Source organism: Coregonus clupeaformis, chromosome 10 (genome assembly GCF_020615455.1).
Source record: "Coregonus clupeaformis isolate EN_2021a chromosome 10, ASM2061545v1, whole genome shotgun sequence".
In the NCBI taxonomy this organism is placed as follows: domain Eukaryota; kingdom Metazoa; phylum Chordata; class Actinopteri; order Salmoniformes; family Salmonidae; genus Coregonus; species Coregonus clupeaformis.
In genome coordinates, this window is record NC_059201.1 from 38,628,928 (window position 1) to 38,856,457 (window position 227,530).

Below are 227,530 nucleotides of genomic sequence, written 5' to 3' on the forward strand. Positions count from 1 at the left end.
TCGTAGTGGGAGGACCACACAACATAGCGTCACGTGACTGCAAATTTACCTCAACATGATAGTTATTCTATCAACAATTGTGCAATAAATAGTTTCCACCGCAATTTGTTGCATACGGTAATCTAATCACCTACAAAAAAATTATCCACCCTGGTCTAGCGTATTTTGTTTTCCATCAGGCCTGTCGTGAGTTTTTTATCCGACAGGTACTTTACTCACATAAAAATGGTTGGATGGAAACCTGCTTATAGTAAGTAAACCTTTTTCTCAATAAAGCATCAATCAGCAAAGTCAGTACTAGTAAGAAAAGACAAGTGCAAGTGTTAGTGCAAGAGAGTCAAGTTCAACAGTAGGGTCTCTCAGTAGTCAAGTCAAGTACAACAGTAGGGTCTCTCAGTAGTCAAGTCAAGTTCAACAGTAGGGTCTCTCAGTAGTCAAGTCAAGTACAACAGTAGGGTCTCTCAGTAGTCAAGTCAAGTTCAACAGTAGGGTCTCTCAGTAGTCAAGTCAAGTTCAACAGTAGGGTCTCTCAGTAGTCAAGTCAAGTTCAACAGTAGGGTCTCTCAGTAGTCAAGTCAAGTTCAACAGTAGGGTCTCTCAGTAGTCAAGTCAAGTTCAACAGTAGGGTCTCTCAGTAGTCAAGTCAAGTTCAACAGTAGGGTCTCTCAGTAGTCAAGTCAAGTTCAACAGTAGGGTCTCTCAGTAGTCAAGTCAAGTTCAACAGTAGGGTCTCTCAGTAGTCAAGTCAAGTTCAACAGTAGGGTCTCAGTAGGTTTGTTCTCTTCTCCTTGTTCGGGCGGGGGAGGGGTGTGCTGTGTGATTATTCAGATACTTTTGAAGAGGTAGGTTACATGACACAATACAGAACATTTATAGACAAACACAAGGCAATATTACATTAAATAAAAAATAAGATAAGACAGGGACAGACCAACAGAAAGACAGACAGACTCACGGTACTGGCACTGGTCCCCCAGGAAGTCAGCAGGGCAGTGGCAGGTGGGCTGGTTGCCAGCGCTGACCGTGCAGTTCCCTCCGTTCTGACAGTAGTTCTTACAGGTTTGGAGGTTACAGTTGGGACCAGTGAACCCTGTCAGACAGCGACACGTTGGGGGAGCCTAGGGAGGGAGGGAGAGACAGACATGGTCAGACAGAGAGATAAACAGATGGACAGGATGAGGGAGGAAGAGGAGAGAGAAACAGACTAACATTAGGACTGCTCATTGAGGGTCAAGTCCTTGACTCAATACACGGCTGTCTAGTTGTATTATCATTCTACAGTGCCTTGCAAAAGTATTCATCCCCCATGGCGTTTTTCCTATTTTGTTGCATTACAACCGGTAATTTAAATCGATTTTTATTTGGATTTCATGTAATGGACATACACAAAATAGTCCAAACTTGTTTCAAAGAATTCAAAAAAATTAATAACGGAAAAGTGGTGCGTGCATATGTATTCACCCCCTTTGCTATGAAGCCCCTAAATTAGATCTGGTGCAACCAATTACCTTCAGAAGTCACATAATTAGTTCAATAAAGTCACATGATCTGTCACATGATCTCAGTATATATACACACACCTGTTCTGAAAGACCTCAGAGTCTGCCACACCACTAAGCAAGGGGCACCACCAAGCAAGCGGTACCATGAAGACCAAGGAGCTCTCCAAACAGGTCAGGGACAAAGTTGTGGAGAAGTACAGATCAGGGTTGGGTTATAAAAAAATATGAGAAACCTTGAACATCCCACGGAGCACCATTAAATCCATTATTTAAAAAAATGGAAAGAATACGGCACCACAATAAACCTGCCAAGAGAGGGCCGCCCACCAAAACGTACAGACCAGGTAAGGAGGGCATTAATCAGAGAGGCAACAAAGAGACCAAAGATAACCCTGAAGGAGCTGCAAAGCTCCACAGCTGCAATTGGAGTATCTGTCCATAGGACCACTTTAAGCTGTACACTCCACAGAGCTGGGCTTTACGGAAGAGGGGCCAGAAAAAAGCCATTGCTTAAAGAAAAAAATAAGCAAACACGTTTGGTGTTCACCAAAAGGCATGTGGGAGACTCCCCAAACATATGGAAGAAGGTACTCTGGTCAGATGAGACTAAAATTGAGCTTTTTGGCTATGTCTGGTGCAAACCCAACACCTCTCATCACCCCGAGAACACCATCCCCACATTGAAGCATGGTGGTGGCAGCATCATGCTGTGGGGATGTTTTTCCATCGGCAGGGACTGGGAAACTGGTCAGAATTGAAGGAATGATGGATGGCGCTAAATACAGGGAAATTCTTGAGGGAAACCTGTTTCAGCCTTCCAGAGATTTGAGACTGGGACGGATGTTCACCTTCCAGCAGGACAATGACCCTAAGCATACTGCTAAAGCAACACTCGAGTGGTTTAAGGGGAAACATTTAAATGTCTTGGAATGGCCTAGTCAAAGCCCAGACCTCAATCCAATTGAGAATCTGTGGTATGACTTAAAGATTGCTGTACACCAGCGGAACCCATCCAACTTGAAGGAGCTGGAGCAGTTTTGCCTTGAAGAATGGGCAAAAATCCCAGTGGCTAGATGTGCCAAGCTTATAGAGACATACCCCAAGAGACTTGCAGCTGTAATTGCTGTGAAAGGTGGCTCTACAAAGTATTGACTTTGGGGGGGTGAATAGTTATGCACGCTCAAGTTCTGTTTTTTCACTCTTATTTCTTGTTTGTTTCACAATAAAAAATATTTTACATCTTCAAAGTTGTAGGCATGTTGTGTAAATCAAATGATACAAACCCCCCAAAAATCCATTTAAATTCCAGGTTGTAAGGCAACAAAATACGAAAAATGCCAAGGGGGGTGAATACTTTCGCAAGCCACTGTATACAGTGGGGGACAAAAGTATTTAGTCAGCCACCAATTGTGCAAGTTCTCCCACTTAAAAAGATGAGAGAGGCCTGTAATTTTCATCATAGGTACACGTCAACTATGACAGACAAATTGAGAATTTCACATTGTAGGATTTTTTATGAATTTATTTGCAAATTATGGTGGAAAATAAGTATTTGGTCACCTACAAACAAGCAATATTTCTGGCTCTCACAGACCTGTAACTTCTTCTTTAAGAGGCTCCTCTGTCCTCCACTCGTTACCTGTATTAATGGCACCTGTTTGAACTTGTTATCAGTATAAAAGACACCTGTCCACAACCTCAAACAGTCACACTCCAAACTCCACTATGGCCAAGACCAAAGAGCTGTCAAAGGACACCAGAAACACAATTGTAGACCTGCACCAGGCTGGGAAGACTGAATCTGCAATAGGTAAGCAGCTTGGTTTGAAGAAATAAACTGTGGGAGCAATTATTAGGAAATGGAAGACATACAAGACCACTGATAATCTCCCTCGATCTGGGGCTCCACGCAAGATCTCACCCCGTGGGGTCAAAATGATCACAAGAACGGTGAGCAAAAATCCCAGAACCACACGGGGGGACCTAGTGAATGACCTGCAGAGAGCTGGGACCAAAGTAACAAAGCCTACCATCAGTAACACACTACGCCACCAGGGACTCAAATCCTGCAGTGCCAGACGTGTCCCCCTGCTTAAGCCAGTACATGTCCAGGCCCGTCTGAAGTTTGATAGAGTGCATTTGGATGATCCAGAAGAGGATTGGGAGAATGTCATATGGTCAGATGAAACCAAAATAGAACTTTTTGGTAAAAACTCAACTCGTCATGTTTGGAGGACAAAGAATGCTGAGTTGCATCCAAAGAACACCATACCTACTGTGAAGCATGGGGGTGGAAACATCATGCTTTGGGGCTGTTTTTCTGCAAAGGGACCAGGACAACTGATCCGTGTAAAGGAAAGAATAAATGGGGCCATGTATCGTGAGATTCTGAGTGAAAACCTCCTTCCATCAGCAAGGGCATTGAAGATGAAACGTGGCTGGGTCTTTCAGCATGACAATGATCCCAAACACACCGCCCGGGCAACGAAGGAGTGGCTTCGTAAGAAGCATTTCAAGGTCCTGGAGTGGCCTAACGAGCCTCCAGATCTCAACCCCATAGAAAATCTTTGGAGGGAGTTGAAAGTCCGTGTTGCCCAGCGACAGCCCCAAAACATCACTGCTCTAGAGGAGATCTGCATGGAGGAATGGGACAAAATACCAGCAACAGTGTGTGAAAACCTTGTGAAGACTTACAGAAAACGTTTGACCTGTGTCATTGCCAACAAAGGGTATATAACAAAGTATTGAGAAACTTTTGTTATTGACCAAATACTTATTTTCCACCATAATTTGCAAATAAATTCATAAAAAATCCTACAATGTGATTTTCTGGAGAAAAAAATCTCATTTTGTCTGTCATAGTTGACAAGTACCTATGATGAAAATTACAGGCCTCTCTCATCTTTTTAAGTGGGAGAACTTGCACAATTGGTGGCTGACTAAATACTTTTTTTCCCCACTGTATGTCTCACTCTTCCTGGCGTAATGTTCTATTCTGACACCTCTCAGACAGTGCCCCCTCCTGTCAGGTTAGTTTTTTAGTATAATTTTTTTTATGTTAGTGTATTACCTGTAGGAGAGGCTGTGCAGGTGCCTCCATTCTGACAGTAGTCCCTGCACTGGTCCACCTCACACTTGTCTCCTCCGAAGTTGGGCTGGCAGCGACACTTGGGCTGCTTCCTGGCGTTGAGGAAACAACTGCCTCCGTTCAGACACTGGACGTTACACGTACCACTGGGAGGAGCTGAGGGAGGAGAGAAGAGTGTGCGTGTGTATAATTACAGGTAGGGATTAGTGTGGATGTATGTACAACTCCCACCACGATCTTGCAAATTGCGTCTGTGTTTTTAATGTTTTTGTCATCATTATGAGTTTTATGTGAGCTGAAAGGTATTTTATACCCACTGCGGATTATTACACAAACGGACTAAAAGATTAACTTTGATTACAACGCTACTTCTGCTCTACGGTATGTTTGGAATACACACACACACACACACACACACACACACACACACACACGTTGGCTGTCAAGTGGAGACCACAACAGGATTACAAACATGCAAGCAAGCATGACGGAGCCGGTGCACTTGAGGGAGACTTTAATGTCCCTGCGCTCACTAGTACCACCAACAATGAGACTTCCGGAATACTACAACATCCCGATGGAGTTACGGGTGAGGAGAAGGAGAAACAGGGAAAACGAGGGGGAATATGAGAACTGCTCTCCCGTCTGTGATGCTGGCTAACCTACATTCGCTTGGCAACAAAATCGATGAGATCCGAACGAGTGCAAGGTACTGTTTTGAGTACAGAGACTCTTCTCTCATGTGCTACACCGAAACATGGCTGCTTCCTATGATGTCAGACTCTCAACTGGAAATCGACGGGGTTTACACTTGTGAGGTCCGATAGGACTGAACATTCAGACAAGAGTAAAGGGGGCAGGGTTTGTGTGTACATAAATGACCGGTGGTGCCAGCAATTTACTATCAAGGATAAAATATTTACCAGTGATGTGGAGGCTCTGTGCCTTACTCTTAGACCATTCTTTCTCCCAAGGGAGTTTGGATGTGTGATACTGTGTGTTGCATACGTCCCTCCTAGTGGCAAAACAGCAAAAGCATCTAGCACCGTCTCAGACTGTGTTCATACTTGCCAGCAAAAACACTCAGATGCACCCGTCATAATACTGGGAGACCTCAACCAGTGTAGCCTTGAGTGGGCAATGCCAGGCTTCTCCCAAATCGTCAAAGGCAACACCAGGATGGGGAATATCCTGGACAAGTGCTTTGTCAACATCAAAGACTGCTATACCACCCACATCAAACCACATATCTCCAACTCTGACCACAACGCTGTCCAGATCATCCCTGTCTACAAGACTAGGACTGTTGCAGTGACCATATTACCACCACACCGGCAGTCATGAGTCACTATCGCAGTAAAATTCTACGTGACCATTGAGTCACGGTAATCTCCTCTTATGCACTCTGGACATGCATTAGTAGTAACAAACTCACTAACGATCATCAGGTCGCTAATGGCCTGGTACTCAGGGCTCTATTGCCCCTCTAACCACGCTGACATTAATGCAAATGCCATGGAAAATCACATCAAACACATCATCAAAACAGTATGTGCTTTTAAAACTCACCTCACTGTGATTGATCAATTTGAAGAAAGAAGTTAAACAATAGGTTGAAACTGAGTGGAAAGCATGGTCATTGTGGATGTTGTTGCCTAACACAACGAAAATGGACAGCACTTTCTAACGTGATTCAAAACACCCATATGCATATTAGAGCTTATGCATAAGCATAGGCCTATATACGAGCCCGAAAAAAACAGAATTCAAATAATGATTGTGCGGTTATACAATAAATAGCCTAGCGCATATTGGTCTAGCCTAAATTAAACAAATTCAGATTTAGCCTACAATTATAGTGAAATTATTTCTGATTTTGAATAGCCTAGTAATAGTTTTTCCTTTTCCTTTTTTTCTTCATAATTAATAGACTGACACATTACCTTTAGCTACAGAAGGTAAGTATCGATGTTCCCGAACAGATTTAACTTTATTTAGCAAATTAAGCACTGGGTAGCTACAGGAACAGGGTTGGAGAGCCTTGGGCGGAATATCATCTGTGGCGCAGGGAAATTACCGGAGTAGCCTACCCAACATGAGTGAAAAATGTACCGGCGGAAAAGTGGCCTTGATTCGCTATTCCAGTGCATACAGATGACATGTCTTTGTCTTGCCCCTGTTCTTGCCCATTTGATAATGGGCCATTCGAAATCGAAACTAATTTAACATATTAGTAAAGACAAGATTGAATTGAGAATAGTCTGATGGCTCTTACGAGAAAAAAAAAAGCAGTCAGTGCAGTATAACTGCAGTACACTGCAAATACGGTGTCCAAAATAACACCTTTTTTTTACTGTAGTAATTTTGAAGTGTAACTGCAGTTAGAGTGCAGTATAACTGCAGTACACTTCAGTTTTTCTGAAATTACTGCGTCCAAAATACCACAGTCGACTGCAGTTACCGCACTTTTACTGCAGTTTCAAAACCGCAATCTCTTTTTGTGAGGAGGGTGAAAATATGAGCACTTGAGAGAACTGCTTGTGAGGAACAGAGCGCAAGCTTTTTTTTGCGACTTTCTCAAATCATCAATAGCCTATAGTCGCTTCATGCAGCCCATATAGCTTTTGATTTCTAAGGCATTCTAAGGTTTGTATCATTCACAACTGGAGCTGCCAAATAAATGTAAATCAAGGTGTATAGGATCTGTTTCAAATGGTCACTTTTATGCTCAACATACCCATTTCACATGCATGCACTCTCGCTCCAGAATGGGAAAAATATCCATACCCCATAATGACAAAGCAAAAACAGGTTGTTAGAATGTAATGCCCCCCACCAAGAAATATTACATTTACATAAGTATTCAGATCCTTTACTCAGTACTTTATTGGAGGCCACTGTGTTCTTGGGGACCTTCAATGCTGCAGAAATGTTTTGGTACCCTTCCCCAGATCTGTGCCTCGACACAATCCGGTCTCGGAGCTCTACGGACAATTCCTTTGACCTCATGGCTTGGTTTTTGCTCTGACATCCACTGTCAACTGTGGGACCTTATGTAGACAGGTGTGTGCCTTTCCAAATCATGTCCAATCAATAGAACTGGACTCCAATCAAGTTGTAGAAACATCTCAAGGATGATCAATGGAAACAGGATGTACCTGAGCTCAATTTGGAGTTTCATTGCAAAGGGTCTGAATACTTATGTAAATAAGGTATTTAATTGTTTATAACTTTGCTAACATTTCTAAAAACCTGTTTTCACTTTGTCATTATGGGGTAGTGTGTGTAGATTGGTGAGGGGAAATAATGTTTTAATCAATTTTAGAATAAGGCTGTAACGTAACAAAATGTGGAAAAAGTAAAGGGGTCTGAATACTTCCCGAATGCACAGTACATGCTAAAATCGGCACTGTATAAGACAAAGCTAAAGAAAACCAGACCGGTGAGAAAGACAGTCCACAGAGGAATGACAGCACAGAGACTCTTAAAGGCTGTTTCCTCTGCACTGACTGGGAGGTGTTCCAGCATGGTAGTGTTGGATTCTAGCTTGAAATGTACTTATTCATGTTACCATACTAGAACTTATTGATTTCTTTACATGTATAAGGAATGTATATGTTAGGGTCAATGAAGGGTGAATAGGAACTTGGTGCATGGAAAGTTACTGAGTGACACAAGGGGAAGTGCAGAAAGTTCATATTCTGTTCAAACATGTTATTGTTCAAGATCAATGTTCCTAAAGAGGGAGGCAAAGGGCAACAGTCTAGTTTGCCTGACAAGGCAGGCCAGCTGCGGAACTATGGAGGGACAGAGAACAACTGGAGTGTACCTTCACAGCAGCCAATCCTAGGCTAGCCTGGCAAACCATGAAGAGCATGGCCGGCTTGTCAGCACCCAGCAAACACCTCCACGTGGAGGACGAGCCCACATTTGTGAAGGAACTGAAACTGTTCTAAAAAAGACTTGACACCCATAAATCACACAAATTACTGATTTGCAGTCCGACAGACTGTCCCTCCCTCTCACGCAGAGGAAATCATCATTACCACAGAGCAGGTGACAAAGGTTTTTAAACAGCTGAACCCAAGGAAGGCCTCAGGGACAGAATGTGAGCCTCAAGACGTTTGCTGAGGAGCTTGGCCCAGTCTGGCAACCCATCTTCCAGTTATCCATCGACTCACACACAATACCACAGGCCTGGAAAACATTTCATTTCATCCCCATCCCCAAAAAGCCATGCCCCAAGGAGCACAATGAGTACCGACCAGTGGCTCTGACCTCAGTGCTCGTCAAATCTCTGGAGAGAACCTAAAACTCTCTGCGAAGAGGAAACTGGACCCTTACCAGTTTGTCTATAGAAACGGGTGCAGTACAGAGGATGTGGTGACCACCCTCACACACCTGATCCTGAAACATCTTGACCAACCAAAAACCTACGCCAGAGCACTCTTTATAGATTCTTCCTCTGCTTTTAACACCATACAACCACACCTTCTACTAGCCAAAATGAAAGAACTGGACATTAACCCACACCTCATTCACTGGTATCGCTCATTTCTCAGTGGCAGAACTCAAGGTAAACAACACTCTCTCCCCTCCTGTGGTCATCAACTGCGGAGACTCGCAAGGTTGTGTGAGCTCACCCGTCCTTTTCATTCTGTACACCAACGATTGCACAACTCAAAACACCAAGCATCACATTATTAAGTTCTCCAACGACACCGTCCTGCTGGCCCTAATGGATGACAACAGCGACCTCCCACTGTACCTAGACAGTGGAAACAGCCTTGTGCAGTGGTGACACAAACTCTCTGGTCCTGAATGTCACAAAAACACAGGAGGTTATCTTTGAGCCCAGGTCAGTGGCTGACCGAAGCCAGGTCGTCATTCACAGTGAATATACCCAGCAGGTCTACTCCTATAAATACCTGGGAGTATGTTGATCATGCCCTGAGATAGAGTGTCCATGTGGACTATGTGTGCTAAGGTGCAACAGCGTATGTACTTTCTCCGCAGGCTGAGGTCTTTCGGAGCAAGCTTGGAAATACTGAACTTGTTCTTCTGCTCCACTATCCAGAGTGTTTTGCAGTACTGCATCACTGCTTGGTACAACAGTGTCATGGGACAGGCAAAAGCCAGGATGACAAGTCTGCTGAAAACTGCTTCAAAAATAAATCGGTAAGCTGACCAACAAAACCTTTCTGAACAGCTACCACACAAACATGCGGAGGATGGCAAACAAAATAGCAGAGCACCCTTCCCATGTGCTCAACTCAGAGTTTGTGCTCCTGCCATCCAGGAAGCACTACAGAATCCCCCTGTGCAAACTGGTCAGGTACAAAAACGAATGTGCCACATGCACTCACCCTTATGAACAAATAAGGAGGACATTAGGGACATGGGGATACAGTAGATTCACTCATTTGGGAACGGGCAATAGTGAAAAGTGATAAGTGAAATAACTGTATAAAATAATCATGGACATTGAAAGTATAGGGTTGTGCAATAACAGTATGTGCAACGATCAGGGACCTTGGACATTAAGGAGATGTGTAACATTGAGTATAGGAGGGACAGCATTGTAATGTGGAAGGGAGGGGTAAGTGTCCTTAAGCTGTTATTCTTGTTTTATTCATGAATGTGTATGTTTGATGTTATGTCTGGCCTATGCCATGTCTCACCATATCGCAGTGCATTTTCTTGTACGTAAAGTAAATATCGGTGAAAATCAGACAAAGAATTCTAATCTAATCTGTATGAGTATGTGAACACATGTTGAATATAACAGTTTTGGTATATCGGTGTTAGTGTGTACTCACATAGGGAGAGTGTGGGTGTGTAGGACTTTGTATACTCACAGATAGGGGAGAGTGTAGGAGTAGGGAGCTCCACACAGGTTCCGTTGTCCAGGGTGCGTCCGTTGGGACAGGTACAGACTGGACCACTGGGGCTGAGCAGACACAACCACTCACATTTCTTCCTGTCACATGGGTTGGTGACTGACAGACAGAGAGCGAGAGAGAGAGACAGACAGAGGGAGGGAGAGAACACAAGTTAACCTCTACGGGATCGGTGTCCCGTATAGCATGACTGTTGTAAGAAACAGCAAACTTTCCAGGACATAGACATGTCTTATATGGGCAGAAAGCTTACATTCTTGTTATTCTAACTGCATTGTTCAATTTACAGTAGCTATTACAGTGAAAAAATACCACGCTATTGTTTGAGGAGAGTGCACAACAACAACAAAACTTATCACAGCAACTGGTTAAATACATTCACCTCTTAAGGTAAATAATGTACAGTACTTAGTGGGGGAAAAAAGTATTTAGTCAGCCACCAATTGTGCAAGTTCTCCCACTTAAAAAGATGAGAGAGGCCAGTAATTTTCATCATAGGTACACGTCAACTATGACAGACAAAATGAGAGAAAAAAATCCAGAAAATCACATTGTAGGATTTTTAATGAATTTATTTGCAAATTATGGTGGAAAATAAGTATTTGGTCAATAACAAAAGTTTCTCAATACTTTGTTATATACCCTTTGTTGGCAATGACACAGGTCAAACGTTTTCTGTAAGTCTTCACAAGGTTTTCACACACTGTTGCTGGTATTTTGGCCCATTCCTCCATGCAGATCTGTTTTGGGGCTGTCGCTGGGCAACACAGACTTTCAACTCCCTCCAAAGATTTTCTATGGGGTTGAGATCTGGAGACTGGCTAGGCCACTCCAGGACCTTGAAATGCTTCTTACGAAGCCACTCCTTCCTTGCCCGGGCGGTGTGTTTGGGATCATTGTCATGCTGAAAGACCCAGCCACGTTTCATCTTCAATGCCCTTGCTGATGGAAGGAGGTTTTCACTCAAAATCTCACGATCCATGGCCCCATTCATTCTTTCCTTTACACGGATCAGTCATCCTGGTGCCTTTGCAGAAAAACAGCCCCAAAGCATGATGTTTCCACCCCCATGCTTCACAGTAGGTATGGTGTTCTTTGGATGCAACTCAGCATTCTTTGTCCTCCAAACACGACGAGTTGAGTTTTTACCAAAAAGTTCTATTTTGGTTTCATCTGACCATATGACATTCTCCCAATCCTCTTCTGGATCATCCAAATGCACTCTAGCAAACTTCAGACGGGCCTGGACATGTACTGGCTTAAGCAGGGGGACACGTCTGGCACTGCAGGATTTGAGTCCCTGGCGGCGTAGTGAGTTACTGATAGTAGGCTTTGTTACTTTGGTCCCAGCTCTCTGCAGGTCATTCACTAGGTCCCCCCGTGTGGTTCTGGGATTTTTGCTCACCGTTCTTGTGATCATTTTGACCCCACGGGGTGAGATCTTGTGTGGAGCCCCAGATCGAGGGAGATTATCAGTGGTCTTGTATGTCTTCCATTTCCTAATAATTGCTCCCACAATTGATTTCTTCAAACCAAGCTGCTTACCTATTGCAGAATCAGTCTTCCCAGCCTGGTGCAGGTCTACAATTTTGTTTCTGGTGTCCTTTGACAGCTCTTTGGTCTTGGCCATAGTGGAGTTTGGAGTGTGACTGTTTGAGGTTGTGGACAGGTGTCTTTTATACTGATAACAAGTTCAAACAGGTGCCATTAATACAGGTAACGAGTGGAGGACAGAGGAGCCTCTTAAAGAAGAAGTTACAGGTCTGTGAGAGCCAGAAATCTTGCTTGTTTGTAGGTGACCAAATACTATTTTCCACCATAATTTGCAAATAAATTCATTAAAAATCCTACAATGTGATTTTCTGGATTTTTTTTCTTCTCAATTTGTCTGTCATAGTTGACGTGTACCTATGATGAAAATTACAGGCCTCTCCTCTTTTTAAGTGGGAGAACTTGCACAATTGGTGGCTGACTAAATACTTTTTCCCCCCACTGTATATTCAGTAATCTGATTTGTCATCTTAAATGGGTCCCAGAGATAAAATGTAGAATAGTTTTGGTTGATGAAATCCATTTTTATATTCAAATGTAGGAACTGGGTTCTATAGTTTGAACCCCTGCTATCTGTGGCTCCACACCCACCCCGCCCGGCCATCTAGATGTGTGAAAGTTAGTGTATAGGCTAGCGATCCATCATGTATGACATTCCTGGGAGTGTGTGAACTTAAATTTGTTTTAACATATCATTTTTGTATTTTCTCTATAGTTATGTACTTGAAAATGTATCAATTGACCAATTCGGCACATTTGCCCAGACTTGATACAAAATAGTCCAGTATTGCAATCACTGGATCAATCTGAAACTTTGCACACACACTGCTGCCATCTATTGGCTAAAATCTAAAGTGCGTCTAAATTGCAATATTATATTGTGGCCTTTCTCTTCCATTTCAAAGATGGAACAAAACAAAAAATAGAAAATGCATGTTTTTTTGTTTGTATTATCTTTTACCAGATCTAATGTGTTGTTCTCCTACATTAATTTCACATTTCCACAAACTTCAAAGTGTTTCCTTTCAAATGGTATGCATATCCTTGCTTCAGGTCCTGAGCTACAGGCAGTTAGATTTGGGTATGTCATTTTAGGCGAAAATTGAAAAAAAGGGTCCGATCCTTAAGATGTTAAAAAGTGACTGCCCCTAAAATGCAACTTCTCTTTTTGAAAACAGTGTCATCGATGTGAGTCAAACATTTATTCTAGTGTCAAAATTGACTACAAAGTGTAAATAGGATAATTTTGGTCATAAAGTCTCGTCCAAAACAGAGATTTGCGAGATGATAGGAAAGAATTGTACGTCACGGAATGAAGGGTAATGTAACAGTTTTCCTCAGGTTGGGTTTATTTTAATCCTGCCCTCATGCCCACAGCACCTAAGTAATCACTACTTCGGAGTGCAGCTGCACACGACCAGATCGTTACGCCCATGGTCAATTTGGTTTGACATTTGATATCAAAGTACATGGGACAATATCTTTAAAAAATGTAAATAGCTCAAAATGTAAATGACTTAATCTCAAACCAATTAAAAAATGTTGCATATAAATATTGAACGCATTTAATGAGACAATATGTGCAAAATGAAAATATTGTCCCATGTACATTGTGTAGTTGACGGTCCCTAACTAGCCCCAGAGATAGGCTATCCAATGTCAAACCAACTTTGCCACGGTCCACACCAGCAGGCTGAAGCTAATTGGCAAAAGAAGTTGGCTACCACTAGCTAGCCTAGGCAACTTCAAGACACAAGACCTGGTTAGACTGTTTTAAGTTACCTAGAAGAGTGACTAACTGTGCACTGTTTTGGCAGAGTGAATGTACAAACCCTTGCCACGTGCGAACACACACGAGACACCCACATTAAACCCCCCCTCCCCCCCAACTCTCGTTTGGCTTCAGTCATGGCCACTGCATTTCTTAATGACCAAGTTCAGCCCCCCTTTAACACAATTATACCAGATTGTAAGTCTATCCTCTAATAGTCCAAGGGCCACCCATCAAAAAAGGCTTCAGAAAAGACATTCCGTGACCCAGGAAACAAAACTGCAAAGTTTAAACATCATTATGTAGATAATGTTATGAATATGAACACTGTGTGGTTCAAACATTTTAAAAGTTAATTAAATATTATAAATCAAAAGAACGATTTCGAAATCATAGCGTATTTTGGGGGTAATTTCTCCTAGCAACATTATGAGGTTGCCATGTTACATCTTGGTTGCAATTGTTACACATGTTCCGTTGTCCATGCCTTCAGAAACAACACATTTAGGCTACCAAACCAGAGGATTGCAGAAATAATAAGAAGCTGTTGAAACATGCGTTTTATTTAGCTTATTTTGAGAGCTGTGCTAGCTAGCAAACGTGCTGTCTTTAGTTTGTCTAGCAGGCAAGCGCAATGATGACCCTTGTAGGCTAAGCTGCCAAAACGTCTTCTATTAACTGAGAAAACCACTGACATGGTTAAAACATATTTCCTCATTTGGGGTTCATCTGGTTCAGTGAAGGTAATGTGTCGCTTGAGCTGATGCAAGGACGAACACCAAAAGCACAAATAGTTCTGTGCGCCAGTGTGCAACAAAAGTAACCAAGGTGAAACATAGCAATGTCGGAACTTAGCTAGGGAAATTACCCAAGATGTGGTGTGATTTCGCTGCTAAATATCATAATTTTGATTAAAGATACAAAATGTGCAATTTTTACAAGTTTTGAATCACAAAGTATTCATGTTCATAACATTATCTACATTGTGTAGTTGACATTTTGCAATTTCATTTTCGGGGTCACGGAACAACACATTTTTGGTGGGTGGCCCTTGGACTGTAAAGACCTAAGCCTAACTTGAGATCTTTGGTGTGCAAGTCAATTTGTCGTAGGCCTAGTTATGTGCACACATCTCAAGTTAGAATTCATCCCTGAAAGAGCATTTGGAGAATAGCTGTGTTGTGCTCTACTAGGGCTGTGGCGGTAATGACATTTGTCAGCCGGTGATTGTCATGCAAATAACTGTGATGTCCACTCACTCTCAGGCTGTTTGTTGCGGTGGTAGAGTACGATGTCCGTGGCGTGGTTCATTCCTGTAGTCAGGTTCTCCATGGGGCCTTTGCCATACTTGTTGACCCGGAACACAAAGTTGTTGATATAGGTGACGCCATAGATGTAGTCCTCAAACACGTCAATACTGAATGGGTGGTGGAGCTCTGTAACAAACAAGACAGAACACAGCTCAGACCAACTCTTTACCGCTGATATACTATAGGCTATTCTAAAATACATAATTTTTCATATATATCAGCATGCTCCAATTTAATGCACACATTCTTGACAGTCCTAGTGCCATGAGAAGATTCCACATCTAAAAATGGGCCCACATACAGTATCTCTAACCAAAACATGATTCTGTGGCTTAGCAATGTCAGCCCAGGTCTTTAAACCCAGACCCGTGCAGGTCACTCAACTGTTCTTAATGCTGGTCACAGCCACCACCGGGTCGCTGCCATTCAGCCTCACACTGCCAATCACTGACAGCTTAGCATCGGCCCAGTACAGACGCTCGTTAAAGTAGTCCACCGCCAGGCCTGGAGAGAGAGGGGGGAGGGAGGGAGAGAGAAGGAGGGAGGGAGAAAGAGGAAGAGAGAGAGATAAGCAGAGAGAGAGCGAGAGAGAGAGAGAAGTCAATGAGACATGTCAGTTTGAGGCTAAGCTTATTGAGTGAAACAAAGCTCTTTACAACACATCCTTCAATTTGTGGAGAAATCGACCTGTCATTCAGTCTATAAAATGTTTGTGGTTTGTTTGTTTGTTTGTGTGTGTATGTTACCTGTGGGCCACTGGATGTTGTCCTGTACCAGTGTCTCTCTCATGGTTCCGTCCATGGCAGCAGTCTCAATCTTGGGGTGGTTTCCCCAGTCAGCCCAGTACATGGTCCTAATGGATACACAGCATCAACAACCAGTTACATGAACCATCACATAGTAATGCGGGAACATTAGGTGTGTTTCACCATATCTACTGGATGTCCAGTTGATTTGTCACTGGTCTAGCGCACCATCTTTCTATCGTTAGTCTTATCATTTAAATACAGTATCAGAAAGCAGTATGTGCCGCCAAAGGGCAGTGCACAATTGGCCCAGCGTCGTCCGGGTTTGGCCGGGGTAGGCCGTCATTGTAAATAAGAATTTGTTCTTAACTGACTTGCCTAGTTAAATAAAGGTTACAAAAAAAAAGTGTGCGCAAATAAGGATCTGTTTGAGGGCTTAGGAATTCTCTTCCAGACCCATATATTTCCACACTAGTCCAGACTACTCTCCCACCCCCACTATCCTTCTCTCCCAAGGCAGACTCACCCTCTCTGGGGGTCCACTACGATGGCGTAGGGCTCGTCGATCATGCCGGAGATGAGGGTTTTGCGGTGTTGGCCTGATATCTGGGCCACCTCGATCACGTCTCGACCAGAGTCTGTCCAGTAGATGTTCCCTGCCACCCAGTCCACGGCGATGCCACGGGGCATCTTCAGACCGGGGATCTGAACACAGGGAGAGGGGGAGAACGGGGAGGACAATACCAGTTAAATCATTGTTTGTGTGAAAGGGCAAAGGTCATGACATGAGCAGTCAAGACTATCTGAGCACGGACAAGACACAGACACACACCTCCAGGTTGGTGACGCGGGAGTCGCTCTGGCGGCGGTGGCGGTTGTTGTTACTGTTAGGTGAGGAAGATGAGGATGGCAACTCGTAGGAAGAGATTCTGCCCGTGTGCCAGTTGGTCCAGTAGATGCGGTTGGTCTTGACGTGCAGGTCCATGGCATCAATGCGCACGTTGGCATCGCCCTGGAAGGTCTGCTCATAGAGCCAGTTGGGCATGCCAGGGTCCAGGCTGCGGATCTCGTTGTCGTCGGCGATGTAGAGCACCTGTCTCAAATCTGGGAGGACAGAGGAAGTGAGGTCACAACCTGAGTTAGGACATCCCCTGACTTATGGTTATAAGACTCTTTTCTTGCGTAGCTAAGAGCTATTTAGCACACTCATACACTAACTGATATCTAATAAAATGTAACACACACACACATTGAATGTTTTAGCCTCGGTCACAAACAGAGACAAATTCAGACAGGTTTCTAAAGACATAGAGAAGCAGTAACTGTAACTGATCCACTGGTATTGCTGAACTGAGCAGTACTCACTGTCAACCTTGCAGGTGTCGTTGATCCTGGTGAAGTACCTGTGGCAGCTGCACTTGTGGGAGCCCTTGGTGTTGTTGCAGATGTGGGAACACACTCCAAACTGCCTACATTCATTCTTATCTGTGAACAACACCCCAAAGCAAAAGGATTTGGGTTATAAATCACTAGACTACACCTGACATTTAGTCATAACAGTAACATATAGAGTGTATTTGAACCAGTGATGTGGTGCTGCACTGTACCTTCACATCTGTTGTTGCCTGTGGTCTTGAAGCCAGGTTTGCAGGAGCAGAAGGCATCAGTGCCATTCACCACACAGTGGGCCTCATCACCGTCACCACACACTGTTCTGTTATTGCGGCAGTCATTCAGGGAAGAGTCTGCAAAGAACCAGATAGGACATAGTCAAACTTACAGACAATAACATGTTCATACATACAGACAAACACACACACACTACTCTTGCATGCCAAGATGTAACACACACCCTTCTTGTTGCAGCCGATCTCGTCAGAGCCGTAGTCCTCACAGTTGTTAAAGTAGTCACAGCGCAGGTTGGAACTGATGCAGCGGCCGTTTGAGCACTGGAACTCATCCTTCTCACAGACTGGCGTGGTAGGAGTCATCTCTGGAGGAAAACAGGGAGGCGGCATCATTATTTCAACTCCATAACCATCCATTCAACTCAGTAACTCTATTGTAAAAGTCCACTCCATAACTCTCTACTACTAGCAACTCACGGCAGTTGAGCTCATCACTGTTGTCCCCGCAGTTATCAACACCGTCACAGCGCCTGGCTATCGGCAGGCAGACACGGTCGTTGTGGCAGCGGAACTGCCTTCTGGGTGGGCACTGGAATTTATCTGAGGGATGGATAGAAGAGAAGAGATGACAGGTGTGAGGTAGGTGTTGAATGATCCTCAGGGACAGTGTTATTGATGTCATGGGGACTCACTGCACTCCTCTGGGTTCTCATCAGAGTTGTCTCCACAGTCGTCCTCGCCGTCACACTTCCAGGCCAGGGGCTTACACAGAGTGTTGTTACACTGGAACTCATCCAGGGGGCAGTGTCTACCCACTGAGTGAGTGAGAGAGAGAGAGAGAGACAGTTACTTTTCTCTATGAAATAGATACCCACAACTTGTACTTAATGAACAGTATGCGTACAGTACAAGACGTGTGTAAAACTCACCTCCGCTGTCACACTTCTCCTCGTCACTGCCGTCCATACAGTCAGGGTCTGCATCACAACGCCAGCGGATGGGGATACAGTGGCCGTTCTTACACTGGAACTGATCACTGTCACACTTCACATCACAGCCATTCTGCAGGAAGACACACAGGTACATCGCTTACAGTGGCTTGCGAAAGTATTCACCCCCCTTGGCATTTTTCCTATTTTGTTGCCTTACAATCTGGAATTAAAATTGATTTTTTTGGGGGTTTGTATCATTTGATTTACACAACATGCCTACAACTTTGAAGCTGCAAAATATTTTTTATTGTGAAACTAACAAGAAATAAGACAATAAAAAACAGAAAACATGAGCGTGCATAACTATTCACCCCCCCCATAGTCAATACTTTGTAGTGCCACCTTCTGCAGCAATTACAGCTGCAAGGCTCTTGGGGTATGTCTCTATAAGCTTGGCACATCTAGCCACTGGGATTTTTGCCCATTCTTCAAGGCAAAACTGCTCCAGCTCCTTCAAGTTGGATGGGTTCCGCTGGTGTACAGCAATCTTTAAGTCATACCACAGATTCTCAATTGGATTGAGGTCTGGGCTTTGACTAGGCCATTCCAAGACATTTAAATGTTTCCCCTTAAACCACTCGAGTGTTGCTTTAGCAGTATGCTTATGGTCATTGTCCTGCTGGAAGGTGAACCTCCCTCTCAGTCTCAAATCTCTGGAAGGCTGAAACAGGTTTCCCTCAAGAATTTCCCTGTATTTAGCGCCATCCATCATTCCTTCAATTCTGACCAGTTTCCCAGTCCCTGCCGATGAAAGGTGATGAGAGGTGTTGGGTTTGTGCCAGATATAGCGTTTTCCTTGATGGCCAACAGCTCAATTTTAGTCTCATCTGACCAGAGTACCTTCTGACATATGTTTGGGGAGTCTCCCACATGGCTTTTGGCGAACACCAAACGTGTTTGCTTATTTTCTTTAAGCAATGGCTTTTTTTCTGGCCCCTCTTCCGTAAAGCCCAGCTCTTTGGAGTGTACGGCTTAAAGTGGTCCTATGGACAGATACTCCAATCTCCGCTGTGGAGCTTTGCAGCTTACCAGTTATCTTTGGTCTCTTTGTTGCCTCTCTGATTAATGCCCTCGTTGCCTGGTCCGTGAGTTTTGGTGGGCGGCCCACTCTTGGCAGGTTTGTTGTGGTGCCATATTCTTTCAAATTTTTTTATAATGGATTTAAAAATGGTGCTCTGTGGGATGTTCAAAGTTTCTGATATTTTTTTATAACCCATCTGTACTTCTCCACAACTTTGTCCCTGACCTGCTTGGAGAGCTCTTTGGTCTTCATGGTGCTGCTTGCTTGGTGGTGCCCCTTGCTTAGTGGTGTTGCAGACTCTTTCAGAACAGGTGTATATATACACTGAGATCATGTAAATTTCACCTGTGTGCAATCTAACTAATTATGTGACTTCTGAAGGTAATTGGTTGCACCCAGATCTTATTTAGGGGCTTCATAGCAAAGGGGGTAAATACATATGCATGCACCACTTTTCCGCTATTTTATTTTTTGAAACACGTTATTTTTGTTATTTTTTTACTTCACCAATTTGGACTATTTTGTTTATGTCCATTACATGAAATCCAAATAAAAATCCATTTAAATTACAGGTTGTAATGCAACAAAATAGGAAAAACGCCAAGGGGGATGAATACTTTTGCAAGGCACTGTACTATGTCACGCTAATGACAATGCTATTCATGTGTAAATTAACAATCCTGGTCTATTAATGATGTATTCATTGTGACAATGAGCTAGGACATGTACTTGTAAGATTGGGGATGGCATTGACTTTCCATGTTTGGGAGCATAGAACAGTGAGGAAGTTTTCACTTTCCATTAATTTGTTGCGAGTCATTTTACTCTATTTTTAATAACAGTGTCACTGTACCTCGTCTGATCCATCAGCACAGTCATGGTCTCCATCACACTTCCACCTCCCGGCGATGCAGCGACCGTTGGTACAGGAAAACTCACTCTCTGAACACTGCCTCGGCACTGAAGGGAAAGAGAGGAGAGGTGAGTAGAGAGGGAGGAGAGGTGAGTAGAGAGGGAGGAGAGGTGAGGAGAGGTGAGGAGAGAGGGAGGAGAGGTGAGTAGAGAGGGAGGAGAGGTGAGTAGAGAGGGAGGAGAGGGGAGAGAGGGAGGAGAGGTGAGTAGAGAGGGAGGAGAGGTGAGGAGAGGGAGGAGAGGTGAGGAGAGGTGAGGAGAGGGAGGAGAGGTGAGGAGAGAGGGAGGAGAGGTGAGGAGAGAGGGAGGAGAGGTGAGGAGAGAGGGAGGAGAGGTGAGTAGAGAGGGAGGAGAGGTGAGTAGAGAGGGAGGAGAGGTGAGTAGAGAGGGAGGAGAGATTTAGGGGTGTGGAAAATAATAAGAACTTCCAGACACAGATGTATGTCATGAGGGTAAAATGGCTGTAAAGATAGGAGAAAAAGACTGGTAGCGAGGGACATATCAAAGGATGGGGGAATGGGAGTACACTGGGTCACATGTTACACCAGGAGGGGGAGGGGCTAAAAGGGCTAGTGGGATTGGAAAGGAGCTTAGTCTGGATAGCGTAAGCACACTTTTTAAGAAGGAGTCAAGGAGCAAATCTACTTTTTAAATGTTTTGTGTATATTTTTTCCCCCTAATGGCAATAGGATAGTTACTGTAGACAAGACACTTGGGGCTTGAGTAGATTGGGAGTGTTGGGGTGGTCGTGCTGATAGTGAAGACACCTACCTCTAAACCACGTCAACAGGCCAGTGTGAAATGCAGAATAAACATGAGATGATGTGAGATGTGCAAATGGTCACAAAGTAAAATCAAAGCAATGGAAATCAAAATCTTGAATGTTCAGCGCAGTTGAGTGAACACACATACACAAACAATCAACAGTGTACAGTGGGGGAAAAAAGTATTTAGTCAGCCACCAATTGTGCAAGTTCTCCCACTTAAAAAGATGAGAGGCCTGTAATTTTCATCATAGGTACACGTCAACTATGACAGACAAATTGAGGAAAAAAAACCCAGAAAATCACATTGTAGGATTTTTTATGCATTTATTTGCAAATTATGGTGGAAAATAAGTATATGGTCACCTACAAACAAGCAAGATTTCTGGCTCTCACAGACCTGTAACTTCTTCTTTAAGAGGCTCCTCTGCCCTCCACTCGTTACCTGTATTAATGACACCTGTTTGAACTTGTTATCAGTATAAAAGACACCTGTCCACAACCTCAAACAGTCACACTCCAAACTCCACTATGGCCAAGACCAAAGAGCTGTCAAAGGACACCAGAAACAAAATTGTAGACCTGCACCAGGCTGGGAAGACTGAATCTGCAATAGGTAAGCAGCTTGGTTTGAAGAAATCAACTGTGGGAGCAATTATTAGGAAATGGAAGACATACAAGACCACTGATAATCTCCCTCGATCTGGGGCTCCACACAAGATCTCACCCTGTGGGGTCAAAATGATCACCAGAACCACACGGGGGGACCTAGTGAATGACCTGCAGAGAGCTGGGACCAAAGTAACAAAGCCTACCATCAGTAACACACTACGCCGCCAGGGACTCAAATCCTGCAGTGCCAGACGTGTCCCCCTGCTTAAGCCAGTACATGTCCAGGCCCGTCTGAAGTTTGCTAGAGTGCATTTGGATGATCCAGAAGAGGATTGGGAGAATGTCACATGGTCAGATGAAACCAAAATATAACTTTTTGGTAAAAACTCAACTCGTCATGTTTGGAGGACAAAGAATGCTGAGTTGCATCCAAAGAACACCATACCTACTGTGAAGCATTGGGGTGGAAACATCATGCTTTGGGGCTGTTTTTCTGCAAAGGGACCAGGACGACTGATCCGTGTAAAGGAAAGAATGAATGGGGCCATGTATCGTGAGATTTTGAGTGAAAACCTCCTTCCATCAGCAAGGGCATTGAAGATGAAACGTGGCTGGGTCTTTCAGCATGACAATGATCCCAAACACACCGCCCGGGCAACGAAGGAGTGGCTTCGTAAGAAGCATTTCAAGGTCCTGGAGTGGCCTAGCCAGTCTCCAGATCTCAACCCCATAGAAAATCTTTGGAGGGAGTTGAAAGTCTGTGTTGCCCAGCGACAGCCCCAAAACATCACTGCTCTAGAGGAAATCTGCATGGAGGAATGGGCCAAAATACCAGCAACAGTGTGTGAAAACCTTGTGAAGACTTACAGAAAACGTTTGACCTGTGTCATTGCCAACAAAGGGTATATAACAAAGTATTGAGAAACTTTTGTTATTGACCAAATACTTATTTTCCACCATAATTTGCCAATAAATTCATAAAAAAATTCTACAATGTGATTTTCAGGATTTTTTCCCCTCATTTTGTCTGTCATAGTTGACGTGTACCTATGATGAAAATTACAGGCCTCTCTCATCTTTTTAAGTGGGAGAACTTGCACAATTGGTGGCTGACTAAATACTTTTTTTCCCCACTGTACCTTTAAAAACGATTACATTATCTGTTTGGGGAACAGATGTAGCTGAACCCATACAGTGAAAGAAGGCATCATGTACAAATGAAATACACATATATTCTGTAGCTCTAATCTCCCCATAGTGAGAAGAGACAGGAGACAGGAGCACTAGCCCTGGCATCACAGACTGGACAGGACAGAGGGGACCTACCACACTTGTCCTCATCAGAGTTGTCGCCACAGTCATTGTCATAGTCACACTGCCAACGACCCGGGACACAACGGTTGTTCTTACACCGGAACTGGTACGGCTCACATGTCCTCTCATCTGAGGACACAACATATACAGTATACAGTCAAAGTAGAAATTATAAACAGATATTTCAATATATACAATTATGTAAAACACAACACAAAAGATGCTTGGCAATCTCTCCATTCCTATCCCACCATCTCAATCTCAATCTCTACCTCCAACCCTTCATTCCTCCCTCCATCACTCACCACACTCCTCCTTGGGTTCGTCTGATGCGTCTCCACAGTCGTCCTCTCCGTCACACTTCCATCGGGCCGGGATGCAGCGACCAGAGTCCTTGCAGCGGAACTCATCCACGCCACACGTCATCTGGGCTGGAGGGGGAGAGGGAAGGGGGATGTTAGAGATCAGAGAGAGAATAAAATGAAGGGAGATAGAAAGAGAAGGGAGGGAGGTGAGAAAGGGGAGAGGAGAGGAGTCAAGGAGAAGGGAGAAAGATGCTGGATGTGACAGGAGAGTGGATCATTACTGCAGTTGGCAGGCTCGTCAGATCCGTCCACACAGTCGTTGTCCCTGTCACACACCCAGACACGGGGGATACAGCGCTTGGTGATGGCACACTGGAACTGGTTAGGGGCACAAGTCACCTCCGCTGCATGGGACAGAAAGGAGAGAGTAGACCGTCACTTACCAATATCCGTATATGATGCATGGCTTTCTCTCCTAGTCTTTGTAAACATACATTTCAAATGAATTAAATTATACATTTCAATGTGCGTAGAAAACATGGTAGGCCGAAAAGAACACAAAAACACTGATTTGAAAAGACTAGAAGTTGGTGCAGTATACTAGAAGTAGGATATCCTCCATATTCCCTGTCTTTAACCCTTCCATACAAGCCAATACTGTAGGAAAAGCAGTCTACTCACGGCAGTCCATCTCGTCCTCCCCCTCTCCACAGTTGTCCTGGCCGTTACAGCGGAAGATCCCAGGGATACAGCGGCTGGGGTGGCTACACTTAAACTGACTAGGTAGACAGACATGGATGTCACAGTTGGCCTCATCAGAGTTGTCCTGGCAGTCGTTGTCTCCATCACAGATGTAGGCTGGGTTGGTACAGATACCTGTACCACACTGGAACTGGCCGGGCCTGCACTTGAACTCAGCTACAGGGGTATACCAAATACAACTCAACATCAGTCAACCAGGACTTTAGTACAGTGCAGCTATGATAGATAGTGTTCATGGACTAGGACTGTCTGTCACTCACGGCATTCCGTAGGCTCGTCTGACCGGTCCCCACAATCATCCTCTGTGTCACACTTCCACCAGAACGGAATGCACTTGTCATTCTTACACACAAACTGCAGGGAGAGAGGGAGGGAGGAAGAGAGGGAGGATGGAGAGGAAGAGGGAAAGAGAAAGAAAGAGATTGTGGGGGAAGAGAGAGAGAGAAAGAATAATTCTGAGCACATAAAGGCAGAGAATGACACTATTCACACAACATCATGAAACAGACGAGTTGGCTAAACTCACCTGACTGGCAGTGCAGTTGGACATACACCGTCTCCCATCACTGGCCAGGTAAAAGTTAGTAGGACAGGCACACTTGTACCCCCCACCAGGCGACAGCAGGCACAGGTTACTGCATCCTCCGTTATCGGTCTGACACGGGTGGTTGGCCACTGTGGGTCAACCAATCACACACAATAGGCCCAGGTGAGAGGAGTGCAAGCACACATCGATACGTGACAGGGTGTTTAGGTGGCGGTAACAGTAGACTTACTCATCCCCTCTGGCTGGCGGTAAGGGTGGTAGATGTGGATGTCCATGGGCCGGTGCAGGGTGCTGATCAGCATGGTCTTGTTGGTGCCCAGGGTTTTGTGACACCTGTTGATGGACTTGGTCTCCCAGTCGGTCCAGTAGATGTACTCCTCAAACAGAGTCATGGCAAAGATGTGGGGGATGTCCTGGCTTAACACTGCAGGGTGGGGAAGCACACAGAGAAACAGACACACGTCAGAAACAAGCAGGAAGTCCGCCAACAGTGATGTATTTACTGATGAGTATGTGGTGTGTATAGTGTATCCGACTTCCGTTTCATCATGTGTGTTGTAATATCAATAAGAGCGTCTGCTAAATGACGTAAATGTAAATGTAATACATATCAAAATGTGCGTGTTGTATGACAGAGTGCGTTACCAGTGTGTCGGTTGGTCCCGTCCAGGCTGGCAAACTCTATGTAGTCCTCTCTGGCGTCGGCCCAGTAGATACGGTCGTTGATGAAGTCCAGAGTGAGGCCGTTGGGCCAGGTGATCCTGTCCTCTACAATCACAGTCCTGTTGGCGCCATCCATCCCTATCCTCCCTATGTGGGGGTTGTCACCCCAGTCGGACCAGTACAGGTACCTGGCAGGGACACAGCTCAGTGTGAGGCTTCAGAACCACTCAGAACACCCATGTGAGTGGTCATAATATCACACTACATTCTCAGCAAAGTGAGGATCAATGCCAGTCTCTCTTGAAGTAAAATAATCAATGCTATACTCAACATTTGAAATGGTATATACAATATTTGAGCAGCACTCAAAGAGAAAATAAGAGAATATGATTCCTGCTTGTTATTTATAGCTATGTTTGTACCCGTTTCGTACGTCGACCGCCACAGCGCGTGGTTCCCTCAGACCGGTGTTGACCAGGACCGTCCGGTAGGCCCCGTTCAGCTTGGACACCTCGATGGTGTCCCGCCCCTTGTCACACCAGTACAGGTTCCCTCCCACCCAATCAACAGCCAGACCATCAGGGTTGCTAAGAGACGTGCGGTGAAGGACCTGCCAAAGAGCCAATCAGAAATTACGGTTCAGTTCCCCACATGCAACTAAATGTAGGCTACCAATCAAATGTTGTATATTTCTAAGAGGTAAAGAGGTAATGGAGCCACACTGACCTGTACGTCGCTGCCGTTGATGTGCATGCGTCGGATCATGCTGCCCTGAGTGGTCACGTCTGTCCAGTAGATCATCTGCTGTCTGTAGTCAAAGTCCAGAGCCACCGCGTTGTTCAGGCCCTAATACACACACACACACACACACACACACACACACACACACAATGGGAGAGAAGTGATCAAACATAGCGTGATTGTCATATGGAGCAATGTGGTATTTCCACCTGTTGTAGGCCTATGAGGTGTTGAGGCTCCAGTCTCACCTGTTTGAGCAGGGTGTAGTTGGAACCATCCAGGTTGAGTTTCCTTAGGTAGTAACGGTTGGCAAAGATCAGGAAGGGCTCCTCCTCTGGACAGAATAAGGATTTTTTGGAAGATAAGGTCATCAAGCTCAACTTCAGGCCCTCCTTACACATTTATACAACAGTCAGAGTAGGTAGAGCTCCACTCCTCCTCTCACCCCCATCCACCCCTCCAGGTCTTACCACCTCATACCCCCCTCCACCAGCTCTTACCAGAGGTGGACTTGCAGATGGTGGGGTCACTGGGGCTGACCTGGAAGCCCTCCACACATAGACAGTGGAAGGATCCATGGGTGTTGATGCAGCGCTGGGTGCAGGGGTAGCTAGTCGTACACTCGTCTATGTCCACGCACGTCTTCCCATCATCCTTCAGGCGGAAGCCAGGGTGGCATCTGCACTGCACGGCCACACAGGAGAGGAGACGTAAGGCTGTGTGTACTAGTACATAATGGTTAACCTTTCCGACAATAGTTGTTACGTAGTTGACAATATAACATGGCAATGACTACAGATTAACAGTCATCACCGTTAACTATTTATTTAGCAGAAGCTCTCCAGGTGTAGGTGCATCCTTACCTTGAAGCCTATCTTGAGGTCCTCACAGAGCTGGGAGCAGCCGCTGAGCTTGCTGTTCAGACACTCATTGATGAAGCAGTTGAGCTCGTCAGTGCCGTCACCGCAGTCATCATTCCGGTCACACAGCAGTGTCTCATTGACACAGTTCCCGTTACCGCAAGCGTACACCGTGTCGTTACATTTCTTCTCTGTTTTGGACAGAGGGGAGGACAGATTGGAGGACGGTGGGTCAGGAAGAGGAGAAAAGAGAGTGAATATCTAAGGAAGAGGGGACTTCGCTCACACATTGGACTAAATCCAATTTAGCAATTTAGCAGGGATTTTTGAAATCCCTTAAAATTCCTTGCAAATAGTGGGCTGAGATGGAAATCTCTTAGGCCCCAGAGAAAATAGACAGTTAGCACCATCTGTGTGTGTGTGTGTGTGTGTGTGTGTGTCTCTAACCTGGGCCGTTGCAGTGGGGGTTCTTGGGGGCTTCGTCAGAGCGGTCGTGACAGTCAAACTCTCCGTCACACTCCCAGGAGCTCTGGATGAGGCAACGGCCGTTGGCACAGCGGAACTCATTGGGCCCACACGTAGGGTACTCTGGAAGGAGAGACGGGTGATTGGTTGGTTGTATAATTACATTTTATTTTTTACAGTTATGTCACTAGTAGGCCTATCACATACACTATACATACATACATACATACATACATACATACATACACACAAAAGTATGTGGACATCTCTTCAAATTAGTGGATTCGGCTATTTCAGCCACACCCGCTGCTGACAGAATGGCCTTACTGAAGAGCTCAGTGACTTTCAACGTGGCACTGTCATAAGATGCCACCTTTCCAACAAGTCAGTTTATCAAATTTCTGCCCTGCTAGAGTTGCCCCGGTCAACTGTAAGTGGTGTTATTGTGAAGTGGAAACGTCTAGGAGCAACAATGGCTCAGCCGCGAAGTGGTAGGCCACACAAGCTCACAGAACGGGACCGCCGAGTGCTGAAGCGCGTACAAATCGGTTGTCCTCGGTTGCAACACTCACTACCCCATTCCAAACTGCCTCTGGAAGCAACGTCAGCGTCGGCTGGAGTGGTGTAAAGCTTGCCGCCATTGGACTCGAGCAGTGGAAACGCGTTCTCTGGAGTGATGAATCATGCTTCACCATCTGGCAAATCTGGGTTTGGCGGATGCCAGGAGAACGATACCTGCCCGACTGCATAGTGCCAACTGTAAAGTTTGGTGGAGGAGGAATCATTGTCTGGGGCTGTTTTTCATGGTTCGGGCTAGGCCCCTTAGTTCCAGTGAAGGGAAATCTTAACGCTACAGCATACAATTACATTCTAGATGATTCTGTGCTTCCAACTTTGTGGCAACAGTTTGGGGAAGGCCCTTTCCTGTTTCAGCATGACAATTCCCCCGTGCACAAAGCGAGGTCCATACAGAAATGGTTTGTCAAGATCGGTGTGGAAGAACTTGACTGGCCTGCACAGAGCCCTGACCTCAACCCCATCGAACACCTTTGGGATGAATTGGATCGCCAACTGCGAGCCAGGCCTAATCGCCCAACATCAGTGTTCGACCTCACTAATGCTCTTGTGGCTGAATGGAAACAAGTCACCGCAGCAATGTTCCAACATCTATCTAGTGGAAAGATTTTGGAATGAGATGTTCGACGAGCAGGTCATGTAGTGTCTCATGAAAATAGAATATGCATTCCAAATGTTTAAGGATTAACACAATGATACCATGATAGTGTGTGAGTGTAAGAGGGGTTACCCAACAGGGGTCAGGGGTCATCCACTCACCACACTCTAGGGACTCGTCAGAGCCGTCACTGCAGTCTTTGTCATGATCACACACAAAGTGCTTGGGGATGCACTGTCTGTTCTGACACATGAACTCATTCTCATCACAGGTGTTGTTGAACACTGACACACAGACAGACAGAGGGACATTAGTTAGTCAATAAGGTACTGCATTATGAAAATAATCTGTATACCAGCAAGTAATTATTTGATAATGATTTCATAAAAACTTCTGTTAAACTCAAATCGCTTAACATTGTATGGGGTAAGTAACATCTCCCATACTTCCATAGGTAAAGATATATCTATTCAATAAGTCAATAATCCTCCTCTGACTGATCCACTACTCACCACATCCAGCCTTGACACTCTCATCCACCCCGTCAGGACAGTCCTTGTCCCCGTCACACTTCCAGTGCTGGGGGACACACACATGAGAGCCAGGACACTGGAAGGCATGTGGACTACACGTCTTATTCTCTGTCAGGAGAGGAGGGGAGGTGTGGGGAGGAGGGGAGACAGATATGGGGCAAGGGAATTACTTTTGTGTGCATTCGTTTTGAATTAGTCTAGTATTTCCAAATAAGTGACCTCCCTGTTAGAGATTGTGTGTGTGTGGCGTGAATCGCACTCACTGCACTTGCTGCCCTCGTCAGTCCCATCACCACAGTCGTCAGCGCCGTCACACACCCAACGGTTAGGGATACAGCGGTGGTTACTGCATTCAAACTGGCTGGCCGAGCAGAACTTATCTAAAAGAGAGCGTGAGCGAGAGAGAGTGAGAGAGATGCAATGAAGAGAAAGACAATCTGTCAGAAATGTGTGGTGAAAGACTACAGTGATTAGCAGTCCAGTAAAAAGCCATCTGAGCTGAACTGACCACAGTGTGTCTCGTCAGCTCCGTTCTCACAGTCGTTCTCCTTGTCGCAGGTCCAGCTCATAGGGATACAGCGACCACTAGGACACGCAAAGAATGAAGCAGGACACTTGGTCTTCCTCCGTTCTGCTCGACAAATAGAACGGACAGACAATGGTTAATCAAATCAAACTTTATTGGTTGCATTCACATATTTAGCAGATGTTATTGCGGGTGTAGTGAAATGCTTGTGTTCCTAGCTCCAACAGTGCAGTAATATCTAACAATTCACAACAATACACACAAATCTAAAATTAAAAGAATGGAATTAAGAAATATACATAAATATTAGGATGAGCAATGTCGGAGTCCGTAGTGTGTGTGTGTGTATATATAAACTCAGCAATAAAAGAAAAGTCCCATTTTCAGGACGCTGTCTTTCAAAGATAATTCGTAAAAATCCAAATAACTTCACAGATCTTCATTGTAAAGGGTTTAAACACTGTTTCCCATGCTTGTTCAATGAACCATAAACAATTAATGAACATGCACCAGTGGAACGGTCGTTAAGAAAACTTAGGACACTAAAGAGGCCTTTCTACTGACTCTGAAAAACACCAAAAGAAAGATGCCCAGGGTCCCTGCTCATCTGCGTGAACGTGCCTTAGGCATGCTGCAAGGAGGCATGAGGACTGCACATGTGGCCAGGGCAATACATTGCAATGTCCGTACTGTGAGAAGCCTAAGACAGCGCTACAGGGAGACAGGATAGACAGCTGATCGTCCTCGCAGTGGCAGACCATGTGTAACAACACCTGCACAGGATCGGTACATCCGAACATCACACCTGCGGGACAGGTACAGGATGGCAACAACTGCCAGAGTTACACCAGGAACGCACAATCCCTCCATCAGTGCTCAGACTGTCCGCAATAGGCTGAAAGAGGCTGGACTGAGGGTTTGTAGGCCTGTTGTAAGGCAGGTCCTCACCAGACATCACCGGCAACAACGTCACCTATGGGCACAAACCCACCGTCGCTGGACCAGACAGGACTGGCAAAAAGTGCTCTTCACTGACGAGTCACAGTTTTGTCTCACCAGGGGTGATGGTCGGATTCGCGTTTATCGTCGAAGGAATGAGCGTTACACCGAGGCCTGTACTCTGGAGCGGGATCGATTTGGAGGTGGAAGGTCCGTCATGGTCTGGGGCGGTGTGTCACAGCATCATCGGATTGAACTTGTTTATATACATATAGTACCAGTCAAAAGTTTGGACACACCTACTCATTCAAGGGTTTTTCTTTATTTTTACTATTTTCTACATTGTACAACATTGGTGAAGACATCAAAACTATGAAATAACACATATGAAATCATGTAGTAACCACAAACGTGTTAAACAAATCAAAATATATTTTATATTTGAGATTCTTCAAAAAGCCACCCTTTGCCTTGATGACAGCTTTGCACACTCTTGGCATTCTCTCAACCAGCTTCATGAGGTAGTCACCTGGAATGCATTTCAATTAACAGGGGTGCCTTCTTAAAAAGTTAATTTGTGGAATTTCTTTCCTTCTTAACGTGTTTGAGCCAATCAGTTGTGTTGTGACAAGGTAGGGGTGGAATACAGAAGATAGCCCTATTTGGTAAAAGACCAAGTCCATATTATGGTAAAACAACTCAAATAAGCAAAGAGAAACGACAGTCCATCATTACTTTAAGACATGAAGGTCAGTAAATCCGGAAAATGTCAAGAACTTTGAACGTTTCTTCAAGTGCAGTCGCAATGATGAAACTGGCTCTCATGAGGACCGCCACAGGAAAGGAAGACCCAGAGTTACCTCTGCTGCAGAGGATAAGTTCATTAGTGTTACCAGCCTCAGAAATTGCAGCCCAAATAAATGTTTCACAGTGTTCAAGTAACAGACACATCTCAACATCAACTGCTCAGAGGAGACCGCGTGAATCAGATCGAATTGCTGCAAAGAATCCACTACTAAAGGACACCAATAAGAAGAAGAGACTTGCTTGGGCCAAGAAACACGAGCAATGTGGAAATCTGTCCTTTGGTCTGATGAGTCCAAATTTGAGATTTTTGGTTCCAACCACAATGTCTTTGTGAGATCAAATCAAATTGTATTTATATGCGCCGAATACAACAGGTGTAGACATTACCGTGAAATGCTTACTTACAGCCCTTAACCAACAATGCATTTATTTTTTAATAAACAAGTTCAATAAAACAACAACTAAAAAGTGTTGAGAAATAAAGAGCAGAAGTAAAATAAAATAACAGTAGGGAGGCTATATACAGGGGGGTACCGGTGCAGAGTCAATGTGCGGGGGCACCGGCTAGTTGAGGTAATATGTACATGTGGGTAGAGTTAAAGTGACTATGCATAAATAATTAACAGAGTAGCAGCAGCGTAAAATGATGGGGTGGGGGTGGGGGGGCAGTGCAAATAGTCCGGGTAGCCATGATTAGCTGTTCAGGAGTCTTATGGCTTGGGGGTAGAAGCTGTTGAGAAGCCTTTTGGACCTAGACTTGGCGCTCCGGTACCGCTTGCCGTGCGGTAGCAGAGAGAACAGTGTACGACTAGGGTGGCTGGAGTAACGACTTGGTTACTACATGATTCCATATGTGTTATTTCATAATTTTGATGTCTTCACTATTATTCTACAATGTAGAAAATTGTAAAAATAAAGAAAAACCCCTGAATGAGTAGGTGTGTCCAAACTTTTGACTGGTACTATATATACACACACACACACACACAGTACGTACAGTTGAAGTCAGAAGTTTACATACACCTTAGCCAAATACATTTAAACTCAGTTTTTCACAATTCCTGACATTTAATCCTCCCTGTTTTAGGTCAGTTAGGATCACCACTTTATTTTAAGAATGTGAATAATAGTAGAGAGAATGATTTATTTCAGCTTTTATTTCTTTCATCACATTCCCAGTGGGTCAGAAGTTTACATACACTCAATTAGTATTTGGTAGCATTGCCTTTAAATTGTTTAACTTGTTTCGGGTAGGCTTCCACAAGCTTCCAACAATAAGTTGGGTGAATTTTGGCCCATTCCTCCTGACAGAGCTGGTGTAACTGAGTCAGGTTTGTAGGCCTCCTTGCTCACACACGCTTTTTCAGTTCTGCAAACACATTTTCTATAGGCTTGAGGTCAGGGCTTTGTGATGGCCACTCCAATACCTTGACTTTGTTGTACTTGCAGTTGCAAACCGTAGTCTGGCTTTTTTATGGCGGTTTTGGAGCAGTGGCTTCTTCCTTGCTGAGCGACCTTTCAGGTTATGTCGATATAGGACTTGATTTACTGTGGATATAAATACTTTTGTACCTGTTTCCTCCAGCATCTTCACAAGGTCCTTTGCTGTTGTTCAGGGATTGATTTGCTTAGTGTATGTAAACTTCTGACCCACTAGAATTGTGATACACTGTCCAGCTGGCGACCGAAGTCAGCTTGCAGGCGCCCGGCCTGCCACAAGGAGTCGCTAGAGCACGATGGGACAAGGAAATCCCAGCCGGCCAAACCCTCCCCAAACCCAGACGACGCTGGGTCAATTGTGCGCCGCCTCATGGGCTTCCCAGTCACAGCCGGCTGTGACACAGCCTGGGATCGAACCCGGGTCTGTAGTGACACCTCAAGCACTGCGATGCAGTGCCGTCGACCACTGCGCCACTCGGGAGGCCGAAATGTTTGTGTTTTAATGTGAACTCTGGGGGCTCCCCTAGCAGCTTGCTGCCTTAATGAGATACACTGAATCAGAGTCCACAAGGACAAAAGTCTGAAAACATTTGAGATGTTGCAGCTTATTGTGTGTGTGTTTTAAGTGTGTATCTATGTTTGGGCATGTGTGCTGTGTCTATGTGTGTGTGTGTGTGTGTGTGTGTGTGTGTGTGTGTGTGTGTGTGTGTGTGCATGCGTGTGTTCACCTGGGCAGTTCCTCTCATCGGAGTAGTCTCCACAGTCGTTGGCTCCGTCACACACCCAAGAGGATGCATAGCAGAGGCTGGTGAACTCACACTTCTGGAAGGTCACACCCTTAACCCCCAGGCGGAAGTAGCTGGAACAGTCAGTAGCTGGTGGACAGGGACAGGGGTTACACAGTGAGTCTTATAAAGTCAGTTTAAACTCATTTAGTTCATTAGCTTCAGCATCGTATCTAACAGCTGTAAAGTGACATTATACATTATGACAGAGCAATGTTGACTGAGTTAGTCTGGTCCAGAATTAAGTCTGGATTAGAGTTACGTCTGATGTTAGGTTTAGTTGAGTCTAGTCTAAAGGTTAGTCTGTGTTCTGTCTTGAGTTGAGTCTAGTCAAGAGTTAAGTCTGGGTTCGTTCGAGTTAAATCTATTGTTAGCTTTAGTTTAAACTAGACTGGCATCCAAGGTGACTCACAGCAGTTCATCTCGTCGCTGGCGTCTTCACAGTCCACCATCTGGTTACACTTGCTGGAGTTTGTGATGCAGCCTCCGTCTCTGCACTGGAACTGCTCTGCCGTGCATAGGGTGGCTGGAACAGACACAGACACACACAGACACACATTACTCTGGTGACAAACTCTACACAAATATAGAACATTTCCATAGAAAATCAACCCAAACTACCACCACTGCATGAGATAGCTAGCCTGCTTACTGTTGCAGAAGAGTTCGTCTGAGTTGTCTCCACAGTCGTCCTGTCCGTTACACCAGGAGCTGTGTCCCACACACCTGCCATTCACACACCGCCTGTAGCCCTTCTTACACACCCGGTTGGCTGAAGACGAAGGGCAGGAAAAGATTATGTTAGAAACATTAGTCACATTATGGCTTATAGTGGTAATGTAAAAGAATGTCCCTGTCGGTGTCACTCACCGCAGTAGGACTGTTTCTCGTCTGACTTGTCCTTGCAGTGGGCCATGCCGTCACAGGTCAGAGTGTAGTTCACACAGTCTCCGTTCCCACACTCAAACTCATCTACACTGCTGCACGTGGTGTTCAGGGCTGGGGAAGGGGAAAGACACACTTAACATCAGATTGTATAAAAACATGGTTTTAGTGCTGAACATTTCAAAGTAGGATTGAAAAACTAGCACCATTGGCTGTTCTTACATCATTAATGACATGATAAAATGCCCTCATCCACTCTCCCTCCCCTTGCCCTAGTTCTCTCATTTCTCCACCCTTCCCTATCCCCCCTTTCCCCCGCTTTCTCACCGATGCAGGTGTTGTCCTCCAGCAGTTTCCTTTCGCCATTGCCACGGCAAGTACAGTTGACCCTGCCCTCTGAGGTCAGAAGACACAGGTCCTGACAACCTCCGTTGTTCACCCGACACAGAGAGAACTCGCCTACACAGAGAAAGAGAGAGGGTTAGAGCACGCACGTACACACACAGTGTTCAGAGAACAACACAACTCTCCATCTACTTGTGTCTAATATAAACTGACACAGTGTAAATGGGATTTGCAGCAATTACCACAGGTTCACTGTGTGTGTTGAGAGTGGGGAGGAGGTAAGCAACTGGGAAGTGAATAGTGGGTGTTGAGGGTGTGGGGGTGGTTGAGAAAGACAGAGCCATTGATTTGAAGTGATAGAGGGAGATTGAAAACTCAGTGAGATGAACAAGTGTGAATTGAACTGGACGAGGTTAGAGAGATGACGAGGAAATGTGTGTGGCATGAGACTGTTGGAGCAGAAGATGGGGAGTGTGTGTGTACAGGGTGATAGATTGGGGCAGTGGAGTCTCAGGTGGTCTCATTCTCCAGGTGTATGGCGCTCCCCTCAGCTGTGTCACACTGATTACTTCTTAAACCTCATTAACTTTGGTGGCACAGCAGTGTGTGTGAAGGTGTGTGTGTGTGTCAGAGGAGGCTGGTGGGAGGAGCTATAGGAGGACAGTATCAAAGATATGGAAACAATGTTTGACTCTGTTCCATTTATTCCATTCCAGCCATTACAATGTGCATGTCCTCCTATATCTCCTCCCACCAGCCTCCAATGGTATGTGTACCACTCTGCTTGCCCACGCCAACCCCCCAATCCCCCACCCCTTTATCTGCCCTAAAAAAACACTTCCACCCAAACCACACCCTCTTTTCCTTAGAACTCACAGCTATTGGTGTCGTTGGCCACAGCGACGATGCCCATTGGCTGCTGGGGGATGTCGGCTCTGAGGAGTTTCATGTCACCGCCCACGTACTTGTCGGCCCTGAGGACAGCCCTGCGGACCCAGTCGGTCCAGAATATGTAGTCTCCATACACCGCCAGACCAAACGGATGGACTGGCTCATTCTTCAACACCACCTATAGGGGGCAGCAGAGATACACACAACAGTTGAACCATCAAGTGTGTTTCGTGAATGTGGGTGGGTTATTGCGTATGTAATCTGCGAGTGTGTGTGTGCATGTGTGCCAGTGTCACTCACGTAGCGGCGGCTGCCATCATATTCGCAGCGTTCGATCTTGTCCAGGGTGGCGTCGGAGAAGTAGAGTTTCTCAGCGCGGTGGTCTATGGCCAGGCCGTTGGGGGTACGGATGTCACTGCCGATGATCACCAGTACATTGTTACCAGACAGGGTGGCACGCATGATACTGGGAGACTGTTCATTCCAATTGGTCCAGAACATCAGGCTGGTGGGTGACAACACGAGGGAACTTATAGTATATAATGCAGCTGTGTGTAAACGTTCACAACAGTGGATGGGCTTCTGATTCAAATGGCACAAATGGAACAGTGCGATTTATGACCATTACGGTCCAAGAGACACTCACTCTTGACACTCGTCCAGTACGAAGGCCCGGGGGTGGTCGTCTCCAGACATGGTGACCACGGTGTTGCGGTCCCAGGCACCCCAGCGGCTCTGGTTGACCGTGTGGCGGGTGATAGTGGAGGTGGTATAGCTGGTCCAGTACAAAGTGTCCCAGCCTCGGTGGTACGCCAGGCCCTCTACTGAACCCACGTCTGACGAGGTAGAGAGGTAGAGAGAGAGAGAGGTAGAGAGAGAGAGAGAGGTAGAGAGAGAGAGAGAGAGAGAGAGGTAGAGAGAGAGAGAGAGGTAGAGAGAGAGAAAGAGGTAGAGAGAGAGAGAGAGGTAGAGAGAGAGGTAGAGACAGCGAGAGAGAGAAAAATAAAAAAGGGCAAGGAAAGAAAGACAGGGAGGGAGGAGAAGAGGCAAATACCACGTCAATCCCAGTTGCGTGTTAAAAGGACATGACTCAGGTCTCTGGCAGTAGCACAGAGCTGGCGGACAGAGTAGAGCTGGATGCCATAGCAGAGGAGGTACAGAGACTACTCACTGAGGACACGACAGGCCACTGGTAATGATCTAGAACTCTCTGTGAGCTAAGGCTTTCATCAAACTAACAGCTCTCCAAAAGGTCACAACATAAATGGCTAACAGCTAGCAGCATATTTCCTTCCATTGCTCTTTTTCATCGATAGTTGGGAGGGTTCACAGCATTTTTGTGCTTCACAGCCTTCTAATGAGTAACTGGCTGAGCCCATCTCAGCTCAGGCCAGTCCAGACGAGAGGAGACTGGGGAGGGGAGAGCTGGCCAAGATGGAGGAACACACTGTGCTCTGGTGGTGGAGAAACACACACAGTCACACACAGACACACTCTTAAAGTCTGACAAGGACACTTTCAAGTTACGCACAACACACACCCCCACGGTCAACCACAACTGATTGTTCCAAAAAGACTAATAGTCACCTGCTTGTTATCCCAGTAGAAACAGAGGGACTGGAATTACTTAATAGGCCTTCTTCTGAAGCGGTTATGACCTAATAAGTACATCACATGCCTGGCCAGTGTCTCTGGGAGGTTCAACACAAGGTGGGACACTTTGCACTTCACCTCCATCTCTCCATTTCAACACCACAGACATGAGTCATGGACTGGCTAGCAATGTATTGTGAGAGATTTTGAATGAGACCGAGCTAAGGACCTAAGAGCTGGAGTGTGTAGAGCCCAGGTGTGTGACATTAAAACAACTCCCTCTGGTTTCCCACTCTCATAAATCAACGCTTTAAAAAATTGATGAAGTGCAACACTAAATCTGCTCCCTCAATTTCCTCTCTCCTCGGTGCTTTTAATAAATCATAAATTGTCGGGCTGCAAGGCTCTACACTTTCCTATCCGTGTTTCCGCTTTCCTCACACCTTTTAATGCTGGCTTCCCTGTGTGTATCTCTACTGTATAGGCCCATCTCTGTCCTGTATGCTGACTGCAGCAGTTGAAGTTTACAAAGGAGCTGAATTTACAAGCTCTTGGTAAACGTACAGAGTTCACCCTCTTATCCTGAGCTTCATATACACACACACACACACACACACACGCGCATACACAGACACACACACACGGGTCATTCCATGTCATTTCAGCAAGCCATGTCACCCAACATCTCAGATGGTTCTGATATCAATTATGTGGTTAGAAACCGATAAGATTAGCATTCCTGAAACATTATTTTGTTGTATATTGCTTCTTCAACCTTTGCAATGTATTCCCTGTGAATCTGGTGATGGTTTGTTCCCCTCTTCAGAGAAATTAGCCATTGAAGTCGCTTGCATTCTATCCCATTAAATGAGTGTGGAAATACCTGGTTTTGCCCACTAGATGCCGCTGTTCCTGCTACTGCCACCACACCCTTTGATCCATTTTGCTGCTCTCTAGTGTTTATTAAACGTCTCACATTTTCTTTGCAACTTTGGGTAGAAAACCAATTGCTTTTGCTCATAATGGAAATAAATTGTGAAGAAGAAATACTCCAAGCAGCAGCTCCATACCACTTGTCAGACATAGATAACTGATACTGGTTGTTGGGGTGGGATTGGCGTGGGTGGTCTGTGGGTGGCTATTGATAATTTTATTGGATTCCTCATGTCTAACTCATTGTTAGGAAGAATGATGGTCCAAATCAGATGTTAGGTACTATATTTATTGAAAATTAAATTAATCCTATAAATTAAAATGGCAAAGTTTAGTTTAATTTCTCAGAGATCAAATTACATTTCAACAAAATAATGTTCCAGGAATGCTAATCTTATCTGTTGTCTAAATACAGAAAAAATGTCTGAACAATCTGAGATGGTGGGTGTCGAAATCCTCTTTCTTGTGCTTTTTGAGGTGGAATGACACACACACACACACACACACACACACACACATTTACATTTTACATTTTAGTCATTTAGCAGACGCTCTTATCCAGAGCGATTTACAGTTAGTGAGTGCATACATTTTCATACTAACACACACACACACACAAAGAGTTTTATGGCACTTATCTGGGTGTGATAACAGACCACAGCACTCCCGCTGAGTGTTTGCTCTCAGGGCAAAGGTAAACAATTACCCTGATTTCTCATGTTTCAAGTTGTAATGTCACATGAACAAGTACAGAGGGTGGCAGTGTGTGTGTGTGTGTGTGTGTGTGTGTGTGTGTGTGTGTGTGTGTGTGTGTGTGTGTGTGTGTGTCAAACTCTGTGAAAGGCTTTGATTGTCCTGAACAGGTCCTCCCACTGACAACAGACCAACCCATATCCCTCTTGCGTTGTCACTGTCAAAGCCATACAGTACAGAGCAGTCCAGAGTTCACATGTTATTTACCGTGATTCACCTCTTCCTTCAAGCCCATATACCTGCCTCTCCTACAGCACTCTCCTTCTCTCCCTCTATCTCTCCAGAGATTCCTTCCTGTGGGCTTTGAATTGGCAGACTGTCGATGACTTAGCAGTAGAAGACTGATTGAGGCGTCATGCAGAGGCTTTCTGATGTGAGCTGACAGGAGACAGAGCCATCCAGAGAGTTTAGAGCTCAGCAACACAGTCCCAGCCGGCCACCACTGTCAGAGGCTGTCAGACGAACATAGCAGGAGTCCTGGGGAGAGACGGAGAGCCCGGCGGCTAGCTAGACGCTAAATCAATAGCATCTCAAACGTCAACGGAGGGGGGCTGATGTCTATGTTCTCTCCTTTCTTTGGAGGGACTAGGACCAAGGTAGAGCTGATTGCCAGGACTAGAAAGGCTTGATTCGAATTGTGGGAGACCTCAATGACGTGACTGGTAACATAGTCACTCATCAGTAGTCTTTCAAAGGACTATTTTTGGAAACGTAAACACTTTGCAGAAAAAAAAAGTTTATATTGTGAGTTTCTGGACTATGGCGAGAAATACTGAGCGAGACAAACCGATTGAATCCTAACTGACAGGAGGGCAACTTCAGAGTGGTTATGGTCAGAAGAAGTAACATTGAGAATCTATGTAATGTCATGTCTGCTGAATGTTCCTGTTAATGTCACACCTTAGTGTTGTTATCGACTCTCCGTTTCAATAATAACTCCCACACGCTTTGTTATCAGTGGCTAGTTGATTAGTCATAAGCAGAAGACTAGTTTTTACAGCCGGTAGATATCAACCCATGGGAGTGTCATCTTGCTGCTATTATTTGGCGGCTATGATTTTTTCTCATCAGTCATCACTGCTTCACTGCTTCACTGTATCAACTCTAGGCTCAGTGTAAGGACTAAGGAGAAGCCCCTTTAAGGCTGGTCTGTCTGTCCTCTCCATGGCTGATTATGGATCTGTGTGGAGGAATGACAGTGGCTCTGGTGACGAGGAGTCTGTGGTGGGCAGTGTGGAGCTGGTCCTGGTTCCAGTGATGGATGTCCTGATCCTGGTGCTGGGTGTGACGGGGCACTCCTTGGTGATGATCATCCTGTGTGGTCGTTGTAGAAGAAGGGCAGGTCCGGGAGGTCAACCCAACCAGGGGACCATGACAGGGACAGGGACGGACACCCTCCTGCTGGCCCTGAGTGCGGCCGACCTCCTCCTTCTATCCATGCTGCCCTTCCACACCATCGCAATAGCGATGCAGCACTGGCCCTTCGGGGACTTCCTGTGTCGGCTGGTGAGCTTCCTGGGCGCCGCCTGCTCCTCGGCTAGTGCCTTCACGCTGGCCGCCCTGGCCGTGACGCGGTATCTGACCGTGGTGGAGCCAACCCAGGCCTACCGCCTTCTTACTCCTCGCCGCGTGGCGCTGACCTCCGCTGCTCTCTGGCTTCCCGCTTGTGCCATGGCTGCCCCACAGCTGGCCTTCCGCTCCGTGGGTGCCCGGCACATCAACCCCGACGGCCTGGCTTGCTTCAACTTCCTGTCGCACAACGGCCAGCTGGCCTATGGCGCCTGCCACTTCCTGCTGTCCTTCGCCCTGCCACTGGGCGTCATCGCTGTGGCCTACGGCGGGATCTACTTGTTCTTGTGGCGGAGTCGGAGGGACAGCCGGGTGCCCCAAGTGGAGCGATACCAGCGGAAGGTGACCCAAACCTCGGCCCTGCTAGTGCTGGCCTTTACCCTGTGCTGGCTGCCCTCCTACGGCCTGACCTTTGCCCTCCTGGGGGGAGGCAGCCATGGGGCCACGGGGTCATCACCTCGCTACGGGCCCTTCAGTGTGTTCGCCCGCCTCATGGCCACCTCCTCTACCGTGGCCAACCCCATCCTCTATGTCCTCATGTCCCAGAAGTTCAGACAGGACCTGCTGGAGCTGGGTCGCAGAGGGGCCAGGAGTGGGGGTCCGTAACAGTGACAACAGACCCATCTATACAGGATTGGTGGACATGTATCTAAATCTCTAAGGTTATGCTTTGTGTCCATGACAAACTGGATAGGAACTGAAAATCTATTGTCTGAGAGCTGGAGGGAAGAACAAAAAAGTGTCACAATAACAACTCTACAGGACTAAACTACAAAACCATTTTTACCCAAATCTTCCTGGTACTCCAGTGCACAACTATCACACTAAGCTGTAGTATACAGCTCTTGAGCGCCAAGGTTCAATTGAGGGACAGCACTTGAAGTAAAGAGCCTCCATACTGTGAGACAACAGTCTAAAAGGAGGATCTGAACACTGAGAATCAAAGGCCTCTGTCTAGAGGGCCTCCTGGGACATGGCAGAGAACAGAGACATCCGGGAGAAATACATTTCTGCTTATTAAAATAAAAAAATAGATTTTTAAAGGATGTGAGCTATTTTACACAGTACTACCATTCTTTAGCCGATTGTTGTTTCTTTCTGTTATGTTCTTCTGAGATAAAGAGAATGAAGGTCTATCTGTGCCTCAATCTGGTTTATGTTGTTGTGTACAGTGTGTTCCCAAAATGAGGTAGATATGAAAGACTTCCACATTGTTTTCCGAACTCTCAGAAATAATAGTTGGCCACTAGGTTTTCCTGCCATGTTTATCAGTTGGAGGTCCAAAACAAGTTGTTTGAGCCCCAGCTGTTTCTTCCTGGAGACTGCTACCCATTGGGTGTCTGCTGTATATCACCACCAAATAGGGTTTGTTCTTAGTGAAGGAGGAGGAAGAGGAGGATGAGGAGGAGAGAAGGATGAAAGATTATGCTTAACGAATGGGAGGGAGAGAGAGCCGTCTAACAGAGGGAAAATGTTTTATCAAATTTCTCAAACTTCAGCCAAATAACCTGATTAACTAGTGCTTACCTACATTCACTTGGCCTTATCAATTAGCATTGAAAACAGGGTAAATCAATGGAGTATGGGTTATGAGGGAAAAGAGGACATGGATTGCTATAGGATTAGGTGGATGATAACAGATAAAAAAATAAAAAATAAAATGTTATTCATCACATTCACAGTTTACAGAAGGTATAAAAGGTGCAGCGAAATGCTTATTTCGATTGTATGAATAAGAGAGGAGGGGATAGAGAGGCGGGTGAATAACCTACTTTCCACCACCGTCTTGCGGTTCGAGCCATCATCATTGATCTGCTGGATGTTTCCAAAGTGGATGTCACTGAAGAAGATGCGATTGGCTCCTTTCCCTCCTCCTCCACGGTAGTCAAACGTCAGAGCTATAACGTTCTTCATGTGTTCAGGATCCTCAAACGGTTTTATAGGAGCATTTAGGTTGTTTTCATCCGATAGGTGAATGCTCTTTAGAATGGTCCGTTCCGAGTAGAGTAGGTAGCCATCGTAGTCACGGCAACCCCGTCCGTCCTCGGCCAACATGCCGTGAGCACAGGCACATGTACGTTCTGCGTTGCCACGGAAAAGACACAGTTGCTGGCAGCCGCCGTTGTTATCCTTGCACACATTAGTTCCTGTGTGGAGGGGAAACATATTTCATATTCACTCTAGATCTTTTTTTATCTCAATAAATCGGCAGATAATTCAAATATGAAAAATAACACATTAAATGGTATAATAATAATAAAATCTTCTTCAATGGGTTTGGGATCTTAAATAACTGTATTATCAAACTTTACAGCATTATTGCCCCTATAAATCATCTTTGAGTAGACTCTCTAAACTAACACATCCACACACTGCCCACCTTGCTGCCGGGCCCTGTTGAACACTTTGATGTCTTTGAGCTGTACTCCGATGCCAGTGCGCAGAGGCACAGAATCTGTAGCGTTGTCTTTGCTGCCCCTCTTTATGGAGCCATTGGCATGAGTCCTGATACAGGTCAGACAGAGACAGAGAGAGAGAGACATGACATCAGGGAGAGAGACAGACTAAGTTAAAGAAGGAGTGCGGGAGACACCGGCTGAGAAGGAAGGTGAAAGACGATTGAGAAAGAGTGAGTGAATAAATTAGTGACAGTAAATAAATGCGGAAAAGAATATCAGAAAGCGAGAGGGAGACATGACATCAGTGTAGAAAGAGTGAGGGAGACAACAGTTGAGAAGCAAGGTGACAGATTATGGAGAGAGGGAGTGAATTAATTATAGACTCAATGAATAGGTGGAGGAGTGAATGTCAGCGAGAAAGAGAGTGAGAGAGCGATACAGAGACAGACCTGTCACTCCAATAGATGTAGTTCTCAAACACCGAGACAGAGAACATGTCCATGTTGTTGTTAGCCAGCACCACCTCTCTGTTCGCTCCCGTCTCCAGGTTGATACGCTCTATCTTGTCTGTACGAGCATCACACCAGTACAGAAGACCCTCCTGCACACACACATCACAAGGACAGGGAGTTCAGTGTGTGTTTGTGTGTGTGTTGTGGTTATATGTGTGGGCGTTATACTGTACCCGGTAGTCTATGGAGATGCCATTAGGCCAGCTGATGCTGACGTTGACTAGTACAGCTCTCTGAGACCCGTCCAGACGAGACCTCTCGATCCGTGGGTACTGACCCCACTCTGTCCAGAACAGATACCTGTACACACAGAGTAAGAGAGAGGTCACTTTCCCCTCATTTAACAGTTGAGGTGACTAAACAGCTTGGAGTAACCCTGGATTGTAAACTGTCGTGGTCAAAACATATTGATACAACAGTAGCTAAGATGGGGAGAAGTCTGTCCATAATAAAGTGCTGCTCTGCCTTCTTAACAACACTATCAACAAGGCAGGTCCTACAGGCCCTAGTTTTGTCGCACCTGGACTACTGTTAAGTCATGTGGTCAGGTGCTACAAAGAGGGACTTAGGAAAATTACAATTGGCTCAGAACAGGGCAGCACGGCGGGCCCTTAAAAGTACACGTGGAGCTAACATTAATGATATGCATGTCAATCTCTCATGGCTCAAAGTGGAGGAGAGACTGACTTCACCACTACTTGTGTTGACAAGCTGAATGCACATAGCATTCAAGTGTTGACAAGCTGAATGCACATAGCTGTCTGTCTGAACTACTGGCACACAGCTCAGACACCCATGCATACCCCACAAGACATGCCACCAGAGGTCTCTTCACAGTCCCCAAGTCCAGAACAGACTATGGGAGGTGCACAGCACTAGATAGAGCCATGACTACATGGAACTCTATTCCACATCAGGTAACTGATGCAAGCAGTAGAATCAGATGAAAAAACCATAAAAAAACACCTTATGGAACAGCGGGGCCTGTGAAGAGACAGACACACGCATACGCACACAAGCGATAGCACACGCACTCTACACACATGTACATTATAATATTGTTGTATGGTGGTATTATACTATTTGTATTGTAGATATGTAGTGGTGTAATAATGTTATATGATGTATTGTTTTATATGTAATGTAAGTGCCTTAATGTGTTTGGACCCCAGGAAGAGGGGATCCCTAATAAATACAAATATAAGGTCAATTCCCCCTCATTTTCCCCCTGTCCTCACCCTTTCTCTGGGTGGACAGTGATGGCGCGGGGCTTGTCCAGGCCCTGGGAGATGACCACGTAGCGGAAGGAGCCATTGAGTCTGGCCACCTCAATTACATCAAAGCCCTGGTCAGTCCAGTAGATGTTCCCTATGGAGGGACAGAGCACCAACACATAATACAACAGCAATACAAACCAGGCACACTTTTACAACAGTGTATTTTAAACAATCAACATGCTTTACAGTAAAACAACATTACATGGGATCAACCACAAGAGTAACTGATAAAGTAGTGGAAGGTTACTGTAAATGTAAATTAAGTTCTATACATTTTCACTGTTTATGACACTTAATACAACTAGGCAAATGGAGAATGCAGTCATGTTGTGTTATTGTTTTGGTGCTGTGGTGTAAACAGGGTTTCCCAGCGTAACCTCAGAGGGCTGATGGAATGCTGCAGTGTTCATTACTCATCCTGCAGTAAGGCTTCGCTCTGTACACCCATGTCATGTGACCTGGGCTATACAGGTACCTATCTATCTGGGCTTCTTCCCATCTCCTCGGTCTAACCCTCTTCCGCTGTTGCTCTTTCTCCTTCTTTGTTAGCTTCTCCCTCCCCCTGACTGTATTTCTCTCCCTCACCTTGCAGAGGTGAAGACGTGATCAGAATGAGTCTCATCTCTCTTCTGTAAGGCTGTGAAGCGTGTCAGCCATGAGTCTGTGACAGATGCTGAATGTGTGTGTGAGAGTGTGTATACAGTATGAGATAGTATGCACGTGTCTGTACATGTGCGCGTATGAGTCTGTATGCATGCATGTGTGTGTGTGCCTCACCAGCGATCCAGTCCACAGCGATGCCCTCCACTCTGCCGATGCCGTTAGTGACCACGTCTTCTCTCCAGGTCTGGTCTCTCTTAGCTCTGCTGATGGTGCTTAGGCCCATGTCCACCCAGTAGATAGTGTCATTATCTGGAGGGGAGAGGAGAGAGCCATCAGTATAGTACAGAACAGTAGATGTACTATACCCATCATCCTCATTCATTCACATGTTAATTTGGAATGCACCTATCATACTGGCTAGATTCAGCATATTTTCATGACTACCAATCTAAAAAAAATAGATTTTGGTTTTGTATAGTGTTTGAAAACCCCTCCCTCCAAGGTGTGTGTGTGTGTGTCTGCGTTCCTACCTGCATGGAAGTCTATGCCCACAGCCAGGGAGGTGCCTGACACTGGCACCAGAGCGTCTGACTTGTCCGAGGGGTCCAGGGGGATGCCACGGATGCCCTCATGAACAGAGTAGAGCAGGAAGGAGCCCACACCTGAGGCCAAGGGAAACATTACCCAGAGTTTATCACTGGACACACTAAGAGGTCAGTTGCGGTACAAGACATGTCATCTTTCCAGATGAAAACAAATGAATGAATATGAGAATATATTATATTAATCTCTGTTTTGCCAAATATAGCACGTCCAAATGATATATGTAGCTTGTGTTTGTTTGACTAATAGCTGAGGTAATGTTTTGTTTCAATGACTGCAAGACCAGGCATCTATGACCTTTCAAATATCAAAATAAAGATCCAAATAACCTATTCATGGTGTGTGTGTGTGTCTCACCCTCGCAGGACTGTTGTCCACTCCTGAGGCTGTATCCAGCGGTACACATGCAGGCTCGTGTGGTCGGGGAGGTGGGCAGGCACAGCTGGGAACAGTCTCCATTGCTATTACTGCACAGATTGGTGCCTGGAAACACAACACACAAAAACACAAACAAACACATGCTCAGGAACCTGCACCCACACAAACAAGTTTCTACTTTTACAGAGTACAAACAAAGACAAATATGTTTTTGCATACATAGATTAAAATGGTTATGTCTAATCTATAGTTACCATGGTGCCCAAACATAATATACACTCACATACACACTGACATACACACTGACACACACACCTTTCTGCACGGTCTCATTGTAGATCTTCATGTGCATCATGGCAGAGGTGCTGTTTCTCAGGATTTTCCAGTTCCCTCCGTCACGCTTGTCACAGGTTCCTATCTGGTCAGTGCCCTGGTCCGCCCACCATAGCTTGTCCCCTACACACAGCAACCAATCACAAAATGACAATTTGAAAATGACCCATCATACTCATACTATGATCACACAAAGAACCGATGTTGAGACCTACTGTAGCTCAATTTCTGAGTATTCAAACTCTTCGAGATAGAAAACTAAAAGCAGCTAGAAGGCAGAATGTACAGTCCTAGTAAGAGCGGAGCCATGTTATGTACCCATGATGGCCAGAGCTGTGGCCTTGGTCAGTTTGCCCTTGACCCCCTCCAGAACCTCCAGACCCAAACCGTCCAGCTTACAGCGGCTGATGGTGCTGTTCCCTGAGCTGATCCAGTACAACTGCTCTGTGTCAAAGTCTATGGACAGACCTGGAGACAGACAGAGAGACGGAGGAACATTATGGCTGTATCCCAAATGGCAATCTATTCCTTATATAAAGTGCATAATTTTTTTCCCCCAGAGCCACTCACCCACTGGGCCTTTCTGATTGGTGAAGAGGACACTGCGGTTGCTGCCATCTGTGTTGGCCATGCTGATGTTGTCTCCATCTGTCCAGTACAGTTTCCTGGAATACAGAGAGAGACAGAATGTCAATACATCATGCTACTGAAAGCACTAGAAATGACAAGACCTGTTGTTCGTTAACCTGGATAGCACCTAACCTATTATCATCCAAACAATTTATGAAAACTATTTATTACGTTTTTTCACACACACAATTAGACAACACCCATAACAACGTTCATACATATTTTTTTAAGTGAGAAAGAAATTGTTCAAAACTAGCAAAACCATCATCATAGCTATACATTTGGAGGTCCCATAATGACTGTATATCTACTGAACATCTCCTTGACAGATGTAAATGTATGTAGTTATACATCTAGTTTACAATCTATGTAAAAATGTACCCTGTGTTTTAATCTCTCTCTCTCTCTCAAAGTTAAGAGAATCGAATGCTTTATTATTTTAATATTGAAAAAAACCTGGCTACAGACAGGTGAAGCTGGTTGAGAGAATGCCAAGAGTGTGCAAAGCTGTCATCAAGGCAAAGGGTGGGTATTTGAAGTATATTTTCATTTCTTTAACACTTTTCTGGTTACTACATCATTCCATATGTGTTATTTCATAGTTTTGATGTCTTCACTATTATTCTACAATGTACAAAGTAGTAAAAATAAAGAAAAACCCTTGAATGAGTAGGTGTCCAAACTTTTGACTGGTAGACTATATATCAAATATATATCGTTTTAAATATATTTTCCTTTATTATTTTCCCCTAACCCTACCACCCCTCCCCTAATTGGGGTAAACTAACCGACAACACCTAGGCTTCAACTTCCAGCTTATACACACTATATACATTTTACGGACACAGTATATTTTATAATTGTTATCTTTTGTTTGTTTTTAGTTCCATTCTTCAGCTACCCTCAACCCCTCCCATCTATCTCTGAAGACCATCCAGTTTTGATTTCTATTTGCTATATATTTTTCAACTGTGCTGTTTCACAAATGTTCTGAACCTTTTACCGACACAGTATATTTTACATTAGTTATCTTGTTAGTCCCACCCTTCAGGCCTACTTAAACCCTCCCATCTATCTCTTAACACTATCCAGTTTTCTATTTGCCATATATTTTTCAACTGTGCTATGATGTTTCACAAAAGTCCTGAACCTTTCTATTCTCATAGTGTCTACAGATTGTAAATTACAGATAAACATTTTTGCTAAGAGTATTATTATATTATTGATTGATTGCCTATGACTTTTTAAACCACCAGCAGTGCTATTTGCAGAGTTAGCTCCAGGTAAATGTTGCAATTCTTCAGCCATTTCTGAACCTGCGACCAAAAACATGCTATGGACAGTACCAAAACAAATGATTGAATGAGTCTGTCTCTTCGCAGCAAAATCTGCAGAGCTGGAATGGTTGTATCCCCTAATATTATATAACATTCTATTGGTTGCAAGAATTTTGTATAATAATTTAAAATTTTAAAAATCGAAGTTTTGAATCCAGCGTCGTTTTGTGTATAGGTACATAGAAAATCTCTTTCCAACTATTTTGCAATCTATTTGGCACAGCTGTCAATTTTTTGGTCCTTAAATGAAACTGGTACACTTTTTTATTTATTACAATTTTCTTTAACCAATTTTGGTCTTTAATGCAGGGCCGACAGACAAGTTCCTTACTTTCTCCCCCTTCCACTTGCCTCTTCCATTGTTGCGGTAATGCTGCAATTAGTTGGTTGTAATTTTGAGTAGAGCAGACATTTCCATATATTTTTTACATTCTTGAAATGTTTTACTAATCTGCTAGAGAACCAGTTTGGATTGAAGTATAACTTTTGTATGACTGTAGCCTTTAGTGAGAGGTCTAATGCTTTAATATTTAATTATTTCTTCCCTCCGAATTCATATTCATTATATAAATAGGCCCTTTTAATTTTGTCTGGCTTGCCGTTCCAAATAAAATGGAATATCTTTTCTCTCACATAATTTTAAAACAAGTCGCTAGGTGTAGGCAAGGCCATAAGCAAATAGGGAAACTGGGAAATGATTTTTCCACAAATAGACAGGTATTTTCCTTTCCATGGTAGCAAGATCTTATCTATTTTTGCTAACTTTCTATAAAAATGTATTGTAGTGAGATAATTTATTTATTTCGTGATATGAATACCGAGTGTGTCCACTTCACCATCAGACCATTCTAATTGGTAAACTACACGGTAATGTAAAAGTTGTATTTTTTGTGATCTAATACATAATATAGTACACTTATCATAATTTGGTTGTAATCCAGAGAGGTTATAAAAAGTATCTAGATCCTCTATGAGGCTATGGAGGGATCCAAATTGTGGATTTAAAACTAAACAAAACATGAATCATCAGCGTACAATAACACCTTTGTTTTTAAGCCCTGGATTTCTAGCCCCTTGATATGATTGTTGGATCTGATTTTAATAGCTAACATTTCAATGGCAATTACAAATAGATATGTCGATAGTGGACAACTTTGTATTACTCCTCTTTACAATTTAATACTTTCTGTAGCCATTATGTACCGTTTTACACCTAGGGTTACTATACATAACTTTAACCCATTGTATAAGAGATTCTCCAAAATTGAAATATTTCAGGCATTTATATATAAATTCCAGTCGTACTTTATCAGAAGCCTTTTGTTAATTTTTTTATTTATTTTTATTTCACCTTTATTTAACCAGGTAAGCCAGTTGAGAACAAGTTCTCATTTACAACTGCGACCTGGCCAAGATAAAGCAAAGCAGTGCGATAAAAACAACAACACAGAGTTACATATGGGGTAAAAAACATAAAGTCAAAAATACAACAGAAAATATATATACAGTGTGTGCAAATGTAGCAAGTTATGGAGGTAAGGCAATAAATAGGCTATAGTGCAAAATAATTACAATAGTATTAACACTGGAATGCTAGATGTGCAAGAGATTATGTGCAAATAGAGATACTGGGGTGCAAAATAGCAAAATAAATAACAATATAGGGATGAGGTAGTTGGGTGGGCTAATTTCAGATGGGCTGTGTACAGGTGCAGTGATCGGTAAGGTGCTCTGACAACTGATGCTTAAAGTTAGTGAGGGAGATAAGAGTCTCCAGCTTCAGAGATTTTTGCAATTCGTTCCAGTCATTGGCAGCAGAGAACTGGAAGGAATGGCGGCCAAAGGAGGTGTTGGCTTTGGGAATGACCAGTGAGATATACCTGCTGGAGCGCAGACTACGGGTGGGTGCTGCTATGGTGACCAATGAGCTAAGATAAGGCGGGGATTTGCCTAGCAGTGATTTATAGATGGCCTGGAGCCAGTGGGTTTGACGACGAACATGTAGTGAGGACCAGCCAACAAGAGCGTACAGGTCACAGTGGTGGGTAGCGTATGGGGCTTTGGAGACAAAACGGATGGCACTGTGATAGACTACATCCAATTTGCTGAGTAGAGTGTTGGAGGCTATTTTGTAAATGACATCGCCGAAGTCAAGGATCGGTAGGATAGTCAGTTTTACGAGGGCATGTTTGGCAGCATGAGTGAAGGAGGCTTTGTTGCGAAATAGGAAGCCGATTCTAGATTTAACTTTGGATTGGAGATTCTTAATGTGAGTCTGGAAGGAGAGTTTACAGTCTAACCAGACCCCTAGGTATTTGTAGTTGTCCACATACTCTAGGTCAGACCCGTCAAGAGTGGTGATTCTAGTCGGGTGGGCGGGTGCCAGCAGCGTTCGATTGAAAAGCATGCATTTAGTTTTACTAGTGTTTAAGAGCAGTTGGAGGCTACTGAAGGAGTGTTGTATGGCATTGAAGCTCGTTTGGAGGTTTGTTAACACAGTGTCCAATGAAGGGCCAGATGTATACAAAATGGTGTCGTCTGCGTAGAGGTGGATCTGAGAGTCACCAGCAGCAAGAGCGACATCATTGATATACACGGAGAAAAGTGTCGGCCCAAGAATTGAACCCTGTGGCACCCCCATAGAGACTGCCATAGGTCCAGACAACAGGCCCTCCGATTTGACACACTGAACTCTATCTGAGAAGTAGTTGGTGAACCAGGCGAGGCAGTCATTTGAGAAACCAGGGCTATTTAGTCTGCCAATAAGAATGCGGTGGTTGACAGAGTCGAAAGCCTTGGCCAGGTCGATGAAGACGGCTGCACAGTACTGTCTATTATCAATCGCGGTTATAATATCGTTTAGGACCTTGAGCGTGGCTGAAGTGCACCCATGACCAGCTCGGAAACCGGATTGCATAGCGGAGAAGGTACGGTGGTATTCGAAATGGTCGGTGATCTGTTTGTTAACTTGGCTTTCAAATACTTTCGAAAGGCAGGGCAGGATGGATATAGGTCTGTAGCAGTTTGGATCTAGAGTGTCACCCCCTTTGAAGAGGGGGATGACCGCGGCAGCTTTCCAATCTATTGTCTATTGTTTTTGTCGATGTATGTTTTTGTTTGTCAAAAAAAAGAAACGTATGCAATCAAAGACAACACACACACACTTGAATGTGAATCCTGTCTAAAAAATGTGTATTTGTGATTGCTTTAGCATGTATGTCACTATTTCAATCAAGGAGGTACTTAACCCCCCCTCTCCTCCTACTTCTCCTCCACCACACCCTGCATTTGTTTTGTTATCATGCATTTGAATACAGTTCCTAAAAACAATTGAAACCTTCCAGTCTCATGTCTGTCTGTCTCTCCCCCTACCCCGGCCCACTCCTCTCCTGGACTCATTCTAGGCAGTGTGCGGGTCTGTGTGTGTGTGTGTGTGTGTGTGTAGGAAAGAGGAGACAGCTTCAGCATCTGCTTCTGGTTTTTCCCCGCTGCCAGCAGCTAAGCCCAGATCGGAAACATTCCTCAGCTTAAGTAAGTCTCTCAGAAAACAGAAAAAGGACAAAAAAGGCAGAGGCATTCTCAAAGATAATATCCCCTCTGCATCTGCCCCACACACTCACAAACACACTCATAGACAAAGAGGAGCACTCTCACTCACACACACACACTCAGAGAGAAACACACAAACACCAGAAATGTCTGTTAGTGATCTTAGGAGAAGTGTATGCCTGCTGAGCCTTTGTCTCTTTAAAGACAAAAAGACAGAAAGAGAGCAAAACAGAAAAAAAGTGATAGAGGGAAAAGGGTGAGAGCAAGTGAGAGAGGGAAAAGGGTGAGAGCAAGTGAGAGAGGGAGTGTGTAAGAGAGAGAATAAGAAATTAAGAGAGAGAGAAAGACAAAGAAATTGAGAGAGGGAGAGAGTAAGAGGGAAGTAAATTGAGGAGAGAGAGGGAGCGAGAGAAAGAGTATGTTTGAAAGAGAAGGCTGAGAGAGCGAGAGAGAGAGAGAGAAATTGAGACACTGCGAGCGAGAGAGGGGCCAGTGTGTGACAGTGTGTAAATAATGTATGGCTTTCAGCACAGAAGCCATCTGTTGAGAAAGAGGAAAGAGAGAGAGAGAACAAGGGATAGATGACAAGGGATAGATGAAAAGGGAGAGATGAGAGAGGGTTTGGAGTCCCTTCTAGAGCGGGAGAGCTGGCTGCTCTTTGCTAGAGGTCAGCCACCATCTAAACTACCCTGCCTATCATGGCACACTGCTAGCTGTGGGGAGCCTGCCTGACAGTCAGACGATCTCTGTGTGTTCATAGTGTGTGTGTGTGTGTATGCATGTATGTGTGTTAGAGGTGAAAGCAGTAGGGTGTCTGACAGCCATTTCTTAAAGCTGCATTGATCTCAGTGAAACAGCTTTATCGTGTGTGTGTGTGTGCGTGTGTGTGTGTGTGTGTGTGTGTGTGTGTGTGTGTGCGCGCGCTCTACCTACCCCAGTATGGGGTGCAGCACCAGACAGTGGGGTTTATCCAGGCCCTGGATGACAGCGTTCTTAAAGGATCCATCCAGTCTGGCCACATTGATCTGTTTCTTATTGGCATCATAGCTGGTCCAGAACAGGTTCCTAGACACCCAGTCTACTGCCAGACCATGGGCGTTGGGCAGGTCTAGGGGAAGACACAAAGTTATACATTTTCATTAAAGGAATAGTTCATCCAAATTACAAAAATGACATGCGTTTCCTGTAAGCAGTCTATGGACAAGGAGACTCACAAATATGTAGGTTTCTAATTTGGATGAACTACCCCTTACTGCTAACTAATTCAATGACCGTTTTGACTGATTGATTGACTCATTCATTCATTCTGTATAAACTAGCTATTTAAATATTTCAACCAAAGTAGGTTACATGTTCCCACAGTATTTTCCCTACCAGCAGACACCACGGTCTCCACTCCAGTCCCGTTGATGAAGGCTCTCTTGATGGTCTGAGTGCGGACGTCTGACCAGTAGATACGGTGCTCCAGAGCATCATAGTCCACCACAGTCACGTTGTCTATGTCTGGCACGGTGAAGGAGATGATGTAGTTATAGTAGGGGTTGTCTATGTCCACTCCCCGGATCTCTATCTGACGGGCATACAGCAGGAACTGACGGGACTCTGGATAGGGAGAGAATGAAATGATATTATATATTAAGGAGGGAGTTAGGGAGGTGGTTGGGATAGAGTGTGAGTATTGGGTGGGTTTGGGGAGTTATGGTGTGTATGTATGGCTTTTATCCGATCGCACGGACATACAGCGGGAACTGACTGGAGGAGAGGGGAAAGGGGTTCAATTGTGATGGTGTGTGTGCGTGCGTGCGTGCATGTGTGTGGTTGTGTGAAATGTCTTTGCCACTTAAGAGTCCACTTAATACAATTCCCCACAATAACAAGTAGTCAGGAGTGAGGAGTGTGTGTTAACTGATTGTACTTGGCTCTTCTCAGCCAGTCTAGATCAGATAGCCCAGGCATGTGTGTATATTCTAGGTAGTGAATGATGGAGAGTTGTGGCTGATGCCAGCTTTAAACAGAGTGGGCCTCTCCATTCCTTTACGCCACAGATAATAGAAACTGCTCCCCTGAATACTAAATGCAAACACACACACACTCTTTCAGTTTAGAGACGAGGCCTAAACCACTCAAACTCTCTTGGCGTCACCATGCCACAAGTGACAGAATCCAGGAGATAATCCTGTGTGTGTGTGGACTGTGACACAAAGCCATGGCTGGGGGGAATCAGTAGAGTAGAGTGATCCAACTCATGAGGGATGTTTCTGGTGGGTGTGTGTGTGTATGTGTGTGTGTGTGTGTGTGTGTGTGTGTGTGTGTGTGTGTGTGTGTGTGTGTGTGTGTGTGTGTGTGTGTGTGTGTGTGTGTGTGTTCCCTCTGGATTCCCTTTGGTGAGAATAAACCTCTGTACGTGGGTACTGGAGAACAGACCCGTCTCTGAATCAGCACACACACACACACACACAATATCAATCCCACTGTGTCACTCTCAGCAACTCCATCTCTCTGCCAAGCCAAGCAAAGAGAAGGAGACAATCTGCCAGCTCAGGGGAGGAGGAAGAGTGTGTGTGGGGGTGGAAGAGACGTGTGTGTAGGAGCAGCAGTTTTGTTTGTCCTTGCTGTTGCAGGTGGAAGATTGATTGTGTGTGTACGTGTGTGTGTGTTAAGGTGTGTTTACCGTAGCAGGTGTGTTTGTCGGCTCCCAGCTTCATGAGGTGAGGGCAGGCACAGGAGAAGGTCTGGTTGTAGTTGATGAGACACAGGTGAGAACAGGGACCCATCCCATTGTTAGCTGCACACGGGTTAGGAGCTGTGGAGAGAGAGAGCGAGAGAGATGGGGAGGGAGAGCGGGGATAGAGACAGTGATAAAGAGAGAAAGAGGTAGAGCGTAAGCACAAGGAAAATGGAGGGTGGTAGAGAAAGAAGAGAAGGGGAGGGGAGGGGAGGGGAGGGGAGGGAGGGAGAGTGAATGAGAGGGGGAAAAGGAATTGGTAGAGAGGCACAAGGAAATGGAATGCGAGAGACGAGGAGAAAGAGAGAAGGAAAATGTGAGGAAAGGATAAGCGAGGTGGAGAGAGAAGGAGAGGGAGGAAAATATCAATTAAAGTCATCCAGTATGTGCATATAAAACAGCTCTTACCACTCAGGCAGCAGGCCTATCTGTCTCATCCATAAATGGATGGTTTTCTGAGCGTGGCCATTTTGAGGTGAGCGGTTGTGACAGGGGAGGCCAGATGCCACTACTCTCCTGAATGACACATGGACTTAGAGAAGCTGTCAATCAAATGGCCACTGACTCGGGACACTGTGGTCTCGCTCTAGAGAGTAATGGCAGCAGGATGGCCAAGCCTTATTGATAGACACTCATTAACACACAAGATCATTCAAGGTAAGGCCTGGCTAGGTCATACTGTGGTGACCGAAAGCAAAGTAGCTAACCTCTTTTAAATGCCATGAAAGTGTGTTAGCAGGAATGTGTGTGTGTGTGTCTTACCTTGGGGCTGTCTGGAAGGATGGTAGACCTGCAGGTCAAAAGGTTGTGTGTTGGTTCTCTGGACCACGGTTACGTTGTTACCGGTCCACTTATTGGCCTTGGCCAGTGTGTTGGTCCTCCAGTCCGTCCAGTAAACCTCTCCCCCGTACATAGTGACTGCGAATGGGTGCGACAGGTATTCGTGTCCCCTCAGCACCTCGATCAGGCCTGAACCATCGTATTTGGCTGAGTAAATAGCATCAGACCTGGAGGACGGATGGAAGACAACACAATACAGTGACTTATTACAGCCTGTGTGTGTGTGTGTGTGTGTGTGTATGTGTGTATATACTGTATATCCTCTCTCTGACCTGGCGTCGATCCACAGGATGCGTAGCTCCAGGTAGTCTACAGTGAGTCCGTTGGGCCAGCCCCCATTTCCTGTCTCCTTATGGATGGTCCTCCTCCCCTCGCCACTCATAGAAGCTGCCTCGATCCTTGGCATACTGGCATCCCAGTCCGTCCAGAACAGAATCCTACAGAGATAAGGGTGGAGGGGGGAGGGCGGGCTTCAACTTCAATTATCTGGTCCAGTAAACCCAAAACCAATGACCGAAGTCAAGACCCAGTTTTAAGCCATGTGTATACTCCATCCTAGCCTGGTCCCAGATAGGAGTTGGAAAGGCAGCACAAACCTATGGTCATTGTCAACATAGGCGTTAGCAACACAGAACCAGCCGATCTGGGACCAGGCTAACCCATTTCCAGCAGTGTGCTGGTTCTCACCCGTAGCGGGGGTCCAGGGCGATGGCCCGGGGGTGCTCCACCTCCCCAGCCAGCAGGGTGGTCCTCATGGTTCCGTCCAGCTTGGCCACCTCTATCTGGTCCAGGTTACTCTCCACCCAGTAGATGTTCCCTGCTATCCAGTCTACCGCCAGACCCTCTGGAGTGGCCAAGCCATACTGGATCACCACGTCAAAACTGGTCAGAGCTGGAGGGGGAGGGAGAGGGAGGAGGAAGAGAGGGAGGAATGGAGAGGTTGTGGTTAATTTGATTGTGAAGCTTTGCTGTGATCATTCCCCCTTTCTGTAAACCTATTCAATTTTTGTCATTAAAGTTGTCGAAGTGTCTTACCAGTACCATGAACATCAATCACAGTGACTTTTTGTAATGCCAATGCAGCCCAAGCGTATCTAATAATGCCACCTACACAGCCACGACTCTCCCTACGACTGACAGGATGCATCCTACTCCTGTTTGAGCCTAAGCAAACAACATGACATGAGGCGCCAGTACAAATAAAAGAAGAGAGGAGAAGAAACAATTGTTTTCATCCCCCTCTCTCACCCATTCATTTTTCCATTCCAGGTCCCTAATCAGAGAGAACGGTCTAATTATTAGTCATTATCCTGACTGGAGTAGACACACACACACGCTCATTATGCCTCCCTACTGTAATGAGAGGGCCTCGTCTGCTCTATAGATTGTCGTTGATTGATTGGTTTTGCCTTTTTGAAGGTAGCTGTTTAGTTTTGATTGATTGGCTTTGCCTGTTTGGAAGGTGACAGTGTGGTTTTGATTGATTTGTTTTGTCTTTCGGCATGGAGCTGGACCATCTGCTTTGTTATTTACCAGTTGCTTCTCCTCAGCAGCTGTAGGCCTGCAGGCTGCACAACACAGTACAGCTACTATTCCCAGAATTCCCCACTGCGAAGGCAATTGGGAAATCATAGAAGTTGGAGTACTCCACAAAAGACAAAGAAGTGTGCTGTTGGTCTCAATGCCTATGCACAAACTAGAGCTAAAAAGTGGAGAAATCCAAAGCATACCTTTCAGTATAGTGAGTGTGCATGAATGTGAAAGTGGACTTGAATGAGGACATTCTGAGTCCGTATACATTATGTGTGTAGTAAAAGACATTCACCTCCGTTCTCGGACAGTTTGCCGCGGTAGATCTTGTCCTCCACCACGTCGGTCCAGTAGAGAGCATTCTCTGCGAGGTGGAAGTCCAGGGCGATGGTGTTCCTCAGGCCAGGCACCAGCACGCTGAACTCTCCCTTGTTCAGGTCGATACGACGGATCTCATGGCGGTTGGAGAAGATGATGAAGGGCTTGAAGGGATCTGAGGTGAAGACAAGAGATTACATGATCATGGTGATGTACTGGTGCCTGTTGGTGGCAGCGTTGGGATCCCTGTATGTACTTTGCACCCAGTGCATCCTGGGTAATGTAGTAAGAAAAAGCTGCAAATTGAGGAATGTTTCCTCCCAAGGCTTGGGTCTGGGTTTCAACTTATTCAAAGTAGAAATTAACAGCTTTAACAGTAAATGCCTTCCATTATTTAGTTTGCCTGGTCATGACTAAAATCCAGTAACTAAACACTACTGTAGTGAAGGGGTTGTGTCAGTGAGGTTGTGTCTTCTCTAGCGGGAGACGCGTACTGGCTGAATCGATTCAGTGGCTAGCGTTGCACTTAACTGGCTAACAGTAGCTACTAAGGGTAAGTTATAACCTACATTTATTTTTGTTTTGTTTTTACATACTGGTAACAAGAGTCGTTCAAGGGAATTCGGGACATGGGTGACTAGTTAACGTTAGCTTGGCTCTCTCTGTGTGTTTCGTGCCGTCGGAGGAGGGGTGGTTTGTTGGCAGAGAGCAATGGCTAGCTAGTATGCTAACTATTCTAGCTAAGTAACTGGCTGAATAAGTTGACGACGTACTCACTCAAACTGTCAAAACTAACCCAAACTTTAGACACGGACACAAATGATCTGTTTGCCGTGTTAACACAATGGTTTGTTGTAACCGAGTATTGGTGCTAAACCGTGTTATTGGAGGCTGGCATGCTAGTTGGCTATGGCGTCATAGGATTCGGTGACCTGGACGGTTTTCACGGAAGAATACTGTAACAAGTTAGCTAGCTGAATAAACTAAGTTAGAGTCTATTCCTAGAAAACATTGAACCGCTGTAGTTTACAACAATTATAATTTCTAAAGTGGAAGTTGGGAGAGTTATATTTGAGTGTTTCAGTGAAACGTAAGTGAGGGAGGCCCCGCTTTCTCGCTTTCCCAGATGTTTAGTTCATTTCATTCACTGCAACCCTCCAAGTCGCCGACCACTTGTATCCTTTTCTCTCTCGCTCTCCTCCAACACTACTCACTCTGCCCCTACTCCGATGGTAATGTGCCGTCGCAACCTTCGCTCCCTCTCTCCCGCTACTCTCTCCTCTTCCTTCCTATCATCTCTTCCCTCTGCTAAATCCTTCTCCCTCCGATCTTCTGATTCTGCTTCCTCAACCCTCCTCACCTCCCTTTCTGCATCTTTTGACTCTCTATGTCCCCTATCCTCCCGGCCAGATCGGTCCTCCCCTCCTGCTCCGTGGCTTGACGACTCATTGCGAGCTCACAGAAGAGGGCTCCGGGCAGCTGAGCGGAAATGGAGGAAAACTAGACTCCCTGCGGACCGGTCATCTTTTCACTCCCTCCTCTCTACATTCTCTTCCTCTGTTGCCACTTTCTACCACTCTAAATTTCAAGCCTCTGCCTCTAACCCTAGGAAGCTCTTTGCCACCTTCTCATCCTTGATGAATCCCCCTCCTCTTCCCTCATCCCTCTCTGTGGATGACTTCGTCAACCATTTTGAAAAGAAGGTTGACGACATCCGATCCTCATTTATTACGTCAAATGACACCGCTGGTCCTGCTCACACTGCCCTACCCTATGCTTTGACTTCTTTCTCCCCTCTCTCTCCAGATGAAATCTTGCGACTTCCCAACAACCTGCCTGCTTGACCCGATCCCCTCCTCTCTTCTGCAGACCATTTCCGGAGACCTTCTCCCTTACCTCACCTCGCTCATCAACTCATCCTTGACTGCTGGCCATGTCCCTTCCATCTTCAAGAGAGCGAGAGTTGCACCTCTCCTCAAAAAACCTACACTCGATCCCTCCAATGTCAACTACAGACCAGTATCCCTTCTTTCTTTTTTCTCCAAAACTCTTGAGCGTGCCGTCTCTAGCCAACTCTCCTGCTATCTCTCTCAGAATGACCTTCTTGATCCAACCAGTCAGGTTTCAAGACTGGTCATTCAACTGAGACTGCTCTTCTCTGTGTCACGGAGGCTCTCCGCACTGCTAAATCTAACTCTCTCTCCTCTGCTCTTATCCTTCTAGACCTATCCGCTGCCTTTGATACTGTGAACCATCAGATCCTCCTCTCCACCCTCTCAGAGTTGGGCATCTCCGGCGCTGCTCACTCTTGGATTGCGTCCTACCTGACAGGTCGCTCCTACCAGGTGGCGTGGCGAGAAACTGTCTCCGCACCACGTGCTCTCACCACTGGTGTCCCCCAGGGCTCAGTTCTAGGCCCTCTATTCTCTCTATACACCAAGTCACTTGGCTCTGTCATATCCTCACATGGTCTCTCATATCATTGCTACGCAGACGACACAATTCATTTTCTCCTTTCCCCCTTCTGATAACAAGGTGGCGAATCGCCTCTCTGCATGTCTGGCAGACATCAGTGTGGATGTCGGATCACCACCTCAAGCTGAACCTCGGCAAGACGGAGCTGCTCTTCCTCCCGGGGAAGGACTGCCCGCTCCATGATCTCGCCATCACGGTTGACAACTCCATTGTGTCGTCCTCCCAGAGTGCAAAGAACCTTGGCGTGACCCTGGACAATACCCTGTCGTTCTCCGCTAACATCAAAGCAGTGACCCAATCCTGCAGATTCATGCTCTACAACATTCGCAGAGTACGACCCTATCTTACACAGAAAGCGGCACAGGTCCTAATCCAGGCACTTGTCATCTCCCGTCTGGATTACTGCAACTCGCTGTTGGCTGGGCTCCCTGCCTGTGCCATTAAACCCCTACAACTTATCCAGAACGCTGCAGCCCGTCTGGTGCTCAACCTTCCCAAGTTCTCTCATGTCAACCCCGCTCCTCCGCACACTCCACTGGCTTCCAGTTGAGGCTCGCATCTACTACAAGACCATGGTGCTTGCCTACGGAGCTGTGAGGGGAACGGCACCTCCTTACCGTCAGGCTCTGATCAGACCCTACACCCAAACGAGGGCACTACGTTCATCCACCTCTGGCCTGCTAGCTCCCCTACCTCTACGGAAGCACAGTTCCCGCTCAGCCCAGTCAAAGCTATTCGCTGCTCTGGCACCCCAATGGTGGAACAAGCTCCCCCACGACGCCAGGACAGCGGAGTCACTCACCATCTTCCGGAGACACTTGAAACCCTACCTCTTTAAGGAATACCTGGAATAGTATAAAGTAATCCTTCTTCCCCCACCCCCCATAAAAAAAGGTGGTTGTCCCACTGGCTATCATAAGTTGAATGCACCAATTTATAAGTCGCTCTGGATAAGAGCATCTGCTAAATGATTTAAATGTAGGCTACCCATTAGTAGTTCTATAGAGTAGTAGCTGTATAGAACCTGAATACAACCATAGTAGTGTGACGCACACAGACAGTGATATGTGGCTAAATGAAAGAGGAACGTACAGTTGAAGTCGGATGTTTACATACACTTAGGTTGGAGTCATTAAAACTCGTTTTTCAACCACTCCACAAATTTCTTGTTAACAAACTATAGTTTTGGCAAGTCGGTTAGTAATAATAATATAATATGCCATTTAGCAGACGCTTTTATCCAAAGCGACTTACAGTCATGCGTGCATACATTTTTGTGTATGGGTGGTCCCGGGGATCGAACCCACTACCTTGGCGTTACAAGCGCCGTGCTCTACCAGCTGAGCTACAGAGGACCACTACTTAGGACATCTACTTTATGCATGACACAAGTCATTTTACCAACAATTGTTTACAGACAGATTATTTCACTTATAATTCACTGTATCACAATTCCAGTGGGTCAGAAGTTTACATACACTAAGATGACTGTGCCTTTAAACAGCTTGGGAAATTGCAGAAAATGATGTCATGGCTTTAGAAGCTTCTGATAGGCTAATTGACATCATTTGAGTCAATTGGAGGTGTACCTGTGGATGTATTTCAAGGCCTACCTTCAAACTCAGTGCCTCTTTGCTTGACATCATGCGAAAATCAAAATAAATCAGCCAAGACCTCAGAAAAAGAATTGTAGACCTCCACAAGTCTGGTTCATCCTTTGGAGCAATTTCCAAACGCCTGAAGATACTACGTTTATCTGTACAAACAATAGTACGCAAGTATAAACACCATGGGACCACGCAGCTGTCATACCGCTCAGGAAGGAGACGCGTTCTGTCTCCTAGAGATACTTTGGTGCGAAAAGTGCAAATCAATCCCAGAACAACAGCAAAGGACCTTGTGACGATGCTGGAGGAAACAGGTACAAAAGTATCTATATCCACAGTAAAACGAGTCCTATATCGACATAACCTGAAGGCCGCTCAGCAAGGAAGAAGCCACTGCTCCAAAACCGCCATAAAAAAGCCAAACTACGGTTTGCAACTGCACATGGGGACAAAGATCTTACTTTTTGGAGAAATGTCCTCACGTCTGATGAAACAAAAATAGAACTGTTTGGCCATAATGACCATCGTTATGTTTGGAGGAAAAAGGGGGTTGCTTGCAAGCCGAAGAACACCATCCCAACCGTGAAGCACGGGGGTGGCAGCATCATGCTGTGGGGGTGCTTTGCTGCAGGAGGGACTGGTGCACTTCACAAAATAGATGGCATCATGAGGAAGGAAAATTATGTGGATATATTGATGCAGCATCTCAAGACATCAGTCAGGAAGTTAAAGCTTGGTCGCAAATGGGTCTTCCAAATGGACAATGACCCCAAGCATACTTCCAAAGTTGTGGCAAAATAGCTTAAGGACAACAAAGTCAAGGTATTGGAGTGGCCTTCACAAAGCCCTGACCTCAATCCTATAGAAAATGTGTGGGCAGAACTGAAAAGGCGAGTGTGAGCAAGGAGGCCTATAAACCTGACTCAGTTACACCAGCTCTGTCAGGAGGAATGGGCCAAAATTCACCCAACTTATTGTGGGAAGCATGTGGAAGGCTACCCGAAACGTTTGACCCAAGTTAAACAATTTAAAGGCAATGCTACCAAATACTAATTGAGTGTATGTAAACTTCTGACCCACTGGGAATGTGATGAAAGAAATAAAAGCTGAAAGAAATAATTATCTCTACTATTATTCTGACATTTCACATTCTTAAAATAAAGTGGTGATCCTAACTGACCTAAGACATGGAATATTTACTAGGATTAAATGTCAGGAATTGTGAAAAACTGAGTTTAAATGTATTTGGCTATGGTGTATGTAAACTTCCAACTTCAACTGTAGTTAGGAACCCTGTCTAATCCCTGGTAATTAAAAGCCTGTATGTATTAAATGGAGGAGAGTTATCTCCAGCTGACAGACAGTGTGATGAATGGATGTGTTGTGTGTAACTCTGACTGTCGCTGTGGGTGCAGGGCTGAATTATATGCAGCTTTATTTGAGTCAGTGGCTAGATTCTATGAGGAGGATACAGCCTTGAGTATATATGTGGGTAACAGTGTTCTTCTTCCATGAGTTTTCCCTATCCCTTCCTCTTGTTCCATTTATCCCTCCTCCTTTTTCCCCTCAATGCCAACTTTCCCCATAACTACAAGTTCCCCAACTTCCCTCAATCTACCTCCTCTTCTTTCTTGTTAGTCTTCTACTCTACTCATCTCCTAATCCCTTTCTCTCTATCCAACTCTCACAGCTACAAGCCCCCCAACTATTCTCATGTCCCCTTTTCTAGTTTCTTCTCTCCCTCTCAAAACTGCCTGTCCTTCTGTTCTTAAATCCCTAGTCTTCCCTCCAGCTCTCTTCTCATCCTCATGTGAACACCGCCTCTAGCCTCCTTCCTCCTCTCCCACACTTTGTTTCTTGTCCATAGCGGTGGTATCAGCTCCCAGTCACAGTTTGGCTTGGTGGGACCACTGAAACCACCCAGCTTCCTGCCAATACACCCCATCCTCTCTCTCCTACTCACTCACCTCATTCGCTCTCTCTATCCCCTGAACAAAAACCACAACACTTCCTGGAAATGTACTGTACAGTTTCCTTTTCCTCATCCCCTCGCAGATCCTAAACCTCAATCCCCTCTTTCACTTTGACTCTCCCCACATCCATCATGTTGAAACACCTCATCCTCTGTGCAAGTGTCTTTCATTCTCAATCCTGAATTCACAGCTTCCCTCTGTTCTCTCCCATTTCACTCCAAACCACAATTTCTGACCATATCCCTCTCTAGTGAGTGACCTGAACTACAAAGTTGGACATTTGGTTTCCTTTTGTTACGGTTGCTGAATACTTATTTACGTTTTCTACAATGTTATTTCATTGTTGACTGATGCCCAGAAATCAGATCATGAATATCCTTTTGTCAAGTTTTATTAGTCATATGTACAAGAATACCCCACGGGGGACCAGTATGAAAATGTATGCACTCACTAACTGTAAGTCGCTTTGGATAAGAGCGTCTGCTAAATTACTAAAATGTACTTCTCTCCTTCCCAGTTTCCCACCCTTTAACCTCCCCTGCTCTTCCATTCCCTCTCTCTCAAAGCCTTCCACCACCCTCTCCTTTCCTCCCTCCCTCCCTCTCCACATCTCCTCCAACACCCCCTCCTCACCAGTGCTCTTGCAGTTCTCCTGATCAGCCTCCAGCTCCCAACCCTCATAGCAGGAACACTTGACACTGAACTTGTCCTGCTCACAGCGCTGGCTACACTTGAGGTGTTTGGCGCAGAAGCTCTGGATCTGACAGGTCTTGTTGTCGGAGCCCAGCTCCATGCCCAGGGGGCAGGAACACACCACGCCCTCACCGGGGGCTACCGTACAGTTATGGCTGCAATCGCCGTTATCCAGCGAGCACAGGTCTGCAGGGAAAATGGGAAAAATAGGGATGGGTGTTACAGGAGGAGGTGACACTGAACAAGAACAATGAGCCAACACTGTTCTTGAGCTCTCTCTCATGCGGAATACACAACATTGTAATAATAATGACATAACAGGTATCATAAACAGTCATAACAGCTCAATTTGTGCAATATTCCAGGTTTTACTCTGGCCCGTTGGTGTCAGCGGTGGGATCCCTGTCCTACTTCCCAGTGCATCCTGGGTAATGTAGTCTTTAGTAGCAGCAGGTCTTACCACAGAGTTTCTCGTCAGAGCCGTCAGGGCAGTCGTCAGTGCCGTCACAAAGCTTCTCAGCAGGCAGACAGATGGTGGAGTCGTTGGCACACACATGGTGGGAGAGCTTACACACCAACGCCTCACAGTTGTCCTCGTCTGAGTTGTCCTCACAGTCACTGTCCCCGTCACACACCCAGGCCTTACTGATACAGCGGGCTAGAGATAGGTCAGAGGGCAAAGTTCAGAAGTCTGACGTTACAGGCAGATACAGTCCACAATAACAAAAATGCAGCTAAAACCAAATGCAGTCCTTCATCTCCACCAGATAATCCTGCGCTATCCATTTCAATACTGTTACATTTATGTTTTTCAACCGGCAAATCTCCAATTCATTCATTCTTTCCCCCTTTCATTTAAACTCCCCTAATTTCATCCTTATTACTGTGACACAACCATCCCCATTCCCCCAGTCTCCTCACCAGAGTCTCTACAACCAAACTTGACGGCGGGGTCACACATGTGTGTGACACCTTCGCAGTTCTTCTCATCGCTCAGGTCCATGCAATCTGTGTCTCCATCGCAGCGCCAGCGCATAGGGATGCACAGGCCGTCCATACGACACTGGAACTCATCCGTGTGACAGCCGCCAGGGGGACGCGTGGCTGGGGAGGGAGAGTGCGGGAGAGAGAGGGAGAGAGTGGGAAAGAGAGGGAGTGCGGGAGAGCGCGAGAGAGAGAGTTATATCACTACCATAACACTGAAACAAACATTTCCAGAAATGGAAACGTATTAAAACATCAGAGATATTTAGGGCCCTGAGTTTTTACTGACCATGTGAAATGACCAGGTAAAACTCTGGGCCCTTGTTATAAGCTATAACTTTTCTCTGGTCAGGTCACATTGTCAGGAAAATCTAAGGGCCCTGCAGTTTATATAATTAATCTGTTTTCATAATTTTGTAAGAGTTTGCCGAGTTGGAGTAACTGAGTAACTGGCGATCGTGAGAAAATCACAGTTCAACCACATTAGGACAGATCTCTCACAGCGTCATTCACTACCTCTCCTTTCTCCCACTGTGGGGCTCCAATGGGAAACAAGGACACTCTTTATCACAGGGGATCAGTTTGAACAGAACATCATGCTTCAATGATGGACACAATTCACCCACTATTCACTCAATGGATAATCAAAGGGACTGGCAAAACCAATAGGCATCTGGCATAGACAAAGACCCAGATGGCAAAAGTAGGCTAAGGTGTTGGCATGTGTGTGGAACTCACAGTGGGCAGAAGCTTGACAATGCCATGAGACACAGATGACGTGCTTCATTCACACACAATACATCAAATCACATCATTAACAAAATGCTGACATTCACTAACAACCTGTCATGGCTAAATGAATGGAAATCAATGACCCAAAGACGCCGACGAGTCAAGGGTTGGCAGTGCCACAATGCCAGGGTGATGCAGAGCACTGAAGGGTACAGCTTTCACGCAGAGGCCATGCTCCAGTGGATGACCAATAAAGCCATCAATGGCATCGGTGATTACGGAATTCATTGAAAGACTGACATCAACGGTCAATGGCTGTCACAGCAGTGTGTGTGTATTCACAAGTTTCACGTGTCACGCCAAAGTGTAGGTTTATTTTTGATAAATGGAAATAGTGTGCTCCAAAATGGCTGTGCGAGTGTGAAAGAGCATGAGACTAAGTCTGTGTAATAATGTGTTAGGTTTCATTGTGCAGGTGTGTATGCGTGTGAGCTTGTGCGCACGTGCGTGTATGTGTGTAAAAGACCTGTGTGATCTGCCTGCCCTCCATTAAAACCTCAGGATTCCGCTTCTCCCACTCCCTGTGTCCCGAGGGGGGAGCCAAACCCGGACCAGCCCATTAGCCAGCACCACATGGGGGGGAGAAGCGGGCTGGCTGGGTTCCTAGTTCTCTGGTTACAGGCCACAGTGTAAGTGGCAGATAAAGATATGTTTATCCAAACTTCCCCTGATAGTCTATAATATTTAACTTGTCTGTTTCTCGTCTAAGACTTTGTTTCTTTTGTTTCAGATCCTACGCAACAAATGTAATAAAGTGGTTTGGAGTTGACAACAGGAAAGCTTAATTTCAGGTGAGGCCTTCTAGAATTCTCTACCAACTAAACAACACAACACAGGACATAATCAGATACAGTGTTTAGAGTATAAATAGTGAGTTTGTTTCCCCAAGTCTTAATTATATGTTAGAAGGAGATACTAGCAGGTTTATAAACTAGAGGGAGAGATGGGGTAAAGTAGAAGCCCACAGCCTGTTGTAGACTAACCCTTTCATTTGGGTGGCCTATAGCACATACAGTAATATGGCATTATGTTTTCATGGTTGGTGGGGTTATGAAGCTGACACTCACATACAGTAAGATATAGGGCACCTGATTGGTGCGTTACATAGTTGACACTCACAGACAGCGATTGGTGGGTTACGGAGCTGACACACCCTGGTTGGTGGGTCATGGAGTCAACACTCACAATGATTGGTGAGTTAAGGAGTTCATACAAGGATTGGTGGGTTACGCTCTCACAGACAGCGATTGGTGGGCTACAGTGCAGACACTCACCCTGATTGGTGCAGTTGGCGTGAGTCTCGTCACTGTAGTCTCCACAGTCGTTGTCTCCATCGCAGGTCCAGTAGTCGGGGATGCAGCGGCCGCTGTTACACTTGAACTGGGCGCTGGAGCAGGAATGGCTGCAGCCTGCCTCATCACTGTTGTCCCCACAATCATTATCTGCAAGGCAAACACAGTCAAACCTCTACCTCACACTGCTCATACACACAACACAGACTGACTATAGTGAAAGACTAAAACAGATCTCCCAGGTTATTGTTCATGTACCTGGTCATTTACATTAGTTATGAAGAACACTGTCAATGTCAGTTCTCTCTTCACTCAGACAAAATGTTTGTAACACAAAGTAAATAGCCTTTATACAACTATTGTTCATAATGCAATTTCCATTACTCTCCATAACATAAAATGCATTCTCACATACAAAACACTTAATAGTAAAATTAATTTGTAAATGAAATGTGAGGAAAAGGAGAAGAGAGAGTAAAATAATCACAGAAACTGCATAGATCATACCATGCACCATGAGTGGATGTACCCAGCACTGATACATTGAGCTTGGCAGCAGAGGAGATGCTTCCCCATTGACTTCCTTATCTAAGCACTTCTAACAGGGAGGTTTGTCTGGTAACTAAACCTTAATGGAGTCCACTGGCAGATAAATATAGACAGTAAGTACACTACTACAGATAGTGTGGAGTCCAATTGGACTTCGTTGTTTAATAATGATAATAACCCACCACCCCGAACAACCAATGTTCTCTATCTTTGATTCTTGTCCATTCCATTACGATTACAATGGAAAGCTCTTTCTCCTGCATTAAGTGAGTGAGTAGAAGCAGTAAGAGCCTCCATTATCGTTCTAGTGAGATTAATAATGAACTACTGTTAAAGGGTAAAGCTGCCGTTAGTAAGGAAAGCAGCCCTGGTTCTCCCTACAGTAGCAGGTCTGCCCCTCCCTCTCCCTCCCCTCTGGCCCCCCTAGCGAGCCCTGGCTATGATGCATGTTGATCTATGCACTAACCGGTCGGGTTCGGACAATTCAACTCATCAGAGCCGTCCCCACAATCCTTTTCTGAAACAAAGAAACCAACGGAGACAGCGGAGTGGGCGGACAGCACAACAAAAACAGGCATGGAACAACAACAAACACAACGAGCCAATGACAATGGAGAAGAAACAGACACACTAACATCCTTGCCAAATAGAGAGAAGAAAGCTGTAGTAAGAAAGACCTGTGGACATCAAATGACATGCGTAGCAACGAGTCAGTGATAAAGCTGCCTATGACTAGAGGTACACACACGGTAGGAGGAAGAGGAAGGAGAGACACTCACCATTGTCACAGCGCCAGTTGATGTTGATGCAGCGTCCGTTATTGCAGGTGAACTGGGTGAGAGGGAAACAGGTGGGGTAGGCTGGACAGAGAGAGAGAATGGAAGACAGAGTGCTTAGTGTCATAAGAAAAAACCCAACAGTAACTTACGACTTTAATAGCTATAACCGTGATAGTTCCCGGCCGCCCTATGAGCCTGGGTTTCAGTGATATGGGTATTATGTTTAGTCTTTTCTGAGGAAGATTCATTTTCTGTGTGTTATAGCATAAGAGAAACATAAGGGTCAAAGGTGAGGCAGGTGATCTACCACATGACGCAGGCTCGTCAGAGCGGTCCCCACAGTCATCGTCCAGGTCACATGTCCAGGAGATGGGGATACAGCGACCGCTGGCACACGAGTACTGGTTGGGGGGGCAGGTGCGAGCTGAAACGGTAGGAGTGGGAGGGGGGAGGGGGGGGTGCATTGAGATTACCAAACAGTTCTCCTCAGGAGAATGACTCCAATAGGATGTTATTAGATTGCCCTTTGAAATTTTACAACAGGAGTTGGATTCATGGGAAATGACTAATGGCATTTTGAGGATCTCTGGAGCATTGTGTGGATACAGTCCATGTACACTGGACTAAGCTGAGAGAAAGGTCAGCCCTAAACAACCATTGTCTGAATGATGTGTATGAGACAGAGAGAGAGAGAGAGAGAGAGAGAAAGAGACACAGAGAGAGAGAGAGAGAGAGAGCAAACCAGAAAAATAAAGAGAGAAAAGAATGTGTACGAGTGTGTGTTACGTGTGTGCACATCTGTGAGTGTGTGTGTCCTCGTCCTACCAGAACAGGTGGTGTTGGACTCATCCTCGTCATTGCCACAGTCGTTGTCTCCGTCACACAGCCAGCGCAGAGGGATACAGCGGTTGTTCTGACACTTAAACCTGTCAGTCGGACAGGTGTGCTGGTCTGGAGGGGGAGAGCGGGAGGGATGGAGGAAGAGAAGGGAGTGAGGGATGGAGTTAGGGAGAGAGGGAGGGAAAGAGAAGGAAGGATGGAGGTAGGGGATTGAAAAGGAGGGATGGATGGATTGAAGAAGAAAGGATAGAAGGGGGAGAGCAGAGGTACAGAGTGTAAGAGGGCACAGACAGACAGACTCTGGCTAGTCTAATGGAGCCTGTCTGCAGTCTGACCACAGACAGAGAGCTTTTCCAGACCCACCAACATTCCCACATTCCTTCACACACACATACACACTCTTATAAACACACACACACACACACACGCTCCCGCAGGCATGTGCAAATACAAACTCCACATAAACACACAATGTCTGTCGTTTCTCAATTCATTCTGGCATCAACAGACTGTCAAACTGAAATACTGAAAGGCCATCTGTCTCCAGCTGCACAGAGACCAAAGGAAAGGTAGCTGTTCTAAAAATCAGTGTGTGTGTGTGTGTGTGTGTGTGTGTACTCACGGCAGAGCTCGGGGGCCTCGTCGCTGTTATCCAGACAGTCATTGTCACCGTCACACTTCCATCGCTCCTGGATACAGCGGTTGTTCTTACAGGCAAACTCCCCTGGCTGACACTGAGGAGGAGGGATGTAGGACGGGTTGACTGGAGGGAGAGGGGGGAGAGCGGGACAGAGGACGAGATAGACATGGAAAGAGAGAGAAGTTGAGCGTTTAAATAACACATTTCACCTACAAAGTTAAATGAGTGGAGCGGGACAGTGAGATACTAGCTAATACACTGTCACATCAGCAGTCCACAACAAATACAAACCCTGTCAGAGCAGTGAGTCAACATGAGCCCAGTGTGTGTGCGCGCGTCAAGCCTACTGTCAGCCCCTAATCCCACCCCCCTCCACACCCCCAAAATCTGGACTGACTGCTCCATGCGTGAGAGGGATTTCTATTTGCATACTATACACACACATTTGTTCTCTCTTCCTCTCTCACACAGACACACACACACTTTGACAGTTCAACTTTGAAATACAGTTTTATTCTAAACTAATCTTTATAAACCCTGATGTCGGTAGCATGTGATAAAATTCCCTTCCACATGAGTTCTCACACACGCGCACACACACACACATTGTGGAGTTTTGTATTGAGCGTAAATGCCTGCTCTCCTATAGGTGGCCCTTGCTTCATGACTCCTGACCTCTCACCTTTACAGCTGGTGTTGTCTTTGTCATCTAGTAGCTGGTCCTCTGCACAGGCACACTGTCTCCCATCAGGGATGGCCAGACACAGACTACTGCAGCCCCCGTTATTCACACGACACGCATTAGAACCTGCACACACACACAGAGAGTGAGAGTGAGAGTGAGAGTGAGAGTGAGAGTGAGAGTGAGAGTGAGAGTGAGAGTGAGAGTGAGAGAGAGAGAGAGAGAGAGAGAGACAGAGAGAGACACATAGAGACACATAGAGAGAGAGACACATAGAGAGAGACACAGAGAGAGAGAGAGACACAGAGAGAGAGAGACAGAGAGACACAGAGAGAGAGAGACAGAGAGAGACAGAGAGAGAGAGAGAGACACAGAGAGAGAGACACAGAGAGAGAGAGACAGAGAGAGTGACACACAGAGAGAGACACAGAGAGAGAGAGACACAGAGAGAGAGACACAGAGACACAGAGAGAGAGAGACACAGAGAGAGAGACACAGAGAGAGAGAGACACAGAGAGAGAGAGAGACACAGAGAGAGAGACACAGAGAGAGAGAGAGACACAGAGAGAGACACAGAGAGAGACAGAGAGAGACACAGAGAGAGGGATTATAAACACATACAGATTAGTGTCTGAACATAAGGGTTTGTGCATGCAATGAATGTGTATCGGAGATACAGTGCATTCGAAAAGTATTCAGACCCCTTTACTTTTTCCACATTTTGTTACATTACAGCCTTATTCTAAAATTGTTAAATCATTTTTTTCCATCAATCTACACACAATAAACCATAATGACAAAGAAAAAACAGGTTTAGACATTTTTGCAAATGAGTAAAAAGAAAAAACTGAAATATCACATTTACATAAGTATTCAGACCCTTTACTCAGTACTTTGTTGAAGCACCTTTCGCAGCGATTACAGCCTCAAGACTTCTTGGGTATGACACTACAATCTTGGCACAACTGTATTTGGGGAGTTTCTCCCATTCTTCTCTGCAGATCCTCTCAAGCTCTGTCAGGTTGGATGGAGATCGTTGCTGCACAGCTATTTTCAGGTCTCTCCAGAGATGTCGGGTTTAAGTCCGGGCTCTGGCTGGGCCACTCAAGAACATTCAGAGACTTGTCCCGAAGCCACTCCTGCGTTGTCTTGGCTGTGTGCTTAGGGTCATCGTCCTGTTGGAAGGTGAACCTTCCCCCCAGTCTGAGGTCCTGAGCAGGTTTTCATCAAGGATCTCTCTGTACTATGCTCGATCCTGACTAGTCTCCCAGTCCCTGCCGCTGAAAAACATCCCTACAGCATGATGCTGCCACCACCATGCTTCACCGTAGGGATGGTGCCAGGTTTCTTCCAGACGTTAAACTTGGCATTCAGGCCTAAGAGTTCAATCTTGGTTTCATCAGACCAGAGAGTCTTGTTTCTCATGGTCTAAGAGTCTTTAGTTGCCTTTTGGCAAACTCCAAGCAGGCTGTCATGTGCCTTTTACTGAGGAGTGGCTTCCGTCTGGCCACTCTACCATAAAGGTCTGATTGGTGGAGTGCTACAGAGATGGTTGTCCTTCTGGAAGGTTCTCCAATCTCCACAGAGGAACTCTGGAGCTCTGTCAGAGTGACCATCGGGTTCTTGGTCACCTCCCTGACCAAGGCCCTTCTCTCTCGATTGCTCAGTTTGGCTGGGCGGCCAGCTCTAGGAAGTCTTGCTGGTTACAAACTTCTTCCATTTAAGAATGATGGAGGCCACTGTGTTCTTGGGGACCTTCAATGCTGCAGACATTTTTTGGTACCCTTCCCCAGATCTGTGCCTCGACACAATCCTGTCTCGGAGCTCTACGGACAATTCCTTCGACCTCATGGCTTGGTTTTTGCTCTGACATGCAACTGTGGGACCTTATATAGGCAGGTGTGTGCCTTTCCAAATAATGTCCAATCAATTTAATTTACCACAGGTGGACTCCAGTTGTAGATACATCTCAAGTAGGATCAATGGAAACAGGATGCACCTGAGCTCAATTTCGAGTTTCATAGCAAAGGGTCTGAACTTATGTAAATAAGATATTTCTGTGTTTTTATTTATTATACATTTGCCAAAAAATCTAAAAACCTCTTTGCTTCGTCATTATTGGGTAGTGTGTGTAGATTGATGAAAAAACAAACATATTTAATCAATTTTAGAATAAGGCTGTAATGTAACAAAATGTGGAAAAAGTCTGAATACTTTCCGAATGCACTGTACGTGCACATAATTTTCTCCCAATGCATTATATCTCAAGTTACAATTTAGACCTAGCTGCAGATCTGTCATCTGATATGAGAAAGATAGCGATAAAAAAAGCGATGAATGGGGGGGGATGGATGGATGAATGATTGGATATATAGATAGATTGATGGAGTTGTGGCTGGATGGACAGAGTGTAGTGTCCTGTACCTTGCTGCTGCTGGGCGTCATACATGCGGATCTCGAAGATGGGCGGCCGTTCGTTGCGGAGCAGGGTGACGGTCCTGGTGACCTGGTCCAGTTTGTAGATGCTGCCGCTGCGGTACTCGTTCCAGAACAGGAAGTGTTTGTAGTGACACAGGCCGAAGGCGTGGTTCAACTCCTGACCCTCGTATACCGTCTGACAGCACAACACAAGGTCATATTCATTAGTGCACACCGTAACAAAACCTTTTGCAACAAAAACAATAATTTCTCATTGGACAACTTCAGGCATTGTCAGTGTTGTTGAGGTAGACTATCTCTATGTAGTCATAGTAGGGTTAGGGTTGGGGTTAGGTTTAGCGCTAGTAACCAGTCTGACTGACCTTGCGTTCAGTGTTGTTAATGTAGACCATCTCGATGCGGTCATAGTATGCATCCACCCAGTACAGAATGCCCTGTGGGATGTCCAGACTCAGACCGTTGGGCCACAGGACTGTCTTACTGGTCAGGAACACATTCCTGTTAGAACCATCCATCCAGGCCCGCTCAATCTTCCCTCTTTTACTCTCCTTAGGGTCTTCCTCCCAGTCTGTCCAGTACATCCACCTGGGAAGAGAGAGAGGAGGGGTGGGTGAGCATATGTCTGTGTGAGTGTTTTGGTCCGTTGTGACTGGACAATTCTGCCCCAGCTGACATCTGATCGAGTAGCATTCTATAATGACGTCTCTTAACCACCCCCCTCCACCCCCACAGTGAAGGGTCTCCTAGTCTGGCTGTGAATATACGGACTAATGACATTCTCTCCAGATTGGAGCTGTCTGTCAAGGCCCCTGATAGATGGACACCACAGGACTATCGAAGCAGCCAGCCAGCCACCACTATGACCAAGTCCAATATCGTCTGTTAAACAACTATTTAACACCAGCCCACCTCTCCTCATCACACTGTAGTATGAGTGACAGTCTCTCTCTCTCTCTCTCTCTCTCTCTCTCTCTCTCTCTCTCTCTCTCTCTCTCTCTCTCTCTCTCTCTCTCTCCCTCTCTCTCTCTCTCTCTCTCTCTCTCTCTCTCTCTCTCTCTCTCTCTCTCTCTCTCTCTCTCTCTCTCTCTCTCTCTCTCTCTCTCTCTCTCTCTCTCTCTCTCTCTCTCTCTCTCTCTCTCTCTCTCTCTCTCTCTCTCTCTCTCTCTCTCTCTCTCTCTCTCTCTCTCTCTCTCTCTCTCTCTCTCTCTCTCTCTCTCTCTCTCTCTCTCTCTCTCTCTCTCTCTCTCTCTCTCTCTCTCTCTCTCTCTCTCTCTTCTCTCTCTCTCTCTCTCTCTCTCTCTCTCTCTCTCTCTCTCTCTCTCTCTCTCTCTCTCTCTCTCTCCTCTCTCTCTCTCCTCTCTCTCTCTCTCTCTCTCTCTCTCTCTCTCTCTCTCTCTCTCAATGGCTAGCTGATTGATTACAGGACTTAGTGGAGGTGAGTGCTACTCCAGGAGAGTGTGTGGATGCACGTCTCTCTGTCACGGCCAATCTAATGTGTGTGTGTGTGTTGCTCTAGGGAGCGGGCCAGAGTAGGTTACATCAACATGAAGAGTCACACACAGATTAAGACCGATTTGAGCGAGCACCCCAGGTGCCCAGTCCATTGTAGCTCAGTTGGTGGAGCATTGCGCTTGCAACTCCAGGTACTGTATTCGATTCCCGGGATCACCCATAAGTAAATGTATGCACGCATGACTAAGTCGCTTTGGATAAAAGCATCTGCTAAATGTCATATTATATTATAAACCAGGTAGTTTGGCTCCTGGATGCTGATTGGCTGAAAGCCGTGGATAACAAAATAGATGAACTAAGATCACGGATATCCTACCAACGGGACATTAAAAACTATAATATCTTATGTTTCACCGAGTCGTGGCTGAACGACGACATGGAGAACATACAGCTGGCATGATATACACTGCATCGGCAAGACAGAACAGCTGCCTCCGGAAAGACAAGGGGTGGCGGTCTGTGTATATTTGTAAACAACAGCTGATGCACATTTTTACATTTTAGTCATTTTTGCAGACGCTCTTATCCAGAGCGACTTACAGTTAGTGTCTCAAGGTTTTGCTCGCCTGTGGTAGAGTATCTCATGATAAGCTGTAGACTAATTAGTAGCTGTCTATTTACCACCACAAACCGATGCTGGCACTAAGACCGCACTCAATGAGCTGTATAAGGCCATAAGCACACAGGAAAACGCTCATCCAGAGGCAGCGCTCCTAGTGCCCGGGGACTTTAATGCAGGGAAACTTAAATCTGTTTTACCTAATTTCTACCAGCATATTAAATGTGCAACCAGAGGAAGAAAAAAAAAAAAACTCTAGACCACCTTTACTCCACACACAGAGACGCATACAAAGCTCTCCCTCGCAATTATTTTGGCAAATCTGACCATAACTCTATCCTCCTGATTCCTGCTTAAAAGCAAAAACTAAAGCAGGAAGCACAAGTCACTCTGTCAATAAAGAAGTGGTTAGATGACGCAAATGCTAAGCTACAGGACTGTTTTGTTAGCACAGACCGGAATATGTTCTGGGATTCTTCCGATGGCATTGAGGAGTACATCACATCAGTCACTGGCTTCATCAATAAGTGCATTAATGACGTCGTCCCCACAGTGACTGTACGTACATACCACAACCAGAAGCCATGGATTACAGGCAACATCCGCACTGAGCTAAAAGGTAGAGCTGCCGCTTCCAAGGAACGGGACTAACCCGGACGTTTATAAGAAATCACGCTATGCCCTCCGACGAACCATCAAACTGGCAAAGCGTCAATACAGGACTAAGATTGAATCGTACTACACCGGCTCCGACGCTCGTTGGATGTGGCAGGGCTTGCAAACTATTACAGACTACAAAAGGCAAGCTGCCCAGTGACACGAGCCTACCAGACGAGCTAAATTACTTATATGCTCGCTTCGAGGAAAGCAACACTGAAGCATGCATGAGAGCATCAGCTGTTCCGGACGACTGTGTGATCACGCTCTCCGTAGACGATGTGAGTAAGACCTTTAAACATGTCAACATTCACAAGCCCGCAAGGCCAGACAGATTACCAGGATGTGTACTCCGAGCACGCGCTGACCAACTGGCAAGTGTCTTCACTGACATTTTCAACCTGTCCCTGACTGAGTCTGTAATACCAACATGTTTCAAGCAGACCACCATAGTCCCTGTGCCCAAGAACACTAAGGTAACCTGCCTAAATGACTACCGACCCGTAGCACTCACGTCTGTAGCCATGAAGTGCTTTGAAAGGCTGGTCATGGCTCACAGCAACACCATTATCCCAGAAACCCTAGACCCACTCCAATTTGCATACCGCCCCAACAGATCCACAGATGATGTAATCTCTATTGCACTCCACACTGCCCTTTCCCACCTGGACAAAAGGAACACCTGTGTGAGAATGCTATTCATTGACTACAGCTCAGCGTTCAACACCATAGTGCCCTCAAAGCTCATCACTAAGCTAAGGACCCTGGGACTAAACACCTCCCTCTGCAACTGGATCCTAGACTTCCTGACGGGCCGCCCCCAGGTGGTAAGGGTAGGTAACAACACATCTGCCACACTGATCCTCAACACGGGGGCCCCTCAGGGGTGCGTGCTCAGTCCCCTCCTGTACTCCCTGTTAACCCATGACTGCATGGCCAGGCACGACTCCAACACCATCATTAAGTTTGCTGACGACACAACAGTGGTAGGCCTGATCACCGACAACGATGAGACAGCCTATAGGGAGGAGGTCAGAGATCTGGCCGTGTGGTGCCAGGATAACAACCTCTCCCTCAACGTGATCAAGACAAAAGAGATGATTGTGGACTACAGGAAAAAGAAGAGGACCGAGCACACCCCCCATTCTCATCGACGGGGCTGTAGTGGAGCAGGTTGAGAGCTTCAAGTTCCTTGGTGTCCACATCACCAACAAACTATCATGGTCCAAACACACCAAATTTGTCGTAAAGAGGGCACGACAAAGCCTATACCCCTCAGGAGACTGAAATGATTTGGCATGGGTCCTCAGATCCTCAAAAAGTTCTACAGTTGCACCATCGAGAGCATCCTGACTTGTTGCATCACTGCCTGGTATGGCACCTACTCGGCCTCCGAGCGCAAGGCACTACAGAGGGTAGCTTCCTGCCATCCAGGACCACTATACCAGGCGGTGTCAGAGGAAGGCCCTAAGAATTGTCAAAGACTCCAGCCACCCTAGTAGACTGTTCTCTCTGCTACCGTACGTCAAGCGGTACCGGAGCGCCAAGTCTAGGTCCAAAAGGCTTCTTAACAGCTTCTACCCCCAAGCCATAAGACTCCTGAACAGCTAATCAAATGGCTACCCGGACTATTTGCATTGGTCCCCCCCACCCCCTCTTTTACGCTGCTGCTACTCTGTTTATTATCTATGCATAGTCACTTTAACTCTACCTGCATGTACATATTACCTCAATTACCTCGACTAACCTGTGCCCCCGCACATTGACTCTGTACCGGTACCCCCTGTATATAGCCTCGCTACTGTTATTTTACTGCTGCTCTTTAATTATTTTTTACTTAGCAATTTTATACTTAACATTTATTTTTCTTTAAAACTGCATTGTTGGTTAAGGGCTTGTAAGTAAGCATTTAACTGTAAGGTCTACACCTGTTGTATTCGGCCATGTGAAAAATAAAATGTGATTTGTTCAGACCATATACCACGGGTATGACAAAAACAAAATATTTACCGGTCTAATTACATTGGTAACCAGTTTATAATAGCAATAAGGCACCTCGGGGGTTTGTGGTATATGCCTTATTGCTTAATTATATTATGTGTGCACACACGAGAGGGTTGAGAGGGGTAGAATTGTTTTGAAGGGCCATGAGGGGACAGTGGGGGCTCAGTGACAGGAGGCTATTATCGACAGATGACCATCTGCTCTTTTCTGACCCACACACTTGTACACATGTGCATGTACATTTTGTATGCACGTACTCTAAACACCAACACACACACACACACACACACACACACACACACACACACTAACCCACACCCCCCAGGGTCAACTTTCCAATCATCTCCCAGCCACATCACACACACATGGGAGAGGCTCATTAGAATATCAAAATAATCTATTAAGAAGCGAATCGAATACTCCCACCACACACAAACACATTCTGAATCACATTAAAATCTACCGCCTCACACAAAACAACTTTTATCTAACCTCTCCCACACATCCAACCCACACCAAACTTTAAAGTTGCTTCTTAACAGTCTAAAGACCAATCTGAAACCCCTATCTTCCTTTCATCTCTCTCCCACCATCCCTCCCTCTCTCAGTCTCTTACCCATGTAGGGGGTCCACTACGATGGCGCGGGGGTGGGTCATCTTGCCGTCGATGAGAGTCTTGCGAGTCTGGGAGGCCTTCTCCAGCCTGGCCACACTGATGGTCTTCTTGGGCCCATCGTCCGTCCAGTACAGGTTATCAGCCATCCAGTCCACCGCTATACCCTCTACTGTGTGGATCCCTGGAACACAGAGGAACTGGTGGTGAGAGGCCAGTCGCCCTATTATACACAACAAAACTGGACAAACTGAGCTAAAATGACCACCTCTACCCTCACAACAGTACCTGACAAGGTGCTAGCATTGTTTGAGCCTAAATGGCTACTCCCTATTACAGTAATGATTCCCGAAAATGGCCAACATGGAGGGCAGTTACCGTACCTTCCTTCAGAATGGTGTCCCTTTCTGTACCGTCGATCTTCTGGCGGCCGATGAGGTAGCTGGTGGCGTCAGCAAAATATATGAAGTCACTCTCTGAGTGGAAGTCAAGGGCTCTGGGGTTCATCAGGTTCTCTATAGGGATCATGTACTCGTCTGGGACCTTAGCATTCATGTCCATCCCTCTGATGACCCCTGGGCGACCTTTACCGTACACCAGAAACAGCTCATGCTCCGGCTCTGAGGAACAGCATGGGAGAGAAAGAGGACTTACTGGGCCTGTATTCATAAATCATCTCAGAGTAAGAATGCTGATCTAGGATCATCCCTCCCCCTGTCCATGTAATCTTATTCATTATGATCTAAAAGACAAAAACTGATCTTAGATCAGCACTTTGACATGCTTTATGAATAGGGGCTTTTGACTGTAAACTTATTATAAATGCATATCATCTTGTCAGCTTCTCTCTAACGAGTCTGGCCAACCTCATGAGAGGTAGCTTCTAAAAAAGATGACAAAATCACACTACAATGCTATGACAGACAGACAACATGGGACCAGGAGGAGGAGAGCATTGGTGAGGCCTTTGTTGTTTAATAAGATCCACAGGATTCCAATCCCTTCCAATATTCCCGGCTTTCTTAAATCTTGCGACCAATTTCTTCTCCGAAAATAATTACCAATTGAAATGCTGACACGTAAGTAAATAACACTGCCCCATAACATGTGCATTGATTAAACAGACAAAAACTGTGCAAGAGCAGCATAATCCCATAAACCTAATGAGAATGTAAGTGATTTTCAATCATTAAAATTAACATTTTGACGACTTGTCAAATTGATAAGTGGGTGTTCCGTATGGCATAGTGGACGGGATAGGCTTTTGTTGAATCAATCTACCGTGGTGTGGTTATCAAGGGCACCTAGGGTTATAGTCTAGAAACAGATCAATACGTGCTTGCTTTCATATCCTCATAGAATATTAATACACACCTCGCAGGCAAAGTGAATCAATCAGGGATGGGGTTGTAATTTACGTTACGCAGCAGACAAAAGTAGTCAATTCGAGAAGAGCCTGGTTAATACATGCTCATTAGGGGTGTCCCAGACCTTAGTTTAGGGGCATGCAGTTTTCCTGATTCAACCTTCACTGCCCTTGGCACAGGTTCAATAACAGAATCAATCTCTGCCTCTGGTTTAAAGTTACAGTGGGGCTTCAGGCATGTAGACATTGATTAGGGAGGTTGGCTGTCAATGTCAGGTGAGTCAGAGGATTTCTACTGCTCAGACATGAGGAGATTAAGCTGCCCAAAGAGACCGCCACAGAGGAGGAGTGGATAGCTAGAGTTGTGAAGGAGCTGATTGGAGGAGCTGAAAGTGGATTGGCTGTGATATCAACTTTTGAAAGTATCTGGAAGCGCATTGGCTGTGCTGTAGACTATAGTATGTAGGAATGGGTTGGCTGTGTTGTTGTATCTCAGAGCAGATATAATTAAGCATCTTAAAGCGGATTGGCTTGGGTTGTAAAAGTGCCTAACAGATAATTGGCTGTGCTGTGGAGTATCTGAGAGGAGATTGGCTGTGCAGTGGAGTATCTGAGAGGAGATTGGCTGTGCTGTGGAGTAGCTGAGAGGAGATTGGCTGTGCTGTGGAGTATCTGAGAGGAGATTGGCTGTGCTGTGGAGTATCTGAGAGGAGATTGGCTGTGCAGTGGAGTATCTGAGAGGAGATTGGCTGTGCTGTGGAGTATCTGAGAGGAGATTGGCTGTGTGGTACTTACTCTTGCAGGACTTTCCGTCACTCCCCAGGCTGAAGCCGGAGCGACAGCGGCAGGTGCGGGTCTTATGGCTGTTCCCCAGCAGACAAATATCAGAGCAGCCTCCTGCCTTCCCAAACTGGTCTGGCTCACACGCATGGCTACGCACTGGACGATAGGAGAGGAGGACATGTCTTAGTATTCAACTGAATTTCAACTATACCACTATGTCTGTGGGTTCAATATAGAACTGATTTGACAAAATGCCCAGCATAAAATACAGAAACCTATTACAACAGTTACCTGGGGGCTGGCGTCTCTGGTGGTAGACGTGCAGGGCTCCTCCCTTGTCGACGCGGGTCACCACCTGGTAGTCAGAGCTGTTGAAGCGGTTCACTCTGATCACACTGGTCTTCGGCTGCATGTTGGCGTTGTCCGAATTAGTGGCATACAGGTAGTTCTCAAACACTGTCAGACCATACAGGTGCTCAATCTGACACACACACACAGAGAGAGAGAGACAGAGAGAGACAGAGAGAGACAGAGAGAGACAGAGAGAGAGAGAGAGAGAGAGAGAGAGAGAGAGAGAGAGAGAGAGAGAGAGAGAGAGAGAGAGAGAGAGAGAATAAGGGAGGGAAGAGAAGAGAAAAAGAGGGAGGAGAATGAGTGACGCAAAACCCAAAATAAAATCACAATCAATGCAACATTCCCATTCACTCAGTATGATGAACCCAACCACAAAGCCGCTTCAGAAATCTAAACATGACCTTTTGCATGACACAGGGCTCCATTTTACTTAATGCACTCTAACAGGCCTAAACAAACACACATTCATCTGTGAGAAGAAAGCCAGGCTTAATGTCCCAGTAAACAGCACTAACGTCACATAGACGTAGGCGGCCTATCAGTGATCAGGCAGGGCAGGGATAAACACTCATACTCTCTGCAATACAGCCCATACCCTCACCATCAATAACCATCCATGGACTTTAAACTGCTACTGATGGCTATCTGGCACACACACACACACAGACACACAGACACACAGACACACAGACACACAGACACACAGACCCCCATAGACAAATGAAGGGGCTTTGTGTGTGTGTGTGTACATGTCTATGCCCCCAGGCCCAGTGAGTAAATGAAGGCTATTACTTATGCAGACAGAGACAGCTAGCGCTAAAAGCCCTGCTAACAGGTTTAAAAGGCGCTTGGCCATGCCAGCCACTACACTGACCAGAGCTCAGCCTAAACTCCTATTAATCAGCACTCTAATGAAAAGGCTACTGTCCACCCCCTGCTCTCTGGCCATAGCTCACTGGTCTACAAACTACTACAACAGCAGGGGAGAAAGGATCCTCACAGGAGAGAAAACACAGGAATCTCTACATAGGTTTACAGACAAAAAGGGGGGCATTTAGTTCCAAGTATTTACCTTGCATTTAAGATTGAACTGCTTGGATAACTATGAATGTAAAGTTTACAGCTCCTTAATGAGTCCGGTGAGAGTGATTTGCTCCAGACAACCGACAGGGCCCTCATCCCCGTCATTCGCAGTAGAAAGAAAAGGAGATCGGGGTGCCTGATAAGGAGCCGGCGATGAGTGGCTAATCTGCCTTTGCCATTGATACTATTGGCCAATTTACAGTCACTGGATAATAAAGTGGACGAACTACAGGCACGTATATCCTACCAACGGGACATTCAAAACTAGAATATCTTATGTTTCACCGAGTCGTGGCTGAACGAAGACATGAATAACATACAGCTGGCGGGTTATACACTGTATCGGCAGGATAGAACAGCAGCCTCTGGTAAGACAAGGGGTGGCGGTCTATGTATATTTGTAAACAACAGCTGGTGCACGATATCTTAGGAAGTCTCAAGGTTTTGCGCGCCTGAAGTAGAGTATCTCATGATAAGCTGTAGACCACACTATCTATAATATGCCATTTCGCCGACGCTTTTATCCAAAGCGACTTACAGTCATGTGTGCATACATTTTTACGTATGGGTGGTACCGGGGATCGAACCCACTACCCTGGCGTTACAAGCGCCATGCTCTACCAATTGAGCTACAGAGGACCTCCAAGAGAGTTTTAATCTATATTCTTCGTAGCTGTCTATTTACCACCACAAACCGATGCTGGCACTAAGACTGCACTCAATTAACTGTATACGGCCATAAGCAAACAGGAAAACGCTCATCCAGAGGCGGCGCTCCTAGTTGCTGGGGACTTTAATGCAGGGAAATGTACATCCGTTTTACCTCATTTCTATCAGCATGTTAAATGTGCAACCGGAGGGGGAAAAAACTCTAGACCACCTTTACTCCACACATAGAGATGCGTACAAAACTCTCCCTCCATTTGGCAAATATGACCATAATTATATCCTCCTGATTCCTGCTTACAAGCAAAAGACTAAAGCAGGAAGCACCAGTGACTCTGTCAATAAAAAAAGTGGTCAAATGAAGCAGATGCTAAGCTACAGGACTGTTTTTCATAGCACAGACTGGAATATGTTCTGGGATTCTTCCGATGGCATTGAGGAGTACACCACATCAGTCACTGGCTTCATCAATAAGTGCATATGACGTCGTCCCCACAGTGACTGTACGTACATACCCCAACCAGAAGCCATGGATTACAGGCAACATCCGCACTGAGCTAAAGGGTAGAGCTGCCGCTTTCAAGGAGTGGGACTCCAACCTGGACGTTTATAAGAAATTCCGCTATGCCCTCCGACGAACCATCAAACTGGCAAAGCGTCAATACAGGACTAAGATCGAATCGTACTATAAATAATAATAATAAATAATACCGGCTCCGATGCTCGTCGGATGTGGCAGGGCTTGCAAACTATTACAGACTACAAAGGGAAGCACAGCCGCGAGCTGCCCAGTGACACGAGCCTACCAGACGAGCTAAATTCCTTCTATGCTCGCTTCGAGGCAAGCAACACTGAAACATGCATGAGAGCATCAGCTGTTCCGGACGACTGTGTGATCACGCTCGCTGTAGCCGATGTGAGTAAGACCTTTAAACAGGTCAACATTCACAACAACAGACGGATTACCAGGACTGAAAAGATTTGGCATGGGTCCTCAGATCCTCAAAAAGTCCTACAGCTGCACCATCAAGAGCATCCTGATTGTTTGCGTCACTGCCTGTTATGGTAACTGCTCGGCCTCCGACCGCAAGGCACTACAGAGGGTAGTGCGTATGGCCCAGTACATCACGGGGGCCAAGCTTCCTGCCATCCAGGACCTCTATACCAGGCGGTGTCAGAGGAAGGCCCTATAAATTGTCAAAGACTCCAGCCACCCTAGTCATAGACTGTTCTCTCTGGTACCGCACGGCAAGCGGTACCGGAGCGCCAAGTCTAGGTCCAAGAGGCTTCTAAACAGCTTCTACCCCCAAGCCATAAGACTCCTGGTCCTCTGTAGCTCAGCTGATAGAGCACGGCGCTTGTAACGCCAAGGTAGTGGGTTCGATCCCCGGGACCACCCATACACAAAAATGTATGCACGCATGACTGTAAGTCGCTTTGGATAAAAGCGTCTGCTAAATGGCATATTATTATTATTATTATTATTATTACTCCTGAACATCTAATCAAATGGCTACCCAGACTATTTGCATTGCCCCCTACTCTCTGTTTATTATCTATGCATATTCACTTGAATAACTCTACCTAAATGTACATATTACCTTGACTAACCGGTACCCCCGCACATTGACTCGGTACCGGTACCCCCTGTATATAGCCTCGCTATTGTTATTTTTACTGCTGCTCTTTAATTATTTGTTACTTTTATTTTGTATTATTTTATTTTTTATTTTTTTGTGTGATTTTTTTTGGTATTCTTTCTTAAAACTGCATTGTTGGTTAAGGGCTTGTAAGTAAGCATTTCACTGTAAGGTCTACACCTGTTGTATTTACTTTACTCTACATGGAGATGTCCATCTGCTCTACACAACATTAACAATCTGCAACATTCCAAAATGTTAAACCCTCTTAATTGCTCCCTTCCAGAACCCTGAAGAAGTGTGCTAGCTTCCAGACAGTCAAGGGTTGATGAGCTCAACAGCAGGCCCTGAATGATAGTGTGTCTGTTCTTGTGTGTGTGTGTGTTCTTGTCTGTGTGTTCTTGTCTGTGTGTCTGTGTGTTCTTGTCTGTGTGTCTGTGTGTTCTTGTCTGTGTGTCTGTGTGTTCTTGTGTCTGTCTGTGTGTTCTTGTGTCTGTCTGTGTGTTCTTGTGTCTGTCTGTGTGTCTGTGTCTGTGTGTTCGTGTGTTCGTCTGTGTGTTCTTGTGTCTGTCTGTGTGTCTGTGTCTGTGTGTTCGTGTGTTCGTCTGTGTGTTCGTGTGTTCATCTGTGTGTTCGTGTGTTCGTCTGTCTGTGTGTTCGTCTGTCTGTGTGTTCGTGTGTTCGTCTGTCTGTGTGTTCGTGTGTTCGTCTGTCTGTGTGTTCGTGTGTTCGTCTGTCTGTGTGTTCGTGTGTTCGTCTGTCTGTGTGTTCGTGTGTTCGTGTGTTCGTCTGTCTGTGTGTTCGTGTGTTCGTGTGTTCGTCTGTCTGTGTGTTCGTGTGTTCGTGTGTTCGTCTGTCTGTGTGTTCGTCTGTCTGTGTGTTCGTCTGTCTGTGTGTTCGTGTGTTCGTCTGTCTGTGTGTTCGTGTGTTCGTCTGTCTGTGTGTTCGTGTGTTCGTCTGTCTGTGTGTTCGTGTGTTCGTGTGTTCGTCTGTCCGTGTGTTCGTGTGTCCGTGTGTTCGTGTGTTCGTCTGTCCGTGTGTTCGTCTGTCCGTGTGTTCGTCTGTCCGTGTGTTCGTGTGTTCGTGTGTTCGTCTGTCCGTGTGTTCGTCTGTTTGTGTGTTCGTGTGTTCGTGTGTTCGTGTGTTCGTGTGTTCGTCTGTCCGTGTGTTCGTGTGTTCGTCTGTCTGTGTGTTCGTGTGTTCGTCTGTCCGTGTGTTCGTGTGTTCGTCTGTCTGTGTGTTCGTGTGTTCGTCTGTCTGTGTGTTCGTGTGTTCGTCTGTCTGTGTGTTCGTGTGTTCGTCTGTCCGTGTGTTCGTCTGTCCGTGTGTCCGTGTGTTCGTCTGTCCGTGTGTTCGTCTGTCCGTGTGTTCGTCTGTCCGTGTGTTCGTCTGTCCGTGTGTTCATCTGTCCGTGTGTTCGTGTGTTCGTCTGTCCGTGTGTTCGTGTGTTCGTCTGTCCGTGTGTTCGTCTGTCCGTGTGTTCGTGTGTTCGTCTGTCCGTGTGTTCGTGTGTTCGTCTGTCCGTGTGTTCGTGTGTTCGTCTGTCTGTGTGTTCGTGTGTTCGTCTGTCTGTGTGTTCGTCTGTCTGTGTGTTCGTCTGTCTGTGTGTTCGTGTGTTCGTCTGTCTGTGTGTTCGTGTGTTCGTCTGTCTGTGTGTTCGTCTGTTCGTCTGTCTGTGTGTTCGTCTGTCTGTGTGTTCGTCTGTCTGTGTGTTCGTCTGTCTGTGTGTTCGTCTGTCTGTGTGTTCGTCTGTCTGTGTGTTCGTCTGTCTGTGTGTTCGTCTGTCTGTGTGTTCGTCTGTCTGTGTGTTCGTCTGTCTGTGTGTTCGTCTGTCTGTGTGTTCGTCCGTCCGTCCGTATGTCCGTCTGTCTGTTCGTCCGTCTGTGTGTTCGTCCGTCCGTCCGTATGTCCGTCTGTCTGTTCGTCCGTCTGTCTGTTCGTGTGTGTTCGTCTGTCTGTCTGTGTGTGTGTTCGTTCGTCTGTCCGTCCGTCTGTTCCCGTCTGTGTCCGTCTGTGTCCGTCCGTCTGTCCGTCCGTTCGTCCGTGTGTGTGTTCGTCCGTTCGTCCGTCCGTCTGTTCGTCCGTCTGTTCGTCCGTGTGTTCGTCCGTCTGTCTGTGTGTTCGTCCGTCTGTCTGTGTGTTCGTCCGTCTGTCTGTGTGTTCGTCCGTCTGTCTGTGTGTGTGTTCGTCCGTCTGTCTGTGTGTGTGTTCGTCCGTCTGTCTGTGTGTTCGTCCGTCTGTCTGTGTGTTCGTCCGTCTGTCTGTGTGTTCGTCCGTGTGTTCGTCCGTGTGTCTGTGTGTCCGTCCGTGTGTCCGTCCGTGTGTCTGTGTGTCCGTCCGTGTGTCTGTGTGTCCGTCCGTGTGTGTCCGTGTGTGTGTGTGTGTATGTATGGCAGGTAGCTTAGTGGTTAAGAGCGTTGTGCCAGTAACCGAAAGGTCGCTGGTTCTAATACCCGAGCAGACTAGGTGAAAAATCTGTCGATGTGCCCTTGAGCAAGGCACTTAACCCTAATTGCTCCTGTAACTCGCTCTGGATAAGAGCATCTGCTAAATGACTAAAATGTAAAATGTAATGTCTGTGTGTGTGTGTGTGTGTGTCCTCACCAGCAGCCCCTGTATGATGGTGTGTCTGTTCTTGCCTTCGTAGTCCACCACCTCTATGTAGTCCAGGTAGGCGTCGGCCCAGTAGACCAGCCTGCTGACCAGGTCCAGGGTGATACCGTGGGGGAACACAATCTTACTGTCCACCAGCTTAGTCCGGTTCTGACCATCCATGTCACAACGCTCCACCTTGGGGATCTGACCGTAGTCTGTGAAGAACACCTTACTGTGGGAGAAGAAGAGGGGAGGGAGATGATTATAGACAAGAGTGAGTGATTCTGTTTTATTCCAAACTTATTTTAGCAGGTAAGTTAACTGAGCATGAGTATGTTGTCATTTACAGCAACAACCTAGGGAAGAGTTGCGGGAGAGGAGAGACAGCTTTTTGACAGAGTGATTGATTGATTGATTGACAGGTGAATTGATAAATTCCTATTTAGATAAATGTAGGGAAAACTCTGTTGTTATAACATCTTGGCTCTGTAGTTGAATACCCCTTATTACCTTCATTAGGTTTTATATGGAGGAATATCTGAATGTGGTAACAGTTTGTCCTGGTCAGGTCACAAGGTCAGAGGAACACCTCCTGGGCCTAACCAGAACATTTTATGTTCTATTGTGGCTTGTTCCTTAAAGCTTGTTTACCGTGCCTCTCACTGGGTTTCCTAAACAGGAGGAAACTATCTAACTGTCTTGGACATGCTCTCGAAAAAGAGAATCAAACAAACAGTGTAATACAAAGCAATTCCTAGGTTTGTTGTTTTCGCTAATTTACAAAAACACAGTGTACATGACAAAAATATATATCAGCGTACTAATATTACATTGGGGAAAAAAAGTATTTAGTCAGCCACCAATTGTGCAAGTTCTCCCACTTAAAAAGACGAGAAAGGCCTGTAATTTTCATCATAGGTACACGTCAACTATGACAGACAAATTGAGAAACAAAATTCCAGAAAATCACATTGTAGGATTTTTTATGAATTTATTTGCAAATTATGGTGGAAAATAAGTATTTGGTCACCTACAAACAAGCAAGATTTCTGGCTCTCACAGACCTGTAACTTCTTCTTTAAGAGGCTCCTCTGTCCTCCACTCGTTACCTGTATTAATGGTACCTGTTTGAACTTGTTATCAGTATAAAAAGACACCTGTCCACAACCTCAAACAGTCACACTCCAAACTCCACTATGGCCAAGACCAAAGAGCTGTCAAAGGACACCAGAAACAAAATTGTAGACCTGCACCAGGCTGGGAAGACTGAATCTGCAATAGGTAAGAAGCTTGGTTTGAAGAAATCAACTGTGGGAGCAATTATTAGGAAATGGAAGACATACAAGACCACTGATAATCTCCCTCGATCTGGGGGTCCACGCAGATCTCACCCCGTGGGGTCAAAATGATCACAAGAACGGTGAGCAAAATCCCAGAACCACACGGGGGGACCTAGTGAATGACCTGCAGAGAGCTGGGACCAAAGTAACAAAGCCTACCATCAGTAACACACTACGCCGCCAGGGACTCAAATCCTGCAGTGCCAGACGTGTCCCCCCTGCTTAAGCCAGTACATGTCCAGGCCCGTCTGAAGTTTGCTAGAGTGCATTTGGATGATCCAGAAGAGGATTGGGAGAATGTCATTTGGTCAGATGAAATCAAAATATAACTTTTTGGTAAAAACTCAACTCGTCATGTTTGGAGGACAAAGAATGCTGAGTTGCATCCAAAGAACACCATACCTACTGTGAAGCATGGGGGTGGAAACATCATGCTTTGGGGCTGTTTTTCTGCAAAGGGACCAGGACGACTGATCCGTGTAAAGGAAAGAATGAATGGGGCCATGTATCGTGAGATTTTGTGTGAAAACCTCCTTCCATCAGCAAGGGCATTGAAGATGAATCGTGGCTGGGTCTTTCAGCATGACAATGATCCCAAACACACCGCCCGGGCAATGAAGGAGTGGCTTCGTAAGAAGCATTTCAAGGTCCTGGAGTGGCCTAGCCAGTCTCCAGATCTCAACCCCATAGAAAATCTTTGGAGGGAGTTGAAAGTCCATGTTGCCCAGCGACAGCCCCAAAACATCACTGCTCTAGAGGAGATCTGCATGGAGGAATGGGCCAAAATACCAGCAACAGTGTGTGAAAACCTTGTGAAGACTTACAGAAAACGTTTGACCTGTGTCATTGCCAACAAAGGGTATATAACAAAGTATTGAGAAACTTTTTTTATTGACCAAATACTTATTTTCCACCATAATTTGCAAATAAATTCATTAAAAATCCTACAATGTGATTTTCTGGATGTTTTTCTCATTTTGTCTGTCATAGTTGACGTGTACCTATGATGAAAATTACAGGCCTCTCTAATCTTTTTAAGTGGGAGAACTTGCACAATTGGTGGCTGACTAAATACTTTTTTCCCCCACTGTATATAATCTCTAAACTACAGCCAAAAACATTATAGCAGCTGGACAACATCAGGCAGGGGAAATAAATGTACCAGAGTATATTACTGCACAGTCAATTATAGCACTGGAAATTGGTTGGAATGAAAAACAAATACTTGCACATGAACGCACGCACACAAACAGAGACACGTACAGTGGGGCAAAAAAGTATTTAGTCAGCCACCAATTGTGCAAGTTCTCCCACTTAAAAAGATGAGAGAGGCCTGTAATTTTCATCATAGGTACACGTCAACTATGAAAGACAAAATGAGAAAAAAAAATCCAGAAAATCACATTATAGGATTTTTTATGAATTTATTTGCAAATTATGGTGGAAAATAAGTATTTGGTCAATAACAAAAGTTTTGTCAATACTTTGTTATATACCCTTTGTTGGCAATGACACAGGTCAAACGTTTTCTGTAAGTCTTCACAAGGTTTTCACACACTGTTGCTGGTATTTTGGCCCATTCCTCCATGCAGATCTCCTCTAGAGCAGTGATGTTTTGGGGCTGTCGCTGGGCAACACGGACTTTCAACTCCCTCCAAAGATTTTCTATGGGGTTGAGATCTGGAGACTGGCTAGACCACTCCAGGACCTTGAAATGCTTCTTACGAAGCCACTCCTTCGTTGCCCGGGCGGTGTGTTTGGGATCATTGTCATGCTGAAAGACCCAGCCACGTTTCATCTTCAATGCCCTTGCTGATGGAAGGAGGTTTTCACTCAAAATCTCACGATACATGGCCCCATTCATTCTTTCCTTTACACGGATCAGTCGTCCTGGTCCCTTTGCAGAAAAAACAGCCCCAAAGCATGATGTTTCCACCTCCATGCTTCACAGTAGGTATGGTGTTCTTTGGATGCAACTCAGCATTCTTTGTCCTCCAAACACGACGAGTTGAGTTTTTACCAAAAAGTTATATTTTGGTTTCATCTGACCATATGACATTCTCCCAATCCTCTTCTGGATCATCCAAATGCACTCTAGCAAACTTCAGACGGGCCTGGACATGTACTGGCTTAAGCAGGGGGACACGTCTTGCACTGCAGGATTTGAGTCCCTGGCGGCGTAGTGTGTTACTGATGGTAGGCTTTGTTACTTTGGTCCCAGCTCTCTGCAGGTCATTCACTAGGTCCCCCCGTGTGGTTCTGGGATTTTTGCTCACCGTTCTTGTGATCAATTTGACCCCCACGGGGTGAGATCTTGCGTGGAGCCCCAGATCGAGGGAGATTATCAGTGGTCTTGTATGTCTTCCATTTCCTAATAACTGCTCCCACAGTTGATTTCTTCAAACCAAGCTGCTTACCTATTGCAGATTCAGTCTTCCCAGCCTGGTGCAGGTCTACAATTTTGTTTCTGGTGTCCTTTGACAGCTCTTTGGTCTTGGCCATAGTGGAGTTTGGAGTGTGACTGTTTGAGGTTGTGGACAGGTGTCTTTTATACTGATAACAAGTTCAAACAAGTGCCATTAATACAGGTAACGAGTGGAGGACAGAGGAGCCTCTTAAAGAAGAAGTTACAGGTCTGTGAGAGACAGAAATCTTGCTTGTTTGTAGGTGACCAAATACTTATTTTCCACCATAATTTGCAAATAAATTCATTAAAAATCCTACAATGTGATTTTCTGGATTTTTTTTTCTCAATTTGTCTGTCATAGTTGACGTGTACCTATGATGAAAATTACAGGCCTCTCTCATCTTTTTAAGTGGGAGAACTTGCACAATTGGTTTCTGACTAAATACTTTTTTTCCCCACTGTATACACATGGAGAGCACACACACACACACAACCCCTTTTGGAATTGAGTTTCGAGACCCGTCATTAACGGCAGGGCTGAAATAAAAACATGACTATAGAAAAACAGTGAAAAGGCAGGATTTGGGAGCGCTCAGGGGCTCAGGGCTGAACAACACAAATGAAACATCTGCACTAAATTACTGCTCCCCCAAACTTGCAGTCAGCAGCCCACGGACCAATCACTTCCAAGTGTTTGGGAAAACTGGAACCCTCCGACCCTCAACCCACCCCCAGCCCATTGTTTTGGGTTGTGTAACAATGACAGACTACTGTGGCCCAAATATTGGGCCTCTCATGGGACTGTTATGCCGTGTTAAAGCACACGTGCTGTGGGACATTGGTCTGTTCCCATGGGATAAAGGAGGGAGGACAGACAGACTGCAGTGTGAATATCCCTGACTCACTTGGTACATGCAAGGACATGCACATCCAACCTTGACCAACAAATGCGGGCATTGAAGAGTGTTTGTTTGTAAGTGTGAATGTGTGCATATGTAAAATGCTAATATGATTTTGCAGGTGTGTAAATCTATTCAATTCAAATAACCTTTATTTCCTTGGAGGGAACTTCATGTGTGGTGATGGATTGATATAAGACATAACTTAAAAGACAAAACACGGAGCCATACGCAGTCTGTGGGCGTGCGTGTGTGTATGCAGCCTATGCAAATGTGTGTGTGTGTGCGCGCGTTTGGAGTGTGACTGTGTGTGTGTGTGACTGTGCGTGTCCTCACCCCATAGTGGGGTCCAGGGCGATGCCCTTGGGGTTGTACAGCTCCTGGTCCAGCAGGGTGACACACGTCTGACCGTCCTTGTCACACACAAAGATCCGGTCGTCCACGTCATCCACAAAGTAGAAGTTTCCTGTCAGCCAGTCAATAGCCATCTGCTCCACATCTGGACAGCAGGCAGAGTGAGAGAGAGAGCGTGGGGGAGGAGTGGAAAGAGGGAGAGGGAGAGAGCAAGAGAGAGTGGAAAGAGACAGAGAGATTAGTGGAAAGAGGGAGGGAGAAGGGGAGATACAGAGAGAGAAGAGGAAGGGGGGCAAGAGAGAGGGGGAAGAGAAAGAGAAAGGAAAAGGAGACATAAAAGAAACAAATAATCTAGTTTACATGTCGACTGATATATCATCATTGACCTGTTCTCTCTCTCAGGCTTGGTCTTTGTGGGCACCTGTATGCTGTATGATCTGATGTACTGTACTGTTTAGTATTGTGGTAAAGGAAATGGTGGGGTGAGACAATGAGGTAATGGTAGGGAGCTCCATCATGCCTTGACAGTCCCAGTGACTATAACTGTATCTAACTGTCCTGCTATGCCTGGCTTTCTGTCTGTCTCTGTCTCACTGCTAGCTATGTAAACATTCCATTATGCGCTCATTGCTGATGTTTCTAAATCTACAGCACATTAACCTGGCACCGTATTGTGCGTGTGTCCTTTACATACTGTATATGCAGCAGAGTGGTGTAAAGTCTGACTCATAAGATGGAAGAGGGATCCACATTAAGCTATAATATAACAGGCAGCGTGGCAGAAAGCCTTGACACTCACTTACAGAATGACACACAGAAACAGACACACACACAAGCATTCACCCGTACACACACTCCGAGACTACGCAGGTCGGTTGCCTAGAAAGCCTGGCAGCCTCTGTAATTCGGGTTATTCTTTGCAATTTTCCTGAATGTCAAGAGATGACCGTGACATTGGCAAATTAGACTTCCTCCAGGCAATGTTCCTGTCATTCACAGACACTCTCTTACTCTCCTTCTTCCCAAGTCCACCAATAGTAGGTAGAAGTTGCCCCGAACCACTGATACAGGGGCAGATTGTATCTAAAGAGTCAGATTGTTTCTAAAACCTCCTGATGGTTGGGGTTAGGATTGGGATATCTGATCCTAGATCAGTGGTTACGGGGCAACTTCTAGTACTATTATACCCATTATGGGAATGGAGCCCTGCCCCTGCTTCACTGTGGCTGCATTCGGTATTAGTTAGTTATCCAGTGGTTGTGTTATGGTTCTTCTGAATATGGTTGTTCCAGCTGGAAGAGGAGAGTGAGAATGTGGTTGTTAGAGTGGTAGAAATTGTACTGTTTAATCTCCCATTAAGACTGGTAGATTTTCCCATGGCCTGAGGAAAGACCCAGCCCCACCCCTCCAAGAACTGCAAAGACCTGGACACACACACAGGGCCGACCTGAGTTCAAATACTATTTGAAATCATTTCAAATACTACTATATGTGCTTGATTGAGCTTGCCTGTTACAACTATTTGAATAGAAAGATCCCAGAAGTGCAAACCCCGTCCAACAGGCCCTGCTCCACCCAAACAATGCCGAATACAGCACATACACAGAGGGCAGAGGAGAGAGAAAGAGCAACACACACTCACTATTCCCAGTCACACACACACAGCAACCATAGACTGAGTGTTTGCCAGAAAGAGCCCCATTGTCGGGGCTGAAAAGAAAGGCGAGATGAGACGGCGATACAGTCCCCTAAAAGTGTAATATTATAACTGGGTTCTCTCTCTCTCTCTCTCTCTCTCTCTCTCTCTCTCTCTCTCTCTCTCTCTCTCTCTCTCTCTCTCTCTCTCTCTCTCTCTCTCTCTCTCTCTCTCTCTCTCTCTCTCTCTCTCTCTCTCTCTCTCTCTCTCTCTCTCTCTCTCTCTCTCTCTCTCTCTCTCTCTCTCTCTCTCTCTCTCTCTCTCTCTCTCTCTCTCTCTCTCTCTCTCTCTCTCTCTCTCTCTCTCTCTCTCTCTCTCTCTCTCTCTCTCTCTCTCTCTCTCTCTCTCTCTCTCTCTCTCTCTCTCTCTCTCTCTCTCTCTCTCTCTCTCTCTCTCTCTCTCTCTCTCTCTCTCTCTCTCTCTCTCTCTCTCTCTCTCTCTCTCTCTCTCTCTCTCTCTCTCTCTCTCTCTCTCTCTCTCTCTCTCTCTCTCTCTCTCTCTCTCTCTCTCTCTCTCTCTCTCTCTCTCTCTCTCTCTCTCTCTCTCTCTCTCTCTCTCTCTCTCTCTCTCTCTCTCTCTCTCTCTCTCTCTCTCTCTCTCTCTCTCTCTCTCTCTCTCTCTCTCTCTCTCTCTCTCTCTCTCTCTCTCTCTCTCTCTCTCTCTCTCTCTCTCTCTCTCTCATTACACTCAGAAGTTCCAAAAGAATAAAGATATTTCAAATGTCATTATGTATATCTACAGTGTTGTAACAATGTGCAAATAGTTAAAGTACAAATGGGAAAATAAATAAACATGGGTTGTATTTACAATGGTGTTTGTTCTTCACTGGTTGCCTTTTTCTTGTGGCAACAGGTCTCAAATCTTGCTGCTGTGATGGCACACTGTGGTTTTTCACCCAGTAGATAAACTCCCTTATCAAAATTGGGTTTGTTTTCGAATTCTTTGTGGATCTCTGTAATCTGAGGGAAATATGTGTCTCTAATATGGTCATACATTTGGCAGGAGGTTAGGAAGTGCAGCTCAGTTTCCACCTCATTTTGAGGGCAGTGTGCACATAGCCTGTCTTCTCTTGAGAGCCAGGTCTGCCTACGGCCTTTCTCAATAGCAAGGCTATGCTCACTGAGTCTGTACATAGTCAAAGCTTTCCTTAAGTTTGGGTCAGTCACAGTGGTCAGGTATTCTGCCACTGTGTACTCTCTGTTTAGAGCCAAACAGCATTCTGGTTTGCTGTTTTTTGTTGTACACGGAGGATATTTGTGCAGAATTCTGCATGAAGAGTCTCAATTTGGAGTTTGTCCCATTTTGTGAATTCTTGGTTGGTGAGCGGACCCCAGACCTCACAACCATAAAGGGCAATGGGTTCTATAACTGATTCAAGTACTTTTAGCCAGATACTAATTGGTATGTCAAATTTTATGTTCCTTTTGATGGCATAGAAGGATTTTGATGGCCCTTCTTGACTTGTCTCTCAGATCGTTCACAGCTTTGTGGAAGTTACCTGTGGCGCTGATGTTTAGGCCGAGGTATGTATAGTTTTTTGTGTGCTCTAGGGCAATGGTGTCTAGATGGAATTTGTATTTGTGGTCCTGGCAACTGGACCTTTTTTGGAACACCATTATTTTTGTCCTACTGAGATTCACTGTCAGGGCCCAGTTCTGACAGAATCTGTGCAGAAGATCTAGGTGCTTTAGGCCCTCCTTGGTTGGTGACAGAAGCACCAGATCATCAGCAAACAGTTGTCTTCAGATTCTAGTAGGGTGTGGCCGGGTGCTGCAGACTGTTCTAGTGCCCTCGCCAATTCGTTGATATATGTTGAAGAGGGTGGGGCTTAAACTGCATCCCTGTCTTACCCCACGGCCCTGTGGAAAGACATTTGTGTTTTCTGGCAATTTTAACAGTACACTTGTTGTTTGTGTACATGGATTTTATAATGTTTTTCCCCCAACCCCACTTTCCATCAATTTGTATAGCAGACCCTCATGCCAAATTGAGTGAAAAGCTTTTTTGAAATGAACAAAGCATGATTTGGTTTGTTTTTTTGTTAATTAGGGTGTGCAGGGTGTATATGTGGTGTGTCATACGGTAATTTGGTAAAAAGCCAATTTGACATTTGCTCAGTACATTGTTTTCACTGAGGAAATGAACTAGTCTGCTGTTAATGCAGAGGATTTTCCCAAGAGTTTAAGTATAGCCAATTGGATCTCTCTCTCTTTCGCTCTCTCTCTCAAATTCCAAGGTCTAAGAGGGCAATAACAGTGTGCCTAGTGAAAGCTTACCAGCTCTTGGCCTATAAATCTAAATGGAATTCAAAAAGAGGTTTCATTGTTTAAAAACACACACTGACAATATTTTTCAATGTGATTGAATGGTGAGGGCAGGCAAAATGGATGACATTTTTGCACACCAAAAAAAAATGACAAAGGAAGGGGGGAGAGAGAGAGATTATGGTCTCCATTAGGAAAACGTATTATGCAGCAGCAGCTGGCTTAGAGGAGAGGAGTTTTTTTTAAATACTTTTATTGGCCCAGTAGGAGAGGAGAGGAGAGGAGAGGAGAGGAGAGGAGAGGAGAGGAGAGGAGAGGAGGAGGTTTACGGGAATCAGGGGTCACATTCCCCATGGTGCTTTTTATTTTAACATGGAACCCCTCTTAAACACTGCCAGCTGACTGCCAGTCCAAACTACGTTGATTAAGCTATGGATAAAACAAGAGAAAAGAGGAGGAAGAGGAGGAGTGGAGGAAGAATGGAGTGGAGGTGGAGGAGGGTTGAGAAACACACTAACAGTGTGCTCAACAGCTAAAAACAAAATTATAGAAAAAGTCCATCCCCTGTCATTGGAACTGATAAACAGAAACTCTGACCGGGAAGCCAAAAACGTCCCTCCCTCCCTCCCTCCCTCCCTCCCTCCCACTCCTCTCCCTCCCACTTCTCTCCTCTCCTCTCCTCTTCTCTTCCTCCATGCATCATCTCCCCATCCCTCCCCCGTCCCGTGTTTCCTTCCCTAGAAGAGAGGAAAAACAGTCTGCATTCATTTACTGCACTTCTGTCTGACCAAAATTGCACTATAAAAACAACAACATAATTGAAAAAACAGACCAGCGCCTTTTTCTTTTTTCTCTCTCCTCCAAATAGGTTGTTTACTCAGACCTCTGCACCTCAGAGAGAGAGGACTAGATTTATACCCAGGGAATTTGTGAGGGCGTATTTCTAACCTGCACTTGCTATTGGACTAATCAGAGCCACATCTACAGTGAGCTCCAAAAGTATTGGGACAGTGACAAATGTTTTCTGTTTTGGCTCTGTACTCCAGCACTTTGGATTGAAATTATTCAATGACTATGAGGTTAAAGTGCAGACTGTAACTTTAATTTGAGGGTATTTTCATCCATATTGGGTGAACTGTTTAGAAATTAGAGCACTTCTTGTACATAGTCCCACATTTTAGGGACCAAAAATATTGGGACAAATTCACATATGTGTATTAATGTCAAAAGTTTAGTATTTGGTCCCATATTCCTAGCACGCAATAACTACATCAAGCCTGTGACTCTACAAACTTGTTGGATGCATTTGCTGTTTGTGTTTCAGATTATTTTGTGCCCAATAGAAATTAATGGTAAATAATGTAGTGTCATTTTGGAGTCACTTTTATTCTAAATAAGAATATAATATGATTCTAAACACTTCTACATTAATGTGGATGCTACCATGATCACAGATAGTCCTGAATGAATCGTGAATAATGATGAGTGATAAAGTTAGACGCACAAATATCATACCCCCAAGACATGCTAACCTCTTACCATTACAATAACAGGGGAAGTTAGCATTTTTGGGGCGGTATGATATGTGCGTCTGTAACTTTCTCTCACCCCCCTCACATCCACCCTCCGCCTCCCTATCCCCAAAGCCCATCTCCTGCATTCAAAACACTCCAGTCTTAAACACCATCTGGAGAACGCATCACACGATAAGAAGGGAAACTCGCACAAAAAGAGGGCCAAAGGAGAAGAGGGAAAAGAACACGCTACTCCTAAACGTGGTACTGGTTAAGACCAGCCGGGGGCACGCACAGTCAGAGGGACAGGAAGAACAGAAGAAGAAGAGGAGGAAGGAGAGAAAAAAGGAGGAGGAGAAAAAAAGAGAGCAATGTCAATCATTTCAAAGAAGTTGAAGGGGTGATTAGATGGGACGGGAGACAGAGAGAGTGAGAGAAAGAGATCGACATGCAGACAGAGAGAGAGCGAGAGAGAGACACACAGAGAGATAATATATATATATATATATAGAACAACTTGTTGAATGTGGAGCGAAGGTCTAAAACATGCTGCTAGTGACTCGCTCTTTTCCAGCACATGATCTCTTAAGGAGATTGAGCAGAAACGTCTGGACTAAGCACAGCGCAGCAGAGAGCAGCTAGTAGGCCCTGATAACCCCCCTTCCCCATTACTTCACCATAACCCCCTGACTGCTGCTTTAGCATGGAATCCTTAAAACCCTCAAGCTAATCAAACTAGCCTTAGAATCAATTCAACCATTAGCATAAGGCTAGCTGACGGAGTTGGTGGTTTATTACGCAGTGACAGCTCCATCCTACAGTACTTAGGATAGGTGACTGTACACACACTGTGACATGCGGCATTAATCCAATACAATGTACTAAAATAAAGGTATTTGGGTTTTCACAAACAGTCATTTTACATAGCTAGACATGGCTCAGACATTGGGGCCTCCTAGTATAGGTTATTACAAATCCCACTCTCTTTCAAGCCAAGAGGAGACCGCTACACAGCCCTAATCTTTTAAAACATCCCCCCAACTAAAGCTACAGTGTACAGCTAGACATGCTGGTCTAAACTCAAATCCCCTTGTTAAAGCTCATCATTAAACCTACTCATTTCCGCCCAGTCGCTCTGTCCCAGTAACCTAGACGTTGTTTATTTTTATCTTTTAATGAGGGCTTCCCAGTACTGTAACACCCAGTAGGGGTGGCAGTGCATTGATGGCTGTGTAGGCAGGCACAGTGTTAGTTAGTGGCTAATCTGGGGCCTGCCCTGGCCCTGTGTGGCTGTCTGTGAGGAGCATCCCTCCCTGGCGATATACTTTAGTGAGGTCATGTCACTGATTGGGTAGGGGGTTAGAGCAAAGAATGCTTTGCAAGGCACGCGCCTGCCTTTGACCAATTAGCCCCTTTACGAGGAAGCACATTCACAATCCACCCTTCACCAGTCTGTTAGGCTAAAGTGTTAGGCAAGTGTGGTTGTTTTTAAAGGGATTATTCCCTTTATTATTTTATTATTATAAAATGTTGTTAATAACATTCACGTGTTAAAGACGTAGGCCTTTACACTCGTACCAGTATACGGGTTGAAAATGGCTGATTTGGACACTGATAAGTGCCTAAACTGAACGCAAAGGCTGTCCAGTGACATGCTATATATACACACATGACGTCAGAGCTCTGGCTCTGCGCTTCACAGCGCTGTATGGGTTTTGACTGACAGACGTTTTGAACTTGCGCACTGCGTTCGACAAAAGTTGCACCGATCCCTCCTGCTAATTGGGCAACTTTTGTAAATGTTTTGTTGTCTGAGTGATGGAAATGCTGTAAATTAAGAGGACTTTAAGTATTTTGAAAGATGAGACGTTGAGGATTATAATAAAATACCGCTTTGATGTCATACAAGCAAGCCAAACACCCGTGACATTTACATAAGTTGCCCAATTAGCAGGAGGGATCGGTGCAACTTGTCGCACGCGGTGCCCAAGTTCACATTTCCATATCATAGAACTCATGTAATATACAGTGTCAACGTTTATGATCACTCTGTTTGATGTACAGTTACAAGATGATATGGCGACATACCCTGGGTCGTTCTGAACAGAATGAGCCTATGTTTGTTGTATTGTGAAGAAATTCTGCAGCGGACCACGTACACTATATATACACACACAAAAGTATGTGGACACCCTTTCAAATGTGTGGATTCAGGCATTTCAGCTACACCCTTTGCTGACAGGGGTATCAAATCCAGCACACAACCCTGCAATCATCATAGACAAACATTGGCAGTAGAATGGCCTTACTGAAGAGCTCAGTGACTTTCAACGTGGCACTGTCATAGGATGCCACCTTTCCAACAACAGTTCATCAAATTTCTGACCTGCTAGAGCTGCCCCAGTCAACTGTAAGTGCTGTTTTTGTGAAGTGGAAATGTCTAGGAGCAACAACGGCTCAGCCGCAAAGTGGTACACCACACAAGCTCACAGAATGGGACCTCCGAGTGCTGAAACGCGTAAAAATGGTCTGTCCTCAGTTGCAATACTCATTACAGAGTTCCAAACTGCCTCTGGAAGCAACTTCAGCACAATAACTGTTCTTCGGGAGTTCATGAAATGGGTTTCCATTGCCGAGCAGCCGCACACAAGCCTAAGATCACCATGCGCAATGCCAAGCGTTGGCTGGAGTGGTGTAAAGCTCGACGCCATTGAACTCTGGAGCAGCATGACAATGCCCCCGTGCACAAAGCGAGGTCCATCCAGAAATGGTTTTTCGAGATCGGTGTGGAAGAACTTGACTGGCCTGCACAGAGCCCTGACCTCAACCCCATCGAACACCTTTGTGATGAATTGGAACGCCGAATACGGGCCAGGCCTAATCGCCCAACATCAGTGCCCGACCTCACTAACACTCTTGTGGCTGAATGGAAGCAAGTCCCCGCAGCAATGTTCCAACATCTAGTGGAAAGCCTTCTCAGAAGAGTGGAGGCTGTTATAGCAGCAAAGGGGGGGATCAACTCCATATTAATGCCCATGATTTTGGAATGAGATGTTCGACGAGCAGTTGTCCACATACACTACATGACCAAAAGTATCTGAATGCGCTCATGAATCCATTCTATGCGCACCAGAATTACGATCTGCTTCGCCTTGTGAAAGCCTAACACTAAGATCATATTTTATAATTTAGCTAGTCATGTTGGCAATAGAACAAGCTTTCAAATTATGACCAATTGACCCAGATTGCAATTTATAATGGACCGTTTTTGGATTGCGTAAACAACGACAGTAATTGTGTAAAGGCAGGGATTCAGGGCTGTGTTCCAAACAAAACAACTACAAGTGTGTTTGCCCTAATTCCTCAACAACACAGCTAGGAGAGCTCAAAAAGCACCTTATAGTTGAAGACTCTTCTTTGAGTCATAAAAGTGCATTGAAATTACTTAGGAACTGTGCCCACTTTGCACACTTGGAGACACCAGTTAGTCCTCTCACTCAAACCCTTATAATTGTTTTGGTCTTATTTTTACATTTTAGTCATTTAGCAGACGGTCTTATCCAGAGCGACTTACAGTTAGTGAGTGCATACATTTTTCATACTGGCCCCCCGTGGGAAACAAACCCACAACCCTGGCGTTGCAAGCGCCATGCTCTACCAACTGAGCTACAGGGGACTTATGTTGTACCTAACCCAATTTTCTTCTACGAATAATATGGTCAGATTTCGTTATCAACAAATGCGTCGAAATGCACATAAAACCAACAGTGTAATGATTGGATTCAGTCTTGTGTCAGGTGAACTGTTGTGTCCTCACCTTTAGTCTAATAATATCCCCATAATCTCCAAACTGTTCCCTTTTAATTGCTACCATGGTTATGCATATGCTTTCCATATTCTGTAAGAAACATTTAAATGTAGCCCTATCTACAGTGGGGAGAAGAAGTATTTGATACACTGCCGATTTTGCAGGTTTTCCTACTTACAAAGCATGTAGAGGTCTGTATTTTTTTATCATAGGTACACTTCAACTGTGAGAGACGGAATCTAAAACAAAAATCCAGAAAATCACATTGTATGATTTTTAAGTAATTAATTTGCATTTTATTGCATGACATAAGTATTTGATCACCTACCAACCAGTAAGAATTCCGGCTCTCACAGACCTGTTAGTTTTTCTTTAAGAAGCCCTCCTGTTCTCCACTCATTACCTGTATTAACTGCACCTGTTTGAACTCGTTACCTGTATAAAAGACACCTGTCCACACACTCAAACAGACTCCAACCTCTCCACAATGGCCAAGACCGGAGAGATGTGTAAGGACATCAGGGATAAAATTGTAGACCTGCACAAGGCTGGGATGGGCTACAGGACAATAGGCAAGCAGCTTGGTGAGAAGGCAACAACTGTTGGCACAATTATTAGAAAATGGAAGAAGGTCAAGATGACGGTCAATCACCCTCGGTCTGGGGCTCCATGCAAGATCTCACCTCGTGGGGCATCAATGATCATGAGGAAGGTGAGGGATCAGCCCAGAACTACAAGGCAGGACCTGGTCAATGACCTAAAGAGAGCTGGGACCACAGTCTCAAAGAAAACCATTAGTAACACACTACGCAGTCATGGATTAAAATCCTGCAGCGCAAGCAAGGTCCCCCTGCTCAAGCCAGCGCATGTCCAGGCCCGTCTGAAGTTTGGCAATGACCATCTGGATGATCCAGAGGAGGAATGGGAGAAGGTCATGTGGTCTGATGAGACAAAAATAGAGCTTTTTGGTCTAAACTCCACTCGCCGTGTTTGGAGGAAGAAGGATGAGTACAACCCCAAGAACACCATCCCAACCGTGAAGCATGGAGGTGGAAACATAATTCTTTGGGGATGCTTTTCTGCAAAGGGGAAAGGACGACTGCACCGTATTGAGGGGAGGATGGATGGGGCTATGTATCGCGAGATCTTGGCCAACAACCTCCTTCCCTCAGTAAGAGCATTGAAGATGGGTCGTGGCTGGGTCTTCCAGCATGACAACGACCCGAAACACACAGCCAGGGCAACTATGGAGTGGCTCCGTAAGAAGCATCTTAAGGTCCTGGAGTGGCCTAGCCAGTCTCCAGACCTGAACCCAATAGAAAATCTTTGGAGGGAGCTGAAAGTCCGTATTGCCCAGCGACAGCCCCGAAACCTGAAGGATCTGGAGAAGGTCTGTATGGAGGAGTGGGTCAAAATCCCTGCTGCAGTGTGTGCAAACCTGGTCAAGACCTACAGAAAACATATGATCTCTGTAATTGCAAACAAAGGTTTCTGTACCAAATATTAAGTTCTGCTTTTCTGATGTATCAAATACTTATGTCATGCAATAAAATGCAAATTAATTACTTAAAAATCATACAATGTGATTTTCTGGATTTTTGTTTTAGATTCCGTCTCTCACAGTTGAAGTGTACCTATGATAAAAATTACAGACCTCTACATGCTTTGTAAAATCGGCAGTGTATCAAATACTTGTTCTCCCCACATACACATATAGGCCAATTCCCACGAGAGTAAATGGTTAATGCTGTATTCTCTCTAAGCTAACATTGTTGAATGCTACGACCAAATGTGTTAGGGGGGATAGAAAGGTGAGTATTAGAGGTAGGTAAGATAGTGAGGGGGATATACACAGAGAAAGTGAGAAAGAAAGAGATTTAAAAAAAGAGGGCGCAGGAAGAGCTCATCTGTGTGGCATGCCGAGGTCATAAATCACTGCGACCGCAAACGCATCATGTCCTATGTGACGACCCCTGCCGTTGGCTGCCTGCTCGACCCGGCTGTGTCGACACAGCGAGCGAGGCCTGTTCATTCGCTGTCACACTGACACGCCAAGAGCCTCAGCAAACTATCAACTCTCCCTAGCTTAGTCTCTGAGGGCTAGGCTAGCTAGCACTGGAGCGTTGACAAACACTCTCAGACTGTGTCATATTACCAACAACTCTCTAGTGCACAGTCAAGATTCCAATCTGATAAACAGATAGGAAAATAAAAGAAACAATTAACATATTACAGAAAGAAACAGATGAAATATACATAAGAGTGGATGGATAACTAGCTAAAAGTCATAGCTTCTATTCTAAGGGTTTTAGTGAAAATAACAGCAATAAGGGGGACAGAGACAACATATCCTCAAAAATATGTGGCAGTTTTAGAAGAGCTATATTTATTTGTTTTTCTCTCTCACTCCTCTCTCTCTCTCACTCACACGTGTGCGCGTCAGGCAGAGAAAGGGGGAGAATCTAGCTGAAGCTGTTGGAATTTCCTGCACATTCCTTTGGTTCAGAATCTGCACATACACACAGCCAGGCGATCTACTGCTCAATTAGACAGGAAAGGGGTGAGACGAGGGAGGGGGAGGGGAGGGATAATAGTTTGAGGTTCAGGGGTGAAGTATCTCTAAACTGACGCAGTAGAGTGTGTATGTGTGAGGTCAGTCTCTGTAGGTTGATGAATTAAAGCTGTCGAGGTCTGCTTGTTTACCCCACTCTGCCTCTGTTCTGACACACTAAACACCAGCTATGGCCACCACTGTGTGTGTGTGTGTGTGTGTGTGTGTGTGTGTGTGTGTGTGTGTGTATATGTGGGAGAGGGAAAGAGAGCTGCTACGTTTCTACTATGAAAATATAAAATCTGTGTAAATTCTAATCATACTCATTTAAAACTTAAATGTTGTCCTGTGTAGTCCATAAGGGGACCTGTAATAAACAGGTATGTACCAGTACTGCATGTAGTGACTGTTTTTACTCTGATTCATAGTGGAAAGTCTCCTCTAAAACCAGGCCATGAGTGTGCAGTAAATTGGGGGAGGTAGGGAGGGAGGCAAGATGGGAGGGAGGGAGAGAGGGAGGGAGGGAGTGGAGACGGGGGACCTATAAGCTAAACACACGCTCATACACACATGTTTTTCCTTCCTTTTTACTGGAAGAGAACTTGCTTCGGCATTCTTCCAAACTGGTCGTTACACAACCCAGCTACAGTGTTAACACACACCCACAAACACACAAAACGCAGGCACACACACACGCCGTTTCTAGCACCCCACACACACACCGTTTCTAGCACCCCACACACACGCCGTGTAGAACTGCTACAGTATGTCATATTCAACTGTTGACTGGTGCAGACAAACAGAGGGAGTGTACTCAGTGTACTCAGTGTACTCTACTCAACTCTTCATGCTGGGCTGCTGTAACAGAGGGTACTCTATTGTACTAACTGTTTGCTGTTCTCACGGTGTAGATGTTAATGTACTTGAAGGTGTAGCTGTTGGTGTATTATCTGACTGTTACTCACTGTAGCATCCTTGAGCAGTGTGGTGTGAGATGATGTAGTGTACTATACTGTATTGTATAGTTACGTAGTAATACTATACTGTATCTTACTGTACTATACTATCCTACAGTGTACCCACAGTGCAGGCAGAGTGAGATTGTGTATTATACTGTACTACACTATAGTGAGGCAGATGTTGATATTGTATGGGGTACTATTTTATAGGGTAACACTTTATTTGGATAGTCCCAAGTAGATGTTAAGTATATGTTCAATAACTGTCAACAACATTTCAACTAACCCTAACCTTAGAAAGTTGCTTATCAACAGAGAGTTTGTTGATAGTATGGCCATCTATAGATCATCTATATGGGACTATCCAAATAAAGTGTGACCTTTTATAGTGTATAGCATACTATACTACAGTGTACTCACGGTGCAGGCTGAGGGAGATGTTGATGACCCTCTCGTCAGCGAAGCTCTTGAGGTTGGGGATCTTGGCACACTTGAGGTGGGTGGAGGAGGACGTGTCGCCAACGTGGATCCAGCACACCTGCTCCTGGGCGTAAAGGAAGTCCATGGCAGTGGTCTGCTTGGTGGTGGTGGACAGCAGGCTGATCGTGGTGCCGCTCAGAGACGTGGCCTGGATGTTCTGACTGTTGGCGATCAGCAGCACCGAGTTCCTTTCTACTGGGACTAGGAGAGGAGTGTGAGGGGTGTGTAAAAGTAGGTGTTCAACAGCTCCTAAGAATTCCGCACAGTATATTTACACTAGATCAAAAGCCCCCTGGAAAGCATTGAGGGGACCATTGAGGTGAGTGGTTGTAGTGGTGACAGGTGGTTAATACCTACCATTTTTGGCCTTGCAGGAGCGGTTGTCGGGCTGGGGCAGGTAGCCCTCCACACAGCTGCAGGTGTAGGAGCCCTCTGTGTTGGTACAGGACTGGCTGCAGGTACCGTACACACTGCACTCGTCAAAATCTGACCACAACACACAGTAGATTATACATGGGACAATCACATCTGGTTAGCTATAGTTAGTGCACAAAAACCCTCCAGCTCTTTTTCATGGTCCTTTGACCAGGAATAATTGCCCACCAGACTTTTTAAATTAGGTATAGGCCAGGCCTACTGTTTATAAAGCCAATAGCAGGCTGTAGGTTGTCACAGTGTCTAGATGGCTAAAGGTTTCCCGGTTGGTGGACCTCACCTTTACATGTTTTGCCATCCAGCCCTATTTCATATCCACTCTTACAGTAACATGCAGCGCCCGACGGAGTCACCGAACAGTTGTCCTGGCAACTCGACAGAGTGCAGTTGGTGGCGAATTCTGTAGAGCGACAGGGAGAGAGGGAGAAGGGAGGAGAGATAGGAAAGGATATGTTGGGGTCACTTTGAGGAGCAATTGAGAGGCAATGTCTGTAGAAACAAGGGATGGGGTGGAGGAGGGTAGAGGAGGGTGGAGGAGCGGTGGAGAAGGGAGCAGGTCGCAGGAAGAGGGTATGGGCATGACAGAAAGGGGAATATATAAATATTACGTAATTACAAGGATATTACTTTAAGGAATATATATCTGTAGATGAGACAGTGAAGTAGTGTACTCTCATTGCTCTCAGTGTGTCTGCTGCAAAATAGCCTACTTGGTTTTCACAACCCTGGAAGACTGACTAGCTGGGGACGGCAGATAGCCTAGCGGTTAGAGCATTGGGACAGTAACCAAAAAGTTGCTTGTTCGAATCCCCGAGCTGGCAAGGTGGAAAATTTGTTCTGCCCTTGAGCAAGGCAGTTAACCCTCAACAACTGCGCCGATGACGTCGATTAAGGAAGCCCCCGCACCGCTCTGATTCAGAGGGCTTGGGTTAAATGCAGAAAACACATTTCGGTTGAATGCGTTCAGTTGTGCAACTGACTATTAATACTATGCATGCCAGTCTCTCTTGGCTTATTGTTGAGGTAAGACTGAATGCATCACTTCTTTTTTTGGGGGGGGGGAAATTCCAAATTGTGTGACCTACTTGTTGTGTGTATGTACTGACATGTATGTGTAACTGATAGATGCACACACACTACATGTTAATGTTTTTAAATGTCAATTGTAAAGTATTTTGTCTGTAATTTATTTTCCGTTATGTGTCTGACCCTAATAAGACTAGCTGTCACCATTGGCGTCGGCTAATGGGGATCCTAATAAATAAAAAATAGGTATCCCCCTTCCCTTTCCCTAGCTCAGCCTTTGTTGCCATGTAGGTCAATCATCTTTCCCTTAGATGTGTCTGTCCATCATGGACATTAAATCACTCTGAAAACTGCAGAACAGTCATTTTATATGTAGGAATCAATAGCCCAGGCTCTAGTCATATAGGACATTGTCTGTCACACCAGACCCAGAGCTGGGGGCTTGCCTCTTGGCATAAGGAAGCAGGAAAGCCTGGGGATGCAAAATGAGCCCCTGGGCCTTGGAAAAAGTGCAGCTCTCAGCTTCCTATGGGCAATCAATGCTCCCAAAACCCAGTGAACTGTACTCACACCCCAGAGAGGAGAAGTCTGTATGTAGGAATGTATGTGTGCATGTTAAAGAGTGGGTTGGGGGGTAAATGGTTGGTAAAGGGATATACAGAGAAATGGGTTTTTTGTGTGCCTGGCCAGGGAGATAAATCCACAGGCAAACACTGCAGCCCAGCACTAATCAATCCCTCATAGGCAGGACTGTGCCAAGGCGGACCTCAAACACACACAAACACTGCAGACATGCACTTCCACACTATGAATCGTTCATCCATACACACCTTAATATTGCTGTCACACGCTCACACCTTGACACACCTCTCCGTCATCTCACGGAGTCACGAGTTGTCACCACTACATCCTGTGAGAAAATCTGCATATGCCGGGCCAGTGTTCTGAGTCAGAGCAGCAGAGACAAAACAGCAGCGGTCACATCAGATCTGGATGATATCTATCACTCACACCGTTTAAGGGCAACACCAGCCCATTCACACTGTCAATGTGAGAGACAGAGAGACAGAGCGAGAGAGAGAGAGACAGAGCGAGAGAGAGAGAGACAGAGCGAGAGAGAGAGACAGAGCGAGAGAGAGAGCGAGAGACAGAGCGAGAGCGAGAGAGACAGAGCGAGAGAGCGAGAGACAGAGAGAGAGACAGAGCGAGAGACAGAGCGAGAGCGAGAGACAGAGCGAGAGCGAGAGACAGAGCGAGAGAGAGAGACAGAGCGAGAGAGAGAGACAGAGCGAGAGAGAGAGACAGAGCGAGAGAGAGAGACAGAGCGAGCGAGCGAGACAGAGCGAGCGAGCGAGACAGAGCGAGCGAGAGAGACAGAGCGAGCGAGAGACAGACAGAGAGAGACAGACACACAGAGAGAGCGAGAGACAGACACACAGATAGAGCGAGAGAGAGACAGAGACACACAGAGAGAGCGAGAGTGAGAGAGAGACAGAGAGAGCGAGAGACAGAGACACACAGAGAGAGCGAGAGTGAGAGAGAGACACACAGAGAGAGCGAGAGTGAGAGAGAGACAGAGAGAGAGAGAGACAGAGACACACAGAGAGAGCGAGAGACAGAGACACACAGAGAGAGCGAGAGAGAGACAGAGACACACAGAGAGAGCGAGAGAGAGACAGAGAGAGCGAGAGAGAGACAGAGAGAGCGAGAGAGAGACAGAGACACACAGAGAGAGCGAGAGTGAGAGAGACAGAGAGACAGAGAACACTAAAGTTTCAAACTAAGAGTTTGTTCTTAAAGGTGGTGCACCTAAAGTTACTGGCTTCTTTGTTTGTTTACCACAGTTCAGAACAGTATTGTTGAGTAGCACAAAATATGAAACACAAGTCAGCACATTTGCCCGTTGCCGGTGGCAATCCATAGCTACATTGCCTTATCAAACTTCTAAAAGTTCTGTAGTAGCACTAGCAGGCGTAACTTATAAGATGTACCATAAATCATACCACCACCTCAATGTCACTGTGTTACAATGGGGGTACAGCAATGCAGACACACCAATAGGGAATAAGCCCCATTGCAGATCAAGGTACAATGAGTGTATAAAACATTAAGGACACCTGCTCTCCATGACATATACTGACCAGGTGAATCCAGGTGAAAACTATGATCCCTTATTGATGTCACTTGTTAAATCCACTTCAAATCAGTGTAGATGAAGGGGAGGAGACAGGTTTAAAAAATATTTTTAAGCCTTGAGACAATGATTGTGTGTGTGTGCCATTCAGAGGGTGAATGGGCAAGACAAAAGATTTAAGTGCATTTGAACAGGGTATGGTAGTAGGTGCCAGGTGCACCGGTTTGTGTCAAGAACTGCAACGCTGTTGGGTTTTTCACACTCAACAGTTTCCTGTGTGTATTAAGAATGGTCCACCACCCAAAAGACATCCAGCCAACTTCACACAATTATGGGAATCATTGGAGTCAACATGGGCCAGCATCCCTGTGGAACACTTTCGACACCTTGTAGAGTCCCTGCATTCCGATAACAAATCAGGGCACCCCCATTTTAAACACCAGGGCACCAAGTATATTGACGTGAGCACTCTGATAACCGTGAGGAATATATGAAGGATGGGTAACCCCCCCGCTAACCTGGCATTTGACTACCTAGGAAGATTGAAGCTGGCCTATGGAGACGCACGCGAGCGCACACACCCACACACACACACAACCACTCAAAGCCCTGCCAGCGTGAAGCAGCATGAAAATTTGATGTCCCTCCTCTCTCCGTGTTACTGTCATAAATATTTCATCCTTCGCTCGCCTTCCCTCTGAAGGGGTGGAGGGATAGAAGGATGAAGGGATGGGAATTGAGGTGACAGGTGTCTCATGGGATCCAAAGAAGTGGTTGTGGTGTTGAGCACACGTGTTAAAATCCTATAGTTACACTAACACATACACACGTGTGTGTGTGTGTGTGTGTGTGTGTGTGTAGACTGTGTGAAAGAGAGAGTGAGTGAGTATGTGTTGGTGTGACTACAGTATGTATGCAAGAGAATGTGTGTGCACATTTCCTTGTGCACACAGTACAGCACAGAAGAACTGTACAAGAGATACTCAAATATTATAGTCTAGTAATAGGTAGTGATTGGTAATAGATAGTTACATATCACAGTATTATTTTGGACGATGTTATATTGATACTTCGCGCAAAAACTTGGCTATTTTTTATCCTATATCTTGTTCTTTTTAAATAGTGAGTCAACATGTTTTCAGCACTTTTCTTTCCATGACTGATCAAAATTCCTTTTCTCATGCTCTCTCTTGTCCGTCTGCAGCAGACATGGTGAGCAATATGTTTGGAACATTAAATCGCAATAAAATCGCAGTATGGAATCGCAATACATATAGAATCATGAGTATCGCAATACATATCATATCGCTCCTAAGTACCATGATAATATTGTATCGTGAGGTCCCTGGCAATTCCCAGCCCTTAGTACTAAGGTACCATTTTTTACCCCTCTCCAGTTTATGCCATTGGCCAACCATGACCCATTCCTGGATTATGCCAGCCATTGGTATTAGACGACCTTTAGCGCTTCAGCTAACACCATCTATCCAGCCACCCTGTCGTCTAGCTCAGCGTTTCCCCAATCGCGGGGCCCCCCCGGGTGCACGTTTTGGTTTTTGCCCCAGCACTACACAGCTGATTAAAATAACCAACTCATCATCAAGCTTTGATTATTTGAATCAGCTGTGTAGTGCTAGGGCAAAAACCAAAACGTGCACCCAGGGGGGCCCCAGGACCGAGTTTGGGAAACCCTGCTTTTCACATGATCATATTTTTCTTTCTCTCCGTTTGGCCAACCAAATCAGAATCAGCATGTGTCTTCAGTTAGGAACTTTCGTTGGCACAGTTAATCTGGAAAAAAGGTAATCCAGGCTGGATAATCATGATTTGAGTGTGCTCCCAGTTTTTGTTTTGCAAAAGCCAGAGTCAGTGTGCTCACAGACACAAACCGACAAACAAACAAACAAACAAACACACACACAGAAGTCTGACCTGCTTCATACACTCACACCTAACACCACCCAACCCTGCTTACAGCGCTGTAGCTACAGTATGGGCAGTATAGCCATGACAACAACATCTTCAATGATTTGATAATACATGTTTTCTCCCATGAGAAAAGAACAACATAAGCGTATGATAATAAGGATGGACAGAAAGAGAGAGAGGGGTGGGGGCTAATTAAAGAAAAGAGGGGGATGAAAGAGGAGTAGTGTACAGAGATTAGTGAGAGGGGGAAAGGGGGAGAGAGAAAGATCGAGATGGGGACAGCTTTCTATAACCTTACATTAGATGAGGGCAAAGACCTTTTCAAACAATTCACTTAATAATTTAGCTTTAATGTTTTTAATAATTTTAAATGTATAACATGTATCTGTCCACTTTGTACTATACATTAAACACATTCAGGTCAATAATAGTAAACCAGGGCCAGAAATAGGAAAATACCGTAGGTAGCCAGACTTGCAAAACCCCATGGGAGTTCAACAATGCTTGGTGGAAAAATAAACTAAGTAATGTTATTATAGTCCCACACATGTTTCGTTACATGTAAGTCTGCAGTAATCCGTCATAATCATAATCCAATTTTATAGATGGAGTGATGTCTGATGTGGGCAGCATGCATGTGCTGTGTACATTAATGTGGGGGTAGGAGGATAAGCCATGTTATAATCAATCTGCCATGGCCAGGCCACCTCCCCTCCATTGTAGTGCTGCAAGATTCCCTGCCTGGGCGGAGAATGTATGGGGGAGGGTTAGGGGACAAATACAATACACTATCTGTACAGGCTAATTGAACAGTGGGAGAGAGGCACTGAGGGAGGGAGGAAGTGAGGGTGGGTGTGTGTTCAGTACCTCTGCAGTGCGGACCCTCGTCCCAGCCATCGGTACAGTCTGGAACCCCGTTGCACAGTTTGCTCATGTGGATACACAGCTCTATCCCCCCACACTGGTACTCATTGGGGGGGCACCGCGACACACGGCTGTGCGGACCTAAAACACAGACAGGGACAAAACATGATTTAGCCAGAGCTCCCCAACTGACAGCCCGATTTTATTTGGCCCCCCAAGTTTTCTGAGCAAAAATATTTTATATATATATATATATATATATATATATATATATATATATAGCTCAAAAAAAATAAAGGGAAGACAAACAACACATCCTAGATCTGAATGAATGAAATAATCTTATTAAATACTTTTTTCTTTACATAGTTGAATGTGCTGACAACAAAATCACACAAAAATTAATCAAATGGAAATCAAATTTATCAACCCATGGAGGTCTGGATTTGGAGTCACCCTCAAAATTAAAGTGGAAAACCACACTACAGGCTGATCCAACTTTGATGTAATGTCCTTAAAACAAGTCAAAATGAGGCTCAGTAGTGTGTGTGGCCTCCACGTGCCTGGATGACCTCCCTACAACGCCTGGGCATGCTCCTGATGAGGTGGCGGATGGTCTCCTGAGGGATCTCCTCCCAGACCTGGACTAAAGCATCCGCCAACTCCTGGACAGTCTGTGGTGCAACGTGGCGTTGGTGGATGGAGCGAGACATGATGTCCCAGATGTGCTCAATTGGATTCAGGTCTGGGGAACGGGCGGGCCAGTCCATAGCATCAATGCCTTCCTCTTGCAGGAACTACTGACACACTCCAGCCACATGAGGTCTAGCATTGTCTTGCATTAGGAGGAACCCAGGGCCAACCGCACCAGCATATGGTCTCACAAGGGGTCTGAGGATCTCATATCGGTACCTAATGGCAGTCAGGCTACCTCTGGCGAGCACATGGAGGGCTGTGCGGCCCCCCAAAGAAATGCCACCCCACACCATGACTGACCCACCGTCAAACCGGTCATGCTGGAGGATGTTGCAGGCAGCAGAACGTTCTCCACGGCGTCTCCAGACTCTGTCACGTCTGTCACATGTGCTCAGTGTGAACCTGCTTACATCTGTGAAGAGCACAGGGCGCCAGTGGCGAATTTGCCAATCTTGGTGTTCTCTGGCAAATGCCAAACGTCCTGCACGGTGTTGGGCTGTAAGCACAACCCCCACCTGTGGACGTCGGGCCCTCATACCACCCTCATGGAGTCTGTTTCTGACCGTTTGAGCAGACACATGCACATTTGTGGCCTGCTGGAGGTCATTTTACAGGGCTCTGGCAGTGCTCCTCCTGCTCCTCCTTGCACAAAGGTGGAGGTAGTGGCCCTGCTGCTGGGTTGTTGCCCTCCTACGGCCTCCTCCACGTCTCCTGATGTACTGGCCTGTCTCCTGGTAGCGCCTCCATGCTCTGGACACTACGCTGACAGACACAGCAAACCTTCTTGCCACAGCTCGCATTAATGTGCCATCCTGGATGAGCTGCACTACCTGAGCCACTTGTGTGGGTTGTAGACTCCGTCTCATGCTACCACTAGAGTGAAAGCACCGCCAGCATTCAAAAGTGACCAAAACATCAGCCAGGAAGCATAGGAACTGAGAAGTGGTCTGTGGTCACCACCTGCAGAACCACTTCTTTATTGGGGGTCTCTTGCTAATTGCCTATAATTTCCACCTGTTGTCTATTCCATTTGCACAACAGCATGTGACATTTATTGTCAAATCAGTGTTGCTTCCTAAGTGGACAGTTTGATTTCACAGAAGTGTGATTGACTTGGAGTTACATTGTGTTGTTTAAGTGTTCCCTTTATTTTTTTGAGCAGTATATATTTTATTGTTAGACATAAAAGACCGTAAAAACGGCAGCAAATCAGCTCCATGTGATTTTAATTTTGGAAATCTGTTCCAAAATATTCCCACGCATAATAGAGAGATTGTATACAAATGTAAGCAAGGTTTGAAATGATCATGTTTTAGTCAAATATTTTATCTGTTTGGGCTTCTTGCGGTCAATTTGCAGTCTACAAATTATTTCAAATTATATTCCAGCTGACCATCCGCTCAAGAAGCCTGCGGCTGAATCTAGTTGATGATCCCTGATTTAGACCAACAGTAAAAAGCAGAATAGCGGAGGTACTTTTCTTAGAACATTAAAATTGCACTGAACAAAGCCACAAAGGCCTGTACTGCACCTTTTCAATGAATCTCTTCTATCCCTCCTCTCCTTCCCCATCTATCGTTGTTGTAGTGTTCTACCACAACTCTTCCTTCAAACGCCATCACATCATCCTGATTCTATATACAGATGTGCCCTGTGCAGCAGTTTTAGACACAGGTTCAACCACAGAGAAACGTGTACAACTCTTGGGGAATAAACAGTGAACCGGTGTCTAAGAGTCTGCTTTGTCAGGGCACAGCAGGGGGAAGTGCAAACACATCATTACCCTGGTTGGGATTGGCCAATTTACTTATCCACACACACAACTACACCAGAAGGACAACAATTATACCAGACTACAGCTCTGGTCAGTGTGAAGTTGGTGGCATGACAACGTACTGTATGCTGAGACAGGGAAGCAGAGGATGGGTTAAACCAATGGGAAATGTGAGCAGGAAGTTAGACTGTAGGTCAGAGTTTCTTGGTCCTGGGGACCCACATGGGTGCACTATTTGTTCTAGCCCAGCACTAAGGCTACACACCAGATTCAATTGATCATCTAACCAAGTCCTTGATTAACTGAATCAGGTGTGTTGTTGCTGGGCAGGAACAAAACAGTGCACCACAGTAGGTCCCCAGGACCAGGATGAGGAAGCCCTGCTGTAGTTCAAAAGGGCCTGGTCGAGAATGCTACACTCTCCAAAACGTTCATCTGCATGGCTCTATTTAATATAAATCTGTTTAAAGGCTAATCGTCTTCTTATTAGAGTACTTAGGGCCTCAGCCAAACTCCTGCCCAGGGCTGCCCAGCCAGAGTAGACTAGACCAGACCAGGGCTTTGCCTACAAGTGGGACTCAGTGAATGACTCAGCAGATTATATTTGGAACTCCAGGCCAACCACGCCACGCCAGCCGACTGACTGTTCCCTAGGTCAAGCCAATCTTTCAGTCTGTCCATCTCCCCAATCCTCCTCCTTTTGGAGTTTTATTGGCTGAAAGACTTTTCAATGTGAATTTGTTGCTGAACAGAGCTTATGATTTTATTTACTACACTAATGCATATTAGAATATATAAATATATATATGTTAAATTAAAGTAGGATGCAGTAAAATGTTTTCCTAGGTTGTTTGCTATGCTAAAGCTGTAACTATGGCAATGTCTAGACTTGAAAGTTCATGCAGCTATTGTATTCTGATCATGGAATTCCGAACATGTCATGCGTCTACACCTACATTTAAAATGTGTCTACCGTGTCCACATTGTGTTCGAATTCCAAACGGTGGAACAGGTTAAATCTGATAATCACACAACAACAACTTTATGGCGGTAGCAACTCCTGTAGCTAACTAGCCAGCTAACCGCTGTAGCTAGCCAGCAAGCTAGCTATCAAAGCTAAATAAGTTTTCTGGCTAGCATTTATGAAGCCATCAAACACATTCCTCACATGCTAGGAATGTATTTCCTCCAACGTTTGATGAAAAAAGGTGCCTCTCGCTCCTAAAAACACACGTTTTCTGACTTGTGGACGAAGTGCTGATGACGTCGCCCACTGTATGCGCTTTCGTCAGCCTGATTGCGTCCAGACTGAAGAGAAATCAGCTCACAACCACTTCCTGAGGTGGTTAACCAGATCTGAACACAATCCGACCACGATACGACTTTTCTAGACCAGTCTTTTCAATGTGATCTTCATATTCTGATAGCAGAAGTTGCACGTAAGTGTCAAGTGTAGACACGGCCTATGTGCTGTACACTGCTTTGATGTTGTTGCGCAACACTGAAATGGTGTTGCTGTGCCTGTTATTTGTATGAAATCATTGTTTGTGCAAGTGAAGCATCATGTTTGGTGCGTGCTCGTAAATCTGGGGCAAAAACGTAAAGTCCCGGGTGGCAGGCTGCATCATCTATTTTTCTCTGAGTCACCCAGACAGATTGGATGGATGGACCTCTCCTGTTAGTCCCTCTCCAAGATTCAGTGCCTTTACACAATACCATGGACATTGCCTGGGCTTACATGGGGGAGTTCAAGGAATACGTAACAAACATCAGCTTATGGCCTCAAAAACAAAGTTTGCTAACCTTGTAGAACGGGGGAGTGAGTTTGTACTGATAATTATGGCTAATTGGTCCATATTTTCAAACTGCAAACCGAATGCAAGCATAACTCCTGCTAACTGCTAATTAGATGCAAGATGAGCCTTCACTGTAACTTAATGCCAGCCTTGGAGATCTGTAAGTGTTGCCCAAGAGTAGCATTCTATGATTAGTAACACTTCAAGGGGAAACATTTGTTTACAGACACGAGTAAAATGTTCCTCCTCATTGAATGATATTTTGCAGGATCTTTCAGATGTAAATGAGAGTCTGTGGGGTGCAGAGCAGGAGAAGTCTGGAACTGAACGCTCCCTTCTCTTAGGGGTCCATTGCTCTCCGCCCACATGAAAAACCAAACTGTTGGTCTTGGCAATCTCTCTCCCCCATCCCTATCCCCCTCCCTCACTCTCATTCTCTACCTCCCCCATCGCTCCCTTTTCTAACATCTGCTGACCCATTTAAAAATAATATACAACAGGGGGCAGAACGTGGGGAGAAAAGAGGGATGAAGAAAGGTAAATGGAGTGTGAGGCAAAGAGGTAGAAAAGCAAAAGAGAGAAAGCAAGAGAAAGAGAGAGAGTGGGAGAAAGAGAAAAAGGATAAAGAGGAGGGGGGAAAGGGATCACCTCATGCACAGTAAGCCGAGTGAGCACCACAAGGCTCCATTCTAAAGTTAGCTGGCAGGGCTTTGGTGGAAAACGCACTGCTAATGTGAATCAGACAGCCTCTTATTTAACATTCCTCGGTTGGGAAGAACCAGGTTAGAGAAACCCAGGCAGACAGGAAAACCAGAGCTCATTCTCTCATCAGGACTCATCAGTAAAACGGTTGAACTGTTTTTAACACTAAAAGTGTTTAACACCAACTATTTTCTCTTAATTTCTGTGACTATTACAAAATCACAGTTGGCTTTCAAATGACACTGGCCAAAGGGTATCTGTAGTTTTCAATTAGTCTTTGGCTCGGCCCTAGACACATGCGAACACGCACACGAAATGAGGTGGGACCAGATGAGAAGAAGTTTAAGGGAGAAATAGGGTGAATTAAAATAATCCTGGTGTGTCCATCAGCATGACTCTGTTGGGCTGTCTTTGTGATAATGCCATGAGGTCGGTGGTGGCGTGGTGACTATACTTTTCCTCTGGAGCCTGGTGGAGGACTGAGGGATCTATGACTAAAGAAGTGCCATAGAGTTTCCCATGCAGGTTAGAGAGAGGCCTTTACCAGTGAAGGTCAAGATGTTACCATAGACGTCATAGAGTCAGCTACATTAAACACCTTGGGCCTCATTTATAAACGTTACATACGTACAAAATATACCCCAAAACAAGCATGCACCAATATTCACACAAATGTTGGCATTTATAAAAACTGAACTTGACGTGAGAATGTGCTTACCTCAACCCAAACTTTAGACCATGTGTAGGCCTATGCACAATTCCTTGTGGTTAAAGTATTGCATTGCATTGCATTGCAAGCAGGCAAGTAATATTTTGTGCAAATGCGGAGATATGATGACAGGCTTATTCATAAAAACAGGAAAATACACTGAACAAAAAGAAATGCAACAATTTCAAAGATTTTACTGAGTTACAGTTCAAATAAGGAAATCAGTCAATTGAAATAAATTCCATAGGCCTTAATCTTTGAATTTCACAAGGCTGGGAATACAGATATGCCTCTGTTGGTCACAGATACCTTTAAAAAAATTAGGGGTGTGGATCAGAAAACCAATCAGTATATGCAGAACGACATCTCCTTCGCATAGAGTTTATCTGGCTGTTGATTGTGGCCTGAGGAATGTTGTCCCACTCCTCTTCAAAGGCTGTGTGAAGTTGCTGGATATTGTCGGGAACTGGAACACGCCGTCGTACACGTCGAGCCAGAGCATCCCAAACAGGCTCAATGGGTGACATGTCTGGTGAGTATGCAGGCCAGGGAAGAACTGGGACATTTAACTTCTAGGAATTGTGTACAGATCCTTGCGACATGGGGCCGTGCATGATCCTGCTGAAACATTTACATTTGAGTCATTTAGCAGACGCTCTTATCCAGAGCGACTTAAAGTTAAGTGAGTGCATACATTATTATTTATTTTTTCATACTGGCCCCCCGTGGGAATCAAACCCAAAACCCTGGCGTTGCAAGCGCTATGCTCTACCAACTGAGCTACACGGGGCCCTACACATGAGGTGATGGCGGCGGATGAATGGCACGACAATGGGCATCAGGATCTCGTCACGGTATCTCTGTGCATTCAAATTGCCATCGATAAAATGCAATTGTGTTCGTTGTCCATAGCTTATGCCTGCCCATACTACAACCCCACCGCCAACATGGGGCACTTTGTTCACAGTGTTGACATCAGCAAACCGCTCACCCACACGACGCCATACACGCTTTCTGCCATCTGCCCGGTACAGTTGAAACCGGGATTCATCTGTGAAGAGCACACTTCTCCAGTGTGCCAGTGGCCATCGAAGGTGAGCATTTGCCCACTGAAGTCGGTTACGGCGCTGAACTGAAGTCAGGTCAAGACCCTAGTGAGGACGACGAGCACGCAGATGAGCTTTCCTGAGACCATTTCTGACAGTTTGTGCAGAAATTCTTCGGTTGTGCAAAGCCACAGTTTCATCAGCTGTCCGGGTGGCTAGTCTCAGACAATCACGCAGGTGAAGAAGCCGGATGTGGAGTTCTTGGGCTGGCGTGGTTACACGTGGTCTGCCAAATTCTCTAAAACGACATTGGAGGCGGCTTATAGTAGAGAAATGAACAGTCAATTATCTGGCAATAGCGCTGGTGGACATTCCTGCAGTCAGCATGCCAATTGCACACTCTTTCCAAACTTGAGACATCTGTGGCATTGTGTTGTGACACAAAACTGCACATTTTAGAGTGGACTTTTATTGTCCCCAGCACAAGGTGCACCTGTGTAATGATCAGGCTGTTTAATAAGAGTCTTGATATGCCACTCCTGTCAGGTGGATGGATTATCTTGGCAATGGAGAAATGCTCACTATCAGAGATGTAAACACATTCTGTGCAGAACATTTGAGAGAAATAAGCTTTGTGTGCATATGGAACATTTCTAGGATCTTTTATTTCAGCTCATGAAACATGGGACCAACACTTTACATGTTGCATTTATATTTTTATTAAGTGTCATGGAATTTTGGATGACTAATTGGCCAGCCAAATGATCGCAGTCACTGTAATAACTGTTTGAATAGCAAAATAATAAAATACATGTTTTCCTCTTCCCCGCTCCTGACTGCATGTGCTGGAATTTAAACAGAATTCATAGAACGGGCATCCCATTCAAGTAAGTGATTGCATAATGGATGGACTGGTGGCCATTGTGAGTGTACTCAGAGCAATGTATTTAGAGAGTTGAGTTTTCTGCAGTATGATGCATTTACATGACACTTCAACATTCTACGGCAGCCATGTTAGCTGTCCATTGACATTACATGGGGAATATTTAAACCATAGAGCATAGTGATCCTAAAAACCCTCAAAGTTCCAGAATGGGGTGAAAATGGCAGCCATATTGGTCAGGGAGAAATCCAAACCAGTCAAATTGGAATGAATGGCAGTAGAGGCATAATCCTGATTTTACTTATGCAGGAAAATAAAGTTAAATGTGATATTCGAATCCAGGCTCTGTCATAGCCGGCCGCGACCGGGAGACCCATGGGGCGGTGCACAATTGGCCCAGCGTCGTCCAGGGTATGGGAGGGAATGGCCGGCAGGGATGTAGCTCAGTTGTGGGTTCGATTCCCACGGGGGGCCAGTATGAAATAAAATTTTAAAAATAATGTATGCACTCACTAACTGTAAGTCGCTCTGGATAAGAGCGTCTGCTAAATGACTAAAATTTTAATGCAATAACATCAGAAATTGTGTAATATAATTATTGTCAACCTAAAATATTGTCATATAATTATAAAATGCCGTTTATAGGGGTTTTATACCCATTTCTGGTATAAATAGCCCTATAAATAGTGCTTCATTCTATAGCTAGAGGACTCCTGATATTTTCAGGAGTATATATTTTTTGTCTTTTTCTGTGTGGTCTAGTACTGTCTTTTTGCCAGCTAAGGCCATCTACTTTAAGGGCTGCCTGTCTTCCCAGTGGCCAACTTGGTATGTGAACTGCTGACTGCTCATAATTTGCAGATAGTTGTTGACACATCAACCAGGATCAAGTGGCACGGCAATCTGTGACTTATTTTTGGTAATCAGTGGCAGTATTGGAGTGTATATAACCAGCTTCTCAGGTTCCATCTCAGGAATGAAAGAGAGGAAGGCTCCACACCACTCTCACTTGAGTATCTTACCTAATTATTTACAGATTGTCTAATTTTGCCCTTTTGTAGCTTTGTCAACTATGTGCGTGTTTCTATACCTGTTCGCACCTCTCCCTGTAGGCTTTAGACGCTCCCCACCCCTTGGCTGCAACCCTTCTAATTTAGTGTACCCTGCACGCACAACCCATGTGGAATTCCGGGTCTCTGTCAGCATTTGGAACTGCCGATCTGCGGTCAAGAATGCCGAGTTCATCTCAGCCTATGCTGCCCTTCAGTCCATTTACTTTTTGGCCCTGACGGAGACATGGATCACCCCAGAGAACACTGCTACTCCAGCTGCTCTTTCTTCATCTGACTAGCTTTACTAGAGGCTACTCGCCTACTAATCTCACTGCAACCCCCCTCCAGGTCTCTGATCACTACTTAGTTTCCTTTTCTGTCTCCCTTTCCTCCAACCCTAACCACTCAGCCCCTACCCAGATGGTCATGCGCCGTCGCAATCGTCACTCTCTCTCCCCCACTACTCTCTCCTCCTCTATCCTATCATCGCTGTCCCCTTTCCTCCTGGCCGGCTCGGCCCTCCCCTCCTGCTCCGTGGCTGAGTGACTCATTGCGAGCTTACAGAACAGGGCTGCGGGCAGCTGAGCGAAAATAGAAGGAAACTCAACTTCCGGAGGACCTATCATCCTTTCACTCCATCCTCTCTACCTTCTCTTTCTCTGTAGACACTTTCTACCACTGTAAATGTCAAGCTTCTGCCTCTAATCCTAGGAAACTATTTTCCACCTTCTCCTCCCTCCTTAATCCTCCATCTCCCTACGGACCACTTTGCCAACCACTTTGAAAAAAAGGTTGACGACATCCGCTACTCATTCACTCAGCCTATTGAGTCCGCTGGTCTCACACAGAACTACCCTATGCCTCTTTCTCCCCTCTCTCTCCAGATGGGCTCCTGCGACTAGTGAGGTCTGGCCGCCCGACAACCTGCCTACTCGATCCCATCCCCTCCTCCCTTCGCTAGACCATCCCCAGAGACCTTCTCCCATTCCTCACATCCCTCATCAACTCATCCCTGACCACTGGCTGCGTCCCCTCTGACTTCAAAATGGCACGTGTTACCAACACTCGACTCATCTGACATCAAAAACTATAGACCTATATCCCTTCTTTCTTTTCTTTCCAAAACACTTGAGCGTGCTGTATCTGATCAACTTTCTCGTTATCTCTCTCAGAACGATCTTCTTGACCTTAACCAGTCAGGCTTCAAGACGGGTCACTCAACCGAGACTGTTCGTCTCTGTGTCACGGAGGCTCTCTGCACCTCCAAAGCTAACTCTCTCCTCCGTTCTCATCCTCCTAGATCTATCCACTGCCTTCGACACCATGAACCATCAGATCCTTCTCTCCACCCTCTCAGGGCTGGACGTCTCAGGCTATGCACACTCTTGGATTGCATCTTACCTGGCAGGCCACTCCTACCAGGTGACGTGGAGAGGATCTGTGTCTGCACCACATACTCTCACTACTGGTGTCCCCCAGGGCTCGGTTCTAGGCCCGCTCTTCTCTCTATACACCAAGTCACTCAGCTCCGTCATATCCTCACATGGTCTCTCCTATCATTGCCATGCGGATGACACTGAACTACTTTTCTCCTGAACTACCCAGGTGGCGACACGCATCTCTGGTTGCCTGGCAGATATCTCAACTTGGATGTCGGCCCACCACCTCAAGCTCAACAAGACGGAACTGCTCTTCCTCCCGGGGAAGGCCTGCCCGCTCAAAGACCTCTTGATCATGGTTGACAACTCCACAGTGTTGCCCTCCCAGAGTGCATAGAACCTTGGCGTGACCCTGGACAACACCCTGTTGTTCTCTGCAAACATCAAAGCAGTGACCTACTCCTGCAGGTTAATGCTCTACAATATCTGTAGAGTACAACCCTACCTCACACAGAAAGCGGCGCAGGTCCTCATCCAGGCACTTGTCCTATCCCGTCTGGACTACTGCAACTCGCTGTTGGCTGGGCTCCCCGCTTGTGTCAAACCCCTGCAACTTATTCATAAAGCAGCAACCCAACTGGTTTTCAACCTTCCCATGTTCTGTCACCCCGCTCCTCTGCACACTCTACTGGCTTCCAGTAGAAGCTCGCATCCACTACAAGACCATGGTGCTTACCTATGGAACAGCAAGAGGAACTGCCCCTCCCTACCTTCAGGCTATGCGCAAACCCTACACCAACCCTAGAACTCCATTCTGCCACCTCAGGTCTCTTGGCCCTCCCACCCCTACGGGAGGGCAGCTCCCACTCATCCCAGTCCAAGCTCTACTCTGTCCTGGCACCTCAATGGTGGAACCAGCTTCCCCCTGAAGCTAGGACAGCAGAGTCCCTGCCCATCTTCTGAAAACATCTGAAACCCTACCAGTATCAAGTAACAATATTTTTAGTATGTAAAGAGAGAAAAAATATCAATAAAACTAAGTAGTGAATCTCACTTGACTAGCACCATGAATTATTGCTGTCGATAATTCTAATGTTATAACTTCTAATAGTAACTGTATTCACAGGCGAACTGGGAGCGAGTGAGGTGACTGCCTCCTAAGAGCCAACATCTTTTTTGCGGCAGTGCTGCCTGCCAGCAGTATTAGTCTCTGATTTATTGAGGCGCTATCATCGTTAAGTAACATAGTTGATGCAAAGCATTGAATATTTACATTCATTTTGTAACTTTGTCTCAGAAGCATTTAACTGCAGGGCACTCCCACATCATATGAAGGAATGCACCTACCTGATTTAGGGGACACAGTGAAGAGTTGGGAGTTTCCTTGGTTTTAAATAGTCTGAACAAACATTTATAAAGTGATGGTTTGGATTACGGGATGCCAAGGTCATTTTCCATATTCTGTTTCAGTTAAAGGGTTGTTCATATTCACTTCTGTGGACCATCCTATTTTAATGGTTAGCTCAGAATATGAGCTTTCCAAAAGTTGTTTATATATGATAGAGATCAGTCCTTTCGGAAGCCGAGAATTTATTTATAAATCCTATCATTGGATGGTTCGGTAGTTTGGTTTCCCAAGCATAGCTTACCTAAGTTGTAAATATAGAAAAAATGAGTTGCTGGTAATGTGTATGTGTCTTTCAAATCTTGGAATGTTCTCAAACCATTACTGTCCATGATATCGGCAAGGGTACGGATTCCACATTTGGACCATTGGGGGGATGCCAAAGGCCACTCTCCAGATCGCAAGGCATTATTGTGAATTATTGGAGTATGGCATGCCATTTTGACTCCCAGTTGTGTCGTTTTAAAATGTTGTGCCAAATAGAGTGTGAGCAATAACAGGACCAAAGTGTAGTTTACATTGTTTAAGAGATATATCAGTGAAGACCACCTCTTCAAGGGCAATCGGAAACATCCTAGACCAATTTAGGAGGGGCCAAAATACTAATCCCTGGAAATACAATTTAAAGTTCGGTACGGATAGTCCTCCTTCGGCGTTCCCTCTTTGTAAGTTTAATTTTATCCAGGATCACTTACCTTGCCATATACATTTGAAACTGCACTATAGATTATTTCCCAATAGCCAGAAGGGGTAGACAAGGGAAGCATTTAACTACATAAATTCAGCCGTGGAAATATTGTTTGGGGCCGATGAAAAAGCAGCCAGTTTGTACAAATGGTTCTCTATTCTATGTCTATGCACGTCCTTTTGGAGCAGGTTTGTTTCTTGGAGCATTGCTATGTCAATATGGTTTCTTGCTAGAATATCAAGACAGCCCCCCTCCCCCCTAGCCCCCCCTCTACTGCACTATTACAGGTTTGTAGCATAACGGCGAGTTGCAGCCTTACATATGGAGTCTCTTAAGCAGCATATTTTTTGGTTTGAAGGTATTAACAAAAAATATAATAATAAAGTAAAACAAAATAAGTAACCAATTCAGACCTTTAAAACTAAGTTTGCAGACTTTATGAGTAAGGGTAATGAGGAAAAAATAAAGACAATTAAAACAAAACGATGACAGATATGCAAGCCTAATGCCTAAACAGTCAGAAATAGGAAAGTTGTAGAAACAATAGCAGTTAATCCATTATTTTCATTTATTAGAAGAAGAGACCTGCTTGGGCCAAGAAACACGAGCAATGGACATTAGACCGGTGGAAATGTATCCTTTGGTCTGGAGTCCAAATTGGAGATTGTCTTTGTGAGACGCAGAGTAGGTGAATGGATGATCTCTGCATGTGTGGTTCCCAATGTGAAGCATGAAGGAGGAGGTGTGATGGTGTGGGGGTGCTTTGCTGGTGACACATTAACCATAAACAATTAATGAACATGCACATTTGGAACGGTCGTTACGACACTAACAGCTAACAGACGGTAGGCAATTAAGGTCACAGTTGTGAAAACTTAGGACACTAAAGAGGCCTTTCTATTGACTCTGAAAAACACCAAAAGAAAGATGCCCAGGGTCCCTGCTCATCTGCGTGAACGTGCCTTAGGCATGCTGCAAGGAGGCATGAGGACTGCAGATGTGGCCAGGGCAATACATTGCAATGTCCGTACTGTGAGACACCTAAGACAGAGCTACAAGGAGACAGGATGGACAGCTGATCGTCCTCGCAGTGGCAGACCACGCGTAACAACACATGCACAGGATCGGTACATCCAAACATCACACCTGCGGGACAAGTACAGGATGGCAACAACAACTGCCCGAGTTACACCAGGAACGCACGTTCTGTGCGTGTTTTCCTGCAAGACAGGAATGTCAGTGTTCTGCCATGGCCAGCGAAGAGCCCGGATCTCAATCCCATTGAGCACGTCTGGGACCTGTTGGATCGGAGGGTGAGGGCTAGGGCCATTCCCCCCCAGAAATGTCCGGGAACTTGCAGGTGCCTTGGTGGAAGAGTGGGGTAACATCTCACAGCAAGAACTGGCAAATCTGGTGCAGTCCATGAGGAGGAGATGCACTGCAGTACTTAATGCAGCTGGTGGCCACACCAGATACTGACTGTTACTTTTGATTTTGACCCCCCCTTTGTTCAGGGACACATTATTCAATTTCTGTTAGTCACATGTCTGTGGAACTTGTTCAGTTTATGTCTCAGTTGTTGAATCTTGTTATGTTCATACAAATATTTACACGTTAAGTTTGCTGAAAATAAAACGCAGTTGACAGTGAGGACGTTTCTTTTTTTGCTGAGTTTATATATAGTGCATTCGGAAAATATTCAGACCCTTTTTCCACATTTTGTTACGTTACAGCCTTATTCTAAAATTAATTTAAAAAATGTTTTTCCTCTATCTACACACAATACCCCATAATGACAAAGCGAACAGGTTTAGACATTATTGCAAATTTAAAAAACAGAAATACCTTATTTACATAAGTATTCAGACCCTTTGCTATGAGACTCGAAATTGAGCTCAGGTGCATCCTGTTTCCATTGATCCTCCTTGAGATGTTTTTACAACATGATTGGAGTCCACCTGTGGTAAATTCAATTGATTGGACATGATTTGTAAAGGCACACACCTGTCTATATAAAAGCTCCCACAGTTGACAGTGCATGTCAGAGCAAAAACCAAGCCATGAGGTTGAAGGAATTGTCTGTAGAGCTCCGAGACAGGATTGTGTCGAGGCACAGATCTGGGGAAGGGAAGGGTACCAGTGGCCTCCATCATTCTTAAATGGAAGAAGTTTGGAACCACCAAGACTTTTCCTAGAGCTGGCCGCCGGGCCAAACTGAGCAATCGGGGGACAAGGGCCTTGGTCAGGGAGGTGACCAAGAACCTGATGGTCACTCTGACAGAGCTCCAGAGTTCCTCTGTGGATATGAGAGAACCTTCCAGAAGGACAACCATCTCTTATGGTAATGGCCAGACGGAAGCCACTCCTCAGTGAAAGGCAACAAAACAGGCCGCTTGAAGTTTGCCAAAAGGCACATAAAGGACTCTCAGGCCACAAGAACAAGATTCTCTGTTCTGATGAAACCAAGATTTAACTTTTTGCCAAGCGTCACGTCTGGAGGAAACCTGGCACCATCCCTATGGTGAAGCATGGTGGTAGCAGCATCATGCTGTGGGGATGTTTTTCAGCGGCAGAGACTGCGAGACTAGTCAGGATCGAGGCAAAGATTAACAGAGCAAAATACAGACCGATCCTTAATGGAAAACTGCTCCAGAGCGCTCAGGACCTCAGACTGGAGCGAAGGTTCACTTTCCAACAGGACAACGACCCTAAGCACACAGCCAAGACAATGCAGGAGTGGCTTTGAGACAAGTCTCTGATCGAAAATCTCTGGAGAGACTTGAAAATAGCTGTGCAGCAATGCTCTCCATCCAACCTGACAGAGCTTGTGAGGATCTGCAGAGAAGGTGTGCCGAGCTTGTAGCGTCATACCAAAGAAGACTCCAGGCTGTAATCGCTGCCAAAAGGTCCTTCAAAAAAGTACTGAGTAAAGGGGTCTGAATACTTTCAGAGGGCACTGTATATACATATAAATATGAATTGGGGGTGGGAGAGAACGTCCTGTTGATTTCCACGTGGACCGGAGAAACATCAAGAAATAGGGAACTGACAGCTGTCAGTGTAGCTAGCTAGCATGCCAACCTTAGCTAGCTATCTTGCTAACCTTATCTAGCTAGCTAATGTTATCTGTTGTTGCCGGGGGGGTTTAACTACACCATATTCAAAATATTAGCCAGCTGGCTACTGGTTCTGGAGCTGGATTTGTCATAAGCATAATAGAGAAAACTTTGTCACAGATGGAATCCAATATCTTTAACTTTGCCATCTATTAGTATCTCCAAAGTTTTGGCATCTTCCATAAGAGACATGCGTTTTTCTACATTGTAATGGACAAGGTGCAAACTTTGGTATGTAGGCTGCTGGCAGGCTTAGGCTGCAGTACAGCAAAGCCAAGTCAGCCCGTGCTCATGGTTCTCACAGGGGAAGTGAAATGATAGGCTACAATGACTTTGCTCATGATGCACGTCGCAAATGACATGTTACAACACCCTGAGGGCATCGGACACGAAACACCAATTCAAATGTAACAGCACAACAAAATAGATGCACAAGTTCCTTGAATTTTCTTTTACGCAGGTGCCTGTTCATTATAGGATAGACAGTTGTGGTTTAGCTGCACCAATCAAAGATGTGAAGCATATAGTGTAGCAAGACTTTAGTGGTCAAAACCACTCATCTTGGGGCGAAGGGGAGAGCAATGTTGCAAAATGCAATCATAACACACAATTATAAATCATTACATTTACATTTTAGTCATTTAGCAGACAATCATATCACGCAGTTATACCATTTATAAAACTCATATTTATTTATTTTTGAATACAGACTAGCTCAAAAATAAATACAAATTGACAAATTATCCAAGTTTGCACCCCCTATTTTTATTTGCTCCATGGCTCAGATCCAAGTGTAGGCTATGACGAAAAGCTGCTTGGCTAAGTCGCGACTCGAAGAGGAACAACTTTGCAGGTGTTTCTGATTAATAAACAAACAATGCCATGCTGGTCGGTGGTAACATTCAAATAAAACCCAGCCCTGAAACGAAACGCAGGCTACAAAGAAATGTACGAAGTGGGCAGTTCGGATTTGTCACTTGAAGCCCAAATAAATTATACTTTCACTAAAACGATGACTTATCGACTTAAATCGTTGTGCAACATCATGGGTAAGCTCTGGCCATCGTCTTTCAGCTCGAAAAAGTGGATTTCTACTGGTGTGGGGGTTTAAGTCCTTACAATAGGATAGCTACATTAGGATGCCTGCATGGTCAGGGGGCCGGAACATAATTGCTAATTATTTGTAAAATGCAAATTGACTGCAAGAAGCCCAAACAGATATAATATTTGACTAAAACATAATAATTTCAATCACTTGGATGATTTGGCTGGTGTTTTCTTTTTTTTATGCTCTGGAAACTTGGGGGGCTGCCAGATGGGGACCCCTGCTCTACTAGAACCTGTTCCATTGACATGTGTAGGCCTTCGTCTGAATACTGGCATTTCAAATTTCTTGAGTAGACAATGTTTCAGAATTCACGGGCAGTGCAGCATATTTAGGTTGGGGGAAAAAGTAAATACAAAACATTGTTGAATAAAATGTTCTGCTAACAGGTCCACAGCAATTTGTCAGTTTCTTTCTTTCAGAAATAGTCACACTGCAAAAATATTAAAACATTCTGGCAACCCCTCCCAAAACATTTGATAAAAAAATGTGCCATTGCTCTTTCTTTTGGAAACTGCTGTGGCCTAATTCCAACAGTTCCAAAGTATACGGTAAATAGGGGCGTTATTGTCACCATGAAAAGTGAATAATGGGCGTTTTTCAGGTGGAGTTATAATGCTCGTTCACGTTGTGTCAGTTTTAGGACGGGTCTGATTTATAACGAGAAACATGCTTTATTATGTATGGCGTACGCCAAGTTTATAAATCTCAATATTTGTATAGGTATTGTACGCGTTCTTTCCAGAAATGGCGTATGCAGATATCTAGTGTGAACTTTACGCAACGTTTATAACTGAAGCCCCAAAGCTGTGCTGCTCAGTTCTTCTATAAGTCTGTCTGTATGAATCTCTGGAGGCCTTGGGATGAAAAGTGTTACTGTACAGCCCATGTGTCCAATCTCTCAACACATCCCTACACAAACACAGCCCCCTATACATCCTCCACCACACCCAGACCTCATACTTTACCATCAGCCCCAGCCAAGCCATTGCGCTCAGAGTCAAATGCTTACATTTCTGCTTGTTGAGAATACAAGGGATAGGCTATGCTAACCAAATGGCCTACTCAAAAGCAATATTTTTTAATCCATATCTCAATTTCAGTAGGAATATAACAGATGGGCAGTCTACATGATTTCTCTTCTAGACGGCTTTCACACTAAATATCTGCATACGCCATTTCTGAAAATAATGCGTACACAGTATTGAGAATGGGTACAGTACAAATATTGAAATGTATAACTTTGGCGTACGCCATACCATAAGCATGTTTCCTGTTATAAAATCAGACTGTGCACTCTGTTCAATTATTTTGAACATTTCAGCATGAGGTGGGCCAGGAGATTTTCCTGACAATGTGACCTGACCTAGGTGACCCAGTTTGTCCTGATCAGGTCAGATGGATCAGAAAGAAGCCCTAAGAATGAGTCATGGCTTTTCCACAGAATAACATTAGAACAGTACAGTGACTTTTCCAGCTCTCAACAAAGCCTTTCTATTTCTAAGCATCTATCAAAACAACGGGATTCGAGGACAGTGGCAGATTTCAGACACCTTGCACGAGTGCACGTTGAGACCTTAAGCTTCTTCACATAAGTTGCCCAGTCACACGGTGAGGTGGGGCCGGGGAAAGAGGTTACGGGAGAAGTGGGGCCATTGTTTGGGTCACACAAATCGGCCTGTGGCCCTTGGCAGCACGGTAAGCTCCGCTAAGATTGGGCATAAGCGGCGTCACATGTGGACCATGAACTCTGAGGGTTGGCTGTGACAAGGCCACGTGTTCTCACCATCACAGATGAACGAAACAACAGCAGCAGGAATATGACTTGGCAGCAAGTTTTTCAGAGAAACAGGACAACTAAAATTAGGGTAACTTCCCCAAAATGCACAGGTTTTCCAGAAAATCCTGGTTGGAGGAATCCAGATTTCTTCCAACTAGGATTTCTCGAAAACCGGGGTGTTGTGTGAAAGTTACCAGCATTTTGCTACCCTAACTACAGACATTTGGAGCTTAGGTTGATGACCAAGCAGCCATTTTGAATAGGCTGAATCCAAACGTGAAGTTTCCTAGAACATCAGTGTTTGAGAACAAAGGCTGCTTGTGAGTATCCTGGGACATTATTAGTCAGACTGTAAACTGAACCACCAGGCTCTGCTCTGTTGTAGCTTCAACAGTAGAATGTAAAAAAGAGGCAGTTCTTTCTGGGGCTGAAGCAAAGGCCCCATGTTCTGGGTATGGCCCCGACTTTCACTGGTGCCTGGGATTTTCCATTCAGTGCTGCCTGCAGCATGCCTCACGTCTTCACAACGGTCAGTCAGCCCGCACCAAACAAACAAAACAAACAAACACACAAACAACAAAGCAGCCTCCACATGAGGGACATAGAGCCGTTAACTGGGCCTAAAGATGGATGCAGGAAGGAAGTGGACAGTTCAATTATAGATTTGTCATTCAGCATACCTGCTTAAACCAACCTGTGAGACAGTGACGGTGTCATTAAGTCAACTCAAGCCGTCCCTTCTATGCAAGCTCTAGATAGTACTGAGAGGATGTCAGAGCCTAGGCCTACATTCCCTCAGACTTGCATCTTTGTCTCATTTATCATATTTTTGATACAGTCACAACCTATTGACCATTACTCAAACTCACTGTACCTGGAACCTCTGGAGTTACACGTTCACAAGTCCCCAACTTCCTATAAACCAGTGCCATTTTCAAATGAATCAACAACCAAATAGGCCTAAATAATTAAATAAATGTGCTGCATGTGTCCAGGCTGCCAACAGGTCCTAATGAGGGAGAGCTAATACCCTGTGTCTCTGACCACTAATGACCACTGCCCTGCCTGTCAGGCCAGAGCCAGGCCCCAGCTTCCTGTGTCGCCCCTGGAGTGAGCAGACATATTTTTGGACGGTGGGTCCAAACCCTGACCCAGCAGCAGCAGCAGCAGCCCAGATGCATGGTTCAGCTTCAGAATCCCCCCTGCAAAACCTGCAGGAAGGCTCTGGACAAACAAATATGGCTGCCAACAAGAACTAGCCTTCTTCCAACAGCATGACTCTAGAGGAGTTGTAGTGTATAGGCTATATCTGTATTCAGCAAGAGAAATATTACAAATGTATGATGATACTATTTTGCTAGAGGTATTTTCCCATCAACTGTTCACTTCCGTGACAAGCTCTGGACAACCAAACAAACACAGAGAGAAAAAAAAAAAAAAAAAAATGTTTCATAAACACTTCACTCCCCCCGATGAATCTACACTACCACTGGTCGATTTGAGAATCCACAGTAAGCTTACGCCTCAAGAAAGCTACACTAGAGTACAACAGACCATCTGTTTCTACTCTTTACATTAAAATAATAATCTCCTAACATGTACTGTTGTTATGGTTCATTTAGATGTCCCTAGCCTAGAACAGAGCATTATTAGCCTGGTTGGCTTTGTCTGAACTTGTCTTTACCTGAGCTTGAGAATGTACTGAAAACACTAATGGTTTTGTGACTGTCATTCTGATGTACTGTTACTATCCTGGTGGCAGATGTAACAAATACGGAAACTCAGACTCCTGTGACTAGACTCTAGTGCCTGCCTATAGAATGCAGTTCCAGCCCTTTAGTGCAAACTGTAATTGCAGAATGGGATGTTGGAAGGGACTTGTGTCTTCTGTGGCCAGTCCACCCTGGGCCTGGTGGCTCTTCTCTGCTCCCATCCCGTCTCCTCCCCCCCCCTGCCCTCTCCTCCTCCTCCTAGCCACACTCACATTCCTGCCCTAGGGGGCTCTGCTCTGGGGGACCTGGCAGGGCCACAAGCCAAACAGGAAGACTAAATCGAGCTCTCAAAGCACAACAAACCTATCTCTCCCTTTTTCGCTCTCCCTCTCCCCAAACACTTAAGACCTGCCCTGTTCTCCTGATCCAACACAGCTCCTCAGGGGGCACTGCTAGTACCAGGGACACTCAACCTGTGTGTGTGTGTGTGTGTGTGTGTGTGTGTGTGTGTGTGTGTGTGTGTGTGTGTGTGTATATATATATATATATATATATACATATGTGTGTTTTAAATTTACAGGATATTTGAGAAATTTACCAGACCCATATGCATTGAGTGCGTAACCTGATTAGGGCGTCCACCCACAGTGCTATGAATGACAGAAATCACATTTACATTGGTCATTCATATTAACAGAACATGCAAGTGAAGGATGCAACGATGTGCGGTTCTTCTTATGGAATTCTGATGTGCACTTTGAAGATGTTAGAATAACTGTCCACATTTACTTTTCCTCAGCCAACAAGACTAGTAATGTACAGCAAAATAACTAGCCTATGTCAATCTACTATCCCCCATATTAGAAAGGTTTACCTATTCTATTGGTCCGCTTGTCGGGAAAGAAATAGCCTATTCCAAACAGACTCTGGGACAGTAGGCCTAGGCTACATAAAAAAAAAACGTTAAAAAACAATGAGTCTGATGCGACAGATCAGAACGTTTAGCTTAAAATGTTGATAAACTATTATTTATTCACATTATAAGCGCAGCAATGCACACAGGGCAGTAGGATACGTGTGAATGTTCGTTCCATAATACAATTCAACAGGAAAATACTTGTCAAAGCGCACCGCACATGGAGCGGTTTAATGTGACAGAGATGAAAATATCAGTTCCAAATTTAGAATGGGGGGTCTAATATGCAACAACTAGCATTTGTTGCTAATATGACTATGATTGTGCCTTTAGCTACTGGACAATGAAAAAAAGGTGCTATAAAATAAATTGCCTCCACGGATATGGTCTGATTTTGGCTATGCTACTTGGAAGCACGGTAAGACATACCTGATAATGTTGTAAAACATTCAGGTTTCAAACAATTAAGTATACTGAACAAAAATATAAACGCAACATGAAACAATTTAAGATTTTACTGAGTTACAGTTCATATAAGGAAATCAGTCAATTTAAATAAATTCATTAGGCCCTAATCTATAGATTTCACATGACTGGGAATACAGATATGCATCTGTTGGTCACAGGCACCTTTAAAAAAAAAAATAAAAAAAAAAAGAATGTAGGGGCGTGGATCAGAAATCCAGTCAGTATCTGGTGTGACCACCAACGTGACACATCTCCTTTGCATTGCTTTGATCAGGATGTTGATTGCGGCCTGTGGAACGTTGTCAATGGCTGTGTGAAGTTGCTGGATATTGGTGGGAACTGGAACACGCTGTTGTACACATCAATCCAGAGCATCCCAAACATGCTCATTGGGTGACATCTGGTGAGTATACAGGCCATGGAAGAACTGGGACAATTTCAGATTCTGTGAATTGTGTGCAGATCCTTGAGACATGGGGCTGTGCATTATCATGCTGAAACTTAAGGTGAATGCGGCAATGGGCATCAGGATCTCCTCACGGTATCTCTATGCATTCAAATTGCCAAATTCTCTAAAACGACGTTGAAAGCAGATTATGGTAGAGAAATTAGTATTCAATTATCTGGTAACTGCTCTGGGTCAACATTCCTGCAGTCAGCATGCCAGTTGCACGCTCCCTCAAAACTTGGGACATCTGTGGCATTGTGTTGTGTGACAAAACTGCACATTTTAGAGTGGCCTTTTATTGTCCCCAGAACAAGGTGCACCTGTGTAATGATCATGCTGTTTCATCAGCTTCTTGATATGCAACACCTGTCAGGTGGATGGATTATCTTGGCAAATGAGAAATGCTCACTAACAGGGATGTAAACAAATGTCTGCGCAAAATTTGAGAGATAAGCTTTTTGAGTGTATGGAAAAATCTGATATTTTATTTCAGCTCATAAAACAGAATATACACTACATGACCAAAAGTATGTGGACACCTGGTCATCGAACATCTCATTCCAAAATGTTTGACATTAATATGGAGTTGGTACCCCTTTTGCTGCTATAACAGCCTCACTCTTCTGGGAAGGCTTTCCACTAGATGTTGGAACATTGCTGCGGGGACTTGCTTCAATTCAGTCACAAGAGCATTAGTGAGGTCGGTCACTGATGTTAGGTGATTAGGCCTGGCTTGCAGTCGGCGTTCCACTTCATCCCAAAGGTGTTCGATGGGGTTGAGGTCAGGGCTCTGTGCAGGCCAGTCAAGTTCTTCCACACCAAATCACGTCAAACCATTTATGTATGCGCTGCGCTTTTGCACGGGGGCATTGTCATGCTGAAACAGGAAAGGGCCTTCCAAACTGTTGCCACAAAGTTGGAAGCACAGAATCGTCTAGAATGTAATTGTATGCTGTAGCGTTAAAATTTCCCTTCACTGGAACTAAGGGGCCTAGCCCGAACCATGAAAAACAGCCCTTGACCATTATTTATCCTCCACCAAACTTTACAGTTGGCAGACGGTGAAGCGTGATTCATCACTCCAGAGAACGCGTTTCCACTGCTCCAGAGTCCAATAACGGCGAGCTTTATACCACTCCAGCCAACGCTTGGCATTGCACATGGTGATCTTAGGCTTGTGTGCGGCTGCTCGGCCATGGACACCCATTTCATGAAGCTCCCGACTAACAGTTCTTGTGCTGAAGTTCCTTCCAGAGGCAGTTTGCAACTCGGTAGTGAGTTGCAATCGAGGACAGACGATTGTTACGCACTTCAGCACTCAGCGGTCCCATTCTGTGAGCTTGTGGCCTACCACTTCGCGGCTGAGCCGTTGTTGCTCCTAGATGTTTTCACTTGACGATAACAGCACTTACAGTTGAACGGGGCAGCTCTAGCAGGGCAGAAATTTGACGAATTGACTTGTTGGAAAGGTGGCATCCTATGACATGCCACGTTGAAAGTCACTGAGCTCATCAGTAAGGCCATTCTAACTGCCAATGTTTGTCTATGGAGATTGCATGGCTGTGTGCTCGATTTTATACACCTGTCATAATGCATACTGCCTCCAGCTCATTGCAAAGTGGTGTGTGATGCGCTGATGAAGCCTGCCTTCCATTACCTATGCATTTGCTGTTTGAGATGCTGTAGCAGCAGCTCTCGCGCTGTCTGACATATTTTTCCGCTCAAAAGGCGCTGTATCTGTATGCTGTACGCATGTGATAAATAAGATACATAACGGATATACTGTACACGCGCCAATTTTATTCCACAAAATTATGCAAATTAACCTATAGACCAATAAACATGACCAGTCAAATATATTTCCATCAATGAATAGGCTAAAAAGCATTATTTCGCAATGGGATAATTTTTTATTCTCCCAGACAATTGGCCAGTGACAATTTTATTTCAAAATCGGCTTTTCTATAAAAACAATATTTAAAAAAATACCCAAAAGCCGGCTATTACCGGCTAACGGAAACCCTGGTACGTGACTATCCTAGGGATAGCTTCAATCAGAGGAATCTGACAGGACAATGCAATCCGAAAAAGGACACCACAACTATGTTGAAAAAAATGGGGGGGAAACACACCCTTGAAGCATAGTTAAAAGGAGAGTAAGTAAATTGCCTCAGTATTGGCTGCAGTTCCCTCACCCACTCCACAAATGGTTCCTTCCTGAGCTGTCAGTGACGCCCATACATCAAAGCATAGTTTATATAGTAATTTCAGCTACATTTAGATGGACACCCACACTTATTGAGATGTGAATAACCACCAGCCAATTATTTTATTCTCTTTAACTCTACAATAGAAAGCAGATTAATTTAACACCATCGCAATTGCGTACATTTTCCATCTTGAAAAGAGATGGCGCTAAACTGCTACTAAAATGACTGAATAACTTTGGCAGTTCAGTGCATTGTATCGTTTGACTTGGGACAACTTCTTACAACTAGCACGAGAACAGAGCCTAACAATAACACTCATCATCATCACCAATCAAATCAACACAGAACTTCTGAAGTTCACACTCATGGCATTGTAGCCTGGCCCAGCAGCAGTGATCTCACTCAAAGACACCAGACTAATGATCCTTTATGAGAAACAGCTATGCAAACCACGGAAAAGGCCTGAGGAGGAGGGAGAAAAGATGCAAGAGACAAAAAAGGAGAGAACAAGCCAATCTGTCTGTTCCATAATGCATAGGGCCCTCCTCACCAGATACAGTTGTTTGTATTACCACCTTCTCATCAGGATCCCGGTGGCTTAGTGGTGGGGAGGGGGTAGAGATAGCTGAAGGGAAGGGAGGAGGGAGGTAGAATAACAGAAGGAGGGCAAAGTGGGAAGGCAGGAGGGAGGTCTAAGATGCAAAGACTACCTGTATCCTCAGTCATTAGCCTACACTAGCTGCCTTGGGCGCTAGCTGCCTCATCTCAAAACGTCCTCTCCCATCAGCCCCCATCCCCTGTTGTATCCCCCCTCAGGGTACCCGTCACCTCCCCCCACTCCTCCTCCTCCTCTCTTCTCACCAACAGGGCCCTGCCTAGATTACATAATGAACTTTTAAAAATGTAAACCCGACACGCTTCCCTTGGCTGAAAAAGGCCTGGGCCTCATGGCTCTGCCTCAGGTGTCTGTCCCAGCCTCAGCCTGGCTCTCTTCTCTCCCTCTCTCCAGTCTAAACTGCTGTCACATCTAATGAACACGTTCCGCTATACACACACACACACACACACACACACACACACACACACATAAAAAAGAAACATCCTCTCACTGTCAACTGCGTTTATTTTCAGCAAACTTAACATGTGTAAATATTTGTATGAACATAACAAGATTCAACAACTGAGACATAAACCGAACAATTTCCACAGAAATTGAATAATGTGTCTCTGAACAAAGGGGGGGTCAAAATCAAAAGTAACCGTCAGTATCTGGTGTGGCCACCAGCTGCATTAAGTACTGCAGTACATCTCCTCCTCATGGACTGCACCAGATTTGCCAGTTCTTGCTGTGAGATGTTACCCCATTCTTCCACCAAGGCACCTGCAAGATCCTGGACATTTCTGGGGGGAATGGCCCTAGCCCTCACCCTCCGATCCGACAGGTCCCAGACGTGCTCAATGGGATTGAGATCCGGGCTCTTCGCTGGCCATGGCAGAACACTGACATTCCTGTCTTGCAGGAAATCACGCACAGAACGAGCAGTATGGCTGGTGGCATTGTCATGCTGGAGGGTCATGTCAGGATGAGCCTGCAGGAAGAGTACCACATGAGGGAGGAGGATGTCTTCCCTGTAACGCACAGCGTTGAGATTGCCTGCAATGACAAGCTCAGTCCGATGATGCTGTGACACACAGCCCCAGACCATGACGGACCCTCCACCTCCAAATCGATCCCGCTCCAGAGTACAGGCCTCGGTGTAACGCTCATTCCTTCGACGATAAACGCGAATCCGACAATCACCCCTGGTAAGACAAAACCGCGACTCGTCAGTGAAAAGCACTTTTTGCCAGTCCTGTCTGGTCCAGCGATGGTGGGTTTGTGCCCATAGGTGACGTTGTTGCCGGTGATGTCTGGTGAGGACCTGCCTTACAACAGGACTACAAGCCCTCAATCTAGCCTCTCTCAGCCTATTGCGGACAGTCTGAGCACTGATGGAGGTATTGTGCGTTCCTGGTGTAACTCGGGCAATTGTTGTTGCCATCCTGTACCTGTCCCGCAGGTGTGATGTTCGGATGTACTGATCCTGTGCAGGTGTTGTTACACGTGGTCTGCCACTGTGAGGACGATAAGCTGTCTATCCTGTCTCCCTGTAGCGCTGTCTTAGGCGTCTCACAGTACGGACATTGCAATTTATTGCCCTGGCCTCATCTGCAGTCCTCATGCCTCCTTGCAGCATGCCTATGATGTTCACGCATATGAGCAGGGACCCTGGGCATCTTTATTTTGGTGTTTTTCCAGAGTCAGTAGGAAGGCCTCTTTAGTGTCCTAAATGTTCATAACTGTGACCTTAATTGCCTACCGTCTGTAAGCTGTCAGTGTCTTAACGACCGTTCCACAGGTGCATGTTCATTAATTGTTTATGGTTCATTGAACAAGCATGGGAAACAGTGTTTAAACCCTTTACAATGAAGATCTGTGAAGTTATTTTGATTTTTACGAATGATCTTTGAAAAGACAGAGTCCTGAAAAAGGGACATTTATTTTTTTGCTGAGTTTACATATACATACATAAATACGTACGTGCGTGCGTGCCATGCGTGAGTGCGTGTTGTCTGTCATCAGTATCCACACAGGCAAGCTGCTGTTGGGCTAATGTCTTAATAGGTTGTGACTTGTTGTGTTGTCGTCTTCCATAATGTTACGTCAGATGTAACTACAATTATGACTTCAATTTTATGTTGAAGAAAAGGTCACAGAAACTGTGCTAATTAACACACACAGGTGCGAGAGAGAGGAGAGATGGGTTACGCAAAAGAGAGTAACACATAGGGTAAACTCCTAGTGACCTCACACCTGCAGCAGTCTCTTGTGGGAACAGGGTGCTGTGAGATGGCCGGCTCCAGGAGACAGAGGGAGGGTTCAGCAGACAAGCTTCTGACACGCATCTACCCTACAGAAATGAACTAGCTCAACCACAGACAATAAAGAAACATAACCAAATAAAACTGATCAAGCAAGTATACTGACCAAAAATAAACGTAAAAAGTCCTACATATCCACCCCTTAGCTGAACTAAAAAGTAAGCAACCCATCTACACGCAGACAACTGAGAACCGTCAGAAAAACTCCTTTAAAAACATTCTCAATTAATCTTGTCCTGACACTCTTTTAATTGCTTTTAGTCTGCTATACAAGCAGACACAAGGCAAATCAACAGCTAAATTACATCAATATACATGATTATAGCTGTTCCATGTCCAGACTTGCTCAGAGACTTGTTATTGGAAAAGGAGGAGTTATATCTCCTTAGCAGCTAATTGCAGCTTTAGGAGGGAACCGTCTGTTAAACAGAACCTTATTAAAGGCCTGCAGCGGCAGGGGGACGTCACTACAGCGTTACGCACTTCCTGTGGTTCCTGCCTGTCCCAGTCAGTCGGAGCACGTGGGAGCAGCGTTATGGGGATACAATTAAACACACAGACAGGAGACAACATGCCCCAAGGCAACTGACCTGACTGTCAGCCAGCTGAAGATAGCCTACCATTCAGAATAGTGTGCAGGGGGAGTGTGTGTGCGCGTACGTGCATATTACAGTGCAGTTGATTTATCTTATCCTAAATCACATAGCAGAAAACTAAACAATTGTATGTAGCTATGTATGTACAGTTGAAGTCGGAAGTTTACATACACTTAGGTTGTAGTCATTAAAACCTGTTTTTCAACCACTCCACAAATTTCTTGTTAACAAACTACAGTTTTGGCAAGTCGGTTAGGACATCTACTTTGTGCATGCATGACACAAGTAATTTTTCCAACAATTGTTTACAGACAGATTATTTCACTGTATCACAATTCCAGTGGGTCAGAAGTTTACATACACTAAGTTGACTGTGCCTTTAAACAGCTTGAAAAATTCCAGAAAATGATGTCATGGCTTTAGAAGCTTCTGATAGGCTAATTGACATCATTTGAGTAAATTGGAGGTGTACCTGTGGATGTATTTCAAGGCCTACCTTCAAACTCAGTGCCTCTTTGCTTGACATCATGCAAAAATCAAAATAAATCAGCCAAAAAAAATGTAGACCTCCACAGGTCTGGTTCATCCTTGGGAGCAATTTCCAAAATGCCTGAAGGTACCACGTTCAAACAATAGTACGCAAATATAAACACCATGGGACCACGCAGCCGTCATACCGCTCAGGAAGGAGACACGTTCTGTCTCCTAGATATGAACGTACTTTGGTGCGAAAAATGCAAATCAATCCCAGAACAACAGCAAATGACCTTGTGAAGATGCTGGAGGAAACAGGTACAACAATCTCTATCCATAGTAAAACAAGTCCTATATCGACATAACCTGAAAGGCCGCTCAGCAAGGAAGAAGCCACTGCTCCAAAACCGCCATAAAAAAGCCAGACTACGGTTTGCAACAGCACATAAGGACAAAGATCGTACTTTTTGGAGAAATGTCCTCTGGTCTGATGAAACAAAAATTTAACTGTTTGGCCATGATGACCATTGTTATGTTTGGAGGAAAAAGGGGGTTGCTTGCAAGCCGAAGAACACCATCCCAACCGTGAAGCACGGGGGTGGCAGCATCATGCTGTGGGGGTGCTTTGCTGCAAGAGGGACTGGTGCACTTCACAAAATAGATGGCATCATGAGGAAGGAAAATTATGTGGATATATTGAAGCAACATCTCAAGACATCAGTCAGGAAGTTAAAGCTTGCTCGCAAATGGTTCTTCCAAATGGACAATGACCCCAAGCATACTTCCAAAGTTGTGGCAAAATGGCTTAAGGACAACAAAGTCAAGGTATTGGAGTGGCCATCACAAAGCCCTGACCTCAATCCTATAGAAAATGTGTTGGCAGAACTGAAAAAGTGTTTGCGAGCAAGGAGACCTACAAACCTGACACAGTTACACCAGCTCTGTCAGGAATGGGCCAAAATTCACCCAACTTATTGTGGGAAGCTTGTGGAAGGCTACCCAAAACGTTTGACCCAAGTTAAACAATTTAAAGGCAATGCTACCAAATACCAATTGAGTGTATGTAAACTTCTGACCCACTGGGAATGTGATGAAAGAAATAAAAGCTGAAATAAAATACTACTATTATTCTGACATTTCACATTCTCAAAATAAAGTGGTGATCCTAATTGACCTAAGACAGGGAATTTTTACTAGAATTAAATGTCAGGAATTGTAAAAAACTGAGTTGAAATGTATTTGGCTAAGGTGTATGTAAACTTCCGACTTCAACTGTAGCTATGTATTTGCATTATGGAGTATGTTCTAATCCATGTTATAGGCTTATAAAACTGTTATTCCCGGCAGGCAGCATCTTACTCTGCTTGGCTGTTCTGTTCTGACCAGGCAGGACTGGACACAAAGATGAACATTGTGGGGGTGCTCTGTGCTGTGCTGTGTTGTGCTCTGCTCGTAGGAGGGCTGACCAGCTGCATGGCCACAGTGGTTGACTTCACTTCAATGGCCGCCACACACATCAACAAAAGACACTGGGAATCATTCAGCCTGCATAGATTAAATGCCACTCATGCGTCCACCCTGATCCTTCACTTAAGAGCATCAGCAATAACACACAAATGTTACAAGTAATGCGAGCAGATATTACCGAAGTTGGGGTTGGTCTGAATTTCTCTATCACACAAATGTCTTCTTGGCCTCTTGTTGTGTTAATAAAGCACAAACTTACTTCTGTATTCTCACCTCTACTTTTGTCTGTGCTGCTACCAACACAAATACAGTTTCATCCAGCGCCTGTCCTTTTCTCCTGTCCTTCTGACCCATTTCATTTGTTTTTCTCCCTCATGCCGTGGAGAGCCAGGGCCCCATTAGGAGTCGTATAACTGTTGTTTTTGTCAGGGAGGGAGAGAGGGGGGTGAGAAAGAGAGAGAAGGGGGAACGTAGTTACTGTTGTTTCTGTCCCAGATAGACAGGGGTGTAGGCTGAGGCCCCGCAAATGAAGAAAAAAAAGCAGCTTGTGAAAAACAGCAGGTTTCTCCATTGGTTTGGGACAGCCTGTGATGACTTCCAGACTCACTGATGGGCGCTCCCTCTGCTCCGTTCCCCTCCCCTCCTCGTCTAGACTGCCTCCACAGCCATCTCCCCTTTCCTCTCGGTCACTCCCCCCCCCCTTTGTTGTTTTGTTTTGATTGCTCCCTCCCCCTTTCTTCTAGCCTTGGTTTCTCCATCCTTCCAGATCCAGACTGCGAGCGCTGAGCTGAGCGTTTCTCTCCGAGGGAGAAGCTGACCAAATAGACCGGGCTGCTTTGATTCCCTCCCCCCCCCCCCTAGACGGCCGTCATATTTTGTTTGTGTTCCACCCTGTTTGGTTTTGTCTTATAACCAGTGTTGGGGGTCTATATTATATATATATATATATATCAAAAGTAACAACCTATGTATTTGATCAGTAACTGTAAAATTATTACTCAAATTGAAACAGTAACTATGTTATATCACTCGCTACTGCAAAAACACTGCTTTTTTGACTGCCACCTCTGTGGCGAGGGGTGTAAAAGGAAACTGTTTCTTTCAAAGCAAAGATAAACTTTGTAAATCAGGTAATTGGGTATGACTGAGTTGCGTGAAGGCACACATGAATGAACGGCCAACGCTCAATGTAGCGGATGAAGCCTCCCATTGTTCTTCCCAGCCAGACCCAGACCCAGGGCACTGTGTTGAATCTGATTATGTGTCAACGTAAGCCTGGTTACAGAACCACACGCTCCGCTCATACAGTGCATTCGGAAAGTATTCAGACCCCTTGACCTGTTCCACATTTTGATACGTTACAGCCTTATTCTAAAATGGATTAAATTGTTTTTTTCCCCTCATCAATCTACACACAATACCCCATAACGACAAAGCAAAAACAGGTTTAGAAATGTTTGTACATTTATTTATTTATAAAAAAAAGAAAACGGAAATATCACATTTACTTAAGTATTCAGACCCTTTACTCAGTACTTTGTTGAAGCACATTTGGCAGCGATTACAGTCTGGAGTCTTCTTGGGTATGACGCTACAAGCTTGGCACACCTGTATTTGGCGAGTTTCTCCCATTCTTCTCTGCAGATCCTCTCAAACTCTGTCAGGTTGGATGGGGAGCGTCGCTGCACAGCTCTTTTCAGGTCTCTCTCGGGCTCTGGCTGGTCCACTCAAGGACATTCAGAGACTTGTCCCGAAGCCACTCCTGCGCTGTCTTGGCTGTGTGCTTAGGGTCATTGTCCTGTTGGGCGGTGAACCTTCGCCCCCAGTCTAAGGTCCTGAGCGCTCTGGAGCATGTTTTCATCAAGGATCTCTGTACTTTGCTCCGTTCATCTTTCCCTCGATCCTGACTAGTCTCCCAGTCCCTGCCGCTGAAAAACATCCCCACAGCATGATGCTGCCACCACCATGCTTCACCGTAGGGATGGTGCCAGGTTTCCTCCAGACATGACGCTTGTCATTCAGGCCAAAGAGTTTAATCTTGGTTTCATCAGACCAGAGAATCTGGTTTCTCATGGTTTGAGAGTCCTTTAGGTGCCTTTTGGCAAACTCCAAGCGGGCTGTCATGTGCCTTTTACTGAGGATTGGCTTCCGTCTGGCCACTCTACCATAAAGGTCTGATTGGTGGAGTGCTGCAGAGATGGTTGTCCTTCTGGAAGGTTCGCCCATCTCCACAGAGGAACTCTGGAGCTCTGTCAGAGTGACCATCAGGTTCTTGGTCACCTCCCTGACTAAGGCCCTTCTCCCACAATTGCTCAGTTTGGCCGGGTGGCCAGCTCTAGGAAGAGTCTTGGTGGTTATAAACTTCTTCCATTGAACAATGATTATGGAGGCCACTGTGTTCTTGGGGACCTTCAATGCTGCAGAATTGTTTTGGTACCCTTACCCAGATCTGTGCCTCAACACAATCCTGTCTCGGAGCTCTACGGACAATTCCTTCAACCTCATGCCTTGGTTTTTGCTCTGACATGCACTGTCAACTGTGGGACCTTATATAGACAGGTGTGTACCTTTCCAAATCATGTCCAATCATTTAAAATTTACCACAGGTGAAACATCAAGGATGCTCAATGGAAACAGGATGCACCTGAGCTCAATTTCGAGTCTCATAGCAAAGGGTCTGAATACCTATGTAAATAAGGTATTTCTGTTTTTTTTTTTTACATTTGCAAAAACGTTAAAAAAAAACTGTTTTCGCTTTGTCATTATGGGGTATTGTGTGTAGATTGGTGAGGGGAAATAACAAAATGTGGAAAAATGTGAAGGGGGTCTGAATACTTTCCGAATGCACTGTAAGTAACCGGACTGAAGTATAATAGCCAAGTTTTCATACTGTAGCCCTAGCCCTGTAGGAAACACTTAACAACCTGAGTCCTTATCGGTGATCTGGGGTCGCTGCCAAATCGGCCCCAATTCCCATCAGTTGATCTAATTCACATAAGTCATCCTCCCTCCATGCCAAGGAAGCCTTTTCCTCTGCTGATAAGACTTAACCTCTTCTTACTTCTACCAGGGGAAACAAACAACCATCATTAGGGTAGTTGATGATAATGTTGGAACCTTGACTCCAGTCATATTTATGGTGAACAAATGCAATCAAATTAAGCATGCATAATATAATAGAGCAGGTACTGCAACAGCTTTTCTAATTATATGGGTGATAAGGGAGAGCGATACATTCAAGGAACTCTAAAAATGAAATAACATCTACCTTTAATTACCCATCTTAAAATCCGCAGTTAAAGTTTAGATCAATATTTTAGGGTTTATATTTATGTGCAGGAAGAAGTTGAGTGTCGCACGCATGCACACAGGCACAAATACAGTGAGCTCCAAAAGTATCGGGACAGTGACAATTTTTGTGTTGTTTTGGCTCTGTACTCCAGCACTTTGGATTTGAAATGATACAATGACTACGAGGTTTAAGTGCAGACTGTCAGCTTTAATTTGGAGGGTATTTTCATCCATATCGGGTGAACCGTTTAGCGATTACAGCACCTCTTGTACAGTCTCACCATTTTAGGGGATCAAAAGTATTGGGAGAAATTCACTTTATGTATATTAAAGTAGTCAAAAGTGTAGTATTTGGTCCCATATTCCTAGCAAGCAATGATTAGATCAAGCGTGTGACTCTACAAACTTGTTGGATGCATTTACTGTTTGTTTTGGTTGTGTTTCAAATTATTTGGTGCCCAATAGAAATGAATGGTAAATAATGTATTGTGACCTTTTGGAGTCACTTTTATTGTAAGTAAGAATATAATATGTTTCTAAACACTTCTACATTAATGTGGATGGTACCATGATTACGGATAGTCCGAAATGAATCGTGAATAATGATGAGTGAGCAAGCAGAAATATAAAACCCCCAAGACATACTAACCTCCCACCATTACAATAACAGGGGAGGTATGATATTTATGTGAATGTGACAATGAAACATTTTTATTTTTTTGGAACAGCTGGTGAATGTGTAGGACATGATGAGAATAACTGGTCCATTAAACTCTGGGTGTACTGGACAGGGTGTGTAGACTCAATGTGACAGAGTGCATTCTGTTAGAGACATGACAGTCATGTCACAGCTCGGCTAACTAGACTAAATACTAAACACGGTGACAACCATGATGTACTGTATTGCCAAACCATAGGACAGATGTAGGGGGACGTCGTGACCCATTTTAAATGATGATCCACTCAAACAGAACACCAACAAAGCATGACCTTTGGTACTCAATCCAACCAATGTAAATTACTCGAGAATAACTAGCTACAGATGCAGCGGGGACAAACAAAACAGACATCAATTCCTACATTCAAAAGTCTTTCCCTCACATAGTAGCCTACTTCTTAGCATTGTGTCGCTCATTTCCTTCATAGCCACACAACAGTGGGCAATGGACACGCTGGACAGACAGCATGTGAGAGACAGAGACTTACAGACATCCAGCGATTCATCCGAGCCGTCTGGGCAGTCCTTCTCCCCATCGCAGCGCCAGCCCTTGGAGATGCACGTCACCTGGTCCTTACACACAAACTGCTTCGGACTGCACGTCTTTGGGGCTGAAACGCAAGACAAAATACATTAACTGTAAAATGATGTAGCAGATAACTCTGTAGCAGCAAACACGAAACACAATGTTGAGTAGAAAGTTTGTTGCATATAGGTTGATAGAGAAGGCAAGGAAAGTTAAATAATTGTGAACTGCATAACTTTGAAAATATCATGGGTTTCACGGTTATACCATAATATTTGCTGCATAATGAAAAGGCGAAGAAAGTTGAATAAATCATTAAAATAAAAGTTATTTCAGATTGATAGGTGAAAACTCTCCTGGGTATCATTAGTCAAATGCAGTTTATTTCTGTTTATTTCAGTTTCTGTGGAGTCATCTGGCTGTTAAAATGAAGGCCCAGGCAGCTTTGACTCTCCAGCCCCAGTTAAAACTGGGACTAATTGGGCTCTGAGAAAGTTGTCCTGATTGGCATCTCTTTAGTGCAGTGGTCTAGGGGGTGAGAGGGGTCGGGAGAGAGGGGTCATTTTTTAAAGGAACACAGTCCGGCTTTAAACTTACTCTTGAAAGTTGTAATATTAGAATGCACAAGGTGCAATTTCGATATTGGGTAGTGCATCATCAGTTCCTCTTGTTATGTTAGTTATTGCACACGTTAGAAAGCTATTCATAACTTGTCCGAAATAGCCCATGTCAGCTAACATCGTTTTTTTTTTTTTTGGGGGATTTGTTGCCCATAGATATTGTTGTAATTTTTTTGTTGCAGGAAATAAGCTTTAAACCTGCAAAATTCTCTCAACCAACAAGGGGTGTGTGAACAGTTGTCATGAACAGTGCTTGTGCCATAGAAATAGATGTGGTGCGCACCAGGGCGCGGGATGTTGCCTAATGTTGGAAGGAGGCCCCGAGTTAAAAAGTTTGGGCACGGACGGACGGACACACACACACAGAGAGAGAGAACGGCCTCCGGTCTTGTAGGTATTTGCGTCGGCTTGCCTACAAATATCCAGGTCAGTGTTCCCAGGCCAACAGCAGTGATGCAACACGTTTACAGGCTATCAAAGGACATCTTGTTCCGAAAGCCCCCCCACCCCCCTAAACCCCCCTAATCCCACCACCCAAAAATTTGAAAACTGTCCTCTATCCAGAGCCAAAAGGGGGAAAGTATTCAAAGCTGCACCACCTTAAATCCTCTCCTGTGCACACGCACATATAACACACACTAAACCGCATAGTTGCGTAGTCTAGGAGGGCTGAGGGAGTGCTGGTTTAACATGCAGTTAGTCAGGCAGGCATATGGGGTCTAGAGAGCTTGGGAGCTAGCGAAGGAAACATTAGGAATGCTGACCTAAAAAGCCAGTCATAAAAAGTGGGGGAAAAATTTAAATAACTGAATACCTCCTAGGAGACCTTGAATACTTTTGTTTCATTCTAAACTCACAGCCTGGAACTTTCCAGACCTGGAATCGGTGGTTATGGAGAAACATGCAAGTGTCGCCCCGAGTCTTAAAACCGCACTTCATCAAATAGATATTAACAACTCAATTAATTCACTGGCCAGTCAGTGATGTTTTCAAAACATTAGGAAAGCAGCCATTTTCTCCATCTTCTCAAACACGTGACTTTTTCAGTTGAAAAAACAGAATGAAGGTACAGCGGTCTGATTTCGGAAAGTTATTCTACCCTTTTAACCAGTGTATTTAGCCTACACTGAACAAGTCAGGGGATTATTATTATTACTGTGACACAGCATTTCAAGGGAGGCTCTTCAACCGGCCTACTGATTTCAACAAAAAACAAGGTAGGTTAGCAGAATTGAATAGTGCTTGAGGCATCACTACAGACCCGGGTTCGATCCCAGGCTGTATCACAACTGGCCGTGATCAAGAGTCTCATAGGGCGATGTACAATTGGCACAGCGTCGTCCAGGTTAGGGGAGGGTTTGGCCAGGGGGAGATTTACTTGGCTCATCGCGCTCTAGAGACTCCTTGTGGCGGGCCGGGCGCCTGCAGGCTGACCTCGATCGTTAGTTGAACAGTGTTTCCTCCGACACATTGGTGCGGCTGGCTTCCGGGTTAAGCGGGCGGGTGTTAAGAAGCGCGGTTTGGTGAGTCATGTTTTGGAGGACGCATGACTCGATCTTCGCCTCCCGAGCCCGTTGGGGAGTTGCAGAGATGAGATAATATTTAAATTGGAGAGAAAAAGGGTTAGGGTTAACGCAACATGTAAAATGTTGGTCCCATGTTTCATGAACTGAATTAAAAGATCCCAGAAATGTTCCATACGCACAAAAAGCTTATTTCTCACATTGTGCACAAATTTGTTTACATCCCTGTTAGTGAGCATTTCTCCTTTGCCAAGATAATCCCTCCACCTGACAGGTGTTGCATATCAAGAAGCTGATTAAACAGCATGATCATTACACAGGTGCACCTTGTTCTGGGGACAATAAAAGGCCACTCTAAAAATGTGCAGTTTTGTTACACAACACAATGCCAGATGTCTCAAGTTGAGGGAGCATGCAATTGGCATGCTGACTGCAGGAATGTCAACCAGAGCTGTTGTCAGAGAATTGAACGTTCATTTCTCTACCATAAGCCGCCTCCGTCATTTTAGAGAATTTGGCAGTACGTCCAACCGGTCTCACAACCACAGACCACATGTATGTCGTCATGTGGGCGAGCAGCTTACTGATGTCAACTTTGTGAACAGAGTGCCCCATGGTGGTGGTGGGGTTTTGGTATGGGCAGGCATAAAACTACGGACAACGAACACAATTGCATTTTATCAATGGACATTTGAAAATGTCCTTATATGAACTGTAACGCAGTAAAATCTTTGAAATTGTTGCGTTTATATTTTTGTTCAGTATATTTCTAAATGTCCACAGTTGGCCTACAGTGGCCATAGTCCTCTATAACATCAGTGATGTGTCAGTGTACAAGATGAGAGGATTTTAACAGAGAGGAGTTAGGCAAACAGGCAGAAGTGTGAGAGCCAGGCTGTTTGACTGACAGTGGAACAAGTTATTATTAGAGAGCCAATTTGAGTATGTGAATGAGGAAATGGAATGTCATCGTCTGAAGTTGAAGAGGCACTCATCAGAAGTGACCACAGAAAGGAGGAAGGGTCAATGGCTGGGTGGCTAGAGGGTACATGAGGATATGGGGTGTGGTAACTAGTCTCTCCTGTTAGTTACATCTCCAATAACCTGTCTGCCAGTGAAGTATTAGCCCATTCCCTTCTCTCGAACAGCACACTTGATTTTTTTCTTAAAAGTAAAAAGTGTTTTGTTTCTTAGAGAAATGCAAAAGAGCCCCCTAGATTCCAGAACATTCTTTCCATCTAAGGTGCAGCCAAATAGTCTTCTAATGTTTGAGGTAACCACTGACAAACATTCAGTTTGTTTGTTTGTTTTTCATGAAATAAACGGGGGCCATGTTGGGTTATTTTAGGCCATTCCACTGGCGGGCTGCTGGTGTGAAGGGGGTCTTTATATGGCTCTCCGGCACTGGAGTACACACACACAATTGTAAACATGCATGCACACACAGAAGTCTGACTCCGACATGCAGATCTTTCTCTCTGCTCATCCTCCTCTTCCTGAAAGTGCTACCTGCACTTCAGCCCGACTAACTACATAAATTATCTCGCCCAGAAGTCATGAGTTAACCCTGAATTATTGATGAAATGCAACCAGGCTTGTGTAAAATGTGTTGTGTTGTGTTGTGTTGTAGGAGGCTACGGTAGACACCACAGAGACAGGCCAAGCCAGGCAGCTCCCGTCTCCTGTAACTTGAAAGCTGCTTGCTGTGTGTGACGGCCTACAGAGAGCAGCCGCCATGTTTGTAACAGCCGTGTGTGTAACGGATCTCCCAGACAGTAACGGCTGTGGGATTAAACCGGTGTGTTCTGTTAACATAGCAGCAGCCGCTTCAGACACGACTCAACGAGCAGCTGACAGGAAGCTACCGGGGAGAGCAGGAAGTGGGTCAGGAGGTAAAGCTACTGTAGTAGACTTTACTGTACTACTAAATGGGACTGTTGTGACCAGCAAAGATGTTCTAGGGGGAGGAAGAGGCGATAAGTAAAGAGAATGGTGACAACAATGACACAATCAAGATTATTTTCCCAGGGCATTTCCTTTTTCATATTAGAACTGATAAGGAAAATCTGTATTTTTCAGTCTGGATGGCAATGCTGGCTAGTAACCTGCATCAATGAATAAATTAAGCCACGGGCAAAGTGGCTAAAGGGGAAAGAAAGAGGGGGTCGGGAGGACAAAGTGGAGAGAAAAGACTGAACAGAACAGGGGAGAGAAGATAGAACGTATAAGTAGAGCACCAGGGCGAGCCCATCAATGTTCTACTGCTGACCAGTGGGAGCAGGGGATAAAGGATTGAGGCTCAGGCCCCATCCCAGGCCAGCTCGGGACAGGGGAGAAGCAGAGGAGGGGGGGGGCTGAGGCAGAAGGAGAATGGGGTAGTTGAGATGGGTCAGGACAGGGGAATGTCACACGTGCTATCAATGAGCTGCCTGCCTCGCCATGTTGTTTACCCAACTGGATGTGTGTGAAAACACTCCTGGTCACCACCATTTGGGCTAAATAACAACTTCCCCTCCACCACCCCACCATCCCCCAGGAAGGGCTCAAGGCAAACACAACCTTCTCTCTCCCAGCCACAGGACCTCCAGCGCCCACAACACAGCACTATATATATATATAAATAAACTGGAGCTGCGCCAGGGAATCCACCAATGCAGGCCAAGATCAAGAAGGGTACAGCACTATATTAGACAGGCCAGGGGACAGAGACAACAGTCATATAAGCTTACTGTACCACTCCACTTACACAGCCAATGAGATACTGGATGTCTGAAAGTAGGCTACAATCAACTACAGAGAGAAGTTTACTGGTGAAAGATAAATGGAAATAATAACTTCACAGTAACATAAGATGTATGGAGGCCTAATAGTAGTTATGGAAATGTTGCAGCTGTCGGAGTCAATTGGAAACTAAATCTTGAATAGTTTAATTTAATAACAATCAGCCCTCTGATGAAACGGAAGTGAAAAACATTGCAGTACATATTCTGCTGTTCTATCGTGCGCGCAATGATGTCCGAGGCGGAAAAAAACTGTTGTTTGCAGTAACTTCGTTGTTGTAATATCTCAAAACGGACGTCTCAGTTTCACCAATTAAGGATTCCAGCTATAAGACAAGGGAAACATTTTGTAAAATGTCACAATTTCTGAATACAGAATTCCTTTGGCTCTCGTGTTTCCTCTATCCATCTAGTCAAGGATGTACTTCAGTCAGTAGTGACACTCTCAAACATCCAGTCATCAAAGGTGGCATTTGTGCAAAAGTAGATATGAAAGGCAGACGGCCAGACAGACATAATATAGCCCAGTCACCAGACAGACATGGTTACTATACCCCAGGCAGTCACAGAGACCCGCATTCACCACCCTTATTGACAATGTCACTGTGGGGTAGACACCTGCATCCAGTCAGCCAGACTCACTCTCAGACTACAGTAAGTCTCAACTCATTAACCCTAGCCTATAATCACAGGAGACTTTCTTCCCATGACCAACGCTGTTGTCCCGTTTGTGTACTCTATGCAAGTGAATGTGTGTGTGTATGCGCTCGCACAGGCTTGTACATGACTGCAGCTGGTTTCCTTTAGAGTACATACACAATGCGGTTTGGATAAACTTCCTGAGAGAAGACAGGCTGCATTATGGTCCAGACCTCCTTAGAGCTTAAGGGGAGATTCTCTCTTAGTTATGGCCTATTGTTATTGGGATTGTCTCTAAAGTGTAGGTCTATGTACAGTGTGTATTGAGAATAAAGAAGCTGGCATGGATATAAGACACCAGGTATGTGACGGGAGGCTGAGAAGAAAGCCATAGTGGCCATTAACTGGTTTCAATGACTTGACGGGAATAGGGTCCATTATTATTCATAGGGTCCAGTTAGTAAAAATTGCATGTACTGTATGCACCACCTTTGTTTTTTTTACAGAGTAAAACACAATCCTAGACAGAGTAATTAAGTCCTATCCTAAATATGTCTTGGTGTTATTTAACAAGTGATAAAACGTAATTATATTTGCAAATATTTAAAGGAGACAAGGAGAGGCTTACATCGGGGGGAACATAAACAACTTGAGTTGTGTGTAATCCTTCCCATCTTGAACTCCCCTCTTGGCTAGTCTCACAGTTTCGGATTCTAAAACACACAATCTAAAACAGTTTCATATTCACGAGAGAGAAAGAAAGAGCTTAGCGCTCAGATACATCTACCACTCCAGCCAAATGGACTCTATGGTCATTCAAAACTAAAAGACATGAGACCAAGAATGAAAACCGCTTCAGGAGAAGATTTCCCAACAACATGGCCTCAAATCAACTGGACGACCCTTGACCTGGAAACGCAGAGCTAAAACACTCAGACATTATTGTTTCTCTCAACTATTTGCAGAATGTACTTGGAAGTCCATTAAAACAAATAGAGAGCAAAAACAATGTGTTTGACCCTATGGAGAGCAGAGTTCTCTGGAGACGGCCCCATTGAATTCCAAACCCTGGGGATTTCACCAGCTGCAAGCTCAAGTGTGACCAGTAATGGGGAAGCAAACAGCCGCAACAAAGGCTGAGGGCAGAGGGAGTGAGGGAGGGAGGTCGGGGAGAGAAGAGAGACCTGAAGATGTTACACTGTGGATCTAACGGCCAAAACAAGAACAGAGTTAACTCCCTGTGGCTACAGTGGCCTCCTTCCAGCCTCCTCCTTCCTCTCCGCCCAGCAGACTCAAGGTTTAGTCATGGAAGAGAGTGAAAAGAGAAGGGGGAAAGGTTCTCAATTTGTCAAGTTGCAAAAAAAGCCCTGGGGCACCAGCTGTGCACCTTAAATATGGAGCTCTGGGAGTTTTGAAGGCCTGGAAAAATGCAAAACGTGCCCAAATCAACCAGAGAACAAACAGAAGGAAAACAGAAACTTCAGACAGACTCTGGGCTGTGGTAAAATGTTTATGAAAATGCAGGCAGTTTCTGATTGATCTTTTAAAAGATGGGGTGACTATCTTTTTTTGAAAGCAGGACATTTTGGATATTTTAATGAGCCGAGTCTGCTTGATATCCCTGTAAATGAAGGCCTTCATTAACATCACATCAAAGAGGATAGGGCACTGGTGTGTGTGTGCGCAGGAGTAGTTGGTTTTTGTGTTTTTATAGTATAGTATGCATTTGTCCATAAGTGTATACAGTATAGTATAGGCTACAAAATAAAATAAAAACTATCCAGTGACACTGACTCACCCAATGATGAAGATGAAGCATAGGCTACTCACCTGTGATGGCTGATGCGCTTGTGCCAATACCTCAAGATAAGCTACTTTGAAAAACAGTGCTGTTTGCTCTGAATCGTTTAAAAGTTAACCCTTTTTTTAAAGCTTCGTCTTCTCTTTTCAGCAGTAGGCATTTGCTTTCCAAACGGTAGGTCTACATTTTTCTCGCAATTGTATTTTGACATTTGTGAAAGGCAAACTGACAGCTGCAACCAACCATGGAAATATAATCCATAAATGGCAGTTCCCATTCAAGTCAGGACTGGCTAGTGTACACATGAATTTAACAGTCAAAGTGACAGGGTTTGAGGTTCCAAAATCCTTCTATGGATTATATCTATGGCCACAACACAACAAGCTGTTCTATATTTGGCGCGCCTGCTGCCCTAATTGCGGCCTTCCCGACTGTAAGTGATAAAACTTATTTTAGAAGCTATTGACCCTCTGTAGCTAAATTATGCTCTCTGGTGTAGTATTTGGAATTATTTTATTTATGTCTGTTCAGAGAAGAGTAATATTCAAGGGGATTTTTTTATATAGCCTAATTTTTGCTAAAGATATTTACATTTATCAGGGGGTGATGCCCCAGCACCCCTACTTCCTGCGGCTATGGACCCAGTACTGCTAAAACTGAAGTAACTTTTGTTCAGTGTTATGCATTTTCAGTATCCCTACTCTAGACTGTTTGCCCTAAAAGCCCTCCTTCATAATTTGCCATCCATTATAATGCACCGTTAAATCACAGAATTTGGGTTTGTCAGGCAAACATTTTAGAATTATCATCGGGAACTCAGAATTAGAATTTAAAGATACAGTATGTAATATAAATTGTAAAATTGACTGTGTCCATAAAATAGTAAGTATAAGCTGGAAGTAGAGGCCTAAGCATTGTTGTTCACTAGTTTACTCCAATTAGGGAAAGGGTGGTGGGGTTGGAAAGTAATAAAGGGGAATTTATTTTCTAAAAAAATATATAGAAACCATGGGGGATTGGAAGTGATGCAGACAATTACATTGATGGAAGTTACAATCTGCAATATTAAGCTGATCTACCCCCTAAAAAAATAAATAAAAAATAAAATAAAACAAAAAAACATTGGGAACTCAGAATTAGAATTTATGTGCAATGTGAAACTTTATTGGTGATGGATTATAAGCCGACAATACTGGGGGATAACTAAGCCTACGTGACTAAGTCGTGCATTTCTCTTCATGAAGACTTTGCCCCATCCTTGTTCAGTTACTATATTGAAGACAAAGGTTCTAAGTCACCAACAGACCAGACCCTACGTTTAATTGGACCCAAAATGCTTTTTGTTCCCGAAGGTAAACCTCCTCTAATAGTCTGAAATCGTCTATTGAGGGCTGTTAATTGGGGGCCCACATGAAATAATTCCCCATCATTCTATGCTTTGTAAGCAGTGTCTGTGCAACAACAGTTCAATAATCTCTACAAACCTTAGGAAAGGAGTTTCTCTTTGGCAAGTGAAAGATGAACAGTTTCTATAAAATAATTGTTTGAAAATCAATAAAAGATTCCATCCAAAGCTCTTCAAAGAGTAGCCAAGACACACATTTCATTTGGCCTAAATTGCTGGCTCTCTGACATACACAAGGTCTCATAGCGATGCCTTCTACATTTGACGAGCAACCAGTCATTGCTGACAGACATTGAATATCTCAGCTCTTTGTCTCCTTACTCACTGTTCACTCTCCTGAAACTCTACGACAATCAGGTTAGGTTGTTATCAATAAACGTCACAATAAAGGTGCAGAATGTTCCATTTGCCTGCTGGGTGGAAGGGAGATCCCCAGCTCCGCTAAAACCATTGAAAACCACACCCAGTTTTCAAGGGATTGTCAAATAAATGTTACAATTATTTGGTTGTAATATGATCACCTCTTGAAGAGCACGTCAGAACTACTAATTTCCGATGATTCCATGCAAAACAATTGCGCACATTTAGCTCTATATCATAGTTATACAGCAAGTAACAGCATGCTTTTCATGATCAGTAAACATGTAATTTCAGATTGGCTACCCTCACGTAGCCTATCCATTCGGCTAAGCAAACTACTTATGTAATTTAGCTTGCTTCATCAGAGAAGGCTTTTGGAAATAGCTTGACATCAGCAAGTAGCCAATATGTGACCGACCGGCTCGATCTTATGTAGCAAAATTTGAAAGTGTTTTTTTACATTCAATAAAAGTAGACACTCAGAGCTAGAAAATTGTATATCATACATTACAGTTGAAAAACAATGGGAAGGTAATTCTGCTTTGAAAGTTGATAAACTTGTAAACCCACTTTTGAGAAAATGGCCCTTGAATGTTTTGGTACACCTACTGGAGAGCCCTTCTTTGTCTACACCCATTCAGCATTGTTCACACCCTCTTAAGCCTTAGCCCCACCCATCTCTTTAAGGATTCACATGTGAGGCCATGTGCTAAACAGAGTGAGTAAGGTAGTGTACTAAACAACCAAAGATTAAGACTTAAGGCTGGTTTATATTACGTCTATCGACATGTCTGTAGACAGTTGTCGCAGTGACATCATTAACATTCTATTGTTGTCCGACATCAAACTTGTTGTTGTCGTTTTGAAAAAAGTATAAACATAAAAACAACAGGGTGCATGACATCAGCAGCCTGGTGGTCCAAAATAGCATAACTGGTGTATTTTAACACCAATAAACCCATCCGTCTAAAAATTAATTTATTATATGTCAATCTAGCAAACCAGCCAACTAAAAGCAACTTTCTAAATGTTTTGGTTCGTTTCTAGCTTGTTAGCTAGCTAGCTAACGTTAAGTTAGCTGGCTAGCCAGTTCAAATAATGGCCATATCATATAGCTGACAACGTCTTAACTTTAGCAAATTTGTATTCATTATTACAGGAAAATAAACTCGCAACAAGATCATTATTTACAAGTTAATGGCGAGCTAATTACAGAAAATGGCTTACGGTTGTGAGTGTGACGAAATAAAAGCAGGGCATTCTACCGGAGAATTTTAGAACTTGGACACTGATTCTTTGGTGCAGGTCATGTTGTTCTTTACATTACCGTCTTTGGTAAACACACACTGTATCAAATAATATCAAATTTTGTCACATGCACAGGATACAGAAGGTGTAAACGGTACAGTGAAACGCTTACTTGCATAGTGGAGTCTTGTTTAGACATGTAGCTAGCTAGCTAGCTAGCTAGCTAGCTAGCTAAACAATGAACCATAATCACAAATCATAACGTTACTAGCCTGCATGAATCTGCAGGTAGCTAAAGCTAACCAACTAGCTAGGTTCAACGTTAGCTAGCTAGCTAACATTAGGCTATAACTAGCAATGCAAATGGCTCTGACATACAAATAATATTACATTAGATCCTACACGTAACATTAGCTAGCGAGCCAGCCAGCTAACGTTAGCTAGCTAGCTAACAGTACGCTTTAACTTGAAAACTACTCTGACAAAATTAGAAAGTTATAATATCTGAAAAAATTTAGCTAGCTAGACTCTTACCCGTATACATGGATGAATGCTTCTCACTCTCTGCCATGGTTGCCCTTAGTTTGAAGATGTAATCTGGAGACAGGTGTTTTATACAACAGCTTTCTGTGTGTTCTCTTTTCGACCCCCTTCGCATATTTGCAATCAAACTGCAGAATTTTCTCCATCTCCTTAGCTATCACACTCTGCTTCCACCGGGCATTCTACTGATTTCAAAACTCAGTCCTCCAGAAAGTGGAGAGCATTAGCAACACTTTTGCACTTCTTCGTGGGCGGCAGGTAGCTTAGTGGGTAAGAGCGTTGTGCCAGTAACCGAAAGGTCGCTGGTTCTAATCCCCGAGCCGACTAGGTGAAAAATCTGTCGATGTGCCCTTAAGCAAGGCACTTAACCCTAATTGCTCCTGTAAGTCGCTCTGGATAAGAGCGTCTGCTAAATGACTAAAATGTAAATGTAAATGTAATATCTTTCAAAAAAGCCGCAATAGAAAGGATTACCTACACATTCTGAGTAGCTCATGTTAGACAGAATCGTGCTACATGGCAGACCAATCCGAACTCATCTCTCGGCTAGCAGGAAGGTTCCTGTCTTTTTCCGTGGCTAAACCAACTAGGCTCGTCATTTATTTATATTTACAGATGGCATACAAGTTTGTTATTGAGGCACAATAAAGTTCACATGTTCCAGAATGCATTTCTGCCAAAAAACGAATTTTGATCAAAAATACATGTTTACGTTCAAATGCCTCTCCTGTGAAGTAGTGATGCCTAATATCCTGAAACGAGTCACCTATTATGATTCTAAAATCTTTCTGGTAAAGTGGTCTCTGACTACTGTCGGCAAAGCTGGCAAGCAAATCAAACAATATTCCGAGATGGCTAAATAGCTAGTTTATCCACTGAAAGCTAGCTGTTAGCTAGCCAAATTAATATGATCTGTCATTAGCTAGCTAGCCAATTTGATGTGGTCCAAAAATCAATATCTGTTTCAGTGCTTAAACAAAATCAAAAATGTTGAAAGGGGTATAATATTAGCTAGCTAAGGTATGTTGGTTGGGGGGGGGGGAGATCAACTTACCATAATGTTGAGGCGACTAACATTTCTAGCTGGCAAACATTATTTCTAGCTAGCGATACATGGGCAAATGTGCCCTTATGGATGGAAAATGTACCTAAACCACACATACACTATACAAAAGTATGTGGACGCTTCAAATGAGTGGATTTGGCTATTTCAGTCACACCCGTTGCTGACAGGTGTATAAAATAGAGTACACAGCCATGCAATCTCCATAGACAAACATTGGCAGTAGAATGGCAAAGTGACTTTCAAACTTGCACCGTCATAGAATGCCTCCTTTCCAACAAGTCAGTTTGTCAAATGTCTGCCCTGCTAGAGCTGCCCCGATCAACTGTAAGTGCTGTTACTGTGAAGTGAAAACGTCTAGGAGCAAAAACGGCTCAGCCGCGAAGTGGTAGGCCACACAAGCTCACAGAACGGGACCGCCGAGTGCTGAAGTGCGTAGCGCGTAAAAATCGTCTGTCCTCGGTTGCAACACTAACTACAGAGTTCCAAACTGCCTCTGGAAGCAACGTCAGCACAATAACTGTTCGTTGGGAGCTTCATGAAATGAGTTTCTATGGCCGAGCAGCCGCACACAAGCCTAAGATCACCATGCGCAATGCCAAGCGTTGGCTGGAGTGGTGTAAAGATCGCCGCCATTGGACTCTGGAAACGCGTAACAGTGGAAATGCGTTCTCTGGAGGGATTAATCACGTTTCACCATCTGGCAGTCCGACGGACAAATCGGGTTTGGCGGATGCAAGGAGAAGGCTACCTGCCCCAATGCATAGCGCCAATTGTAAAGTTTGGTGGAGGAGGAATAATGGTCTGGGGCTGTTTTTCATGGTTCGGGCTAGGTCCCTTAGTTCCAGTGAAGGGAAATATTAACGCTATAGCATACATTCTAGACGATTCTGTGCTTCCAACTTTGTGGCAACAGTTTGGGGAAGGCCCTTTCCTGTTTCAGCATGACAATGCCCCCATGCAAAAAGCGCAGTCCATACAGAAATGGTTTTTCAAGATTGGTGTGGAAGAACTTGACCGGCCTGCACAGAGCCCTGACCTCAACCCCATCAAACACCTTTGGGATGAAGTGAAACGCAGACAGCAGGTTGCCATTTACCTCAACCAGCCAGGTTCGGCACTGTAGCTCAGGGCTTATACTATACTGCAGTATGCCACCGCCACCCGCTGTGGTGGACTGGAGTGAAGCGGGCCTGAGGCTCAGGGGATGTGGGACATATTCACTTTATTGAATTCAATTTCATACACGTGGCATCACTTACAAGGGCTGGGCAATCTAAACAAAGCAATATCGCCCCATAATGGAAACAATGATCACGATAATGGTATAAAGCGTTCCTAGGGGTCGATTCAGACTTAGGAAATGTACGCCTTTCCTACGCACGCTTTTCCTACACACTTCTCAGTAGTTGGTATTCAGACTTACCTTATGCAGGTGTGTAAGGGGCTTTGCAGACGTGGTTCCCTTGCGCAGGCTGAATACATTTACTTAAACCGCTGAAAACCCTCCCACTCTCAGGCCAACAAATTTTCTCGTGGAGTTTTCATTTAATAGGGTTTACAATACATTTATCTTAAAGGGTAGGAAGCATAAACGTAACCGAAAAGTTAACAAAAAAGGAGAACAGACGAGGTACTACACAATTCGTTTTGAGCAAGAAGTCACCAGAGCCTGCCGTGCTAACGTGTTCCCACTACATAAACACAGCTACAAAGTCTGTGAAGAGCTGCATGGCCGCACGTGCCCCATCTGATCCTTGTTTACCTCACACTTCCGTGATTGGTGAATTGTAACTCACCACCGCCAACACTTAGATTGGTGAATTGTAACCAAGACTCTTCCTAGACCTGTCCGCCCGGCCAAACTGAGCAATCGGGGGAGAAGGGCCTTGGTCAGGGAGGTGACCAAGAACCCGATGGTCACTCTGACAGAGTTCCTCTGTGGAGATGGGAGAACCTTCCAGAAGGACAACCATCTCTGCAGCACTCCACCAATCAGGCCTTTATGGTAGAGCGGCCAGACGGAAGCCATTCCTCAGTAAAAGGCACATGACAAACCGCTTGGAGTTTGCCAAAAGGCACCTAAAGGACTCTCAGACCATGAGAAACAAGATTCAACTTTGGCTAGAATGCCAAGCGTCACGTCTGGAGGAAACCTGGCACCATCCCTACGGTGAAGCATGGTGGTGGTAGTATCATGCTGTGGGGATGTTTTTCAGCGGCAGGGACTGGGACACTAGTCAGGATCTAGGGAAAGATGAACGGAGCAAAGTACAGAGAGATCCTTGATGAAAACATGCTCCAAAGCGCTCAGGACCTCAGACTGGGGTGAAGGTTCACCTTCCAAACAGGACAACGACCCTAAGCACGAAGCCAAGACAGTGCAGGAGTGGCTTCGGGACAAGTCTCTGAATGTCCTTGAGTGGCCCAGTCAGAGCCTGGACTTGAACCTGATCGAACATCTCTGGAGAGACCTGAAAATAGCTGTGCAGCGACACTGCACATCCAACCTGACAGAGCTTGAGACGATCTGCAGAGAAGAAATGGGAGAAGCTCCCCAAATACAGGTGTGCCAAGCTTGTTGCGTCATACCCAAGAAGACTCGAGGCTTGAATCACTGCCAAAATGTGCTTCAACAAATAACTGAGTGAAGGGTCTGAATACTTATGTAAATGAAATATTTCCATTTATTTGTTTTTTATTTTTTGCAAACACTTTGTTATTATGGGGTATTGTGTGTGTAGATTGATGGAGGGGGAAACTATTTAATCCATTTTAGAATAAGGCTGTAATGTAACAAAATTTTGAAAAAGTCAAGGGGTCTGAATACTTTCCGATTGCACTGTATAGCCTTGTTGACTTGATGATGTTTAAATGTTTAAGTTGAAATGGTGCTGGAATAGCAGAGGCAGTGCTCCTGTTGTCTTTGCGGTAACTGTGGTTCTAAAATCAGTAGTTTAGTATACTGTCAAAAACATTAACTTGCTTCACCATGCTGAAAGTCATAACTGTTTGTTACATGCAATATTTCCTTTGTGGATTTCACAGAACAGATGTTGCTCTCCGGTTTCGTGATGAAACAAACTTGTGTTCCACCAATGTGTGAGACTTGTCTTTTTGTTGTCACGGCCTTATTGTATATCATGGTGGCATATGAACGAATGGGTTATAGAGCAAACAACGCGAATATCACAACAGGTTGTAATATTGCTTTTTTACTGGCTTGGCTTCCTCAGTGATATTACCCACGCACAGCTACTGCACACCTCCATATCTTAGATCTCCACCCCAAACAAATAGCGAGTGAATAGCATGTGCTATTCTCAGGCTGAAGTTCATGGTCAGAATATGCATAGAGAGTTATGTTCCATTTATGAGCGCTTAACTCCGGTCTAAATTCCCCCCTATTGAATAGGTTGAGGGCAACTGGCCTCTGGAGATGAACAGAATTCCAACAGTATACACACTACACACATCCATTGCACAAAACCAATGAATATACAGCATACAGGTCAGACTTACGACTTTCAATGTTGCAACTTAGGCCCTACATCACTACAACACAATAATTCCAGGACAGGTCTTGAAGAACCATTTCTCACTGAAAGCCAAGGCAATAGAGAGCTTGTGCAATTCAGGGACTGCATGCCTGGCTGTCAGTCTTGGGTAGGCGCTATGCAATTGGCCAGGCCATAACTCAGGCCTGGACAGAAGTGATGGCAATGCTTACTGTAGATAGGAAACCATAGCTCTGACATTAGTCATTTCACACGCTGGAGGGTGAGACCGCGAGGAAATGTGTGAATTGGGGACAGGGGGGGTTGGAGTGAAGGAGCCCATATCTACAGTTCTGCTGCTTATCTGTCTAGGAGTGAGAGTAGGAGTAAGGGAAGAATAGATGGAGCAAGGCAAGGAGAAAGGGAGGAGGGAGGGAGAATGTCAATGACTGATTTAAGATGAGTCAAGTTAAGAATGAATGACTTGAGTTGAGGAGAGAGCCCATTTACTTATTTTGCTGCCCCAAAGCCGCAGACTGAGACAGTCAAGTCCCACAGTTTACCTAAATGGACCTCTGGCAGACCTCTGTAGACTTCCAATTCACTATTAATTATGCCGCGTTCAAGACAACTCGGAACCTCAGAAATTTCTGATTTGGAAACTTGTTGTAGAAAGATGAGCTCTGAGTTTCCCACTTGGAAAGCATCAGAATCAACCAATAGGAAGCTTTACGCAAAAAACACATGTAAATTGTAACTTGGCGGTTCCGAGTTGTCTTGAAAGCACCATTAACTGGCCTAAATTTTTATTTTTATTTAATTTCACCTTTATATAACCAGGTAAGCCAGTTGAGAACAAGTTCTCATTTACAACTGCGACCTGGCCAAGATAAAGCAAAGCAGTGCGATAAAAACAACAGAGTTACATATGGGGTAAAAAACATAACATTAAAAAATATATATATATATATATATATATATATATATATATATATATATATATATATATATATATATATATATATATATATATATATATATATATATATACATATATATATACATACATACACACACACACACACACACATACATATACACACATACACAGTGTGCAAATGTAGCAAGTTATGGAGGTAAGGCAATAAATAGGCTATAGTGCAAAATAATTACAATTAGTATTAACACTGGAATGCTAGATGTGCAAGAGATTATGTGCAAATAGAGATACTGGGGTGCAAAAGAGCAAAATAAATAACAATATAAGGATGAGGTAGTTGGGTGGGCTAATTACAGATGGGCTGTGTACAGGTGCAGTGATCGGTAAGGTGCTCTGACAACTGATGCTTAAAGTTATTGAGGGAGAGAAGTCTCCAGCTTCAGAGATTTTTGCAATTCGTTCCAGTCATTGGCAGCAGAGAACTGGAAGGAATGGCGGCCAAAGGAGGTGTTGGCTTTGGGGATGACCAGTGAGATATACCTGCTGGAGCGCAGACTACGGGTGGGTGCTGCTATGGTGACCAATGAGCTAAGATAAGGCGGGGATTTGCCTAGCAGTGATTTATAGATGGCCTGGAGCCAGTGGGTTTGACGACGAACATGTAGTGAGGACCAGCCAACAAGAGCGTACAGGTCACAGTGGTGGGTAGTGTATGGGGCTTTGGAGACAAAACGGATGGCACTGTGATAGACTACATCCAATTTGCTGAGTAGAGTGTTGGAGGCTATTTTGTAAATGACATCGCCGAAGTCAAGGATCGGTAGGATAGTCAATTTTACGAGGGCATGTTTGGCAGCATGAGTGAAGGAGGCTTTGTTGCGAAATAGGAAGCCGATTCTAGATTTAACTTTGGATTGGAGATTCTTAATGTGAGTCTGGAAGGAGAGTTTACAGTCTAACCAGACACCTAGGTATTTGTAGTTGTCCACATACTCTAGGTCAGACCCGTCGAGAGTAGTGATTCTAGTCGGGTGGGCGGGTGCCAGCAGCGTTCGATTGAAGAGCATGCATTTAGTTTTACTAGTGTTTAAGAGCAGTTGGAGGCTACTGAAGGAGTGTTGTATGGCATTGAAGCTCGTTTGGAGGTTTGTTAACACAGTGTCCAATGAAGGGCCAGATGTATACAAATAAATGAGTTTCTTCACTATAAATGTGGGGTTTCAACCACTGGTGAAGACAGACATGGCCTATGAGGTATTCGTCACATATCTCCCGAGAGGCGCAGTGGTCTAAGGCACTGCATCGCAGTGCTAGCTGTGCCACTAGAGATCCTGGTTCGAATCCAGGCTCTGTCGTAGCCGGCCGCGACCGGGAGACCCCATGGGGCTGCGCGCGATTGGCCCAGCATCGTCCAGGGTAGGGGAGGGAATGGCCGGCAGGGATGTAGCTCAGTTGATAGAGCATGGCGTTTACAACGCCAGGGTTGTGGGTTCGATTCCCACAGGGGGTATGAAAAAAATGTATGTATGCACTAACTGTAAGTCGCTCTGGATAAGAGCGTCTGCTAAATGACTAAAATGTAAATATCATTGTCGTCAGAATCAAGTATCTTGCATCTGTACATTGCAATTCAATTTAGCTTTACTTGTACTGCGTTTGAGCTCAACTTCATATGATACACATTTACAAATGCTAGGTTCAAAACAGGACAGACCTCAATAACAAATAAGAAGAGTTAATCTGATTTAGGCCTACATGGGAAATGTTGGGTGGGACTTTTACTGGAGGCCTAAGATCAGTCTGTCATGGTTAAAGGCATTTCCCAGGTGCCCCTGAGTCCGTGTGGTCTCGGGAAATGTCCTATTTAAAGAGATTATGTTCACCCTATCTTTAAAGACGCCAGATTAGATTGTGTGTTTGAGTTGGTGAGAGAGAGAGTGCGAGAAAGTGCATGTGACAGAGAGGAAGCTCCTTTAGGTAGAGGCTGTTACCACCGTGGGGCTGTGAACAGGTTATTCACACATAGGAGGGAAAGAAAAATAGAGGGGTTGGAATGATATTGATCTGAAAATGTCGGCATAATTTTGTGGAATAAAATTGGCGTGTGTGTACAATGTATTCGTTATGCATCTTATTTATCACATGCGTACAGCATACAGATACAGCGCCTTTGAGAGGAAAATCTGTCAGACAGCGCGAGAGCTGCTGCTACAGCATCTCAAACAGCAAATGCATAGGTAATGGAAGGCAGGCTTCATCAGCGCATCACACACCACTTTGCAATGAGCTGGAGGCAGTATGCATTTTGAAAACATATACTTAAATTGTTTCAAACCTGAACGTTTTACTACATATTATCAGGATTGTCTTACCTTGCGTCAAAGTATCCTAGCCAAAATCAGGCCATATTCATGGAGGCAATATTTTATATAAACATTATTTCATTGTCCAATAGCCAAAAGAACAATCCTAGTCATATTAGCAACCCATGCTAGTTGTTGCATATTAGATCTCCAGCTTTCTACATTTCGAATGGATATTTTCATCTCTGTCACATGAAACCGCTTGCAGTATTCTCCCGCTAATTGCATTATGAAACTAACATTCACACGTATCTTACTGCCTTGTGCGCATTGCTGCGCTTATAATATGAAGAAAAATGTGTTTATCAACATTTTAAGCTAAACGATGTTGCATCAGACTCATTGCTTGAAAAAACAAAAATTATGTAGCCTCGTCCCACAACTGTCCCAGAGTCTGTTTGGAATAGGCTATTTCTTTCCCGACAAGCGGACCAATAGAATAGGTAAACCTTTCTAATATGGGGGATAGTAGATTGACGTAGGCTAGTTATTTTGCTGTACATTACTAGTGTTGTTGGCTGAGGAAAAGTAAATGTGGACAGTTATTCTAACATCTTCAAAGTGCACATCAGAATTCCATAAGAAGAACCGCACATCGTTGCATCCTTCACTTGCATGTTCTGTTAATATGAATGACCATAATGTAAATGTGATGTCATTCTGAGCAGGCAGTCAACCTAATCAGGTTACGCACCCAATGCACATGGGTCTGGTAAATTTTAAATTCTGCCAGTCAAATGTCCGGTGCCACATTTTCCTAACGAAAACCCTGGTGTGTGGGTGACTCGTCCTCTGAGCAGTGGCTTGGTGTCATGCAGGCATGTTATCGCTCAGCTGATAAAGCCATTTCCCGTTCCCACCCCCATGTCCTCCTAGAAGTTTAGATTTTAGCCCTGTAATTATGAGTAATTCAGTCTCAAATATCTGTCTTGTCCACAGCCAAGGGTTCAAAATGTTACCTTTGTGTATTAGCCTATGGGCAGTCAGTGTTTTATGACGCTTTATTGAATTCCACTTAGGAGTACGTCTTTAACTGTCCACCCCATAATCAATCTTCTTAATACACTTACCTGCTGCTCTGCTCTCCCTTTTCACATCTCCAGAGTAACATACTGTATCACAAAATAAACTGTCCGAGCATTTCTGTCATTTGGAAGCAATTTAGTCTTGAGTAGCTAATATTATTCTCTGTAATGTTGCAGTTTTTCAGCTGTATTCCTAGGTTTAATGGAACAATTATTTGGTATGAAGTTGTTAACATAAGTACTGGGTCAAGGGTTGTTTGAAGACATTACTAAGTATTTATGTTTGTGTGTCATCGTGTTTTCGTATGGCGATGTGGTGGTGCTAATTAAGCCTTCCCAGCACTGCCAACACAGACGTTTTGGGAATACCGTTGTGAGGACGTTTCCAGAGTTACTGGAAGAAGATCCTGGTTATTATTTCACTCCCTCGCTCAGCTGACTCTTCTCCTCCTCCTTATTCTCACCCTGAGATGGTTAACCTTGGCAACGCCCTTCAATTGGTGCAATAGAGATGTACCAGTGTGCCCAAGGCCATGAGTATAGCCTGGCACTTTAACGGTCTCTTGTCTGCGCCCAAATGGCAGACTATTCCTATGTAGTGCTCTATGTAGGGAATAGGGTGCCATTTGGGACGCAACCTCTATCTCTATCTCCAGTTTGATGCCTGAGGCTATCAGGTACAAACTTTGTCAGATTTTACTGACTGACTACTTTGACAGGCCAATGCTTGCTGAACATAGGCCTTAAACACTGCACTTACACATTCTTCTCCTGTATTCAAAGAAAATACATTTACCTTTTCACAACAATCACCATCCGCAGGAATGTCGTTTTCATTTTGAACATCAGAGTCACAGACCACTGTCGGGGTGTCTATTAAACAAATCCCTTGGTGGCCTGACCCTTGCCCTGGGTGAGGTGGGTACATGTTTTGTTCTGGATATTTTATTGCCTCTGATTGTCTTCCACATAACAACAAACAGCCTGGGGCTTCCTGGCTGTTAGGCCCCCTACCTGGCCATTGACCCTCCTCACAGGGCTGTGGACAAAGCCTGTGGAGCATTTAGAATCCTGCCTATGTTAGCCACGCAATGTTAGCGTGCTATTAGTGCCTCTAACTCACCACTGTGTGTGAATGTAGCCTGGGGTAAGCATATTAACACCTTTAAGTGAGATTAGTGATGTGATGGATGTTTTTTTAAACCCCACTCCTCCAGTCAGTACATACTGTGTGCCTCTAGTACACCATAGGTGATTCAATGCTGGGCATTTCCATCGAAAAGGACTCATGAGCACCAACGAAGTTCATAGGAGCATATCAAATTGGGTGTCAAATGAAAGCTAAGACTCTATATTTTAGGGAAATGAAGGCATAGATACATTTTAAACCATAAAACATTTGGCGTAAGTAAAGGCTTTGATTTCTGGATAAACTAATGGAAAAGGGACTGTAGAAAACATCAACCAGGAAAAACTCTTAAAAGCAGTGGCGATTTTAGCATGTAAATCTTGTTGGGGTAAACCATTTTCTTTTATTGGGGATACATGCCAGCAAAGCAACTACACAACAATACATTAATTGCACTATAACGGTGACAAATTGAGCCCACAAACTGTTAGGGCCTACATAAAGCTTTCCCAACAGCAGAGCTTTCTTTTCAGCACCATGGAGTGAATCCTTACCACCACTACACCTGGCTATCAGCTGAGCCTTGTCTGGCAGCGAAACAGTTCATTCAGCCTCATTTATTGCCTTTTTAAAAACATAAGGGAACGACGAGCGGATAAGAGGCAATCTGTAATTTCGATTAAGACATTAATGAGCGAGCTAGGACTGACGTAGTCAAGATAACCATTTGTTCAGCACTTTTGAAATGTACAGTGACAGAATTCAGAACAGGGGCAGTTCTTTCAGTATTCTCCCTGTACATCAAGTCAGAACCGTAGGATAAATAAATGGGGCACATAAGCAGACAATGAAAGCTCTTACAATATTTGATGATTACATTTCTCAAAAAACAGGCTATAGGCTACATGTGCACCAACAAGTCAGAACAGTAGGCTAAATTATGAGGGGGAAAGGGACCAAATTATTAGGGTAAGGCACATGGGCTACTAACAGCTTACTACACAACGTATTACTTTCTTAGCTACAGTATACATATCTCCCTGGCATATTACATCATTTACAGTTGAAGTCGGAAGTTTACATACACTTAAGTTGGAGTCATTAAAACTCGTTTTTCAACAACTCCACAAATTTCTTGTTAACAAACTATAGTTTTGGCAAGTCGGTTAGGACATCTACTTTGTGCATGACACAAGTAATTATTCCAACAATTGTTTACAGACAGATTATTTCACTGTATCACAATTCCAGTCAGAAGTTTACATACACTAAGTTGACTGTGCCTTTAACAGCTTGGAAAGTTCCAGAAAAGGATGTCATGGCTTTAGAAGCTTCTGATAGGCTAATTGACATCATTTGAGTCAATAGGAGGTGTACCTGTGGACATATTTCAAGGCCTACCTTCAAACTCAGTGCCTCTTTGCTTGACATCATGGAAAAATCAAAAGAAATCAGCCAAGACCTCAGACATTTTTTTGTAGACCTCCACAAGTCTGGTTCATCCTTGGGGAGCAATTTCCAAACGCCTGAAGGTACCACGTTCATCTGTACAAACAATAGTATGCAAGTTTAAACACCATGGGACCACGCAGGAAGGAGACGTGTTCTGTCTTGGCTAAGGTGTATGTAAACTTCCGACTTCAACTGTATGCAACAGCATACAATACATTTTTGGACTCACCTTGTTGTGCTGTGCTCACTTGAACAGGAAGGTGGCGCGGCGGTCCTTCTTGTGGACACATTTTGTCATCAAAGAAAGAGGCCGGATCAAAGTCTGGCATTCTCTGGATTTGGATTTATGGCGCTTTCAAGACAACTGGGAACTCGGAAAAAAACAAGGTCGAATCATGACGTCAGTGATCTTCAGGTCGAAGCTCTAGAAAGAGGCCTGAGTTCCCAACTTGGAATTCCGAGTTGGATGACCTTTCAAAACGTATTTTCCCAGTCGGAGCTTGTTTTCTTCCGAGTTCCCAGTTGTCTTGAACTCACTGAAGTCTGAGATTTCCCAGTGCTGAGTTTACACTTGTTTTGAATGCGGCAGAAGTCATGCTGGATTGACAGCATGGCCAATGTATTCTACCTTTTCTGGCCCATGGCATGTGAATGTTTATCCTTTTAAGCTTGGAAAAGATACCCTTATACCCAGACTTGGACCACACACACCCACTCCGCTGAATAGCAGGCTAGTGATTGCTTTGCAACACTTGCAGTTAGCCACTTCCAAACCACTCAGTTGAATTTGCGATTTCCAACTTGTTGTGTAATGTCCAATGATCATCGATACGTTTTATCTATAATTTATCTTCATATGACAAGGATTGAAAAAAATAAATTAATAATAATAAGTAACGGAATTACTGCAACTGAATTGGCTACAATGGGAAATCATAATAGTCACAAACCACAGTTGGGTCACCTGCTACTGTCCTCCCTCCCACTGGCATACTGTTATGTTCAGCTCATAACTTTTTATTTGTCTTTCTGTCGTCTAGTGGTCAAACCTAGAGTGTTAAAACAGTCTGAGTCTGGACAGCCCCTCCCTTTCCCTCTGCCTCCCTCGCTCTCCAGTTGATGTCACCTCTCTTGGATCTTACTGACACCTACCCATGAGCCCCACTCTTTCCATTTACTGTAACCAGCATCCTCACCCACTGAGCACCGGACTTCCATGGACGTTGAAATTTAGTCAGTCCACCCTAGAGTTGATGTTAAAGTCCACAGACGGATCGGACTGAACCTATTATAGAGGTACTGTATGTTTCACAAGTTTGGATAGTACAGTGAGTAGGGCACAGTAGAGTACAGTGCAATACAGTAGTAAAGTACAGTAAAGAAAAGTATAGTACAGTACTATACTCTATTGTACACTACTGCACTGTAATCTACTGTGCTCTGCTGTGATGTCCAAACTTGTGAAACATAAGTGACATTCATATCCATAATGATGCAGTACAGATCAGGGACCCATAATGTTAATCCGTTACCGGGTGCAAATCCACTTCACTTACTGTAGTTCAATAACCAAAATAGATTTTCTTCAACATCAAGGTGCCATGTCATAGCTGACACCCCATTCTTTCTGCAGACATCTTTTAATCTTAATTCGGAGCAGATATTTAAGTTTTTGGAAAACGTGGTCGCATAAAAACCTGAGGGAGGTTTTACTGTAATTCCGTTACCAAAGTTTGCATTGGCACAGTTCTCCAATAAATTTGTTTTTGTAAAAATGTTTGTAAAAATTAAAAAAGTAGTCCTTGTGCAGTCTTGTATAGTTTGTTAAACTTTGAAATCAATGGGGTTTTTTTGGCATACATTTTAAAGTGAAAAAAAACTTGGAGTCACAGCGTAAATCAGTTACCGTGGAATTGCGCTGAATCCCTTGTGAGGGGAAAAACTAATTGTTAGTGGTCAAAGGCTTTAATCACACCTGCAGTGGCGACCCGTCTTTCAGGGCAGGTAGGGCAGAGCCTGTTATTGCATGTTATTTTGCCATTAATACGTGTCACATATCAGTTTGCAAACAATGTAAAAAAATATATATATCATTGAGTTAATAAAGCCACATACAAACATGGTCTCTTTTTTGCTTTCTTGAGTAAGGCAGCTCCAAAATGCAGGTGTTTCAGCCTAGCTCAGTGCTTTCTGTGGTGGGGCAAGCCAGCAGAAAATAGGAGCGTTGCGCCGTGATTGGCTCAGTGTTCTGTCAATCATGGGGACACTACGTCACCGCCAAGTCTTTAGTAAGGGTAGACATTGAAAATTCAAGCCCTTTGGGTCCAGCCATAGAGTTACATTAGAAGTGCCCTTCCAAGAAGGCTCAAGGTCATTGGCCACAGATAAAATGACATCAAATCACGTTATATCTACAGTAGCTTTGATTGGACTGATCATGTCAACATCATACTTTCAAAATCTTAGCTAGCAGTCATCATCATGAATCAAGTCGACAATCTACTGGCAAATACTTTTTAATCCTTGTCATATGAAGATAAATATTGAAGAAAAACGTATCAGTGCTCATCGGCCATAAACATTACACAACAAGTTGGAAATCGCAATTTCAACAATGAATGGTTTGGAAGGAATCGGTGACAGTGGCTAACTGCAAGCATTGCAACTGGGAAGTCGGGAATAAACGAGCTCAGACTGGGAAAATACATTTTGAACGGTCATCCAACTCGGAATTGTAAATCCGGCCTCTTTCTCTGATGACAAAATTTGCCCACGAAGGACCACCGCGCCACCTTCCTATTCAAGTGAGCACATCACAACAAGGGGAGTCCAAAAATGTCTTATATGCTACTGCATAAATGTAATATGCCAGGGAGATATGTATACTGTAGCTAAGAAAGTAATACTAAGTGTATGTTGTGTAGTAAGCTGTTAGTAGCCCATGTGCCTCACCCTAACAATTGTCTATTTTCACCTCTTAATTTCGCCTACTGTTCTGACTCGGTGGTGCACATGTAGCCTATAACCTGTTTTAGAGAAATTTAATCATTTAACATTGTAAGAGCTTTCATTGTCTGCTTATATGCCCCCCTTTATTTATCCTACGGTTCTGACTTGGTGTACAGGGAGAAAACTAAGAACGGCCCATGTTCTGAATTCTGTCGCTGTACATTTGAAAAGTGCTGAACAAATAGTTATATTGACTACGTCCGTCTTAGCTCACTCATCAATGTCTTAATCAAAATTACGGTTTGCCTCTTATCCGCTTTTCGTCCCCTTATGCCATAGTTTGTACATCTCAATTGTCAGTAGAAACCACATTTGTTCAAGCAAGTCAGCCATATCAGCTATGTTTCTTTAAAAATGCAGTAAATGAGGCTGAAATGAACTGTTTCGCTGCCAGACAAGGCTCCGCTGATAGCTAGGTGTAGCAGTGGTAAGGTGTTGGGACTGCTGTTGGGACAGCTTTATGTAGGCCCTAACAGTTTGTGTGCACCGTTTTAATGCAATGAAATGTATTGTTCTGCGTTGTGTAGTAGCTTTGCTGGCATGCATCCCACTTTTATTTTTTGCCCCACCAACATTTACATGCTAAAATCGCCACTGCACACCTGATTGGGCAGAGACAGAGGCTGTCTTTACCATTACTATGATGTAACATCCTGGACTGGGACACACTGTCACATTGATGTCCTCCATCTTCACACCTCATTGACCAGGGACAGAGGGAGTGAAGTGTACTGGACTGGTGATGTTTGTGGACCAAAGGGGATTGACCCAGACACACTGGTTGATTATGTAACATCACTAAAAGCAGAGAAAATGTCACGTGTTTTTCATAGTTTTTCGATTCCATCTGCTATGGTTGTAATGTGTTTTCAACGTGCGAAGGCTGGTGTGTGCCAGGGGAGATGCAATAACTACATATTTTGTAAACTCTCCTACCTCTTTCTCACTGCCCTTTTACTGTGAATGATAACATATGGAAATTATAACAGTTTTGCTCTTACTTCATCTCTAATGCTGTAACGTAGCCTAGCGGTTAGGAGCGTTGGGCCAGTAACCAAAAGGTTGCTGGTTGGAATCCCCGAACTGACAAGGTGGAAAAAAATCTGCCATCCTGCCCTTGAGCAAGGCAGTTAACAGCCAACAACAACAACAACTGTTCCCTGGGCGCCGATGATATAGTCATTGATTAAGGAAGCACCCCGCACCGCTCTGATTACGGTTCAATGCATGGTTCAGACTTTATTAGACCTCCAGCCTCCCAATTACATTTAGGGTAAATGACTTATCTTGTGGTTTTGGTTACAATGCCACCACTGCTATTGAATCATCATCCCTCAGGGTCTCTCTTACACACTACATCCATGGGCGTCTACAGTGGATGATAGACCGTTTTCACCCCTTTTCATCCTAGGGATGGTAGGTAAGTCTAAGTGAGAACTTTCTAGAGAAACAAGGCTGGACCTTTGGAGCCCTATGCATCACACACTGCCTGCATGCTTGTGTTGGTCCCGTGAGAAGACACTAAAGAATTTCATTATAATCCCTTCTATAAGGTTTCCCTCAGCAGCAATCTAAGTAGCTTTAACTGTCATGCCTGGCCTACTGCACTGTAGGTACAGACTGTGCAGAACCAGAAATGCTGTAATTACAGATTCCCTTATTGTTAACAGGGGATTGTGGTCACACCAAAGAAGCAATGGTCTGATGGTTCTTCCATTTCCCACTTCTCTGTTGCAGTTTAACTAATGTATAATCCTAATTTCAAAGTGATGCGGGTGTTAAGTCTCCACCCACTGTGCACCAACACACTGTCTAAACTACACTTAAATAAGATCACATTTTATTGGTCTCATTCCCCTAATGGGTCTTGCCTCTCCATAGTCGCCATACCACAGAGACATACACTGAGTATACCAAACATTAGGAACAACTTCCTAATATTGAGTTGCTTAAGGCAGCCCCCTGCACCTCTCGGATTCAGAGGGGTTGGGTTAAATGCGGAAGACCCATTTCAGCTGAATGCATTCAGTTGTACAACTGACTAGGTATCACCCTTTCCTTTCCTTTCTTGACAAATACCAATGTGCCTGGCACCTACTACCATACCCCGTTCAAAGGCACTTCAATGTTTTGTCTTGCCCATTCACCCTCTGAATGGCCCACATACACAATCCATGTCTCAATTGTCTCAAGGCTTAAAAATCCTTCTTTAACCTGTCTCCTCCTCTTCATCTACACTGATTGAAGTGGATTTAACAGGTGCCATCAATAAGGGATCATAGCTTTCACCTGGATTTACCTGGTCAGTCTGTCATGTAAAGAGCAGGTGTTCTTAATGTTTTGTACACTCAATGCATGTTGATTGATAACGACACTACTTACATTTGACCTGTAAATCTAAACAGTCTCAGGGCCGTTGTGCCCCGCATGGCCAGGCCCATTTTACTTGGCAGCCCTCCCAGACATGAGCACATTCCTGCTGTTAATTCTGCACTGTGCACACACACACACGTACAGTATATAAACGATATATCAGGGTTTCCGTCAGGAAAATTTGGCGCCGTACAAGTGACTGGGAAGATTTGTATTTATCTGACATTTGAGAAATGTACCGTTCATCCATATGCATTGGGTGCGTAACCCATTAGGGTGTCCTCCCACGCAGCCAGCGCCATCAATAAACTATGGATATTGGCCAAATTTACATGTCCTTAAAAACAGCCTATAACAAATTACAAAAACACTATTCCTTGTGTGTCGATGTGCATATGCAAAACTTTATAGCGTACTGGTTTACTTTCGTAAATCAATAAATTGTCCGCCTCACGGTTCAGCTGTCAGAGATTTGAGCAATAAATGTATCAGGGCATCGCATGCATAGGCGTCCACTGTATGATATTACAATTTAAAAAATAAATATAAAAAGGAAGATGCTTAGGCCTAGCCCCAGAGAGATAGAGATATGCCGGCAGCATTCTACCACACCAACATACATTTATTTATCCTTGTCAGATAGAGTTTGGGAAACCCTGCTCAGTAGCCTGTCCTCGGGACCCCAAGGGGTGCACGTTTTTGTTTTTTGCCCTAGCAATACACAGCTGATTCAAATAATTAACTAATCATCAAGCTTTGATAATTTGAATCAGCTGTGTAGTGTTAGTGCAAAAACCAAAATGTGCACCCCTTGGGGTCCAGAGGACAGAGTTTGGGAAATGCTGTGCTAGTGTCTGCTATACAGATATAGGCGTACAGAAGGAGCCTAATTTGTTATTTTTCTATCAGAATATTTTTTATAAAAGATAAGCATTATATTGTTAGATTATAGGAGTAACTCTGGTAGGCCTAAAACATTCTTCCTCACCTCAAGTTCAACTGTCGGAGTCAATTGGAGCACTGGTGCGCACTGCATTTACAGTGGGGAAAAAAAGTATTTAGTCAGCCACCAATTGTGCAAGTTCTCCCACTTAAAAAGATGAGAGAGGCCTGTAATTTTCATCACAGGTACACGTCAACTATGACAGACAAAATGAGGAAAAAAAATCCAGAAAATCACATTGTAAGATTTTTAATGAATTTATTTGCAAATTATGGTGGAAAATAAGTATTTGGTCAATAACAAAAGTTTCTCAATACTTTGTTATATACCCTTTGTTGGCAATGACACAGGTCAAACGTTTTCTGTAAGTCTTCACAAGGTTTTCACACACTGTTGCTGGTATTTTGGCCCATTCCTCCATGCAGATCTCCTCTAGAGCAGTGATGTTTTGGGGCTGTGGCTGGGCAACACAGACTTTCAACTCCCTCCAAAGATTTTCTATGGGGTTGAGATCTGGAGACTGGCTAGGCCACTCCAGAACCTTGAAATGCTTCTTACGAAGCCACTCCTTCGTTGCCCAGGCGGTGTGTTTGGGATCATTGTCATGCTGAAAGACCCAGCCACGTTTCATCTTCAATGCCCTTGCTGATGGAAGGAGGTTTTCACTCAAAATCTCACGATACATGGCCCATTCATTATTTCCTTTACACGGATCAGTCGTCCTGGTCCCTTTGCAGAAAAACAGCCCCAAAGCATGATGTTTCCACCCCCATGCTTCACAGTAGGTATGGTGTTCTTTGGATGCAACTCAGCATTCTTTGTCCTCCAAACACGACGAGTTGAGTTTTTACCAAAAAGTTATATTTTGGTTTCATCTGACCATATGACATTCTCCCAATCCTCTTCTGGATCATCCAAAGGCACTCTAGCAAACTTCAGACGGGCCTGGACATGTACTGGCTTAAGCAGGGGGACTGCAGGATTTGAGTCCCTGGCGGCGTAGTGTGTTACTGATGGTAGGCTTTGTTACTTTGGTCCCAGCTCTCTGCAGGTCATTCACTAGGTCCCCCCGTGTGGTTCTGGGATTTTTGCTCACCGTTCTTGTGATCATTTTGACCCCACGGGGTGAGCTCTTGCGTGGAGCCCCAGATCGAGGGAGATTATCAGTGGTCTTGTATGTCTTCCATTTCCTAATAATTGCTCCCACAGTTGATTTCTTCAAACCAAGCTGCTTACCTATTGCAGATTCAGTCTTCCCAGCCTGGTGCAGGTCTACAATTTTGTTTCTGGTGTCCTTTGACAGCTCTTTGGTCTTGGCCATAGTGGAGTTTGGAGTGTGACTGTTTGAGGTTGTGGACAGGTGTCTTTTATACGGATAACAAGTTCAAACAGGTGCCATTAATACAGGTAACGAGTGGAGGACAGAGGAGCCTCTTAAAGAAGAAGTTACAGGTCTGTGAGAGCCAGAAATCTTGCTTGTTTGTAGGTGACCAAATACTTATTTTCCACCATCATTTGCAAATAAATTCATTAAAAATCCTACAATGTGATTTTCTGGATTTTTTTTTCTCAATTTGTCTGTCATAGTTGACGTGTACCTATGATGAAAATTACAGGCCTCTCTCATCTTTTTAAGTGGGAGAACTTGCACAATTGGTGGCTGACTAAATACTTTTTTTCCCCACTGTATATCATAGGCCTGCAGTAAAATAGGTTAATAGCCACACCACACCTTCACAAAAGTTTCTAAACTTCATTAGGGTAATATCAAAAGTCAGTCAAGCCATTGTTTATAGGGAAAATAAGAGCAGGATATTATATCGCAGCAAACACAACCTTACAATTGGAACTTAATTTGGCCAAAAGAAATGGCTCAAGGTTAGTTTCTACCGGAGCACACAATTACAAAGACAGATCGAACTTAATTAAGCCAACGAAAATGTCTCAACAGAATTAAACAAAACACGTTTTGCATATTTCAAGAACTGGTTTAGATTAATACATAGGCCTACAATAATAACAATGATATAAAATAACAATACAAAAAAAATCTTATATACAGTTGAAGTCGGAAGTATACATACACTTAGGTTGAAGTCATTAAAACTCGTTTTTCAACCACTCAACCACCATTTCTTGTTAACAAACTATAGTTTTGGCAAGTCGGTTAGGACATCTACTTTGTGAATGACAAGTCATTTTTCCAACAATTGTTTACAGGCAGATTATTTCACTTAATCACAATTCTAGTGGGTCAGAAGTTTACATACACTAAGTTGACGGTGCCTTTAAACAGCTTGGAAAATTCCAGAAAATTATGTCATGGCTTTAGAAGCTTCTGATAGGCTAATTGACATCATTTGAGTCAATTGGAGGTGTACCTGTGGATGTATTTCAAGGCCTACCTTCAAACTCAGTGCCTCTTTGCTTGACATCATGGGAAAATCAAAAGAAATCAGCCAATACCTCAGGAAAAAAATTGTAGACCTCCACAAGTCTGGATCATCCTTGGGAGCAATTTCCAAACGCCTGAAGGTACCACGTTCATCTGTACAAACAATAGTACGCAAGTATAAACACCATGGGACCACACAGCCGTCATACCTCTCAGGAAGGAGACGCGTTCTGTCTCCTAGATATGAACGTACTTTGGTGCGAAAAGTGCAAATCAATCCCAGAATAACAGCAAAGGACCTTGTGAAGATGCTGGAGGAAACAGGTACAAAAGTATCTATATCCATAGTAAAACGAGTCCTATGTCGACATAACCTGAAAGGCCGCTCAGCAAGGAAGAAGCCACTGCTCCAAAACCGCCATAAAAAAAACAGACTACGGTTTGCAACTGCAAATGGGGACAAAGATCGTACTTTTTGGAGAAATGTCCTCTGGTCTGATGAAACAAAAATAGAACTGTTTGGCCATAATGACCATCGTTATGTTTGGAGGAAAAAGGGGGTTGCTTGCAAGCCGAAGAACACCATCCCAACCGTGAAGCACGGGGGTGGCAGCATCATGCTGTGGGGGTGCTTTGCTGCAGGAGGGACTGGTGCACTTCACAAAATAGATGGCATCATGAGGAAGGAAAATTATGGGGATATATTGAAGCAACATCTCAAGACATCAGTCAGGAAGTTAAAGCTTGGTCGCAAATGGGTCTACCAAATGGACAATGACCCCAAGCATACTTCCAAAGTTGTGGCAAAATGGCTTAAGGACAACAAAGTCAAGGTATTGGAGTGGCCATCACAAAGCCCTGACCTCAATCCTATATAACATTTGTGGGCAGAACTGAAAAAGCATGTGCGAGCAAGGAGGCCTACAAACCTGACTCCGTTACACCAGCTCTGTCAGGAGGAATGGGCCAACATTCACCCAACTTATTGTGGGAAGCTTGTGGAAGGCTACCCAAAACGTTTGACCCAAGTTAAACAAACAATTTAAAGGCAATGCTACCAAATACTAATTGAGTGTATGTAAACTTCCGACCCACTGGGAATGTGATGAAAGAAAGAAATAATTCTCTACTATTATTCTGACATTTCACATTCTTAAAATAAAGTGGTGATCCTAACTGACCTAAGACAGGGAATTTTTACTAGGATTAAATGTCAGGAATTGTGAAAAACTGAGTTTAAATGTATTTGGCTAAGGTGTATGTAAACTTCAACTGTAAATAAATGTATAATTGCATGAAATGCTTTTATAAAAGGCTATTTTTTTCCACCCAGACCCTGCAAAAAAGTAGCCCCCATGTATGGAAATCCCAAAAATGTGTCTGCTCAACTGTATGCCAGTATGCAAAATAAAGCCCCCCCGCCAACTCAAAACATATTTTCGCAGCGATGACTGGGACAAAAACTGCAACTGAAGAATGTTTCTGAAAGTCTGACACCTTTTTTTTTTTTAACGCCCTTTTCCTTTTCTACCAAACGCACGGAGGCGCGCACAGGTAATTGTTTCCAGAAGTTCCGGATTTAGGGCCACTGAAGTAAACGTTAGTAATTTGGGGTGTCCAGTTGAGGTTGGGAGCCACCTGTTGTGTAGACCCTGCCACATTCTAACTAGATGACATGAGAGAGCTAACAAACCCACTAGAACTTAATAGCTATTAATTGATAAGACATAAAAGTGATGTGCAGCACAGAAGGCCTGCGCAACACTAGTGCAGACTAGACGGGCAGTTACAAACTCCTTTGGTTGACAGATCACTATTATTTTTTAAGCAGCCTAGAAGGTCTCATGCTCAACCAAATGCATTGAGAGAGATTGTTGAGATGCTTAAATTGTGCAGACACAAATTGCATGGCATCTCACTCATCTTATTTAGTTAACATTACACCTTCATCAGCATGTTACATTTAATTAAAATAGACTGGATGAGGAGTAGCTTGTAATACAGAGGCTTTTCATCTGAACGCTTTTAGGAAAGCTGCGGCGTTGGTGGTTCTGGTGAAAAGAAACGACTGAGCAGGCTCATGAAATAAGCAGGCCTTGCAGTTTGGAGAATTACACAATACGTAGGCTACACTACAGCAGCCTACATGAAATTGGGGAAAGAAAAGTATTTGGCTACATGTCTTTCATGAGATGTAGCCTTTTTAACGACAATTAATGCAATATGTATGAGATTCGGTAATGAGCTGAAAGTGGATGCCAGTATATGTTTGAAGGGTCATTCCATTTGATTTCAATCACTTTTTGACAACACCCCTTTTGATTTGAGTGAAACTTTCCATACATATTTGCCCATGATAGAAGTGGTCAGAAAGTGACATTTTAGACCTGAATGCCAAAACATTCAGGAGTTAGGGGTGCTCATAGTTTACCCATTCTGCATACCCCACTATAACATGCAGGTCTTCATCACTGGAAGAGATGAATAGTTGAGTTTGATATGATTTAAAAGCTTACAGTGTAGTCAAACTATTTAATAATATCTTGAAAATAAAGTTTAATAGCATTTTGGCTTTTTTAACCATTAAAAAGGGGTACTGCGAGATTTCAAGATGGCAAGTAGAAAAATGACAAACTCATGGGTACCGTTTTTATGTCTGCGTGCAGTTTGGAGATTATTGAAATTAGCACAATTGCTGGAAGCTATGTGGTTGGTCATTTAGTCTTACAAAGATATACATAGTAATCAATATTTTATAAATGTGTTAATGTTACTGATAATCATCAGAAACAAGATTCTATCCACTTCCTCATTCATCCCCCGTTGTCGCATAGAGACAGTGAATTCTGAAAGTATTCAGACCCCTTGACTTTTTCCACAGCCTTATTCTAAGATTGCTTTGATGATTTTTTCAATGTAATCAAAAACTGGTTTTTAGAAATTTTTGCAAATATATACACTACCAGTCAAAAGTTTGGACACACCTACTCATTCAAGTGTTTCTCTTTATTTTTTTACATTGTAGAATAATAGTGAAGTCATCAAAACAATGAAATAAAAGTGTTAAACAAATCAAAATATATTTTATATTTGAGATTCTTCAAATAGCCACCCTTTGCCTTGATGACAGCTTTGCACACTCTTGGCATTCTCTCAACCAGCTTCATGAGGTAGTCACCTGGAATGCATTTCAATTAACAGGTGTGCCTTCCTAAAAGTTAATTTGTGGAATTTCTTTCGTTCTTAATGCGTTTGAGCCAATCAGTTGTGTGGTGACAAGGTAAGGGGGGTATACAGAAGATAGCCCTATTTGGTAAAAGACAAAGTCCATATTTTGGCAAGAACAGCTCAAACAAGCAAAGAGAAACGACAGTCCATCACTACTTTAAGACATAAAGGTCAGTCAATCCGGAAAATGTAAAGAACTTTGAATGTTTCTTCAAGTGCAGTCGCAAAAACCATCAAGCGCTATGATGAAACTGGCTCTCATGAAGACCCAGAGTTACCTCTGCTGCAGAGGATAAGTTCATTAGAGTTACCAGCCTCAGAAATTGCAGCCCAAATAAATGCTTCAGTGTTCAAGTCACAGACACATCTCAACATCAACTGTTCAGAGGAGATTGTGTGAATCAGGCCTTCATGGTCGAATTGCTGCAAAGAAACCACTAAAGGATACCAATAAGAAGAGACTTGCTTAGGCCAAGAAACACGAGCAATGGAAATATGTCCTTTGGTCTGGAGTCCAAATTGGAGATTTTTGGTTCCAACCGCTGTGTCTTTGTGAGACGCGGTGTGGGTGAACGGATGATCTCCGCATGTGTAGTTCCCACTGTAAAGCATGGAGGAGGTGGTGTTATGGTGTGGGGGTGCTTTTCTGGTGACACTGTCTGTGATTTATTTAGAATTCAAGGCACACTTAACCAGCATGGCTACCACAGCATTCTGCAGCGATACGCCATCCCATCTGATTTGGGCTTTGTGGGACTATGATTTGTTTTTCAACAGGACAATAACCCAACACACCTCCAGGCTGTGTAAGGGCTATTTGACCAAGAAGGAGAGTGATGGAGTGCTGCATAAGATGACCTGGCCTCCACAATCCCCCGACCTCAACCCAATTGAGACGGTTTGGGATGAGTCGGACCGCAGAGTGAAGGAAAAACAGCCAACAAGTGCTCAGCATATGTGGGATCTCCTTCAAGACTGTTGGAAAAGCATTCCAGGTGAAGCTGGTTGAGAGAATGCCAAGAGTGTGCAAAGCTGCCATCAAGGCAAAGGGTGGCTATTTGAAGAATCTCAAATATTATTTTGATTTGTTTAACACTTTTTTGGTTACTACATGATTCCATAGTTGGTGTCTTAACTATTATTCTACAACGTAGAATATAGTAAAAATAAAGAAAAACCCTTGAATGAGTTGGTGTCTAAACTTTTGACTGGTACTGTGTGAGATATCTATATATACACACACACATATCTATCTATCTATGGATACAATTAAGAGACCACTGCAAATGTTTCTTAAATCAGCATCTCTACATGTATGACAGCCATTCCATTCCAGTGTCTGTTGAATTCCAACACAGGCACACCTCATTCTACTGAATTAGGTACTGATTAGGTGATCACCTGAACCAAATCTTATTTAACAAGGAAAAGTATAAAAACCACTGCTGTGGTCATCACTATCCTCTTTCAATAGGACCAGCTGGATGGCAAAAACAGTGCTAATAGTACCTCAAAAGTCATATTAATCAAAAAATTAACTATTGACCATGCCAAAAGAGTTGAAAAGGAAAGTTTTGAGTGAGGAAAATAAGGGATACAGTGAGCGTCAGGTTGCTTCTATCCTTAAAATGTCAATGACGGCGGTTCATAACAACATGTTCAAGCAGCAGACATTGGGGACAACAAAGCTACAGACCGGCAGAGGGCAAAAAACGACTCTACTGACCGGGATGACCGCCAACTCATTCGAATGTCACTCAACAACCGTAGGATGACATTAAGTGACCTACAAAATGAATGGCAAACGGCAGCTGGGGTGAAGTGCACGGCGAGGACGGTTCGAAACAGGCTCCTAGGGGCAGGGCTGAAGTCGTGCAAAGCTAGAAAAAAGCCCTTCATCAATGAGAAGCAAAGAGCCAGGCTGAGGTTTGCAAAAGACCATAAGGATTGGACCGTAGAGGACTGGAGTAAGGTCATCTTCTCTGATGAGTCCAATTTTCAGCTTTGCCCAACACCTGGTCGTCTAATGGTTAGACAGAGACCTGGAGAGGCCTACAAGCCACAGTGTCTCGCACCCACTGTGAAATTTGGTGGAGGATCGGTGATGATCTGGGGGTGCTTCAGCAAGGCTGGAATCGGGCAGATTTGTCGATGTGAAGAACGCATGAATCAAGCCATGTACACAGTTGTCCTGGAAGAAAATTTGCTTCCTTTTGCTCTGACATTGTTCCCCAACTCTGAGGATTGGTTTTTCCAGCAGGACAATGTGCCATGCCACACAGCCAGGTCAATCAAGGTGTGGATGGAGGACTACCAGATCAAGACCCTGTCATGGCCAGCCCAATCTCCAGACCTGAACCCCATTGAAACCTTCTGGAACGTGATCAAGAGGAAGATGGATGGTCACAAGCCATCAAACAAAGCCGAGCTGCTTGAATTTTTGTGCCAAGAGTGGCATAAAGTCACCCAACATCAATGTGAAAGACTGGTGGAGAGAATGCCAAGACGCATGAAAGCTGTGATTGAAAATCAGGGTTATTCCACCAAATATTGATTTCTGAACTCTTCCGAAGTTAAAACATTAGTATTGTGTTGTTTAAAAACGAACATGAACTTATTTTCTTTGCATTATTTGAGGTCTGACAACACTGCATCTTTTTCGTTATTTTGACCAGTTGTCATTTTCTGCAAATAAATGCTCTAAATGACAATATTTTTATTTGGCATTTGGGAGAAATGTTGTCAGTAGTTTATAGAAAACAAAAATGTTATTTTTACCCAAACACATACCTATAAATAGTAAAACCAGAGAAACTGATAATTTTGCAGTGGTCTCTTATTTTTTTCCAGAGCTGTATATATAAAAAAGGAAATATCAAATGTACATAAGTATTCAGACCCTTTACTCAGTACTTGGTTGAAGCACCTTTGGCAGCGATTACAGCCTTGAGTCTTCTTGGGTATGACGCTACAAGCTTGGCACGCCTGTATTTGGGGAGTTTCTCCCATTTTTCTCTGCAGATCCTCTCAAGCGCTGTCAGGTTTGATGGGGAGCGTTGCTGCACAGCTATTTTCAGGTCTCTCCAGAGATGTTCGATCGGATTCAAGTCCGGCCTCTGGCTGGGCCACTCAAGGACATTCAGAGACTTGTCCCGAAGCCACTCCTGTGTTGTCTTGGCTGTGTGCTTAGGGTCGTTGTCCTGTTGGAAGGTGAACCTTCCCCCCAGTCTGCGGTCCTGAGCGCTCTGGACCAGGTTTTCATCAAGGATCTCTGTACTTTGCGCCGTTCATCTTTTCCTCGATCCTGACTAGTCTCCCAGTCCCTGCCGCTGAAAAACATCCCCACAGCAAGATGCTGCCACCACCATGCTTCACCGTAGAGATGGTGCTAGGTTTCCTCCAGACGTGATATTTGGCATTCAGGCCAAAGAGTTCAATCTTGGTCTCATCAGACCAGAGAATCTTGTTTCTCATTGTCTGAGAGTCTTTAGGTGCCTTTTGGCAAACTCTAAGCAGGCTGTCATGTGCCTTTTACTGAGGATTGGCTTCCGTCTGGCCACTCTACCATAAAGGTCTGATTGGTGGAGTGCTGCAGAGATGGTTGTCCTTCTGGAAGGTTCTCCCATCTACACAGAGGAACTCTGGAGCTCTGTCAGAGTGACCATCGGGTTCTTGGTCACCTCCCTGACCAAGAAGGCCCTTCTCCCCCGATTGCTCAGTTTGGCCGGGCGGCCAGCTCTAGGAAGAGTCTTGGTGGTTCCAAACTTCTTTCATTTAAGAATGATGGAGGCCACGGTGTTCTTGTGGACCGTCAATTTTGCAGAAATGTTTTGGTACCCTTCCCCAGATCTGTGCCTCGACACAAACCTGTCTTGGAGCTCTACGGACAATTCCTTCGACCTCATGGCTTGGTTTTTGCTCTGACATGCACTGTCAACTGTGTGACCTTATATAGACAGGTGTGCCTTTCCAAATCATGTCCAATCAATTGAATTTACCACAGGTGGACTCCAATCAAGTTGTAGAAACATCTCAAGGATGATCAATGGAAACAGGATGCACCTGAGTTCAATTTTGAGTCTCATAGCAAAGGGTCTGAATACTTAGGTAAATAAGGTATTTCTTTTTTATTTTTAATAAATTTGAGAACATTTCTAAAAACCTGTTTTTGCTTTGTCATTATGGGGTATTGTGTGTAGATTGATGAGGAACATTTTAATTTAATCAATTTTAGAATAAGGCTGTAACATAAAATGTGGAAAAAGTCAAGGGTCTGAATACTTTCCGAAGGCACTGTATATAGAGATCGCAACATTGTATCTGTCCCATTATGGCGTCTGTGAGCTCACGGGCAGCGCCATTGAGACATATACAACATTTCGATCTCTAGGCAACAACGGGGAAAGAATGAAGAATTGGATAGAATGTCGTTTCTTATGATTACCAGTAACATTAACGAATGTATAAAATATAGATTAGACTTGTATATAAAAATTAAAAACAAAGTAATGTATGTGTTAATGTATATAAATTGTAAAGTATTTTTGTCTAATGTATTTTCGTTACGTGTCGGACCCCAGGAAGAGTAGCTGTCGCCATTGGCGTCGGCTAATGGAGATCCTAATAATTTAAAACAAAAACTTTTTATAAAATCATATGTATAGCTTTGTAAGCCTATAAATGACCAACCACCCAGCTTTGGAGTGGTTAGAAGGTCTATTTACCTGCTTTTGAGAGGAGCTGGCTACTGTACCGGGAGACTTCCAGCAATTGCGCTAAGCTAACGATATGCTAACGTCAATCATCTCCAAACTGCATGTAGAGACATAAAAATGAAGTAGTAGAAAAACAAACTAAATATCGAAATCTCGCAGTATCGCTAACAATTATCTCAGACTTTTTTCTAATTTCCGCATATATTGTAGTTTAGACCCTAATTTATATAATCTAAGGTGTTTGTGTTGTGCCCAACATCGGTTGAGACACAGCATACTCTTGAATACAGGGTGGATGTAATTTCAATCACAGAAATAGAATTCATAGAATGGACCTATCCTTCAGACCACTGCAATTTAACTGGTACACAATTGAAATTGAATTTAATTGAAATTTTAACTTCCAATTACTACCACAAAGATGGCCGCTGGTCAACCTACTGTCGAATGTCAATTTAAATGGGATTGTCTATTCTATTATCTATATTTCTATGATTTCAATAGGATTCCTGTAGAATATTGACAGCATAATGTAAAACTGATATTCCCATTAAAGTCAACATTCTCTGATGTGTGGACCTCTAACCATATTTGTGATACCATCTTAAAGTTGAAATTTCAGTTGTATTCACATTTTAGTAAATGTATTAGTCAAAACATGACACCCACCCTGTATTCAAGAGCATGCAGTGTCAACGGATGGCTGGCACAACCCAAACAACTCAGATTATGTAAAATAGAGTCTAAACTACAACATGTGTTTTAAAAATTTACAAATCTGAGTTTTTAGATAGGCTAATTGACGTTCAATAAAACATTTAAAAACCGTTTTTTTCAAGAAATCATAAAATATAGTTTGACAACGCTGTTTGTTCGCTTTTAAATGATCAAACGCAACCGTTTCTCTTTTGCAATGATTAAGACTTTATCATGGTATGGTGGGGCATGCAAAATGGGTCAACTTTGAGCACCTCTATCTCCTGAATGTTTTGGCATTCAGGTCCAAAACGTCACTTTCTAACCACCTCTACCATGGGCAAATACGTATGGTAAGTTTCGTTCAAACCAAAAGGGGTGCGGTCAAAAAGTGATTGAAATCAAATGGAACGACCCTGAAGGCAGTTACAACATTGTATCCTAAACACTCATCTTCATTTCTTATGTAAAAATGAATGGCTACATATTGACTAGTTACATGTTGTAGCCTGTAGCCAAAGACCTCGCTACATGAATGCAGATGTGACAATGTATCGCATCGTTTTCTGTGAATTGCCTACCTAATCACCGAATGGAACAGTCGCAACCTAATAACAAGATTAGCCTATTCACACACACACACATATATATATACACACATACATTGATAACAAATGTGAATTCCAATGGCTTGTACACAACTAAGCGACTGTTTTACTTGCTGTTCTGTGCTAAATCAAATAGCCACATAGCCTAACAATCACTTGAGAGCTAATGTGTATTCCATGCAGCAGCGCACCGGACAAACATAGGGCTATTTGCAAGAATAATTTCTGCCTAAACCGGGTCAACGGTCTTTTTTCTGGATGGTTCAAGAAAGAACAGTAAAGACAGGCGCATAAAATACAATTAGCGAAGGTTATCAGTGCAAATCAGTGCTGCTTACCGTCAATGGCTCTGGCTGGAACGATTACCTCCAAACTGTGCAAAAATCCCAAGAAAAGCAACCCAACCGCCAGCGTGTTCGTTGTGGCGCGAAACATTGTTTCATAAAAGAGATAAAAACAAGATAAACGAAATAAAACTCATCCACCGCGGCTTGGTCCTGTCAAGCGGGAGTTCGCAGGCAGCCTGCGAAATGTTTCCGTGCCCCAGCGATGTTCTTCTATCGATGCGCAACGGAGCTGCAAGGGCTTTGTGCTCGCAACGAGAATAAAAACGGTATTCTATCAGAGCTAAAGCCAAGGCTTCTCCAGCCCCGGGAATGCTACGGGTTCCTTTGATACATGGATACCATGTAGCTGGAATGATCTGTTAGCTAGCCTTTCTGGGTTGCTGCACATGCATGCAGAGATGAAGAAGAAACGGGAGAGACGGCGCCTATGATGTGCCCAAACCATACGGGAGTGTCCTTTTCTTTGTTCTCCGTGACAGCCGGACACAGTTCTGACAGCCACAGCAGAAAATAAAAAAAAGTAATAGCGATTTCTCTTCTCAACCCAACCACCTCTGTTGCTGGTGGTAACACAGATTGAGTCCGTAGTGAGCCTCATCCCCTTAAATCAGCGGGCTGAGGTCTGTGACGTCACCAACACCAATGGCTGGCCACATCTCTGTCCACCGAGGATCCTGCGCGCCAGGCGACTATTGGCCAAATTATTTTCGGTGACAAGTTCCACGAATCAAACCAGAGCGCGCTCAGTGTATGTTGATAATAGTGGTACCCATTTTCTGTTGTCTCAAATGGATATGATACTTTTTCTTTAAAGTGCTAGTGGCGTAGTCATCTCCTCATCCAAAGGCTGTTTCGAATGCCAAATTTCTCCACAGAATCCGCTGAAATATTGATATGTGCCCATGTGTCGTACAGCATAGACTACCTAGAAAGGCCTACAGTGGCAGCCTAGATTTTTGTGAAAGCAGGCAAACAAATTTATGAAAGAGCATTACATAATTTTGTTATATTTATGTCTGGGTAAAGGTGCATACTTCAGAAGTGTTAGCATAATCCTATATCCAGATTGAGAATTTATTTGCAAAGTTTCAGGACAATTTTTTCCTGGGATGGGGGTGAAACATCCCATAAGAAGTCAAAATGGTGAGTACAGTGAGGGAAATAAGTATTTGATCCCCTGCTGATTTTGTACGTTTGCCAACTGACAAAGACATTATCAGTCTATAATTTTAATGGTAGGTTTATCTGAACAGTGAGAGACAGAATAACAACAAAAAAATCCAGAAAAACCCAAGTCAAAAATGTTATAAATTGATTTGCATTTTAATGAGGGGAATAAGTATTTGACCCCTCTGCAAAACATGACTTAGTACTTGGTGGCAAAACCCTTATTGGCAATCACAGAGGTCAGACGTTTCTTGTAGTTGGCCACCAGGTTTGCACACATCTCAGGAGGGATTTTGTCCCACTCCTCTTTGCAGATCTTCTCTAAGTCATTAAGGTTTCGAGGCTGACGTTTGGCAACTCGAACCTTCAGCTCCCTCCACAGATTTTCTATGGGATTAAGGTCTAGAGACTGGCTAGGCCACTCCAGGACCTTAATGTGCTTCTTCTTGAACCACTCCTTTGTTGCCTTGGCCGTGTGTTTTGGGTCATTGTCATGCTGGAATACCCATCCACAACCCATTTTCAATGCCCTGGCTGAGGGAAGGAGGTTCTCACCCAAGATTTGACGATACATGGCCCGTCCATCGTCCCTTTGATGCGGTGAAGTTGTCCTGTCCCCCAAAACACCCCCAAAGCATAATGTTTCCACCTCCATGTTTGACGGTGGGGATGGTGTTCTTGGGGTCATAAGCTGCATTCCTCCTCCTCCAAACACGGCGAGTTGAGTTGATGCCAAAGAGCTCCATTTTGGTCTCATTTGACCACAATACTTTCACCCAGTTCTCCTCTGAATCATTCAGATGTTCATTGGCAAACTTCAGACGGGCATGTATATGTGCTTTCTTGAGCAGAGGGACCTTGCGGGCGCTGCAGGATTTCAGTCCTTCACGGCGTAGTGTGTTACCAATTGTTTTCTTGGTGACTATGGTCCCAGCTGCCTTGAAATCATTGACAAGATCCTCCCGTGTAGTTCTGGGCTGATTCCTCACCGTTCTCATGATCATTGCAACTCCACGAGGTGAGCTCTTGCATGGAGCCCCAGGCCGAGGGAGATTGACAGTTATTTTGTGTTTCTTCCATTTGCGAATAATCACACCAACTGTTGTCACCTTCTCACCAAGCTGCTTGGCGATGGTCTTGTAGCCCATTCCAGCCTTGTGTAGGTCTACAATCTTGTCCCTGACATCCTTGGAGAGCTCTTTGGTCTTGGCCATGGTGGAGAGTTTGGAATCTGATTGATTGATTGCTTCTGTGGACAGGTGTCTTTTATACAGGTAACAAACTGAGATTAGGAGCACTCCCTTTAAGAGTGTGCTCCTAATCTCAGCTCGTTACCTGTATAAAAGACACCTGGGAGCCAGAAATCTTTCTGATTGAGAGGGGGTCAAATACTTATTTCCCTCATTAAAATGCAAATCAATTTATAACATTTTTGACATGCGTTTTTCTGGATTTTTTGGTTGTTATTCTGTCTCTCACTGTTCAAATAAACCTACCATTAAAATTATAGACTGATCATTTCTTTGTCAGTGGGCAAACATACAAAATCAGCAGGGGATCAAATACTTTTTTCCCTCACTGTAAAGGAAACGAACTGTGGAAGGTGTTGAGCAGCTTACATGCTCATAACTGCATACCCTATCACTATGTTTATATAGGGGAGACCGGGGTTGATTGTATTTCTCAGCACCAGTATATTTTACACAACTATTTTCATTATTAGGAGAAAGACCAAGGTCTTGGGTTGAAATGGGGACTCTTTTTGTCCTTATATCTTATACCAACATGGAGTTATACGCCATTAAACACACTCGGTCGACTTGTGACAACCAGCCCCACGGGGTTGGTTGTCAGACAGTATGGGGTTGGTTGTCACATAGTTTGCCATTTGTTTTTCAGCAACAATTTTACCAATTTACAACGTTTTGGAAAATGTAAAACTTTATTTATTGAACAGCATTTCGAACATAATAAAAAAAGAAATAAGTACAAATAATTTCAACATAGTTGGATGATTTTATATTGTAGTTCTTACTCCACTCAAATCGTCATGTTAATGCTTAATAAAACAAAGAACAGTAACAATCTGATATGAAAATAAAATAAAGTAAAGTGTTAACACTTTTTTGTTGAAAACAAAGGATGCTCTTTCAAACAGGAACAGGCATGTGTGTGTGTGCCTGTGCCTGTGTGCGTGTGTCTGTGTGTGTGTGCAAGTTGCTGACTCTCAGTTGGACACTCACAGTTTTGACAAGCAGGTCGGACCGGCATAGCATACAGTAGAGTAGAGTACAGGAAAGTAAAGAAAAATCAAGTAGAGTATAATTCAGTACAGTACAGCACAGTACAGTAAATTAGAGTATAGTTCAGTATGGTACAGCACAGTAGGGTAGAGTACAGTATAATGTACTGTACTCTACTGAATTAAACTCAACTGTAATCTACTGTACTCTAATGTACTGTACTCTACTGAATTAAACTGTACTGTACTCTACTGTGCTGTACTGTACTGTACGCCATTGAATAAAACTGTACTGCACTGCACTCTGCTGAATTAAACTCTGTACTGTGCTGTGCTGTCCAAACTTGTGAAACATAGCTGGGTCGTTCCACCAATTTGGTGCCTTTTGAGAAGTCTAACTTAGTCATTTAAAAAAAAATCATTTGATTTCACCTAATTTTAACCCCAAAAAATTACTATAGTAAGTGTCTATTAAGTGCCAAATAAAGTAACAGTTTCGACCGTAACAGAGTTGACAATTTCATCTTAAATCAGCCATAAATCCCCTTGTGACACGGGTAATGGAAGCTTGTTGTGTGCAACAGGGAGTGGCAATCGAATGCAAGCCTCACAAAAAATGTTTAATTGTTTAAACATTTCTATCTATGCGTAACAGGGTTGACGTGTTATGGTCGACCCACTCAGTTTTCCACCGCAAACAAAACAAGCAAATGGCCAAAAAGAGTACAACCAGCTCACCTGCTTTTACACAATGTTTTGATTATTAGATGTTCAATGTTTCTTTAGAATTTTTTTTTTTAAATGAATAGTTTCACAGTATTAAAACAAGAGTTCAGTTCACGTAACAGGGTTGACCTTAAAATGAGGGACAGAGGTAAATGTATCACTAATCACATTAAATAAATAAGAATCTTCAGAAATAACTTTTTCAAAGCAAAACAATTACTAAGGTTTTACAATGATGGTGAAAACTTGAAGAAATGTGGGGGTTAAGTGGGTTAAAATCTTCATAGAAGTCACAGAGGGTGCACGGAGGGACATGTCAAAATTCTGAATTTTGGCACTTAAGCAAGTCTTTATTCATATACAAAAATCTGTTTGATTGAATTCTCCATGTGGTCTATATTAAATGGCACTTTATTTAATATAATAGGCTTTTAAAATACAATATTGTGGCACAATTTCTACTTGAAATAAGAAAGGGCACTCATTTCGTGTAACAACCCAGACGTCTTTTCAGTCCAGAAAATAAGTATTCTAGGCATCTTTTCAACATCATTTAGCTTACTGGGTACATTGTTACAATGGGGATGGTTGTCAGATTGTGACAAGCAACCCCAACATCAATGTGACAATCATAGATGGGTCCTTTAAAACGTAACTTCCCAGGGCCCGAGACTTGGTTGTCCGGCCAGGCACTGCCAAAGTAATAGTAGAACTCCTTGTATGCTATTTTTATCTCACTCAAGTTGTGTTCTGATTATGAGGGAGTCCCTGATGTATTTGCTATCACAAAAGGGGTCCCCCAGCCCCCAAAAGTTTGAGAACCCCTGCTATAGAGGACACACATTGTTATTGAAATTATTACACAGCCCCCCCTGGATTTTGAGTAATAAGCATTGTGACGACCAACCCTGGTCTTCCCAACGCACGATGTAAGATGAATAGCCTAAGCTGGCTACTCACTCAAAACACCGGCGGTATATTCTAAAAGCTCAGTCCCATTTTTGGAGAGAAGCCTTCCTCCATAGTCCCCTGCCCATCTCTAAGAGAGGGTTTTGTAATCCACACAAGGCCCAGGTCTTGGCCGGAGACGCATAAATCACCATAAAGCAACAGGAGAGTCCAGCTGTGTTCTACTTTCAAAATGTCTGTTCGGCTGAGCCTCAGCGCTGGGATACACTGCCCAGAGCAACATGGGCGAAATAGATATTTCCACTTGAGCTAGACTGCATTTAGAGAACAGGCCAATTAAACTAAGGCATAAAACCAATAACAAAAGGGTTACGCCTTGGTCTATGGTTTCACTGCCACTGGAAGACTACTTCCATTGTTTACCACAATTTATTTCATTCAAATGATCAGGATGTTGGCTACAGTTGAAGTCGGAAGTTTACATACACCTCAGCCAAATACATTTAAACTCAAATTTCACAATTCCTGACATTTAATCCTAGTAAAAATTCCCTGTCTTAGGTCAGTTAGGATCACCACTTTATTTTAAGAATGTGAAATGTCAGAATAATAGTAGAGAGAATTATTTATTTCAGTTTTTATTTCTTTCATCACATTCCCAGTAGGTCAGAAGTTTACATACACTCAATTAGTATTTGGTAGCATTGCCTTTAAATTGTTTAACTTGGATAAAACGTTTTGGGTAGCCTTCCACAAGCATCCCACAATAAGTTGGGTGAATTTTGGCCCATTACTCCAGACAGAGCTGGTGTAACTGAGTCAGATTTGTAGGCCACCTTGCTCACAAATGTTCTATAGGATTGAGGTCAGGGCTTTGTGATGGCCACTCCAATACCTTAACTTTGTTGTCCTTAAGCCATTTTGCCACAACTTTGGAAGGATGCTTGTGTAACCGGTGTGAAATGGCTAGCTAGTTAGCGGTGCGCGCTAGTAGCATTTCAATCGGTGACGTCACTCGCTCTGAGACCTTGAAGTAGTTGTTTCCCTTGCTCTGCAAGGGCCGCAGCTTTTGTAGAGCGACGGGTAACGGTGCTTCCAGGGTGACTGTTGTCGATGTGTGCAGAGGGTCCCTGGTTCAAGCCCAGGTAGGGGCGAGGAGAGGGACGTAAGCAAAACTGTTACATTGCTGCACACATCGACAACAGTCACCCTCGAAGCACCGTTACCCGTCGCTCCACAAAAACCGCGGCCCTTGCAGAGCAAGGGAAACAACTACTTCAAGGTCTCAGAGCGAGTGACGTCACCGATTGAAATGCTACTAGCGCGCACCGCTAACTAGCTAGCCATTTCACACCGGTTACACTTGGGGTCATTGTCCATTTGGAAGACCCATTTGCGACCAAGCTTTAACTTCCTGACTGATGTCTTGAGATGTTGCATCAATATATCCACATAATTTTCCTTCCTCATGATGCCATCTATTTTGTGAAGTGCACCAGTCCCTCCTGCAGCAAAGCACACCCACAGCATGATGCTGGCACCCCGTGCTTCACGGTTGGGATGATGTTCTTCGGCTTGCAAGCAACCCCCTTTTTCCTCCAAACATAACGATGGTCATTATGGCCAAACAGTTCTATTTTAGTTTCATCAGACGTGAGGACATTTCTCCAAAAAGTAAGATCTTTGTCCACATGTGCAGTTGCAAACCGTAGTTTGGCTTTTTTATGGCGGTTTTGGAGCAGTGGCTTCTTCCTTGCTGAGCGGCCTTCAGGTTATGTCGATATAGGACTCGTTTTACTGTGGATATAGATACTTTTGTACCTGTTTCCTCCAGCATCGTCACAAGGTTCTTTGCTGTTGTTCTGGGATTGATTTGCACTTTTCGCACCAAAGTACGTTCATCTCTAGGAAACAGAACGCGTCTCCTTCCTGAGCGGTATGACAGCTGCGTGGTCCCATGGTGTTTATACTTGCGTACTATTGTTTGTACAGATGAACGTGGTATCTTCAGGCGTTTGGAAATTGCTCCAAAGGATGAACCAGACTTGTGGAGGTCTACAATTCTTTTTCTGAGGTCTTGGCTGATTTATTTAGATTTTCGCATGATGTCAAGCAAAGAGGCACTGAGTTTGAAGGTAGGCCTTGAAATACATCCACAGGTACACCTCCAATTGACTCAAATTATGTCAATTAGCCTATCAGAAGCTTCTAAAGCCAAAAATTACTTGTGTCATGCACAAAGTAGATGTCCTAACTGACTTGCCAAAACTATAGTTTGTTAACAAGAAATGTGTGGAGGTGTTGAAAAACAAGTTTTAATGACTCCAACCTAAGTGTATGTAAACTTCCGACTTCAACTGGACATGGAGAAAGGGTTTGACAGGGTAGCATTTATAATGTATGAGACTCAAGTTCATTGGTGCAGAACACCAGAAAAGGAATCAGAAGTGATTATGATGCTCATTGCTCATACATTATAGCACAGTTTTGTTCAATAGGAAGTTATATATATACCTATATTAATTTTCCACGTGAGAGGGCACTGTAGGTAGGCTATAATTATGGTCTGCATAAGGAAAATGAATACATTTAAGTCATATGACTGTACTGTGTTGTTTTTGTTTTGTTTTCGTCTGACACAAGTGAATACTCACAAACATCCCACTAAGCATTTGACTTCAGGTGATGTCTTTTGGTATTTTTTGGTGCGGTCCGGACCGGCCTGGATTTAGCCCAAACATAGACGTCTATAATTGGTTCAAATTTGGTCCGTTCCGGACCGGCCTTGAGCACAGCAGAGTACAGCACATTACAGTACACAGTACAGTAAATAAGTGTAGAGTATAGTACAGTAAAATACAGTAGAGCACACTAGAGTACAGTAAAGAAAAGTAAAGTGTACTGTATTGTACCCTACTTTACTCTAACGTACTCTACTGAATAAACTGTACTGTATTCTACTAATTAATCTATACAAAGAAAGGTATAGTGTACTGTATTGTACCCTACTCTGAATTAAACTCTACTGTACGGACTGTAATGTCACTCACCACCTTCCGGAGACACTTGAAACCCCACCTCTTTAAGGAATGCCTGGGATAGGATAAAGTAATCCTGGCTTCCACCCCTTACCCCACCCCAAAGAGAAAAAAAAAATATATATATATATATTGTAAAGTGGTTGTCCCACTGGCTATCATAAGGTGAATGCACCAATTTGTAAGTCGCTCTGGATAAGAGCGTCTGCTAAATGACGAAAATGTAAAAAATGTACTCTACTGAATTAAACTATACTGTACTCTACTGAATTAAACTATACTGTACACTACTCTACTCTAATGAATTAAACTCTACTGTACTGTACCAGACTGTAATGTACTCTACTGAATAAAACTCTACTGTCCTGTATTGTACTCTTCTGTGTTCTACTGTGCTCTACTGTACTACCGTGATGTTCAAACTTGTGAAACAGCCTAGAAGTCCCTGATTCGTTCAGATTTGGATCTGGCCTGCACCGGCCAAATTTGTACTTGTTTGGGGCCGCGCTCATTAGAATAATACCCAGCATGCTTTGCAAGTGATTCATTTTTACATTTATATTTTGGTCATTCAGCAGAAACTCTTATCCAGAGTGACTTACAGTCTGTGCATTCAACTAAGGTAGATAAACAACAACATATCACAGTCATAGCAAGAAAAAAATATCTGTAGCCGTTACTCAGAATATTATTGTAGTTGAAGTGTTCTGTTGGTTTATTCTACATGTTTGGCTGCTATACCTCATCACTGGCAGTTTTACAGCTATTGAAAAACCTAACATAAGTGCATGTTCTAGATGGGAACAAAAAATATATATTTTGTTGCAATCTTCAGTTGGCTCCTCTTTCCTGTTAAGTGGTGTGAAAAGTCACTATTGTGGTACACTACAAGACCAAAAGTATGTGGACACCCGCTTGTCGAACATCTCATTCGAAAGTCATGGGTATTCATATGCAGTTGGTCCCCCTTTGCTGCTGTTGGAACATTGGTGCGGGGACTTGTTCCATTCAGCCATAAGAGCATTAGTGAGGTCGGGCATTGATGTTGGGCGATTAGGCCTGGCTCGCAGTCGGCATTCCAATTCATCCCAAAGGTGTTCGATCGGGTTGAGGACCTCGCTTTGTGCACGGGGGCATTGTCATGCTGAAACAGCAAAGGGCCTTCCCCAAACTGTTGCCACAAAGTTGGAAGCACAGAATCGTCTAGAATGTCATTGTATGCTGTAGCGTTAAGATTTCCCTTCACTAGAACTAAGGGGCCTGAACCATGAAAAACAGCCCCAGACCATTAATCCTCCACCAAACTTTACAGTTGGCACTATACATTTGGGCAGGTGGCATTCTCCTGGCACCCGCCAACCCAGATCCGTCCGTCGGACTGCCAGATGATGAAGCTTTATTTATCACTCCAGAGAATGCGTTTCCACTGCTCCAGAGTCCAATGTCGGTGAGCTTTACACCACTCCAGCCAATGCTTGGCATTGTGCATTGTTACGAACCCCGTGGCTTTAAACGTCTAGGGTGGATGGACAAGAGACCCGTAACATAATTCATGCAAATTAGAATCGTGACATGGAACAGTGAGAACAAAAACTACACGACAACCATAAACTACCATCAAACATAAAAGGTTTATTTTTGAACACACGGTAAAGGTTTGGGAAAAAGGGCTGAGCAGGACCCAAGAAATGAAACAATAGTGTAAAACACCCCTAAACTGATCTTGCCTGCCTCAAGAACCGCTAAGCTACTGCTAATCATACAAAAATTACAGTGGGTGGTCCGCTCAGGTCTAACTAGTGTTTTTAGACAGTTTTCTTCCTACGGGTAATGTACGCCCAAGGGCAACTTGCTTAAATTCCCCTTTTCCCAGAAACACACAAAGTTACCAAACAGAGTAACCAGCAAATGAGTGAGTACACAAAACACAGGACACCACAGTATCCATACTCACATACGGAAATAGTCTCTCTAACAAACACAACTGACCGGCTTTTAAACAATGGGATGTGTGATTGAAAAACCAGAAACAGGTGGTGCAATGCAGAGGAATGTCCACTGATTGGTCCACCTCAGCAATCAGCAGACACCCCGACGACCACCAATCAGGAACATACAGGACACCTGTGATTAGGGCAGAAGGAGAGGAAAAACACAAAAAGACACAGGATACCTGTATCCGTAACATGCATGATGATCTTAGGCTTGGAAACCCATTTCATGAAGCTCCCGATGAACAGTTCTTGTGCTGGCAGTTTGGAACTCGGTAGTGAGCGTTGCAAATGAGGACAGACGACTTTTACGCTCTACATGCTTCAGCACTCGCCGGTCCCGTTCTGTGAGCTTGTGTGGCCTACCACTTTGCGGCTGAGCCGTTGTTGCTCCTAGACGTTTCCACTTCACAAGCAGGGCAGAAATTTGACAAACTGACTTGTTGGAAAGGTGTCATCCAATGACGGTGCAACGTTGAAAGTCACTGAGCTCTGCAGTAAGGCCATTCTACTGCCAATGTTTGTCTATGGAGATTGCATGGCTGTGTGCTCGATTTTATACATCTGTCAGCAACAGGTGTGGCTGAAATAGCCAAATCCACTAATGCGAAGGGGAGTCCACATACTTTCGCTTATATGGTGTATAATGCTTACTTAATTGAGAATGTATAGCTGTTGAAATCTGGCCGTAGAATCAATTACCAAAAAATAAGTATTTTCAATGTCTGTAAATTATATCATTTCAACATCCGGAAAATAACATATTTTTACCTTTCATTCAGCACCTAAAATGCATTGGATTTCAACTTCCGAAAATATGTATTTTCAATGTCGGGAAAATACGTATTTTGGACGTCTGTATAGATATCTTTTCGGAAAGATGTCTTCTATCCTTTCATTCAGCACCTGAAATGCATGTGATGTCAACATCTGGAAAAGACAACTAAAATACGTATTTTCGCTTACTGGGATGTTCTGTTGCTCAGATTGAGAAATAAAGGTCACCCGAGCCAAGAAAATCACCAATGGAAAGTTCTGAAGTGGTCTGACTGCTAAACAAAAGAGACCACTTACTGGCAACTTTTGGGGGTAATTATCACAACTCCCTACAGACTGGAAATGCTTACCCTGCATTGCACTTGAATCCAATCAGGGTGGTTGTGAAACAAGACAAAGGAACAACAACAACAAAAGCCAAGCCATTTGAAATAGGTTGAAGTTACTATTGCATTAGATTTGGGAGAGACCTTGGAATACGATTTATGGTCAGCATCAATCAGTAAGACATGTTATGCCATTCTAACAAAGCTTTCATGTTATATTTGATGAGCCACTTTGATGAGTCACTGTAAAATTCGAAGTAATTAGTTGTTACCTGCCAAATCGAAGCGCTCTTGTATTTTGCCTATAAATGTGAAAGATCATTAGACTGGCATTAGACATCTCTGCAATCCTCCCCTAAATGACTTTCACAACTACAAAATTGAGTAGGAGGTGCTAAAACATTCTGGCTTGCTCTGAAAACACATTGACTTTGTTTACCAACCTAACGTGAGCTAGCTAAAATGCAGGAAGCTCCTTAGCTAACTAGCCAACCTAAGCCCCCTCAGCCACTTGGCTCCCACTGGGTCCCTGTCCTTACAACAGAGTCCTTGCCCATCTGACAAAAACCTATTTTGCACTAACCCTTGCACTTGTCCTTTCTTACTAGCACTGATTTTGCTGATCGCTGCGTTATTTGAGGAAAGTTTTACTTACAATGATAAGTCATTGTCTTACCTAGCTACCTTAAAGGGATACTTCAGGATTTCTCTACTTCCCCAGTGTCAGATGAACTCGTGGATACCATTTTTATGTCTCTGCATGCAGTTTGAAGGATGTTTCTAACCAGTGGAGGCTGGTGGGAGGATGGGCTCATTGTAATAGCTGTAATGGAATAAATGGAACGGTATCAAACAGATCAAACATATGGAAACCACATATTTGACTCCGTTCCATTTATTCCATTCCAGCTACTACAATGAGCCCATCCTCCTATAGCTCTTCCCACCAGCCTCCACTGTTGCTAACTAGTGTTAGCGCAATGACTGGAAGTCTATGGTAACTGCTAGCATGTTAGTAGATACCATAGACTTCCAGTCATTGCCTTAATGCTAGTTAGCATTGGCATGCGAAACTACCTCTTAAAGGGGAACCTGCTGATTTGGCCTCGTTTTTTGGCTTGCTCCTCAAAAAATGCTGGCGACCATGACAGAAGCAAACGTGAGTTGGCTTGGGGGTGTGGTTTGATGTGGGTGTTTCTTGGGTGTGTCCTTGCCACCACCAAGACACCCATCTGTCAGAACCTTGCCCACAGCTGTTTTCCCCACACAATCACAACAAACTTTACTTTATGTTCATATTCTTATCTTTTATTATTTATTTTTGCATTGTCGAGATTGAACCTGCAAGTAAGCATTTGGTTGGACAATGTATACCATGCGTATCCCATATGACTAATAAAACTTGAAACTTGAAACAAACCAGCAGGTTCAGTTCAATAACTACAGGCAGATGTATGGTGAGATGCCGGAGGAAGCTTTGAATAAGTCTGTAGCCTACAGAGTAATATTAGAAGAATGCAATTGCTGAATTTGTGTAGATATTCTAAACAAAGTGTTTTGATAACTTTCAAATGTAGTAACAGGTCCATGTAGATAAACAACCTTTACATAATACCATAGAAGCAGTGTTTTGCTAATATAACAATGTGTACCTTTCACCTTTCATTGTCATTCCCAGACGATACAAATACTGTGCCTATCTGCATTTTGGCTTGTGGAAATGGGGCTACCTTGGTAAACATGTCAGAGTGGGAAAGGGAAAGGGGATACTGGTGCAACGCTCTTAACCGCTAGGCTATCTGCCGTGGTCATACCTTCCTGTGTGGTGTCCCAGGAGTTCACGGTTCTATTACCAATGGCAGTTAGGATAGGTAATACCTGACACACAAGCACCATGTTGAAGTTTGAACAGGTCAGATAAAACCTACCCAATTATGGTCTCCCCATCAAATGAGGCAGAGTTGAGGCAGAGTTCATCAGTGACACATGGAATGAAACTGTGTTGCAAATACTGGACATTTCTGCTGTACTGTATTACATTTGACATTTTAGTCATTTAGCAGACGCTCTTATCCAGAGTGACTTACAGTTAGTGAGTGCATACATTTTCCATACTTATTAGTAATCACCTTCAGTCCCACACTGTGGATGTGTTGAGTGCCAGGTCTCTCTCCATTCAGAGACATCAGTATCAAGCCTGTCTGTTGGTCAGGACTCCATCACATCATCTTGCAAGTGTTGGCTCCATAGATGCATCTGAACACATACACTGTTCTATTACCAATCAAATCCGGGTGACCATTTGATTCATTGTTCGGCTTGGGAGTAGAAGCTGTTAAGGAGCCTTTTGGACCTAGACTTGGCGCTCCGGTACCGCTTGCCGTGCGGTAGCAGAGAGAACAGTCTATGACTTGAGTGACTGGAGTCTTTGACAATTTTTTGGGCCTTCCTCTGACACAGCCTAGTATATAGGGCCTGGGTGGCAGGAAGCTTGGCCCCAGTGATGTACTGGGCTGTACTCACTACCCTCTGTAGCGCCTTACTGTCGGATGCCGAGCAGTTGCCATACCAGGCACTGTTGCAACCGGTCAGGATGCTCTCGCTGGTGCAGCTGTAGAACCTTTTGAGGATCTGGGGACCCATGCCAAATCTTTTCAGTCTCCTGAGGGGGAAAAGGCATTGTCGTGCCCTCTTCATGACTTTCTTGGTGTGTTTGGACCATGATAGTTTGTTGGTGATGTGGACACCAAGGAACTTGAAACACTCAACCCGCTCCACTACAGCCCTGTCAATGTGAATGGGGGCGTAGTCGGCCCTCCTTTTCCTGTAGTCCACGATCATCTCCTCTGTCTTACTCACGTTGAGGGAGAGGCTGTTGTCCTGGCACCACACTGCCAGGTCTCTGACCTCCTCCCTACAGGCTGTCTCATCGTTGTCGATGATCAGGCCTACCACCGTTGTGTCGTCAGCAATCTTAATGATGGTGTTGGAGTTGTGCTTGGCCACGCAGTCATGGGTGAACAGGGAGTACAGGAGGGGACTAAGCACGCACCCCTGAGGGGCCCCGTGTTGAGGATCAGCGTGGTAGATGTGTTGTTGCCTACCCTTACCACCTGGGGGCGGCCCGTCAGGAAGTCCAGGATCCAGTTGCAGAGGGAGGTGTTTAGTCCCAGGATCCTTAGCTTAGTGATGAGTTTTTTGGGCACTATGGTGTTGAACACTGAGCTGTAGTCAATAAACAGCATTCTCACATAAGTGTTCATTTTGTCCAGGTGGTAAAGGGTAGTGTGGAGTGCGATTGAGATTGCGTCATCTGTGGATCTGTTGGGGCGGTATGCGAATTGGAGTGGGTCTAGGGTTTCCGGCATGATGGTGTTGATGTGAGCCATGACCAGCACTTCATGGCTACTGATGTGAGTGCTACGGGGCGGTAGTCATTTAGGCAGGTTACCTTCGTTTCTTGGGCACAGGGACTATGGTGGTCTGCTTGAAACATGTAGGTATTACAGACTCGGTCAGGGAGAGGTTGAAAATGTCAGTGAAGAAACTTGCCAGTTGGTCCACGCATGCTCTGAGTACACGTCCTGGTAATCCGGCCTTGTGAATGTTGACCTGTTTAAAGGTCTTGCTCACATCGGCTACAGAGAGCGTGGTCACACAGTCGTCAGGAACAGCTGGTGCGCTCACGTATGCTTCAGTGTTTCTTGTCTCGAAGCGAGCATAAAAGGCATTTAGCCCGTCTGGTTGGCTCGCGTCATTGGTTAGCTCGCGGCTGGGTTTCCCTTTGTAGTCCATGATAGTTTGCAAGCCCTGCCACATCTGACGAGCGTCAGAGCCGGTGTAGTAGGATTCACTCTTAGTCCTGTATTGATGCTTTGCCTGTTTGGCAAAATGGCAGTTAGGATAGGTGATATCTGACAAACAGTTTGAACAGGTCAGACTAAACATACCTAACTATGTTCTCCCCATCGACGACCGTTGCAAGACGTGAGGCTGGAGGTAAGGTCTTTGCCAGCGCCCCATTGATGGGTATGGCAGCGTAGATCAGCTCCTGGCCCCTTAAAGATACTGGTCGGTCACACAAACACACACAGAGCACTGAATACATTATCAATGGCGGTTATGATTAGCATGGTGGAACCAACCTGATCACTGCATTCACCTTTCTATTTCACTTCAGATTTCATGATATGAGAATTGAAATAGAATGGTAAATGCAATGATCAGGCTGGTTCCATCAGGCTAGGTAATGGAGGTGAATTAGGACAAAACTCAAAACTGTTTTGTCCTTTGACCAGGTCAAATGTCACCAACCTGATTAAAGTGTCATCCCTGTTCCATTTATAGGAATGCTCACAGCGAGGGCATGTCTGTGTGATGCTGAAGGTCTCTATGTTGCATGTTCGGCTGCAAACTGGACATCTCTCGAACAACTACAGCAGGCAATCCTCATAAACAATGTATTTCCTCATCTTATGAGGTGTTGTTGACTGGGAGGGCCTCTGACAGGGTGATACAATAGAAAGCCAAGTGGTAAATTGCATTTTGTTATAAAGAAAGGACAAAGCTGTTTGATAATTATCTTCACAACCATAATGACTCTACAGCTTGTATCTGCTTGGCTGGGTAATTAACCTACTAGTTTATCAAACCGGGTATGTTTTAATACAACTTTTCACATAACACACATTACCGTTGTTGATGAAGCTGTCTGTGTCATCAGGGCAGTAACTCGGGTCAAGCTAATTCTAGGTAGTAACTAGTTACCATAGCCACAAAGTCATAACGCCTGACTATTTCTACAATTTATCTTCTTAAAATGTGATTTTGAACCTAACATTAACCACACTGCTAACCTTATATCTAACTCTAATATTAAATTAAAACCAAAAAGCACATTTTTGTTTTCATGAATTTTTACAATATAACAAATCTTGACTTTGTGGCTGTGGTAACTAGTGGAACCCCTAATTATATGCTTTACAGATGTCGACTGAATGTAGCTCCAGACTGGATTAGATTCAGGCTGGTGACGTCGTTATGGTTTGTTGCTCCTAGTTCATTGTATTAGTCACACTCAGACATGAGTTAGCTACCACCATAACTGCATCCATTATTTAGTTTTGCCTAGATTATACAGAATACACTTGTATGAGTTTACCCCTACCTACATGTACAAATTACCTCGACTAACCTGTACCCCCGCATGTTGACTCGGTACCGGTACCCCCTGTATATAGCCTCGTTATTTAGTAAATATTTTCTTAACTCTATTTCTTGAACTGCATTGTTGGTTAAGGGCTCATAAGTAAGCATTTCATGGTAAGGTCTACACCTGTTGTATTCGGCGCATGTGACAAATACAATTTGAAAATTTGACTGACAGAACAGAGTGCTAGATAAATGGTAAGTAATCAAGGTAGTAATGAAGTCCAGATGTAACTGATGATGGGGCGCAGGTGTGCATAATGATGGTTGCCAGGTGTGCGTAATGATGGGTTGCCAGGACTGGTGGTTAGTAAACCGGCGACGTCGAGCGCCGGAAAGGGGAGTGGGAGTAGACGTGACAGTGCGGCTCCAACCACAGGACGACGTCGGCCAGGGGGGCGGCCCTGAAGACAAGGAGCGGGCCGGTCCGGACGGCAAAGGTGGAAATCTCGGATTATGTTGGGATCTAGAATGTCCAACACCGCACCACTGGACCTTACCCCTCCCAGTCCACCAGATACTGGAGCCGACCCCCACGACGTCGGGAGTTCAGGAGGGATCTGACGGCATAGGCGGGCTTCCCTCGATGTGGAGGGGTGTCGTGGGGGACGGCCTCAGCCAGGGGACCAGGAACCACCGGCCTGAAGAGGGAAACAAGAAAAGAGGGTGAGATCCGGTAGTTAGTGGGGAGCTATAATCTATATGTAAGGGCCGTTTTACAGCCCTCTAACCAATTGTACTACTATGTGTGTTTTTCCGCGTTATTTGTAATTTATTTTGTACATAATGTTTCTGCCATCGTCTCTTATAACCAAAGAGAGCTTCTGGATATCAGGACAGCGATTACTCACCTCGCGTTGGACGAAGACTTTTTCTTCAACGAGGCGTTCGCGAAGGATATTCTACAGACTCCCGACAAGGCCCAGATCCCCGTCATTCGCGTGAGGAAGAGACGGAGATATCGTGGACGCAGATCCGGGTGCCTTGTAAGGATCCGACGGCGAACGAGTAAACTGCCTCTCCCATCAATCCTATTAGCCAATGTTCAATCTTTTGAGAATAAAATTGACGATTTAAGATTACGGTTATCCTACCAACGGGACATTAAAAACTGTAATATCTTATGTTTTACGGAGTCGTGGCTGAACGACAACAATGACAACATTCAGCTAGCAGGCTATACGCTACATCGGCAGGACAGAACGGCAAACTCCGGTAAGACGAGGGGTGGCGGTCTCTGTATATTTGTAAACAACAGCTGGTGCACAAAATCAAATACTAAGGAAGTCTCGAGGTTTTGCTCGCCTGAGGTAGAGTATCTTATGATAAGCTGTAGACCACACTATTTACCAAGAGAGTTTTCATCTATATTTTTCATAGCTGTCTATTTACCACCACAAACCAATGCTGGCATTAAGATTGCACTGAATGAGTTGTACAAGGCCATTAATCAACAGGAAAACGCTCATCCAGATGCAGCGCTCCTAGTAGCCGGGACTTTAATGCAGGGAAACTTAAATCCGTTCTACCTCATTTCTACCAGCATGTTAAATGTGCAACCAGAGGGGAAAAAACTCTAGACCACCTTTACTCCACACACAGAGACGCATACAAAGCTCTCCCTCGCCCTCCATTTGGCAAATCTGACCATAACTCTATCCTCCTGATTCCTGCTTATAAGCAAAAACTGAAGCAGGAAGCACCAGTGATTCGGCTAATAAAAAAGTGGTCAGATGACGCAGATGCTAAGCTACAGGACTGTTTTGCTAGCACAGACTGGAACATGTTCCGGGATTCTTCAGACAGCATTGAGGAGTACACCACATCAGTCACTGGCTTCATCAATAAGTGCATCGATGATGTCGTCCCCACAGTGACCGTACGTACATACCCCAACCAGAAGCCATGGATTACAGGAAACATCCGCACTGAGCTAAAGGGTAGAGCTGCCGCTTTCAAGGAACGGGACTCTAACCCGGACGCTTATAAGAAATCCCGCTATGACCTCCGACGAACCATCAAACAGGCAAAGAGTCAATACAGGTCTAAGATTGAATCATACTACACTGGCTCTGACGCTCGTCGGATGTGGCAGGGCTTGAAAACTATTACAGACTACAAAGGGAAGCACAGCCGCGAGCTGCCCAGTGACACAAGCCTACCAGACGAGCTAAACCACTTCTATGCTCGCTTCGAGGCAAGCAACACTGAAGCATGCATGAGAGCACCAGCTGTTCCGGACGACTATGTGATCACGCTCTCCGTAGCCGATGTGAGTAAGACTTTTAAGCAGGTCAACATTCACAAGGCCGCAGGGCCAGACGGATTACCAGGACGTGTACTCCGAGCATGTGCTGACCAACTGGCAAGTGTCTTCACTGACATTTTCAACATGTCCCTGACTGAGTCTGTAATACCAACATGTTTCAAGCAGACCACCATAGTCCCCGTGCCCAAGAACTCCAAGATAACCTGCCTAAATGACTACCGACCCGTAGCACTGACGTCTGTAGCCATGAAGTGCTTTGAAAGACTGGTCATGGCTCACATCAACAGCATAATCCCAGAAACCCTAGACCCACTCCAATTTGCATACCGCCCCAACAGATCCACAGATGATGCAATCTCTATCGCACTCCACACTGCCCTTTCCCACCTGGACAAGAGGAACACCTACGTGAGAATGCTATTCATTGACTACAGCTCAGCATTCAACACCATAGTGCCCTCTAAGCTCATCACTAAGCTAAGGATCCTGGGACTAAACACCTCCCTCTGCAACTGGATCCTGGACTTCCTGACGGGCCGCCCCCAGGTGGTAAGGGTAGGTAACAACACATCTGCCACACTGATCCTCAACACGGGGGCCCCTCAGGGGTGCGTGCTCAGTCCCCTCCTGTACTCTCTGTTCACCCATGACTGCATGGCTAGGCACGACTCCAACACCATCATTAAGTTTGCCGACGACACAACAGTGGTAGGCCTGATCACCGACAACGATGAGACAGCCTATAGGGAGGAGGTCAGAGATCTGGCCGTGTGGTGCCAGGACAACAACCTCTCCCTCAACGTGACCAAGACAAAGGAGATGATTGTGGACTACAGGAAAAAAAAAGAGGACTGAGCACGCCCCATTCTCATCGACGGGGCTGTAGTGGAACAGGTTGAGAGCTTCAAGTTCCTTGGTGTCCACATCACCAACGAACTATCATGGTCCAAACACACCAAGACAGTCGTGAAGAGGGCACGACAAAGCCTATTCCCCCTCAGGAGACTAAAAAGATTTGGCATGGGTCCTCAGATCCTCAAAAAATTCTACAGCTGCACCATCGAGAGCATCCTGACTGGTTGCATCACCGCCTGGTATGGCAACTGCTTGGCCTCTGACCGCAAGGCACTACAGAGGGTAGTGCGTACGGCCCAGTACATCACTGGGGCAAAGCTCCCTGCCATCCAGGACCTCTATACCAGGCGGTGTCAGAGGAAGGCCCTCAAAATTGTCAAAGACTCCAGCCACCCTAGTCATAGACTGTTCTCTCTGCTACCGCACGGCAAGCGGTACCGGAGTGCCAAGTCTAGGTCCAAAAGACTTCTCAACAGCTTCTACCCCCAAGCCATAAGACTCCTGAACAGCTAATCATGGCTACCCGGACTATTTGCACTGCCCCCCCACCCCATCCTTTTACGCTGCTGCTACTCTGTTAAGTATTTATGCATAGTCACTTTAACTCTACCCACATGTACATATTACCTCAACTACCTCAACTAGCCGGTGCCCCCGCACATTGACAATGCAACGGTACCCCCCTGTATATATAGCCTCCCTACTGTCACTTTATTTTACTGTATATATAGCCTCCCTACTGTCACTTTATTTTACTTCTGCTCTTTTTTTCTCAACACTTTTTTGTTGTTGTTTTATTCTTACTTTTTTGTTTAAAATAAATGCACTGTTGGTTAAGGGCTGTAAGTAAGCATTTCACTGTAATGTCTGCACCTGTTGTATTCGGCGCATGTGACCAATAAAATTTGATTTGATTTGATTTGATTTGACCCTCCGGAGGACCTTGAACGGCCCCACAAACCGGGGACTCAGCTTCTTACAGGGCATGCGGAGTGGGAGGTTCCTGGTGGAGAGCCAGGAGCGATCACCAGGATGGAACACAGGAGCCTCACTGCGGTGGGGATCCGCCTGCTCCTTCTGGCGGCGGACGGCGCGCTGGAGCCTCACATGGGCATTGTTCCAGACCTCTTCTGCGCACCTGAACCACTTGTTCACCGCAGGAGCTTCGGTCTGGCTCGGGGTCCACGGAGCCAGGGCTGGCTGATAACCCAGAACACACTGGAAGGGAGTCAGCCTAGTGGAGGAGTGACATAATGAATTATTGGCATACTACGCCCAGGGAAGGAATCGGGCCCACTCCCCCTGCCGGTCCTGGCTGTGACTCTTCAGGAACCTCCCCAGCTCCTGGTTCATCCTCTCCACCTTCCCGTTAGACTGAGGCCGGTACCCGGAAGTGAGGCTGACGTGACCCCCAGGTTCTCTATGAACGCTCTCCACACCCGTAATGTGAATTGGGGGCCCCGGTCGGAGACGATGTCCTCCGGAAGGCCATAGTGTTGGAAGACCTGCTGGAACAGTGCCTCAGCGACCTGGAGAGTGGTAGGGAGACCAGAGAGAGGGAGATCCGTGATGAAATCTATGGACAGATGGGACCAAGGCCGCTGAGGCACGGGAAGAGGGCGGAGTTTCCCTGCTGGAGCGTGCCGGGGAGATTTTGTTTGGGCACAGACGGAGCATGAATTAACATAACAGGTGACGTCCTCTTTGTGTGTGTGAATGTCTCTCTCTCTCCCCTTCCCTCCCCTCTCTCTGTCTGTCTCTTCCCCTCCTCTATCCACCAGGCTAACTATCTCTCTATCTCAGTAGATGCATAAACCCTGATAAGCATGCAAAGGCAGCAATGCTGCAGTGAGAGAGGGGCCAATGTCTCTCTCAAAAGCTTTTAGTCTTCTGACACACACACACACACACACACACACACAATATTAAATTGCCAGGGCAGTGTGTCACTCTAATAGGTTAATTAAATGGACATCTTGCTTGGCCCCTCTCATCCTCCTCTGTCTGTCAGTTCTTCTCTCGCTCTTTTCCCTGAAGTGATAGTTCATTCTCTATGGGCAGAAGCAGCAAGCTGTTGCAGAGGGTTTATGGGATTCTTTGAAAGATGTCAGCGTTGATCTTGATAAATCTGCCCGTGTGGTTAAACTGTTCTTAACAGTGGTGTCCTTTGTCTAATACCCCATGGCAAAAGGTAGTGAAATATCTCTGTTGATTTTATGTGTTTATTTTATTGCAATTGTATAATGTACATTTTAACTCCCGAAACAGAGAGAGGTAAGATAGAGAAATCTGTAGAACCCAAAGCTTAAACGCTTGCATTCCCAGTGACATGTGGCAGAAGTCTGACCCTTAGTGGATGTGATAAAATATGTCATATACCAACCAGCTGTAGAACATTGAGGGGATTATATTCATGCCCTGGGCCTTCCCCGGGTGAACTGGGTTAGCGTTGATTGCTTTCGTTTTGGAACCGGGCTGCCTCCCGGGTGTTAGCAAGGTGCCCTGTTTTAGCCTGTTGACAACATGACAGAGCGGTGCAGATTACTGTTCAATTTGAGAAGGGTGCTCCTCCATTACCACTTTAACTGGTTCACATCACGGGCCATAGCCCTGTGCACCGCGGTTCAGCTTAATCAAAATCCCTCAATGGTCCTGTAAAAAAAAAAAATCCACTCCCCTCTTACCTGGAGGGGAGCCTGCTCCTTATTGGTCGCCACACACTTCAGTCAACGCCACCTGCAATTTTTTGCTCTTTTTCAACCAAACCAGCATGGAACCCTAGCGATGCATTTATTGACTGAGTATTGCATGAACGTGGTGGCCAAGTTATTGCTTTCGTATTATGTAGATTTACTGTTTGCCCTGTCACACAGACAAATCCCACTATTTTACCATGCCTGATTTTTTTTTATACCTGCTTTTTGGTGCATCTGAAAGGGTAGGTCAGGGGGTAAAAAAACATGGTAAATTAAACATCTAGTCATGATTCTTGCATAACAAAGTACAGGTATTGGGTCTGTGTGACTGGTTCTCTGCTTTTTTTTGCAGGTAAAGTCATTAACACCTCCCCTAATTTGAAATTCAAACACCCCATGGTTTAACCCCCTCCCAATTTGCCAGTTACCCACTGGTATGTATAAAAGGGGTATAGTTGCAAGCGAGTGGTAACTAAGGGTCTATTTGAAAGGGGGTCATAAACATTGCCTTATATTTTCTACTGGTAATAAACCATCTTCTCTCTGAAGTGGGTAATAGATTATTGTGCTGTCACGTTCGTTGTATAAAGGACACTGACAAAATAACAAAATCAAACAGACCGTGAAGTTCAAGAGGCTACACATACAACAAGCCAAACAGTAATAGAAACAAGATCCCACAACATAGGTAGGCAAAATGGCTGCCTAAGTATGATCCCCAATCAGAGACAACGATCGACAGCTGCCTCTGATTGGGAACCACACCCGGCAAACATAGAAATAGATAAACTAGATATGTCAACATTCACACCCTGACCAAACTGACTAGAGAATAACATGTTCTCAAGGTCAGGGCGTGACAGTACCCCTCCCTAAAGGTGCGGACTCCGGCCACAAAAACCTGACTCAATAGGGGAGGGTCCGGGTGGGCATCTAGCCTCGGGGGCGGCTCCAGATTCGGACGCAGTACACTCCTCTCTTTTCCTGCCTCCCCGTAGCACACCTGATCCGGTCTGGACCCCGGTGCGATGCTTCCCCTCTCAGTCCTCCCACGATGCACCAAGCCCTGTCTGGACCCTGGTGTGGAAGCCCTTGACCCTGGAGAGGAGCTGACGTCTGGTTCCGGCTCGGCAGTCCTCCCGCGATGCACCAAGTCCTGTCTGGACCCTGGTGTAGGAGCCCTCGACCCTGGAGAGGAGCTGGCGTCTGGTCCCGGCCCAGCAGTCCTCCCGTGATTCACCAAGTCCTGTCTGGACCCTGGTGTGGGAGACCCCGACCCTGGAGAGGGGTTGACGTCTGGCTCCGGCTTGGACCCCGGTGGAGTGGATGGCTCCGGCATGGGGGAAGAGTAGACGACCGGACCCGGACTGGGCACCGGTGAAGTTGACTTCCCCGGCTCTGGTTGGGAGCAGATAACCGGAGCTGGAATAGGCACCGGTGGAGCGGACTGCTCTGGCACTGGAGTGAAGCAGCTGACCGGCGCTGGACTAGGCACCGGTGGAGCGGACTACTCTGGCACCGGAGTGGAGCAGAGGACCCTCGCTGGAGGTCGGGTGCATGGTGCTGGAACAGGCCGTACCGGACTGGAAACACGCACCACTGGTCTAGTGCGAGGAGCAGGCACGGGCCGTACCGAATTGGAGACAAGCACCACTGGTTTGGTGCGAGGAGCAGACACGGGCCGTACCGGACTGGAGACACGCACCACTGGTTTGGTGCGAGGAGCAGGTACGGGGCACACCGGGCTGGAAACACGCACCACTGATTTGGTGCAAAGGAGCAGTTACGGGCCTTACCAGGCTAGGGACACGCACCACTGGTTTGGTGCGAGGAGCAGGAACGGGCCGTACCGGACTGGAGACACGCACCACTGGTTTGGTGCAAGGAGCAGGAACAACCCGTCCTGGCTGAACGCTCATTTTAGCCCGGCAAGAGCGGGGTGCGGGCACCAAGCGCACCGGGCTGTGAATGCGCACTGGAGATACAGTGCGTATCACAGCATAACAGGGTGCCTGTATGGTCCCACGCTCCTTAACGCGAGTGCGGGGAGTTGGCTCTATTCTGAAACCTGGCTCCGCCAGCCTCTGCTCTAAGGACTGCGTTCTCTTTTGCTCTAGGGTTAATTCTTCTTTCAGCTCCTCCTGTTGCCTAGCCAGCTCCTCTCTCCGTGCATCCACTGACTCCTTCTCCCTTAGGACCTCCTGCAGCGCCTCCTTCTGAAGGGAGAGCTCCTGCTCCCTCTTATCTATCAGCCCCCGTAAGGTGGTGGTCTCCTCTCTCTGAGCTGCAGGTCTTTCAGGGCCTCCTGCTGCTTCGCCCACCACCCTGTGTGCCCCCAAAAAAAATATTATTGGGGCTGCCTCTCGGCCTTCCTTAGTGATCAGGAACTTTTGAGTCGCCGTTTTTTCTCCCTCGCTGTCTCCGTCTGCTCCCAAGGAAGGCGATCCATACCTGCCTGGATCTCCTCCCACATCCATGATCCTTTTCTGTCTAATATCTCCTCCCATGTCCATGATGTCTGCTCCTCCTGTTCACGCTGCTTGGTCCGTTGGTGGTGGGATCTTCTGTCACGTTCGTTGTATAAAGGATTGGACCAAGGTGCAGCGTGGTATGCGTACATAGTCGTTTATTCTAATAAACACTGACAAAATAACAAAATCCAACAGACCGTGAAGTTCAAGAGGCTACACATACAACAAGCCAAACAGTAATAGAAACAAGAACCCACAACATAGGTAGGCAAAATGGCTGCCTACGTATGATCCCCAATCAGAGACAACGATCGACAGCTGCCTCTGATTGGGAACCACACCCGGCCAACATAGAAATAGATAAACTAGATATGTCAACATTCACACCCTGACCAAACTAACTAGAGAATAACAGGTTCTCAAGGTCAGGGCGTGACTTGCACTTCCCCCATTTGCTTGCGTAGCACTTAAATCTTTAAGTGTATTTCAGTAAGCGCCTATGTGGATATGCTTTAACACGTACCTATTTCTGTTCATATCCTAGTAAAACCATCCCTCCTTAAATCCTGTTATCTCATAATTTGAAGCCTAAAAAAATAACATGTTTCAATAAAGGGTCACAAGGCTACCCTCTGCTTGTGTTATTGCAGACATGTCCATTTTGTTACGTCTTACCCAGACTTTAAGCTATTTTGCAGGTCCTTTGTGTTATTGAGAAACAGTTTTACAACATAGGTTGGCTATTTACTGGAAATCTGTCGGCATACTAAGTTATTCGTATTCATGAGTATTGATTTATAAAGTGTCCAATCTTCTTGGTCAACACCCACACAAAAGGTTTTTTTCCATTAAATGTTTTCATACCTCAACAGCACCTCAATATATGGCTGGCTGTTTTTACTTTTCAAATGAGCAACAGAGCCAATCAGATGTTAATACATTTCAATTAACTATCTACATGCATGACATGCCAGGATTCAGGAATGGGCTAGGGTAGGCTATGCAGTGTTGTCATTCAGAGATGCAGATAGCCTAATACACTATTGTAGCCCACAGATATAGGCTTTTTATTCTGAGGTTCAGTTTCTCAAAGTTTTCAGACCCTCAATGAGGAATGAGGACAAATCAAATTAACTAAACTTCCTTGGTGAGGCCTTGGCTCTGTTCAAAACACGTTCCTGAACTGGTAAAAGGGAGGTTATGGAAAAACTGCACTGAAACTGACCGGAGACAAACATCCTTGTCATCGATGGCTACCAGTGTTTTCTCCCATGAGGAATTCGCTGGAGGAACACAAGGTCACCACCATGTCAATAGAATGTCATCTGTCCTCCCTTTCCTCACCACGTATCGATCCAGCTCAGTTTCCTGGAGGTTCTGAGGGAACAATGTTAATGAATTGCCTCAGAAGAAGTTTGGGGTTGTGTTGTCCATGCATGTGCAGTACAATGGGCCCAGGACCTGGAGACTCTAACTCTGGGGCGGTAGCTGTGTTATCATTGTGGTTGTTTATCTTAGGATACGGTTGCTATCTTACTGTAATGAAGCTGGCTGTTCCTGGCCTTAACCTGTTCCATTTGTGTCCTTGGCTCTTTCTCAATTCCTTTCCTTTGTTGCTAGCATCCTCGCCACTTCAAAATGCATTGGATAAAAAGATCTGAGGAGAGGGACCTTGGACCTTCTCCAATATGGTTGCGGAGGAGGCAAGGAGATGGGATGCGAGGAATTGCAGAAAGACAGATTGAGATCAAGCCCCATGTAGACTAAGATCACCCTGACCCTCCCTTTACAGTATGTGCTATACGGAATCCTTGAGACGTCCCTACACCATTGAAGGTGTTTTTTGTGTGTTTTTTTATGGTTAAAGGGGAAATATACATTTTTCAACTTCATATTCATCATCACCACCACCCCCAACATCAACATGTGTGAAAATGGTGCGTGTCTCTGTTTTGTAGTCAAAGATAGGGTAAGGTAAGTGTTTTCAATGACATCATCAACCAATTGGTAGAACATTAGTAGGCAATGCCTACTCATAATTGGTTAAAATCACACGATGCACACTGATGTTATTGGAAACACATCTTTTATTTATTTTAATTTTTTACAAAACATAGAAATGTTCCATTTTCACATATGTTGGGGTGGTGCCAGAGATGATGATGACGACTATGAAGTTAAACAATTGTCACATTTCCATTTAAGGGTAGGAATGTTCCATGGATTCCAGATAGCACTGACCTTCACTTTACCCCTCAGGAGGACCACTTCTTCCCTCCGGCCTTTGATAGGCATCCCTGAGGCTCTGGTAGGCTCTTCCTGTCTCCCTCTGTGAAGGATTCCTAGATTAAACCACTTCAAACACAGCCTTTGTTCAGAGTCACTTCAACCCAGAATATCAAACTGTTCTTCCTGCTGCTTTTGATACTTTGGTAGACGTAGCGAGTTGCTACATCAGACTGAGTGCTTTGTCAGGAACTGGAGGGCGTAATCTGGTGTTACTTGGTTTCCAAGAGTTGAGTGTCTGATAGCCCACATAGCAACAGTAACTGACTACATGCGCTTCTTAATCTATCAAATGTAGCAGCCTGGTCCAAGCAGTCGCCTCATACTACAATCAAAGACACTATGCATACGTGCACATACACACGCTCATGCCCACACACACCCCATATATACGGTCTCTGCCTCAACTCCTGTATCCAACAGTATAGTCTTCTGACCTCAAGATGGCGCCATCTTCCTGGCATTTTTCACACTCACTCCACAAACCAACAGAAAAGTGAGTGAAACTACCGGAAACAGGCCGTTCTCTCCAGTTGAGAGAAACAATCGTTATTGCATAAATGTTTCAAATGTTCCCTTTTCTTCCCTTAGACAAGGCACCTTACAGTTGTTTTTCCCCTCGTCTCCAGCTCTTAAAGTGCAGAGGACTCATTCCATTCCCTCACTCTCATTGGGGCTGTGAGTAAAAAAAGGGGCCTGTACTCTACTCTGAACACTCAAGTCTGGCAGGTGTGGGGTGTATGGAACACACACACTGGGGCCAAGCGAACATCTGGGGATGTTGCAGCTGGCCATTATGTCATATAGGGTGGTGCTGGTAACGGGTGAACGCACCCCTGACACAGGTCGTTTTTATAGGAGGTCCAGGAGCCTGTTGGTCTGATTTAAGTTTCAGAAGGGACCTTAATGGTAAATGTTGAATGGATACAATGTATTACAGGGCATCGAGCCCCTATTATTAACATCAAAGGAAACGTTAGTTGCAACTCCCAGACGAGACAAGAAATGGAAAATCCCATCTCATCCTTCTGCCTGCTTAACACCTGATGCTAATGTCAGACAGTTGGAATGTTGGACGCTAGGTTTGTTTAAACACATCCTGTAGAACTGCATCCCAGACCAGCACTTTGGCCTGCACTGAATATAATGCTAGTATTCACATGACAATGAAAACCTTGTGTTGTTACTGCAGCCATAATTTAGCCAACTACACTTTAGCCTTAGCAAAGGACAAAGTAGTGGTAGCTGTCTGCCATGTTGTGGTTGTATCTCACTGGGTAATTAGGCTGCTTTCCGGTGTTGTATTAGGCTTGCTGCTCGCTGTGTTTGTTGACACAGTCTCCATGGGGACAGGGCTCAGCTGGCAATCTGGCGTGTGTCAGTGTGAGCGGCGGAGACGCAGTCTTGGGACATCGGGGCGTGTGGGTGGGGCCGGTACAGGACAGGCAGGCCTGCTCTACTCTACAACACCACCCCTTATTCTCTCTCCCACATTGTGTGTGGGTGTGAGTGTGTTTGAAATGGCTAGTCCCACGGCATCAGTTGACGTAGCAGCCAATGAGTGATAGTGTCCCATGATGATGACATAGTTAAAGAGGCCATGTCCATATTCATTGCCAGTTAAAATGTCACTGCATTAAAATTCCCTCTAGAAGAATCGCATGTAAAAACAAAACTACATTAAAACATTTATGAACAAACATCAACGAATACAATGGAAGAGCGTGTGTCGCTGTGTAATGTTCCCGAGCAGGGACAGGCAGCCATGCAGCAGAGGAGGCAGATGGGAGGCACATTTGGGATTTGTGCTAGGTCAGAGAGGCTGGCTACCCTCCAGACTGAGACTGGCACATCTGTAGACAATCCCACTGCAGAGCAGGCTTAGCAGGACCAGCTGTGGTGTGCAGGGAAGTAAGGATGGCACAGAGGAGAGGAGCTGAACAGGACAGGACAAACCAGAACTAGACGATAGTTTCAGATAATTCATTTGAATCAAATGCTGTTGTAAGAGGAGGCATTACTTTAGGTGCCCATGTTTGCCAGGCTGATTATAAAGCTGGTGTAATGCTGAGAAAAATGTTCAATTCAATTACAGACTTTTATGGGACTACAACACCAGACACATACGTCATCACACTTTCTCTCCAAAACTGTATTAATTTCCTCTTCCACCACTACAGAGCTGTATCAAATTAGAAGTTCTGACATAAAATGTCTCCGACATAACAATTCTCTCTCTTGCGCTCTCTCACTCTCTCTCTGTTAAATTCAAAAGGGCCTTATTGGCATGGGAAACACGTGTTTACATTGCCAAAGCAAGTGAAATAATCAAACAACAATGACAAAAACCAACAAAGGGTATTAAACAAAAAAAAGACACAATTAACAGACATTAACAGTAAACATTACACACACAAAAAGTTTCAAGAGAATAACAATGTTTAAAAGATGATATTATTAGGGATACAAAAATGTTGTATAGCATTTAAACTGTTACATATGTGTTGTGACAATGTGTTAATTGTATAATGGTCCTTTGTAGCTCAGTTGGTAGAGCAAGGTGCTTGTAATGCCAGGGTAGTGGGTTCAATTCCCAGGACCACCCATATGTAAAATGTATGTATGCATGATTGTAAGTTGCTTTGGATAAAAGCATCTGCTAAATGGCTATTATTGTACGAATTACGGGATAAATAAATATAGGTTATATTTACATTGGTGTTTCTGACCCACTGGTTGACCTTTTCTTGTGGCAGCAGGTCACAAATGTTGCTGCTGTGATTGCACACTGTGGTATTTCACCTAACAGAGTTTGTCAATTTGTTTTGTGTTCTAATTCTTTGTGGGTTTGTGTAATTTGAGGGAAATATGTGTCTCTTATATGGTCGTATATTTGGCAGGAGGTTAGAAACTGCAGCTTCGTTTCCACCTCATTTTGTGAGCAGTGGCCACATATCCTGTCTTCTCTTAAGAGCCAGGTCTGCCTATGCGACCTCTCTCAATAGCAAGGCTATGCTCACTGAGTCTGTACATTGTCGTGGAAATTCTACACAGTGACAGTCGAAGTCAATCTTAAATGAATCATTCTTTATTAACAGCAAGCTGGAGAGGTCACAGTCAAACTTAGATGCATAAAGTTCTGGTCTGAAGTGAGCTCCGTCGGGGCAGTCCCGTTCTCTTATATACTGCTTAAACAGACAAGTTATACATAGGGTAAAAACAAACAAAATGGCCAGGCCTTACTTAATTTGGGAGCTCCCTTAACAGCTGGATTTGGGTACCTTTATACTAACTGTTCTCCCAAGGCCCTTGCTTCAGAAAGCATTTCAAAGGGAGAGATACAGAATCATTGGTAAACTCATCAGAAAACTTGGTAGTGGACATTCCATATGTCCTGGAAGAAATAAAATAAACATGTACTTAGTTTGCACATCTTAATCAGTCCAAAAATTATTTACAGTGGGGAAAAAAAGTATTTAGTCAGCCACCAATTGTGCATGTTCTCCCACTTAAAAAGATGAGAGAGGCCTGTAATTTTCACCATAGGTACACGTCAACTATGACAGACAAAATGAGGGAAAAAAATCCAGAAAATCACATTGTAGGATTTTTAATGAATTTATTTGCAAATTATGGTGGAAAATAAGTATTTGGTCACCTACAAACAAGCAAGATTTCTGGCTCTCACAGACCTGTAACTTCTTCTTTAAGAGGCTCCCCTGTCCTCCACTCGTTACCTGTATTAATGGCACCTGTTTGAAATTGTTATCAGTATAAAAGACACCTGTCCACAACCTCAAACAGTCACACTCCAAACTCCACTATGGCCAAGACCAAAGAGCTGTCAAAGGACACCAGAAACAAAATTGTAGACCTGCACCAGGCTGGGAAGACTGAATCTGCAATAGGTAAGCAGCTTGGTTTGAAGAAATCAACTGTGGGAGCAATTATTAGGAAATGGAAGACATACAAGACCACTGATAATCTCCCTCGATCTGGGGCTCCATGCAAGATCTCACCCCGTGGGGTCAAAATGATCACAAGAACGGTGAGCAAAGATCCCAGAACCACACGGGGGACCTAGTGAATGACCTGCAGAGAGCTGGGACCAAAGTAACAAAGCCTACCATCAGTAACACACTACGCCGCCAGGGACTCAAATCCTGCAGTGCCAGACGTGTCCCCCTGCTTAAGCCAGTACATGTCCAGGCCCGTCTGAAGTTTGCTAGAGTGCATTTGGATGATCCAGAAGAGGATTGGGAGAATGTCATATGGTCAGATGAAACCAAAATAGAACTTTTTGGTAAAAACTCAACTCGTCGTGTTTGGAGGACAAAGAATGCTGAGTTGCATCCAAAGAACACCATACCTACTTTGAAGCATGGGGGTGGAAACATCATGCTTTGGGGCTGTTTTTCTGCAAAGGGACCAGGACGACTGATCCGTGTAAAGGAAAGAATGAATGGGGCCATGTATCGTGAGATTTTGAGTGAAAACCTCCTTCCATCAGCAAGGGCATTGAAGATGAAACGTGGCTGGGTCTTTCAGCATGACAATGATCCCAAACACACCACCCGGGCAACGAAGGAGTGGCTTCGTAAGAAGCATTTCAAGGTCCTGGAGTGGCCTAGCCAGTCTCCAGATCTCAACCCCATAGAAAATCTTTGGAGGGAGTTGAAAGTCCGTGTTGCCCAGCGACAGCCCCAAAACATCACTGCTCTAGAGGAGATCTGCATGGAGGAATGGGCCAAAATACCAGCAACAGTGTGTGAAAACCTTGTGAAGACTTACAGAAAACGTTTGACCTGTGTCATTGCCAACAAAGGGTATATAACAAAGTATTGAGAAACTTTTGTTATTGACCAAATACTTATTTTCCACCATAATTTGCAAATAAATTCATAAAAAATCCTACAATGTGATTTTCTGGATTTTTTTTCCTCATTTTGTCTGTCATAGTTGACGTGTACCTATGATGAAAATTACAGGCCTCTCTCATCTTTTTAAGTGGGAGAACTTGCACAATTGGTGGCTGACTAAATACATTTTTTCCCCAAGGTATCTTAATTCTTAATCTTGGGCAGGAAGTCTTGATAACACCAATGCGTATACAGAATTATACTTCAGACACATCAAATGATACAGTGTCCATTAAGCTGAATAGGTACCTTTTTAAAGTAAACAATCCCAGAGCCCCTCTCTTGTAATCCTATCATTTTAATCTGTTGCATTGACATATGATCTGTACTGACTGTGACATCAACTAGTCAAAATATGAAACCTGTTGTTTAACAAACCTTCAAAAAGTTGGTGCTGGCTTATCAGCTCAATATTCGGTACTTGGATCTACTTCAATTGTGGACACAGTTCCACGTAATGGAAAAAGATTGTTTTAGATGACATTACATTTTTACTTAAATCACTGGTGCTACCCAAACTATAGAATTGATTAATAATAATTGGAAATTGTCAATTGAAAAATATATCTTATTCAATTATTCATACCTCTGTCCCAAATATTCACACTGTGTCCCTTAAAGCCTGTTTGAGTTCATTGAGTACTGGCGGCTATCTATTTGTCCACAGGAAGCTTATCTCTAACCCAAACACCAGATGGCGGCCTCTAATTTAATATCAGTCCCAAGGCTCAATCCCTCTGTTCGTTATGTGACCTTGTATTGAAACATTTACTTCTTCAAATTACTAAGATATTGCATTATTAGAGTGCTATTTGAAAGCCACTAATATTACCATTCACTTTGTTACTTTCACTAGTCTCCATATCGGTTTCCTTCAACTAGGACTCCCTTCTTTCCAATAGGAAGACCTTCTCAATCACTACTGCTAATACACACGATCACTCTCAAGCAATGTTCTGCTTTTCCCCCTATTGCAAGGTTTAAAAACAAAACAAACATGATAACTTTCTCGTTATTGGAAGGCATTGTTTTCATTTTAGTCTACCCTAACAATGTTACTCTTAATATTTATTACCAATTTCTGTTGGATATTCACTTTCTGCTTCACACTTATTAAATGTCTATTTTAAGATTAACATGTAATGCGCCTAATTTATAAAATGCATTGGCCAATTCAGAAGGGAAGAGATACTTTCTGGGATCAAAACATGTATTATAACTGGGCTGGCACTGTCTCAGTCCCCTGTAGATGTCGTGTTCTGTCCATAATAAGTCTCTACCTAGCAAGTTAAACTCTAGTGACCCATTATACCTTGTCACTTTATCAAATCTAGTAACCCATTGTACTATTAATTTCTCTTAATACTTTTTACACCACTTATGTACGTCTACGTGTGGGTGTGCAAGTTGTATGTTATTACTTTATCAAATCTCTAATAACCGATTATACACACAAACAATTTAATCTCTCTCTTCATATCTTCCCACACACACACACTAGTGTTCCATTCACACATAAAATGTCCCTATATAACATTATAAATCAATTTATGTATTCACATCCACACCACCAGCAACGATCACAACACAGCCAGCCCAAGAGGTACAGATATCATGTTCTCAAGGAAATCTCAGTGTCTGGGGGCATCAATGAACAGCCCTTACCCATCTCAGCTGTTACCCTCTCAAACTTTTCAATGGCTTCTCCTGTCAGTGCTCACTACCTGTAGATCAACGGGCGGTGGTGGACAGAACCCCTAGATAACGTTATAGATCTGGTTGGGGTATTCATTCAGACACGCACCTCTTTCACAATCACACAACTCTCACATCCACATTCACTTAGTACTATTCCCAAACACTCTCAGTTATCTCCCTTATTACATGTATATTTACATCATTTAGCAGACGCTCTTATCCAGAGCGACTTACAAATTGGTGCATTCACCTTATGATAGCCAGTGGGACAACCACTTTACAATATTATTATTATTTTTTTTTATTCTTAATTTTTATAGTATATTTATAATTTGTTCCTAATCGTTTTTTTTTTTTTTTTGGGGTGGGGGTAGAAGGATTACTTTTATACTATCCCAGGTATTCCTTAAAGAGGTAGAGTTTCAAGTGTCTCCGGAAGGTGGTCAGTGACTCCGCTGTCCTGGTGTCGTGAGGGAGCTTATTCCACCATTGGGGTGCCAGAGCAGCGAACAGTTTTGACTGGGCTGAGCGGGAACTGTGCTTCTGCAGAGGTAGGGGGACCAGTAGGCCAGAGGTGGAAGAACGGTTGAACACCAGACGGGCTGCAGCGTTCTGGATGAGTTGTAGGGGTTACTCTCTGTGCATTACTCTCTGTGCATCTTCAACGATTCTTTTGTCATTACTTCCTATGCACCATATGTATCTTCAACGGTTCTCTTCCTGCTACTTCCTATACATTTAACACTCCGTGCTCAATAACACCTTGTAGTGGCTGCAGACCACGTAGACACTTCAATAAATGCCTACAGACAGCTGTCAGCTGGGCTTTGCATGGTACCGTTACTCGCCCTCGCCCTAGTCTTCTCACCATAAGACTAATGAATAGCCTTCTAAACCATTAGACTATGGGTGCCTTTTTTATTGTTCAGTTTTGTTGGTTTTATTATTTATTTGTATACAGATTAATTTCAATTGACTTACTGAATTTCAGTCGCCGTGTCCCTCAATTGTTTGCGGATGATGTGTGTCCTCCTGGGCAGCTCACAGTAAGGGTCTAGTCTGGGCGGGTCCTCGTCGTCTTTTGGTCAGACGGGAATTTCCCTCACGCTTCATAAAATGCGCCACCGGTTTTCCTAGCAGACCCCCACTGGAAAGCTCCGCAGGCAGAATCAATCACCTTGTTGGTGAAGCCAAATTGTCATGGAAATTCAACACAGGGACACCTGAAGTCAATCTTAAATTAATCATTCTTTATTAACAGCAAGCTGGAGAGGTCACAGTCAAACTTAGATGCATAAAGTACTGGTCTGAAGTGAGCTCCATCGGGTTAGTCCCGTTAGTCAAAACTGTTCGCTGCTCTGGCACCCCAATGGTGGAACAAGCTCCCTCACGACGCCAGGACAGCGGAGTCACTCACCACCTTCCGGAGACATTTGAAACCCCACCTCTTTAAGGAATACCTGGGATAGGATAAAGTAATCCTTCTACCCCCCCCCCCCCCTCCCACTGGCTATAGGGTGAATGCACCAATTTGTAAGTCGCTCTGGATAAGAGCGTCTGCTAAATGACGTAAATGTAAATGTAAATGTTAGTTCTCTTATATACTGCTTACACAGACAAGTTATATTTGCATGATTTACCTTATTCATTATTCATAATTAATTCATAATTAACGTTTGGTTCATGCATGTGACCGACCAATACCTCACAAGGCTTCTTCTCTCCAAGCTGAGACCTTGAAACTAAGATATCCCTTTCATTCTCAAAACAAGGTTCTGGGCGTACTGCCAAATTGCAGATACTGATAGTGAGGATTCCTCCCAGGCAAGATCAATCAGTCACTTGCATGAACACAGAAATTGGTTATTAGAAAAGCACAAACATAACATTTTCCATCATAGCTTTTCTTAGTTTTGGGTCAGTCACAGTAGTCAGGTATTCTGCCATGGTTCACTCTCTGTGCAGGGCAAGGTAGCGTTCCAATTTGCTTGGTTTTTGGATGATTCTTTCCAATGTGTCAAGTAGTTCTCTTTTTGCTTACTCATAATTTGGTTGGGTCTAATTGTGTTGCTGTCCTGGGGCTCTGTGGGGTCTGTTTGTATTTGTGAACAGAGCCCCAGAAAACAGCTGGCTGAGGGGACTATTCTCTAGGTTTATCTCCTTGCAGGTTAGGGCTTTGTGATGGAAAGTTTGGGCATTGTTTTCCTTTAGGTGGTTGTGGAATTGAATGGCTCTTTTCTGGATTTTGATCATTAGTGGCAATCGTCCTAATTCTGCTTTGCGTGCATTATTTGGGGTTTTGTGTTGTACTCTGAGGATATTTTTTTGTAGAATTCTGCATGCAGAGTCTCAATTGGATGTTTGTCCCATTTTGTGAATTCTTGGTTGGTGAGTGGACCCCAGACCTCACAACCATAGAGGGCAATGGGTTCTATAACTGGTTGGAGTTTTTTTTAGACAGATCCTAATTGAGATCTCAAAGGTTATATTCCTTTTGATGGGGTAGAAGGCCCTTCTTGCCTTGTCTGTCAGATTGTTCACAACCTTGTGGAAGTTACCTGTGGTGCTGATGTTTAGGCAGAGGTATGTGTAATTCTTTGTGTGCTCTAGGGCAACAGTGTCTAGATAGAATTTATGTTTGTGGTCCTGGCATCTGGACCTTTTTTGGAACACCATTGTTTTTGTCTTACTGAGATTCACTGTCTGTGCTCTAGGGCAACAGTGTCTAGATAGAATTTATGTTTGTGGTCCTGGCATCTGGACCTTTTTTGGAACACCATTGTTTTTGTCTTACTGAGATGCGCTGTCAGTGCTTAAGTCTGACAGAATCTGTGCAGAAGATCTAGGTACTTTTGTAGGCCCTCCTTGGTTGGGGACAGAAGCACCAGATCATCTGCAAACAGTAGACGTTTGATTTCAGAGTCTAGTAGGGTGAGGCCGGGTGCTGCAGACTGTTCTAGTGCCCTTGCCAATTAATTGATATAAATGTTGAAGAGGGTGGGGCTCAAGCTGCATCCCTGTCTCACCCCCCAGCCCTGAGGGAAGAAATCTGTGTTTATTTGACCGCACACTTATTGTTTGTGTACATAGATTTTATAATATCGTAAATTTTCCTCCCAACACCGCTTTCTAACAGTTTATACAGCAGGCCCTCATGCCAAATTCAGTCAAAAGCTTTTTTGAAATCAACAAAGCATGAGAAGACTTTGATTTTGTTTTGTTAATTTGGGTGTGCAGGTTGGGATACGTGGTCTGTTGTACGGTATTTTGGTAAGAAGCCAATTTTCCATCTCTCTCGCTCTCCACACCAGAGAGCGGCAGGGAGAACAGAAAAGCCAATGATGAAATACAATGGTGACAAGTGGGCATTAGCCGGCCAATTCACCTGCGCAAAAATAAAGAGATCCTCTCTGGCTTTTGCTCTCTCTTCATTTCCCCTCCTCTCACTAAATACCTCTGCAGTCTAAAAGAAAAGTGATTGGGCCTGGTGTTCAATTAATGGTTTATTTCAGAATACTGATCTCTATAGCTTTAGTCACACTGTTAGCATAAAAGCATAAATATAATTCCTCTGGTTTGTGTCACAATCGGGGTGTGGATCATTTTCCCTGCGTAACACTGTACTTACATGCATAATTGAGGCCAGTGATGAGAGGAGCCTCCACCCAGGCAGCTCATTCCTCTGGTGATGGAAGCCCCACAGCAGATACTGTACATACAGACAAAGGGGAACATATCAAAATCAAATCAAATCTGATTTTATTGGTCACATACACATGCTTAGCAGATGTTATTGCGGGTGTAGCGAAATGCTTGTGTTTCTAGCTCCAACAGTGCAGTAATATCTAACAATTCACCAATACACATAATACACACAATCTAAAATTAAAAGAATAGAATGAAGAAATATATAAATATTAGGACGAGCAATGTTGGAGTGGCATAGACTAGAATACAGTATATACATCTGAGATGAGCAATGCAAAAATATGTAAACATTATTAAAGTGGCCAGTGATTTGAAGTCTATGTATATAGGGCAGCAGCCTCTAAGGTGAAGGGTTACGTAACTGGGTGGAAGCCGCCTAGTGATGGCTATTTAACAGTCTGATGCAGACTTGAGATAGAAGCTGTTTTTCAGTCTCTCGGTCCCAGCTTTGATGCACCTGTACTGACCTCGCCTTCTGGATGATAGCGGGGTGAACAGGCAGTGGCTCTGGTGGTTGTTGTCCTTGATTATCCTTTTGGCCTTCCTGTGACATGGGGTGCTGTAGGTGTCCTGGAGGGCAGGTAGTTTGCACCCGGTGATGTGTTGGGCAGACCACCCTCTGGAGAGCCCTGCGGTTGCGGGTGGTGCAGTTGCCGTACCAGGTGGTGATACAGCCCGACAGGATGCTCTCAATTGTGCATCTGTTGCGCCTTCTTCACCACACTGTCTGTGTGGGTGGACCATTTCAGATCATCAGTGATGTGTACGCCGAGGAACTTGAAGGTTTCCACTTTCTCCACTGCGGTCCCGTCGATGTTGATAGGGCCGTGCTCCCTCTGCTGTTTCCTGTTTCTGCATGCTGTTTCACTGGGGACCTATCTCAGTGTAGTGCTTCACATGATATGCTGGTTAATCCTTTACTAATAATGGTTTCAGGCCTAAACAGATTTCTGGTATTTCTGGCTGTTTTGTGTAGTTCTATGTCGGAGTTTATTCTCAGAATGAACAGATGGATATACCTATTGGTTGTGGGTGCAGATTTGTAGTCAGCCTTAAATGACAATAAACTTTACTCTGATTTTGTTTCGCCTTAACCATATGAACTTGATAAAGCTGTCACACTTTTCTAGTGGTGGTCATCATCATTAACCCCTAAATAAGGTTATGTCCCCACTCAAACTTTACTGCTTCAAGATGAGGAGCGCTCACACAGGGCTCTCTTGTATACTGCCCTCTCCTGATGAGGCCCACAAAGGGGAAACGCACACACACATCTTTGGGTTGCATCATTATTTGGAACTATGATCAGCCCCTCCGTAGTCTGTGCTCCCCCCTCCCAGTCTTTCCTCTCTCCCTCCCCTCCCTGCCTCCACTAGCCTCAGAGCCAGATGGATTGTCTCATCAATCAAGTCTCCCAGAGCTCTCTGCCTCCTCTGTGTATCCCACCAATACTGTACTATCCCCAGCCAGTCAAAAAACAGTCCAAAAAATGCAATTACCTCATCAGCCCCACTCTATTTATCTACACTTTGTGAAGGACTCAAACAGGAAACAGCTAATCTAGTCCAGGCACGAAAACCTCAAACAGTTCTTCACAGAAATATATTGTATAAGGGTTTGGCAGAGGTTCGGGAAGCCTGATACATTGGAACTCTCTGTAATCCATCATATAGAGATAGTTAGAGTCCTTTTCACACACACACACACACACACACACACACACACACACACACACACACACACACACACACACACACACACACACACACACACACACACACAGGGAGAGCTTGCAGGGGCACTAGGAGGAGAAGCAGGGAGGAGGGGGGGGGAGAAGCGGGGGGGGGGCAAAAGAGAGAGGCAGAGATGGAGAGGGAATCCAGCGACAGGAAAGAGGTCTTCTTATCAGTGAGGGGCTGTCACAGAACACAGTGATTCCTGGCAATCAGACATCAGCTCCCAACCCAACACAGTCTTATAGAGAGAAAGAAGAGCTTCCCCTATCAAACCCAGTCTTCTTCTTCAATTTTTTTAACAAAGACACATTCATCTTTATCTCAGGGGATATCTCAGAGGGTTTCATGGTTAATTCCCCAAAGGCCATGTTCCTCCTGTGTGTTCCTGCATGTAACCTGTGGTGGAAATAGATATGATGCAATAACTATTGTTAAAATGGTTTAAGACATGGTGTAAGGATTCCCTTTGTTGAAGGCAGCCATGTTGCAGTATTGCTAATACACGAGAGAGCAGGAAATATAGCATTAAGGAAGATGCAATACCGTAAAGGGTAAGTGCTCCACCCTCCTCTATAGCGGTGCGTGTTATAAATGATGGTGAGACAGCTCTTTGAGATGTTGACCCTGTTGGCCTTCAGAGCCTAATGATTTCTAGAGTTATGGGTCACTATAAATAGTGCCACCAATCTCAATTTGCATACTTTTATGTGACTGGTTGATCTTGACCTTGGGAGGTCAGGGCTTCCCTGTCGGGGGTTGGCAGTGATATGGACAGCATAATCAACCTAGGATACCAAGGGAACAGTGTTTACAAGACTCTGTGGGATTGCCGTAGATACAGTTGAAGTCAGAAGTTTACATACACTTAGGTTGGAGTCATTAAAACTTGTTTTTCAACCACTCCATAAATGTCTTGTTAACAAACTATAGTTTTGGCAAGTCGGTTAGGACATCTACTTTGTGCGTGACACAAGTAATTTTTCTAACAATTGTTTATAGACAGATTATTTCACTTACAGTGAATTATATCACAATTCCAGTGGGTCAGAAGTTTACATACACTAAGTTGACTATGCCTTTAAACAGCTTGGAAAATTCCAGAAAATGATGTCATGGCTTTAGAAGTTTCTGATAGGCTAATTGACATAATTTGAGTCAATTGGAGGTGTACCTGTGGATGTATTTCAAGGCCTACCTTCAAACTCAGTGCCTCTTTGCTTGACATCATGGGAAAATCAAAAGAAATCAGCCAAGACCTCAGAAAATACATTGTAGACCTCCACAAGTCTGGTTCATCATTGGGAGCAATTTCCAAACGCCTGAAGGTACCACGTTCATCTGTACAAACAATAGTACGCAAGTATAAACACCATGGGACCACGCAGCCATCATACCGCTCAGGAAGGAGACGTGTTCTGTCTCCTAGAGATGAACATACTTTGGTGCAAAAAGTGCAAATCAATCCCAGAACAACAGCAAATGACCTTGTGAAGATGCTGGAGGAAACAGGTACAAAATAATCTATATCCACAGTAAAACGAGTCCTATATCGACATAACCTGAAAGGCCGCTCAGCAAGGAAGAAGCCACTGCTCCAAAACCGCCATAAAAAAGCCAGACTACGGTTTGCAACTGCACATGGGGACAAAGATCGTACTTTTTGGAAAATGTCCTCTGGTCTGATGAAACACAAATATAACTGTTTGGCCATAATGACCATCGTTATGTTTGGAGGAAAAAGGGGGATGCTTGCTAGCCGAAGAACACCATCCCAACTGTGAAGCACGGGGGTGGCAGCATCATGCTGTGGGGGTGCTTTGCTGCAGGAGGGACTGGTGCACTTCACAAAATAGATTGCATCATGAGGTTGGAAAATTATGTGGATATATTGAAGCAACATCTCAAGACATCAGTCAGGAAGTTAAAGCTTGGTCGCAAATGGGTCTTCCAAATGGACAATGACCCCAAGCATACTTCCAAAGTTGTGGCAAAATGGCCATCACAAAGCCCTGACCTCAATCCTATAGAA

General features: G+C 44.5%; 2 protein-coding genes across 2 annotated transcripts; one reads left to right on the forward strand and one right to left on the reverse strand.

Moving 5' to 3' along the window:
- Window positions 1-955: 955 nt before the first annotated feature.
- LOC121575193 (low-density lipoprotein receptor-related protein 1) lies at window positions 956-187,036 on the reverse strand (the record flags this gene model as incomplete). The annotated part of the gene is given in 82 exon segments (XM_045223015.1): window positions 956-1,114; window positions 4,570-4,746; window positions 10,449-10,589; window positions 15,072-15,248; window positions 15,507-15,626; window positions 15,869-15,975; window positions 16,395-16,573; window positions 16,701-16,972; window positions 17,234-17,353; window positions 17,476-17,613; window positions 17,721-17,861; window positions 17,974-18,096; window positions 18,189-18,311; window positions 18,426-18,558; window positions 20,363-20,469; window positions 23,124-23,240; window positions 23,417-23,542; window positions 23,698-23,820; window positions 24,098-24,334; window positions 24,439-24,532; window positions 24,705-24,853; window positions 24,955-25,149; window positions 25,371-25,576; window positions 25,811-25,998; window positions 26,115-26,234; window positions 26,378-26,463; window positions 26,630-26,813; window positions 26,993-27,180; window positions 27,437-27,577; window positions 28,790-28,912; window positions 29,141-29,269; window positions 29,425-29,541; window positions 29,670-29,792; window positions 33,602-33,748; window positions 34,071-34,184; window positions 34,311-34,430; window positions 34,529-34,657; window positions 34,871-35,002; window positions 35,765-35,957; window positions 36,080-36,284; window positions 36,426-36,615; window positions 42,400-42,774; window positions 43,008-43,132; window positions 43,476-43,627; window positions 43,712-43,838; window positions 44,777-44,906; window positions 45,593-45,727; window positions 45,949-46,080; window positions 46,379-46,504; window positions 46,715-46,855; window positions 47,051-47,200; window positions 47,303-47,397; window positions 53,182-53,356; window positions 53,623-53,850; window positions 54,920-55,051; window positions 55,736-55,980; window positions 56,086-56,250; window positions 56,501-56,705; window positions 57,639-57,836; window positions 64,350-64,595; window positions 64,870-65,067; window positions 65,331-65,513; window positions 67,460-67,627; window positions 68,806-68,886; window positions 69,113-69,229; window positions 69,631-69,756; window positions 70,268-70,408; window positions 70,968-71,093; window positions 73,392-73,581; window positions 73,769-73,991; window positions 78,755-78,935; window positions 79,135-79,371; window positions 80,913-81,056; window positions 81,192-81,381; window positions 87,248-87,470; window positions 92,221-92,383; window positions 105,451-105,711; window positions 105,868-105,996; window positions 106,226-106,345; window positions 111,902-112,039; window positions 145,740-145,862; window positions 186,471-187,036. Coding segments are annotated over 82 exon segments (12,934 nt in total), but the record flags the coding sequence as incomplete, so codon positions are not given.
- Window positions 39,215-41,757, forward strand: LOC121575194 (delta-type opioid receptor). The gene has a single exon (XM_045223014.1). It carries the CDS (start codon window positions 40,223-40,225, stop codon window positions 41,231-41,233), a length of 1,011 nt encoding a protein of 336 aa, XP_045078949.1. The 5' UTR covers window positions 39,215-40,222; the 3' UTR covers window positions 41,234-41,757.
- Window positions 187,037-227,530: the final 40,494 nt, after the last annotated feature.

Coding starts and splice junctions, on each gene's coding strand:
- LOC121575194 (XM_045223014.1), top strand. CDS start 40,223: ATGGCTGATTATGGATCTGTGTGGAGGAATGACAGTGGCTCTGGTGAC.